We start from the raw sequence: 288,358 nt of genomic DNA on the forward strand, positions 1-288,358 counted from the left end.
AAACTAGAAACTGAGTCTCTGTCTTGGGACTCTCTGCTCAGTGTCTGCTCCATAGCAAAATTCATGTTATCTCCTGCGGTGCTATCCCCAAACAGGAACCTGAGCTCATTTTTCACCCCCATGCCCTGAGGTCTGTGGTTTTCATGCCTGTCCTGATCTCTGCAGGAGTGCAACAACTTGCTGGGTTTAGAATTAAAAAGTTCATTCACAGCTGGTCACCCGCGGGAGGCAAAGAAGAACCAGCCCCATAGGATCAGGTAAGAAACACAGTTGTGCTCTTGTTTTCATTTGCTGAAGTTGGATTTTATTATCAGTCTGCTTGGCTGAAAAATTCGGTTTCCACATTATAAATAGAAAACTAGAAAAAAAAGAAAATCAAACAAAACTCCACAGCCAATTAAAAAAAAAAAACAACAAACCAAAAACCAAACTACCAACACAAAAAAAAAGCCCACAAACAAAACCCAACAAAAAGCCATTGCAGATGTGCAGATCAGACAAATGCTACTGCAGTTAATTAATTGCTGCATCTTGCTTAATTCATATTCCCTTTCTGGAGCCCACTGAGCACATTTCTCACATTTCTCGTCATAGCTGTTGTCTGAGTGCCTTTTTCAAGTAAGTTTGACATTAAAATAATACTATATTTAACCTGTCTCCATGCATTTTAATGGTTTTGTACATTGATGGGTTTTTACCTGTGTGTTTATGGAGTAGTCGGTGTGTTCATGAGTGTGTATGTGTAAATATATATATATATTTACAGAACTGTGTGTGTATGTGTATACATCTGACAGAGATTTAGGGTCAGAGTGCTGTTTTGCATCACGTGACATTTTGCCCCATAAGCACTGCACATGGTAGTGGTGCTCAGCACTGGGTTCTATATACACCCTATATATATATACACCACTCCTTGAGCGAGTGAAAATGCCAAAGCACTCCTAACCATATCAGAAAAATGCTACTGCCTCTGATCACAGAATCACACAAGGTTGGAAAAGACCTTTAAAGATCAAGTCCAACCAATCCCACCCTATGCTAATCCATATCCCTAAGTACTTCATCTACCCGTCTTTTAAACACATCCAGGGATGGTGACTCAACCCCCTCCCTGGGCAGCCTGTTCCAGGCCCTGAAAACTCTTTCAGTATTTTTTTTTCTAATATCTAATCTGACCCTGCCCTGGCACAGCTTCATGCCATTTCCCCTTATCCTATCACCTGTCACCTGGCTGAAGAGACCATCGCCCACCTCTCTACAACCTCCCTTAAGGTAGTTGTAGGTGGTGATAAGATCTCCCCTCAGCCTCTTTTTCTCCAGACTAAACACCCCCAGCTCCCTCAGCTGCTCCTCACAGGATTTGCCCTCCAGCCCCTTCACCAGCCTGGTTGCCCTTCTCTGCACTCGCTCCAGGACCTCAATGTCCTTCTTATGGTGAGGAGCCCAGAACTGGACACAGGACTCCAGGTGCAGCCTCACCAATGCCAAGTACAGGGGCACAATCCCCTCCCCAGACCTACTAGCCACACTATTTTTGATACAAGCCAGGATGCCATTGTTACAAGCCAGGATGCTTGTTACTTGCTTTCCTTTTGAAATCTGGATTAATTAACTAACTGAAGCAATACTTTAGTGATGCCTTGTTTTCTGTGTGATGCTCTAAGCCTTTAAATTGTAACCTCCTTTAATGAACAAGTGTTTAACACTTGCCCAGCTGCTGCTGCTAACAGAGCTGCAGGGACTTACACAGCAGAAAATTTAATTGTACTGACTTATTTGGCCTTTTACCTGCAGGACTTAAAAGACAATGGGAAGTGGTGGTAGTGAGGACACAGTCCTGGTATGTCTCTGTAGATGTGCAGTCATCTAACAGAAGCCTGGGTGCAGCACACTTGCTCTTGGTTGTTTCTTAAATAAAATCTGGAAGGGGGAAAAAGGAAACAAACTTCACACCAGTTCCCTCCTTGAAGACTGAGAGTCCTATTTGTCCTCTGTTTCCCCCCAAAATACATCTGTCCCTTCTTTTCTGATTTAAAAGTTAAAAGTACTCTTGCAAACTCCACAGGAGCCAGGAGATGTTGCTTTTCAAAGACGCAAACAGCTGTGAAACAGCTGGCAAGTAGGAACCTGATCCAGGGCTATGATCCTGGGACTTCCTTTCTCTAGATGCCATAACACTTCTGGCTGTCATAGTGGCTGCACGTTCTCTCCAAAAGCCAAGTTTCTCTTTCCTATGATACCAAAGCCACAGGGGCTCCGTGACACTGAGCAGATGAGCAAGGCCCACCTCCATGTGGTGGGGCTCCACAGAGAGTTGTTAGGGGGAAGGAAGGCAGTTCAGGTTGCATGGTTGACTTCTTTTGAGATGAACTGAAGACTGAAGAGTGACTGAAACCTGACTACCTCATTGACCTGGGCCTCTTTTTTGGCATTATTGTCATAGCAGCGACTCAACTTGCTAACGAGCCAATGTAATGAGTGTTGTTCATTACTCAAACATAATACTCATACAATCAGCAGTGAGTTTCTCTATTGGTGTTATTCAATATCATGTCCTGAAAAACGTTTCTTAGACTTTTAAGACCAGGAAGGAATGATTTTGCCCATTGAACATAAAGTTCTGCATGGCCAAAGCTTAGGAGTTGTGCTTGTCTTCCATGCTGTCGTCTCTAAGGCTTAGTATGAAATTGGCTTATCCCAAGGTGCTCACCAACATAAGGCAGCTTTCAGACTCAGCATCATAAAAGCTTTTTGCAAAATCGTGAATGAAAATAGGTTTGAGCAATCAACACTCGGAGAGGTCCTTCACGTGGATCCCCAGAGGAGTCCTTACTCAGAAGCCTGTTGAAAACTACTTTGAAGGTGTTTTCTAGTTGCTTGAAAGCTTCAAGGCAGACACGTCCCTGGGGAGGCACTGACCTCTTCCTGGGAGGAGAGGGTTGGGGAGAATAAGAGAAAATAAACACAAAACAAGTCGTCTTCTTTCTTTTCTTCTTTGTTTAGAGCTTGTCACAACTGGAGCTCAGGAACAGATATTGAGCTCAGGACCAGAACTATCCTACCTCATCCTGAACTACCTCACATAGTAGTGCAGTGAACCCAAGTACTCCATTCAGCCACAAAATAGACAGACTGCAGAGAGAAACTTCCTGCCCATGTCCCAGATCTTCCAGGGATGGTGTCTTGATCCACATGGCCCTTTTCCTATATGCTCAGCCCAGGGAAGATGCTTTGTATTTTCAGTTTTCAGATTCTTCTCAATGTTCCAGTAAAAACATCTTTTCCCAGTATAGCAACCAGTGTGATTTCTCACATGTGCAATGTGTTAATTTACCCACTGCTGCAGCATGGTTGTGCTTCCTCCTTGTGAGACCATGGTGTAGGTGTAGGTATAGGTGTTCTGTCTTTGCCCCATGGTTATACCTTATGTGGGCTGGAACAGAGGATCGTGGAGTCATAGCACAGTTCAGGGGAACCTTAGGAAGCCTTTTCCATGCTGAACTATCCTGGGACCCTCCCTTGAAGCCACACTACCTTATAACCACAATGCAAAACAAAAGCACCTCTACATACACCGACCTCCTTCATCTACCACCTCTGACAGAGCAGTCATTTGCAGTCCCATGAAGACAGCAGGGATAAGTGCTCCCTCCTTCAAACTCCCTTTGATGAGAAGCAGCAGGATATTTTGACCCATATCTAGGGCTGTGAACCAAGGTTTGGGCTCTCCTGCTTTCCTAGCCCATGTCATCATGAGGAGCATGCTGGCTACTATTTCTCTTCTGTCTGCTAATGCTATAGAATCATAGTATAGGAGATGTAGGGTGAGATACACCCCTGTAGGAAGGATGGAGAAGCCCTGGGACTCACCATCAGGAGCTGCTGATTGAAGAATGGTGGGACTATGGTTCAGACATGGGCACACTGGACTAAGAGCCTCCAGGAAGCTCCAAACCTGCAATATTTTCAGATGTCTCAGTATGTCCAATACATTTCAACCGGGCCAAAAGAAGTCATTACATCTGGGAATCTACTGGACCATAAGGACCAAGGCTCTGAAGAGCTGCAGCCTTGCATCCTATTTGCTAGACCCCCAAGCCTCCTGCAGTCCTGCCTATAAACCCCAAAACTGTCAATCAGGTGATGGAGCAGAGTCAAGGAGATAAGGACATATTTTCTTGCTGGAGGATTTCAGCCATTCAAGGGTAAGCACCAAGGAAGCGAATCATCCCTAGCTCAACTCATTTCTTGTAATCTTTCATGAGTGATATCCTTAAACCCCTTGTGCACTGAGCTGTGCTTGTGCTTGCAGCCTGCCTGGTAATGCAGGAGGTGGCAGAGAAGTCCAGGTGAGGTTGACATTGGCTTTGGAGACATGTAGGCAGGGTAGCATCAGCAACACCCTGGTCCCATTGGAAACGGTATCTCAGCAGTGGTCCCTTCTACCAGTAATGTTGCTCAATCCATGTTAAACATTGTCCCCCTCATGTCATCTCCTGGGATGGGAGGTATTAAGGCTTGGATTAGAGATACCTGCAGAAAATGAGGCTAGGCTGCACAGAAAAGGGAATTCCTCATGCCCTGGAAAAGTGCATCATAAGGGGGAGGGTATTTCTGGGGGCATCAAGGAACTACAAAACTAAAAGCAAAAGGTGCACTCATGGGGCAAGTTGAACCCCACACTGTGGCTCTTCCAGCGTAGAGAGCCAAGGTGGCAGCTTGTGGATCCAGGAGAGGTGTTTTCCCAGCACCCAGGAGCGATGCAAACCCCATGTGGGGGATAGGGGCTGGCAGGGGCACTTTTAAAAAGCAGACATGGCTAGAGTTTACACCTCTTTTATTAGAAAGAAGACACATTCATTTTTGTGCTCTGAAAACTGTACAGAGAGGAAAAAAAAAGAAACCAAAACCCACCCCTTGAGGAACACGGAGAGGAAGGAGGGGAAGGTATGGCATGGGGCAGGGCAGGGTGTGGGAAAACAGAATTAACCCGGAGGAGCTGAGCAGAGAAAGTCGAATATCAACAGTTATTAAACAAACATTTATCTCTGTAATTACATAACACCGTTCATGTCTTGCAAGTCAGCTGGAGTGAATGGGTGAGTGGGGAAGGTTAGAGAGAAGAGGGCAGGCTCGTTTGGGCAGGGGAAGGGCAGGGGGGGGAGGAGAAAAAAAAAAGAGATAAAAGAATTAAAACACAGTAGAAAGATATCTGTATGCTAAAATTCATCATGTGTAATTATAATAATTACAATATCATACAACCCGGCATCTGAGGGAGGCCTTTGTGCTTTCCTGTTTCATAGAATAACCTAAAATGGAACAATAAGATCACAGTTTTTATAAGTAATCAGTTTCCCTATATTTTTTTTCAGCTATTTGAGATTTCTTTTGAAGTTTTGCTTTCCAACCCTTTATATTATACAGTTAATGGCAAGGTAAATGCCATTGTCCTTAAAAATCGGATACCCAGGCAGCCGAAAAGGAAAGATGAAGGGGGGGATGTTGGCACATCAACCAACATCTCTCAGTAGGGGGGGACAGCACAACTGGAGTCAATGATTGTTCTGCATCATGTAGCCATTGCTAGATTTGGCCTAAAAAAATGTCTGGTTTGGTTTTGGCTTTTTATTTCTTTCAAGTGACCCAAACACATGGTAACAACACACACCCTGATCAAGCTTTAATGCTGGTCCACTCACAACCAGAGGTTTGTCACCACACATCTCCAAAGCTGGGAAAGTTGTTTCAGGCATTAGACAGACAGTGCTGGGATTAAAAAAAAAGGAAAGATGTTTGGTTATAATGTCAGTGGTGTATTTTTTTGATAAAAATATTGCACAAGATTTTTTTGGGGGTGAAATGTAGATATTTTTTTTTTTTTTTAAATAGCATTAAGAAATGTTTAATGATAAAAAAAATTAAAACCAGGATTATTTCTTTCATGGTGAACCAAAAAGATAATATTTTATGATGAGGAGTGTTCTGCTCTCCTGATCAGCTCCACCTCCTGCCTTCTTGTAGGACCACAAACCTGCTTGCTGGCTCTGGGCAGTGGGGAGGGAGGAGAAGAGCCAGCAAGGGGGGAAATAACCAAAGCCCAAACTTAATTAAACAAGCCAAAATATTGCAAGCCAGCAGCGGAGGGGCCACGTGTTCCCACCATCCCCAACTTTCCACGGAGCAACTTGCCTTCCACCTTCAGCAGGTGGCATCCTCACCCCATGCCTGCACAGTCCTACAGCACAGAAAGGCATTTGAAATGACAAGAGCCAAAGAAAAGAAAGGTCTCGGGTTTCAAGTTCTCTTTTTATTGAAGAAAAGAAAAGAAGAAGGAAAAAAATAGATTATTTTGTTTGTTTGTTTGTTTGTTTGTTTCCAAGTGGATGTTATTCATGTTGTCAGTTTGTCTCAATGTCCTAAGGCAACATCTCTGTATACCAAATATCTCCAGGTACATTGGTGCATCTGTCTTTCCCTCTTTCTCTCTCTGCCTTCCAGGGAGGGGCATCTTGGAATAAATCTGAGTCCATAAGCAAGGAAAAATAACAGGAAAAAAAAAATAACAAACGATGAGGCCAAGAGGACCTTTGCAAGGCCCGTGCTTAGTTTATCTATTTAACAGTCCATGAAACGACCTACATTCTTCTTATTGGTCTGTTTTTCTAACACCTTCGACCCTCTCCCTGGAGACGGGGGCGAGCAGGTTTTGGAGGTGGTCCTTTCCTCCCACGCCCGTCCCACTCCTCAGGGCGTGCAGATGCTCTGCTGTGGAGGGATAAGAGAATGAAGCCCCACTTTACCTCTCCACCTAAGCCATGTGTGGGGCCACCACTTTACCCTTCCAGGGGACCCGCTGTTGGGATGCCACCATACCCCAGGTCATGGTGTGGCACATAGGAGTGGGAATGTCTTCTTGGCCACCGCTTGGTGTATCCCGTCTCCTTCCTTCTTGGATGAGCTGGTGAGAAAGAGGTGGGAGGCAAGGATCAGCGAGGGATGCCACAGACCCTCAAGGCTGGGTATTCCCCAGGGATCGACAGCCAGACCGCATCCCAGCGAGGCTCCTGCAGGCATCCCTTCTTGCGGTCCGCAAACAACCCTGATCTTCTTGGCCCTTTGCAGTGCCTGCTGGGCATCCTTCCACACCTTCTCATGGTGCAGCAGGACGGCTCTTGGAGTGCAGCCGCAGCCTGAAAGCATCTCAGCAGGGTTCACCCCCCTGCAGCCCCTCCCCACCCTCTGCCTCCTCCTCCTCCTCACTCTCTTCCAGGTCCACTTCTTCTCCAGTCCTACCTGGGAAAGCTCGTGTTGTCCCTGAACCTACAGCTACTATACTCTATAAAGTAATATTCCCCCCTCTCTGCTGAGAACAATACAAAAGTTACTCCACCTTACCAAAGGTTTCAAAAGAAACCAAACACTCCTCTCGCTCGGTTCCGATTTAATTTAATCATTTCTTTAAAATGTACTTTTTTGTTGTTGTGTTTTGTTTTGTTTGTTGTTGTTTTTCCAGGAAAAAAAAAAAGTCCCTTTTTCCCTTTCCGCTCAGACCTCTGTCTGAAGGTCAATAATGTCTTGTCCCACCAAGGGAATGGTGGCCCCTGTTTTCTCCCACTCTACAGTTTTTAGTTCTAAGGGAGACTGTGCCACGGGTTCGATGTCCTTTTTAACCCATGATGGTGGGGACTGGACTTTCCTGATTCCTTCCCAGGGTCTCTTGTTTGGTGTCTGCTGTTTTTCTTGCTGCAAGAGGATGAAAGTGTGAGAAAGGAGAGAGAGAGAAAGAGAGAGAGGTTAGTACACATGCAAGAAAGAACATTTTTTCACCTCCTCCTCTCATATCAAAGGCAATTCTTTCTGTGAAACTCCTGATCAAAAATAAAGTGGGGTTTCAATGAAAACTCCACTTGTGGGTAAAAGATTTTCAGAAAGAAAATATAAACTCTTTTTTTGAATTTATATTTTTTTCTGGGGTATCTCTGTTGCCTAATGCCTAGATACTTCAGCTTTCAGCTGAGGTTTTTGCCACTTCTGTTTCCACTGAAAAGCTCAACATGGTTTTGAGAATTTAAGATCTTTTTCTACTTTTACAGAAAATCCCCACCTAGAAATCCAGATTACAATGAGGAGGGTTTTTTTTCTGAACATACATTGACTGCATTTTATATAGATGTGAATACATTCCTTACGTAGCACAGCTATTTATAGGGCATTTAATTGCAGCAAAACATCCTAACTATTTTGCCAGTGAACCCATGCTGTTTGATGGGCTGGATCATCAGCTCTGAAACTGAATGCATTTCCATCAACTCCACACCAAGCCTCCAAGGCTTTATCGACCACCATTAGTCCAGTCCCCTGCCAACATCCCACCATGGATATCAATCCAGAGAATATCATTCAATGTTTCTGCCTATATGCACCAAGATAAGACTGTGGGGACAGTTGAGACTCTGTAAAATGGGTGTATTCTTCAGTGCCTATATGAAGGGGAGTCCATGCAAAGATTTTAAATTAGTTGTTCCACTAAGCCTCTCCCCTCCCCTACCAAGGGTGATGCTTTTCACAGTTAATTATTCCCACAAAACACTCTAGCACTGTGTGAGAAAAGGCTTCCCTGCCTGTGACAGGAGCACAGAGCCCTTTTGAGCCACTTGCCAAAGGGAACGCGGCAGCTAGCGGAAAGGCTGGGAGAAAAAGGCAGCTGTGTGGAGGATGACAACAAGGAGAGAAGTCTGTGGAGAAGAAGGTGAGGTGACAGACATGCAGGTGACATGCAGCACGGGATCATAGAATCATAGAATGGTCTGGGTTGGAAGGGACCCCAAGGATCATAGAGTTCCAACCCCCCTGCCACAGGCAGGGACACCAACCTCCAGGCCTGGAGCTACACAAGGTTGCCCAGGGCCCCATCCAACCTGGCCTTGAACACCTCCAGGGATGGGGCATCCACTACTTCTCTGGGCAGCCTGTTCCAGCCCCTCACCACTCTTTCTGTAAAAAACTTCCCCCTAATATCTAATCTAAACCTTCCCTCCTTTAGCTTTAGTCCATTCCCCCTTCTCCTGCCATTATCTGCTCTTTTAAAAAGTCGAATCCCCTCCTGCCTATAAGCTCCCTTCAGGTACTGGAAGGCTGCAATGAGGTCCCCCCGCAGCCTTCTCTTCTCCAGGCTGACCCAGCCCAGCTCCCTCAGCCTCTCTTTGTAGGGCAGGTGCTCCAGCCCTCTAATCATCCTTGTGGCCCTCCTCTGAACCCTCTCCAACAGTTCCACATCCTTCTTGTATTGGGGCCCCAGATCTGGACACAGGACTCCAGATGGGGCCTCCTGAGGTCAGAGTAGAGAGGGACAATCCCCTTCCTGTCCCTGCTGGCCACTCTTCTCCTGATGGAGCCCAGGGATGAGTCGCAGCTCCACGCTGTCACCACAACAGACTGGTTGAGGGGAGAGGGAGCTACGTGTACGCTGCGGTGTCATGATTGTACTCAGTGATGCTGCAGAGATTGCTGGAGCCCCATAGGAAACCTCAGTGCCCATCCTTTACATGCTAATGCACCTGCCTTAGCTTCTGATTTTGTCCTTTCCTAAGAGACTTTTTAGAGTCTGTGGTTTATCCCACCTCCATACTGCAACACCAATAGGACAGGCACTGTAGCATTATCCCTACAGGGACTGCTTCCCTCATATCACCCAAGCCATGAATTTTTGCTTTCCCAAACTTTCATATACAAAAATGAGGCATGGTTGAAATTGCTACTGCATCCCTGCAAGCTGCTCACAGGGAAAAAGCTCTGGGTTAAGTCAGTTGGTAGCTGCAGCGTGGCAAATGTACTAACCAGGTAAACCTGCTCTTCTCAACACGAAGTGAAAACATCCTGAAATTCTCTTCATTATTTTAATTCAAATGGAGAAAAAGAACTTTTTAAAAGTCCTTTGAAATAGGGGGATTTTTTTCTTGTTTTGTTTTGATTTTGGGGTTTTCTTTAATCAAGTTATGGAAAAACACTGTTCAGGAGAAAGCAAAACACTTCAGTTCTTGAAATCTGAAGGTTTTTCACTGAACTGCATGACACAGAGCTTTTCTTATGCTTTTGGTGTTATTCTTACCTTATTCCATCATGTAAAAAAAGTGGTTATTAATACTAATATGACAGAAAAGGTGATATTTTTTTTTTTACTAACTCCACTACCTATTTTGGAACTTCTCTAAGAACCACTGCAACTAAACCCAGAAACCTTTTTATCTCTGTGTGTCTTAATGAGACAAGCTTGAGACTTCCTGAAGTGAAACTTCTACCTGCAGTGTTTCTGCAGGCCATTAGTCTGCCACAAAAAAAAAGATGCAGCAAGTAGGTACACATAAAGACAAAAGCACATATAGAGCAAGAAATGGAATGAAACAAAGGGTGGGGTTTTTTTTTCCCAAAAGGTGAAGAAAAATGGTTGGTCAGAACAGCTTTTTTTTCAATGAAAAATGTTTTGTTGTCTCTCACAATTGCTGTAATGCCACAAGTTTTCAAAGTTACCAGTGTCCACAGCTGGGTTATTTAACAGAGGACATCACAGATGATCATATGCATGAAGTTCATAAATAATTCCATCTTTTCCCTCAAATGAAAGCCCTTCTTTGAGGGCATTATTTACAGCCACCTTCAGCATCAGATTTTTCTATTCCCAGCCAATGTCTGTTTTAATCATCCCTCTGCCTGCCACACTCCTGACCTTCAGCCTCCCCTTCATGCTGGGAGGATGCACCCAGATCTGATCACATAGACTGATCGTGCTCAGCAAACCTCAAAGCCATTCCTGTTATGGGTTGCTTTTTGAGCTGCTGAGCAAGAGCAGCTGCAAATCCATGTAGGGAACAGAAATTGGGGAGAAAAAAAAGCCACAAAACAACAAACAATTATGAGCTCACATCTATGGCAACGGCCTCTGAGCAGACCTTGTACTAGGGAACAAGATCTAAGGGTTACAATAGTTATATAATGGGGATAAAAACCAGTTGTGAATTATTATGAATGTGTAAATTAAGAAAGTAAGAGAGAATGAAACAGAAAGCATCACTATACCAGTGTATAATTCTAGTCTGCACCTGCACCTTGAATGTTATGTGCACTCCATGAGCTTCCTGATAGAAGGGTATATGGTAAGAGGTAAAGGTGGCCAGTATACAGCCATGAACAGTCATGGGACATGTTCTGTAGGAGGAAAAATTACACTGACTATGACTTTTCAGCCTTGAAAGGAGATTGTGGATGGATGTGAAAGAAGTCTATGAAACTCTTCTGACTTGTTGATGGTAGGAACAGCCTACTGATGTGAAGGTTCACGTCTTCCAGAACTACAGAGCATGATGAGACACCAAGCAGTGCCTAGCCCAGAGTGAACCCCAGGAGCTGGTCCTGCACACAGTGCCCATCTGAACTGCAGACTACCTTTCTGCAGCTCTCTGTTGATGCTCAAAACTTCCAGTTATAAAAACAACGTGGAAGTATTCACAAAAATAACATCCACCTGAATGCACTGATACTATAAAGTGACACTATTCTGTGCCAGGGGGTCTCTGAGCACAAACTACTGGAGTCTTGGAGATCTTTTTGAAGATGTACTACCACATGCTTTATTTTTCCAAGCCACTTTTTACTTTGCCATGAAGATGAGGCAGGGCTTGGGTCTGATCCCATATAGTTATTTCTATCTAGCTTATCAGGTGAGTTATCTAGCTATGACTATGGTGGGCTTAGTGATTCCAAAGATGTCTATTTAGAGGAAGAAGATTAAAAGGAGCCTCAAGAGATCAGCAGATGGAAAGGAGAGGCTTGGTCTTAGCATCCCACTTCTCAGATAAGAATTAGACTTCTCTAGTGATGCTGTGAGTGGAGGTGCTATCTCAGGGGTGGGATGCACTGTCCGTGCACAATGGTGCACCAGCAGCTCATAGAGCTGTGGGCACAGACATGGCCTGAGCATGAGTGCAGAAGGACTCAGTGCCTGGACAGATTTCAGAGCAGGTTAAATGCAATCAGCAGGACTGAGCTCTGGCAAGGATGCTGGGAGACAAAGGAAAGATTTCCCATCTTGGCAGGAGACACCCTGGGAATTGGTAGCAGGCTCCTGGGAACAACCCCCTTTTCCTTTCCCTTGATATGGAAAAGGTTTTTATTGGGTCTTGACTACCAGAGCAGCATATACAAACAGGCACTGGGCTCATGCTTTAACTGGCATTTTTCCTCCAGCCCCACTGTGGGATCTTAGCAATCTTTGCCAGCCAGGAGGCAAACCCTAACTATGCACAGAAATGAAAAAAAAACCTGGAAAGAGGGTTGTGTAATGAGGCTGTAAAAGGCGCCAGTGCTGGCCCAGGGCCTGGCACCTCGGAGGCAGCCTGGAGTGGCCCAAGACAGGAGTTGAAAGTGGAGCCTGCTGGCTGCTCTGCCAGTAACTCACAGAGACAGAGACATTACTCTGGCTGGACACAGCCCTGTTGGGGAGGGGGAAGTGTGTATCAGTTCCTGCCTGGTGCCAGAGTGCTCTGTGAGAGGGGAGGGGAGGAGGGAAGGAAAGAAGGGAAGGAAAGAAGGGAAAGAAAGGAAGAAACAAAGGGAGGAAGGGAAGGGAAGGGAAGGGAAGGGAAGGGAAGGGAAGGGAAGGGAAGGGAAGGGAAGGGAAGGGAAGGGAAGGGAAGGGAAGGGAAGGGAAGGGAAGGGAAGGGAAGGGAAGGGAAGGGAAGGGAAGGGAAGGGAAGGGAAGGGAAGGGAAGGGAAGGGAAGGGAAGGGAAGGGAAGGGAAGGGAAGGGAAGGGAAGGGAAGGGAAGGGAAGGGAAGGGAAGGGAAGGGAAGGGAAGGGAAGGGAAGGGAAGGGAAGGGAAGGGAAGGGAAGGGAAGGGAAGGGAAGGGAAGGGAAGGGAAGGGAAGGGAAGGGAAGGGAAGGGAAGGGAAGGGAAGGGAAGGGAAGGGAAGGGAAGGGAAGGGAAGGGAAGGGAAGGGAAGGGAAGGGAAGGGAAGGGAAGGGAAGGGAAGGGAAGGGAAGGGAAGGGAAGGGAAGGGAAGGGAAGGGAAGGGAAGGGAAGGGAAGGGAAGGGAAGGGAAGGGAAGGGAAGGGAAGGGAAGGGAAGGGAAGGGAAGGGAAGGGAAGGGAAGGGAAGGGAAGGGAAGGGAAGGGAAGGGAAGGGAAGGGAAGGGAAGGGAAGGGAAGGGAAGGGAAGGGAAGGGAAGGGAAGGGAAGGGAAGGGAAGGGAAGGGAAGGGAAGGGAAGGGAAGGGAAGGGAAGGGAAGGGAAGGGAAGGGAAGGGAAGGGAAGGGAAGGGAAGGGAAGGGAAGGGAAGGGAAGGGAAGGGAAGGGAAGGGAAGGGAAGGGAAGGGAAGGGAAGGGAAGGGAAGGGAAGGGAAGGGAAGGGAAGGGAAGGGAAGGGAAGGGAAGGGAAGGGAAGGGAAGGGAAGGGAAGGGAAGGGAAGGGAAGGGAAGGGAAGGGAAGGGAAGGGAAGGGAAGGGAAGGGAAGGGAAGGGAAGGGAAGGGAAGGGAAGGGAAGGGAAGGGAAGGGAAGGGAAGGGAAGGGAAGGGAAGGGAAGGGAAGGGAAGGGAAGGGAAGGGAAGGGAAGGGAAGGGAAGGGAAGGGAAGGGAAGGGAAGGGAAGGGAAGGGAAGGGAAGGGAAGGAAGGAGGGAGGAAGGCAAGAAGGCAGGAAGGCAGGAAGGGAGGGAGGAAGGCAGGAAGGAAGGGGAGGGAGGAAGGCAGGAAGGAAGGGGAGGGAGGAAGGAAAGGGAGGGAGGGCCCAGACCCAAGGCTGAGGTAAAGGCTGCTGTTGTGCAGGGAAAACTGGAAGTGCTTCCTCACTCTGGTGCCATTCAGAATCTCCTTTATTCAGCCTTCATTTTGGCAGCACACCTTTAAGGCAGAGAGAAAGGATTTGGGACAAGAGGCATTTAAGATGCAGTGCCAAGCAACCCCTCCAGATCCCTAACAGTACAGAGGCAAAGTGCATTGAGATAAACCACACAAGCCTTTCCTCCAAAGCTAGTCCTGGCAGACTGCACTGAGTCATAGAATCATAGAATGGTCTGGGTTGGAAGGGACCCCAAGGATCACAGAGCTCCAACCCCCCTGCCACAGGCAGGGACACCAACCTCCAGGCCTGGATCTACACAAGGCCGCCCAGGACCCCATCCAACCTGGCCTTGAGTCAGCTCATGGTGGCCATGGAAAGGTGAGCTACTTTGCATGGTGGCTCTGTGCTGCCTTCAAAGGTCTGGGCTGGCTCCATTCCAAGTGCAACTCTTTTGCTTAGGAGTGGGAGCAGTGTATTGCTTAAATACAACATAAATACTGGCTGCTCTAAGATACAGCTGTCATTTCACCCTTCAGTCAAAAATGATGAAATGTGTAAGATGTGAAGCTGCATCTCCTTATATTTGTTTTGTTTTCCTTTTTTTTGTTATTGTTGGTTGGTTGATTTTGGTGTGTTTTTTGTTTTCTTTTTAATACCCAGTTTTTATAGTTACCCTGAATAACCTGAAGAGGAATTCAGTGCTTTCTACAGGGTGCTCTGGGGTTACTCCCCTAGAATCAACTACTCCCATGCTGTTTTCATTGCCTCTAGTGTCAACTTGAAGGATATCTCATGACCCAAATGGTCTCTCCCCACGACACTGATGACTCTAGGACCAGAATGAAGTTATTCAGAGCATATAGCAGGGAATTTGAAAGATAAATGTGGCTCATGCTGTCTAATCTATCTTCAGATCAATGTCGATGAAAAGTGATTAGAAAATGGGAAAGCTGTCTTGGTTTTTTTACAGAGTGATAAATTTTCCTTTCTGTGTTGGAAACAAGTAGCTTCAGGTCCTTCATTTTATGCTACAACAATAATACTTTTTACTTTTTTTTTTTTCATTTAGGATTAAAACAAAATAAAAGGAAGTGGCTGTGTTCAGAATTTCATTAAAAAAAAAAAAACAAACTAAAAACTCTGTGGGTTTAACTTCCAGTCATGGAAATCAGTTAGGAAACTTCAGATAGCCAGCATATGCAGGGTTATAAAAATGTCTTCTGCTTCTATATTCTCTTAAGTTCAGATGGTCTAACATGTAGGGGTTCCTGTCAGCCAGATTTGTGAGGCTATGCACAGCTGAAGGTGACCAGGAAACAAATGAAGGAGCTCTTTGATAGATCCTATGATGCTCTTTCAATAGACTTGTGAACCATCCTTTTGCAGAGAAAGCCTGTGGTCCCATCAGCATGGGGAACAGGCTATTGTCCAGGCTATTCTTGACATATCCAGCTGGTTAACTTACCATCTTTGTTTGGCTAATTCCTATAGTCTACTGAGAAGCCCACTCAGTTTGGTGGACATGGAGAAATCCTGAAATCATTCAAGGCTTCCCTGTGCCTCATGAAGACACCTAGGGACTTCAGGAGGAGACCAAGAGCACCCAAAGCACAATTCTTTATAGGATCTTTTGGGTAACCAGTCCAAACAATTAGGAGCTGAAATCTGCTGGTGGAAACAGCAGGGTTTTGGAGCAGCTGATGGCTGGCTAGCATCAAAAGGCACAGCAGGGACTGGTAACACAGAGGATACGTGGAATAAGAAGCATCTTTGAGGAATTCAGAGGAACTGATGCCTGATATTTGGGACACGAGCTATCAGATGATCTACAGGAGGAGCTGAAGTGCTGATTGATGATATATTTGGACATCCGGTGGCTGACAGATGGTTTGTGGCTGAGCGAATTAAGACTTTGACGTCATTTTCATAACAGAATTTATTGTAGCAATTATTACACTTTATGTAACATTCCTCCCTGTAAAAGTTACCCTAATTGGTCTTCTAAAATCTGGCAGTTACCAAAGCCTTTAAGAAATGCAGAGAAGTGGCACAGAGAAGACCCCCTATTTGTAAGTGGAGCTTCCCTTGCAGAGGGATGCACAATGGGAGGAACACAGCCTCCCAAGTTTCTAATTCCTCAGTAAGAAGTGAGCCTGTGTTTAGAGGTTCCCATGGGCAGGAGACAAGTTTTTCCACCTGGAAGCAGGGCTGCTGGCTACCAGCTGGCCAAGTAGTCAGCAAGCATGGGACTTAATTCAGTCATGCATCAGAGCATGTCAGGGGGACATACACACCTTAGTAGGAACGACCTGCACATACAGACTTGGAAATCAGGAAGAGATTTCCCATGCTGAGAGGGATTTGAGGTTCTTGGTCAACAGCAAATTAAACATGAGTCAGCAGTGTGCTCAGGCAGCCAGGAGGGCCAACCATATCCTGGGGTGCATCAAGCATGGCATGGCCAACCAGTCCAGGGAGGGGTATGTCCTGCTCTACACTATGCTGGTGAAGCCTCCCCTCCAGTACTGTGTGTAGTTTTGGGCACCAAAGTACAAGAGAGACACAGAAATACTGGAGAGTGTCCAGAGGAGGGCAACAAGGATGGGGAAGGGTCTGGAGGGGAAGTCTTAGGAGGAGAGACTGAAGTGCCTGGGTTTGTTCAACTTGGAGAAAAGGAGGCTGAGGGGAGACCTCATGGCAGTCTGCAGCTACCTGACAAGGGGGAGCAAAGGGGCAGGTACTGATCTCCTTATTTTGGGGACCAGGGATAGAATCCAAAGGAATGACATGAAGCTGAGACGGGGGAGGTTTAGGATGGATATCAGGAAGAGGTTATTTACTGAGAGGGTGGTCAGGCACTGGCACAGGCTCCCCAGGGAAGTGGTCGCAGCACTGAGCTTGACTGAGTTCAAGAAGCATCTGGATGATGCACTCAGTGCCCTGCTCTGACTTGGCTGTCCCTGTGTGGAGCCAGGAGTTGGACTCAATAATCCCTATGGGTCCCTTTCAACTCTTATATTCTTTGATTCTATTGATTAATATTCCTTTTTTTCTCACTACTCTGCAGCCAAAGCAAGTGCTGGTTGAACAGGCATACCTTCCAGGTGTTTGAAGAGGAAAGCTGAGAAAAATCTTGACCTGAGAAGAGAAAGTGAGCAATCAGGCCAGGACACAATCATAGAATGGTAGAAAAGCCTTTGTATCTTTGTATCTTTTTCTACTGGGTCTTCAACAAGTGCTGGTCCAAGCCTCACAGAAAGATAGGCCTGGATTTGAGAGCTAGATACTGTGTCCAGTTCCCATATATGAATGCTACAAAAAATCTATCCAAAGCAAAACCCATTTGAGCTGCAGAGAGCTAAACGAAGCAAGTGGCTAATAAGCAAGAAGGAGCAAATCAGAGAGATTTGCAGAGCTCTGTTCAGCACAGCTCTCACTGACCTCTGCACAAGAGCTGCTGTTTAAAATGAATGCAAAGCCAGACGATGGCAAGGAGAAAGGAATATGTATGTGATTCAAACTTCTCTAATGGAGCTGGATCAAAGGACTCCCACCGAGGGGGAAGGCAGGAGTGTCACTTCCATTGCTTTCAAAGCTGGTGCTAAAGGGTAGAAGAAACAAAGCTCTTGCTTTCTTTAAAGGTTGCAAAGCCTCCACTTTCGTACCATGCTGTTGCAGAGCATGTGAACCCCTCCTGATGTCCAACCCAAGCACTGGAATTTCTTTAGCAATTAACTCACAGGGAGGAGCAGCATTGGAGATGCTTTACCTTGACAATAGAGATCTGGAAGCAAACCATTTCCCCTGTAGCACAAAGTAGTTTGAAAATAGCCACTGCCTGGCTTTAATGTGGATAGCTCCCAGCTGCTGGAATTTAGACTTTGGGAAGCATGTGTATTTAGAGGGAAACAGAGGGGAAAAGATTGCATGTTGGAGCTTACTCACTCCCAGCCAAGTGAGAAAAAACTTCTAAATGGAGAAACAAGCTTTAAAAGAAATTTCCAGTGATGGGTTTTTGATTCATAGCGATGGGGTAGCTGAAGAACAACTCAGAGTGATGGGAGTGAGTAGGAAGGAAGGACTCTGCTGTCTTAGTCAGTACCAACCTCATATTTGAATATGCCTCTGGGCAGTAAAATGTGCCTTAAAGCTGCTATGAGGAGACAATTACAATCTGTGTGAAGCCACTCACTACTTACTGTAACTTTAAAACATGGCTTGGTGGATCCCAGACACCAAGAGTGTTTAATTTTAATCACCTAGGATACATAATGTGAATGGATGCTTTTTCATTGCAAATCCTGCTGTGGTTGTCTCCAAACTTTTTGTTCCTTTCATGTTTCCTGGCTGCAAATAAGCTATCTAGGGGATAAATATTCAACAAGCACAGCTTGCTCAGGGTCTACACCAGCTTCCAGTCTGGCCTGGGATAAAATGGAAGGGCAACAGTGTGCAAATTCTACAGATAGGCTGACTGCAAGGAATCTGGGAGGAGGGTGAGCAAAGTAAACCTAGATGTTCTTAAGATACTCTTTTTGGATTCAAAGTCCCTTCAGGTAGAAAGTGATAATGTGTCCCAAATTCCAGCATAACAGGAGTAAAGGAGTCTTGCCTACAACTCTATAATCTCCTTTTGAGTAAGAGCTAATTTTTCAAAAATCACAGAGACACAGAATCGTAAGGGTTGGAAGAGACCTCCAGAGATCATCAGGTCCAACTCCCCTGCCAAAGCAGGTTCCCTAGCTCATATTACACAGATAGGTGTCCAGATGGGTCTTGAATATCTGCAGAGAAGGAGACTGCACAACCCCACCTGGGCAGCCTGTCCCAGGGCTCTGTCACCCTCACTGTGAAAAAGTTCTTCCACATATTGGTACAGAACGTCCTGTGCTCCAACATGAAGCCTTGTCCTATCCCCACAGGCCATAGAAAAGAGGCTGGCTGTTTCCCCAGGTGTCCCACACTTGAGATATTTATAAACATTAATAAGATCCCCTCTTAGCCTTCTTTTCTCCAGGCTGAACAGCCCCATCATCTCCATCCTCCTTGGTTCACCTGAACTTGAAGACTGCAAGGGACAAATTTACCATAGCCCATGATAAGGCCATAAAGACATCTGTTACTTCATTAAAAAATTGACTTTTCAACTTGCAGTTATCAGATTATGCTGTATGTATGTCAGTGTGCTACCATCTTAACTCACTGAAAAGTTAGCTTTGGATAATAGTGCCAACATCCATGATTATTAGTTCATAAATCCATGACTGAGTGAGACCCCTCTCCTATGCTGCAGTGAAGAGGCCTGGGCTTGAGTGGAGTTGGATATGTGATGTTGTATGATTTGAACATGAATCTGCTGGACAACATGATTTAAGTTAGGAGTAACTGAGCATGATTCCAACGTGGGCATTTTTATAGTGGAGGTACATGTGTAAGAAATGAAAAATCCAAGTTTGTTGCCCAAGGAAGGCCAATTCTGCATCGTTGTACTCTGAGACTTGAGGTACTTTAGCATCAGCAGTGTGCTTTGGTTTGTAGCAAAATAATTGCAGCAAACACTGCTGGAAGAGTGGTTCCTGGAAATGCATTAAATCTGGTCAAGTGATTGTTCCAGAATACTTCTTGCCTACCTCTGACATACCACCCTGGCAAAAATTGCTCATTAGTCAACTGATGACAGGTCAAGGAATGACAGCAGTGGAGGTGCACTGATCTGAACAGAACTTGGATTCGTCTCCAGATCCTGGCTGTAGCACTTCTGACTTGAACAGTGATGTGTGATGTCTACCTGCAGTGTTGCACAGGGCTTTGCATCACATGGATGCTTCCACCCTGTGTCCTCCAGTGCAAGGGAGAAGAAAGGTCCCTTGGAAGGACTCCTTGACCTCTGGGTGAAGGGAAAACAGTATTTGTCCCCAAATCCATCCTCATGCTCTTAGGATGAGACACAAGCCCAGAGGCATTTGTCAAGACTGCCTTTGACAGGGGTTGCATCATTCTCACACCAGTAATGCCTTTCAGAAAAGGACCTTGTAAAGGAGGAAAACTGAACAGCTCAAACATGCAGGTGTCCCTGACTGTTTCCAGCTCTGTCATTAACTGCTTCAGGACAGTGGATAAAGGACAGTCTTCTTTACCTTTCAAGTGTAGGCTTACCCAAAGTTTAAATGTATCAGGATACTTAGGAGGAATATATGTGCTGGTACAAACCTTCAGGTCTTTGCAGAAGACCCCTTAAAATCATGTTCTATGACTGAAGCTGGAGAAATTCTCAACAGTAAACACATGTGGTGGTTGAATTTTCAACCCCTCTTCCTGAAGAGGCAGAACAATGGTTTCTTCCATTTTCTGTTTGGGCTTCCTTCAAATTTGACAATGTAGTATCACATCTGAGAGGAACTAAGTATATGGTGTGATAGGGAAATCAGTTCTGGCCAGTGCACTGAAGTACGGGCAAGATTAGCATTTACATAGAATCAGGGTCCTAGAATGGTTTGAGTTGGAAAGGACCTCAAAGACCATCTAGTTCCAACCCCCCTGACATGGGCAGGAACACCCTCCACTAGCCCAGGTTGCCCAAAACCTCATCCAACTTGACATCAAAAGAAAACCCAAACCAATCCCTAAAAAGAGCCAGCACCATTCCTAGGAATTTAAAAGGAGGACAGTCCTATGTAGACATCTAGTTTCAGCAGCACCTTCCTGACCTTGGAGTTGAAGGAAGAGAGACAAAAGTGTGAAGATTAGAAAAAGTGGCATATCTTGGAAAGGACTAAGAACAACAGAACATGCTGCCAGGAGAGGCTGGGAAACTGCCAGGGCTGCAGAGAGAATTGGTAGCTTGCTTTTGTGGTTGCTTATTTAAAAGGGAAATCAAAGAGACAGCCATGCAGGCAGATGGACTAGACCCAGTTAACCACCCCTTCTGCTCACGCTGCTAGGTTGTGAAAGGGTTCAAGGGTATTCCAGGATGCTTATGACCTTGTTCATGCCAACAAGGCGAGGAGCTTCCTACAGGGGAAGAAATGTATCTGGATTCATGCATCATGGAAGGGTTTGGAACAGGTCTATGATGCTCTTCAATGTAGAACGAAAGCCAGACTTACGCTAACGTTAGTTTTATCACTCCCACCAGAAGAAACACTCCATCGTTTTATAACCTAAACATACATGAAAGAGAAAGTTTTCTTTTGTAGTTACTTTAATCCCTGGTATCTGCAATTTGCCTTCTCAGGGCAAGCTGAAGATGGGGCATGATTTCCAGTGGTGTCCCCAGCAGCAAATGGTAGAAAAAGGGGTGAAGAAAGCTATTTATTTTTCTTTGTACTGCTTTGGATGTTTTTAAACCAATACCCACTACTGACTTGCCAATAGTGATCTTTGCAAGCTCAACCTCCCAGGTTACATCCAAATAAAAATCACAACTTGAAAAAGATTGAGTCAATATGCAAAGGCCACCTTCACAGCTTCTCTCCAGCAGTTCAAAGCTCTTTGATGCTGACACTGGCAACTTTAATTCTAGGTAGATGCATCTCTGAAATGCTCAAAACATCTCAATCTATAAAAACCTCCTGCAATCATATCACAGATTAACTTTTACATGGCATTTAGGCATTTCTGATTTTACAGCAGTCTCATACCTAAATAATGGGGGGGGGGGGGGGAAAACAGCAGAGAGATGAAATTCAATAAATGCATTGGGATTCTGAGCCAACACAGCCTCCTTTGATCTGAACATGTCTGCTGGATTCACTATCCCTCTCATTCTGTAACACCGGAGAGCCCATAATGACACCTTGTCACACACAATCAAAAGTAGGATTTGCTGGGACCACATCTCCAGAGCGCAGCACAGCAGTGCTCTGAGATCTGAGAGCAGACCAAAGGCTCTGCAGTGCTCTGCTTCCACCAAGAACCAAACCAAACATCTTGTTCAATCACCTTCTCAGGTCTGGTCTTGCCTCTAAGGAACTCCTATCAAAATAAGCCTTGCTAGTGCCTTCTCAGCCACACTGCAGGTGAGTGTGCATCCTAGATCTGACTTTGCTTACAAATGATCAAGAATATTATAAATAACCACTCTTCTGAGTGCAGGCACAATGCAAATTTAATTTCCTACTGCCAGTCTGACCTTGCTGCTTGTTTTTCCTTTCTGCTGGAGTAGATACACTTCCTTGCAACCTTTTGGCTCTTGCTCAGAAGGCTCATTAACGGGCTGAGACATGGGGGATGTGCTATCAGCCTCCCTTACTTGCATTATCTACATCACTTACTACACAGGCTCCTGATATCTCTTTCTAGTACCATATCGCTGCCCCAGTGAAAGGCTGCAAGGTCTCTCCTTCAGCCTGCCTCCCTCAAAGTCTCTTCTTGCCCTGGAATTTTGCTCTTGCCAAGGAAAGCCATGTCTGTGGCAATCAGCTGCTAGAAATACCCTCATGCTACATTTAGTCACCATACAATCTCTAAGAAAGTGCTGCCACCATCACAGCTTAAATCTCATTGCTGTGGCTTTCCTAAATAACCATGTCCAATGCTGCTGCCTTGGCTTCCACCTCAGCCCCAGCCAGTGGGACAGAAGATTCCTTTTGTCCCCACCTTCTGCTTTCTCCTCTTTCCAACTGGATTTTCTCAAGACTGTTCTGGTTTCCAGTTCCTAGCTATGAGTGGATGTATGGGGCACTTGGAGATGATCTGAACAGGGATGCAAAGAACAGACACGGACACAGGGAACAGAGACAAGCCAGAAAACACAGACTCCATTCACCATGAACAGACATGAGGACAAACATTCTCCTTCTGGGCTGCGAAGCAGCACTGGTAACTTCTGTGACTCTGTGTCCTTTTTGGATGTAATTGGGCTTGTTGCAACATGTATAGACAGAAAATAAAGGTAAGGCATTCAGTGAGGGCTCCTAAACCTTCTTGCTCCTTCCCAAACTCCTGCTGGTAGCTAGGGAGCTCTAGGAGGTGATGGTTCTGCAAGTGTCTGACTAACCTTGCTGTCCGTTGTCGGAGACTCCTTCTCCTTCTCTGCGTGCTGGAGTTTTCTGTTCAGGTCTTGGAACATGTCTTGGTGACGTTTTCTTGTGTGCATGATTTTCTGAAGCAAACACAAGGGCCAAAGGTCAGCAAATCCTATTCAGCTGTACAGAAAAAAAACATGTTTTCCCCCCCCAAAATGACATACAATATCAAAACCTGCCTGTGTCCCTGCAGGTGCAATTTGGTGTGCCTGAACTACCTTCCAAGTTCACTGAGGACCCACTGGCTTTATATTCAGGATTAGACAGTGGGAGAAGTGGGCAAGACTCATTTTTGACCTTATGGTTAACCTAAACCTGCAACTTAACAATTGTTTATGCTGCAGAATTTGTGCTGACTGGCAATGTTCTACCAGCTTGATCTAGGAAGCTTTCTTTACCTTTTTAACTGATACCTGACCCCCCTGTCTGTTCTCAGTGTGCCTCCTTTGCAAATGCATTCAGAGTTTGCCCAAACAAGTACAATTTGGCTAGAAGAATTTCAATCAGAAACTATTCCCCAATTTCCTTTTCTTGGTGTTTCAGCCCTTCTGCATTTCATTTCTACCTTCTACTGCCCAGAAGGAGCAACAAGGAGCCCAGAAGGAGTCCAACAAGGACTTCCCTTTACATGTAAAAACATGGTGAATTGTCTTTCTTGTGCTCTGCCAAGGTGCTATATAATCAGAGAAGGTGGTTCAAATAGTTTGGGATCAACTTGAAGTATCAGTTTAGATGTACCCATGGAGACTCAATTTCAGACCAAGCTTACAATGTGGGGCTCTGAAGTGATTTTAGTGTTAAGACAACTCCTCATGGGACCTTAACATAAGTCTTTTGTGGACTAAGCTAGCAGCTTTGGAGGGAAAGGACAGCTCTGCCAGGAAGGATACCATGGTTACACTTGGGATAGCTGCACTACCTCACAGTAGCTTCATGGTCTCTCTGTGAACAACTGTTTTTTTCAAAGCTTACCATTCTGTGGGATAAGGACAGACAATTCTGCACATGCAGTATAAACCTCTACTCAGGCTGATTCTTTGAGGTTCATTAATAGCTGGGAAAGACAAGGGCTAATGATGGAGTTGTGACAGTGGGTGTGTATTAGCTTTCCTTTCTGTTAAGGATCAGATGTTGTGCACAAAAGGTCAGGCATTTTAGGCCACCAACCAAATGTACATGTGCTTTCCAAACAGCAATGTGGAGTGGTCACCTACTACTCCATCAGGTCTCCGTAAGCATTTGGCTAACAAAGGAGACAGTACAGGCCTTGGGCAAGCTGGTGTGGAATCCTGCTTTACAAATGTTTACACAGAAGCTACTGCTTCATAAATTAAACATGTACCAATATAAATCACCCATTTGTTTAGATGCATGGGGTGAGCCTTACTAGGCATGCAACACAACTCTTTCAACCCACTGTTTTTAAACCCTCCAAGAAGCTCTTTGTGGCAAAAGCAGCACTCACACAAAGGGGCCAGGAAGAAAAGAAAGCAGTGTTTATTTCTCTTATCTTATCCCTAGAAAAGTACATTCAGAGAGGGATGGACTCACCTCAAAATCTAGTTCTGCATACCGGGATTTCCGCCTCTGCATATTCAAGAGAAAAAAGAGAGATGGGTGAAGGTTAGCAAAGGTTGATGCTGCTGTGTGGGCACAAACTCAACCACACAGTAGATAAATCAGGGAGTGTTCTTCTCTTTTTATCTTATTCCTACACCTTTAACCTGTTTCTCTGGCTCTCCATGAAGAGAAGTGCCAGAGGGATCGCTACCAAACACACTGACCCTTGAGGAGGGTTGAGCATGGGAGTTTGGCCAATTTAAGACTCTGTCCTAGTTATGAGCTTGCAGGTGGTTCACAGAATGGATAGCAGAGAGGCTCAGCCAACTCATCTATTGCAGCTTTTCTCTATCAGTCATCCAAGACTGAAGTTTGGACAGCCATGGCTGAGACCTGGTCTCTGACAATAGGCATGAAAAGGGCCAGATGCCAAGAAGTGATAGGACAGTGGGTAATGGTCTTAAGCTGAAGGAGGGTAAGTTTAGATTAGATATTAGGAGGAAATTATTAACTGTGAGGGTAGTGAGGTACTGGAACAAGATGTCCAGAGAAGCTGTGGATGCCCCCTCCCTGGAAGTGTTTTAAGGCCAGGGCTTTGGGCATCCTCATCTAGTGAAGGATGTCCCTGCCCCTAGCAGGGGAGTTGGAACCATAGGGGGCATGAGGTCACTTTCAACCCAAAGCATTCTATGATTCTATAAAATATAAGTGCAAAAACCAAGCCAAACATCAGTCTAAGATCAATGATCTAGGGACAACTGTTAATATATGCAGTGAGTTATCATAGGTCAGGAGAAGGCTGCACTTATGCAAAACCTCAGACATCCCACTGATGCTAAGATCACTGTAGGCCAAGCCTTAGGGACATTTTACACCTGTGATCACTAACATTTTCTCATCTGTATTATGACTGAAGTCATCAAAAAGAAAGAAAGAGGCAGAGAATTGAAAAAGGTAATGCAAGCCATGTGCCTTGCATTAAAATGATCAGTCTTTGACAAACTAACATTTTTACTGGACTTTGCACTGCTTGTAGGGCTAAAGACAGTCCACCCAGCAATGGAACACGTCTGTGTAAACTGTGAGGGATTTTAAACATTAGATTATAAAATGGTACCCCATGTCAATGATCCTTTATGATAATATAACACAATAATGGCACTGCATGGTGGGCTGCATTTGGCCTACGGTGCTTCTCTTGAAACACCTGGTGTGGCAAACACTGGGGGCAGGACATCATTCTGGTCTGAGACCGAGACTGTAATTCATGCACTCACCTCCAAGGAGCTCATGGAGAGGGTGGAGACAGTCTCACTCTTGGACACCACACCTGAATTCCCTGAGTCACCTGTGTCACACAGGCTGTTGGGAATCTGTGACTCATTGGAGATATTTTGTGGAGCCAGCTGCTGCTGCTGTTGTATCATGGGGGAACCTTGTACCTCACTGCAAGTCATGGTTACAGGCTCCCGTGGAGGACTCTTAACAACAAAGCCTGGGTCAGTAGCCATACTGAGGTGAATGAGCCGTGTCTGGGGCATCTGGTCAATATTGATGCTGTATTTGCTCTCATCTTTGGGTGGTTTGGCCCGTAAGGTAGATGTGTTGGTAGGCAGAATGACGTAGCTTGTGTCCAGCGTTTGCTCTTGCGCCCGGGAAAGTTCTGAGTCCAACTTCTTGAAGATGTCCCCATCACAGATGTAGATGGACTTAGGTGGCTGGTTCTTGTCCTTCTTCAGAGTGAGAGTGTGATTGCTGAACTCATTCAGGTTGATGGCCCCCAGGTAGTGTGGTGAGCCCTGAAGATGCATCTTGGAGACGTTGGCTGGAAGACTGTTGAAGTTTGATGACCCCTTCTGGTGGTTGAGTTTCAATTTCTCTTCATCTGGCAGTGATGGGCGCTTCAGTGTTCCTGTGATGGTTGAGGTCCTGCAGGTGGTGATGTCTTTATTCAGCACTAGGGAGACAGATAACAATCCTTAGAACCTCACCTAGCTTTTTATTAATACATCAATATGTCTACCACAGTCACACCATGCTAGAATGTTCCAGTGGACCTCTCAGGAAGAGGCTATGGTGGCAAAACAGAGTCTTATATTGGTTTGGTTTGGTTTTTAAATCCAGGATGCTGAAGAAAACTAAAGCTAGGGAGGAAAAAAAAAGCTTTCTCATTTTGAGACAGTTCTCCATGATGCAAATTTTCCAACAACATCATGGCCAAAACTGTCAACTAGACCTACATGTGTTGTCATATATTCAAGACAATTTATTAAAATGCAAACACATGTATCTATATTTAGTACATGTAGTATATGTATATATATATACACACATAATATACATGTATCCCAGGCCATGGAGTAGAATTCTTTAAAATAAAAGGTTGTTTTCATGTCAAAATTATTTTTATTCACAAAATAGCTGAAGTGCAGCATTATTGGTGATTTTAATTATTTTGGTTGGTTGGGTTTTTGTTTTAAAGTTGCTGAACTGCTCCAGGTATCTTTTCCCAGGAACAGTGTCAATAATTTGGCATTGTAAAACACAGCACATCTTGTTACAAATGTCTAACTGCTCTCCAAAAAGCTTGCATTCTAGTAATTATGCCAAGCCTTTGTGAGAGCTAATTATTTAGCGTTTCTCAATTTCCCTTGAGGACACAAAGGAGTGCCATGAATATTCCTTAATAGGAGAGGAAAACCTGAGGAAATAGCAGAGGAAAACTGAGGATGAGGTGAACATGCCAATTAGAAGGTATATATAGGACACACATACACTCATTCCCGCACAACACTGCCCACAACAAGACATCTGCTCCTTTTTTAAGCATAGGAACCTATTCCTTGGTTGAGTTCAGGCTGCAACAAAGACCTTAGGATGATAACGATGTCAGTCGTGATGTCTCCAGGGTATGGAAATCACAAGGGCAAAGCGGTGAGGGACTGAAGGCTACTTACCCAGTATTTCAGCACAGGAGAGGAGAAATAAATGCATGTTCCCCTTTTACCCATCTCAGAAAAACAACAACAACAACAACAAAAGGTCTTCTTACTTATTTTTTTTCCCAAATGAACTAGAGGCAAGGAGTTTTAGGGGAACCTGATACTACTCAGCAGTTTCATCTGGGATAGAGGCAGAACATGACATCGTCATCCCAGGCCTGGAGGTTGGTGTCCCTGCCTGTGGCAGGGGGGTTGGAGCTCTGTGATCCTTGGGGTCCCTTCCAACCCAGACCATTCTATGATTCTATGATTCTATGATCCCATGGGACTGAGGACACATAAATTTTTCTACTAACTCATACTGGGATCCATGGGCGCTGGAAAAACAAAGCTTCCCTCAAAGACTGCTAAAGCAAGAAAGGCTGGAGGACAATGAGACCAAGTAGAATAAAAGAACTTTTAAAAAGCTTTGAAAGAGAAAGACACTGGGTATAACTGTGGCAGCCATGCTCATCTTGACACTGGCAGAGAAATCCTTTGAGGGCATTCATTGGGAATACTATGGGAAAATGTTACTGAAGTCAAACCCTTTGCTTGGGAATGTCAGTAAGGTTTATTGATTCAGGTTCTTCTCTATGCTCATGTCAGCTGCAGAAAGTAGGTTTGAGCTTAGCAGTCTCCAATCATGGAGTGAGCTTTCAACACTGAGCCATGGACCCATTTCTACCCGTGAATCTAAGTGAGGAGGTTATGAGAAGTATCAGGCATGTTTGCAATCCATCATAACACAAGAGCTGGTGCCTTTGGGTGAAAAGATGGCCAGCAACCAACCAACAGATTTCTATTTTTTCTTATTGAATAAGTGGAATGCACAGGATGATGCACCACATAGAAAGGTCTCTAAAACAGGGACTATCTTTAACTATTCAGCTTGGCACAGAGTAACACTCTATCAGAGGAGGAATATCTCTTCAGGCAGACATCAACAAACTAATTGTACAGCTGTATGCTGGTAAAAGAAGAGAAGCCTAGCTTGTTAGAAAGCTGATGATCCAGGGTCTTCTGCCCTGAAGTCATGTGAAAACAACCAGCTCCTTCTTTTCCTTGATCTGGGAGCAAGACAGTTGTGAGCAGATTCAGAAGAGCTCCTTTACTGCAGGAGTTCAGGATCTGCCTTGGTTTCCTGCAGAAGGTGGGCTGCTGTTGTGTTTGGCAAGACCCAGCCTGGATGAGCATGTGTTCAAGACAGACCTGGTCTCACACACATGTTTTTTTGCACGTGATCTGTTTGGAACTGAGGTCTTCAGTGTCAAAAAGGAAGATAGGAGACAAATGAGAAGAGGGAGTCAGAAATTAGATTAGAGAGTGTGAGACATAGAAACAGGAAGAACAAAATGGACAGACCCTGAAAAGAGATAAATGGTCAGAAAGAGACCATGAAATAAGATATCACAGGGATAAGTGAGATAAATATACTGTGACTGTGGTAAGCATAGGGAGAGGGACTGAGGCAGAGAGAAGGACAGGAAAAGATAAATAAGATATAGATAGATATTAGATAGATAAATGATACTGACAATGACAGACAATACACAGAAACACAGTGACAGAGATAAATGTTGACAGACACAGAAATACATAAATAACAGGTACACCAAGATGGACAACTGAGGACAGAGATAAATAAGTGATTGCAAGATAGAGAGAAAGAGATGAATTATAGATAAATACATTAGAAGCAGATGAATAAATGATAGATTAGATAAAGGAAAAGATAAATGAAAGGGACAGGTAGATGTGCATAGAAAGAGACAGAGGAAAAGAGGAAAGATAGGGAAAGGGAAAGGGAAAGGGAAAGGGAAAGGGAAAGGGAAAGGGAAAGGGAAAGGGAAAGGGGAAAAGGGAAGGAAGGAAGGAAGGAAGGGAGGAAGGAAAATTGACAGAGAGACAGAGACAAAAGCTTTCCCATGATGGGAACAGCACACAGTATGTACTGTCCTTGGCTAGAGGAGATCCTGGTTTGGATGATATGAATCATCTTCAGGTGCCAAGCAAGCTGCTATTTCTCTTGCTTGGGAGAGCAGAGAAGTCTGGGAGGGTAAATAATAGCCTAAATATCTACAAAGGGTAAGAAAAAAAAATCCAGCCAAATGGTCAGGCATGCCAGGACCAGGAGAGCATGAAACCTGCAGAGACAATCAGGTAGCAAAGGAGAATCCAGACAGCGAAGATACCTCCAGAGGAGTAAGAGATAAGGGAGTTACTGGGGAAAGGGACTGTCAACTCATGCAGATCTTTAGGGTCATAGTGAATGTGTGTGGTTGAACACACAGATGAAAGGTGCAGGCAAAGGAGAAGAGACCTGACCCACCTCCATACAGACAGGCAGCTTACAACTGCACTAGAAGTATGCATGGAGACAGATGGAGTGGTGGGAAGGCTCTCCAGATTCCAGACCTTCTCAAAGACACCTCTCCAGGGTACAGAGCTGTCTGAGGTTGGTGTGAACCCCTTGGGCAGAGGTTGCTAAAGCAAAGAAGGATCACAGTAAGAAGAGATGAACCTGATCTCTTCTTCCTTGATTCTCTTTTCTGCCACTGTGTTACATGGGCCATAGGTAAGCAATAATACCTTGGAGGCAAGGCTTAATCATAGTTAAAAACAAGAGAGCTACAGGGATATAGGATAAGCAAAGCACAGGGGAGAAGTAGGGGTGCTACTTTCTTTTGATCAAGGTTGAGAGTAAGGGCAGCCCATACAAGTACATGCAAGACACTAAGACACACACAAATAAAACAGAAAGGAAAAAAAATGGCCTAGTTCAATCCCCAAACCAGGTCACTTGCTGATTCTCACCTGTGATGTGCTCACCTGATCTACAAGCCATATCCACGTCCTTCTCAAAATCGGTCTGAAAGACAGAGAACACAGAGGATGTGGTCAAAAGGAGGTGAAGGGGAAGGAAAGCCATTTGGAAAATGCAAAACCCCCACTTTAACTAGTGAGGCAGACACAGCCATTGCCAGAAAAGTGGAGGAGAGATATTTTACCTGGGCTTTGTAGCACAGCAACAAACCCACATTTTTTCACCTTTGGCTTTTGAGCCTCAGGCAGTTGTAAACAGTAACATTGCTTTTCAGCTGGATTTATCTGGTCATCCATACACTAATTCCTGGGCTGCCAGATTAAAATACCTCCCTGGAACAGATTTATGCACGTTCCTAAAAAAACAAAGGGCAGGTTCCTGACCTGACCTGCCTTGGATATATCACCCCAAGCTTAGTCTAAGTGTGCTCTCTTCCACTCATTAAAAAAGATCTGGGGATGCCACTGAGAACACTTTACACATGCTGGGCTTTCTTGTGATCTATCACCAAGTCACATGAAGTGGAAACAAGTTTCTGCTTCCAAAACTCTTAGCATATAAAATCGATGGTCCCTGCAGGCACAAAGGCTGAATAACTTTTTCAAGCCGTCTGTAAAGCCAAATGAAACTCCTTTCTTCTTGCAGTATGAGTTAATCCTTTTCCTAAAGCTGTTAGCAGATAACATTTCAAAGAACTAGATACACTGAGTCACCGTGGGCCATGAGTTTTCATGGAGTAATAGAAAGGCCATAGACTAGCAGAAGACAGAAGAGTTCACTGATTATTTCTAGTATCATTTCAGAAAGAAGGTACTTAATATAATTGTATTAATGTGATTAAATTTATTCCAGTTCAATACTAAGAAGAGTGTGTTTATTCCCTTGGGATAAACACTTTAATATTATCAGGTTCAGATCCAAGAATTTTTTGAAAGCTGGTTGAGGAATTATCTCAACCTAATTGATCTTAATTTCTTAGTAAATTATTTGGGATATCAAGTAAATCTGAGAAGAATCTAAGAGAAATAAGACTGAACTAATGTTTAAATGGGCAAGTGGGATGGCACAGAAATACATAATCTCATTTTCGTGATAGGAGTTCCAGAAAAATGTAACTGAACAGCCTGTACTGGTTCTCCTGATAAATAAATAAAAGATAGATTTATATTTAATACCAGTCAGCAAGACTGTGTGGCAAACAGTTCTACTCAGCTAAGCTTCTTTTCACTTGTTGGGCAGATTTGGAGATTACTGGAAAAGGTAACAGCAAAAATTGCATCCTGCAAAGCTTTTTATTTCTTTGGTTATTTACAGCTCAGTCACTATAAAATAACATTGTGCCCCTCTAAAAATATCAGTGAGGTCTCATCATTCACATCTAGATTCCAGAGCATTTTGAGCCTGCATGTGAAGAAAAAAAAATGATTGTAAACTCTCCACTTCTCAACACATCCATCAACAGTGAAGTAAATGTTATCTCACTGCTAAAAAACTCGTGGCTGACAGAGAATTTTGCAAGGTGGTTGATAATGGATGAAAACAAAAAGTTATATGGAAAGACAAAAGTCTGAAACTTCAGAATGTAGCACCTGGGATGGTGACAATAGCATCACATAGCATCCAGATTTTTAAAGGATGGTGAGGGTCTGAAGGGCATGTGGAAAAGGTTATATCATAGAATCTTCCACCTGCCATGGGGAAGGACAGCTTCCTCTAGCCCAGGTTGCCCAAAGCCTAATCCAACCTGGCCTTGAACACTGCTAGCAATGGGGCATCTAAAACCTCTCTGGGCTAGATAAATAATTTGAAGGGAAACATCTTATACAGTGAGAATAAAAAGCTTCCTTACTGAAAGAAAGATTAAGACTGGATAGGATTACAAAGTCTTGTGCATCAAAAGGAGCGTGGCCAGCAGGTCAAAGGAGGTGATCCTCCCCCTCTACTCTGCCCTGGTCAGGCCCCACATGGAGTATTGTGTCCAGTTCTGGGCTCCCTGGGATAAAAGGTACAGGGATCTCCTGGAGACAGTCCAGAGGAGGCTATGAAGATGATTAAAGGCCTGGAGCATCTCCCCTATGAGGGAAAGGCTGAAAGAACTCGGGCTGTTCAGCCTTGAGAAAAGAAGACTGAGAGGAGATCTTATAAATGTTTATAAATATCTCAATTGTGGGACACAGGGGGAAATGGCCAGTCTCTTCTCAGTGGTCTGTGGGGACAGGAAAAGGGGCAATGGCTTCACGTTAGAGCATAGGAAGTTCTGCAACAATATGTGGAAGAACTTTTTCACAGTGTGGGTGACAGAGCCCTGGGACAGGCTGCCCAGGGGGGTGTGGAGTCTCTTTCTCTGGAGATATTCAAGACCCATATGGACACCAACCTGTGCAACCTGTCCTAGGGAACCTGCTTTGGCAGGGGGGTTGGACCTGATGGGCTCTAGAGGTCCCTTCCAACCCCTATGATTCTGTGATTCTATTACTGAAGGAGCAGAAGTACCAGGTACACAAAGGGCTTTCTAATTACACCTTGTCTGAAAATGAGAAGACCACACATTTAAATTAGAAATGAGGCACCTGATTTTAACACCTATGAGGTGTGGTAGAATTGTATATCCCTCATGCCTTGATTTAAAGATTGTGTTTTTGAGTTGAGGTCTTGTACCCAAGCACAAGCTACTTAGCTTAGCACAGGAATGACTGGGAAAAAACCCACACTGGAATGTGATATAGGTCTAATATTAACTAAACACATTTGGAACTTGTCCAAATCTTGTGATTGTCCTGATGTCCTTACTCCAACTTCAGCAATAAATGCTTCTTATATCATCTACATCATAACACTCAAGGAGATGCATGAGGATTCCCCATAGCTTATTCTTCTGCATTCTTATCTAGGCTGTTTGTAAACGACTTATACAACAGGACCAAGGTTTTCAGTGCTTAAACTACATTCCCAAAGAAGAAATGCAAACAAGTGTGTTTCTGAGATAGCATCTTTATAATAGGGACCCAACAGACTGTGATTAAAACGCTATTAAAACCCTGACTCGTAGATTCAGCTAGGACAAGGCAGTGTGATGATTTGGGATGAAAAAGTCTGGAAAACCTGGGAGTTTTTTGTTTTCTGTTTTTTCTGGGAAGGAAAGGATCTTGCCAAGATGTCTGCAAAAAAGTGGTGTATAAGTTTGAGCCCCTTGATATTAGAATGAAAAGAAATTGGATTAGTGGGAAAGAGCCTGAACTAAGCGCTACATCTGTTCAGGTTTAAAGGGAAAAGAATGAAGATTGCAAAATCTATGATGGACAGAGCCTGTTGTTTATCAGTTATAAGTGAAAAATGCCCATAGCTCCTTTAATGATAGACTAGGTGGTAGTTTTCCCTACCATTAGCTGAGCGTGTCCGTTCTGAAATGACCCCCCTGAGTCTCCGTTGCCCTCTTCTTGACGATCTACTACTCGGCACTTCACAGCGTCCTGGACCTGCAGGAACAGACAGATTTGGAACAGTCAGAACAAAACACCAAACCCTATTAAATCCTGCTGAAGAGAAAACAAACAAACAAACAAAAAAACCTTGGTAGATCAAAAGAACGTAGATCCTACTTTAGTAGCATCCAGGTACTAATTTCAAATGGTTTATATGTTACATATCTCACCTACCAACAGATCAACTCAAAGGTTTTACAGGTATCCTGGGTCACTGTGTTGGTCACTTCTAGTTGCTTGTTGTATATAGCCAAGAATAAAAATGTTTTCTATTTTACACCTTGCAATAAATTTACAATGGACTTTACTGCATAAATCATTACATTGGGGTCCTACATCAGCTGTAATATATATCTGATACAAAACTCACTGAAATCAATGGAAAAAAAAAATGCCAGTGACTGCAATGGGAGTTAAATGCAGGCCCATATTCATAATGAATTAGTTGAAGGAGTCTCAGCCAAGTCAGTGGTGTAATTCCATTGATTTCATTGGCCTGGCATAAGAAATTAATCTGTTTTACTTAATTTAAAGGAGCTGTAAGAAGATAAAATGAATAATGAAAAAAAAACCCCTTCCTGTCTCTGTTATTAATAGTCTATCCACTCAGTAGGATGAAAAGAATAAAAGAAACATAAAAGATTCGTCCTTTTCTTTCCTGATGTAATTTATTATTTTAAATCTCCACAGGGAAGCCAGAGAGAATTTACTCAATTTCTTTGCTTGATTATTGCTAGCTTTACTCACTGCCTCAAATATCTAGGCACTAATGCCAACATACAATTATTCTGTAAACCTGGGTGACAAGTGCCCCTCTTAATATCAAACAGACAAATTGTTTTTCTTAATATTCTGTCTTCAAAGTGGGGTGTAAGCATTCTGGAAATATTAATTTGGGTGTTAAATAAGCAAAGCCTGACATGTTAGTTCATCTAAGACTGCTCCCCTAAATTTCACTCTGCAGCACGCTCAGCATGACAACCATTGATTCATCCCTCCTTCCCTCTGACCGATAGTGTCATGGTCATTTTTGTAATCACTCTCTACACAGAGGCAAAAGTTTGTAGGGTTAAAGAAGTTACCAGTCTGACTGGGCATTTTTCAGGTGTTTTCTGTGGGAATTATTTTGGTTATATAAAAGAGAAGAGACTCATTCATCTCACCTCCCGCCTTAGGATGCAATGGACCATAACGATGACAAAGCCCTCCAATGAGTCAAAGACAGCAAAAAGGATCTGGAAGAGTGCTGACCGCCGATCAGTGATTGCCAGGACTGCAGACATCCAGGTGAGAGCCAGGAGAGGTAGGACCACACAGGAGCTCCAAAGGGATGCCCTGTCAAGGGAGAGGAGAAGAGAATTGAGCTCCACTTCAGCCTCCTCAGCTTCCACGTGGGATGCTAATTCAGCCTCCTGATCCCATGGGGCTTCAGAAGACTTCTTCAGCAAATGGATACTTGTGCTAGATGTCTTCTGAGCCCCTGTCATGGGGATGCAGGAAGATGCTTTGCACACTCACGCTACCAAAACAGGTGACACACATTTCTACGGGAGGGACTACTTTCCAATGGTGCAGTCATGCATAAAACTTGAGGTGGGGAGGAAGGATGCAGATACCTCACTCCCCCTTTCATGCCCTTCCCACTCTATGTCACCAGTCCACAACAATGGCTTTTCCCAAGGAGGGGAGACAAAATACAATCACTGTAGGTTGCCAAAGGGAATGGGGAACAGTTGCAGCAGAGACTGGTTTATCATGATGGCTGTCGGCACTTGGGTTACAGACACTTGGACTTCCACAGCACATGGAAGACACCAACACTGGGGACATGTGCCACTGTTTCAAGTGACTACAAAGGACAATTATAGAGCTGATGTGGAGACTGATATTTTGCTGTTGTTCCCTTACTCTAGAGATGATGATCCCTACAATGCTACATCAATGAACATCAGAACTGATGCCTGACTCACTTTTCCTTTGAGCAGAAAATGTTCTACTTTCATGTGTGATCTCCCCAGCTGAATGTTTTGGGAAAAAATACAGGTTTTTCTATATTTATCAATTATTCTAAATAAGTTCACTCTTAGGTGGACATTCTGGGTTAAAATAACTTAAGATTCAAGCCACTTCTTAATTCACAAAACAGAAAACTGGACATAACTGTTTTCTGTAATGCAAGTACTGCCCCATGGACCTCCACGTTATCTACCAATGATGGCTCTAGAAAGGGGAAAACAGCTCTATTCCCATGGACTATTTAGATATTCAGCTCTCTGACCAAAAAGGGTCCCAAGCAATTTTAACAGCTTGCTAGGGAGATTTTAAACTGTCAGTCATCCTATATATTTGGCAGCACTGGTGCACCAAGAGTACCAGGAGAATTTCTTCCTGGGCTTTTATCTAACTAATAAGAGTAGTCCTATACACAGGCTGAATAACAAGTTGATCTTCAAGATTTTTCTGCATAGAAAACCTCAATCTAGAAACTAACAAACAAATACAGGCAACACAATAAATTACAGGACAGATATCATGACACACATTTTGCAGTACTTACATGGGACTTGCTTACCATTTTCTGATATATGAACAAGTTTTTAATAATGTTTACTTGCTGGTTATCCAGGTACTGCCCTCACAAACCTCAGTGAGAGTTTTACCTGAACAAAGCTGGAGCTTGGATACAGGTATGGACATCAGGATGTAACGCCCTGGCTTCAGTTAAGAGTTTCCCAAGGATTGTTACATCAGTTCTGCTGTAATGACCACATACTGAAGTGACAGGTTATTTTTATAGTCGTAATGATATTCTGATTGCAAATATTTCTAGAACCTGTCCAGACTCGGGTGTGTTCCTTAGTGGTGTTATTAAGCAATATAATTTACATAAGGGAGCTTTTTTTTTTTCAATTAAAAAAAAGCATTATGAGACTTCCATGTAAGGTAAGGGCCATGACATAATCTGATACCTTGTAATTTTTATACAGGATCACAAACTGAATGTTCTTTAATGTTCAATATGAAATATAAATTCAAAGTATTATTGGAAAAAAAAAAAAGAAAGCAGCAGCCAGACAGCCCTCAACCAAACAACTCCTAAAGCATTTCTCCCTCAGCCCTCTGAAATCTGCCTCATTATACTGAAATCTCTCTTTGCTATCATCTAAAGCAAACTGGCTAAGCAATAAGTGCAGGAAAAAAACCAATAAAAAATCAGAGAGGCGGAAAAGGCAAATGGAATGATAAGGCTTGTTCCATGACATGCCACTCTAGATGTGTCTTCCATGCAAGTATCAGCAAATACAACGTGCCTGATGTATGGCTTGATAGATGAAGTCATTCCACTAGCAACTTGTGACTGCTGGAAAAGGTCTGTACCAGAAAACTCTGCTTCCTGGTATCCCAGCAAACTCTTTATATCACATATGTGTACCTTACTACCACCAATAAGCAAACAAGAAACCTGGCAACCACATCTGAGATTGGATCTGACCTGTAAGTCCAGGTCTGAGCCAGCCATCTAAATTTGGGTGAGTTTTCCATTCTTGAAAGAACTGCAACATCAGATTGACAATGTTTTGGAACTAGATCCAAGATCTAGATGTGGATGTGGTAAGGGATGCTGCTGAGGAGGTAAGTGATGTTTCTCTTTAGCAAATGATTAGATTTCAATCTACTATGTTCAAAACTTGCTTAAGAAAATATGCAGGCACCCTGCTTTAAGAAGGTACCACTTGAGTTTATTGTCTGTCCAGAGCACAGATGTAATGATCCATAACTAGAGTGGGCTCCTTTCTGAGCTCCTGCTGGCTTCACGCTGGACTCAGTGGGTCCTTCCCAGCCCCTTGCTCTGTATGTCTCCATATGGACAAACTATTCTGAGTTGAAACATCCTGATGGACTTCGCTGCTTCTCCCAACATGAGCAACATTAAATCACCACTTAAATCTCTGCCCTTCCAACCAGATTATGAAAAAAGTCTTACACCAACTTACTCAGCTGGAGTAAATCAGGATTCTCCCATCTGAGTTGTGCTGATGGTCTTTCTGCTCTCCTTGTGATTCACCTTGCAGATACCTTCTCAGCAATATTCATCCCTTACAAATGTTATGGAAATGTTGCTTGACACTTAATGCATAATCTTTATTCTCAGGCAGCAGACAGCAACAGGTCATAGGAACATAACTTATTCTGATTTCACTTTCAGAGCTCTGCTTAGCTTTTGAAATATTAAAATAAAATAAAAAAAGTTCAATTTAAAAATATATATATATATATCTCAAGACTAAAAATTCAGAAGAAAACTCAAGGGAAGATAACTGGCTTTCCTGTGACATTGCCCTTAATTCTACTTGCTGTGAGCTGAATTCATAGCAGACCTCATACTTCTGCCACCTTTTCTGGAAGGTACTGTGCATCCTTAAAAGATTTCAGAGTAACTTAACCGACCTAAGAAACTTCATGTTAAGTTGCCACATCTTGTTCAAGGAAATTATGATTTGTTATGTAATGACATTGTGGTCACCTAATGACTCTTCATTATGGATTATCTATGATCAATGAATCTGGGATTTTTATTCCTTGAGACAAAGGAATTTACTGTCAGATCCTCTTATTTGTCCCATATGTGACAGCACTCATGATGAGTGACAGCAATATCAAGGGAAGATGATTACACTGCACTCTGGAAGCATGATGCTGGTTTATTGTCTGATGGCCATGACATGACAATGTCACTCAGCAGTACAGTTGTAGTGTCACATTGTTCCTCCCCACTGCCACACGCTACTGCTGCATTGCAGAAGAAAGGCATTACTTTGGGATATGGAAATGTCATAGCACAGCACAACTGAATATAATCACCAGGTGTGACAACAATGCCACACAGTCCTTGTCCACAACTTAGCAAAGACTTAGCCTTATGAAAGCACATAGCAGAATCAGCTCTGGCAACAAGCAGTTGGTGGCCTTTGGTTGGAATGGCCAAAGCTAGCTGTGGTTCTGTCCTTTAGCTAGCTGGCAGCCTTGAGAGTCTTCAACTTTGCAAAAGAAGCAGGATAAACTCGTGGCACTTAGAGGATAGCAATGGAAAGAGGGAAAAAATGGGTTTGGAAACAAAGTTCTATGTGAAGCAAGATTAAGTGGTCTGTACCCTGACAAAAGGCAAGTGCAGGGGGACACACAGTACATGCCAACAAAGATGGAAAAGGCCATTATAAAAAGATAAGTGATCAATTCTTCTCATTACTCAACACCAACAGGGCAGCCAGTGCCATAAGCTAAAGAAGCTCCAGAAGGAAAAAAATAGCTTTGTGATTCAGAAAACAGCTCCTGGAGATGAGCTCTGGAGAGGGAGATGGTAGGTGGACTCAACACATCAGGCGAAGGATGGCTCCTTACATGCTGTACAGAGTGGCATGTGCTGCTCCACTATTCTGATGAGAGTCCTATTCCCACATCACAGCAGCTCTGCTACAGGAAAACCACAGCACAAGGATTAACTAATTCATTCTCTCGTGCTTTATCCCTCCTCTAACTTGTTTTCCTTCTCATAGCAAGAGTGTTGCCCCAGCTTTATGGACAGTTTTGGAAAAAAATCCCTTTAACTCAATGCCCATATAACCAAGATAGGAAAACTGTGACCAGAAAAGAGGGGGCACTGTGCATCCTCTTCTCATGCACAGGCAGAAAAGACGCAAGATATTGTTTCTATTTTCTCCCAAAGATGATTCTTCTCTCTGTTGCTAAAATCTGAACCATACAAGTAGAGGAACAGGAAATCAAATGCATCTAAATGAGACAGGCAGGTAATAATGCATCTATTGGCACACTGCTAGACCCTTAATATGGGAAATTGGTCTTTGGCAGTCCAAGCAAGGACCTGCAGGGATCAAGTATTATCCCCAGGTAAGGATGCAATTTTAAATTCCTTGAACTATGAGAACACCACTCTCCTGAGGAACAGTCTCCTGCCTAAAACCAGCCATGCATGGAAATACCGATTCACATTAGTGCTGGAACTGCAAGAGAGGCAGAAAATTTGACATCTAGGACAACCTGGAATGACTTTGGGTCAAGAAAAAGAGCAAAATCCCTTAGATGGGAGATGTGACACATGAGGTTCTGATGGTATAAGAGGGATGATGCATGAGAAGGATCATAAGGACTCCCAGATATTGAATCTTGGATGAGTTGCCTGCAAAAAGTACACATGGTGCTGGGGACCTTAGTCTTGGGCCAGATTCTTCCTTATGGTCAGAAGTTCAGATTTCCATATTTGCAATGCACTGCATGGGATGACAGGAATTCCTTCCTTCTTTTTCCTTCCTTTTCCTTCCTTCCTTCCTTCCTTCCTTCCTTCCTTCCTTCCTTCCTTCCTTCCTTCCTTCCTTCCTTCCTTCCTTCCTTCCTTCCTTCCTTCCTTCCTTCCTTCCTTCCTTCCTTCCTTCCTTCCTTCCTTCCTTCCTTCCTTCCTTCCTTCCTTCCTTCCTTCCTTCCTTCCTTCCTTCCTTCCTTCCTTCCTTCCTTCCTTCCTTCCTTCCTTCCTTCCTTCCTCCCTTCCTCCCTCCCTTCCTCCCTCCCTTCCTCCCTTCCTTCCTCCCTTCCTTCCTCCCTTCCTTCCTCCCTTCTTTCCTCAGCAGTCCCTGGTATCTGCAGTGGATGTCCTCATTCACAGCAAGTACAAAGCAAAGGCATGCCCCTGAGATATTTGTTCCCTGTGTCAAATAAAAAACCCCACACAGGTAGCAAAGACAAACGAATTATGAGGCAGTATTTCACAGGCTGAGGCTAGCCTACAGGCAGAAATAAAAGGAAGCAAATGTGGGAACAGAGGTCTTGCAATGGCAAAGTACACCCAGCATCTTCTCCAGAACAACCTAAAGGGAAGGCTTTTTTTAACCTGCACCTGTCAAGTCCAGCTAACCCTTAACACATCATAGACTTTTAAAAGTTTCCATTTTATCACTTCCAAAGTCATGAAACTGCAAAATTTCCAGTGCATATTTTTTCACTTCTGTCATGATTACTACCTGCTCTCTCATCAGTGGTTTACCATGTTTTCTCTCAGTTACACATCCCCTTCTCTAATCCTTTCTCTCCTAGACACAGATATTACTAAAAAGAGTTGCTAAAAACTTCTATTATTATCAAAAGCCAAGAAAAAAAGGCCAAAAGTATCTATCCTTTCATGCCATGCTACCCCAGAAATGAGCCTCTGAAACCTATGGAAGGTCAGCTGGAGAGGGCATGAGGAACCCCAGCAGGAACAAGGGCAGGAATGTCCTTGATCTGTTCTCTACCAAACAGCTATAGCTAATTTCAGGTCAGAGAGGAGCCAGAAAACTTCATGGCATCTGATTTACATTATAAGACTTCAAACTCAATGGCAAAGCTGGTCCAAGGTCTGGGATGAAGGCCAGCAGAATGGTGGCTTTGGCGTGAAGCATAATTAGGGCTTTGCCTTATTGACAACCTCATTTAACAATAGATTTAGAGGAAGAAAACCAGAAAAGAGTTCAGCTGCAGAATGAAGTGGATGACAAGGGTAGATGAGGGCTGAGTGAACTGCTGTGTGTATTACTCAGTTGTCCCTTTGCAAGGACAAGAGTATAGGACACTTCAGGCCAAGCAGCAAAACCAGTACTGGAATTAACTATCTAAGGTATTCAACAAGAGACATATCCTCTTACAAGAGCCCTCCAATTTCTATCAAACTATTTGAATAAGAAAAGAGGGATAAGTAGGAGATCTGGATTTCATATCCTTTATTTTCCTGATTTGAAGATGAATCAGAATATGTGATTTATGATAGACCAATGTCAGATCATTTAAGAGAAGGATTTGAGATTGTTTTGCTTTTAAAATGAATTTACTATGACCTGAATTCTTCTTCTTTTTGGCAGACTAATTTATTAATAGTAAAGCTTCTGCTGGTTTAGCATTCCTCTGCAGTCACAGGAAAGCGAAATGCAGTGACCTGCTAATTCCAGACTTGTGGTACACATGTCTGGACCAGTGCCATCTCCCCATCTCAGCACTGGATGCACTGTTGCAAAAGGTATGTAAATGGCTTCAGCAGTGAAAAATAAGTGAGATTTTGTTTAGGTTTTATATCTCCTAGAAACTTCTAGCTCTTAATAGAGGTAATTGCACATTCTCTTTTTCTAGTGACAATTGGTTGTTTTTTCAGAAATGTACCTTTTTCCTTATGTCTTTAGGATTTTATATAAACAGCTCAGTTTGCAGAAAAAGAATATTTCTATATTTTATACATATTATATTTCTACATTTTATATATATATTTCTGCATTTTGAGATTTGGGACTTAGCTGCCTTTTTTTGTTTGTTTGTTTTTATATATAGAAATTAAAGGTAGGAGTTTTTAAATAGCAAATACCTAGTTCTGAGCCTGTTTCTTTCATACATTTTACATGTGCTACTTTAGACATCAAAACCAAAAGATAGCATCACTTGGAAATGATGTAGATGATAATAAAATCTCAAGAAGGGAAGGAAGAAAGAAAGACAAACCTTCCCTCATCTGTCTCCTCCCTACCTTAACCTTTTGGAAAAAAGCCAACTTTATAAATAGGAACAATTTCTCCCACAGAACAAAGCCCTGGCATTTTCATAGAGGGTGTTTTGTGTTTTTTTTTTTCTTTTTTAAACTAACTCCAGAAGCATGTCAGAGATTAAACAGCATTTGACTTTTGTAACTCAAAGCTACAAAGCACTTTAAGATTGTGAGAACTAATTCCAAGTACTTTTAGGGGTCCAAAAGAGGCAGTCAGCACTTATCAAATCAGAACTGCAACCCTATGAGGTATTAAATTTAATTCTAGCCCTTTATAAGAGAAAAAAACCCCACTTAGATGTGATCACCAGCTCACTTAAATCACACTCAATGCTCTGCAGCCTCTGGAGTAAAAAACTCAAGCACATGCTTAAGTGTTTGGTCACCATCTAACTTCATAATTAATGAGAACTACATATTTAACTCCAAGGACTAAATTAAATAGGGTTATTATAACATATCCAGATTCACACAAATGAAGAGTCCCTTTGTCTTCCATGGGCTGCTCACATGCTTAAATGTAGGCATGTCATAAAGTGCTTTTCAGGATCCAGCCCATCAACTTTTGCTCCAGGGATGTTGCAGGAGCCCTACACTACTCATGGCCCACAGAATGAGATCAGGGAGAGTTGGGGATGTAGGGAGGTGGGCAGGGACATGGGTTTAGAAAACAAACAAGGGCTGGTGAGTGCAGGGAAATGAAAGAGGGAAAATAAAGTAAATTATAAAAATAAAGGAAAAAAAAAGAAAAAGAAAGTGGAAAGAAAGAAAAGAAGTTGAAATTAGAGGAACTAACATGGCGTTACTGGTGGCTGTGGCCGAAACTTCAGCAGAAGAAACTACTCCACACTTGGAACATTTGAGCGTCATGCCGTAAAGGGGCACTGCCATCTGACTGCAATTAAAACCAAAAGACTGAAACAAAACAAAACACTTTGCTTATGAACACAAACGTAGAAAGGAAAGGGAAAGAGAAGCCAAAAGAAAGAAAGAACGAAAGAAAGGAAGGGAGGAAGAAGAAAGGGAACCAACCAACCATACCCAGTTTGAAAAGAGAAATGGAAGACAGGCAGGAATAAAACTCTCTCATCTGTACCACTCCAGATGCAGGAATTGGGGGGAAAATGTGCAATTCAGAGACGTGTTGGTGCCGCTGGAGAGGGTGGAACTGTGTTGGTGAATGTTTTTCCAGATTCAGGGTGTCTCTCTCTAGCACCCATGGAAGAGAAACCAGTACTGCTCTCCCAGTCTCCACCTCTTTCTTTTGGGTTTTTTTTTGAGGAATTTCTCTTTTCCCTCCTGGCCTTTTTGCTCCAAAATAAAAAAGGTGGCAGGGTTGTACAGTAGAAGGCAAGAAGTAGGGCTGTGGGGACTGTGTCTGCTTATCTTCTTTTCTAAAGCAATGTAAAGGTTACATCATAGATTTTCTCCACTGGCCCCTGTGTGCTAATCCTCTCCTTGGTGGAGATACCCACATGGCAGCTGACAAAACCAGGAGATAGGCCACTCTTTGGTTGCTTAATCTGTGATGGAGGACATGCAAATGGGACTGTTTATGTCCTGGAAATTAAGCATGAGCTTGGGTGTTTTGTAAAACCATCAACCTAGACTGGCTGACCACTTTTGAGACCTCTCTCAGATCTTGTTTTGGAGCTGAAAACATCTTTGAGATGAATCCTGAGACTTATATTCATCAGTTGATCCCACTATTTCTGGATGGGATCAACCACAAAACCAGGCCATTGTGGGCTGGTGATATAAGGGGCTGCAGGCATCTACTAAAGGGCATGTCCTCATGGGGTTTTTTTGAAGCTGATGCATGTTAACCTGCCTAGCTGATCAGCCAGCCTTTATTCAGGAGCACAGAAGCCACATTAGCTTGGCATTGGCCCTGTTTCTTCCAAGAATATACTACTTTGTGTGCACCCTCTGATGTGCACAGATAGACATCCACATCAGATCTGTCTCAGAAAATGGGTAGAAGTCTGCAAAAACATCCTATAGACCTACATGTGGTGCCTGATATCAGAGAAGGTGTGAATGTCACTGTCAAAGTGAGGTCAGTCGATCTTGGGCGATGGCAGTGGAGCTGGTAAGGGGTGATGTTTACAGGTACCAAATGTATTTTACAGCCCCACCTTGCCTGGGAGAGAGACTAGGAAACTCAACAGATCGTTTCATAACTTGTACAGCTTTGTGTTCAGTCTCACTGCAAAAAGGACATCCCCAGGAACACCAACACAGTGTTATCAGTGGTCCTAGTGGCCCACTTTCAAGTGGCTATTGATTGGTCTTTTAATTAGTGATATTAGTGACATAAGCCATTACACCCTTCCAGAAAAATGGCTAAAGTATCCCACAGAAACTTTCAGCCTTCAGACACAGAGAAAATTAGCTGCTGTGTCAATAGATACATATCTTCCAGGAAGGATAGTGTAAATCCAGTTGAGGACAATGGCTGAACCAAAGATAAAGTGGGTCTTGAGAGGCATTAAGTGCAGGACCCTTAAAAAAGACAGCTTATCCCCAGATCTATAAGCCACAAAGAACAGATAAGCAGAGACAGAGAGAGGCAGAGATAGGCAGCAAAAAGAAAGTAGATTGATTTGAGGAATTTGATGGAAAACTGTACCAGAAAAAACATGAATGACACTGAATCACAAAGAACTGGCCAAAAGACCACTATAACACACAACTGTAACTGCTGTTGGGTGTATTTATGCAGAAAGTTGTAAGCTGTAGGCACAAAATGTGGGTACATTTATATTCTAATTGGTTCTGGTTGGGGCATGAGTTTGCTAATATATTGAATTTCCGTAGCAGGTTTATATCGGTGCCTGTATGTATGAAAGGGTAGCTAATGAAATAATCACAGTGAATAATGCCTTCATTTAATTTAGCTTTATTCTGCTACCTAAATATCCACAAACAGCCCACGGACTCATCTGGTGTGTTCAGTGGAGCCTGGACTTTGCTACCTGTTATTGAACGGTGCTTTACACCACACACGGACAAAGGAGCAGGAGCACTGCTTCTGCCATGAAACATTCCCAGACGAAGGGCAATCCAAATCTGTTCCTATTTTAATGTAGTTATTATCTTTCCAATTACTTCCTTCCCTGTGCAGTGATAATCCAGCTCTGTTACACCCCCATCAGGACAGTCGCACAAAGACTATTTCACTCAAGGTACTGGGGCAAACTTTCTTGAGTTCTTTCTATAATCAACAGAGAGATAAAAGAAGTAAAGGTCCTTTGAAGGGGGCAGGTTGGAACAACTAAACAAGGCTCCTGTCTCTCTCCAGTAGTTACAGAGGAAGCCTAGGGAGATTAAACTCAGCAGGCTAAAATTAGCCTTTGTGAATACACCCTATAGTCTCATTCTTCTTCCCTGGCTGCGTGAGCACACAAACGCTTCTGGAATAAACACTGGCTGAATAAATTTACAATTCATTTTAAAGGCTTCTGTGTCTGACATTAAGACATTGGGTTTTAGGAGCTCTCCTGTCAATAGAGCTCAAACACTGTTGGTGCAGCTGACCACGAACGGAGACCGTTCTGCTGGGAGACACTTGCACGGTTTCCTCCTGTGCCCAGACAGAAGTTTGAGTAGTTTTGTGTATTACTCCAGCTCTACAGGCAATCACATCCAACTCTACAGCCTGTTTTTGTGCTAGATCTATGAAATTGTTGCCATTAGAAAACCAGTGTTTTCTGACAGACATGACAACAGGAATCACAGCAATTTCCTTTGCTAAGTATAGGGTAAAACCTATTGTGTCTCGGGCATTAGTTCATGGGAACTGCTAGCACTGATTTGTTTGAGCCAACTGATCTGCAGTATGTGTGCTGGGCTTCTCTTCGTGTTCAACAGGTCTTTTTTTCCCCCCTATTTTTGTTTTCCCTTCTATTTTTTGTTTGTTTGTTTGCTTTTGTAACACCGAACCATACTTCTTGCCTCTGCTAAAGGAAACACAAGGTTTCTTTATACCATCTCCTCAGATCCAAACATCTCCAAGGACGTTAACTCATTCTGAATTATCTCCAGATCTACCTTCCAACACGGTTCCCAAGCCCAGGCCAGAAGCGGCTAGCTAAAGGGGAAGGGGCACCAGAGCTCTCCAAAGTGCTTCCACGCTCTTCAGCGGGTGCACTTCCAAAGGAGAACAAAACCATCGAGCACAGAGGAGGCTGAAAAAAGTGCTGCACACACACACACGGACACGAAAGAGGGGGGAAAAAAGAGAAAAAGAAAGAAAAAACCAAAGAACATCAGAAAAAATGACGACTTTTTTTCGCTTTGTAGGTTTTGTTTTCAAAGTACAGCCACCCATGTGATCAATAACCAGCTGCTAGGTATTAAATAAGGTCATTTTGCATGCAGTTTAGATTAGAGAGGGAGAGACTGATAGACAGTAACTTGCTGCTCTGCTAATCCAATAAACCACTTATTTCAGTGATGACTTTCAAGTGCAATTATCTTGCTGCAGACTTTGCCTGCAGTTTGGGTGTTTGCTTGAGTTCTCTCTTTGTAAAGAAGGCATCATCCAGAGGAAAGCACTTGCTCTTTGGCAGGTGATTTAAGCAAGGCACCAAGGTCACTCTTTCACATACCTTTTCAACCCAGCAGCAAGGGATACCTCTGGTCATCCAAACGAGCTTCCCTTATTATCATGACCATGGCATGGCTCAGGCATCAAGATTCCCTCCCCTCTTTGCACCATGCTGCTTAGGCATGTCAACACACTGATAAAACAGGAGGCTTCACAGGTTTCTGTTTCTCCCCTGGCTGGGTAAGAGCTTATTTCTGCCCTCAGTTTTGTTGCCATCACTCAATGAAAAATCAGGTCCACCTGAACAATGATGCAGTGACAGAACTATCGCACCTCATCTGTACTTTCTGACTCTGCCCTCTGAGCCTTTTGCAACACTGAAGTGGATAAAGCATCTTATCATCTCTGGGAAGCCTGGGAGTGCAGCAAACACAATGGCAGCTACCCATGCTCCCTCTGCTTTCATAGATAGGGTATATCCTGTGTCTTCTACTCCTAAGGTTTTAGGTTCTACCTGTAGCCATGGTGCAAAAGCATCAGGACATCTCTTGCTCTCCTTGTCTCTTCATAAACAACTTCTTCCTCAAGGTACACGATCTTTATCCTCAGTGATAAATCAAATGCTGTCAATGGACATGTGAGAGCACACAACCCTGACTTTCCTAGCAGCAGGTAAGGAGACTGTCCAATTGTGACAGCAAGCCAAGTAAGCCAATGGAAAATAACAGCAGCAGCAGCCAGGCTCACCTGTGCATTTTATTTCAGAGTGTCATGCCATTTTTGTCCTTTGCTTGGAGCATGGCATAGCTCAGAGACAATGTCTGAGTGGTCTACAGACTTGTTGCTAGAAATGAAGATGAAGGGGGATCTCATCCTGCTGGAGCCAATGAAAAAAACAGCTGCTGCCAGCAGAATTTGGAAGTAACCCAAGAGACAGTCCTGCACAGTAGTTGCTGCCCTGGCCAACCCCTAGTGAGAGCAGGGTGATAAGAACTGTGGAGTCAGCTCTTCAATTTACACTACAAAGAAAACCAGGCAGCACAAGCCCCAAGCTTTAGGGATGCCTGTAGAGAAGATAAAGAACCTCAGGTAGCATCAAAAATAGCCCTTGCACAAGAGGTATCTTTACTTACCAGTCCTCCTCTTTTACACATCCATCCATCTAATAATCTGTTCACTCTGAGACTTCCAAAAACCCTCTCCCTAAAAGTATCACATACCTTTGCTGTCCTTCAGCCACCTGCCAGCCATTAGACAAAACTTCTCTGTTACACAGCCCACACCATGTGCAATGATGAATCTCTGATCCAGGTGCTGTCTTTAGGAGTTAGTGAGAAGAAACCCTTTCATCTCCTTAATCTTTGGGAGGATATATCACCCTGGGCTGAAGCCATTTTAACAAAGAGATGAACTTCTAACCTTCCTCTGTAGCAACACCATGCTACTTCTTGGCTCTTTTGTCTCTGCTGCAGCTGAATGACAAGGCAGAGAGATTAAAATCAACTTTTTTTTTTTCCCTTTTCTCTTTTATTTTGTTTGAATCTGCTTTTGCTTCCTTTTTTTTTTTTTTGGTGTGTGTGTCTCCAATCTCTCTTTGCATTCCTTGCCTGGTTATTGATCACAACCTTGAGTGGTTATTTTTGGTTTTGTTTTTCTTTTTTCATTCTTTACTTAGATGTATTGATAAGGCATACCCTGCCCGTTCCTTCAGTTTCTTATCTGTTATTCCATCTTTGGATACAAGTTTGTTAAAAACCAGAATGCCAATAACCATGTTCACCTGTCAAAAGAGAAACAACACACAATTTTTGTTCTCAGGTGGTTCAGGTCAAACTTAGTAGCACAGAAGGAAAAAAAAAACACCCCACCCCAACATTTGGTGAATTAAGTCCTTCCTGTTTCTCCTGAAGCATGGTCACACTTCTGCAGGCCACAACCCATTCTGTCCCTTCCCAACCCTCTCCCACCTTCCCTGGCCATGCATCAGTGAGTTCAGGAGAGCAGAATGCAGCTGGCAGCAGGTCGGAGAGGTCTCCGTGAACCAGGGCAAATGTTCAGACCGATGAGGAGCTGTTTGAAGCCCTGTGCATGCTTGAGGTCCAGCAAGGTAAACTCCAGGCAAGAGAACAAATTTTTCAGGGCAATGCAAATAGAAAGTGGCTGGTACAGGAAAGAGCAGTGGGTTGACATTGGCTACTTTCAAAAATGCCTTCTGGAGTCATAGAATCATAGAATCACAGACTGGTCTGGGTTGGAAGAGACCCCCAAGGATCACACAGTTCCAACCCCCCCTGCCACAGGCAGGGACACCAATCTCCAGGCCTGGAGCTACAGAAGGTTTCCCTAGCCCCATCCAACCTGGCCTTGAACACCTCCAGGGATGGGGCATCCACCACCTCTGTGCTACCAAAACAGCAACATTAAGGGGATGATGTGGTGTGGCACAAAGAGCTTGTCATAGTTCTTGCTCAGTGAACCCCCACCACTGCTTTCAAAGTAAGAGTTGGAGGGGGAGTAGAGCAAGTAGAAACATCAGCTACTGTGGTGGGGTGTTTTGAGAGATGCTGCAGGTGGCACAGCACATGGATTAGCCATCTAGTCATTTCCAAAAAAACAATAATCAGTGGGCAGGAAAGCTGCCTGCAGTCCTTCAGTCTGCTTTGTTAGGGTGGGAACATGGATGTCTGTATCAATCAGGTGTAAATACTCACAGGCTACACAGAGTTGAGGTCTCCCAAAGTGATCCTAAACTCCACACGGTGCCTTTCTCACTGCATTCACTGCTGCCAGCTACATCTGTTTTACCAGCCTCACCCAAACCTCAGCAGCCTCTCAGTGTGAACACACTGGTGACACACGAGCACCACCCTCTCCACGGAGGCACAACTCTGATGGTGGAAAATAGTGACACTCTCCTGGTTTTGCTGACAGTGAAGCATCTGATGCCAGCAGAACTATATGCTACATGTTCTTCAGCATGTGGGGCTTGCAAGGAAACATTTAAGGTGAAATTCAGAGATGTGCAACATCCCATGTTAGCTGAGAGCACTGGTGAGCTTAGTAGATCCTTGAGAGATGCTCCCTAGAGATACCTAGTACAGCACATACCCTGAAGTTGTCTGCTCACATCAAGCCTCTGTCTAATTACCTAAATCATTCTCAGGGATGAGCAGTCTTTGTGAGTCTGGATTGCCAGTTTCAGCAGGACACGACCCAGCTCACTGATGCAGAATCCACAGCTGGGAATGAATGGAAGTTCTCACAAATAGCAGTTATTTCTTTTTGCATCAGCTGCTGGGTCAGTGGACTACTTTCCACAGCTGTGAGTCCATTTCTAGATCACACCATGGTATTGTTTTAGAGAAACAACACTGGCAAGTCAGACACAGTAACTCAGCCAAGGATCAGCAGGAAATCAAACCCTAGTTATGTGCTTGGAAAGAGAGAGCACTCTCAGTTCACTGATCCTTCTTCACCGTGCTGGAGGCTGGTGAGTGTAAAAGATACTTTTTCTTTAAGATGCAGCCAGGCAGTTGGAAAAATGGGGTTGAAGTGTGGCAGGCTGGATTGCTCCAAGAGCTGGGCACAACACAGCATGTCCCCTCCTTGGTATCTAGCAGAGAAGATGACAAAGAGCAGCTCTGCAATTGCATCTCTGCAATTGTTTTAATAAATAAAAGCTATTTTATGCAAGACATCGATCATCATGATCAACATCCTAACTCTGATCCTAACTCTATTCCTTTACAAAGTCATGGGTATAACGTAGGGTGTGCTTCTGAAGGCAGCAGCTCTTAATAACATACACTGTAGCTTTACATCCTTATCTCTGGGATGCTATCCAGAAGTGAAGACACAAGTCTGAGATTCAGCCCTTGAGATAACCAGTACCTGATGACTGATTGACCCTCTGCCCTGGCTTTACCATACCCCAGTGAAACTCGTTGCCTTCAACCTGCACACAAGTATCACCAGGCTGCTTCACTGGACTTAGCCAGGCAAAACAGCTTGAAACAGTTCTGCATTTCAGGTTGCCAGGTTTTTTAAGGGTTAAGGTCAAATCTTTGCAGTCATTCAGTGTTAGCAGACCAACTGCAAGTTGCAGATATTGCTGAAGGTGCAGGCCAAACATCATAAGAATATTATTGAGGATAGATATTCTCCAAGACAAAGGCCTTTTTCCAATGTGGAGAATAATAAGAGAGATTGTGGGGGGAAAAAGGTTACTACAGGCAATAGAAAAATCAAGTGGATAGGAAAACTGCACTAGAGAGACAACTGAATGCCTTGGGAGAAGCAAGCACCAGTCTAGCCTGGTGAGGGCTAGGGCAGAAGTAACCCAGCTGGAGCCAAGTCATCTGCGTTGTAGTTATTTGGGTGTCTATATATCACCCTAATCAGAGTTTTGGGTCAGAAAGAGCTTCTTAGCTCAGACACAGAGCCCACTCCTACCCTGATCTGCACACCCCTGCACAACAGCAGCTCTACTGTCTATGGAGCAAGCCTGTCCTGAGAACAGCACAGCTGTATATTCCAATGTGCAGCCCTGCAAGAGCCTTAACTGTCCTCCCTTTGAGCCAGGTGAACTGTCCTTCCATCCCTGGCAGACTCAACCTGAAATCAGCATGAAGCATGCAGAGAGCAGACAGCTGTCCAGCCTTGAGACAGTCCATGTTTGAGAGCTCTGAGTTCAACTTCTTGCTCTGCTACCAAGTCCCCTTTGGGCAACTTATTGAAATTATCTATTCCCATTTATCAAAAGGCTTGAAAAGCTGCTGCTGCTTCTTCTTCCCTGAGCTCCTCCATATATATATGTACATATATATGGAATTGGTATATATATATACACCAACTCACACAGAATTCACTTCTCACTTTAGCCAGCAATGAGTCAGGTAGTCTAAACTAGGTGTGTAGGCTCCACCTCCAGGTACTGAATAGAGACAGGCACCCCCAGAGGTGATTTCACCACTTCCTAAAATAAGCTGTTGACCTCTCTGTAAGGACATCTCCATTTCCAGCTTTGAGGATGAGGGAGAACTGAGATGCCAAATGAAAGCAGGGCCATGTTTCTCTCACACTTTAAAAATGCTAGGGAAAGCCAAAGGATTACTTTCCTTGTTGGTACAACAAGATGGCTTGAGGATACAGGTTGATTCCCCCTTTTCCAGATGCTATTACAGCTCCCTTCTTCCTAATCATTGCTGTCTATTGAGCATTTAAACAGCTGAGCCAGATGTATTAGCTGCTATGGTTTTGGAGCAAAGTGATAGTTTATCTGAAAGTACTAAGCCACTTTATGCCCCTGTCAATTATCCTGGCTATAAAGAAGACCCTGACCCCCCATCAGGTAACATTATTGAGGGAAATGCAACTATCATACATCTACAGAGATCTAATGACTGGCTAGCATGAACATCTGCTCATCCCCACTCTTTGCTGGCTGTTATCTGAACACTCAACTATGTGTCACAGCTCTACACTGAATAAAGATCCTGAGTGATACAAGTTTTGCACCATTACAGGGGAGGGGACACGGCTGGCTTGTCTTTTGTGATGAAACGATGGCACCAAGGTGGTTTGATGTCCAATGACAGCAGTGAGAATACAGGCAGCAAGAGGTTCTGTATAGTTATTCCCCTGTAAGCCTGCTCCTGCTTCGGGGCAGTTAACCCCCCAAGCACTGCATGAAACAAAAGCCTGATCCAAAAAAGAAATTGGAGGTGTCAACAACTCCTTTCCTGTGGGACCCTCCAGGGCACTTGAACTTTAGAGGACATACAGCTCCTCTACTGGATAAAACACAGGTTTGGAGAGAAACTCTAGACTGTCACTGACAGGAGAGAGGGCTCAAATGTGGCTTTAAGCCCATCTGAAATTGCTGCTGGAGGGATTTCCTAGAGGACCAGCAGTTCTCAAATTCTTTCAACCCTAGCAGGCAAGATTTCTCATGGCCAGTGAGGTTGCAACAGCAGAGAAGCTTGATAAATCATGGAATCATGATTTGGGCTGGAAGGAATCTCAGAGATCATCTAGTTTCAACCCCCATAGGCAGGGACAACCTCCATTAGACCAGGTTGCCCAAAGCTCCATCCAGTCTGACCTTGAACACTGCCAGGGATCCAGGGGCAGCCACAGCTTCTCTGGGAAGCCTGTGCCAATGCCTCACCATCTTCACAGGGAAGAATTTCTTCCCAATATCTAATCTCAGTCTACCCCCTTTTAGTTTAAACTCCTTACCCCTTGTCGTATCACTACACTCCCTGATAAAGTCTCTCTCCAGCTTTCCTATAGAGCCCTTTAGGCACTGGAAGGCTGCAATTAGGTTTTCCTAGAGCCTTCTCCAGGCTGAAAAAGTCCCACCTCTCCCAGCCTGTCTTCATAGGAGAGGTGCTCCAGCCCTTTCATCATCTTCATGCCTCTCTTCTGGACTTTATCCAGGAGCTCAATATCTTTCTTCTAGTGGGGACCCCAGAGCTGGATGCAGTACTCCAGGTGGGATCTCACCAGATCAGAGAGAAGGGCGGAATCACCTCCCTTGGGCTGCTGCTCAGACTTTTTTCATGCTACCCAGGACACAGTTGGCTTTCTGGGCTGCAAATGCACATTGCTGGCTCATGTTGAGTTTACATTAATCAACACTCCCAAGTCCTACTTCTCAGGGCTGCTCTCAGTCCATTCTCCACCCAGCCTGTAGGTGTGTTTGGGATTGCACTGACCCATGTGCAGGACCTTGCACTTGGCTGGTTTTGAACTTCCTGTGGTTTGCATGGGCCCAGCTCTTAAGCCTGTCAAGGTCCCAGAGATATGTCATAAATTGAGTGACACCTTCAACTGAGTAAGAGCTGGCCAAGACTGGCTTTGGTGCTGTGTTGGAGCCAAGAATGAGGGGACAGATTCCCACCATGCATCAGCTGGTGGGACAGAATTTTGGCATGTTCACTTTAACCATGTCATCTCTTTGTATTGGAAGAAAACATGACATTTTTAGGGTGACAAAGGACCTCCTCAGGACTGATTTGAAGACCTCCATTTCATCTGCAAACAAGAAAGATGCTCACATACACTGGCCAGTTGGGACAGACCAGGAATAAATACTGGCTGTGGAGGCACAGACTGGTCCAAAAGCAACCAGTAACAGCAGTTAAGGAGTTAATGTCAGAGTTTTCCACCATCATCCTGCACTTCCATCCAGTTAGGGTAAAACCAAGGTAAAATCATTAATCAGATGTTTAGGGGACTCCAGAGATCACAGAGGTGGAAGGATGAGAGCTGAGGCATATCACATTTCAGACTCAACCCCATCCCAGATTGCTGGCTTCTAATACTTCACTCTTTATTCCTGAGGGAGAAAGTTATTCAAAACGTGAGTGGAAATAAAGAGGGGCATTCTTGGGTTGAAAGAACAAGGGAAATGTTATAAGATAAAGAAAAAAAAAAACAAAATAGAAAGCTTTCAGCCAAGCTTAAATACCAAAACAACAGCAGCTGCTGGTCCCACGAAGGCATAGAGAAGACCTCCTTCTAATGACAGCCAGCAGCTGGAAAATGAAGAGAGAAAAGAATGTTACACAGTGGCTAGCATCACTGACAAGCACAGGTTTGCTGTTTCTCCTTGACTGCAGAGTTCAATCTGGGAAGTGATACCCCATGGCAAAAAACCCCCCAAATCTCAGATTTCACACCAAGCAAGTTCTTCCTGTATCTCCTGAACTTGAACAAAGGCTTATTTGCCTCAGGGTCTACATCCAGAAGGACATTTGATTGTCAATAGAGAAACAGAAGCAAAATTCATGATAGTGCTCTGTTTTAGACCAGGTCCTGCAAACTGTTAGATCAGTTTGATGGCAAGATGATGTTCTTGTCCTACACAGTCGAAAAGGTAGAAACAATGTAAATTGTCCCTCCCTCATTTGCTAACTAATGTGCTTGTTGGGGGCTTAGGTCCAATAGTGCAGCACATTTCTTCTCCTGGATCCACCCTTTGAGTTTGCTGCCATGGAGAAATTTTACAACCCAGCAGTGAGGTGGGAATTCACAGTGCTCCTTAGGTGGATGGTCTTAGGGAACAAGCTGAAAGTGAGGTGTGTGGTGTCTCTTCTGGAAACCAGCTTGTTACTTCTCCTTCACAGAATCACAGAATCACGGGGGTTGGAAGGGATTCCAAGAGATCATCAAGTCTAAACCACCTGCCAAAGCAGGGTCCCTAGGACAGGTTGCACAGGTCGGTGTCCAGATGGGTCTGGAATATCTCCAGAGAAGGAGACTCCACACCCTCCTGGGCAGCCTGTCCCAGGGCTCTGTCACCCTCACTGGGAAAAAGTTCTTCCCCATATTGGTGCAGAACTTCCTATGCTCCAACTTGAGACCATCACCCCTTGTCGTGTCCCCACAGACACTGAGAAGAGGTTGGCCATTTCCTCTGTGTCCCACACTTGAGATATTTATGAACATTGATAAGATCCCCTCTCAGTCTTCACCTTCTTTCCCCATGAACCATGTGTAACGTAGGCTGCTAAACTGCTTGGTACCTCCACAAACTGATGGGGTTGTGGATGTGTTTAACAGACAGGTAGATGAGGTACTTGGGGATATGGTTTAGCTTAGGATGGGAATGGTTGGACTTGATGATCTTAAAGGTCTTTTCCAGCCTTGTGATTCTGTGATTCTGTGGTTCTTCTGAGTGAGTGCTGATGTCTGCCCTATTGATGCCTGCCACAGAGCCAGTCATTCTTGGCATTTCTAATCAGCAGAGATCCAACCAAAGGGCTATAGACTGAGCAGCAGGGCTGTGGAGTCTCCAGCCTTGGAGACATTCAAAATTTGGACATGGTACTGGGCAACAAACTCTAGATGACCCTGATTGATCAAGGTGATTCAACCAGATGGCCTTCAGAGGTCTCTTCCCATCTTAAACAGCCTGTGAATCCGTGACAGTCATGACCAGCAGCGCTGGAGCTGAAATTTCCATTTTTGTGGGGAATCCAGCAATTCAGAGCACGGACACAGAAACTAGGTACTTCAGGGCAAAGAGAGGATGCAAATTTACAGTGTCAGCAACCCCATGGAAAGTTTGCACGCTTTGACATCCCAGTGCCCTGGAGAAAACGGGCGATGAAAAGTAATCCTGTTTCAGCAGTAAACTACCGTGCATTTACCACAGGAGAAGAGCAGGCAACCACAATGGAGGGGGGGACTTTCTCAAAGCTCTTAACCCAGCTAACCCTGCAGTAATTCAGTTACATGCCCGTCCTCTCTGCAATATGGTTTCATTCTGTATCAGGAGCAAACTGATGCTGCTGTTCAGAGTCTCCCAGGAAACACAGACTTTCTGGAAACATTTCAGTTTTGCTGATCAGCTTCATATGTTTTTGTATCAATTCTGACTTGGGAAGAAATGTTATTTTTTTGCCCCAAAACATGTAGGAAAAGAAAACGAAATAAAAAGTGTTTGAAGTTGAAAGTCAAAAGCAGGACATTCTGGTTTTCTCTGAGGCCCACATCTTGTTTATTTCTAAATTAAGCCTGTAACATGTTAATTTAATCAATTCTGATTTCTTCTGGATCGTAGAATCATAGAATGGCATGGGTTGGAAGGGACCCCAAGGATCACAAAGTTCCAACTCCCCTGCCACAGGCAAGGACACCAACCTCCAGGCCTGGAGCTACACAAGGTTGCCTAGGGACCCCATCCAACCTGGCCTTGAACAATTCCAGGGATGGAGCATCCACCATCTCTCTGGGCAGCCTGTTCCAGCACCTCACCACTTTCTCTGTAGAAAACTTCCCCCTAATATCTACTCCAAACCTTCCCTCCTTTAGCTTCAATCCATCCTCCCTTGTCCTGCCATTATCTACCCTTTTAAAAACCTCCCCTCCTGTGTCTCTGCTCCCTTCAGGGACTGGAAGGCTGCAATGAGGTCCCCCCACAGCCTTCTCTTCTCCAGGCTGAACAAGCCCAGCTCCCTCAGCCTCTCTTCATAGGGGAGTTGCTCCAGCCCTCTAACCATCTTCATGGCCTCCTCTGAACCCTCTCCAACAGTTCCACATCTTTCTTGTATTGGGGGCCCCAGATCTGAACACTGATAGCCAGTTGCTCTGTCACAAGCTGTCTGAGCAGCTGTAATAATAAAACAAATAATCAGCTAGAGAGGTAGAGAATAAGAATGAAACTCCAGAAGGCTGCAATAAATTGAGGTCTCCCTAAATGCAAGGAGGGGGCAGGGAAACCAGGATGAGTCCCACATCCCAGTCCTTTTTTCCCAATGCTCATCTTAATTTCAAGACTGTTTTTCCCAGGGTCTCTTCCAACAGACAGCTCAGCTGAAAGAAAGGAGATGACAGTCCTACACTCCAATTAACGATGAGGACTCGGTACTACGAGGGCTCTCGTTCATGTCAGGTCCCTTGGCAGCCCCTCTTCCCCTCTGAGCATCAAGCTTTCTGAAGGCAAGTTCACACATCACCAAGCACTGGTCCTTATCCCTTCTGACTGCTCGACCTCCCTGCCACAATGTTTAATTGAAGCATTTCCAAGGCTGTCAGAGGTGGTGGCTGACAGCAAGGGAAGGGAAGGGGTGAAGTGATACCCAAGAAGGGAAACCGACAGCAAACTCCAGCGATACATTAGTCTAGTGGAGATGCTTTCAGCCTCGTGCCTACAAGGCAGAGAAATATTTGCATTTCACAAAGAGGTTCCCCAGCACTTGCCAAGGGATCTCTTAAATAATTTTACCACTGGAAGGGAGTAAGTGAATGGTTGAACAATGCTCAGCAGCTCCAGACTACTATTTCCAAGCAGTGCTTCCCTGATTGACAGCAGCTCTTGTGTTCAACGCCAAAGACCTCATTGCAAAACATCTGATCCTTTTGTGACTCTGCCACAGCAAACATGTGAGATGGATGGCTTTTGTCTCGGTCCTCTGAGGAGCTGACTTCCACTGAGACCTTCTAGACTACATCATACAGGTCTGTAGGCAACAGGTCTCACCTTGGCCATGTGTAAAATTAAGCAGCCTCGGTGCAATCGGCAACATATTTGTATAATGAAAACTACAGCTCAGAATTGGGGCTGTCCCACCAGTGTAAATTTAGAGGTTAATATTGAAGCTGCTGAGATACCTGTGAGTGAAGGGCTGATACAATGACTTGCAAGGACCCCTGGAAATTTGCTGTGCCCTAGCATTACTCAGAAAACTTTTGGTGGGCTCTCTGGTGGGGAAGGATATATAAGTTCCCAGCTACAAGTAGCACAACCTCAATTACTCAGTTCAAGCTTTAGGAGGCAGTTTGTCAAGATTTAGAGGCCCAGAGTCAGTCCTTGGAGTACTAGCTAAAAGGGGAGTAGTTATTCCAGCATTCAGCCTAATACAAGAAGATAGGAAGTGGCAGGTCCTCTAGACTTCCATTATCTCTAAGACTTTCTTTGAGACTGGAAGTATAGCCTGTACCCTACCCAAGCATCTCTCCAAACAACTGCAAAACCTCCTTTCAAATGGTATTCAGGTAAAGAAAAGGCAAAATCCCTTTGTGTCCTCCGCACCTTGTTCAGGATGGAGAGTTCACACCACTCCAGAAGAAGTGTCCTGAGTGAATGAATGGGTGCTGGGAAATCACCACTCAGAAAACAACAGAGACACAGTCCAAACGCTGCAGTACGTATTCAGTTTTAATTTAAATATCTCCCTCCCTTCTCATTTTATCAATCAGTGGCCCAGTCTGGTCAGCTAGAGGGTAAATACTAAATATTATCTCTAATGTTGTCCTTGATCTCTGCATTACAGCTTGGAGACATGTCCAATTCTTTGCTAAGTCTTGTTCAGCCTCCATACTGCTTCTCAGTTGTGTTTTAGATCATTACAGAATAGCTTTGTCCTGTGTAGAAAATAAAGAGGACAAAAATGGGCAAAAGTTTGCTTAGGGCCCAGGCAGACCACTCTTGTTGGAGGTCCTTCCCTTAACTTCCTCTACTACAGTTGGCCACCTTGTCTTGTTCATCCCTGCAGATGAACATCTTCAGTCAGTGTGACACAGAGGCACACACTGTCCTTTGCACCAGCCTTGTTCTGAGAGTCTGTAACACCAAGATTAATGCTGCAACACCTTCAACAGCTGCAGCTGTCCTCAAAATGCTCTCATGACCGTGTCCCATTGATAATGTTGGGGTTTCTTTTACCTTTGTGAGTGGGATGAGAAAAAAAACCCTGATGTTGAGTGCCAAATCCTGTGCTCCAGCTAAACTCCAGCGCCCTGCTTTGTCTTAACACCCATCTCCACAAGAAAACCAATGGGTGCTAATGCACTACTCTTAGGATTAAGAAATTGCAGGGTTGGAAGAAGCTTTGAAAGAGGCTGCAAAGTCCCTTGTGGTTTATCATGCCAGCTCTTGTCCTTTGCTTCACAGGGAGGGATGTGTTGTAGCTAATGTCCTTCCTTTCATCTCCAAGCTGGAAACTACATGCCTTGAGAGTCTGCCACTGCCTGTTTGCAATGCCCTGTGCCCTGCACTCACTACAGCCAAACCTAAAATAGCCACTGAGCTTTAGCTCCAGGCTTTGCAACTACCTCACACACTCCTGAAATGGTCAGAAATCAACAAACACCTTGGGACAAGCTTCAATCCAAGCCTGTTTACTCTGTTTATATGCCTTTAGCATCAGGCAGTGTTAAATCTAGCTCTGAACAACCTCAAGTTTTGGAGTTCAGCTCTGAAATGCATACTGACTTTGCTCTAGAGGAGAGGTAAAACCAAGGGTCTCTCCACACATACATGTAAAACAGTTTCTATGCCTTTTAGGCAGGAAAAAAGGGGTAAGTGCCCAGCACAGCAGTCTGCTGGGGGCACACAGCCTAGCTTGGTCCACACAATTACTGCTTCACTTTATAAAATGCAGCAACATGCAAATGTAACTCTCTTTACAGTGATGCTCAGCACCATTTTGCATTCAGCATCATGGCTCATGAACCCATTTGCTGCTTGTTGTGTGAAGGAAGGAGAGGGACATCAAGAGAAGTGTGGCCAGCAGGTCAAAGGAGGTGATCCTCCCCCTCTACTCTGCCCTGGTCAGGCCCCATCTGGAGTGTTGTGTCCAGTTCTGGGCTCCCTGGGATAGAAAAGACAGGCATGTCCTGGAGAGAGTCCAGAGGAGGGACATGGAGATGATTCAAGGCCTGGAGCATTTCCCCTGTGAGGAAAGGCTGAGTGAGCTGGGGCTGTTCAGCCTGGAGAAGACTAAGGGGGGACCTTATTAATGTTTATAAATATCTTCAGTATGGGATGCAGGGGGAAATAGCCAGCCCTTTTTCAGGACAAGGGGCAATGGCTTCAAGTTGGAGCACAGGAAGTTTCGCACCAACATGTGGAAGAACTTTTACACAGTGAGGGTGAGGGAGCCCTGGGACAGGCTGCCCAGGGGGGTTGTGGAGTCTCCTTCTCTGGAGATATTCAAGACCCATCTGGACACCTATCTGTGCAATATGAGCTAGGGAGCTGCTTTGGCAGGGGGGTTGGAGCCAATGATCTCTCAAGGTCCCTTCCAAGCCCTATGATTCTGTGATTCTGTGACTCCTTAAGCAGCACCCACAGGGACATCCACACTGCTTGGTGCAGAGTTGAGCAGACACTCTAGCTTGAGTGTGTGACTTCAAGGTAGCTCTGATTAGCCCCAGCTCTCAGTAAAGCCAACCAGCAGGAATTACAAGACGATGGCAGGGTTACATATGTCTGATGGGTCCTCTGTACTTGAGAGGACTCACCAGCTTTACCACCTACTGTGCTGCAGTACTGTGGGAGGGGGTGAAAGAAGGACCAAATGGGACTTGCTGGAGTGTGGAGGTCCCCTGTTATTTTGGTGACAAGCACCCTGACAGGAGAGAAAGGAAACGCTGTCATTTAGACTACAGGTCCTGCTGGGAGCACAGGATCCCCTGCCATCCCCCAGGCAACCAGCCAGCCTGCTGGGCTGCAAGACAGGCAGCATCCAGCCCTTGAATGCAAGAAGTAACAGAGTCTTTAGGGCTGAAAGGAGTCAGAAGACTAGCAGTAAAAGGAGAAGAGTGATGGGAACCAAGGAAAGTCAACACAGCCTGTTGGCCACCTTGATGGTGTGCCAATCTGAAAGCAAAGCAGGAGTCCAGCAGGTTTTGTCATGCTTTGACACCCTTTTGGCTGCAGTCTGGGAGGGTTTAGCTCTGGGGAGGGGTAATGTTGGCACACAGTGGTCCAGGGCAGTGAAATAGGGTGTGCTCTCCTGCACGTTCCTCCTTCCTCCCACCCAGGCTCTTTTGTGTGGTCAATGTTGACCACAAAACTCTGTGGTGGCCCATAACCATTAACAGAGAAGGGGCTACTAAGCTTTTGCACCAATTCCCACCAGTCTAGAAACAGGAAAGGATGCAGAAATATTTAGGACCTCCCTCCTATTCCCCTGATGCTTATTCATTATGAATTGTTCTCATGGATTTGCATGGAGTAAAGGGCCAGAAGCAGCAGAGCCACAAGAAAGCTAAAGGGCATTTGGGATCTCAGACATGCTTCTGAAAGCCAGGCTGTGTGGTGTCCTGTTCTGAGTCATACAACAAGCATTGGAGTCCTCTCCACCAGGACACACTGAAGCCATGTCAGCTGAGGTGGGGTAGGCAAGGCAGGAGAGGTAGAGTGGATGCATCCTGATGCCAGCACAGGCTTCAGGAATTTTATCTACAGTTTTGCATTTGACAAACCCACCTTACAGTAAATTAGACTGCAAAGCAAATGGGGAATCCTGCTATCAAAATGTAAACCCTGGACAGTTTAGTCATGGGTGTGCAGGATATGGTGGGAACTGAGAAAGAACAGAGATTCCACATGACATTTCCTCCGTGGACCTACCAAACTGTCATCTGTTGCTGGCCACATCTCCAGCTTTAGTCTTCAACATCATTCATGTGGGATGCAAACCACTGGCCAGGGAGCCTCTGGGTAATGATTGGTTGCAGTAGGGAAGGGCCTGATTTATTGCTACATAGAATATTATCCTTTGGCTGCCACTATGCATAAAAATGATAAACTTTTTCACAATGCAGTAAAAAAAAAGTAACACTTTCTCTATTTTTTAAAAGTTGTAATAATGCTCAGCTCTGAGTGATTCCAGCCTTGCCCTAATATGTTTTTCACCTCTGCAGAGTCTTTTTCTGTTATTTCCTTTCCTTTCCTTTCCTTTCCTTTCCTTTCCTTTCCTTTCCTTTCCTTTCCTTTCCTTTCCTTTCCTTTCCTTTCCTTTCCTTTCCTTTCCTTTCCTTTCCTTTCCTTTCCTTTCCTTTCCTTTCCTTTCCTTTCCTTTCCTTTCCTTTCCTTTCCTTTCCTTTCCTTTCCCCTTTCCTTTCCTTTTTCCTTTCCCCTTTCCTTTCCTTTTTCCTTTCCTTTCCTTTCCTTTCCTTTCCTTTCCTTTCCTTTCCTTTCCTTTCCTTTCCTTTCCTTTCCTTTCCTTTCCTTTCCTTTCCTTTCCTTTCCTTTCCTTTCCTTTCCTTTCCTTTCCTTTTCCATTTCCTTCCTGATGGAAAATCCTGTGGAATTCAGAAAACAGGCAAATTCAGATTGCTTTCAAATCTTTGGCTTGAAAAACTCATGCTCATTCTGGTGCCTAAGACTGAGCTGATCTATTCTGAAAACCTGGGACCAATCAAGGAAACTGCTAAACAGATAAACACAAATGCTAGTTTTAATTTTTAAACATCCTAAATGTTAAATATTCCGCATTTTCCCCTAAAATATAAATCTAAACACATCTAAAAAATAGGAGGCACTTAGATCAAAGTGATGTCATAGATGGAACAGTTAAATCTAACTAGTCCCTGTGAACTTGTTTTCAAAGGAATACACAATCTGCCTCAGCCAGCTGATGGTTTGAGGAGGCAGGGAGGGAGGATGGCTCCTTCTTCTCCCATCATCCTTGCTTTCCTCTGCCACGGCAGCATATGAGACTTTAGCTCCTACCCTGTGTCCTGCGAGTCAGCAACTGGATTTTGACAAGGATGGAGGATGAGACAAGAAGGAAAAAGGAAAAAGAGATCTTTTTACTCACTAGTTCACGGTGCCGTATCCCTTGGCTTTAGTAAATCCCACAGAGATGGCAACCACCAAGGCAGGGAGCCCTACAGAAATGAAAGAAGAGAAAATTGGTCATTTCAGCACATATGTGGCTCTTCTTGCATTCAACCCCTTCTTTCAGTGTTTCTCTAGCAGCATCTGTCCCAGCCTTGGTCTTTAGCTGACTGAATTCAGGACCTTCAAAACCAAAAGCGTGAACCCTTGTTACCTCTGCTAATGAAGTAAATGCCATCAACTGTAATCAGCTCATATCCTGCTGTGGTCTCAGCAGTTGTGAGGGCACTGACTGTACATGCAGATGCATAAAATTTATTTATTTCAGTCTTAGGTACACAGTCTGGCCAGGAATATTTAAGTTTATCTCCTGAAGATGGAATATTTAGCCACAACCCCAGTGAAAGAAGCTAGCAAGGAGGAGATTAAGGGCTATGTTTGCTCTTAACAAGGTATGATGAACAATCAGGGTTCAAATCTCATTTCAAATGAGACAGAAAAGGAAATAGAAACTGAGTTCCCCCATCCCAAACAGATTCCCTAAGTGCTGGGCCGTGATTTATAATAGAGCAGGTCCCTCTGAACAACAGAGGAAAAGAGCATCAGAATATCATGTCTTTCTGCAAACAAGGATACTTCTTTTGCCAGAGACTTGCTCCCTTTTTGTTTCCAAGAGGGGAATAAGCCAAGAGAAACGAACTGCCCTTGAAAAGACACACTTCATTACAAGTACATCAGAAGATGAGCAAGTTAGTCTGTGGCCACAATATTCAAAGTACAATTTACCTTCAGAGCACCATCATCTAACAGTACCACCAAGAGATGTCATTTTAGGTGTGTAAGGGAGTAAAACTATGGCCTTGATCTTACAGCCAGAAGTTCCCATAAAATTACAGTGAGGAGTATAAAGAAAACATGCTGGTTATCGTGCAACCTGCTGGTTATTAGCCTAAAACTCATTAAAAAGTTCTGAAATTGTTGGGTCCTTGAATGCCTAGGCACAGTCAGAACTAGCACAAGACAATACATCTTGCTAATAGTCTTCTGATCCTTCTTATGCCTGCTCAAGGATAAACTGCTCAAGGATCTGTGGAGGAGATTGGGTACTTTTCTGGTTCAGTAGCTCCAGCTCAGCTCTCCCCCTTTCCATAAAGGAATGCCTGGATATCAGCTAGTAATATTCTTGTTCTTCAGCTATGGAGGCCTCCATGTGGCTTTTTATAGCCCTCCTTCTTGTGACATGATGAATTAAGCTGTCTCCATGCTAAAGATGGGCAAATCCCATTAAGAATTAGCAGGATCAGTAGCCAGCTAGGATTAGTGCTTCTTGACAAGACCTTAATTCATGTGCTATAGAGGTCATGGCAGGTTGCTCTGCAGAAGATGCTGTAGATCGAAAGGATGTGCAGACACAGCATCCAAACAATAACCCTGCTGGCAAGGTGGTCATTCAGCAACACAAATCATTGCAAGATTGATTAATAGTGAGGGTCTGCAGCCAACTGGGAGCTAAGGCCAAGTTGGCTGGAATATATAGCATTTCAGAATTATCATAAAGGTGACTGTTTCTCTCTTCTCATATGAGATTTCCAAATACAGCTCATGTTTGATCAGTTAAAAAACAACAAGCAGTGGGTTTAAAGGATGTCCTTTCCTCTCCTCTCCTCTCCTCTCCTCTCCTCTCCTCTCCTCTCCTCTCCTCTCCTCTCCTCTCCTCTCCTCTCCTCTCCTCTCCTCTCCTCTCCTCTCCTCTCCTCTCCTCTCCTCTCCTCTCCTCTCCTCTCCTCTCCTCTCCTCTCCTCTCCTCTCCTCTCCTTCTCTTCCCCTTCCCCTTCCCCTTCCCCTTCCCCTTCCCCTTCCCCTTCCCCTTCCCCTTCCCCTTCCCCTTCCCCTTCCCCTTCCCCTTCCCCTTCCCCTTCCCCTTCCCCTTCCCCTTCCCCTTCCCTTTCTTTCCCCTTTTTTCCCCCTTTGTTCCCTCTTTCCTTCTTTCCCTCTCCTTTCTACTCCTCTCCTTTTCTTCTTCTCTGAGTATTCTCCTCTTACTGAGCCTCTTTCGCACCTCATCTGGATATAACCTGAATGCCATATTCACTATGATGACATCAATATGTCATCCCATGGCAAGCACACCAAGAAAACCTATGTGATAGGGGTTTTTTTCAGGAGTATAGCTTGATGCACAAGGCCCTGTGGAAGAGGAAAGTTGGCTAAGGCTCCACCAAAAATAGCAAGTTGTTCTTCTCAAAGTGCTTCTCTGAGACGTGATAATTATGCAGAAATACAGACTCAGGCTGTGAACTCATCAGATTACAGGGACTGACTTGTACTGAGCCCCAGCTTGTGCTAAAAATTAATCTCTGCAAGCAGTATTTATTGAGGGTGGTAGCTATGCCATGGTAACTAAGCCAGAGAGCATCATCACGCTGCACTTCTCTACCTTGGAAAAGCTGTTAATGGTCTATTCACAGTTAAATGTGATTAGACAGGGGGGGGGGAAATCAAAACTCAATTTATTTTTTGATTATTTGAAAGTTACTCATAACTGGTCTGTCCTATATAGTCCGTGTAGCTCATATCAGCCTTTTAGGCAGTCTCTCACACTATGTAATCACTGGCAAGGTTTTTGGGACCTTCCTGCAGAAAGTGAATTTTGCATTCACAATTGGAAATAAATGTGTTAGAAATGTGTTTCCATGAGTTTTGTACTGCCAGGTCTGAGGAGGATCGGGTCCTGTCTTCATCCCGTCCCTCTAGGAAAGGGTTTTTGCTAATAACTACCAAGAGCCATAACTGTTATGGACATCTGAAGACCCACACAGAGCTATGGCAGCATTAAAAATCCAGTTGTAGAAACTATGACATGGTTGTAAAAGGCTGAAAAAAATTATTCCTTCTTTACTAGAGCTAAATATAATGACTGGACTATTTCTAGGGAATGGTTTGTCTGTCTGTTCTAAATAATAATGATAAAGAAAATCTAACTGCTAAAAACTCCTTTTTTTTTGGAAAGGCAAAGTTGGATACTCAAGAATAGGACAGAAAAACTGGGAATAAACTTCACTGCTGATGAAAACCACTATAGCTTCAATGAGCTTCAGTTGACAGCAACTGAGAACTTGGCAAAGATGTCTAGAACAAGGGCTTAGAGAAATGTTAATATGCAAAGGGGGAAAAGGGGGAGAATAAGCCCATGACAAAATGAATTGTGCTAATTATTTCAGATTATGCTCTTTAAAACATATTTTCAGCCTCTTTCCTCTTGGAAGTGTCATTAATCCCAGCTCTAGAGCTGAAGTCTAGCTGGATGCTAAATATTGGAAATTCCCTTGCTGCCTTAATAGGCAAGAATGTTCTTCACTTCTTGTCGTAACCTATTCCAAATGGTTATTATGCATCATTTATCAGCCAGTGCATCCTAGCTCAGTGATGATGATGTTTTACCAGCAGTGCAAACTATGCTTCTACACATGTAGGGTGGTTGTTTTTTTTAATCTGTACCGACTACAAATGTGAATGTCACTCATCTAAAATTCCCTTGGCTAACACACCCATCTGGTCCCAGCTTTTACAAATCAGAAAAATCCCTTTTTATTACCTGGAAAAGCTATTAGTCTGTTGCATTCGATATCTCTGATGCTCCTTGGCTCACAGATTGTGGATAACCATATGCATGAACACACACAGGCGCATTGCTTTGCACGTACGTGGCTATGCCCCTCCTACACACCAACACTATATTTTAATAACACAATTTATTTTCTATTGTGAGCAGAATCCAGGAGTGAGAACTTAAAGGGATGCAGGTGCTGGAATGAGGACGGCTCTTGATGTGCCAGAATAAATCACATCAGGGCGCTTCATAAGCATCAGAAATATCTTGCCTGGGGTGAAATGCTAGACTTCAGTAGTAAAACCAGACACTAATACAACTCAGGAGTGCAACGCTTTCTCTTTCCTCTTCTCTTCTTTGCCAACTTGCTTTTGAGCAACTTTTTGTTCAGTTGCTCCTTTCAAACACTCGCTTGTTATTGCTTTGAAAGCCCAGGTTATGGGTTTGTGTTTGTTTTCTACTACAGAATGCATCATTTAAGGCTAATAAATTAAACATAGGGAAGAGGCAGAGGGAGAAAAATTAGTTACAAGCGTCTGCACCAGTCTCGTAGTTTATTTGTCTACAAAAGGCCCTGCTGCCATGGAGACGAGATTTCAGAGCTTGCTTCACTCTGGGTTGCACACAGGAGGAGACAGGGGAGAAAGAATAGGAGAAAGCAAGAAAGAAACCCAAACCCAGGAGAAACCACCCCCCAGCACACCCTTTGAAAACTCAATCCCTCCCGGCTCGTCTATGTTGCACAACCCTTGGGTATGCTGGGCAGTAGGCAGGACTTAGGGCTTTTGCCTGTGCTATTTTTAACCATCTCAATCCCTTTCTGACACCCCCAAAATGCTTGCAAGCACCCTCTGCCAAACATTCTGCAGAGCATCAGTCCCTCTTGTCGCCTGAACCCTTTCTGCTCGGCATCTATGGATGGGGATAGGACTTTCCCCCCTGTCCTGTGGCAGCTGCTCCGCAGACCCAGGATCCTCACCCCATCCGAGACACAAGAAGCGCTTGCGGATGATGCGGTTCCGTAACCGGCCCGTCACGGCCATGTAGGACTGCCAAGCCTCGGTCAGCACCCAGCAGAAAGAGGAGAGGAAGAAGAAGTGCAAGAAAGCCGCCACCAGTGTGCATATCACCTAGAGAGAGGAGGAAAGGAGGACAAGTGAGAAGAGCAGCAGGTGGAGAGAGCAGAAGGTACAGAGAGATGCTTCCAAACCAGGCTCTGGAAGGCAAAGTCATGGAGATAAGGACATGAAAAGACAAGTCTCCCCCACAAGCATTGACCTAGCAAAGGACCCAAACTTAAGTGCTGCATGGAAATCATCTGCTTTTAAGCATGAGCTCTATGATAAGCCCATGGCTAACACCTTTGCTGAGTCCATGTCCCATCCTGGTTCTTTCTTGGCTTCAGTAAAACATATTTATTTTCCAAAGGATCAAAACCATTGCCACGATCCTTTCAGGGAGGACAGAGCAGTTAGGAAGCCGTGCACTAATCTCAGCTCAAAAGGTTTTGCAAAGCACCATGTCGTTGGCAGCCCAGCCATAGAAATGAAATCAGAGGAAGGCAATTTAGACAGTGTCCCTTGCCAGGGAAGTATCACTGAGTGAAGGAGTTAAGCCGTGAGAGCCGGGTGAAACCACGGCTGCCAAGGGCTTGTAAGGACTGCAAACATGAGTGGTGCAGAGTTGTACAAGAGCATATAACTACTAGCAGAGAGGGGAAAAAAAGAAAGAAAGGGAAAAAAAAAAACAAAACTACCTACATTAAAAGGAATTTCATACTGGTGAGCTCTACTACTTGGTGGGGAAATCTCTCAAGGGAAAGGCAGGGAGCTTAAGCCATTTAAAATTAAACTGGGGAAAGTACTAGCAAATGCATTATGAAGAACAATCCTGTAAGTGCCAGAGAGATGGACTGGAAAGCTGACAAGCTCGTCTTTGTTTTTAACTCAGCAAGGCCAGATCTTTCACCGGTGCAAATTGGTGCCGCTCTGTTTAACTCTGCCAGAGCTGTGCTTAATTTCCACCATCTGTGAGTTGGAAATGGGGAATCAATGTACTCAAGAAGAAAACGATGGAAAGAAACTCCAGTGGCTCCCAAGGAGAAAGGAGAGCAAATAGACTTTAAAAGTGACTCTGGATTTAAAAATAAATAAATAAATAAAAGGCTTCGGGCATGTTGAGGGGGAGGGGGAGGTTTATAACGAAGAATTTCTCTGCTTTGAGTTATATTAGGAAACAGACTTTGAGTTTACGGTCAATGAACCTTCCCCCCTTTTTTTTTTTCATCCACCAGCATCTTTCAACACAGAGCTCTCATGCAGGGAGTGTCTTTTATCCTGATTTTATCTCGATTCACAGACTGGCACAAACTGACGTTATCAGAGGTTGTGAATAAAAGTAAGACTCTGTGTGCTTTGAGACAGGGACTGTCTTTTTTTTGTTGTTCCATATTTGTATGTGACACCAAACCCCTTGGTATTCTGCCTATAAATGGATTTTGGATGACAGCTCAGTACAAATAACACAGCTCGATACGATAATTTCAAGTAATTTTCACGTTTTAAAAGTACCCTAAAAAGGTGGTTGCTATTCATCAGTTTACAGACCTACATAAACCAGTTAAAAACACAGGATGCTTTCTGGAATGTATTTTGAGGGACTTTTATTCTAGAACTCTTTATTTATTTTTTTTCATAGACTTCTCACTTCACCATTTTGATTTTGTTCCACACCAATATGGTTCTGCCCAGTTTGCCACTGGTTTGTAACAAGGATGGAAATAATTTGCTTTCCAATTTTATACCAGAGTGTTACATTTTCCAGGGGTTTTTTTCTTCCCTCAGTAACAGAGTTTTGATAGAAAGGGAAGGACAAGAGGGGAACACAATAAAAATATGCAGATCTCAGCTGGGCCAGTATAAACTCATTGTCTCAATGAAACCAGGCTGTGAATTTAGCCAGCTGATGGGCAGACACATATTTGCTTCTGCTACCACTGCTGCAGGTTTTTCCTTCCTTGTAATAAGCAAAAACCAAAATATAAATATCCAAGAGGGCCTAAGCACAGGGATATGATGTCCCAACTTGCTGCAGAAAGATCTAGCTGAGCTTGTCAGTCTGTCAAAGCCATTAGTCCTTGCTTTCCACCAAGAGGAGAAATCTGTTTCCTTGCAGCACGTAGCCATGCCTTTGAGATAGGGCCAGTTCATGCAGCATTCACTTCTTCTGTATCATGTTATTGCTGACTGTAATTTTTTAGCCTTTTCCAAGGCCTTTCATCTTCAAAAAGCTTAGCAAATCCAGGCGTGGGGCCTCGTCTTAGAGGTTACCCAGATGAAAATCAAGGGAGAATTTGGCATTTCTAGGGAAACTAATACTGTAGAAATTCTCCCAGAGTAACTGCAATTATAAACCAATCACCAACATTTTAAGACACTCCATTATCAATAATTGAATGTGAATAAAATCCTAATTTACACTCCTTCGTCTCTTTGTTGTATAGTTTCCTTTCTCTGTTCCCTGCCAAAGACTGTTTACTAGATGGCTGAGCGGAAACCCAAGAATAATCTTTCTATTTATGGGATTTCATGCATATGTATGTGCAAAGAGCTAATCTGCCTCATGCAATCGCAGCCGGGAGCTTTGAATCCCACCTAACAGCACTGCCAGTGAACACCCAATATGATGTGAGAAAAAAAAAGCATGAGGGAAAACCTGAGCTCACAACTGTGCTCTGAAGGGAGTGGGAGAAGGTGAAGACATCCACCTCCTGTCCTGGAGTGAAGAAGAGTAACTACAGAGGAGGTCCAGCCATGGTATGTCATGATGAGCATCCATCTCTTTCTATGGAAAGAAGCTCCTAGTAAACACCTGGGGTTGCAGTAAATGTACCCAGGGAAAGTGAGAGTTTAGCTCATCCTTTCTTCAAAAAACACGTTGTCCTTGGAAGAATTCTTTATTATGAGGGTGGTGAGGCAGTGGAATAGGTTGCCCAGAGAGGCTGTGGAAGCTCCATCCCTGGAAGCGTTTAAGGCCAGGTTGGATGGTGCTTTGGGCAACCTGGTCTGGAGGCTGCTCATGGCAGGGGGTTTGGAACTAGATGATTTTGAGGTCCCTTCCAACCCAAAGCATTCTATGATTCTATGAAAATTTGGCTTTGCTTAGTTATATTCTGAAGGACAATTGTTTAATAGGAGCAGAGCTGGCTGACTGCAGCTCTCCACACCTCTCTGCACACACATGACTCCAGAAGCTGTAAAGCTTTCCCTAAAATATAACGTAACCCTAACCCAAAGGGCTCTCCATATGAATGAGTCTCTGTGATTCATTAAACCCTGGGGCTTCTCTGCAGAAATTATTCCAAAAGTGACAATATGCTCTGGCTACAAAAGTAGATGTTTAAAAAAAAAACAGCTTGTCACTGGTTGCTGTTAATTAAAGACTAGATTTTGAGTTCTGATTGCAACTTTGGCAGCAAGAGCAGTGGAGGACACTTCTTGCCTCTCTTTTCTGCTCAGTGGAATTTGGATGGTTGGAGCAACATGAAAACACAAATAATGAGCAGTGATTTAAAGACAGCATATGAAGATAGGCTGAGAGAGTTGGGGTGATTCAGCTTGGAGAAGAGAAGGCTCAGGGGAGATCTTATAGAAGCCTTCCAGTCCCTGAAAGGTGCCTATAAGAAAGCTGGGGAAGAACTGATCTGGAGAGCATGTAGCAATAGGGTGAAGGGGCAATGGTGTGACACTAGAAAAGGGGAGATTTAGATTGGATATCCGGAAAAAAGTCTTCAATATGAGTGGTGGATCACTGGAACAGGTTGCCCAGAGAGGTAGTGGAGCCCCCATCCCTGGAGATATTCAAGGTCAGGCTTGATGGGGCTCTGAGAAACCTGATCTAGTGAAGAGGTTGGACTAGAGGACCTTTAAAGGTCCCTACCAATATGATGCATTCTAGTGTAGTCAGAAGGACCAGGGACGTGATCATCTGGTGACTCGACACCTCAAGTGCTGTGTTCAGTTTTTGGGTCTCTCACTACAAGAAAGGCACCAAGGCCCTGGAGCATGTCCAGAGAAAGGCAATAAAGCTGGTGAACGGGATGGAACACAAGTCTGATGAGGAGAAGCTGAGGGACTGAGGGGTGTTTAGTCTGGAGGAGTTTCAGGGGAGACCTTCTTGCTCTCTACAACCACCTGAAAGGAGGTTGTGGTGAGCTGGGGGTCAGCCTCTTCTTACAGATAACAAGTAATAAGACGAGAGGGAATGTCTGCAAGTTGCATCAGCAGAGGTTCAGGTTAGAAATGAGGAGAAATTTCCTCTCAGAAAGAGTGACTGTGCAATGGAACAGGTTGCCCAGGAAGGTGGTGGAGTCACTGTCCCTCAGGGTGTTTAGGGAAAGGTTGGATGAGGACATGGTTTAGTAAGTAATGTAGGTGGTAGGGGGATGGTTGGACTAGATGATCTTGGAGGTCTTTTCCAACCTTAACAATTCCATGATTCTATGATTTGTTCTGCCAGACACCAACAGGGAAATGGAAAGTACTTTAAATGGAGAAAAGTCACACAGGCAACACGATGCTCTCCAGATGGGTGTCTGACATAGCAAGTCATCTACGTGCAACCAGTGCATGTAGCTTGAAAATCCACGTTACAGCTCACCTTTACTGCTTGAGACACTGTGAGTCCCTCAAGGCTCTGCAGCATGCACAGCGTGTCTGGCAACACTTCCTACTCCAAAAAAAGGTGGTTTTTGTGGCTGTTTGTTAAACATCTGCCAAGTGCTTTAAGCTCAGAGTATAAAAGTTGGAGAAATAAATGTAAAGCCGAGTTTTTGGTGTGTTTTCTTTTTTTTAAAGCCTTTTCTCAATCCGTCTGTCTTTGTAATTTTGGGAAAATAAAATGGTTAAAAGCCTTGCAAATAGCCATGCTTCTTCACTGTGCCATGTGCCAACTACTCTAGGCAGATATTAAAAAAATATCACAATGGTTTTAATCAAAGCCCTGAGGATGCTGACAAATTATCAAAGGGAGAGAAAGAGAAAATTGAAATCTGCCAGTTAGTCGTTGTCTTCGACATGTGGAGAATTAACAGATGGAGGAAAAGTGAGGAAGCACACTGCCTGAATGGATCATTTCAGTGCTAAAATCAGAGGAAAAACAAACAAACCCACAAAACCCAACTGATCTCCTACCTTATTCCGGGTCTGGGTCTGTCCAATCAGGATGAGAGCGTTGGAGGAGATGATGGATAGGCAGAAGTTGATAAGAATGACAGAGCGCTCTGAGCGAATATACCTGCAGCAAGACAAGAGGGGGAAGGAGATCCACCCTGTTATAACTTCATTAAGTTACCTCTGAAAAGCATCAACCAGGTGCAGGTTGCACTGGGCCAGGGAGATTGCCCATTTCCTGCAGATCTTATATGTTAAACAGACAAGAACAAAGAGAAAAGGAAGGGGGAGAGCTTGGGTGCTCAGCCCACAGATCTCTCCATCCTCCCCCCTCAATCAATGCTGGAGTTAAGAGCATGAGTCAACAAACTAGGGGCCAGCCTGGTCCCTAGTCTGAGCTGCTCCTAAAACAGGAGGGTGCTGCAAGTCTTCTTCAGCTCTGCTTACTTGAAAGGGGATTTGAAAAGGAGCTTAAAAGAAAACATACAGCCAACACATGGAAAAAAAATCCCAAATAAGAAGAGCCACAGGCATGCTGGCAATGAAAGCAGATTACAAATGCATGCACCTTCACAACAAAGTGTTTGTGATTCAGCATTCCCCTTTGTTTTACCTGACAACCCCTTCTAAGGTGAGAAGACTTCTCAAATAGGTAACTGCAGTTGTTGTTCTAGGACATTAGGGATCCAAGTTAGGAAGCTGTTGCCTTCAGCACCTTGCAGGAGCAGGCTATTTGTCATTTCTGACTTTCAATGGGCAGCACAGCATCAACTTGCTACTGAGGTATCTGCACAACGATTAATCCAAACCACTGGCTATGGAGGAAAATTTCTTTGAAGGCAGTTTTATGTACCTAATAAAATTCAAAGGGAATTGCAAAAGTGCAAGTCCTCAAGGATTGACTCAGGACCTGACCACACCACCACTCACACACATGAATAATCTCAGTGATTCGGCAAGGACCCTGCCTGAATACCAGATGAGTGAAGAGTAGACGCTGATGCTTATAGAAATTAGAAACAGATCTATTAATCAACCAGCTCACCCCTGGAGGCTAATGCAGGATTATTTCCTATATTCCAGCACATCAACTATTTATATTGGTAATTTAATTTCATTAACTAATTTTAGCAAGAGTGAGTTGGTCGTGCTTTGGCTGCAGAGTTTTGAGTTTCTAACTAGGTAGGCAGGACAAGTTTAGTGTGTGTTTAGACCTACTGATTTTCAATTTTAACTTTTGATTTTAACTTCTCTCTGAGTTTTACCTTTGGATAAATATGAGCCTTGAGGATATGCTACCCTGGATACAAAAAAAGTCACTGCTGCAAAGTTGCCTGAACTTTGGAAATCTGATTTATAGGTAGTTCTCTGGGAAACTCATCCAACCCCAGAACAGACTACAAAACTCAGGCTTCCAGCTCAGCTAGGAACTAGGTTGACTGCCTGCAAAATGAACCTCTTGTTCCTTTCACAGCCAATTTGATCCCAAATTTCCTCATTTCATTGGTCTCAATACATTGCTGTGCATCACCTGGATCCTGTTCCATTTGCGGCTGGAGGGTACTGAACCATCAATCTATCTGTCTCTATTTAGCAGCTTCTAGGGGATAGAAAGGGAGATTTGGACTCTGTCCTGGTGGGAATAAGATGTAATAAACCTTCATAACAACATTATGATCCAACTGGCATTAGCATGCACTTCAGAAGTTTCCTCTGGTCAAAAAAGGTAAAAGGTTGATCTTAAGTGTAGTCTCTATGTGAACGTAAGGGAAAATAATCCAGCTGTTTTCAGCCTTCTTTCCTTCCTTAAACAAGCCTCTCCTTTCTCCATGCTTCCCTTCATCCACTGAGAGTCTATCTTGTTCCCCAGGTACCTGAATCTCCAAGGAACGAGATGTGGGTTGGCAATGTGTAGGATGACAGAATCAGACTAATTTAAGTTGGGGCCCTCGAGTTCCCAGTCCAATCCTTTGCCCACCCCAAAAAGGCTAATTTCAAAGTCAGATTGAGTTTCTCAGGGTCTTGTTCAATAGATCTTTGAAAATCACCATGAATTGATATCACCTCACTCAGATGACTAGTTTCGGTGCTTAACTGCTCTCATGGTGAAAGATCATTTTTCCTTATATCCAGCTGGAATTTCTCCTGCTGCAACTGGTGCCTCTTGACCTTTCCCTGTATACCTGTGCAAGTTGTTGGACTTCTCCATGACTCCCTTTTTAATAGCTTCCTCTTCTCCAAGCTAACCAAGTCTTGTTGTCTCTGCCTCTCCTTGTACATCATGTTCTCCAGCTCCCTGAGCACCTGCTGGACTTGTCCCAGTGTCCTGACACCTCTCTTGTACTGGGGGAGTCTAATATTGGGCAAACTTTTCCAGATGAGGGAAGGTATCTCAACAGTGTCAAGCAGAGAGGACTAAACAATTCCCTACACCAGTTGATTATATTCTGGCCTATAATGTTAGCCTTCACTGTTGCAAGGGTGCACTACTGATTAATTTTCAAATCATTCCTCACTAGGACCTGCAGAAGTTCCCTTGTGGAGGCGTTACCAAGCCAGTCAGTCCCCAGCCCACCTTGGTCCACATGGTTATTCTGTTCCAAGGGCAGGGCTGTGCATTTGTCTTTGTTGTACCATGTCTCTGTTGCACCATTTCTCCAGCCCTAACTCCAGTCTGCTGAGCTCCTTTTGAATAGTAGAACTACTCTCCAGCATATGGGTCCCTCCTCCCAATTTGGCATCATCAACAAACCTGCTGAAGGCACATTTTGCCCCATCATCCAGGTTTTTAAAAAAGATATTAAACAATCCTGGCCATACTATCAACCCCTGTTAGATGCAACTAGTAACCAGCTCCTGATAAAAGCTTCAAACCTTTGATCATTTAAGCCTGCATGAATTTCATCCAGCTATTAAGTCACCTTAGAAGCAACCAATCTAGTGCATAGTTCCCTGGTCTAGACAGAAAGATGCTATGGGAGACTCTGTTAAAGGCCTTCATAATGTCAAAATATACACCACCTATGTCTCTCCACTGTCCAGGCAACCAGCCATCCCATCACAAAAGGGAATCATGTCAGTAAGGCACAATCTGCCATCAATGACTGTGCCATCTATTCCCAATTGCTTTATTATCCATCATTTTGCCCAAAATAATCTTTATAACTACTTGATCCTTAATGTTCCAAGTAGCTGTGGCAGGCTGATCAGAAGGTTTTTCTCTGGATCCTCCTTGTTGCCCTTTTTAAAGATAGGTGTAACATTTGCTGCCTTCTGGCCATCCAAAATTTCCCAATATGATAGAGAATGGCTCTACAGGAACACCAGCCAGCTCCCTCAACACCCTTGATGTATCCCATTCAGTTCCATTGCCTTGTAATTGCCCAGACTACTTAAATTATCTTGCCACCAGTGTACCCAAGCAGCCAAGAGGGTCAACCATATCCTGGGGTGCATCAAGCATGGCATTGCCAGCCAGTCCAGGGACAGGCTGCACTGCTCTACACTGCACTGGTGCAGCTTTACCTTGAATACTGTGTGCAGTTTTGGGCACCACAGTACAAGAAGGACATAAAAATACTGGAGAGTGTCCAGAGGATGGCAATGAGGATAGTGAAGGGTCTGCAGGGGAAGTCTTACCAGGAGAGGCTGAAGTTGCTTGGTTTGTTCAGAAGGGAGAAGAGGAGGCTGAGGGGGACCTCATGAGAGAGACCTCGTGGGGGTCTCTGGCTTCCTGACGATGGGGAGCCAGAAGGCAGTTTGACAATCTGTCTTTGGGGACCAGAGATAGAACCCAGGGGAATGGCATGAAGCTGCAGTGGGGAGGTTTAGGTTGGATATTAGGAAGAGATTTTTTACTGAGAGGGTGGTCAGGCACTGGAACAGGTTCCCCAGGGAAGTAGTCACACCACTGAGCTTGGCTGAGTTCAAGAAGTGTCTGGACGATGCCCTCAGCCACATGTTTTGACCTGGCTGGTCCTGTGTGGAGCTAGGAGTTGCAGTCAATGATCCTTATGGGTCCCTTCCATCCCAGGAGATTCTGATTCCTTGGCAGTGGGGCGTATTTTCTTTCCTAGATTCTGCCAATTGGTACAGGACCTTGGTGTCTGTGAACAAACCTTGACAGTAGAACAAGGTGATGAAGGCACTTGAGTACCTTCACTTTTTCTACTTCCTTCTCCATTAGGCTACTTTCCCCATTCAACACATGACAAACAATTTCCTTGATGCTTTTCACATCCCTTACTAGTTTCAAATGCAACTGAAGCCTGACCTTCCTAATTCAATTCTATGTTCCTGGACAATTCTTTCATATCCCTCCTTGGTTGGTAGCCTGGCTACCAAACATTTCCTTGTTATGTTTCAGATCAATCAGAAGTTCCCTGTTATGCTAATAGGGCCATGCTTGCTTTTTTTTCCCCTTATATTGCCTCTTTCCCAGCACAGGATGCTCCACAGAAAGAAACTACTATACTATCCAGACCCTCTGGTCAAAGAAGCCAGGAAGTTACATCAAAGAAGGAAAAACCACAAACTTGTGTTTTGCCAGAGGAAAGATCTCCATTAAAGGTAGAGGGACCCCAGGGTGCTGTCTCACTACCCCTTGGACAACACATGGAATCTGACTGCTCATCAAAATATGGTGTACTCAGACACCAAAGCAGAGAAAAGCTAAATGCCTATTTAAGGAACTTCTGCTGTGGTCTAGGTCCTGCAGGATGTGGGGAAGCCCTGTGCAAACAAACCAAGACAGATGGAGAAGGTGGGAAAACCCAGCAGGCTGGCTCTCTGTCCCCATTACACTCCCTTCCTCTCTGCAAACACTGAGTCACTCTTGCTTTCTCACTATGCGCAAGCACATCCTTCTCTGCACAGGCACTTACTCATTTGTGCTTCCTCCCATCAGGGCCAACAAGTGCCTTGGCATCTCCAGTGAAGGCAGAGTCTCTGGGTTTAAAGCAAGTGTTAAAAGCCCCTAGAGAACTCATTGACAGCCACTAAATCAATCCTGGCCTTTGATGGGCAGGGAGTGAGAAAAGCTTGTGCTGATATCTTTCAGCCATACAGCATTTACCCAGCTGCAGCCAGTGAGAAAGGTCTGTCGTGCCCCACATACTGATGGGCTGGTGGAAGAGCTATTCGATAGCAAGCATTGATCTCCATGCTATGGAAAGGTCACTGACTCCAGAGGCTGTTGAACTGCAGAGAGTTCAGGGATGGAAAACACAATGGGGGCACTCCTGAAACACCACCACGTCTAGGAGCTGCTTGAAAGGAGTGTTACAGACCAACGCTGAGAGAAATACAGTACTAAGTCCCTTCACCTGTTCTGACCCCTGAGTAGTTCCTTTCCTCCCCAGTTTTTATTTTTCGTTTCAGTTTTCAAGAGGGAAGATGTTTTACTTTTGATTCTCCCTCTTTTGCCACATGGGTGGTGGAGCACGTGGCCCACACACAGATCGTGTCTCCAGCTGTGACCCATGACAGCCACTGCCGAGATATAACAAGGTCACTCCACTTCTACAGCCCACTGTGTCACTGACCTCTCTGTCAAGACTGCTAATAAGGCCAGAGATGCACCATCTGCAGCAGAGTTTTTGCAGCCATCTGTCTACTGGGAACTGGAGTGAGTCCACCAACAGGCCACCAACAGCCGTCAAACAGCAACAACGTCCAGTTTGCAAGGAGCCTGTGCCAAGTTGGCTGTGTCTGAAGTGATTGCTTGCATCAAAAAGCTCATGCCGATGGCTGAGTAGGTGACACTAAGAACCAGCCACTATTTAGGGGGTTTTGAATGGGAAGTGGAGGGTAAATTCATTCCCTCTCTGATACGCAGCCCAAAGCTCTGATCACCTCTCTTTTTACTCTGCTCCCTTTTCCCTTACTGTGTTCCTTTCCTTCTTTCTCTCCTGCTCTTTCTTGCTGCTTCCCATGGATAAACAAACCCTAGCTAGGCAAAATTCTGGGAAAGTTTCCAGATTGTCAGCCTCAGTGAGCCTATTCATCAGAAGTGGTTCATACTCAAGCTGAGCCTATGTATGCGTGCTCCAGATGCCTTTGTCCAGAGGTCTGAATGGGAAATTTTCCGGCCAAAGCTCCCTGAAACAGCTGAGCTCTGGTGAGTGCTCTCCACAGAAGACCAGGCAGCTAAGGCATGAGGATTTTCTCCTCTACATGGTGAGAAAGGACCACTTTGGTAAGACTTCTATATTTTAGCAACAACAGCTGGAATAATGCTGCTGATCCCACTTCCAAGCTTTCCTCCAGCTGCTGTCTATCAGACTATATAACATCTAGGGCAAAATGAAATGGGAGCCAGGAGATAATGTTGACTTGAATATGATGTTCCTGAGACCATTAATAGGACAGCACATTCATGTCCAGCAGCTATGCCTAAAATAAAAAGGACACACAGAGCGCTCAGGGCTCAGCCATGGGAATGCTGTGAAGTTTAGAGAACATGGAAACATGATCTACAGAGAAGAAATGAAACAAACTCAGCGCACCAAAGAGAAATTCTAGAGATCACTTGATCATGCTTTACAAATATTTACACAAAGAGACTTAGGATAGAGAGCCCTTTAACCAAGATATAGCTGGTCTCAGGATCACTTGGAAATGCACGTCCATCCTTGGCTAGCTCAGAAATGCCCATTCAAGCCTCCCATAAACATGTCCCCCCATTCATGTTGATCATTTTGGGCATAGGCTTATAATGCAAAGGGTGAAATGAGAAATTAAAAACCACGTATTTTAAACAGGGCAGGAAATTGACTTTACTGTCCTCAATAACAGTAAATATTGAGGGGAACACTCCTGGAAGAAAATACATCATGTTATTCCAAATGACTCTGGCATGCTCCAAACTGATTCAACCTCATGTCTAAACTTGGTTTTCAGATCCTGAACTTGTTTCTGATTGGAAAGAGAGGGTGAGGCTCGAACACTTGCTCTTTATCCTCTATCCTAATTTTCCACTTGATCCTGACACCAGTGACACCAGTAAGTCACCTACCAGCGCTGCCCAGTGCTGCCCAGCCTGAGGAAAAGCAGGAGAGGACAAGGACTTGAGCAGATCCAATGATACCCCAGGCACGGAAAAACCTGAGTTCTAGATAAACGTTATTATGATCAGTCTTCAGCTCAGAGCACTTGCCATAATTAAGTAGCCACTATGCACTGTCATAGTATCAACAAAAAAAAAAAAAGATGCATTTTTGCTCATTTTTTACTCTCTTGTCTCTTTCTTCTATCAAAGGATAGAAAAAGTTATCTCAGTTCACAACTCTCAACTGAACTTACCCTTTCCTCCCTACTAAGAAGAATCACTTGGCAAAATAAGAGCCTCAGACTGATCCCTTCTCCCAGAAGGGTCACCAATCATTTCCAAACAGTGTATTCTCTGTGGCCACTCCATTTCAAGTTGTCAGTTATTCACCTGGTTCTGATTTTCTTTCTTTTGTTTAGCTTAGAGTCATGAAGCTCCCAGCATGTTTGCCATGGGTTTAGGAAAGGCATGGGTCTTCACAGTGTGAACTCAGACCTTGTACAGTACAGTGCAGGGGGGGAAATCCCACGCACACCTCAGGGTGTTCAGCTTGTACAGTCCACCAAAACTCATCTAACAGGGGCATAGGCTAACGTGAGCCTTTGTTCAGCAAAGCTTTGCTACAAAAGCACTTCAGCTTCTATAGATGATCAAATTTAAGGTTGCACCTGACTGGCTTATAGGTGTACAGGAGCTCTCTGCGATGAGGAATCCCATATGTATCTGAAGTTAGAGCCAAAACACAGCTAAGAGGTTGGAGACTTATTTAGACAATGCAGTTTAACATCCTTAAGCTCCTGGAAAGTGCTGTCTGTTCTTCAGGGTATGTTTTCAAAACGGATTGTGGATGTTTTGATGTTATCAAAGACCCAGCTGGGAATACCTTGAAGCATCCTGCCTGCCAGGAGGCAGTGCACATCCACATCTCCACAAACAAGGTTTCCTGGGGTATACGAAGGCATCCAAAACCAGAACGTGGCTTTTGAAAATGGAACAATGCAACTACATGGGGTCATGGCACTAATTTCACTGTACTAATTTCTCTGGCACTGAAAGGAAAGAATAATGCCAACTAAGCCACCATGATGACTTTTTGCAGGACCCACTCATTACAAAACTGTTCTTCCTCAGGCACCAGGCACCCAAAACAGGAGAGCATAACCTCCAGGATCCATGCAGGTCAAAAGACAGTTACTTTCCCCAACAAGAAGAGAAGAGAATGAAAGCCATACCTCCAAACAGAGACATAAATGATAATCAACAGCAAAAGTGTCAGCGAAGATACTCCACAGCCTACAATTAACGTGACAGAAGGGACCAGCACCTTTTCCATGTTCTGAAAGAGAGAAAGTAAGACATTAAAAAAAAAAAAGAAAAGAAAAGAAGAAACACTACTAGCTGAATTTCATAGCAAGAACTTTCCTCCTAATTGTCTGTGTTCCAACTCACCTGACCTTTACATCACACTGCACATACAAATAGAGAGGAAAGAAGACCAGTATCTATTTCTAGTTGACCCAGCAATTTTTTTCTGGATCTGATTCTACTCCCACACCCACCAGTGTTAAATCTGGGTAACACCTCTGATATCCACAGTGAGGCAGGTGTAGGTTTGCAAGAGAAGGATCAGGCCCTTCATATCCAGTGTGAAACCTGGACCTGTGCGATATGTCCTAGGGAACCTGCTTTGGCAGAAGGGTTGGACACGATGATCCCTCGAGGTCTCTTCCAACCCCTATGATTCTGTGATTCTGTGGTTCTTTTCCTGCCTGAGCACAGAAGATCTGATGATCATCAGCTCTTGCAATGTCAAGTCCAAACACACATGCTATAACCTCTCCTAACATAGTTCTCTGCATCGCTGGGACTGTGTAACTAGCCAACATCTGCCAGACTAATATCACTAGACTCCCCCTGTTCTCAGCTTAGAACAAGGATCTGGATCCCACTTGATTTTCTCTGCTGCAGGCCTTTTTGCCAGCATGTTTCTCATTTCCACATCAGTGATCTCTGCCGCCACGAAGGCAGAGAAGCAGAGACCGACTGTGTGGCAGACCCATGAGAACCCTCTATTTAGAGTGATTAGGCAGTATGCAGAGGTGTGGGAGCACAGTCAAAGTTGTCATTAGATTGGCGCTCTACCAACACCCATCGCTACAGCCATGGAGATGAGATGGTTTCTGACACAGGGCTTAGCATAGGAGGAAAATAAAATGCTATTATACATGAATTTGGGAATGGAATCCTCTAAGGACTTGTCTACACTGTCTTGTTGGCAGGCATGAGGCTGCTCAACTGGAACTTCCAATCAGCAGGACACCACAAAGTTAGGGCTACTGCAGCTCTGTTCCAGGCTACTGAGCCTGCTGCAAAGCAAAACATATTAGGCAAGGCTCACTGTTATGCTTATATGGAGTCTGGCCAGCTCAACACATGGGCAAAGCCAGCATATGTCCATTCACCCAAGGCCCATGGTCAACACAGGCTTAGTCCACGGAGCCCACAACAAAGGAGAGACAAACAATGCTGTATATTGGGACCTGAGCTGAATTTTCCCTGTAATCCAAAGGGCTTGGGAAGAACCTCCTTTACTTGCATATTTTGACAGAAGGCACTGCTCACAAGCTGGGGAAGGACTGCTTGGTAAGAGCATGTAGTGATAGGACAAGAGGCATTGGTTTTAAACTAGAAAAGAGGAGGCTTAGCTTAGACATTAGAAAGAAGTTCTTCACTCTAAGGGTGGTGAGACACTGGAACAAGGTTGCCCAGAGTGGTGGTGGAAGCCCCATCCCTGGACACATTCAAGATCAGGGTTGACAAAGCTCTGAGTGACCTCACGTAGCTAAAGGTGCCCCTGCTTACTGCAGAGGGGTTGGACTAGATGTCCTTTAAAGGTCGCTTCCAACCTAATGCATTCTATGATTCTATGAATCTATGATTCATTGGGAGGAATTAATGAGGAAAACATTACAAAGGGTTTGGATGTTGAGCCTAATTCAACTTGTTGAAATTACAGAACTGCATTTCTGGCAATGTCTTAGTCCTTTCAACTAACAGCAATTGTTCAAGAGATACAAGAATAACACAGTTCTGAGCTTTGCCAACCCATCCAGCATGGTCCTGCATCCCAAAAGGCTAATGGAAAATGTTTCAGGTCACGTGTGGTTTCTTCCTCTAAATGTGTCTGGAGATTTGCAACGCTGTGATTTTCAACATCAAATCATGTCACTGTATTCCACCCTGAAAATTTACTCCTGCCAAATATTTGTGGAAGATTTGAAGCAGTTTTTGGGAACTAGGTAAACAGAAAGGCATCTCAATTAAAATATCAACATTTTGATTCACCTTCTATCAAACAAAATTGAAATTGGACATTCTCCAGGCGCCATGAGTGTTGAAACATTGCATCCTGCTCTTTATAAAGTGAAATGTGGAAGGTGCTTTCTTCTGGGAACAGAAATCCCTGATTTAGTTAGGTGCTGGGGTAGTGTATGGGAGAAAGAGAGATTTGAAATCTCCAGTTTGAAGCCAAAGATTCTCCCTCTGTCACATTTGTTTCCCCCCCCCTTACAGAACCCAGGTGGGCAACAGCCCTGTCCCACCCCAGAGATGCATGGTCATGATGTGAAGCACAAGCTACACAGACACAGATTGCTCTTTGCTCACTTGCTCCAAGCTCACTCCTAACCCTTTCCCTCTCCCTCTTTCCCCCTTACGGCAATATGAGCTCACATCGCACAAATGGTGGCCTGGGATGAGCATCGATTGTGACATTTGATTTAAGTAGGTCTCATTTCACTGACTTTTCATGGGTAACTGGATAAAAGTGGGGGAGGAGCTCCATTAAACTAAAAAAAGCCCAAAATATAACTCACTTCTAAGCTATCTGAGAGCAACTGAAGAAAGGGAGTTCGGATTTTAAGAGATATGCAGACTGCATTCCTGTGTCTCCAACTCAATAATCATAGAATCATAGAATCATAGAGTGGTCTGGGTTGGAAGGGACCCCAAGGATCATAGAGCTCCAACCCCCCTGCCACAGGCAGAGCCACCAACCTCCAGGCCTGGAGCTACACAAGGCTGCCCAGGGCCACATCCAACATGGCCTTGAACACCCCCAGGGACAGAGGTGTTCCTAACTCCCCTCTTTCGTATTCCCTCTTACATCCCTCCACCCTCAACAGCCTCAGGTTCTTTCAACCCCTTTGTTAATTCCTAATAACACCCAAAACCTCTTGAGATCCTCCATCAGCTAAGTAGGAAGTTGTATTGCATGCACTGGACCATACCTAGGTCAGATGTTCACACACTGGCAAAGCATTACAGAAATGCCAACTGGCAAAGTGGAAGCCAAAGCAGTGGGTAATAACTGGTGTCTATCTGCAGGCTTTCCCCAAAAAAAACCCAAAAAACCCCATCCTTATTTGGACCTCCTTTATACTTCAGCCAAACTTTCACAGAACCCATGCTCAACAGAAGGACTCTTCCTGTGGAGACGCTGTGAAGCTCATACTTTGCCCCCACAGGGAAGGGATGATTAGTTCAGCCCTGATAGGGTTTCTGTTGGTATCACAAGGGTGAATATAAAAACCACTGTCTTGCAGTAAGAGCAGGAGGTTGCTCCTTTGGCAACAGTAAATCCTACAGGCTTTGCCTGTGAAGCTTAGGATTCTGCTTGCTTTCTTCACTATTAAGATTTTCTGCCCTCCCCATTATCCTTTCCCCCTCCCTCACTCCTTCCCTTTGGCAAATAAAGCATCGTTTGTTTTATTTCTTCTGACTAATTAAAGCCCCTGACAGAAGGTGGTTGGATATTGTAGGATCTGAGCCTTGCGAGGGAAATTTCCTTGGAGAAGAACAAGGGGCAAACCCAAGGTTGGTTTGAAAGGAAAGAGTGATACCAAGAGAAAAAAAACCCAAGGCATTCTCAAGGTAAGAGAGAAAGCATTTTTATGGGAGTTTTCCAGCACCACACCAAGGAGCAAGCTGGTTATTTGCAAAAGACAGGCTAGGAATGGGGGTTTTCTATCCTAAGGAACATGCTTCTGTCATAAGGAACCTGCTCTGTCCTGAGGAACCTGTTTCTGTCCTAAGGAACCTGCTTTGGCAGGGGGGTTGGACTCGATGATCTCTGGAGGTCCCTTCCAACCCCTATGATTCTACGATCCTGGGACCTGCTTAGACTGGAGATGGTCCCAGATGGCCTGTGCCTAACCCCCTCGCCATGTGTGCTGATGGGTTCCATCCAGAAGCACCCTGAAACACAGATGTGTGATTGGAGCTGGAAAGAAAACCTTGGCCTGGGCCAAGAAGGGATAGAACAGGTCGTTAAGAATCACAAGTCCTGCAATTCTGTCACCAAACATGACAAGGGAGGAGAGAAGCAATCAATGACATCAGCTGGGATGGAAATAACGAGCCCTACTGCCTGGGGCTGCTTGCTGTCCTACCACCTCATCACTCTGCCTACCAGGGCAGAAGGACACTCCTCCTTCTCTTTACAATTTCACTCTGCTTCCTTCTTCTTCTTCTCTTCTGTTTCCTTCTTTTCCTTTCTCCCTCATTTTTTTTTCCTCTCCTTTGTCTTCTTTCCTCCCTTCCTTTGGCCATTTTCCATGACATATTCTGCCTTTTCTTCTTGCTCTTAATGCATCTCTCTGACTCTCCCCCCTTTTACATTCTCTCTTTCCTTCCCTTACTTTTTTTGCACAATACTGTAAAAAGCCATTTCATTCAAGTCGTGCTTGTTCCATTACCCTGCTCTGGCTCCAGGGTCAAACGAGCTCCAATTAGAACAAAGTCAAAAATGGTATTTCTTAATGCCATGCAGTTTTCCAGAGACCTTACAAGCAAGCTGTTCTTTCTGCTTTTTTCCATGCTTGACACTGAGAAAGGCTGGACAAAGTCTTTATAGGTGCAACATCATACAAATAAAGTCAATGAAAAAAAAAAATAAACCATTTATTTTGCTCATATGAGTTTGGGATTTGGGGTGTAGGATTTCTTTTTGGTTTTAGAAATGTGTTTGCTATGCAGAATGCTTGCCTGGAGCTTGATTTTACTGCCTGTTTGAAATTACTCATTAAGGCACAAAATTTCGTTAAGTCCTGGTTGCAAAGGGCAGCTAAAGCTTTCTAATCCAACTTACTCTAGAAGCATGGCTACCACTAATATAAGGAGAGACTGGCCATGGTTGTGTCTGGATGAGCCTTGGAAATTCTCAAAGATGGAGTTACCAGCCCTCTGGTGACCATTCCAGGACCACACCACTATCCTGGTGATAGGAACCTTCTAAGCTATACTTTGTTGCTTTTCTCCTGATCATAGAATCACAGAATGGTTTCAGTTAGAAGGGACCCCAAGGATCACAGAGTTCCAACTCTCCTGCCACAGGCAGGGACACCAACCTCCAGACCTGGAGCTACACAAGCTTGCCCAGGGCAAGGTTTCTTGAACACATCCAGGGATTGGGCATCCACCACCTCTCTGGGCAGCCTGTTCCAGCACCTCACCACTCTCTCTGTAAAGAACTTCCCCCTAATATCTAATCTAAACCTTCCCTCCTTCAGCTTCACTCCATCCCCCTTGTCCTGCCATTATCTACCCTTTTAAAAAGTTGATTCCCCTCCTGTTTCTTCAGGGACTGGAAGGCTGCAATGAGGTCCCCCCACAGCCTTCTCTTCTTATCATCAGGCACAAGCAAGAGTAGTTTGGTTTTATATTTTTTGTAATTTTCCCTCTGATACCTGTAGGTTGTGATTAGATTTCCCCTCCCATTCATCTTCCTAAGACCAAGCAAGTCCAGCTCCCTCTACACCTCCTCCCAGGTTATGAGCTCAAAGCAATGAGACTCACTCCATTCTTCTGACAAAGACCTGGAGGAGGGTGTGATTTACTACTGGAATCACCCAGGAACCATTTTACTGTGTCACTGGTCTAAAGGCTTTTCACAGTTCTTGAGAAGTTTTTTAAGCCACGTTGTATTGATTTTGATGATGGTTGGACAAGTTTTTTTTCTCAAAGCAGAGAGCTGGTTGTTAAAATTGCTGGAAAATAATGCTTTTAACAGTACTCACCAAAGCCAACAGCTTTCTAAGCAAAGGGGTGTATTGTCAGTGCTGTAAAATAAAAACTGAACAACTGTGCTCTTGTCATCTGCCAAAAAAAATCCTGGGTTTTTTTCATTTTTTACAAAATCACAGAATCACAGAATCACAGGGGTTGGAAGGGACCTCCAGAGATCATCGGGTCCAACCCCCCTGCCAAAGCAGCTCCCTAGGACAGGTCACACAGATAGGCGTCCAGATGGGTCTTGAATATCTCCAGAGAAGGAGACTCCACACCCCCCTGGGCAGCCTGTCCCAGGGCTCCCTCACCCTCACTGGGAAAAAGTTCTTCCGCATGTTGGTGCGGAACTCCCTGTGCTCCAACTTGCAGCCATTGCCCCTTGTCCTATCCCCACAGACCACTGAAAAGGGGCTGGCTGATTCCCCCTGCATCCCCTGCTTCAGATAATTATAGACTTTAATTAGGTCCCCCCTTAGTCTTCTCTTCTCCAGGCTGAACAGTCCCAACTTACTCAGCCTTTCCTCGTAGGGGAAATGCTCCAGGCCCTTAACCATCTTTGTAGCACTTCTTTGGACTCTCTCCAGGAGATCCCTGTCCTTTTTATACCAAGGAGCCCAGAACTGGACACAATACTCCAGGTGGGGCCTGACCAGGGCAGAGTAGAGGGGGAGGATCACCTCCTTTGACCTGCTGGCTACACTCCTCCTGATGCCCCCCAGGATCCCATTGGCTCTCTCAGCCACCAGGGCACACTGCTGGCTCATGGCCACCCTGTCACCCACCAGGACCCCCAGGTCCTTCTCCACTGAGCTCTTCTCCAGCAGGTCATCCCCCAGCCTCTACTGACCATCGGGTCCAACCCCCCTGCCAAAGCAGCTCCCTAGGACAGGTCACAGAAGTCGGCATCCAGACAGGTCTTGAATATCTCCAGAGAAGGAGACTCCACAGCCCCCGTGGGCAGCCTGTCCCAGGGCTCTGTCACCCTCACTGTGAAAAAGTTCAATATGCACATATATACTGCAGTGGGATGGTAAAGTACCAGCTGCATGCTGTACTCCAGTACAACCCCTGGACAAAAAGGAAAGCAGTCAAACCAAAGGTCAGCAGTCTGCAGCAGTAAACAGTATCTTTGGTAATAAGTGATGCTTGATACCTTCACCTGGGTAAGAACCAGGCTCTCCACACAACTCAGCTGACAATGCTGCCACTGATGTGTGTGTTCACCTCTGGGGACTCTGCAGAGCCAAGAAGAGTGATGGCTTTCAACTAGAGTAGGGTAGGTTTAGATTCCACATTAGGAAGAAGTTCTTAACTGAGGGTGGTGAGACACTGGAACAGGTTGCTCAAAGAGGTGATGGAGGCCTTGTTTCTGGAGGCATTCAAGGTCAGGCTTGATGAAGCTCTGGGCAACTTGATCTAGTTAGAGGTGTCCCTGCTCACTGCAGGGGGGGTTGGACTAGATGGCCTTTAAAGATCCCTTCCAACCCAATGCAGTCTGTTATTCTGTAACCCTGCCTGCAGAACGAGCACAAAGAAGGACCAGACCCACTCATTAAGCAGGTACAGTGTTTGTACCCCACTACTCTCTTGACCATCATGGAGTCTCAGTGAAAGCAGCACTATAGGGCATGCCAGTTGCTGAAACCCATGGTAAAACTATAGATGCAGATGGAGTTGTTCAAGTGAAGGCTATTTTCACCTCCCAGAAAACATATTCCTTACACTTATTGCAAGACAGGGAGAGAGGAAGAGGAGGACACACACTCTTTTTGGTGGTCCCCAAAGTGTGGGCAGCAGCAGGGATTTAGTGAGGGCAGGGTTAGGCAACAGCCTGAGGGAGCTTGGTGGGTCAGCATTATCAGAGGGACTACAGGGTTCACTCAACTCAAAGCAGAGAGCAGTGAGGAGGCACCAAGACCCTTTTTCACAGAATCACAGAATGGTTTGGTTTGGAAGGGTCTTTAAAGATCATTTATTTCCAACTCCCCTGCCATGGGCAGGGACATCTATATTTGATCAGGTTGCTCAAAGGCCCATTCAACCTGATCTTGAACACTTCTAATGCTGGGACAACCCCTAGTTCCCTGTACAACCTGGGCCAGTGTTTCATCACCCTAACTGTAAAAAAGAGTCTTCCTTACAACTAATTAAATCTACCCTCTTTCAGTTTAAAATTATTGCCCCTTGTTCTGTCATCACAGGCCCTGGTGTTGTGGACCAGACTGTGGCCAGTAGCAAGAGAACCACACAGCTTCTCACTCACTCCCCACACAAAAGGATGGATGGGGAGAATCAGAAGGGTAAAAGTGCAAGAGTTTTTACATTGAGGTAAAGATAGTTTAATAATAATAATAAAAGAGGGGGAAAAAAGGTGTGTGGGGGGTGTAGTTCCAAAAAAGACAAGTGATGCAAAACAAAACAATTGCTTACCATCAACCAACCAATGCCCAGCTAGTCCCTGAGCAATGACAGCTCCCACCAACCTCTAGCTCCCCCACCCAGATTTACATGCTGAGCATGACACGATATCTTATGGAAAATCCCTTTGGTCATTGGGGTCAGCTGTCATGGCTGTGTTTCCTCCCAACTCCTTGTGCACCTCCAGCCTACTCAGTGGTGGGGTGGGGTGAGAAGCAGAAGAGGCCTTGGCTCTGGAGTAGCAGGAACTACAATATCCCTGTGTTATCAACACTGTTTCCAGCAGAAATCCAAAGCATAGCACCATATCAGCTACTTATTGAGAAATTTAACTCTATCCTGAAAACAACCTGGTAAAAAGCTTTTTCTCCATCTTTCTTATTATAGAATCATAGAATAGCATGGGCTGGAAGGGATCCCAAGGATCAGACAGTTCCAACCCCCCTGACACAGGCAGGGCCACCAACCTCCAGGCCTGGAGCTACACAAGGTTGCCCAGGGCCCCATCCAACCTGGCCTTGAACACCTCCAGGGATGGGGCATCCACCACCTCTCTGGGCAGCCTGTTCCAGCCCCTCACCACTCTCTCTGTAAAAAACTTCCCCCTAATATCTACTCTAAACCTTCCTTCCTTTAGCTTTAATCAAACCCCCTTGTCCTGCCATTGTCTACCCTTTGAAAAAGGTGATTCCCCTCCTGTTTCTCTGCTCCCTTCAGGGACTGGAAGGCTGCAATGAGGTCCCCCTGAAGCCTTCTCTTCTCCAGGCTGAACAAGCCCAGCTCCCCCAGCCTCTCTTCGTAGGGAGGAAAAGCTTATAAAGCTTTATATATTGACAGCCCACAATAAGGTGTCCCCAGAGCCTTCTCTTCACATTCTCACCTCTGAGGAAGGGCTTTGAGATCCCTGCATGAAGAACACTTAATGTCATCAGTAATAAATCATGTCTTCACAACTTCTTTCTCGAACAACCTGATATCTCCCCCCCAGCTCAGCTCATGTCATTGCAAGACAGGTCCAGAGGATTACTACCTTGTTTTGCTTCCTTCCTATCATAACTACAGGCTTCTCTTGTCAAAGCTAATAGTCACCCATTATTGGGAATGTATTTGTGGAGCTGAGGGCTCCTTTTATGTAATTTGGCCAGTCGAACAGGCAATTCCATGTAATTGCTGTACACAAAAAAAAAAATCACCCAGAGAGACATCTTAACATGGTACTATTTATTAACAATTGCTAACTCTTCACTCTGTATTGAGTCTGCTCTCAAGACACAACGTGGCAATCTGCGTTTAGTAAACAGCTTTGATGAAGCTCTAGGGGCAGAGGAGTGGTCAGGCAGCCGCTTGTTAATATGAACTGTCAGGATAATTTCCTTCAGGCTGGCAGGGAATTACAGGAGTTAACAGTATGCATTATCTACCTGCCAGTCATCAGTGCCATGGTCAGATTGCTGTCACTCTTTGAACTACAAGACTACACTCTCGGTGCCTCCATCTCCAACCCTGATATCAAGGAAGGATGGATCAGGCTCATACTAACTCACTCCACTCGCCCAGCCAGCTGTCCCCAGACATTTTCACTATCATTATTTAAAATACACAACTTTTATTCCCTCCTCACCTTTCCCACACACAGAATCACAAGGTTGGAAAAGACCTTTGAAGATCATCAAGTCCAACCATTCCCATCCTAAGCTAAACCATCTCCCTGAGCACCTCATCTACCCTTTTTTTGAACACATCCAGGGATGGTGACTCACCCACTTCCCTGGGCAGCCTGTTCCAGGCCCTGACAACTCTTTCAGTATTTTTTTTTTCTAATATCTAATCTAAACCTGCCCTGGCACAGCTTCATGCCATTTCCCCTTGTCCTATATCCTGTCACCTGGCTAAAGAGACCATCACCCACCTCTCTACAACCTCTGTTCAGGTAGTTGTAGGTGGTGAGAAGGTCTCCCCTCAGCCTCCTCTTCTCCAGGCTGAACATCCCCAGCTCGCTCAGCCATTCTTCATATGATTTGCCCTCCAGCCCCTTCCCCAGCCTGGTTGCCCTTCTCTGGACTTGCTCAAGGGCCTCAATATCCTTCCTATGTTGAGGAGCCCAGAACTGGACCCAGCACTCCAGCTGCAGCCTCACCAGTGCCCAGTCCAGGGGCACAGTCACTTTCCTAGACCTACTTCCCATTGCACTTTGCTTGGCCAGACTACTAAAATCACAGTTTAACAGGGATTTCATGAGTATCCCTGAGCTGCTTTGCATCACTCTGTGAGCTGCAGTTTAGCAACCAGCATGCTCAACAAGGCGACTGCAAGTGAGGAGGTGGGGGTCTATTCCCAGCTTGCCCATGGGTCAACTGTGTACACATGGCTCCATCATTTAAGCCAATCTTTTCAAAGTCCTCTCAGCTGATCTGCTTTAGATTGCAAACACTGGCCTTAACTTCTCAGGGGCCTATTTTGACCCCCTGGAAATGTAAGAGAATAATAACTGCTCTCCATCTCTCTTCCAAAGCTTAATTCAGCTTAGATTTCTGATATGTGTAAATGCCTTAGGGGTTTCCTAAGGCTACGTCAGGACAATCAAGCGCCAGCATCTCATTCTCTGCTGTGCAGTATTAACATGGGAATGTATGGAGGAGAAAGCTTTTGGCTTAACTGTTTGTGAGCTGGCCAGAGAGAGTGGCTGGTTTTTAAAATCTCTGCTTTTCATGCACACGGGTAAGACTTGCTCTGTTCAAGCCTTTCCCTTTAAAGTGTGTTGAAAAGAAGATAAAACAAACCTCTTTTCCACAATAAAGCTGGTAATAATCAAAGTGGCCTATTTCTCTACGGGTACATGCTCTTTTCTTCCAAAACAACAGAAGCAGAAGTGAACTTTAATCAGATTGTGAAGTACCACTGTCACAGGCGCTGCAGTAAGTGGCAAACCTCTATCTCGCTGTATCAGCCCTAGAAAATAAAACAGGCCAGGACCCCCTCCATTGCACTGAGATGAAGTGATACAATAAAAAATCCATGCAAAGTCACTGTTCAAAAGAGAGGGGTCTTGTCCATACTGATCATTCATGGGCCATGCCCTTCCCTGGGACTGCAGCTGAGCATCGCTGGCTGGCATAAGCCAAAACACATGACCATTATAACAATTAAACACAATTACAGGACAGTTTAGAGCCTTTGCTATGGAATTAATTATTAATAATATTACTATTACTAGCATTATTTTACAGTTTGGACAGATGCTCTAATTGCTTTAAAAATGAGCTTTCTTTACTGGTCCTTTCTGCTTGGGATTGTCCCTTCCCTGTGCTACACAAAGGATAATCAGTTTGAAGTCCATAACTGCTTTCCAAGCTGGTCCTTGCATTACCTATCTTGCCTTAGTTTCACAAGTGTGCCCTCATCCTTAGTAACTTCACAGCAGCAGTGCTGAGCCCCTTGCAGGGAAGTGTGGTGAGATTTACACACTGTTAAAATAAAACAGCTCCATGGCAGCCTGGGAATGGAAAACCAGGGTGGAATCCAGACTGTGTTTATCCTGATTTAAGCAGTGTTTTGGTTTCATGCCAGGCGACAGCATTTCACCAAATTATTCCAAAACAGCCCGCTGTTTGTTTTACTTTATCAATGTCATGCTGATAAGTGATGCCAGACCAGCAGCTCAAAGGTGTAGGCAACGCTTGCATTCCTAGTATCCATACATCCAGCCCTTGGGAGACACCTGACTGAGTCCATGGTGTCTGGAGGAAGATTTCTGCCATGGATGCTCATATCACCCTACCAGCATGGAGAACAAATGCCTCTCTCTTCCCTTTGCCCTTCTAACATCCTTGTCCACTGAAGACCTGTCCTTAGGAAAAAGCTTCATCCAAAGCACAAGCCATGAACACTTGTGCAAAAACTGCTCAAGGCATCCATAAAACACCTCTTAACACTGCCTTCACTCAGTCTCTTTGGAGATGTCATTCCTCTCCTGTAGGACCTGGGCACAGCTTCCCATCTCTCAAAGTTCAGCCACTTAAGATCCCTGCCCTGGCAATGACTCTTGACCCAAACTAGGGTTGAACCAACAACCCAGAAGTAAGAGATGTCTCTGGTTCATTATCAGTCCTCAGAGACTTTCAGGAGCTCCCTGGCTAGAGCTCACATGTGAAAAAGAGCCAAAGTGATTTAGCAGATGATCTGTACACTCTTATAACAGCAGCTTTATTCCCATTGGAATCTGAAGAGTCCATGCAATCCAGCATGTTTCCACCCATCCCATGCAACACACAGCTGGTTACTGGGGAGTTACTGGTGCTAATTCCCTCTACATGCAACTGTGATCTGAAAACAACACTCAAGGAATCAGCTTCTGGCCCCGACGCTCATCTCATTCAGAGCTGAGTGATTGGGAAGTAAAATTATAACAGCCCCTGGATTTACAACTGTACTGAGCTGATATAAACAAGCTCAAAACTGGCCCCAGTAGTAGAATATTCCCCATCTGGGGAATGTCTGACATGATTGCCATATTTAAAAGAGCGAAAAAGAACAATTTGTCATGAAAAATGAAAGCGGCTGTCTTGCTTGTGGGAAAAAAGAACAGAGTCATTTTGCTTTCACAGATTTATTGAATATATCCTTTTGGTTAGTAGGGCATGTAGCTAGTGAGCACTCAAGCCACAAACTTAGTTTTGACTGACCGTTATCATGCACAGCATCTTCCCTGATTCCTGACTAGACAGTCCTAACATTTGGAGGGAATTTTCAAGCTCAATTATTAATAATCACAAGCCTGATATTTGTTTTCCATGCATATTGCCCAAATTTGCATAAAGGTTGCCATTATAGCCAAAACCTTATCAGTAAGTTTCTCTGCTCAGCTATTCATAGATAGGAAAAGGATGAAGGGCACAAGTCTTTCGAAAACTGTTTCAATTTTGGTTCAAATGAGTAGACATTTGTTGTAAAAAAAAAATGACTTAATTTCCATGTCTCACTGCATGGCAATTCAAGAGCAACCTTAGCCTTTAGGCAGGGCACAACAGAGCTCAGTGGTCAAGCAGCTTGCCAAAGTTACCTAAAAAAGAGAGTTTTCCATGCCAAAGTACTATGGAGATGTGTGCAGAATGATATAAGAAAGACAAGAAACGCTCAACAGTTCAACTGACTCTTTAAACACAACGTGCTTACTCCTCAAAGTGCTTTGAAACAGAAGATAATCTCATTTAGCATTAATGTGCTGCCTCCCACCCCTGATGAGCCCATGAAACCCAGCCTCCATCACCCACTTGTTACCATTTTCAAACAAGCACCTTTGTGATGTCTCCCACGCCGTTCTCTGCCTTGGGAGAAGCTCCCCAAAAGAAACCCCCACCTAGAAAGCTATCCAGATCTAAACCTCTGCTGTAAAACCCTGCTTTGCTGCAATGCCTACAAAACAACCCTGACAACAGCAGATGTGCCACGACTTACTACAGATCGCGATGACTAACGCCCTTGCGCTGCTTATGTGTGCTCCCCCCCACCCGCCTGGATCCAACCATCCTTGTATTTCAGCTGGGAATTTCACCCTTATTTCACCAATTTTTTGCCTGGTGCATACAAGAGGGTAGGAAGAGACCTGACAAACTCGGCTCCCCCACTCACCCACCTCAAAGTCATCTAAACCATCCCCAGCCTGTCCAAGAACATCTCTGCTAGGCTTCTGATGCTTGTCTACTCTTGCAGCTGGAAGGTTTTCCATTTTGCCTAAATTAAATGTCTCACACTGCAATTTGAGCCCAATCCCCAGCAGACACAAAAAGCAGATTACTCCTTTTCCACAGCTACCTGTTATCTTCATCCCCCTCTGCCTTTTCTCCTTGAGAAAATAAAGAGTCAAACCATCTCACAGAGTTCACCTCCGCTCACCGTCAGCGTGGAGATACCATGCCAAACATCTCTGACACATCATCCTCTCCCACACATGTACTCCCACTCTCAGACACTCACGTATCGTACCGGTCGTCCTGTTTGAACAGAGCAGAGCATCCCAGAGAGGTACCACTCACGCCCTTCGCTCACATTTCTGGCCCTCACTAGTCTCAAATCTGCACGCTCTGAGTCTTGAGAGCTGCTTTCGGAGCTCTTAGGAAAGGAGAAAGTGGCAACTGGGAAGACCCTGGTGTCCTGGCTTAAATCCACACCTCCTTTAACAGAGCAGTAAGCTGTGGCTGGTTAATAGGGCAGCTGTCACACTTGCTAAGCTGCCTTCATGGCAACAAGCCATTAAGCACTGCAGCTCAAAATAAGCACCAAACCCCTCAGGAACGCCTGGACACACAGTACCCCAGACGTGCATGGGGAGACTTTAATTTCAGCTGAAGACAAGGGACTAACCTCAGCCCTGGTCTGCTCCGGGGGGGTCACTTGGTTAATGCCAGTGCTGCTCTTGCCTTTACACTGAAGGGTGAATTTGGCTCCGTATTACTCACGCTGAAGCAGTGAATCCCACAACGGCTTTAAGCTCCCAGCCACTTGATCATGTTCCTCTCCCACGTCCCCTTCAGATGAAGAGATACAGGGTGATGCAGCATTTGCCTGCAGAAGAGTCACTGCCAGGGCTGTGCGGAGCTTTGCTGGCTCCGGCTCACGGGGGAAGAGCTGCAGACCCACGCTGCTGCAATCCCACCGCCTGGAGTTTTGTCATGAGTTAAAAAGACCTGAGCAAACCTACAAGCACAGAGCAGAAACTCAGCAGAGGAAAGCTGTCGGCTGCGAATATCTCCAGCAAACTACCCTCTGGATCGACAGACAGCTGAATCCACAGACAGCCGTGAAGGAGGTGGGATGCTGGCTGACTGCTTATTATGCTGAGCCAAATCCTTCTATTATTACCCTGTGTGCTACCTGTCTTCTTTTAATGCATTCAAGTGTTGTCTCTCCTAGAAGCACAGAACTCAGAGGGATTTCCTATCGCCCTCATCTCTTGATTCCTTACCTACACGTGTTCAAGCATCGATCACTCGTTGGGATCCCTTCTTAAACACCCGTGCACTGGTGATCTCCACTCACACGTCCCACCAAAACAACAAACCCAGGGATCTTCTGCTCCCTGACACCTGAAGTGCAGCACAAGTTCTATCAGCAAACTCCTCCCTCTAAAAAACCCCAACATAAATCATCCATACGTTGACTCCAGGTCCTCTCCGAACTCAGATGAGATTTAGCCCAAATTCATACTTGACAGACTTCTAGTGGGTGATGACAAAGCAAACCTTTAAAAGCAGGTGAATTCCATCAAAAACAACGGTGAAATATCACCATTCAGCCCCCTCTGCTAAGAGGCAACATTCGTAAAACAACACAGACCTTCTTAAGAGGGAGCTGGACCGGTCCTTTTGCCAATCTAAGGGCACCACACGTCCTCTCTACTTCCTAATTGTATTATGAGAGAGAGTGGGAGGGGAAAACTGTCTGCCCAGCTGGTTTGTACTCGATCTTCTCCGTGCTATCATCGCCTGCTGAAACTCAGGGGGACTATAAAGGGTTTAGTGAAAAGAGCATCCCTAATGAGTAAAGGGAAGACCAGCTTGTGATTTGCAGAATCGCAGCCTGCTCCTGCGGGTTGCCACAGACCTCAAGGAAAGGCACCCCTGAGAAAACACATCAGCTGCTCCTGCTGTGGAGCAGGAGTTGGGTAAACCGAGCAGCATTTATGCCATAACCTTCCCCGATCTCAAGCATAAAGCTCTCCTGAGATGGGCAGGAGTCCAGCTGGACTGTCCATTCATCACTCCCACTTTGGTCCCTCCGTATCCGGAGAGAACCCAGTGACAACAGCACAAACCCCCAGGAAATTTTAGGAAATGCTTCCCATTCAAAGGCTCCACAGCACGAGGCACAATCAGCTCCCCAGAGACACTCTACACACAGCAGCATCCCACAGAGGGCAGGGTGATTGCAGAAAGAGGTGCCAACAACACAAGTACGGGAGGCTTGCAGAGGATTTGGACCTCAAAAGCCCAAATGTTTGCAGCTCAGCAATGTTCAGCCTGGCACAGGTCTTGCTAATCCAGCAAACGGAGGCTCCTAATGCTCTGTCAGGGAAATGACAGCACTTGGTGCTTTCTCTAGCACCCTTCAGGCTTGGGGCACTGTGCAAATAGGGATGCACGCAGCCTGGGATGTCACCTGCAAGGGTGCTGCAGCTGGGGATAAAGGAAGCAGAAAACAATGAAGCGATTAGCCCAAGGTCACAATTCCTCTGACAGTCACAGAAGCAGCGCTGGCTGTAGTCTAACCAATACACCAAGACACACCAGTGTAATAAACTCTTCCCTAGACCACCCTGTACAAACCTGGGTATAGTTTCATGCCTTAAGTCTTGGAGCTTGGGCAAAACTGAGAACTTCCCTTCAGTCACAAAGGGCCACGAAGATGATCAGGGGGCTGGAGCAACTCCCCTATGAAGAGAGGCTGAGGGAGCTGGGCTTGTTCAGCCTGGAGAAGAGAAGGCTGTGGAGGGACCTCATTGCAGCCTTCCAGTCCCTGAAGGGAGCAGAGGAACAGGAGGGGAATCAGCTTTCTAAAAGGGTAGACAATGGCAGGACAAGGAGGATGGATTAATGCTAAAGGAGGTAAGGTTTAGATTAGATATTAGAGGGAAGTTGTTTACAGAGAGAGTGGTGAGGGGCTGGAACAGGCTGCCCAGAGAGGTGGTGGATGCCCCATCCCTGGAGGTGTTCAGGGCCAGGCTGGATGGGGCCCTGGGCAACCTTGTGTAGCTCCAGGCCTGGAGGTTGGTGTCCTTGCCTGTGTCAGGGGGATTGGAACTCTCTGATCCTTGGGGTCCCTTCCAACCCAGACCAGTCTATGAATCAATGATTCTATGATTAGGAAAGTGTAACTTTTGAATCAGAGGGTTAACATTGCAGGAGAAGCAGCTTCATTATTAACAAAACCTGAGGAAAACTTGTAAACGTGAGAACTGGCTGTTCTCAAGGTATGCAAAAGGCTTTGTTCTTATCCAGACTCTGAATCTCACGTGATAAACGATGGCAGAATATAAATGTTAAAATGTTCATCTCCAAACAAAGTGCCTCAGTCTTATCTAAGTGAAATGCTGCCATAATTTTCCGTCAAAATGTTGTCAGAACTGCTACACCCTTACAAAATATTTTAATTCATGAACATCAACACTTTTCACAGGGGAAAAGATGGATCTACTCCCTGTGAGAGTGAGTTGTGGGACTTCAAAAATAACCCACCTTGTGCCCGCACTCCCTCCCTGAAGTACACTGACCTCCCATAGCACAGGGCAATCTTTTCAGAGAGAAAATCTTCAAGATACAGCAAGATCACACCAGACCTGCATGTTGATTCCCTTCCCACAGCCTGCTGAGCTGAGATACACGCTGCAAGTCTACTCTCTGTGCTTCCTTATTTCCCCAGGGTAAACAGGATTTCTTTTCCTCTGCTGCACACACAACTTGCAGGATGCTTTCAGGGGGAAAAAAAAAACCCACCCCAAAAATAAAGTGAATGTTGTGAGTTAAGGGAGGATCTCAGAAGCTGCTGTCCCTTTAGGTTGGAAACACATGGTGAAAGGTACCTTGCATTCAAGAAAACTGGAGGTAACAATGAACAAATCCTCTTGCAATGTTCTGGGACATCACAGAACCAGGGCTGCCCACTATGTACACTCACCTGCCTTGCCAGCACGCTTCTAACTCAGCTCCCTAGTTTGGTCTGCTACAATACACTCCACAAAAACATACAAGTGATGGAAAACCCTTCCAGTTAATCATCTGCCTGTCAGTAAACCTGCCATGGAGGTGAGATCTTCCAAAAATTCAGCATGAATGTAACAAACTCAGCATCCATAAAAGTTCTCAGCATCAGCACATTTCAACCTTCACTAAAGCTAGGAATGAGAGCAGAGCTCAGGTGCCCAAGTGATCAACTTCATCTCTACAAACGAGTCTGGTTAAGAAAGGGATGAGAGGGATGAAAGTCCATATTTGTATCATCTTACTACAGTCCTGAATGCTGCAAGAACCAAGTTGTAAAGCTTGATTGACTTTATAAAAGCCAACCCTGAGCTGGTAGGCAGACAAGACGACATGAGCCAAACTCAAACGAGACAAAGAAAAGAGGGAAAGGCACTCCTGAACATCCTCAGGCTCCCATACTTCCCTTCCAATCTCCAACAAATCACCAAGACTGCCAAAAAAATAGTGAAAAAACCCTACTACCACAAGATTCTTAATCAGTCTGACCACAGTTTGCAAAGGTATAGATCAAACACTCAGTTCTGTAATTTCTTTTTGCCCTTATTCTCTATTAGCACTGGTATTACGTACGTGCAGCATCAGTTGATGTCAATGCCATTGCCCTACTAAACCAGACAGTATACAATCAAAACAAAAAGGCAGCTCCAAAAAACTTGCCTACATCCCTCAATTTAAGGAGTTTTAATCTTTTGTGATGGTCAAATAGCAAGAGGCTCCCTCTGTCTAGTCAAAATAGCAGGGACCAAGTGAAATTGGACCCAAAGTAAGACTTAAATTTGAACCACAGCTTTGGATCTGGATCTGAGCCATGGTTTAAGGCTGTCTGTCTCCAAAACTGATTCAAAACTGCAACACTTAAGACCCTTAGCTTTATTGAAATCAAGAAAAGCTGCTTCCTTTCCCCAGACTCAGCCCAGGAAAACTCTGTCCTTGGCAAGTCTGAATCAGCTGCCTGGGTAGCAACAGTCATCACCCACAAGCCTTCCCTGGCCCTTCTTTTCACTGCAAAGAAGCTGTGGCCACACCAGGGTTACAAATATTTCAAACTGCCAGGGCCAAAGGAGATTTATAGCAATAAATAATATTAATGACACAGGAGGACGGAGCTTCTTGTCCTGAGAGCTCCAAAAGCACATGAAAAACTGCACTATAAATGTCACCACCGCAGATACCAACGATGACGAGATGCCACCTCTGGGGAAGGGAGACAGCGTGGGCTTGCTCAGAATGACACTTTGGTCAGGAAACTGAGGGTGATAGCATGAGGACCAGGATGAACCACACTCCAGTAGCATCCCCACACCCTGGGCTTTACTTAAGGCGGGGGTGACTCAGGAGGTAGCGAGGCCCCAGCTTTCCTCCCAGCGTGGGACTCATCCTGATGCTCATGAGTTGACTCCAGGCTGGGGCGAAAAATGAGCTGTGAAAATGTAACCCAACCAGCAGCCAGAGGAGTTGGAAAGAGGGCGAAGGAAGCAATTTTAGGCCTAAACCCCAAAGGACCGGCTGAGAGGTTAGTTGCAGATATAATAAAGCATGCCTGGGGGAAGGAAGCTGCATCCTGCTGCAGCCAAGCCCACTCTCCGATACGAAAATACTTGCACGGATGATAAAGAGCTTACACCAACCCTGTGCTATGCAGATAGCACTCCAAACACCTGAAGCCAGGAGAGTTGAAGGATCTGGCCACACTGAATTAACCATTTTTTGTCCTGGCTGCTTAGTTAAGAAATGCCAAGCACCATGTGAGCATAAAGTCTCAGCCATCCGTCACAGAAACTTCTGCTTTAGCCAAGTCCAAGGAAGCTTTTCTCACTTCTTCCCACACTGCCTGGTCCCCTACCCACTTCCAGAAGAAGGCTCACCAGAGGACCTTCACCAGCAGTTTAGCTGCACACCTATGCTAGCTTCACCTCAGGCTTTGTCTTAGAAGTGTTTCTGCAGCAAAAAAAAATCACAACTGATTTTTCTCTGATCACGCAGCCTCCTTAAACTTCATCAGGACTGGGATGCTTATAACAACAGTACAGAGTCCTTCCCATGCAGGATAAGACTCACCAATCAATCAACTAGGTGGTCATCATGACCTCTGGAGCCAGACATTTAAGCTGCTGTAGCCTGGACTAAAGGGTGAAGCCTTGGTCCTGGCAGGATGCAGCCCTACAGACTAGCAGGGCAGGCACGGAGCTGCAGGGGATGGGTCCTGGCTGGCTCACCTAAGCTCAGCCTGACCCACTGGAGAAGGCTGGCTACCACTCCTGGAGAACACTAGCCCAGCAGCCTACCTCCCTGCCTGCTTAGTTTCAGACAGATCCCAGTCTGCCTGGTGGGAGGACAAGGAAAAAACGACTCACAGAAAAAGATGGATACAAGGACACCAGCATCAATGCAACCACCTCCTTCCAGGCCTCTCCCAAGTGGGAACCCAGTCCTGGTCCCACCTCTGAGCATCCTTCAAAGACAGCATCTCCTGCTGAGACTAAAAGCTCGGTTGCCTCTCTCAAGAGGACCTTGAAAGCGGCTCTACCAGACACCCCAGAGCCCATTTCTCAACGCCGTAGTGGCTGGGCCTGCATGGGTCCCGGGCAAACACAACCAATGCTGTGTCTTTAAAACCACTTCAGTGCAGATGTTGTTTCCATGGTAACTAGTGGACCAAATACATTAGTGTTTCTAATAATAAACCAAACCTTCATCTTGGAAAATGTGATTCCCCCCCCCCTCCCCTTAACACCATCACCCTTCCTTTCTTCCTTTCCCCTCCCCTTTCACTGAATTAAACCAGCATTTAACAAGCAAGGCATAATTAGTAAATAATTGCAAGGCCCCAGTAACTCCCAGTGCTTAGGCAGATGGAGAAGCGCTAAGTTGGTGGCAGGGAAGGGAGGGGGGAGCTTTGCTCTATGAACCTGAGAACTATCCAAAAAGGGATGAACAACTTAAAAAAAAGAAGAGGAAAAAAGAAAGCAAAAAGAAAAAGCTAAAGAAATAGGTGGAAGAGCCTGTGAAGCCCTTTGCGACCACCCTGGTGTCGCCGTTGGTGCCCCAGCTCTCTGCCTCAGGGTGCAGCCGCCCAGAGATAATTTCTAGGAATCTCGCACTTTTCTTTTTCCTTTTTTTTTTTTTTTCCCTCTCTCTCTCTGGTTTGGGTTTTTTTTTTTTCCTTCCTCTCTCCCGGAGGCTCCGTCCGAGCCGCGGCACCGCTTTGGTGTCACCTCCAGCAGCCAAAACTTCCCAACTCTTCCCCTCCACGGTCCCCTATTGCAGAGTGGGGACCACTTACCCCTCTCTCTCCCCCCCAAAAAAAACCCCATAAAACTTGGGGTAGCATCCCCAAAATAACCATAAAACGTGGGGTAGCACCCCCCAAAAAAAAACCCCAACCCATAAAGCGTGGGGGTAGCAAGGACCCCGAGGCAAGGAGAGGGACATGAAGGAGTTGCGGAGCCGCGGAGGGGAGGGAGGAGAAGGGGGGAAGGCGCAGGACGATTCCCCCCCCCCTCCCAAACCACCCCCCTCCCTCCCCAGCCCAAAATGAGACACGTGCGAAGATTTCGTGCGTGGGGAACCCAGGGGAGTGAACAAGCCCGGCGGGGGGTTGGTCACCCCCCCCACACACACACACAGACGTTTAGCGGTATTCATATTCAAACGAGCAGAGTAGGGATGGAGGGATGGGAGGAAGCAGTGCAGCGGCAGCCCAAATATGTCTGTGGCGTGTGTGTGTGTGTGTGTTCCACACCCCCACACCCAATACACTCACACACACCCCCCAAAGCTGCGGTCAGGGTCGGGAGGAAGGGGAGAGGAAGGGCGGCGGTGAAGGGGGAGGGGGTGATGTAAAACCTCACGGTGTGTCGCCACGGTCCCGGGGACACCGGACTGCAGCAGGGCTCGGGGTCTCTCCCCGGAGCCCCTTCCCCCGCAGGTACGCGGGTACCCAAAAAGCCGCACGCCGAGGATGCTCCGCTCCATCCCGCTCGCGTCCCTTTTCCCTCCCTCTTTATTTTCCCTTGTCGTCGTCGTGTCCCCCCACCCCAAACCCGTTTTGTGTCTCTCTGTCGTGTGTGTCGTCCCCCCCCACCCCCCCCCACCCCCCTTTCCCCTCTGCTCCTCCCTCCGCGGCGCCGCCGGCGGGACTCACCATGTCGGGGCTGAGCTGGGCTAAGATGGCGAAGGCGGAGAGCCGGTCACACAGGCACTTGGTCCGGGAGGCGTCGAGCGGGACCGTTCGGCAGCCGCGCCAGGACCAGGCGCCGGGCGGGGAGGCGGAGGCGGAGGCTCTGCTGGAGGGAGGGAGGGAGGGGACGGGGCGGCGGAGCGGGGAGACAGGGAGAGCGACCGTCAGGGCGGGCGGGGAGCGGGCACCGCGCCCCCCCCTTCCCTCCCCCCCCCCCCCCCGCAGCCTCCCCCCGCCCCGCTGTCCTCCCCCCCACACACTCCCATCCCATCACCGCCCTCAGAGCTGGATCTCCTAGTCCTGCTCCTGGTCTGCTGCAGGGTCTCCAGCCCTGCTCTGAGCCCTCCATGGCGCCCCCCACCCCATGTAAACGTCCCCTTGGACTGCCCTGCTTCACTCTACAACCTCCCTAACCCCAGAGCCCACATATCCCATATATGTACGTATAATTGTACAGCCTTGTCCCATGCACTCACTATAATGCATAACCCTATAGCCCTTTGACATACACCCCATATAAGGATGCATGATCCTATAGCCCTGTCCCACATGTCCTACATATTGGTGCATAACCTTATAGCCCTATCCCACATATCCCATATACACCTCCCTGACCCTGTAGCCCTTTCTTATGTATTGTATATATAGGTACATATCCTCATAACCTTGTCCCATGCACACACCTCATAGCCCTATAGCCCTGGGTCATGCACCCCATACAAGGATGCATAATCCTGTAGCTCTGCCCCATGTATCCCATATATAGATTCATAACCCTATAGACCTTTCCCACAGATCTAGTGTACACCTTGCTCCCCCCAGAGCCCTGTCCATCACCCTATATCCCCCTCCAGCACCCCTGCCCTACACCCCATATAGATGTATCCCCCCATCTCCTATCTCCATATCCACCAGCCACATATCCCACATAGAGAAGAGCACCCCTCCTATCCTAATTACCTCAATGTGTAACTCCACACCTTCCCCATACCTTCCCCATGCCCACCCCCATTACTCCAAAGATGCCAGCCCTTCCCCCTCCCTACCCCCCAGCTGTATATCCCCCTTCCCCTTCTTCCCTCCCCTCGAGCTCTTTGAGGACAGAGTCTCCATAGGCCATGACAGGACCTCCTTATGACATCCCCTGCCCTCCCAGAACTCCAGGAAGGAATGGTTCTGCCTCGTGGCCAGAGGACCTCAAGAGATCAAAGGGATAGAGTCCCTGCTTTCTCATGGCATCCTATCAAGCTGGGGAAGAGCAACAGAGTAGAGAAAGGGTCATAGCTGGGAAAGACACCGTGTGAAGTTGGCCTTCATCCTGCAGGTGGGATGGTTTCATCAGGAAAAGTTATTGCAGCCCCACCTTCATGTAAGGACCAAGGGCTAAGCCAGGGAAAAGGGGAATCTCACTCTCTGCCTCACATCGAGGTACAGGCACACCCATAAAGGACAGTCATTTTCCACCCACTGGTTCCTTGTCTAGTCCAGACCCCTCTCCTGAAACATGGTCATGTAAATGTGGAGAGTAAGTCCAGAAATGAACTATGTGTGTGTGTGTGTGGGGGGGGGGGGGAGTGAGGATCCATGTGGAAAACCTGGGCTCCACTGAAACCTGTGAGAGGATGCAGAGAAAAAGGGCCATATGCTTTCACTGGAGGAACATGGTGTAAGATATCCTCTTGCCACATCTGACCATTCTCAGAGGAGGGTACCTTGGCAAGAATGCCAGCAGCAAGCTCAAGGCAGCTCCAGATGGAGCCAAGCTGCTCAGCAGCCTTAGGTGTATCACAGATGGCCTGGACTTCTCCGTACTGCTGACTCCAGCAGACCTGTCTTGAGTTGCAGAGGAGTGTTCTGCAGGTCTTGACTCCATGCACACGCTGACCCATTCCTCACACAGTGACACAGACCCTCCCTCCACCTCAGGAAACCACTCCACAAGAAAGCAGAGAGAACTGAGAGGGTAACAGAGCATCAGCACCAACACATGTTGCTGATTCTGCTCTGATTATCTTCTCAGATTCAATTTAACTAACCCCTGACACTGGACCTTCTTGAGTTACCTCCCTAAAGCACTTCTCATAGTTTAAAACAAACAAACAAAAAGCACCAAACTACTAATGTCACTGTGGAAATTCTCAGCAATGCACAGTCCTGAAGAAGTATTTTTGGCACCCAGCCAGGTCTCTCTAAATATCTGGACCCTACTCCAGGTCCACCCAGCTGATGGGACATAAATTCATCCTCCCTGGATAGTCAGCTCCCCTCATGTTCCCCACAGAACTAATTCCCATCATCTCTTGGACCAGGCATCGTTCTTTGACCTTCTGCAATTCACCAACACCCTTCTTGGAAAGGACTGAGCCATCCAGTCTCAGAGGGAACACAAATTCTGCATTATCCCCTATATGTCCTGCCTATATTTCCAAGAACTGCATTAGCCAGTCGTTTATTCACTGTCTCCAAGACAAATGCCTTATTTACAATGTGTACAAATAATGACAAATGCTCAGACTCTACCAACCAGCTTATGCATTCTCCTAGAAAGTATTAATTTAGCTCGACAAGATCTCTTTTCCATAAGTTGATTGCTATTAATTTCTCTGTTTTAATGAGCATGCCATTATTCAATTATAATCATAATATTACCCACAATCCCCCAATTTTTTTGGATCCCATATCAGATGGTGGGTTATTGTGCCTAAGACAGATGTGAGGCGGACAGCTCTGTAAGTGAGGATGTTGTGCTTGCAGATCCACACTCCTCTCCAGATTTTGAGAACTCTGCCACACTTCCTTAACTAAAAAGCAATGATTCCCAATTAGCCTTCGCCTGCTCTTTTAAAACTCTTGCATGCAAAATTAGTCTGCCCTGTTTCTTTTAAAAAACATCTTACTTTATTAGATGATGTATAGCATGTTTTCTAGCTGCTGGTGTAATGAAAAGTATTTCATTAGCCTGGGATGTGGATTAAGTAACCAGGCTCTTTTCCAATTACAGAATCCAGGCGTTCATTGAAATTTCTGCATTATTATAAATAAATCTGTCATTTCCAGCTAGTAACAAACCAATACCATTAGGATTGATTTGGGTTTTAGTGTACTCTAAATTGTCCTTTTTATTCACTTTAACAATCCCAAACCACAACATTCTGACATCTTTTTGCTCTTATCTGTTTCGAGCTTTTAATTCGTAATGCTGGCTATCAATTTTTTCCTTTGTCTGTATCTCTACAACAGCTTTTACTTTCCTCCTCAAATAGGCTGTTGTTGGGATTTGTAGATATTGGTTTATTTGTCTTTGCTTGGGTTGGTTTGTGGATTTTTTGCTTGTTTCTTTAGTTGGGGTTTTATTGGTTTGGGGTTTTTGGTTTGGTTTGGGTTTTTTTTTAGTGCTGTGATTATCTTTTTCATTTGTGGGTTTGTGGATATCTAGAAAAGTGCTCTTAAAAGGGCTCCTAATTATCCTTAACTTATCCTTAACTTTTTTGTCTGTTTAAGCAGCCGTTCACAACAGGTGGTCACATCCCAAGTTGTCCTTCTTGAAGTAAGGTATCAAATATGTGTACACTGATACACACTTACAACCCCTGCCCCCAAGTAGTTTGAACTCTGCTGAAATGTGCAGACACATCGCTTTTATTCCCAAAATCCAGCTTTACTCATTGATCAGCTTTCAGAGTAGACTGGGACAAATCTGGGCTGTGCATCAATAGAAGTAGCCCTGTCCAAAAGAAAAAAAGAAAAAGGGAAAGGCAAAGGGAAAGAGAAAGAGGAAAAGAGAAAGAGACAGGAAAAAGGAGAAGAAAAAGAAAGAGAAAAAGAAAAAGGAAAATAAAAAGAGAAGGAAAAAGGGGAAAGGAAAAGGAAGAAAAGGAAAAGAAAAAGGAAAAGAAGAAGGAAAAGAAAAAAGGAAAAGGAAAAGAGAAAGGGAAAGAAAAAGAAAGAAGAGAAAAAAGAAAAAGAAAAAAGAGAAAGAAAAAGAAAAAGAAAGAAAGAAGGAAGAGAAAGAAAGAAAGAAAAAGAGAAAGAAAAAGAAGAGAAAAAGAAAAAGAAAAAGAAAAAGAAAAAGAAAAAGAAAAAGAAAAAGGAAAAGGAAAAGGAAAAGGAAAAGGAAAAGGAAAAGGAAAAGGAAAAGGAAAAGAAAAAGAAAAAGAAAAAGAAAAAGAGAAAAAGAAAAAATAAAAGAAAAAAGAGAAAGATAAAAAAAGAAAAAGAAAAAAGAAATCAAAAAGTCTACTAAAACTGACACTCTGGGGAAAGTATCAGAGAAGAAATAACACTCCCTAGATGCTGAGCCTGGTCTGACACTCTCCCAGCAGAACGCCTGACAGAACAGCAGTGAATGCAATATCAGAATCAAGTCTATCCAGGGCCAAAGCCACACTTGGCATGGGCTGATGTACATTTCTAGAGGCACGAACAAGAGAAAGCACATAGCAATATCTAGGCAAAAACAGAGAAAAAATAAAGTGTTAGAGACACCCTTTGTTCTTATAAGACTGGGTCTGATGCCTGCTTATTTATCCCGTTGGATTCAAAGAAATCAGTTGGATCAAAGCCATCCAGTTTTTGCTTTAAAAGCTTCCATAAATCACACAAAGAATGGGTGCTGTGGGATGTGCTGAGTCAGAAGCTTGGTGTAAATCACCTAAGAATAAATCCAACTATGCCACTTCATGGAAAATGATAACCTGTCCCTTGTTACTACTGGTGATTATTAATTGATTATTACCAGTTATTAAACTACTTAGAATATTGAAATGCTGGGTGGTTCCAAAGAGCATGCCCATTGCTCTGGTTTTAAGCTCCTCAGTAGAATAACTACTCTTCTCCCATCCTTCCCTTCTGCTTTACAAATCTGCTTTAATTACCTATTCTTTTCTTTTTTTTTGCCCTGCATTCCTTTTGATATGAACACATCCAGACCTCTTTGGGAGGTAGCTTGGAGGTGGGTTGAGGGGTAGGAGGACAAGCCAGGAGCTTGCTTCACTGGGATCTGTTCAAATCACCAAAGGGGATATTGAAAAAAAAAAAGGGATATTGCATATTTTTATGCAAAAATAGGACATCAGCCTATTTCACCATCCATGTGCTAACACATGGCAAGAGGCAGGCTAAGTTCAGCCTTCAGAGACCTGAGCAAAAGGTTTCTTGGGCATTGCAGCATCACACAGCCTGACTGATACATCATCCAAAGGTTTGCTCATCACTTCGCTCAGGGCAGCCAGGTGAGATGCCACCACTGCCTTATTCCCCAGCATGGACGTGATATATCATATAGTCCTAATTTCTTGCTTCAGCCTATGTTTATTGATTTAAAAATTAATTTCTAGTTCATGTGGCTTCTGAGAAACTCCTAAAAAACTCATGATTCAGCTCAGACTGGAAGGGTTCAAAATCCCAGCTGTATTGATACAAAATCATGTGAATAATGCCAGTTTTGTGATTTTGGTTGCTGATGAATGTTTGAGGTGGTCCATTTTCTGCAGATGACATATTTGGTACCACCAAGATAGGTCCAGTGACATCTCTCTATGGTCCAAGGAATCACATCTGAGGGAGTGTTGGTCTTGTTGGATGCAGACAGTGTTCTGCCCAGATTAAGGTTTAGCCAGAAAGCACTATTAAAAGTCTTATAGTTCAGGGAAGATTTCAAATCCTAACTAATTTGATCACTGAATTTTGTAATATAAAGATTGTTTCACTGGGATCTGTTCAAATCACCAAAAAAAAAGGGATATTGCATATTTTTATACAAAAATACTTTTATCATGGACCTGGCTAAAAGCTGTAGATAAAAATGGGATATTGATGAATAGGTCTGTAAGGAGAGGTAGATGTGTGGGGTTTTGTGCATGCAGGTTTCATCTGTAGATGGGCACTGAGCCTTTATCTTCTCAGCAAAACCTGGGAATCTGCAGAAAAGTACACCAGGTTCGTAATGGAAAACCCATGTTCACAGCTCAGTGGCAAAGAAAAGGAGCAGAAGTTGAGTTATTCACAAATATTGAATCCAGGTACACTAATAAGGAAGCAGAATTATTTCCAGGCGGTCTCAAGAGGGGAGGGAAGAAAGAGGAACTGTACTAAAGGGAAAACGTGGGCAGAATGTGAGAGAACAGTGTAGTCAGACTGATTACAAGCCAGTCAAAGAGGAATTGTAGAAATCCCCAAACCAGACTGGCGTAAAAAAACATTGTACTGGAAGGGGTTAGCAGAAAACCTGACAAGTCGGTTCTGTCTCTAATGTCTATGGCCAGATTTATCTCCAGTGTAATGCCAATGATGTTCCACAAGAAAATGTTTCACCATATGTTACAACATGGCTATGAACATGATTTGAGCACTTGATGGGAAAAAGCAATTAAGCACTGTCTTGTAGATTTAAATGGGAGCTAAGCACGCGCTGAAGGACTTTCTGACAGAGTGATGCTATCAGAGGATGTTCAGAGGAGGGGCCAAGAAGATGATTAGAGGGCTGGAGCAACTCCCCTATGAAGAGAGGCTGAAGTAACTGGGCTTGTTCAGCCTGGAGAAGAGAAGGCTGCTGGGGGGACCTCACTGCAGCCTTCCAGTCCCTGAAGGGAGCAGAGAAACAGGAGGGGAATCAGCTTTCTAAAAGGGTAGATAATGGCAGGACAAAGAGGATGGATTAAAGCTAAAGGAGGGAAGGGTTAGACGAGATACCAGTGGGAAGTTCTTTACAGAGAGAGTGGTGAGGGACTGGAACAGGCTGCCCAGAGAGGTGGTGGATGCCCCATCCGTGGAGGTGTTCAAGGCCAGATTGGATGGGGCCCTGGGCAATCTTGTGTAGCTCCAGGCCTGGAGGTTGGTGTCCCTGCCTGTGGCAGGGGGATTGGAACTTTATGATCCTTGGGGTCCCTTCCAACCCAGACCATTCTATGATTCTATGCTGTTCTGAATAGGAATTTGCACAAAGGGAAAGCCTTTGTTGTGGGAAGAAGCATGGATCACAAAGGAATTTTTTTAAGTGGGGTGTATATTTGAGACTTAAATAATGTAAACAATCTCCAGAGGTTTCTTCCAACCTCAAGGATTCTCAGGTTCTCTGATGCTTCTTGCTTCACATGGGCCATTCTCCCTTGCTAACCAGGCAGGTCATGTAAGAGCTTGGCATGGATCCAGCTGGCAGATTGATTATTAATTTGGAGAAAGAACCAGAGATGAAGTCAAAGTTAATCCTTTTTGTGGGATTCCCAAAAGCAATTTTCATTTCCAGCCAAAGGCTGCCCCAGAGTGCCTTTCAAACACTTTGGCTCTGCACAATAGCTCAAGACAAAAAAAACCCCAACAAGTACAATAATTTTGCTGCAGCAAGTGTATCAGAGTCACTGTTTCTGCAGGACCTCAGGGTTGGATTAAAAAGTGGATGATGGTTCCCAGGAAAAAGGGACATGAAAAAATCTGCACCTCTTGAAAAAAAAAATTATAAAAGGCTGATTAAAAAGAAATTATAATCTTTGAGTGTTTGCTAAAACATTCACAAAGGATCTCATGCCAGATAGGTAAAACACTGAAATGAATTAAACACTGAGCTACATGTGGGCTAAAATAATTCTTTAACACTCTAAGTGCTTGGGGAACTTTGGATGGTGTCAGTGCCAAAGCAGTGATCATGCTTTGGTTAGGTTAAACCTTCCTAAGAACTGAGTAAAAGTTACAAAACTGTATCCTAAATGTCATCCAATTTTCCAGGACATAATTTTGCCTTTCTGTGATTAACCCACTGATTGAAAGCCAGGCTGAGCTCTCAATTATAGTACTGGAAATCCTGTGAAATGTTTTACACATCCAGCAAATCAACCTAGGCTTACTGGAGCAAAACCTACCCTCCTAGAAAAATGCATTTCTGCATCCCTGAATTTGAAGTGCAGCTCCAGTTTGATGACATCCACACAACCCAAGCTGAAAACTAAAGCTCCAATGCAATAACTGATTGTCCAGCACTTTTCCTGCACTCCTTTCAAATAAATCAAGTCGCATCAACCTCATCCAGCATGAAGCCCAGAAAGCCAACCATGTCCTGGATTGCATCAAAAGCAATGTGACAAGCAGGTCAGGGGAAGTGATTCTGCCCCTCTACTCTGCTCTCATGAGACCCCACCTGCAGTACTGCACCTAGCTCTGAGATACCCTGTACAAGAAAGACATGGAGATGTTGGAGCAAGTCCAGAGGAGGCCATGAAGATGATCAAGGGGCTAGAGCACCTCTCCTGTGAAGACAGGCTGAGAGATTTGGGTTTGTTAAGCCTGGAGAAGAGAAGGCTCAGGGGAGACCTATTTATAGCCTTTCAATACTTAAACTGTAGTCCTAAGAGACATGTGGATAGACATTGTAGAAGGGCCTGTAGCAATAGGACAAGGGGTAATGGTTTTAGACTAAAAGAGGATAGATTTAGATTATATATTAGAAAGAAATTCTTCCCCAGGAGGGTGGTGAGGCACTGGAACATCATGCTCAGGGAAGTTGTGTATAGCCCCTCCCTGGAAGTGTTCAAAGCCAGGTTGGATGGGGCTTTGGGCAACCTGGTCTACTGCAGGATGTCCCTGCCCATGGCAGGGGGTTGGATTAGGCTATCTTTGAGGTACCTTCCAACCCAACCCATGTAGCTGAAGGAGCTACAGTCATGTGAGAAGGCATTAATAGAGTCTGGTTTCAGGAGTATGCATTCACTCCTGAAACCACTGATCAACATTGCCTTCCAGTCAATGAATGCATCCATACATCCTTTGCCTGGGTTCCCTGGTTTCTTCACAGAAAATAACCACGAAAAACCAAACCAAACACATCTCTGGAGATACCCTAAAACTTTGTGCTGAACTGCTGAGATCGCTCTGTCTCCTTGGGAGTTTTGTTTGGCACTGATGCCCTTTTTCTCACCTCTACCCTGACAGCAGAGACCTGGCACTGAACAAACCAATTTTCTGCTGGTAGGAAAGAATCAATAATCAGATTAGCAACTGTTATTAAATTAGCTCTTTAGAAAAAAACAATGAAAATAGAGAAAGAGAGAAAAAAAAAAAAAGCCCATTATTGATCCAGTTGCTTGGTGCAAGGAAAATGAAATCAGAGGTGTGGGTTTTTTTTTCCAAGACCCCTAATTCCAGGTGTCTTCAGTTGATTTATTTCAGAAGTGACATGAGCAAAATTAAGACAATTTAAGATGCATGACCCATGGGAAATGAGGCACACTTTTCTTCAGGCCCTGTTTTTTGTTTGTTTGTTTTGAAGGGAGAGAGAGGAAAAGGAAGTTATAAGGAAGTTACAAGCAAGGCCTTTTCCCAGCTGCGTATTCATAATCATGGCTAACTGAATTGGAGCATTTTACAAGGAACAAGTTTACTTTCTGTCTGCAAATTATCCCCAGAAATGAAAAAAAAAATCCAACAGCCCATATGCAGCATCCAGTCTGAAGCCTTAATTAACATAAACAATGTTAAAAGGCAAAAAGAAATACATATTACAATTGAAACAAAGCATATGGCCAGCTAAATATCCCTAAGATTATCTGGAGATAATCTTTTCAGACACCATAAATACAGCTGATGCTGAACTGTAATGACTCTCATCAGAGGGCTGTGCCATCCCACTGGAGAGGAAGCTCAGCACTTCCCAACATCATCAGCCTCCTGGGCTTTGCTCTGCTGTTTAAAATCCAGAGCACGTGGTTGATAATTAAGAAGTGCTCTCCTACTTTACAGCCCTGCTCCACAGCTCCAGAAGAAGGCCTGAAAGACACGAATCATTACTTGCAGGTGAAGTTTGCATGATGCCTTGGTCTTTGAAGACCTAACTGGGGTGCACAAGGGAAGGTGAGATTGGGGAGGAGAACTTGCCCGCTGGGTTTGCACACTGAAATTGCATTTTTCTTGCACTTTCTGGCCAAACTTCCTTTCCAAAGGCAGCTGTAGGACTGTTGTTTCACTGGGATGGACCTCCAGAAGGATCCCTCTGCCTCATGTGTCATACCCAAGAAGCCACTGAACAACCCTCAACACGCACCATGATTTCAAAGCTTTGATACAAAAGACTTGATGCCATGGACTATATAGAGAAGAAATGGAGAAACCAAAGATGCTGTCAGTGTGTTTGGCCTTCAAAAGAGAAACAAATGTGAAAAGCCCCATGAGGTGTCGTAACATTAATGTAGCAAGAACAGTTCAACTGTTGAACATGGGGAAACATTCCTTCCTTACCCTACTTCTAGTGGCTGTTTAGTAAATAACAGATCCAACCTCTTCCACAGCATCACAGCTGAACTCACATACAACACTAGGAATGTGGCTTGCAGTATCATGAGGGTTTCTTTTTTTGTCTAGTATATTTGAAATCTCTTTGTCTTGTGGATTTTCTCCTGTAAAGGGATGACATTTTCAAGCTCCTCTACAGAACCCTGTGAAATAGAAAGAGAAAAGCCTACAGCTCCCTATAATCCCATGACTTCATGGCTTTAAGAAAAAAGAAAACTCATTCTCAGGTTTAGCTGTGCTGCAAGCACTGGTATCACCAGGTCAGCTCACCTGCCAGTGACTGAAGAAGATGACCTTGGACTACGTTCTACAATAGACCAATGTTATATGTCTCAAAGACAGGCTCTGCTCTTAAAGCCATTATTGATATCCAGAGCTAAAACCATCATTAGAGCATTTCTGGAATGAGTCTGATGCAAGAAGACCAGACCATACTTCCTGATCTTATTTTTGGGCAAAGTCAACCCATTGGAGCTTTCCTGCTACACTGGAATGTCAGAGGAATAAACAGTTCATTAGATATCAGGGTCATCTTGGGAGAAAGGTGAAAAGAGAAGCTATTCTGGAAGTAAACAGTTTGGGACTTTCTAAAGTTGACTTTCCAGAGTGGAGGGAAGTGTACCACTGGGACAAGAGAAGAACAGAAAGATGAGCAGTAAGATGATTGGTCTCATTATCAAATAGGGCTCCTTTCCAAGAAAGGACAAGGTGAAATCAGTGCATGATATATCTGTCTCCCTGCCACCCCTACATGACATTCACAGCTGCTTATCCATGCTTTGCAGGACTTTTTCTCTCCAGGGGCAGTTCCTTGGATGCCCTTGACTAGACAGCTTGCATGGAAAAGCTTTGGCAGGTCTTGCAAAGCAAGAAGGGGAGCCAGGACTGGGCTCAACGGGTGGTCACCCACTTGTCACCTGCACAACCCTCCTTCAACAGCCTGCTTTAGCAAACATGTAGAAAGAAGGGGGCCTGTGCAAACCTCATGAAGTTCAATAAGGAAAAGTGCAAAGTCCTACAGTTGGATAGGGACAATCCTCATTATAAATACAGGCTGGGGGATGATGTGATAGAGATCATTCCTATCAAAAAGGACTTGGGTGTACTGATGGACGAAAAGCTGGACATGAGCCAACAATGGGCACTTGAAACCCTGAAGGCCAATTGCATCCTGGGTTGCATCAAAAGAAATGTGGCCAGCAGATCAAAAGAAGTGATCCTCCCCCTCTGCTCTGGTGAGACCCCACCTGGAGAACTGCATCCAAATCCAGAGCCCTCAACAGAAGAAAAACATGGACCTCTTGAAGCAGGTCCAAAGGAAGGCCATGAGGATGATCAGAGGACTGGAGCACCTACCCTACAAAGACAGGCTGAGAGTTGGACTTGTTCAGCCTGGAGAAAAGAAGGCTTACAGGAGAACTTAGAGCCCCTTCCAGTACCTGGACAGGACCTACAGAAAAGCTGGGGAGGAGCTATTTGTAAGGACATGTAGCGATAGGACAAGGGGCAGGTTTAGATTAGACATTAGAAAGAAGTTCTTCATTATGAGGGTGGTGAAACACTGGCATAGGTTGTCCAGAGAGGTGGTGGAGGCCCTATCTCTGGACACATTCAAGGTCATGCCCAATGAAGTTCTGAGCAGCCTGATCCAGTTAAAGGTGTCCCTGCTTACTTTAGGGGAGGGGGTAGACTAAATGACCTGTAAAAGGTCCCTTCTGACCTAATGCATCCTATGATTCTCTGAAAGAGTATATGTGTATTTCAGAGAGTGTATTACTCTATGAAAAAGAAATATGCTCATCTCTCATATTATCTTTCCAGCTGTAATTCTCAGTTACCATGAGATGTTAAAGACTTGTGGGTGATCATGCAGCCAGTTGTTCTCATGCTAGGCAGACTCAAAACTGGATCATGATCTGAAAGATGAGTACTCTGCTTTTCCCTTCAGAAAATGATGTGGCTCCATGCCAGGCATTAACCCATAGGTGGTCCAGGCAATCCTCCCTCCCTGCTTTGTACAACAGCCAGCCATCCTACAGTCACTTCAAAGAAACTGAGGAAGTTTCCTGCTTACACAGAACACGATAGCACACCGAAGTGATAAGCAGAAGCCTTGTCATATGTACTGAAATCATTTCACAGAAAATCCTCAGAGGAATTGAGAGCATTAGCAGAGAACACTGTTTTCTATTCCTGGACACCATAGTCCCATGCTTAAGGCTCATGGGAAAGGAGGCTTGGGAAGAATGGGGAAACAAGGTAGCAAATGCTTTTGCTGAGCATAGCAGATGCCAAAATAAATGTAAGACATTGAAGCCAGCAGTTAACAAGCTGGAAGTGCTCCCTTTGGCTAGTCAAGGATATACACATGCATGCTGTTTAAAGGCAGGGAGAGCAACACAAACACCTGGTAAAAGATATCTCACATCCTCTTCATGGTATGGGCAGGCTGACTCAGACATGGCAGCATCTATGTCCTGTTCACTGTTCAGTACTTCCACCTTCTTAGATGACCTCATTGGAGCCTATAAGGACTTAGAGCTCCCACCAAGCCCTCAGCCAGAGTTCATGGGAGCAGAAGGATGGTTAGTTGGCATGGAGAAATGGCCATAATCATCATCCTGTGGCTGGTCACACCAAACCCTGGCAATGTCAGGACAGCAGGCTTGCCTCTGCCTGTGGACCTGGGGATTTTGACCATCAACTTGATATTTGTGACTGAAAGCAAAAAGAAAGGTGAATGTGTGTCATTAGCTCTGAAAAAAAGACCCTGCAAATCCCAGATCCCATCCAGAAGCCCTGTCACTTGTGCACTTGTTTTCTTCAGCTTCCCTCTCTCTGATACGTCCTGAGCAATCCTGATGGTCTTCCCAACTTCTCATGGCAAAGTCAGGGACAGAGGCACAGATTACCTCTTGTCTACCTACAGCAACACTTCACAAAACAGCAAACACACACACTGCTGCTGATGTGTCAGCCCTATCTCATAAAGTACAAGAGGCCCCAGGGCCAGGTTGAGAAGAAGGATGGCTCTCTCACCACCAAAACACTAGCTCCAGGTTATGCCACTTCTCAGAAACCTAAATCAGAACATTTTAATGGCTGAATGCAAGGCTAGCAGATAAAGAGACAAAGAAAAATAAATCAGGCAGATGACAGAGGGGCTGGGAATAGGAGGAGGTAGCAGACGGTAAAAGAAATTAAATCAAGAAGCCAAATTAAGGTGCTGCAGGCAAAGATGAAGATGCTGGATTAAAGATTAACCGTAACCAAGAGGGAGATGCAGTCCTTTAAAGGTACAAATTACTTCAAAGCACTTAGCAAAACCCCCACAAATCTCCTAAGAATAAAGTCCTGTACCACAGTAACAGATATATCTGTACCTAGGAACTCTGGATAGCTTCATGCTCCAGTGTTTCCAGCTGAGAAAGGTATTAAAAGCAAAGCAAAGGCAATCACCCTAAAAAATAGCTGTGTGTTGGCTGAGGAAAAGGAGAGGGGGTGCAAGAAATCCTCCAAGAAGGGCTTGACACTGTACAAACAAATTCTGGGGGTATTTTGAAATTGTTCTGAATCCAAGGGGAGCTGCAGACCCCTTTAGGGGTGTTCACTTAGCATTTCCTCATCTATCCCTTGCCAAATAACTCCAAAGGAGTGGTGAGGTGAGCTCGAGGTGGAAACACACCTTTCACACCTGCTTCTTTGCAGCCAAAAGGATGAGACCTCAGCAAACATCCCCATCAAACTCTAAGCAGGTAAAGCAAGTTGCCCTCTGGCTCAGCCACTGGGTACAGAAGATACTTGTCCCATCATGGCACATTAGGTGTTTGCACCATTACACATCACTGCTCTGGGATTGCCTGGAGAAAGGTCACTTGGGCTTTGCCACCTCCTTTTAGCACAAGCAGCTCACATTTTGCAGTGGACCATCTAAGATCCAGTTTCTGTAGGAGTAAGGAGGGGGTGGAGGAACGAGGGGGCTGTGGGATTCACGTTTCTAAAACCTTGTTTTTATCATGTCTTCCTAACATACTAACAAGGTTCTTCCAGGTAGAGCAGACTTGTTAATGAGTGTACAGACCACAGGAACAGCAGGCTGCATTAGCCTGCCTGTTCTGGTCCAACCTTGCTCCTCAGACAGAGTTTTGAGCTTTGCTGTTACTGGTACAATTGCCCCAAGATCAGAACCTCAAGGAAATAACCAAAATACAAAATCAAGACCCACTTCAAGGCTACAGCTGGACATCAGTGAGTTCTGAATCCATCCCAAGGAGTGATCAGGAGTTCAGAGAACCAGGTGATAGTAGCAAGAGGCAGGCATACACCATACACACACACACACACGTACACAGGGATGCTGCCCTGTAGATGGGAAGGTTTAGTCAGTGTGAGTTCAGCTGGCTGCACTTTCCTCTCTGCCAGCACTTTCCTTTGCTCATTCCTTTCTCTTTGCCCTCCTTTTTCCTCTGCACTCCACAAAATGAACATTTCCTGGAAGTGAAGCAGTCAAGAGAAGCCAAGATGACAGACCTTTGAATGAGTGGAATGCCTCCCTTTTTTTTCCCAGTTCAAATTTTTGGAAAGCAGCATCTGCCCATTTCTGAAGGTCATTTGGATCCTGGTTCAGGGATGCTGCATCGCTGCTCACCGCCTCCTCATCGTTATTCTGCACCTATAGCCACTATAGATGTCCTTTCACGTTATATGCTAGTTTGTTGCAGGTTTGGGGAGGGAGCGGGTGAATAAAATGTAAAGCAAATCACAAAAGCCCACCCTGGTTTGACCAGGGTGATTTCTGATTCATGTGGGTGTATAAAAAAATCTACCAGAGGGTTTGTTTTGGATTTACATTAGCAGCAGAGGAGGAAACCTCTGGGAAATAAAGATGATGCTAATGTGGTGAGGGGGCTGGTGCACTAGTGGCTAAATAAATGCTAATAAATAAATGCTGATGTTTAAGATCCTGCTGCCCCCTCTCCTTGAACAACCTGTTCCCAGCCCTCCTGGGTGCTGATCAGATAGTTTCTCACCCCGGGGTCGATGTAAACAGCTCCCTGGTGGGCAGGACCCAGATCAATGGGAGGGAGAGGGTGAGATCCCATAGAGGGGCTGTGCTGCTCAGCTGGGAACAGAGCAGCAAGTAGAGAGGCGGCTGGCTCCATCGATCTCTTTCAGCCCCGAGCCACGCTGCTGGGAATGGTACCTTGTCACCATCTGACATGCATCACAGTAGCAAGGATGCAGGGATGCAGAAAGGCACTGGCAGCGAAGCTCAGGACTGTAGCAAAGCTAGAGAGCAGTGGAGCAAACTTCCCTTCTGCAGCTTGCTAAAAGCTTGGCTGGCCTGGCAGGAGGTTGAAACACAAATCAAGCTCCAGACCTGCAAAGCTGGCAGAGGTGGTTTTATTTTTTTCCCTGCTGGAAGATTTCCTCACCGTGCAAGCCCAAAGGTTTTATGTGGGCAGCGTGACTGTTGTCGGGTCTGCTCTAATTCCTGCTTTCCCCTGCTGATGGAGCTGGCTGGGAGAAAAGACACGCCTGACCTGAAGGCACAGCATCCAAGCATTTTGCAAAGAGCAGGAGTAAGGTGCAGGTGCTAAGCGGAGCGACACAGATCTGCTTGTGCTTTTCTCAGGAAAGCAGGTCATGGGGTAGGGTGGAGGGAGGAAGGGGGGAGTCAGTTCCCAGCTGAAAATGTCTTTAACCAAAGCTATGCTGGTAACCAAACACTCTGCAAGCCCCTGGAACTGGTGTGAAGAGGGATTGCTAGCAAAACCTTCTTAAACCCACATTCTGCTAATGAAAACAGCTTTCAGAAATACAGGCTGGTGGAAACTTCTCTCAGCAACACTTCTCCGTTAAGCTTTCTCCTCCTTCTCCCCATCCTGCCTTCCCTCTGTACATCTGAAAATATGAAGGACAGAGCTCTCTCCAAGAAACCCAGACAGCAGCAGACTTCATCTCACACCTCCAGCAACACCCCTACCCTTGGCCAGACAACTTGTCCAAGTCGGACAGATGTTGCAGCATCTGTGCAACTTGCACTCAACTGCCTGCTGTATTTTATGTGCTGAAGTTCAGCTGAGTTGCAGTGACAGGGCTTTGGAAGGACTCAAAGAGTATTCACCCAACAGGGAGTTTCTGACTTCCCACTTAGTAGGAAGACGCGGAAATACTACTCAGCTAATTAAATACCTGCCAATTATAAGGCAGCACAAAGGATGACTGTGCTGGCTAAAGCAATTTAGACTGAAAAATGTCTGTGCTGTCCTGTCTGTGGTTTGCAGCACTGGGACTGGCCTTTATTATCAGAATTGCTGATCACACAGCAGAAGGTGCAGTGCTGGGGTTGAAGTGTCCTTTTTTCCTGTCCATCCATCCACCTCAATCTACCCAACAATAAAACCCACACACACTGATGTGCAACACATCTATCACTGCCTTCTCCCTCAGCAAACTGATCGCTAAAGCCCTGCTCCTGCACCTCCTGCAGACCTGTGCAGATTCCTTGGGTTCTGTATCCCTCCTGCAGCATCCTTGCAGAGTGCAAACCAGGTTCTGCTAGTCAGAGGTACCAACTCGTGAAACAGACTTCCACAGAGCCTGGAGGGAGCAGGATTGGGGCTGTAGCTCCCAAGCTGGGGAACTCAGAAGTCCCACTAAGACAAATGTCACATATTAAGCCAATAGCAACAAAATGATCTCAACCCCCCAGGTACATTTTTCCTAAGGCCCAGGGGAGAAAAGAAACACAGAAATAAGCCAGCTGGTATTACCAACACAGAAGAAATGCAGACTCACAGCAGGAAGCTTTTATTCCTGGAAGAAGGAAGCTTTTATTCCTGCAAGCAGGAAGCTTTTATTCCTGCAAGCAGGAAGCTTTTAACTTGGGCTTGTGGAGGGTGTCCCTGCCTATGGTAGGGGTTTGGAAGTAGATGATCTTTGAGGTCCTGTCCAACCCAACCCATTTTATGATTCTATCTTCTGGATCATCAGAGCTGTGTGTTGCCAGGATGTTGTTTCCAAAAGCTGAACTGGCACCTGGGACCAGGAGTCTCAGCAGCAAGAGGTCAGAGGGTGAATAAGGGGGATTCCTGCTGCTGCAGCTCTCTCCACCCCATCTGGGAAGTTGAGGAGAGGGGAATGTCCAGAAGAGATAAGCAAATGAGCATTGGCATCAGCAATAGGAGCTGTTCAGCTTTACTTTAAGGAATGAACAGCAGAGATTCTGCAGAGAAGGAAGTTTCTGGAGCCATCAGATAAAGAGAAACAGCTGGGGAGAGAGGGTCTAGAGATCTAAGGGTGTTCAAGTGTGTGCATGTGTATGCAGAGGGGGTGAAGTTATTAGGATATTTGGGGGTGCTGAAGGAAAAAAAAGGGATTGGAAACCAGAGCACTAAAGTGTGTGCTGGGACAGGCTGGCAGCATTCTCCCCAGCCCAACCAAATGGCCCTGCCAACATTGCTGGCTTGTAAATCATGGTCTTCCCCACACACTCAACAACAAGTAGACAGGCAGGTTAAGACAAAAGTGATGAAGCTGCTGGTCTCAGCATTCACCTGCCCAAAGGTAACAAAAATGAGCAGGAAACATACAGTGGATGTGACAGCTCCCACTCCATCCTCCTGTTTTATCTTTCTTTCTTTCTTTCCAGAGATGACAAACCATGTCAGAGTGAAGGAGTACTGCTCTCAAGCTGGGGGGCTTCCTGGCTACCTCTTCTGATAGCTTTCCTGGGAGGGAGGCCAGGAGAGCAAAGTGCTCCTTGAAAGCTCTGTGTTCGGGGGACCTGAGAGCAGGTCCCCAAGTGGCTCCATCTTCAGAGCAGCAGAAATGACCTGAGAGTTACTGTCAGTTTTGCTGTGTTTTGAAGCCATCTTAACCATGAAAGCCTCAAAAGCAAAGTGACGCTCATCATTTGACTGACAGTGCTTCCTCCTGCCCTTTTCCTTCACCAAAACTCTCCTAAAACATTAATCGGGGTAAAGGCAAAAGTTAAAGTCACTTCAGAACTGTAAGTGACCTAGAAAAGGAGGTTTTTGTTCAGCTCTAGTTGCAGTAGCAACACATTGAAGGCTGTGAAATACTCAGGCACAGCGGTAATAGGAGTCAAGCAAGTCCTGTTTCACAGACTGCAGCAACAGCTCTTTACTGCTGCTGAAGATGTAACAGGCAGGACAATCTCAGCTGCTTTCCAGATCCCAGGAGGAACCAGTAGAGCTGGCAATTAGCAAAAGCATCTTTTGCACTTGTAAACTGAATGAATTGGCTGGAAATGAACTGGGAAGCAGGGAAATGCCCAACACCATGAAGCCATTTCTAACAATACTTCTGAGACGCTGATGCCTAAGTGGAGAGAAACGCAGCAGCTTCAGAGAAGGAGGGGTAGAGGGAGAGAAGGGTTTCTTTTTATATCTACATGAAAAAAAAATCAAAGAAGCTGTTGTCCCACAAACACAATACTCCTGAGGACACTGTGAGGGGACAAAATGCTTTCCACACTGTTCCTCACGTGGGCACGGGGCTCTCCTGTGTGTCTGCTCCATTGTGCTGAGCCAATGCCAGTTCTGAGCTGCAGGTTGCTTCCCCCATTACAGGAGCCTCAGACAAAACATCTTCAATCTTCCCCCATCACCCTAAATTGTTTCTTTTAGGGGTGGCCAGCAGATTCTCTGCTGGGTCTAATGAGTGGAACTTTAATGGCTGCAAAGATGCTAAGGCTGCAATACATCTGCAGCCACGTGTGTGCTACATCGCTGCACTCACGCTGGCTCCCCATGTGCCTGCATGTGTAAATTACACCTTAGGCATCAAAAACCCCTTCCCTCCAGGTAATTTTGCAGCTGAAGGATGATTTTCCCAGTCAGAACCTGGATCCTGCAGTAATATTAGACACAGGGGCTCTCCTTGCATTGCCACGTTGTGCAGCAGCTCTGGAGACACTTTCTCTTGAAGCTTCCTGGATTTTAGGTATTTGCACTGCAGTGCTCTGCCTTGCTCATCTCTACCAGTAACTCAACAGGCTCTTAATGTCAGCAAACTCCCTAGCACAGTTTTGACTGATGCACAGGAAACACAGACTGCAAAGGGTCCATGTACACAATAAACTTCCACAACAGCATTGACACATCAACACACTTCTTTTAAGGCCACACAGAAGATAAAAGACAAAGGTACCCCAGCTGGCAGCCAGAGGACCTGCAAACAGCCCTTTGCAGCATTTCTGCCCCAGCCTCTGATAAAAGATGAAACCAGGAGAAAACTCACATGCATATTGACAAACCCTGGGCCAAACCCTATGGAGTGCCCTTGAAGCTGTCAGGAGCCTTGCCAAGGTTTGAAGGATGCTCAGCATTCCTTAAGGTTTAACATATGAGTTAAACCCACTATTAAAGAAGTAATATCCACAGCTAATAAAGAATTAAAAAGCAGCATTCTCTTGGATCCTGGACTCCTCCAAACTCCTGTTCTCCCAATACAGGGCATAGCTAAATTTTACTCAGAGTGACCAGACCAGCTGTAAGAAAAGACAGGAGATCTGAGTTGTGTCTCAGCTCTGTTCCTCCTTGGTGCCAGTGGATAAATAACTGCCTTGGTTTCTCCTTCCCCACCTGCAAATGACATCAGTTAGGTTTTTTGAGGACAGCCCATAACTCATCAATGCAATTATGACCCTTTCCATTTTTGTCCCTTTGTCTATCTGGTGGGAGATTGAATATATCACCAAAAGCTATGGGGAACTGATGTACTTCCACCCACTTTGCTACCTGCACTTCCATCCACAACAGAAAGACTGTCCTCAAAAAAGGCAGAATTCACTCCAGGAAGATCTATGATCTTGCAGAGGGTGAATTTGCTCCCAGGCCACCCATAAAAGACAGGTAGAAACCCCCCCTGCCTGACTTACCATCCCATCACCATTGCACATGTACATTAAGCCACCTTGAGAGGCAGCTCTGGCCTGAAGCAGAGGAGGTTAATACATAACTTCCAGAGGGTCATTATTGTAATTGAATCAAAGTATTTGCAAAGCCCTGGAAAGGGCCTTGACAAGTCTGAAAATCATTATGTGCCATGTAATGGGGCTCTCTGACCTGGTTATTTTTCTTCCTGCAGCTCCTCACTGAGGACTAAAGTGCATCCCAATAAATCCCATAGTCAGGGCAAAGAAGATCTGTCATAGAATCATAGAATGGTCTGGGTTGGAAGGGATCATAGAGTTCCAACTCCCCTGCCACAGGCAGGGACACCAACCTCCAGGCCTGGAGCTACACGGGGTTGCCCAGGGCCCCATCCAACCTGGCCTTGAACACCTCCAGGGATGGAGCATCCACCACCTCTCTGGGCAGCCTGTTCCAGCCCCTCACCACTCTCTCTGTAAAAAACTTCCCCCTAATATCTAATCTAAGCCTTCCTTCCTTTAGCTTTAATCCATTCCTCTCTGGGAGGAAAGTTTTGCCCATCATCTTCCAGGAGGGCTGAGTGCTGCCTGCCCCACGGGTCTGCCTGCCCCTGCTCTTCCCATTTGGGCAGCAGGTCATCCACAAAGATTTAGGTTCTCCCTGAAGTGGGAGAAGATGCTGTGCCCTGCACTGAGCAGGCTGTCAGAGTGGAGTGGATGTTGCACACGTTGGCTCATTTGCTTTGCCATGTGGCTGCGAGGCCACCGTTAGCTCAGGAAGCCGGTGGGATGCACAGGCTGGTGTCTTGTGCTCGGTCTTGCAGCAATTGCCCTGAGCCTCCTTGGTCCCATTCCGCTTCATGAAGGCTAAAATCCCCGTTACAGTACTCACTGGTGCTCACAGGGCTGAGGCATGATGGGCAAAGCTGACATGATGTGAGCTCATCTTACATGGATGACCAGTTTGATCATAAAACTCACGTTTAGATAACCAGTTCTCAGGAATAAATAATAATAATACCTATTTTTGCTATTTACTATCACCTAATGGAGCTCCTTACTCCTAGATTTCATGCCATTTAGAAGAGCTGTCTGATTTTATTAGCACAATAGACTCAGGGAAAACTGAGGCACAAAGCTTACACTGATTTGCCCAGACACACAGAAAGTTCATCACTAGATGAAGGCTGTATCCCAGGCACTGTGTCCTCTTTTAGCTGCTGTGTCTTAGCAGAACATTTCATCTCCTAGCACGGTGCACAAGCAGTCAGGTGAAAATGAAAACAAATCCTTTTGTCCTCTTTAGAAACAGGGGCAAACTTTCCTCACCCTTATTCATAGCACGTCAGTTCTCAGCCCTTTTCCCCCACATCCATCAGCCTTACCCAACCTTGAGCAGTGACATCAACTCATAAACCTGCCCCTGCACCCTATTTGCCATGGGATCCCCCCCATCATGAAAGTGAGAGCTCTGAAAGGTAGCTGGGGCTTGAAGGGGCAGTATTAGCCCAGCTCTCCCCAGTTAGGATCCCCACTGTGGGGAATTCTATTTCCTGGACTATGGAAAATGGCTTTTTTTTGACTAATTCACAAAACAGACAAGACACCCACTAAGAATACTAACTCAAGGCAAAGAGTTTCCTTTAGTCCAGTCAATAAAGATAAAGAACAAACTTTTACATCGTTGTCAAGCGATTTTAAGACAAACTCAGCCCCCAAATTTCAGTAGTCTGAAGTTATTGTGATTATGATGGGTACTTTTGTGTTTGTGGCTTGCATACTGGTGCAATTTATGGATGAGGTGTTTTAAGAAGTTCATCCAAACTTCCCTCAGTCTTGCAAGGGACAAGCAAAGAGCCCTAATGGGAAAGCTTGTTCTTTGTGTTCTTAGCAGAGACAGAGAGGACACAACCTGCTCAAACATCTATTCAGTGCTGATGGTCTGTGTTTTGGACAACCCTGGTCCTGAGATAACTTGTGGTCGTCACACAGCTTCCTCACATCCTTCACAGGCTGCTCTGCAGTCTTCAGTTTCCACCAAAGTCAAATAATGCTCCAGAGGATACAGACCTGTTATCCTCAGGATGGTGTTAGATCTGCAGGTGTAGAGAGGCCTGTTTGGGATGTCCTGCTCTGGATCCAGACAGATTTTGTTGCATCCATAAGGGGAGAATAAAACCAGTCTAGCAAAGGGGTACATGGAGATACAGAGACTCTACTCTGAATTTGTCTCTCCTCCATGCAGTTGAGCCTGCCTCGAGGTTGCTTCAGAGCTTTACCCTGTAGACTGTTGAGTCACTGGAGTTTGAGCACAGCAAGGACGGGCTCCAGGTCTCCCCACACTTAAAGGTCTGGAGCTGTCAGTCAGAGTTCTGCACAGATGCCTGGACTGTGTTACTATATTCTCAGAACATACGAAGTACCACACAGACAAGCACCAAGTGAAAGGCAGCAGAAATGGGCCAGGTAGTGGGCCTGGAGTCCCTTCATGCAACTGGAGAAGGCAAGTTAATCTTCCACTCCATGCCACTGAAAGCACTCAGCAGCCTGGCACTTTCATGGGAGATGCCTGCCAAACTTACCCCCCCCATCCACAAAGGGAATGTGAGTAAAGGGCATTGTGGTTTCAGAGCAAACAGCTGTAAATAAAGAGAGCAGGCAGTGATGCAAGGGAAAGGCACATTCACCCTTCTACATCCTTGCACCAGTGCCTTTATAGGAACACATAGCTCACACACATGTGGATGTATAAGCCATCCTGAGCCCCACGGTGCTCTGGCTCACAGCTCACACTCAGCACTGAGTTGTGAGATTGGGAATCACACCCCCACCGAACCCAAAGCTCCTTCCCTGGGAGCATCCTCCAGTCCTCACTGTGTGGCTTCTGCTAGTCCTGTAAAAAGAATTCATTTATTCCACCCATATTCTTGACCCCCTTCACTAGGGAAGCAAGGGAAAAGCTGGAGCATTTGATTCAGAGCTTCTGAATCCTCTCTCCTCTCCCCCTTCCCCTTCTGTCGAAAGCCATTAAACCATGCTCTGTTGGCAGGCAGCAGAAGCACTGTATCATGCTGCTCAGCTTATCCTGCATCCTGTGCTGTGAAAGGCAGTGGAGAATAAGCCAGCTCCTGCTTTGCCAGTCCTACAGACAATGCTGGCTGCTGGGCAGCAGCTCAGAAAAGGGCAAAGTAGTGTGACTTCTCTCCTGAATGCGGTCTGCTGGTACCTTGTGCCAGCTTCTTTGGACTAACAGGGAACTGGACCACCTCTTTCCTACAACATTTAGATGTCCAGGTGACAACATGTTTCCAGGAAAAGGTGGCCTGGGGATTAGGCAGATGCCTGGGAAAATAGTCCCCTGGAAGAAGTTCTGCTTGGTGCTTCCTGCAGCCCCAGAGCCCAGGTTAAGTAGTAAAGCTAAATCCTCACGCTCTAGAGGTGTGACTGGGTTTCACTGCATTAGCCCTGGTTTGTCTACTCTCATCCAGGGCTAAAATGGGGCTCCTGGGGCTATAATTCAATCTGCTTGGTTGCACATTGCAAGTGCAGTCAGACAGGCTGAATTAAGGGGTACTTTTAACTGGGTTTAACACAGGGGAACTAATGGGAATATTCAGATTAACCTCCCTGCCTGCCCCTGTGAAGGCAGCCTTTGCAAGCACAGCTCTGCCTTTTATTTTTTTTTCGCTGACATCCCCTCAATATCTCTGCAGGAACACTTGGAAAATGCAGCATTTGCAGCTGGAGCTCAAACTGCTGTTAGGTAAGGGCAATAAAGCTGGAACAAGGGTACTTGCAAACCCCAGCACAGACACCCTGCATCAGGATCACATGAAGGGCACATCACTGGCAATTTTGTTCCTCTGCAGCTGGCTGGAGTAGAAAATACAGAATATATAATGTGTCATGCATAGGGCCAAGAATGAAGAGAATTGCACTGATTTCTCAGAGGGCATTGGGGCTGTAACAGATTTCCCTCCCTATCTGTTTCTGGGGGTGGCCATCCATCTCTGTCAGCGCAGGCAAGCTGTGTTACTGCTCGATCCATGACATTACTGCACTAGGTGTATTTAGGGTGTATTAGAAAAGGGATGCTGTTTCCTGACTTTGGGAAGTTTTCTTCAACAGACAGGCACTGATGTGATGAGCAAAATGTATCTATGAGATGCTACAGATACGGCCCCTTCTCTGTGCCACTTTTCTGGTAGTGAGTTCCAGAAGAAACAGACCTATTGTACCTGCCCTCTAAAGGAAATCAGGGAGCAGCTATCAAGACTGAAATCACATTAAAGTCCCAGAAGGCACAGAAAACTTCCTGCCTTTCTCTTTATCCAGTGCATGAGAGGCTTTCAAAAAGTAGGCTGAAGCCCACAAAGCCTGCAGTGTCCTGCTCCTCATGCTGCCTTGAACTGTGCATCACTTCAGGCTAGAGAAGGCTGTGGGGGGACCTCATTGCAGCCTTCCAGTACCTGAAGGGAGCAGAGAAACAGGAGGGGAATCAGCTTTCTAAAAGGGTAGACAGTGGCAGGACAAGGGGGAATGGATTGAAGCTGAAAGAAGGAAGGTTTAATTTAGAGGGAAAGTTTAAATTAGATATTGGGGGAAGTTCTTTACAGAGAGAGTGGTGAGGGGCTGGAACAGGCTGCCCAGAAAGGTGGTGGATGCCCCATCCCTGGGAGTGTTCAAGGTATGGTTGGATGGGGCCCTGAGCAACCTTGTGTAGCTCCAGGCCTGGAGGTTGGTGTCCCTGCCTGTGGCAGGGTGGTTGGAACGCTCTGATCCTTGGAGTCCCTTCCAATCCAGACCATTCTATGATTCTATGATCAGCGTGCTACTTTTCTGTAATCATGTAGGACATGCAGTCAGGAATTCAGACAGTTTGGAACTCCACAGATTAGACACATTCTGCCCTGAAAGCAGGAATTTCAGGTAAAGCAGCTGTACTGCAAGACTCATGGGACGACTGGACTGTGAAAACCTGAAGAGCTCAACTACCCTATGATAAAATTATGGTGCTTGACAGACAATACCTTATTCCAAGATGCTTTGGGGGCTCCTCTGAGCTATTCCATAGGAAAAAAAAAACAAAAACAAAACAACAAAATAACAAAAAAACCCACCCCAATACAGCCCTACAATCTTACCATGACACTGCAGACCTTTTCCTGTGGATTGCAATACTGCATGGTCACCCTCAGTTCTGCCAGCTCCTGGTCCACACAGCTCTATCATCCCTTGAAGGACCAATATACACATTACACCTCGAGTGGTTCTTGTCTGAAAAGAGCCCACGAGCAGGACTGTCCTCAGCATCTGTGAGTTATATATTAGGATCCTCTAAGTTTCCAAAGGGGGACAGATTGATAGTCCACTTTGTTTGGCAGCATCATAAAACATTGCTCTGTGCAGCTACGAACCCTCAAGGGAGATTTCTTCCTGACCTCTCTTGGGCATCAGATCCAGCCCAAAGCCAGGAGGATGTGATTTAGCCTTGCCCCCCCCACCACTAGCTGCTGCACTGCTCATCCTCTCTGTGCCTAACCTTGCTGCACAGGGGGCACCTTCCTAAACAGTGAGGTCTGCGTTTCCTGAGTTAGATAGGTTAAAGGCTTTAATTATTGACACAGATCGTTTTTTCCCAAGGGAAGGTAAGTGTGTCCTTGAATAAAAAGCCACAGGCTCCTGAGGCACTTTCTCTTCCAAGAGCAAAAAGCTTTTATGCAAATATTTGTGAAAGTTTGGAAGGCCTCTGAAGATCAGTTATTATAATGCCTGGCAATTATTATGCTCCTCCTAGAGATGGAGAAGCAGAGAATAGTTGGTTGGCCAGGAAGAACCTCAAAGAGCAAGTGTTCCCTGTGGGATAAGTGGTCCCCTGGTAATCCCCCCTACCTTCTGTGTGTACAGGGCTGAATTCCACATGTGGAAGGCACAGTGCTCTCTCATGATGAAATACCACACACAGCTGGCTGGCTTGGTCCCTGCTGTCATCAAAACAGGGTATGCTGGGTGAGAGAACTATCATTCACCTGTAGTGGTAGGTCAATCTAAGGCAGAGGACAGTAAGACTAATCTCATGGTATCTCTCCAGACACTTGCTGGCTTGTGACTGCTCCTTTTCATCTCAAGACAGTCCTCATCATCTGACCTGATCCCATGCTCAAAGAATGCCAACACTCAAGCTGGGAGGTGTGAGTCCACAGACTTTTCAGCCCTGTGGGGTAGGGAAGCTGCTCTGTAAGACTAACTAGCCCCACATCTGCTGCTGCTGCTATGAAACAATGCTACCCCCACTAGCAAAAAATTTTGGCAACTATGTCCCCATTCCCTCTGCCATGTGGCATCCTGTTTGTGCACCAGAGTGGTGAATCACAGAATGACAGAATCACAGGGGTTGGAAGGGACCTCCAGAGATCATCAGGTCCAACCCCCCCTGCCAAAGCAGGGTCCCTAGGACATATGGCACAGGGAAGCATCCAGATGGATCTTGAATATCTCCAGAGATGGAGACTCCACACTCCCCTGGGCAGCCTGTCCCAGGGCTCTGTCACCCTCACTGGGAAAAAGTTCTTCCCCATATTGGTGTGAAGCTTCCTGTGCTCCAACTTGCAGCCATTGCCCTTTGTCCTGTCTCCACAGACCACTGAGAAGAGGCTGCCCATGTCCCCCTGTGTCCCACCCTTCAGATATTGATAACCATTGATCAGATCCCCTCTCAGTCTTCTTTTCCCAAGGCTGAGCAGCCCCAGTTCATTCAGTCTTTCCTCATAGGGGAGATGCTCCAGGTCTTTAATCATCTTCATATCCCTTCACTGGACTCTCTCCAGGAGATCCCTGTCTTTTCTATACCAGGGAGCCCAGAACTGGACACAATTCTCCAGGTGGGGCCTGATCAGGGCAGAGTAGAGGGGGAGGATCACCTCCTTTGACCTGCTGGCCACGTTCCTTTTAATGCACCCCAGGATCCCATTGACCTTCTTGGCCACCAGGACACAATGCAAATCTGATGATGCATAGGAACATGAAAGCAAACAAGATGACTGCATCCATCCACTCCTTCTGTCCTGTCCCAGCAGTGGAAAGAGGGAGTATAAGACCAGACCCTGCCTGGGTTTCAACTTCAGCATGGCTAAGCAGCTAATAATTACTCCAGAAGAACACCCTTGGAGGAGAGCCAGAGAATCCCAAATCATTCTCAGATTTCAACTTTCAATTTACCCAGCTAGTGCTAAGCTCATTAATCATACTTGCAGCACCCAACACAACAGAAATTAGTCCCTGATCTTTTCCCCTCTTATTTCATGACACGAGGAGTTGGGGGCAAGAGGAAGAGAAAAGAGATGGAGAGGTGCCACCCACGAATCTAACAGTCACTCAAAGGGGCTGGGATTAATAAATCAAAAATCCATTATTAATATTACAAGCTTAAATATCTATCTAAATGCAAATGAATGAACACTTGGGGGTTCTTCCTCTTCTTTTTTTTTCTCCTAAGCACTCTGTTCAACAACTGTCTTGGAGGAAGCACATGGCCACATGACAATTGTCTGTTCTAATTGCAATTTTACAGTTCAACCCTTCATGGCTCATGGATTTTAAGTGGCCTTTAAAGGACTGTGCCATGTTTTGGATGGGATTGAAATCTCAGGTGGCCTCAGTAACAGGCAGAAGCTCTCATGTGAGGATTGTTTCCAGTTCTCTGCCCCTGTACCTGTTGAGTCATGTCAACTGCAAGGGGTTAAATCCAGAGGCTGGTTCACTGCAATCAGGTGGAGTTTAGATCACTAAGATCCAAAGACTCACATGGATGACTGTGAACATAAAGAAGGTCCCCCTGGCCAGCTGACCTTGGAACAAGCTTGAGACAGCAGTGTGAGCTGAGCAAGCAACACCACGGCGGTCTAGCTCAGGCTGCACAGGAATGGGGCAGGGTGAATAAGAGGCAAGGAAATGAGGCTGTAAAGCCATTAAATCGATCAGATCTGGGAAATGGGCTTTCCTGAGATTCACTCACTTGCACTGCTGTCTTATGAGACTGATCAGTAGGAAAATTTCCAGTTTCAAGAATGGGAGGGGAGGAAGAAGATGGGAACAAAGAGGGAAACCCATATAAGTGATGCTGAACCTCAGGGATTCCTGGCTCAGAATCACCAGTACCAGATGTGTACCATGTACCAGGCAACAAAGAGGTCCAGGGTGTAACTTAATAATCCTCACTTCAAACAGGAAGCAATTACCCAAAACTGTGGTGTAAAAACTGCTGAGGAACTCCAGAGTGCCATTCAAGCTTGTGGTGAGCAGTCAGGCCTGGAGAAGAGGGTTTGCATATTTTGCCTTTCATTAGACTTTCCCAGGAGGCAGCAGTGGTAGCAATTCAGCTTTAAAATGTTGGGCAGACAGCTTGGCAGCTCCCATTGCCAGAGCTCACCGAATCGGATCTAGCTTTGGAACAGCCCCTGGAGAAGAAATCTGCTGACATCAGCATTTAGGCTTTTTCAACCGCTTGAGACTGAAAATGTTGGTTGGAAACACTTAGAGACGTGCACAGATACACACCCCCAAACACACAGAGAAAGCAGAGTCCTAGCTACAACATGTGCACAACCAATCTGCTGGGATTTTGGAAAGCATCCTTGGAACCACAGTGGAGGTGCCAAGATATTGCCTGCTCAACTCCCTGCTACAATCCCATCCTTTGATGCCATGAAGATGCAAGGATTAAAGGCTGAAAGTGTTCCTAACACCCTGTGCTCCCAGAGAGACCACAGCCAGGTGGACAGGATGCCAAGCTTTAGGAGCATGTATAAGGAAGAGACAGACCTCCCAGGAGAAGGCAGAGGTGACGATGCTGAATTAGGCACTGTTTTGTCTCCAGGTCATCAATGGCATTCAAGCCCCTCAAGACACATTCAGCCCCAGGCAAACCTTCATCTTTCTTATACCAGCACCTTTCAGTGCTAGTGCTGACAAATATGTACCCAACCTGAATGCCATCACTCTCCATAAGATCCAATCATGTACAGACTGGATTCTGCTCTTTTCTCACTCAGACTGCAGTTAATTAAATCCAGCTCTGAGCATGGCAAAAGAGGTGCTCTCCATCCTTCTGGAGGAACCTAGGAAGACAAGAACAGCTAGAATGTGTGCAGACCAGAAGGGGCATTGGTTCCAACTTCTGCCTTTACTTGCCAAAAAATGGATTTGTATACAAGTGCTTCAATCCCATTCCATCATGGAAAAGCACCAGATTTAGCAAAGCAGGCCAGTTCTTATCCAAGCCTCCTCCTGCATCTGCCCATCTACAGACAGCCCTCTACTTTGGGCTGACTACAGACTCAGTAGTAAAATAAAATACCATTATAGCAATTTCATGAAGGTTCACCCACACCCTGACATGTGAGCTCAGCACAGCACACAATGCACAAACCTTTCTCCTGCATCCCAACCATCTTCTAATGCTGCAACAATTTTCCCTACAACCCAGAAGGACCAGTTCTGCCCTGGGCTACAACACTGGTGTGATTTCACAAGCAGAGCGTCCCTCCAGGTTCTTCTGCTTTGCTTTGGATCCACTCATACATCCCAAATTAATCACAAGACCAACAAATGTGGTAATCTGGCTGCAAATATGTTGCCCGCCTATGTGTGTATATGCTGCTTAATGGAGCATAAAAGGAGAAGAATAGAATAATTTTTCATGTGCTGCAGGTAATGATAATAAATAATAATAATAAATGCAGAGGTATGTGCCAACTGCACAAGATCTCAAGGAGAGAAACTGACTGTAGAGCAGAAAAGAAGTCAGGCTGGTCCTCAAACTGAGATACAAAAGTCAATGAAGTAAAAACACCATTAAATCAAACACTTTGTATCCTTGTCAAGCTCACTCAGGATTTAAGACTGCACTTTTTCAGAGTGTTTTGGTTTGGGTTTTTTTTTAAGATACACACTCTGACAACTACTTTCCATATGGGATTTATGGTCCCGACTTGGGATTTCTTTTTTCCCTGCTGACCACAATCACATCACTCAAGACATCCTGAAAAGCACCACTGAATCCTTGCAGAAATCGATTTACACAGCACACCAGCACACCACCTTCTTCACTACTGCAGCCTGTAGTTGCAACAGTGGGCTCTGATTTTTCATTACTCTTCTTATGGTGCCAGATTCGGGGTGAGCATCAAAGAGAGCAACACTGCTGAGTCAAGCTCAATTTAAGCCAATCCATGACTGACTCCACAGTCCTGGGTTCATGTATTCTTCGTGAGGGAAAATCCAAAATTTGAAGAAACAAAATTAGAGGCCACTTTTGCAAGAAGTTAGCCAGAGTCCAAAATGAGAAAAGAAAATGAAAACACCCCTCCTTGTCAACAGAAGACCTGAACATCCCTGCTTGGAAACTGGGAGATGTTTCCCTGGTACATGATGCTACCAGAACACCAGGCTCTTCACAGGCTGTACTGACCATGTCTAATTACAAATCTCTAAATACAAGACCCAGTTTAACTGGCACTAAAAGACAACCCAGTAAGAAGGGATGCGTCTGTGTGAAGGAAGTACCACTCCCCATCAGGGTTAAGGCCTTTGCCAGACATGAAGACAGATGCAAGAAAAACCTGAGTAGAAAGCGTAAGCAACCACAACAGTCTGACACATCACTGCTAAAATTGTGATGATTTAATCCAAAAACCTAATGAGCCCATGAGAGTAAAGAGAAACCCGCAGGACTCACCCATCCGTTTCATCCCACAGGATGCAGGTCTGGTTGGTGGTTCCCTGCCAGGAGAGAAGAAAGGGAAAAATTAAGCAAATCAATGCTGTGCTGATTTTTGATGGGTGGAAAAAATTATCTGCAAGGTCCCTCCCAACCAAGACAATTATATGATCCTATAGTGGAGTCGCCATCCCTGGAGGTATTTAAAAGATGGATAGATGCAGTGCTTAGGGACAATAATTGTTCTGAGCAACCTGACCTAGCAAAGATGTCCCTGCTTACTGCAGGGGGTTGGACTAGATGACCTTTAAAGGTCCCTTTCAACCTAACACATTTTATGATTCTATGATGTAGTGGTGGTTTTGGCATGTTAGGTTGATGGTTCAACTTGATCTGAAAGGTCTTTTCCAACTGAGAAAATTCCATGATTCTATGTTGGTGGGGTATTTGGAGCAACTACAATGAAATATGCAGGTTGTGTAGAACAGCTTCCACTAAGCATGACAAGACTGTGATACTCAAGAAGGGTAGTTGCAAATCTGAGTCTCTTAAATGGCTTCTTTCACCCTTGGTTTGAAAAGCAAGAATAATATGGGCCTCAGTATGTTCTGCACCACTGTAGAAAGATTTGACTCTGCATCTTTCCTCACTCAACATACTGATATTCTTCCTTTTCCCATCTCTCATGCACAATCATTTTGCTGCTCCTTTCTGGCAAGTAATCAAATACAGTGTGTGCTTCTATGGTACACCACAGTACTCAAAAGAGCCACAGCTCTGGAAGGGGTGCATTTAAAGCCCTTCCAGGAAACTCCAAAGCAAAGACATGACAGATCTAATATTCATGTTGCAGAGCCTCAGGAGGACATGTGGAACCAATAACAAGAACAGGCATTGGGATATGTCAATGTCCATCACATATATCTGTTTTGGGATGAGCAGGGGAACCTGGAGGGCATCGATGTGTTTTAAAGCACTGATCACAAAAACAATATTCATGTCTCCAGTTGAATCTAAGGACTGCAAAGAACATTGCAAGTAATAATGGGAACAACTCTTTGTCTCCTCAAGGAAGATTATTATAGATAATTTTTAAATGAGTTTACAGTTCTTCTCCCATGATCATGCCCACAATGAAACAGTGTGAATTTGAGATGAGCATGCCCTTGTTCCCTGTGGAAGCAGTGCTGTCACTCTCCTCCTGCATTGGCAATGCTTGAGCAAGGAGCACAGAGCAGGCAAAGTTCTGCAACCGCAAAGAGGCCTCAGGAGCCCAGCAAAGCTTCCTATTTCCTTGCATCGATACCTTGTGATGCAAAAGCAAACACAGCTGTGGGATGGTTCAGGTTCCCAGGAAAGACTTACATTGTACAGATGGGAGAATTCAATTTCCAAGGGGGTGAGGAGAGACCGGGGAAATGGCTTCACAGTCACAGAGATGACTTTGGAGTTCAGAACCGTGCTGTTCCTGGAAAAAAAAAGAGGGGGAAAAGATGCTTTATAGGGGACTGAGGAAGTTTTGCAGAGTGGTGAATCACATTGTGTTCATCAGCGGTGGGACAAGGTTTAGTGTACACAGTGCAGAAGGAGTTGGCCCCATTACTTTAAAATGCTATCAGAGACACTTGTTGTTGATGAATCCCATCCTCTGCCCTTAAATCTCCCCTCACAGCCACTCTACACTTATTCCTTCAGGAATTACACCATTTTATGTACCACACAGGCCCCTAAAGCAATTTAACTTAGAGGCTGCATTTATCCCAGTAAGAAAATGGCCCTGGACCTGTTTTATGAGGAGACAAAGTTCATGTCCTTTTATAAAAAAAAACAAAAAAAACAAAAAAACAACCAAAACTGATTTTTTTTCCCTCTCAAAGGCTGACTTAATCCGAGCTGCAGTAAATTTTGGGCAGGGGCATGGTAGCCTTTGACAACATATCCGTGGGGCAGCCTGTCTAGTTCAATCCTAGAGGCACTGCTGTGTGTCTCCATCCTCTGATGATACAAAAACAAATTGAATGAGGCCAAACCTTTCCTGTGATGTCTAAATATCTGTCCCCAGACAAATACTCTAATAAAGCTGGCAGCCCTAGGAGATTTGACTGTCAGGAGAAGCAATAAGGGAGGAGATCTCCTCCACAACTCTGGTCCTGCTCCCTGGAAATCCACAAACTTTGTAGGCTCTTCTCTGAGCACTGGACATCTAAATACATTGGGGTTCCTGGTGTTTAAATGAGAAAAAGTTGTTGAAATAAACAAAAGTTTCAACCAGCAGTTGAAAAAGATGCACCTCAATGTTTACCATGAAGGAACTAGTAGTAGAGTAGTAGCCCGGCATCAGGATGCTTCCAGCCCTTCCTGCACCCATGAGCAAGGGAGATCTTTCCTTATCAAAATCTCCACCAAATCTACAGGCACTGGCAAAATCTGTCTTTCTGGAACTTATATTTCTTTTCCAAAAAATTTACAAGGAAAATATTTGCACTTGAAAAGGAAAACACAACCCAAAACAAACAAACAAAAAATCTCAGAATCAACCACAGCTGTCTAAGTTGATGATCTAAAAGACCAGTACCAGAGGGAACAAAAACATTGCTTTAGCAGGTAAAGATGAAACACATTTTGCTTAAAAAAAAAGAAGAAAAAGAAAAAAAGGGGAAAAAAGACCATAAACCACAAATATCAGCCAACAAAGGAAGTGTAACTGAGAGGGAAGTCAATGGGAGTAAATATCAGCCTTAAGCTTTCAAATGTAGACAGCTGAAGAGAAGTGAAAATCAGGAGCTGCTGAAAGGTAAATACTATAGTGCATGTCTTCATTACTAGCTGGGTCTGTAAGGGTCAATCCTTGCTTCAGTGCTGTTGAATATCTGCGTGAGCAGAGTAGATGACACGGAAACTTCCTTTTGAAGGCTGCAGAGCACATGAGGTTTGATGCAGAATGGAAAGGACAGAGAAGAATTTCAGGGAAGATATTTGTATGCAGACTGTGAAGGCTGCTTAGTGGCCAGGTAGTCACAGCCCAACCAGAAGTTATCGTGGTGCATCCGAGAGTTGGGAAAGGCATCTAGGCTTGGAGAACACAAGGTCTGCGTGCAGAGCTACAGTCCCTGCTCCACGGAGCTGTGACCTAAAATATACCTGAGGAGATTGACTTCAGTGCAAAGAGCTGTGACAGAAAGGACAGAAGTGATCCTGAGCAGGAGCAAGGAGATGAAGCAGTCATTTTCACTCTGCGCCCCTCCTTGTCTGGATGCCGCTGTACCGTTGGGTTCAATTGCTCTTCAAGATGAGGAAACAGTGGAGAGAATTCAAAGGAAAGACACAGAATTGATCTGGGTGCTAGAAAACCAGACAAAAAAGATTTTCTGTTGAAAGGCATGTCTGACAGTTTGTTGCATGTGGGGGATTTTTCAGTCGCCCACCCAGAGGCCTCGTGCCTGGAAGTGAAAGTCAGACAAATTCAGCCTCAAAATAAGAGAGAGTCTCTTAGCAGAGAAGGTGATTAAACATCTGAGCAGCTTGCTGGGGGGGGGAGGTGAGGGACTCAGCATCACAGGGAATCTTTCAGGATGAAGATGGGTCGCCTTTCATCAAAGCATGTCGCAACCCAGCTTCTGGGTAAAAAAACAAACCACGTCAAGATTTGGCTTGGATGGGAGGTCAGATGAGCTCAAAGGGCTCCTGTGTGGCTGTAAAGAGTGTGCAAACAGCTGTAAGCATGCTGTTTGGTACACAGGGCTGTCAGGTGCCCGGGTTGTTGTCTCTTCAACTGTTGCATGCGTTCTCTGTAGCAGTGCTCAGCTGGGACCAAGCTCTGCTCACCTCCCTGGCTTGAAAAAACAGGCGTCATGTGTATCCCATCTCAATTGTCACAGCTGCCAAGAACCACAGGGCTCCCTGGATCCGAGGGGACAGAGCAATGTGTGGCTCAGATAAGGAATTACTGCTTGGGGGAGGTAAATTGGGACAATTAGGAGCAGCTCAGCTGGTGCTGCTTGCTGAGTTAAATCTACATTTTTTATTTTCTTTTATTTTATTATTTGTAAAAATCACTCTGCTTTGAATCATTGTGGTCAAACCCAGGATCTGGGTCCTCCTTGTCTGTGTGTACCCAGGAATAGCTGCTCTCCTTTGTGGTCAGAAATATTTTTACCCCATAGGCAGATGCTATACAGCTACTGCTTATTTCAAGACATTCCTCTTTTTTTTTCTCACTGTGTTCATTTGCACAGTTCGGGGTGAAATAAGGAGTAATCTCTCTCCTTTTTATCTCCACAGGTGACTCAGGACCAGATTTTATTATATTTTTTTTTTTAAAGAGGGACTGTCCCTTAATTAAGGAACATCTTAAATCAGATCTCCTGCAGGAAATCTGTTCAGAGGCTGCGGCTGCTGCAGCTGCTGGTTATCAGAGCTCATTCACTGCTTGGCCAGAGAAAGCTGAAATACCACTGGATCATTTGAGCCAATGATGTTTATTGCCCTTCTGATCTAATTCCCAGTGCTGTAATGGAAGATATTACAGAATACAGTTGACTGGCTTGCTAATTCCTCTCTGCACTCACTCAGAGCTCTTTTGCCATTGCCAGTGCTAAATCTGTAGGTATTTAAATGATTATCTGTGAGGAGAGATGCCCTGGTGTTTATGGTAAATGGGCTCACGCTAATCAGTGCAGAACAGATTTAGAAGGTGCCTTAGGATGCTTAATTTACTGCCTCAGTACCAGCCTCAGAAAAAAAAAGAGTGAGATAGCAAGAAAGGGAGAGGAGAGAAGAAAAGGAAAGGCAGTGGTGAACACAAAAGCTTTGGTGCCCGAGGCGGTTTGCAGCGGCTGGGAACATGGTAGACATGTGCAGGCAGGCGTGCTGCTCCGCTCCTCTCCTCTCTCCGTGCCTGTCTTCTGCTGTGATGCTCTCAGAGGGCTGGGTGTTTCTGGCAGCTCCCTCAAAGCTTGGGAAGATCACAACAGCTGAGCTTCTCCCCATCTGTCAAGCCCCCCAAAATCCCTTGTGATGAGGAGGGCAGTGTGATAATCCGTTCCTGGAGGGCAAAGGGTGGCAGGCAAGCTGGCAGGCAGGGATGTTGCAGCGGTGACAGCACTGTGCCTTGTAGCTGGGTTGCACAGTGCTGCATGTGGATGCAGAAAAACCCCTTCCTGTCTTCTCCAGCAAGCAATGTCTGTCATGCACGAGCTGGGTCCCACCTGAACATCAGTCAATGAGGGTGAAAACTTTTGTTTTGCCAAGTCAAAACCTGTCTTGTTGCACTCAGTGACCACTGGAACACCAGGGCTCTGCAGGCAAAGGTTTCAGCAGGAAAGCCTGGTAGTTTCCCAGCTGCTCACCCTCCCTAGGCAGCCCCTCTTACCTCTGGAGGGAGAGGATGTTGCCCACGTTGCGGTACAGCACGGTCCCCACCACAAAGACTGAAGAGTCGTCTGTCTCTGCAGGACACCAAAGGAAAGGGAAGAAGACAACAACACTGAGACAATCGATAAGTCAGCTGTCCCCTTGGGACACCCAGTGAGGGATTAGACCTAGCACAGAGGGGTCTCTGTTGGGACATGGCCAATGCCAGCATCACTAAGGTGGGATGCAGTTCTTGCTTTCACTATGATGGGACTCTTATCAGTCCCAAGGAAGGACTCGGTGCCTTTGGAGTGCCCCTGTTGAACTTACAATGCAAGGCTCATTGATCCTGAATGACTGGCCTGGTGCTCCCCCATTCAGAAGTCTTGTTAATCCCTCTGACAGCACCACAGTGGGCAAATCTGCAGGGTGGAAAGGTCTCTTGCAGCCACCCAGAGGCATTTAGACCCGTCCGTTGCTATTGAGCCGTCAGAGAGAAGAGCTGCGCTCATGCCGACGGGCAGCCAAGAAGGGGACATGTCCCAGTGTGCCCGGTCTGACCCCACAACACGTGCACTGCCTCAGGAGCCCACGGGGGCCATGGTCCCAGATGAGTCTCTGAATCATCCATGTGACCTCTGGGCACGTCACTTGACCTCCTCCTGCATCTCCTCGCAGTGCCCAGCTGCGAAGAGCAAGATCTTCCCCAGGAAAAAAAAAGCAAGTGACTGGGTGAAAAGCAGAGATAAGGAAGCCTGGGGAGGTTTTTCTGACTGAGGTGGGGTTTCTCTGATGTCTCGTGCTGAGGTTGAACTTACAATGCACCCACTCCACCAGCATGGGGCCGACACTACTCTGCATGTGTGTCTTCCTCTCTGTCAAATTGGGCTCGAGTGAGATAGCTAGTGAAAACATAACTAGGAGAGACTGACAGGCAGCCTTGCAGAGCAATTGCATAAGCCTTGCTTCTTCAGGAAAGCCAGCACAGTATTTTGGCCTTTCCCACAAATCCCTATGCAAACAAGGATCCTGCTGCATCCAAAGAGAGTTTTCCCTCTTCGTGCTCAGAGGATGCAATAGGGCATTTACAGAAGCAATACATGTTCCTGTGAGACTGTGAGAAAGCAAAACCCTGAGGCCCACAGGCTGAGTTCTCACAGTACCCTCCCAGGAATGCAAAAAGTCCTGCTTGTAATAGAGGTGGAAGCTTGTCTCATTAGTTCTGGGACAGATCTTTAATAATGCAGGTTTCCATCAACCCTGGTGTACTTAAAAAAAGCCCTCTGACATGCTACCCAATGGAAACAGCATTGCATTTTGGTCATGTAACATCTCCCCAGCGATGTTCTCTCACCAGCATTATTTGCACAGCCTGCAGCCCAAGAGACACATCACCCAACTACATTAATTAGCACTGACCCACTGAAATCAACTGTGAAAGTCAGCTCCCAGCAAGGAGGGGGTCTGGGTTCAGTCTGACTGAGCTGCTTGTCTCCATCCCTTTGCTCAGGGGAGCTGCCCCTATTCTGTGGGGCTAAGGGAAGGTGAGGATCAAAACTGATAGAGGTTCAACTTTGCTCTAAATCACTGAGTAAACCCTCAAAAAGAGAGCACCAGACAATGCAGAGGCAGTTCCTGGGTGGAACAGGACACCATGGAGAGGACTGATGGGAAATTGATTCTTTGAGGTACACATCACCATGGTGACTACTGCTTGAGGGTCTTAGGCAGCTCTGTGTGAGGATATTTGTAACAGACACCTGGAGAAGAGCACCAGGAGTAAGTGGGTGAGGCCTCAGCCCCAGAGCAGGATCAGATCTGCCTATGTCTGCTGCCAGCAGTCTGTCCAACAAGTGATTAAAGGTTTCCAAAGGTGAAGGCTTCACAATCTCCTCAAACAAGCTGTAATAACCCTCCCAACATGTTCTAACATCTCCGAGGAATACAATGCTGTCTTCAAGGACAAGGAGTGCTGGCTGTAATCCTTGGTCTGCCAGTGACTCACTGTTTACCCTTGGGGGTGCCACTTAACTGTTCTTGGCCTTAGATTCCCCAAGTAGAAATGATGGCTGAGTTGTTTCCATCCCCAGTAGGGAAACCCATGACAGGTGGTCCTGGTATGACAAGAAGAGGCCAAAGGTCTTCTGACAGCAACAACTCACTATCTCCTGCCTCAGCAAAGGACAACACAGACTGAGGCAGCAGCCAGCAGCCTGTGTCTCCAAGCCACTAGTCCCACACACAACACTAGGACATCCACAAGGAAAAGCCATCATCCCAGCAACAGGCTCAGCTTAAGGTCCTGCTTTTGAAAAGCCATTTCATTTCTGAGGGAAGGGATGAACTACAGAACTACAATCTAGCAAAGCTTGTCCATCCAGCAGACCCAGATCCATCATTTGCTCATCCTGATGTACTGACTCTGAGCTGTTCCCCATTAGGTGGTCCTGTCAAGTCTGGATTCAGTACTGGAAGGCATCTACAGGATTGTTTGCCTACATAGCCATGGAGATACGTGGCAGAACCATGTTCCTACCACACCTGCCTTTCTTGTGCTTGTTAGCTACTTTTATAGGGTACTCACAGAGACATCTACTTCTCATTACTCCTAATGACAACCCAGAGTATTCAGGGAGGCATGGGAGACTCATTTCAGCATCCAACATGGCCTGCAGAGGACTGCAGACTCAACTCAGCACCCCACATGCATCAAAACCAGAGTGACCAGCAGACACAGGAAACTTTTCACTTTTTCCCAGGTTCAGAAGCCTTGGAAGAAGGAATCTTCACGTAGCATTGCCCCGAGTTTTTGTGCTGATTCCTGCTCTTTTTTAAATGCACTGCTAATTTAGGAGAAGACATACATCCACATCCAGACACTAAGCCTTCCCCTCAACCTTTTGCAAGGAGCTTAGATCTGACTCTTGGTTAGGATATATCTGAAAACCTTATTTGCACTCAGCAATGCTTTTGGTGACAAAGGTTTTGTGAGCAAACCCACCTCAGCTGGAAGGACAATTTGAAGATCAGTCAAATGGAAGAAATCTCTCTTAGAAACTGAAGAAGAGATTTTCCTCTGGAGTTTTCTGGCTGTGCTGCCTACCTGTCAGCCCCGAAGACAGGATGCTCTTGGAGACAGTGACCTTGTCCTCTGAGTTCTTGGCCCAGTCCACCATGCCCCTCCAGCCTTTCATAGGGAAGGTGATGTCCGTTGCTGCGTTAGCAGGCAGTTTGTGAATGCCAAGGACTAGAGGGAAGCAAGAAATGAAACCAGTAAACAACCCCAATAAATTCACAGATGATGAAAAACCCATTGGAAACAACAGTGACAAATCAGACAGCAGAACAAATGAGGCTGGGTCTTGAGAGCTATAGGAGTATATATGACTGTCTTCTGGTAATGCAACGTATGAGGGAAGATGGCACTGGTTGCTAGGTCTTGTGCTTCTGTTGATTGAAAGGGTTCTGCTTGCATTGAACCTGGCAGAAGAGAGGTCAGTCTGCCCCAGCATCCTGTCTCCAGGAGTGGCCAGTAGCAGCTGCTTAGATGAGAAGTGAGAGAAAGAACAGAGCAACACTTCTCTCAGTCTGTCTTCCCACCTTCCAGCAGTCAGCAGGACTTCCTCAGCTAGTGCCTGTATCCAGACCATCAACTTTAACCACCACCAATGGACCTCTCCTAAGCGCATTTTCCTAATCCCATCATGAACCCATCTGTACTTTTTGGCTTCTGCAACATCCTCTGGCAACAAGTTCCACGCTGTGATTGTGCATACAGCATAAATCAAATAGTGCCTGCTGTTTGCTTGCTGCCTGATCACTTCATTGGCTGCTGTGCAGCTCTTGTGTTAAAAAAAAATAAAAGGAAACAACTCATGCTGCCCAGTTTGTCATCTGTTCTCCATTCATGGTTCTGTAGATACCTCTCAAATCTCTCTGTGGACATCTCTTCTTCACACTGAAGTCCTAACTTGTTTGGAGAGAAGCCACCCCATATTTACAATCATCCATGTCTTTCCCCAGACCTTATACTGTTCCCCCACCTGCTGCCATCCCTCCTTCCCTCCCCGCAGCCCAAGTTACACACATCACCCTGTAATTACAGCTTCCTGGGGTCTCTACCCAACATGGGGAGTGGAAATCAGCGCTCACCCAGATTGTCCGTCACTTGGTAGGAATCCCGGAAATCTTTCATGCGAAAGCCAATGACATCAATGAAATCCTCCACAAGCCTGAACAGCTCCTTGGCGTTTGGCCCTATCTGCAGAGAGAGGGAGAATACTTAGTAGCACAGAGAGTGAAGAGCACAGCATGAGTTTGTCCAAGGGCAAAGGTTTCTGGCCTCAGACGTATATTTGGAAGCATACACTGGATGTAATAGAATATTATGGAGCTGTGAAGAATGAGGACTGAGACATCCTGAAAGGAATCCTATAAAAATAGAAATAAAGGGGTAAAAATCTATTGCTTTGTGGAGGGCAGTATCTCAAAGCAAAGGGAAATATCTGGGACTCTCTAGAGCAGAAGATAATGTACTCATCTCCTTTCCTTCTTTAGGGTTACCTCTACTACCAACAGCTCTATCAGGAGCAGAGAAGATAATGCTGATGTTCATTGTGGTCCTGTTTCCACAGTTAATGCAAGAAGAGAAACACTTCAGCAAAGATTCATAGCAGCTGTGATTTTATGTAGCTCCACTTTCCTTCCAAGTCCATTGGCTGGAGTATCTGGCCCAGCCAGAGACATTTGCAACTGTACATCCAGAGACATCATGACAGAGAGTGAAGATGTTTCCATGTTGACATGATGACGTTTTGCTCTTTGTCATATTCTGAGAACCTTTCTGAATCTTTAGACTTCCATCATACTCAAGTACTGTGATACTTGGCCTGAGAAACATATTTGGGTTACTTCTGATGGTGTATGTATGTTGCCCACTGCAAGAGGTTCCACAAAACATTACTGCAGCAGGAGAGTCAATCTTGCTATCACTCCATTGAAGCAGCCACACCAAAGGATCACTGTGGTCTAATGTTGAATTCCAGGTACCAGCTCACACAATCCCATCCAGAAAAGCATCATAATCTGTTTTCATGCTTTCCCATTTTGTTGGCAGGATCTCACTCTCCAAATAACCAAGGTGCTTCTTCTTGGGCTTGGGCTTTCTTGGATCTTGTTTCTTTTATTTTCTTTCCTGGTGTTACACCAGTGATAAAGACACTGGCAAAAATTCTGCTTCACCTGTGTTTTGCCAGGCTACCACAAGGCTGTTTAACAATAACTAGTTTCCCAGTGACAGATTTCATAAAATATAATCCATCTGAAATGAGCTGTGCTGACTACCTGTCTTCTCCTCAAAGTGAATTTGCCTATGGGATCTCTGCAAATACCATGAGAGGCTGAAGAAAAGCCATTCAATTCCTGACCACATCTTCTCTTCCTTTTCCAGCACTTTCACAGCATTTTTGGTTCCTCACCATAATCCAGACCTCCTCAGGTGGCTGAGCAGATCCAAAGGGGCAGCTGGGGACAGGTAACATGCCAGCAGAATGGGATGAAGGCAGAATGAAGGTTGAGCCTCAGGAGCACAGGGGTGGCCATGCGTGTCTGTATCTCTGTCTATCCAGAGAAAGCTTGGTAAGACTAAAATCATATCAAGATCAGATCAAAAAATTCTGCCAGTACAGCAGGTGTACACAGAAGGAGAAGTGAGGCAGCTATTTTTAACAATATACTTTTATATTCTATTGCAGATGGGAATCACAAGGTTAAACTAACTCTAGGCTATGTTGGCCATTGTCTTTCAGAGTTTTATCATAAAATGGCCAACACAGTCTCCTCAAAAAACATGGTAGCTCTTCTTTGAATAGTTTTCTGGGTTGTTTTTTTAAATTATTATTTTTTATTTTCCTTGAACAATATCTCTGCCTAGGGCGTCACAGGGCACTAGGATGTTCAGGGGCAGGGAGGTGATTGTCCCTCTCTACTCTGCCCTTGTGAGCCCCCATCTGGAGTACTATGTCCAGATCTGGGGCCCCCAATACAAGAAGGATGTGGAACTGTTGGAGAGAGTTCAGAGGAGGGCCACAAGGATGATTAGAGGGCTGGAGCACCTGCCCTACAAAGAGAGGCTGAGGGAACTGGGCTTGTTCAGCCTGGAGAAGAGAAGGCTGCGGGGGGACCTCATTGCAGCCTTCCAGTCCCTGAAGGGAGCAGAGAAACAGGAGGGGAATCAACTTTTTAAAAGAGCAGATAATGGCAGGACAAGGGGGAATGGACTAAAGCTAAAGGAGGGAAGGTTTAAATTAGATATTAAGGGGAAGTTTTTTACAGAAAGAGTGGTGAGGTGCTGGAACAGGCTGCCCAGAGAGGTGGTGGATGCCCCATCCCTGGGGGTGTTCAAGGCCAGGTTGGATGGGGCCCTGGGCAGCCTTGTGTAGCTCCAGGCCTGGAGGTTGGTGGCCCTGCCTGTGGCAGGGGATTGGATCTCTATGATCCTTGTGGTCCCTTCCAACCCAGATCATTCTATGATTCTATGATTCTATGATTCTATGATGTGAGACTGAAATGGAGTTGCCTTTTAATGAACAAATTGTGAGACAAAGACCTTGTTTTTAAAGAACTGGTTAATCTTGTGAAACATGGGATATGAGTTTGGTCTAGCAGCTTTGGGGAAGAATGACAAAGACTGCTGAAAACTCCCTTGTCATGCAGTTCATGAAGATTTCTGAGTATTAAAGTCATGTTATTGGGCTGTCATCTCAGTTCCCACTAAAATATACATCAGGCAAGCGTTCCCCCCATGGTGGTGCAACCCATGGAGGTTATGGTTGTGCAGGCTGCAATCTGGGCTGTATCTGTCTATAGGTGTGAAGAGCAGATAGTACAGGAAAAGCCAGTGGGATCAAATTGCCACAGAGAGTAAGCTGCAGCTGTTTTTAAGGGGATCAACAGGATTTCCCTGTTGTCATGACAACTTGACAGTCTCTGCTCTGCTCTGAATTATGTACATGAGCCTGTCAGCTTGAAAATGAGTATTTGGACACAGACTGATAGAATGGTTGAGTTTGGATGGGACCTCAGGGGTCATCTGGTCCAACCTGCCTGCTCAAGCAAGGTGTCACCTAGAGCCAGTTGCCCAAAACTGTGATCACATGGTCCTCTACCCTGCCTGGAGATAGACCATGCCATCCTCTCATGGGAAAACATCAGGTCTCTGGGAGAAAACAGGAAAAGAACAGATTCTCAAGACTTCCCAGCTCTTGGTGGAGTTCTTGTTGCATGAAGGAAATGTATTCAGGTCCCTGTCTCATGTCCTGCATGACAGGAACTCAAACCCATGTAATCCCACTTCTTTATCCTGGCAAAATAAAAGGGTGGAATTATAGCAAGCCAGCAGGGTTATCAGCTCCAAAACAAGCCTGATCTCTGTGAGCCATCCAAATTTTGGTATTCACCACCAGACTTCCAGTGTTCTTCATGCAGAGGCACTGGCTTGTTGCTGAGATCCTGTGGCTCACTAAGTTACTCCACAAATGCTACTCAGCCTGGCACTAAGCTCACCCACAAGACCAGTGGCATGAATCAGCTGACGGGCAGTCAACTCTGAAGCTGACCACATCTCACTGTGCCTGAGTTGTCTGTCCTCTTTCATTATAAGGATTTATCCAAGAACAACATTGGTGGAGGGAGATGTTTTGTGCTCTGTGGCTGAAACAGATACACGTTGCACACATCATGGGCAAGAAGAGCTAGGAGGTCATGTAGGCACTTGTCAAGGCTTAAGCTTATGCTGAAAGCCTGTTTTGCTTCACAGAAGGTGCTGTAGGTTCATACCAGCTGAGCTTCCTCCCATTTGTCCCGGTTTTCTTCTGACAAAAGGTTGCTGATGATCTGGACAAAGTTCTGGAGAAAGGAGACAGAAAAGAAAAAAACCCAAGGTGATTATTTAGAAGTAACACAGTTTAGGAAGGACACAGCGGTACATGAGGGGCATGTGGGAATCAGCCATGCTCCAAGAGGGTTCTCATGGTTCCATTCCCAAAAGGTCCCCCAGCATTTCACAGCCCTCTGCCCCCAAGGATGTTAATGGCAAAGCAGGTTGTAGTAAGGCCTTTTCTCAAAGGCTTTCACTTTGAATAGTTGGACTGGGAATACAAATCTTGCCTTGTGTAAATCCCTTTCTCTCTTATATTCTACTATTTCTGTTATTTCCAGCATAGGGAAACCTTATGATCCTCTTTAGTCTGTGACCAGGCAAGAGAAACATTGATTGATCAAGTAGGTGCTACGCATGGTAGTGTCTTTGTAGCCCATTGCACAAAGCAAGGAGATATTTCAAGAGCATTGATTTTTTTTCCTCTAGTTTTACCACCCATTACAGATCCTGTAGGATCAGTTTAATGTTCCAAGCCATAGGGTCCTGTCCCAAGGGTGTATCTTATATCCTCTGCATGCAGTTGCTAAAAGTAAAAAAACCTGAGATGAGAAGCCATCAAGACATTCTCTTGCATCAACATCAAGATACCCAATACCACAGGATCATCTTACCTCCAGTCATTAGACTGAAATCCCTTCCAAATAATGTTCTCACATCAATTAGACTCCACAGTAAAGTGCTTTCAGGTTGAAATAGTTCACAGTGACTTTGGTTTTCAAGTTCTTTATAAGTCTGGGAGAACCACCTCAAAAGCAGTTTGTTGACACACAAAGACATTTTACTTGGGGAGAAAATACTCTGGCTTTTCATAAATATCATGTCAGCTACAAAGGAGATCATCAAACCTTGAACCCTGTGCATAAACACACACACCTGTAACTAGCTTTTGTCCCCAGGATATACATCTCAGCTCACCTGCACGTCCCCAGAGGTTGGGCTGTGATAAGCCCTGCGGAAGATCTCTGTCATGTTCCTGAGTACGTCGATGGTGGACAGCAAGTCCCCACTGTAGCTGGTCCCATCCTGGGAGATTTCCACAAGGTTGTGGAGTACGTCTGACAGCCCATCTCCCATCAACCCACGCTGAGCTTTGGAAAGATGTTCCCTGGTCTGAGAAACAGAAAGAGACATGACAAACACTTTAGGGACAGTCAAAGTCAAGTTAATGAGCTCAGTGAAGGAATTGCTGGGGGAAGGTTTCTGACCTTCCTTGTAATTCAGAGTGCAGATTAGATGAATCTGACAATCTTCGCTGGCCTGAGAGCTTGTGATATTTTTAAAATGGTAGGAGAGCAGAAATGAAATGTTCTGTATGCCCACAAAGGAAAAGTTGTGAGCAGGTTCAGAACAGATTATTTTACTATACAGATGCTATACTGCCTGTAACCCAAGGCCAGCTAAAGGAAAACCTTTTTCCCCAAAACCTTGTTTTATTGTAGCCAGTTTGGAACTGTTTGAGGAAAGACTCTAGCTTATACTGAACAGAAGAGGGTGACTGCCACAAAGGAAATGCCATTTTAAGGCAAGTCACAAGAGATCAGCAGAAATTCATTGCAACGATGCTTTCAAGACTAACAAAAAATAAGTGGCTTATTTAAAAGCAGTACAATCCCTGAGATTCCTACTGAGAATGTGATCAGAAAAACTGGTAAGACCTCGATTCTGCCAAGCTAGATGTTAAAATACCCAGAGAGGAACCACACTTTTCCCATGGAGTGCCCAAGTATCAAAATTTAAGCAGACAAAAAGACTAAGAAAAAAGTAGGGCAGAGCTGGCATCTCCCTTTCCCATGGAGATGCTGCTTCCATTCTTTTTTGTTTAGTAACCACAACAGAATAACAAACATTTGGGAGGATCCCAGACCTGTTGATCTGAGAAGTCAGTCTGCCTTACCATCATCTGTATGTTCCTGTAATCTATAGAAACACACTTGATGTACGTTGGAGGCTCCCAATAAGCTATCCCTTCTTCATCTAAAATGCATCTTCGAAGGATCAGCCCTGGAAGGGGAAAGAAACAATTATGGGAGTGAGGACAGCAGAATGGAAAGACATTCATGGAGATCACCCAGAACTGGTCAATGCATCCACATAGGCATAGCTAAATGTAGGCACAAAGGGCAGCAGGGGCATCTGCAGATGCCTGAACAACACAAGTGAGCGTGTGGAAGAGATTATTTTTATTTCCTTCTGCATTTTCTTATTGAGGGATTAGGACAGCAAAAAGAAATAGCAACAAATCCAAAACCTAACATATTGGACATGGCTAGTCAAGATGAAAGAAGGTTTCTCCTCTCCTTGAGGGCATCTTTATTCCTGGCCCAGCAAGTCCCACGAGCCTCCCCAGGTGGCATGGTATGGTACTTGCAACTGAACCAGCCACAGCGGCTTGTGCTGCCTACACAGTCTTGAGGAGGAATACATATCCAACAACACCGTCTTTCAATCAGCTGAAAAACTCTGAAAGCTGCTTGCAGTCCACCCCCAGACCTTTCCATAGCTTCAAGTCTACAGTGAGTCTTGCAGTGGTAATCACATGCCTTTGCGATGCAGAGGAGCAGACATACCAGCGAGAAGGAAGAGGAGAGGGGTCACTGTTCCTAAGCAATTATGCTGCCATTTAGAGAGTCTGTGAGGAGCAGGCTATCATAGAATCAGTTTGGTTGGAATAGATCTTTATGATCATCAAGTCCAACCGTGGCTTTGCTAAGTCCAGAGTCCCTGTTGATAAATGATTCAGTGACCGTGCTATGGATACATCCCTTCTAGGATGTATTTAGGATGTGTCATTTAGGATGACACTGACTGTTCCAGGGTTTGTCTGGACACTACAACCTCACTCAAACAAAATAAAACCTTTATGTTCATTACTGATGCTGCTGCCCCCGTTTCTGTCCTTCCTGAGAGTGAGGAACATCCAGTTAAGGACATGTTCCACCACCATCATGCCTCCTGTAGCCTTCTTCTCTACATCGTTTTCCATTCCTTGGGGAACATGTGACCATGGTCACAACAGGTAACACATGGGTGCCCGGATCCTGTCATTTCACACCACCATGGTCAGATGGTCAACTTGAGAACCTGAAGATACATTTAAAGAACTGCTATAGTTTCTAAGGAGAGGAAAGGACCTAAGTGTGAGTGGACAATGCCATTCAGACTTCTTGCTTTCAGGTGCTAGCTTATTTCATGAGCAGTGGAGAGAAATAGGGTGCCCAACTCTAGAGGACTCTAATAAAACCTTACCTGCTTCTGCAGAGCTATTTGTAGATAATGAGGAAAACATACAACAGTGACCAATAATTGAAAAGCCATCTCAGGACTAAGCAGTAGGTGGAATTGAGACCACCTCAGGTTCCCCAGGATGATCTTTGGGGTTGTTGCTAACCAATGTAGAACCACAGAAACCCACACTTCATTTAGCTCTGAGTGAAGGGTGGGAAGTTCATTTGCTTGTTCTGTCCTACCACGACCAGATGGTCTGAGAGGCAAAGAATGAAAGATACTATGGGAGTGGGCCAAGTCCCTGGCTGAGGCATGCAATCATCCTTACCAGTGGCATTACGAGGACACCGGACAGCTGCAGCATCCCCGGCGGGTGTCTCTTTCCAAACCACAGAGGCAAGACTTTCCTCATCACAGATTTCATGGGGCTCTGCAAGCAAGGAAAAAACAACTCCATTGGTAAATCCTCAGGAGGGACATAGACAAGGGGATGGGAAGAGGAAACAAGGGAGTATGGTCTGGAGGGAGCAGCAGTGTAGTGTCAGCCAGGAGACCTGGAGGCGAACTCCCAGCTCTGTAGCTGTTTTGGCACATGGCCCCTGACAAAGCCCCTTAACCTCTCCAGAATTTGCTCTGCCTGTCTGAAAACTGGGAGTCCATCCATCCCGAGGATTAGCTTGCAAATATGCATGTAACAAGCTGGGCAAGTCCACTAACATGCTTGCCTTGCCTTCTGGCAGCTCTTTGCAAGAAAGCTGCTGGTGCTACACCCTACCAAAGAGATTTCTTTTCTTGTTTAATGGTCAGATGTCCACATTTTGTGTGTGAACTCCATGGCTACTGACTCTACTTGTTCCATCATTCATGGTCACCACCTTCAGAGTTGGATGTGTCCGAAATGAAGCTCATCATGAGCCTGAGTTGGATTAAGAATTAAAGAATGATCAAGTAGATGAAAAAAACAAGTTTGATATATCTGTCCCTTGGCTGGGCTTCATTCACTCCCTCTACTGCCATTTTATGCAAGGACACAGGGAGAAGATCTGAACACCAACAGGCTGGATTTGCATCAGTAGCTCATTTCCAATCACTGCTGCAGAGTCCAGGAGACTGCAGAAATGTGTTTTGAGACATGACAGAAAAAGGTCTTTGAAAGGAGGCTTTTGGATGCTTCTGCCTGTGGGTGGAGCTGAGTTGGCCCCAGAATCAGTGGGACCTGGGAAGAAACATTCACCACAGGAGAGCTTTATACTGAGAAACTCATTACTTGCAGCATGTTATACGGAGGGAGCCATGAGGATGGTGCTAGAGCTATTTATCACTACTGAGGGTGGGGAGGGGAAAAAAAATTATATTTAATGGCTTTCAATTACAGCTTTTTATTTATTGTTAATGTAAGACTAGGAATACAAAGGAAGCTGAGTGCCTGCCAGCAACTGGTCAGGAAAGGCAGCCATAAAGCCAAAGCCAACCAGCCATAGAACCTGGCAGCTGCCTGCTGAGCTTCCTTCTCATGCAGGAAAGTGCTGTCCATGCCAGAGTCCAGTGGTGCCAGTAGACACATGCCAAGGTTGTAGGGAAAATATGCATCTGCCATAAAAAACAGAGAGAAGCATTGAGTTTTCATGTGGCTCCCCAGGGAGCTGCGGGGCAGTGATGACCCTAAGGGCATCCTTCTACAAGGGACTGTGAAATGGATGTGCTTACATAGACCTTTCTGGGACCTGCATCACAGCACAAATAATTCATAGAGTCATAGAACCACAGACTAGTTTGGGTTGGAAGGAACCTCAAAGATCACCTAGTTTCAACCCTTCTGTCATAGACAGGGATACCCTCCACTAGCTCAAGTTGCCCAAATCCCCATCCAACCTGGGTTTGAACACTTCCAGGGAAGGGACATCTGCAGCTTCTCTGGGCAATCTGTGGCAGAGCCTCACCACCCTCACAGTGAAAAATTTCTTCCTTCTATCTAGTATAAATCTACCCTCTTCCAGTTTATAGCTGTTACCTCTCATCCTTTTATTACATGCCCTTGCCTGTCCCAAGCTTTCCTATAGGCTTCCTTCAGGTACTGAAATTGGCAATGGACATACCACACTTATGCTTTGGAACTACCCAGAGCACCAACCTGGCTGTGGGGACTGCCCAGATCTAAGAATATGGGCATGACATGTCCTGCTCCTTTGAAGGGCTCATACAGGTCCCAAGAAGCTGCCTATACATCACTGCTCCTGGAGTCAAGCTCCAAGACTGTGCAGCTCTAGCCCCACATGCAGTTCAAAGACAGATTCCTCCCCAGTAGACGCTGATAATGAACAAGCTATGCTCTCTGCTTGGAAACAGATGCTCCTTTCCTTGTTTTAAAATTCCCTTGTGAGTAATTGTTATTGTAATGAAGTCCTGGAGGGCACACAGGGCCCCTGCTGTGCTCTGCACATATGCAGAAATAGTCCCCATGCCAACCACTCATGATGACTGTAGATAAGGCAGAACATGGGTGGAAAAGTGGCAGGTTTACTTCCAACCTGTTGACACAGAGTGGTAGGACAGAGTGTGGTCACATGGAGAGCCTGGGACGGAGTGGGGAGATGAATGCAAACATCCTGCCTCCTGGACATGCTTTGGGCATGGTCACAGATTCTCCACATCGACCTGGGATTCAAAGGAGGGTTTGGGACACGGGGTGGGAAAATGCAAACACCCTGGGCTACAAAACAACAGAGCACATCAAAAAGCTGAGAGAGTGTGCTCACATCTGACCTCCCCTTTCTCCTCCCCTGAGCTGTCAAACTTTAGTGGTTTCCTCACCCCTGCAGTCTCCCTGGGGACCGCTGAGGGATGCTGTGGATCAGAGATGCTCTTTAGAAATACACTGGTTGTCTGGCGTTGTCTGGCCAGTGAGTGCAAAAGCAATTCCCAGGCCAGGAGAGAATCATTTCATCCTCTTTTTTTTTTTACTTTTTTTCTTTTTCTTTTTGATGCTGCTTCATAACAAAATCCTTTCTACCAGAGTAACCTATTTGCACTGAGAGATTTTAATAACTAACCCAATTAATCTCAATTCTTCTGTTCAAATCAAATCATGCAGGCATTTGATACATTCTTGAGAACAAATTGAGCAGGTTTATTTTTAGCTTCTGATGACACCCCACCTTCTCCTTCCCTTGCAAATTAACAACTCCAACGAGACCCTTCTGGTTTTGAACCCTAGCAGAGCTCAGTCCCTGAGACATGCCTTTTCCTTTTGAGCACTTGTGCAGGCATTAGCCCCTGCAGAAAGAGAAGAAAAGATCAGGCTTGTTCTGCCAGGGCCCCAGCTGGCACACACTGAAGCTGAACTAAATCTGCATCGCTCTGTAGACACCACCAGACAACCTGGTGCTAAGATTTTCTATGGTGAGGGAGAGCTTTGTGGCTGAGTTAGAAGAGACTCTCCTACGCCACTGCTAATTGAGAGGCACAGCTTGTAAGGAGAGGTGATGTCTTTTATTAGAGCGTAACTGGAAAGAGTGAATATGCTGTCTGAGGCACACAGCCTCTTTATCTGTTATCTTCAAACTAAACAGGGTGAAACTTCCATGCTGATGTGCTTTGGGTTTTATCTTTGTCTTCAGCAGTTTGCAAGTGAGCCTGAGGGTCAGTTGTCCTCAACATGGGCAGATCCACTTCCAGGAACATCTGCACCAAAACAATTCCCTCTGTATCAAGCTCCAGCTTCTCCTCTAGGGAGACACCCCTTTTCACTAGGACAGCCAGGAGAGTGCCAAAAGAATCTCTCCCATCTCTAACTGAGATGCTCTGACAATTAATTACCCTTGTGGTCCAAAATCAGGGCCTGTTACGATCGATTCAATCTGACCGCCAACATCACATATGCCATTGATTCCCCACCAGCAATTTCACTAGGTGCTTCAACTGAGACTGAGGGGGGAAAAAAATGATAAAAAGTGGTGCAAAAGCCTTTTTTCTGGCCTCTTTATACTGTGTGAGACCCAGACTGAAACATTCCCACTTGCAAATATTTGATCCTGTTTAGTTTTCACATTAAACCCCGTGTTTTCTCCTCTCCTACAGTCACATTAAGGCTTTTGAACCCTTTTTCTCAAAAAAAAAACCCACTCAAAAAAACCCAAAGAAAGAAAAAATTATTCTGCTTTGTCTGTAACTGCAGGAAAGTGAGATTGGGTAAGGATCTGACAGATGTAGACATAACTGTCTTCTTTTCTTTTAAATTAAGTGGTGTGTAAGTCTCCCAGAGGCTCAGAAATGGGTGAGAAACCACTGCATCATCCTCAGTACTCAACTACTTTCACCACTCGGGACTCTGATAAGAGTTTTTGTTATGAAACAAAAGTCTCTTCCTCTTACGACTCTATAGCAATGAAAAGATGGAAAGCACTAAAGTTAGACTGGTGGGATTTACTAAATATTCAGTCAAATCAGCACGTTTACACTGGTTTGGGAAAGAAGTAAATCAAGCACTTGATGTATCTTCTGGCTGGGTTATTGGCAGGATCCTATTAGATAGAATCATAGAATCATAGAATCACAGAATGGTCTGGGTTGGAAGGGACCCCAAGGATCACAGAGCTCCAACCCCCCTGCCACAGGCAGGGACACCAACCTCCAGGCCTGGAGCTACACAAGGCTGCCCAGGGCACCATCCAACCTGGCCTTGAACACCTCCAGGGAGACGGGGCATCCACTACCTCTCTGGGCAGCCTGTTCCAGCCCTTCACCACTCTTTCTGTAAAAAACTTCCCCCTAATATCTAATCTAAACCTTCCCTCCTTTAGCTTTAGTCCATTCCCCCTTGTCCTGCCATTATCTACTCTTTTAAAAAGTCAAATCCCCTCCTGCCTGTAAGCTCCCTTCAGGGACTGGAAGGCTGCAATGAGGTCCCCCCGCAGCCTTCTCTTCTCCAGGCTGAACAAGCCCAGTTCCCTCAGCCTCTCTTTGTAGGGCAGGTGCTCCAGCCCTCTAATCATCCTTGTGGCCCTCCTCTGAACCCTCTCCAACAGTTCCACATCCTTCTTGTATTGGGGGCCCCAGATCTGGACACAGGACTCCAGATGGGGCCTCACGAGGGCAGAGTAGAGAGGGACAATCACCTCCCTGTCCCTGCTGGCCACTCCTCTCCTGATGGAGCCCAGGATACCATTGGCCCTACGAGCTGCAAGAGCACACTGCTGGCTCATGTCAAGCTTCTCATCCACCACAATCCCCAAGTCCTTCTCAGCAGGGCTACTATCAGTAAGCTCTTCTCCCAGTCTGTATCTGTGTCTGGGATTCTTCCCATCACCTTGTTGCATTCAGCTCTCTGACACAGGACACTCTTTCCAAAATCCCTGCCCCCCACCTTCCCCCCATGCAATGGAAATCAGGAGGGGTTTGGAGTACATACCAGGACACTTTCTGTCGTTGCATTGTTTATACTCTTCCTTGGGACCTTGGCAAGTTTCTCCACCGAAGAAGGGACCGTAGCACACACGGTCACGTCTCTGCGTTCCACCTCCACACGTAGCAGTGCAGCTCCCCCACACTCCCCAGGCCTGCCACTTCCCATCCACTGGAGACAAATCAGAGGAGAGAGGTAGTCTGTCACATCCCAAACATAATCTGCAACAGAAGGTTTATCTCCCAAGGTGAGCACTGGAACACAGAGTGAGTAGAGCGTGGCTCAGTGGGAAGCAAGGTCTCCAGTCTTGTGTCTTTGATCCTCAACAGACATGAAATCAGTCTGCACTCCTTCTCTTGGCAGCAGCCTTTAGTAACTGAAGGGTATTCTTACATTTCTCCTCAGTGTCTTCATCCTCTGCAAAACCAGCCCTATCTCTTCCCTTGGGCTCGGATTTGGAGCTGTGCTCATGAACACTTTTCAGGTGAGGAAGGATTTGACCTGCCTGGTGGCCACATCTGCCAGCCAAAGTCCTTAACTTGACTTTAGTTGGGATGTACAATCTATGTGTGAAAATAGACTTTCCCAAAGAAGGTCTGTCTCAGGAATTTAGAGAGACCAGCAGAACCCTTGGGTGAGAAACCATGAAGAAGGGTCACATAAACCTCCCTGCAGCCATTTCTATTGCACTGCTGTTTCATGTGCCTTGGAAAGAGATTTGGGGCATTGTCTCATTCCATCTTCTCCCAGCATCTTTACAGATTCAATGGAAATGCTACTTCTTTTACGTTAACAATGGCATTTATCAAAATGCTACTTCTCTTACATTAACAATGGCATTTATCAAAGCACTATAAAAATGTTAATTAGCCCTCACAACAAGCCTGCAAGGTAGAGAAACATTCTCCTCTGCTGCATCACAGATGAGAAACAACAGCTCAGTGACAGAACTAGAGCAAGGACTTAAGTCTGCTGATTGCTATTTGGGTTTTAATTAGGAGTTAAGACATCATCTTGGGTCAAATAATTCTTTTTAGGAGGGTGAGGGATTTCTCTCTTCTTCTCCAAGAAGTAGAAGAAAATTATCAAATATAAAGGACAGAATGAAACTCTGGTGGCTTCTTTGGTAACAGTGTATGCACTGGAATAGATGACCAACATTGCTTTGGTAGCTGACTCTGAACTCAGTGGGGCAAGGTTGTCTAAAAAACAGTGAGGACCTTTTATGTCTTTGGAGAGCTCCATAAGTTGTAAAGAAGTGAGATACCTAAACAACAAAACCTACTAGAGACCATGAAGGAAAGTCTGTTAAATACTGCTTATGCTTTGCTGCAGATGGTGATGCTACCAGAGAGGACAGTGATTCCCAAGGAAACTGGTAAACCAGGTTGAAGAGCTACTGGCTTCTATGGTTGTGGACAGGAGAGAACAGTATTTGCTCACCTGAGCAAAGTATGAGAAGTGCCTCAAAGAGGTGAGCTGTTTTGGCTGTGTCTGTTCTCTTGGAAAGGGAAGAAAGACCCTTTCCATCTCAGGGGTCCACTCCTCAGTCCTATGGTCTAACAGGGGTGAAGCACTTAGTGAGAGTCAGGGAATAGGCCAGGAGAAGCTTGACCAGAAAAATTTGTCACTGAGCAGTCTTGAAGGCTTCTAGATGTTCAAGTTTTGCTCTGCAGGTCAGAACATTTTTCACACCAGCTCACCCAGTTAGTCCCTTTGCAATGGCTTCCCCCAAGACTTCTCCACAGAGAAATGCAGACTTCTGGTGTTAGGTTATGCTCTGGTATCTGCTTTAATTTTCTTTACTTCTCCTGCATGAAATGGCTCTCCTGGAGCCCATGGTCCATGGTATAAAGACAAGGTGGATATTCTGAAGGTAATGCACTGGCTACAACAGCTGGGGCAGCAGGAATAATTACTATTATTATTGTTGCTGTTATTATTATTATTATTTTAAGACACGATATGATGAGTAAAGTATGTGACAAGACTTAAATAGTCATGAATCAAGGTTCATCGTGCCAGACCTTGTCAGAGGTAAGGTTCAAAGCTGTGATGCAAGTAGTGGTTGCTTCTCGGTTTCCTTCAACTATAACAAGGAATGGTGAATTAGTAGGAGAAAAGGAACAAAAAAAAACCCCAAAACAACACAAAAAGGGAGAAAGTGAAGGCATTGTGGAGGCTTAGAAAGATTTTAATGAGTATTTTGTTGTTTGGGGGTTTTGTTTAAACTAATGCTGTAAACTGGTATCTAATATTAGAAAGATGGGTTCCCTGTGGGTAATCACTCACCTCTCTGGGGTCTCCTGGAGCATTTGTTAGCTATGGATTTTGACTTGAATGCTCCATTTGGTATGAAACAGAACCTCCTTATCACTGCATCACTGCTGAAAATCATACAGTTCTTCCCAAGAGAAAATAGGAGGGGATTTGACAAAGGCCTGAAGAGATGGATGACCCAGGAGAAAAAGGAAAAATAAAAAAGAAAGAAAAAAAGAGTATTTTCTCACTAACCTGGACATTGGCGTAGGAAGCAGTCCCTGGTCTCCACCCAGTGTCCCTGGCATTCGGCTCCCCCATAGGAGGGTCCATTGCACTCCCTTGTCCGCTGCTGGGTACCGTTGGAGCAGGAGGCTGAGCAGGAGCTCCAGCTCGACCACTCATTCCAGTTGCCGTCCACTGAGTGGCCCAAAGAGAGATAACAAAACTGAATGTGAAAATCGCTCCCACTGGAAGGAGACATGTGCAAGAGTCCCTGTGTCTACAAGGGATTGAGGCAGGGGATGACAACCTGGAGTTGTGGAACATGAGAGAGAGAAAGGGCCACCAAGAAAAAGTTCAGGCAACTCTTGGCAATGGCCATTAGTTGACCCCTTAGACAATGTCTGACTGGTATGGTATGGTTTCAGGATGCAACTGCCACGATGTTTCAATTTTTATGTCCATAATCTACATTATACCATAGAAGTTGACATTGTTGATAATACATAATCCAGCATAAAAGTCAAAACTAATAATGTTGCCGATTACAACATCAAAACAGAGAGCATGGACCATGTTTTCACTGAGAATCTTCAAGGAATCAATATCATACCACAACATGTCCCACTTTGGGCAATCAGTACTTTTTGAGGGAACCTATTTTTCACCAAAGCAACGCACATGTGTTCAGGAAAGGAACTTTCTCAAGCACTCAAATGTTCTGATTTTCATTAAAGCACAGGAAGAAACTTGAATCACAGCATAATTCACAGGAATTCATGCTGCTTAGCTGGGAAATGCTGGGAGCGAAGGTGTACTCCAAACCACGAGCAGAGCGCGCGTGTGTGGTCAATGTACTTCTCTCACAGCTGAATTAACGCTGACAGGCTTGAGATGTCTCTACACAGCAGTGTCTTTGATAATTAAATAGAGGAGGGAGGGACAAGAGACGTTATGATAGGGATGGGGTTGGAGAGAAACATGAATACATCTTATTAGCGTGGTACAGTGTGAGGCATTCCCAAGCGTGGCAGTTACACCCTAATTGGTCCCTGATCAACAGATCCATCACCCAGCCTGCTATTCCTGGAGCACTTTCTTCTCATTAGCAGTGGTCATCATGCTCTGTTTAGCTCTCCCTAGCTGCTAGCTCTCACTCAGGAAAACAACCTGAATCCCTGAAAAGTCTGAATTCGGGCTGAAATCACATTGCTGTAGATTGCAGCTCATTTTCTTTGGCTTTGTTAGTCAGACCAAGAAAAATATATGCAATTGTGTCCCCTGTGTACTCTGCAAAGACATGAACAGCCCTGAATAATCCCCATTGCCATTGAGGAGCTTTTTGTTTGCAAGCATGTAAAAAAAAAAAAGTCAAAAATATACAAATGAGCAACTCAGAGGGGGTCATGTGAGCTCAGAAGGTGTAAAAAAATCAGACAGGCATAAAGATACTTCCACAAAGTGCTTGTTTTTAGCAATCCAAGTTTGATGTTTTCATCGTGCATAGATTTAAGAACCATGTCAGTGCCTATCAATCCCAAGGAAGGGAAAAGCAAGAAATGATGACTGACAGGTAATTCCTCTCTGGAAATGATCCAAAACCTCACAATTTAGATCCTACCAGGTATAAATTAGCATGGCTTTTCTGACTGAAGGCAGTGCTGCTAGCTTCCATGAACTGACAGTGTTTGACCTTCATTTGCATTCCTCTGTGTTGCAAAAGTGAGGCTGCATTTACCAAAGTAAATGTTGCATTTACCAGAAAAGCTGGTTTTAACAGAAAAGTTGAATCTACCAAAGCCCTTCCTGCTGCTGTGACAGTGGTGATTGGAAGCTCACCACAAGTGTGAGCATTTTGAGATGGGAAAGTGAAAGAGCACCACATCCACAAATTTCTCATTCAGAGTGGGATAGGGAACGGGTAATTTTGAGAGTTTATTTATTCATGGACTGTAATTTCAAATGTGTTTGAAACACAGAGAAACAGAGAGAGGGACACGTTGCACCTCCAGCCACGTGTGCTGACATCATAATGTCTCTTGGGCAAGATTCTGAGGGTTTTCCATCACAGCCCAGCAAAGAGCACTGAGTGCCATTGTCACACTGCAGTGTGAGTCTATCAAAAACATTCATTGGAATCTGGCTTGTGTATTCTACACAGAGACTGGCATTGTCTTCCTCTTTGTCTTTCCCTGAAGGACTTGGGGCACAGCCTGTGATATCTACTGCTCCAGAGGAACAAGAGCTCTGTTGTCCCTGCAGCAGATCATTTTTTCTCAGTTGTGGTAATAAATCCTCAGAGCGGGGTGGCAATAAGCAGTATGACTGTCTGGTGTGTCAAGCGTTGAGCAGCACCCATTGTTGTGCTTCAATGAGTCCCTCAACACTGCACTCATTTGGCACTGCAAAACCGCTGATTTCCTTTGTGGCATTAATTAGAGATGAAGTCTTGCAGTTGGGCTGCTTGTCTTTTCCACTGCTGTTTCGTTTGCTGCAGTGTATCCACATATTTATTTGTATTTAAATTAATTATGGATCAATGTTAACTCAGGGTATGCTTTATTGCCCAAGCAGTGCCGGGTCTGACTTCTTCAATTTGTCTTTCTATGACAGAGTCAATTTGGTGGCTGGGATATTCTTATTCAGAATAGAGTCTTCTGGATGGTGGCCAAAAATACAAGGATAGTTACTTGGGGTGAAAACTGGGTGGGAAATGCCAGAAGGCTTCTCATAAATGTTTTCACAGAGTTCTCGACATTCCCACAACTGCTCTCCTCCTCTGGGGACATAATAATGTCTCATAATGATTATCATTAAACTGGAAAAATGTCAGTTGACATTACCCTGTGAGAAAGGGGAATGTTGGGGAGCTCTTTCACATTCAGATCGTGTTCACCAGGACACCCTGAGTTAAATTAATGGGGAATCTGTAGTAAACCCAGGGCCTGTCTGGTTCAGGGGAAGGAAGCCATCCACAGGAGTGCAGGATTGCCAGTAAGTAAAAAACATTTAAACTTGAGATGTCTTTCTGGCGTTTCAAAGCAAAATTCGAGGAGAGACATTTGGGAGAGAAATCCATGGGTAGAGAACAGGTGTTTATAAGTATTAAAATATGGCATGGAAGGGTCTCAGGAGTCCCTTAGTCCATCTCACCTCCCAAACCAGGATCAAGTACAGAGAAAAAAGTGCATTAATGCTCTGCCAGCAAGTAAAATTATTAATTCCAGTGCAAAAACAAGCCCATTAGGGCGAAATGACTTAAAATATATCACTGCAGGTAACAGGTGAGATGTTTAAGGTGGTCTTGGAAATAGTAGCTGAGCCAGTCCAGATCCAGCCCATATAATGTGTCCTCAGTAAATTATTATACAGGGCAAATCTGAATGTAAGACAATGTTGATCTGAATAACCCCAGAAAGCACCTCTAGGTTGCTTCTTCAATGTGTCCTTTCCTTCCAGAAGACCATCACCAGGACAGTGGAGACTCTGTGATCATTCAGCTGATTCAGCTACAGACCCACTGGATGACTCATGCGTGGGGGTCTTCAGATAGGGGGAGACCTGCTGGAGGGAAGGCTTTGAATCTGTAACTGCATTACCTGGACAAAGTGCAATGTTGCAGAACTTGGTTTGCTTCTCTGGGCCCTCGCAGGGGTTCCCACCGAATTGCGGGGGCTTGCATGTGCGGGTCCGATCCCTGTACCCTCTCCCACATGTGGAAGAGCACAAGCTCCATGGAGACCACTCATCCCAGGTACCATGCACTGCAATCAAAGCAGAAGTAAGTTAGTTTCCTTCCCAGTGGAGGTCTAAAGAATGAGCAGCATGTGAGAAGTAAGTGTGAGGAGACCAAGAGCAAGCCAACCCAAAATGTACAAGGGGAACATTGGTATGTGGCATTGACACCAAATGTCTGTTACTTTCCAGTCTATTTGAAATAAACAACAATGCTCTCCTAATTGACCCTCATTTTTATATTTTTGAGCCAAAGAAAAGGGCATTTTTTGAGCAAAGGATGCAATTAACCAGAAAGGAACAAAAACCCCACCACCCTTCAGGAAGCAGCATCGCAACTATTTTGTCACTTCACTTATTTCCCTCCCTCAACATGTTTTTTTTTCTCTCATTGAATCCTCAAAGGCAACAGCATTTTCAAGCTCTCAAAAAAACTGTAGTCTGGATACTAATTATTATCACACATCAGTGACACCACAGGGGCAAAACTAGGGAAACTTGGAACAACAAAATGGGGTGGACAACATGCTCTAATGGTGCTCTAGCCATCACTGGTAACACTTAGATGTCTAAAGCCTTCTAATTGACATTAATCTAATCTTCTCCAATCTAATCTAATCTAATCTGGCCAGTTTTTTTTATGGAACATTAGTCACTGTGATCTCTAGAGGCCAAATGCAGCAAGGATGTACTGATCTCTCTTAAGGGACTTCATCCCTTCCAGTTTTACTGGAAAAGCTAACACAAAATCAATAATGCTTCAGAAAAGAAATTAAATACAGGTACTTTTCCAGTTTTTCATAGGTTTCTAACAGTGACTGATCCATCAGCATCAGGAAAGGCTGCTCAAACCTAATATTTTGCAATTGTCAGCAGGATTCTTGCATGTGGAGGATGAATTGTAGGAAAGAACACAGGGAAACAGCTTGGTGGCTTCACTGCTGTAAGGATGTTTCTGAACAATGATGTTGCTGGTCATAAATTGGGAATAACACACCAAGTTAAATAACATAATTATTCAAAATAATGTCCAGGCTCCACAGACTGTACTTTTTCATCAAAATTGTGGAAAAAGGAGTATAAAATCAGAGACAGTGGCTGGCTCAACTCATAAATATATGAGCAGCCTGAGTTTTTCATGCTGATTTTGCAATGGCATTTGGCATCTGAGCAACTGAAAGTGTCATCTGCTGCTTCTTTTTCCCAGTGGGACCCATGCTTGGAAACATCCCAAAGGGCACAGGCCATTGAGATGTACTGTGTACATTGCCTTTAGATAGCATGGAATTGTCCATACCACACAAAACAAGTGCCCATCTAATTGTGTTTTGTCTGGCAAAAGTCTGTGTGAGGCTTTAGGGTAAAAAGAGATGGAAAAGGAAACAAAAACATATATCTCCCTCAACATAAATATCACAGTTTCCTCCTGAAAGGTGCATCTCCCTTCCCCTCCTGCCCATGCATACCTGGAGCACTCAGCCCACCTGGACACACGGCAGAGTTGTTGCACTGTCTCTGCTCCCGGAGGGGACCGCTGCACTGAGTGCTGTAGGAAGACGACACACAGAACCTTGTCCTGGTCTGCCAGCCTTCCCCACAGGTGGTTGAACACACGCTCCATGGGGACCACTCTTCCGCTGCAGGGTCACCTGTTGAAGTTGGAGGAGAAAGTGAGGACATGGAACCGTTGGTCCCTGGATCTCTGTGGCAGTACTTTCCAAGCTGAACTTCACAAGTTGACAGTGGTCTGTGAAGTTCTGCAATGTGTCCCACTTATGGTGTGACAGAAAGGATGCCAGGGCAATAGTGAGAAAATGTGAGGGGTGAGAATGGGCTAAACTGGTTTTTTGGGGGGTACTGTGTAGAGATGTAACTCACACAGGCAGCAAAAGGGAAGGACACTGTGGAAGCATCAGGGTGCTGGATGAGGAGGCTCCACCACTGATGATGAGGTAGTGTGGCCATTGAAGAACCATGTGAGCTGGGATACATATCTACTCAGAGATAGTACTAACAGTGGTTAGACAGATACAGTAAATGTGTCCATAAACCAAGCCATCATAAGGATTCAATGCCTTTCCCTGCCCTCTCACAGCCCCCTACCAGTGCAGATTGGCCATGGAGGAGCAGACAAAATACAAGATGACAGTGTCTCAAAAGAACATTGACTGAAGAAATCCTACAGAGTTTTCTTTTGCCATCTTCTTCACCTGTGTAGAAAACTTGTTTTGATCAAGTGACATGGAACACGTCTGTTCCCAGGCATCGTACAGTCCTTATTGACTGCTTACCTGACTGGAAAGGCAAGTAAAAGCCTCCCATTGAACAAGAGATGAGAATGGAAAGCAATGAGACAGGTTCCTTTTGTAACTAATGACCCTGCATACAGATGGTCATGCCAGTGGTGCTTCAGCCAGGCCACAGCATCCAGGTAAGTCATCAGAAGTGTGACACGGGCAGGGAAAGGACAGTTTTCCATTAGTTTCATAGGCATTAGTCTATCCTTGAGAAAATGCCCTTCTCCTCCAGATGAAAACAAAAGCTTACTCTGTTAAATTTCATTAAGCTGTGCATTGTTTGGCTTTTTAGGTTTTTAATGGATCACTAATAATCACATGTGTTAAACCTAGAATGTAACATTTGGTATGTATGCTACACAGGCATATGGCACAAATAAACACCAACACATTTCTGAGGCTATATAATAGAGGAGCATACCCTTCTAGTAACAAGTTCTTCAGAGCATGAGTACACCATGCTGCATCATAGCCAGGTGCATCTGGAAGACTATGAATTATATAAGAAGGATTATGGCATCGGGTGCAGCAGGTAATTGACTTCAGGAGTCAGCATGGCACAGTCTGAGCTTCACCTAGCTGGTGATGTGTTTTCCTGCATTACCACCCAATTCCCAAAGAAAAGTAGACAGTAGATGATGTATTGGATTGACTGGTTTCAACATGGAGCAGGAAAGAGACTTTAGCAGTGGCTGCTACAGCTTGAGATCTCAGCCTGCTTGTGGGTTAGAAACACAGCCAGCTGTGTGAAAGTCAGTGTAAGCACAGAAACTGTGATGGGGACTGGTGATGGGGACTGTAAGGATTGGAGACCACCAGAAAAACCCAACACTACCTCAGCTGACCTAAAGCTGTGCGTGCCTGACTTCTTCATTAAGTTGGTATATTTATTTATTAGCATCTTAAGGGGAATTATCTGTGTGCAATGAAATTTTATGCGAGGCTTCAAGTGTTTATGGGTCTCATCAATCTGCTCATTGGAATTTTTGGAAGCTATCTGTGCTATTTGTTATGTGTCATGCTTGTCAGCACATCTATTTTGAATGTCTCCACTCATTCAGGCAGTTGGTAGTTAACAATATGCCCACTAACTGAAGGCTGGTGAATCAATACATGCAGGCCTCCTCCAGGGAAAAAGTGTAGAGGAAGACCTGTCCTTAATGCAAAGTGGACAGGCTTTAATTCCTTCATTTACTGGCTGGAGTCAGAAAGAGGTGGAGGGAAAGGTGATTTTTTCCCACCTCATCTATGCCATTGCAATGATTGCCATGAGACACAACTAGGTTTGTTCATTAAGCCAAAATTGCTCAATACTGTTTCCCTTTGCTTTTGTGTTTTGTTTGATTAATCTACCCAGATGGTTCCAGTTGGATAAACTTCACAGACCGTTGGTCTTTCTCTGGGTTGTGAAGGTGATGGTGGGTGTTTTGAGGCCTTGGGCCTTCAAGAAAACATCACTCCCATTTCCTGCTTCTCAAGTATTAGATCTGCTGAGATAGAGAGATTTGCATTTCCATGTTACCTTTTTGGTACTGTGATTTCAGCATTTGTCATACAGAGTGGCCCAGATTTCACAAGATGCCTTCAAATCCCAAACATTCTTGCTACCTAGCCTGCTTGGATGCTGCACTGACAGGCAATGCCTTTGCATTTCTCAAAGAACACCCCATCCATGAACCTCCCTACTGCTGCACCCAGCAGCTCATCCTTCAATGGCAATGAGCTGACATTTTTTTGGTAGTCAAACACTGCCAGCTTGTTCCCAAAAGACTTTCTGAGAGGCCAGAGGTGGGACAGGGGAAGTCTGCAGAGGCACAGTGGCCTCCTTCATCAGCAACTCATGGCTTGGACATCCTGAAAAGTTGCTGATGAGTTGCTGCCATCCAATCACCTTCCCACTTAGACCTGACTGGTTTTACAATCTGCATATTGAGACAAGAGTTACCATGACACAAGATGAATGAAAGACATCCTTAAACCAAATTGAATGTTTTCTGCCTCTTTCCCTTTTGTTATTTATTTCATGGTAGAAAGATCTATGATTAGAGGTAAATCTCCTCAATTATCATCCCTCACATTGTGCAATCCCTGTTTTTTAAATTCATAATGTAGTTTATTTTCCAAGTGCTGTTTATGCCTTTGAGTTTGAACTAAGTTATTTATCTCAGCCTAGTGGGGCACTATGTCCAGTCAAGTCTCAACCCTTGCAGAAGTTCAACTTATTTTCAAACCATGCCAGACCCAGTTCTAAAACACTATCAGGCATCAGGATAAGCTCTTTCATTCTCCACCCAAGAGAAACAGAATATTGTCCATCACCAAAACTATGATGAGTAGAATTTCTGCATGCCTGTGAGCTGGACTGCAGCATACAGAAATGTCTTCCAATTATTTATCCCAGAAATGCATCTCTGCTTTTTGATATAAGAGCGACTCTGCCACTCTCATTGGGTTTGAAAGCCCCTAGTACAGCTTAGTACTGTCATACAATTAGGCCTGTCAGAGATGCATTCTGTCAAATTAGTCTTCATTCCCCAAAAGATAAGGAACCATGCACTGCCCTCCACCATGACTAGTGCCTCTGGACAGACATCTTTGTAGCATTGACCTTTGATTAGTCCTATGATGAGCTAGTTTGAGGATTAACAGGAATGTCTCAAAGGACTTAACAGGGGTGAGGACCCACTTCAAGTCGGAAGGTGGCCCTGTTTTAGGGCTTGCTGTTCCCACAGAGTCAGCTGCAGCACCTCTCCTGCAGATTGAGAGGTCTCAGCAGGTGCTGAAGAAGGAGACACGCTGGGCATCACTCAACGGGAATGTATCACTGCAATCCAAGATCCTTTCTAGTGCCTGGCCAGCCCTGAGCTGGCCTTACAGAGAGCTCAGCTGTCTGTGGGTTCCCTGTCAGTGCTGCCTGCAGCTTCTCTGCAGCTTCTCTGTGGCACATCACTGTCATCCCTTTGCCAGGACCCCTTTTATTTATAGTGTCACCCACCAATCTGACACCTCGTCATGTGCAGCCACTTCTTTGCTCACATCCTGATGCTGGCAAAGACCTCCTGGAAGCAGTCTGTGGGCTGATCAAGGAGGGCCCATGCCAGAGACCTGCTGGGCTGGATCTTACTCTCCTGTTATTGCTGGGAGGGACACACGGGCAGCCAGTGGTACCACAGATGAGAGCACAACTGTGCCAGAGCCTATGGGCCAACAGGACCTGGAGACTGGGGCTGTGAGGACTGGTGGGAGAAAGTACTAGTCTTAAGTGAACAGGTCCATCACCTCATCTCTAATCCTTATGGCTGGCATCAGTCATTTCTTGCATTTCATCTCTTTCCAGGTCTTGAGTGACTGTGGATTGGCTTATCCCCTACAAGCTGTTTTAATTGCCAGGGACAATGTGGGCTTTGCTTTGGCATCCCCAGCTGAAGCCCTTCATTGGCTGTACCCTCTGCCTGGTCTTTACATCTCCTCCAACCTGATCTGTTTGAACAGCTTGGCTGCAGTTGCTTCTCCTGGGACAGTGGCAGAAAAGCTTGCAGCAGGACAATGCACATCTCCCAGCCCATGCTGCAGTCAGGAATACCACAGCCCAAGTCAGCCATGCTACAGCAGTGGCTCTGATGGTAAGGAGTTAATAGGGATATCACTGAGCACAGATGCAGTATCCAGCTGCATAGCAGGAAGAAATGCCAAGCTATAAACCTGGTGTCTGAACAACAGGCTGGAACAAAGCACCAGGGAAGCACCTGGGACCAGGCAGAGCAGGAACAACAGGGGACATCACAGGACCTGCCTTGGAGAGGCATCTCTTTCCCCCCACACCCCCCATTTGGACACATGTGACTGAAAGATTTGGCTCAGCTTCACCGAGTTGCAGTATGAAAAATGTCCTCCTTCTCCTGCAGCCTTTTGCCAGCTACAAGTGATCCTTCAGGCAGTGGAGATGCTCCCACCAAAGGGACCAGATTCAGTACAGGCTGGCAAGGAAATTCAGACCTTGCACTGAAAGTCACAACCCCAGCCATTGTGTGATCACCTCCATACCACAGTGCTGCTTCCTGGTGCTATTCACTGCTGCACACTTGCAAAGTCCTCCTGCGTTGGATGAAGCACAGCTAATTTACACCAGAATATCTCCCTCCTTCCCTTAAAATCCCCCTGGCTTTTGAATCACTTGTCTGAAGCATTTCTAGACCACAAAACATTTGCAAGGCCACTGGGTAACAATTTTAACCCATAGCCAAGGTCAACACACTTTGATTTACCCAAGACCCATGATGTGTTGAGCTGCTGCCATGAAAGGCATATGTGAAGGGAGACCACAAAACCTCTCCAGATTAGACCTGCCATATATTTAGGTGAAATTCATTCCCACCTTCCCAGATCACACTCTCTAATATCACTACATATTATTCCCCTTCTATTGCAGAAGGGTGGAAGGTTTTGTTGTAGAACCTACCAGTTACAAGTCCTTGCACAGCAAGAAAGACCCAGTGACAGAAGAAAGCAGTCCTGCTCTCTCCTCATCACGCTCTGCATACCTCCTTCTACAGTCAGTGAGAAGGCATGACACGGACATCAGCAAAGAGGCTGTATCACAGTAAGGTCAGCTTTGGCTTAATGAACCATGGCTGTTCAGATAATTCAGACAAAGCAGTGACTTAGAAGTAGGCAGTGTGATGAGCAGCGGTCTGTGAGAAGCACAGTCTGGTTAGGGCTTTGCATCTAACACTTTTAGCCTTCTCTGGCTAATGGCAACAACACAAAACCTCATATGGCAGTGGGATGAGAACAAACAGAGAGATGACTGTTGGCTTGGTGTGTGACTGGTTGGATAAACCCATGCTAACCTGGGAGGAAAAGAGTTGGTTAGCTGGGTCATTGAAACAGCAAAGCGAGTCAATGCAGTCAGCCCAGCCAGGAAGTGCAGTGACCAGGCAGTGTGTCAGCTCCAGATGCTGTTGTGGTAGGTCAGAGCTTACCTATTTGAGGTGCAGGGTACCCGTAGTGCTGCAGTTCATCAGTGTCCTCTCGCTTTCTGTTATCTGTGGACCTCAGCGATTGGCTTCTGGAATTATAGCGTCCATTGGCTATGGCAAGGTAATGGGTCATGTAAATACACCTTGGTTCACTCTGCAAGATCTTTCACTACAAAGGTTACATGTATAAACAACAGCGACCTGCAACGTTTGGTTGACACGACCACCTGCTTTTCCAACCCCAGCAACCCTGGTCACCAGCAATCCCCGAGGCTTTCTCACCAAGCCAGCCTGCAAGACTGGGACAGGCTGGAAGCTCAACCCTTTGTTTCTCAGTGAGAATTGGGACCGTGCAGAATATGATCCCTTGTGCCTGGTCTATTTATTAATAGCAATGATTTTCTAGGGTGTCTATACTCTTAGCTGCACTTGTGGAGGATTTAGCCTTTTCAGATGCTCTGACAATGAATCCCACCATCCCTAAGAGTGTTTTGAGATCTAGGGTAATGACTGGGAGTATTTTTTTGGTGGAAAATTCTGCCTTGCAACCAACATCTACTTATCAATGCTTTGTAGAGTAACCAGAAAATGCTGAGTGGAGCAGGCAGGTGAGGACAGATGAAAAGGAAAGGGGTAGTTGAAAAGGATGTCTCCTTCATAGACTCTACCCTACTACTCTCAGTAAGGAATTCTAGTAGGTCAGGTGTCAACAAAGAGACTTATGTACAAACAGAGCTACAGCTGGGCACCTTTCCAGTCCAGGTGAAAGAGTAAAGCTGCTCATCCTGGTGTTCAAACTGAAAATCTCCCACTGAAGACCAAAGCATTGAGATCAGAAGGTAAATAATGCACCCACTGTAAATTAACAACATTTAACTCCTGACTGACAGCTAGCTCTCCTGTTGCTTCCAAACCCACATTTCTGCCAGGTTTTCATTTGCATACCATGTGGATCTTCCCTGAATTTGCTACAGGTGAAACAAAAATTGTCATTCTCCCTGGTGTTGGGCATGTTGCAACCCTGACACGTGCCCTCCCTAGAAAACAGAGAAACAACCAGGCAATAGCAACCAAATCCCACCCACCATTACTGCCTGCTGTAAATCAGGAGAGCTCAGCTGACTCCACTGGAGTCATGCAGAATAGCAGAGAGAAGAGATGAACCCAAGTAATCTGTGATCTGGCAACCAATTTGTTTCCAAACAGCAAGTGCCAGGCAGAGGATCTTTTCCCCCAAGGAGGTAAAACAGTCAGACATCTTTTCAAGAAGTACAAACTGCCAAGAGATGATGGTGACAAATTTGATCCTGGAACCCTGAGAAAATTAATAAAGGTTAATGAAGCTTCAGTGTGATGGCAAGAGTCTTTATTGATATCCAAAAAGGGAAAGCAGAGGAGGGAGAGGAATGATTCAGAGTCCCTGCCAGGAGCCAGACTTTATATTCAGCAGCTTGGTTCGTGGAAGAGGCCCATCTAGTTTGTGAATTATATTATTCCCAATTACTGATGCACAAAAGCAGGACTTAACGAATGTAGGAACTGATCACACTGACTCCTCCAGTGTTCCCAGCACCGACTGGTCCCTGACTGCTGGATGGAGGGGATGGGATAGAGCAGTCACTCTTCTGTCATCATCAAGGGAAAAGCACCCATAGCCAGACATCAGGATTACAAACTACCTGATATTGGGATACACCTTGGTTTTGTCTGGTTCTTTACTGGAATAGAAAGTGCCCAAATCCTATGGGTTTTGTAGCTACAAAGTCCTGGGGCTTCCCTGAGTGAGATGCAATTAAAAACTATAAACATGTCAACCTCTAATGAGCTTCACATTATCCAGTATCTTGAGTTTTCTTAGGGGACAGTTTAATTAGTCCCATATTTGGGACACATGACAAACACTTCTCCATTCCCACCACCTATTGCTGGTTATACCCACACACTTTCATCTGCTTTGATTTAGGCCAAAACCACACAAAACCTCCATCTGTTGTAAATCCCAAAGGCTTCTCAGAGATTTTCTTTTTAGGCTGGGAGGAGAAACAGAGGCTGGGCAACAAGGAGTAGATGTAGAGCTTGGGCAGCTTTGTCAGCTGCCCAGAGCAAGGAAGACAACAAGGGGATATCCCAGAAACATCCAGTGAGCATGGAGGGATGGAGAGGAAGCAGGAAAGAAGGAAGGAAAAATAAGAGCAAAATAAGAGTTTTAAATGCAACTTTGGCATCCTGGACCTCCTCTCACCAGTTATTCGGACCCAACATTATTGGTATCTACTAACAACTCATCCTGTTCTCAAAGGAGCTGCACAATTTCCTTTGCTCCCTGATGAATATGACAACCCTGTACTGTTATTGCTCGCTCTAATTAAAGGCAGTCAGGTCTAGTGGATGAAAATGTGACCCTTCCAGCTTGCCCAGTGTCTCCCCCAGCAAAGACTGCCTCCAGTCCTATGTTGGGATTGCTTTGTTGCAGCAGCAGGCTGCCTCCCTTATGGAAAAGGTGTTGCAGGGAAGCTGGTCTGCTGCCATTTAACATGGTGTATGTTCTAGATTGAACTTGGACAGTTGCCTTGAATATATGCAATAATTACATTGTGATTCTGAACAAAGCAGAGAGAAGCCAGGTTCTATATGCACAAAGTTCATGCAAGTGATGCGCTGCTGTGGGTTTTTTGCCCCTGAAACCCTCCTGGGGTGGAGGCCACAGAATAAAGGCAGTGGGAAACCGGTTGGATTTCCACAACCTGCTTCCCACAACGGTGTCAGTGGAGAGGAGCAATGCCAGGATCAAAGGAAGACCTAGACTTAGTTTACATCCCAGCTATATAAATGCCATGAGGATAGCACAACATTGAAACAGCCAGCACCTTGGAGCACCTAGCATGAGGGCTAGAGAAATAACACCTTCAGAGGGGACACAGAGACATTTGAAGTGCAAGAGAAAGTAAGCACATGAGATTTGGGAAGAACATATCTGAAATGTGAATAGAGAGGATGATATTGAAATGCTGGCAGTGGTGGGAAGAGGAAGCAGGTGACCAACACTTCTAATGAGAACATGTAATGTGTCAGACAGAACCCTGCAACACAACCAAGGGAAAAAAACACCCTAATGCAGAGTCTTTGCACTGTTGTGGGCCAAGGTTTTAACATCCAAGTGTATCTCACCACAGCTACAGGCTTTTCACTCTATAGTCACCCCTCAAACAGGAGAGGCAAAGAAAATAGAAGGACCATGCAAATTGTTCAAGCAAGCTGGGGTGCTGAGAATGAAAGGATAGATGAGAGCAAAAAGTGGAAAGGGATGATTAAAGACCCTTGTTGAAGCAGGATAAATGTCTCTCAGTACAGTAAAACTGGAGGACAAGGTGTTGGCTACGGAGTTTCTAGGACACCTAGCAGCTGCTAAAGGAGTAAAACTGAGAGGGGTTGAACTACCCCCAAACCCCAAGATCTTGGAGGATGTAGAAGAGGGTCATTTTGGAGGCCACTGGGTACATGGCAATTGCACCACCTAAAGAAATGGTGTAAAGCATTTTGGTTTGGCCATCTGAAACTTGCCATTGGCAGAGATGCATGACTCCCAGATACAAAATACCTGATCCACCATTAAAAGTAGGACTGGATGAAGTCCCTGTAAGCAGCAGGAGGTACATGTATAGGACAAGACATTCTTCCAGCTTGCAAGGAGTTCTAGCCTGGCCTGTGGGCAGTCAGGATGCTCTCACACATGCACAGGATATTTCAGCTTGGTGGTTGCAGCAAAAAAGGCTATTTTTAATGAAAAACAGGGGCGGCAGAGAATGAAACTGAGGCTCAGTCTTTTGAATGTCACGTGGAACGTGGATTTCTTCACGCCACTAACAGCTACAGCTGAAGGGCCGGATCCTGAACCTGCTTGACGCTGGGAATCCAGCATGGATTGACAGGACTGCACTGGCGTCACACTTCTGCACCGGAGGGCAGGATGTGACCACCCTTTTCCCAGCCTAGGGGAGATGTATCTGCCCGATCTGCATATTCATAAATGTCAGAGATGGTTTTGTGTTGCCTCTGCCAGATGGGATGGCAGGATTTCAGCTGGCTCCTCCGCTGACTTTCATTCCCCAGGAATAAATGCAGGCTGCCTACATCTCTGATTTGTTCTTGCATTTCTCCAGCACTGCTGAATTCCAGCGCCAGGGTCAGACCCCGTGACACCCCTCCTCTGGTTTGGATGTTGTCCTGCCACATTGCAGGTCCAGCCTCCCTTGCGAGGACCCTCTGTGTGCCAGGTTGTGAGCATCCACAGCTTTTAGGACTGTGCATCCAAAAGGGGCTACAGAAGCACAGCGGGTGTTCCCTTCCATTCAAAGGGGGTGGACCTGGAGAGATTCTCTGGAAGCGCTTGCCACCACACTCGGGTTGGCATTTTTTTTCCCTCCCTTTCTAAAACAGCAGCTCCTGGCCAAATCCAACAGATGGAGGAAATCTCCCCTGTCTGTGCAGGAGAGGAGGATACCACTGGGCCCTTTGCCTCTAGCAAGGAAAAATCAGAGTTACAATAAACACTGAGTGTTGTCCTTCAGATTATGTCTCTTGAGCTGAACAGCTGCCATGAAAAAAATCTCTGCCTAAGCCAAGCTGCTGCTACCAAAGATCCCTTTCCTGTTTGGGATGAGCCTTCATGACAGATTTTCTTCAGTGTTTTACTGTTTTGGGGTTTTGCCCATGGAGATTAACTTACCTGGCTTACTTGCTGTTGGACTTGAGTATGTATCCCTGGGGAAAATTAAGCCAGATGAAGATCATCAAGCAAGAGAATCCATTACATGAAATGGCAGAGATGGTGGCCCAAGCAAGTGGAAAAACATAAAGCCCATGTACAAGCGGCACCTGTGGAGTCATTTGGCTATTCCTGTGCAGTGATTTCAAACAGCACTATGGCCTCCAGACAACATGTTCAAACTCAGGTCTGGGAATCACATGGCTTTACCTATATTTTGGTGACCAAGCTGTCAGAAGTCGTGTCTCTTGGAAAGGCTGAGAAAAAAAAACATTCTCACTGCTGCACACTGAGACCTGCTGAAGGTCCAGCTGGGGCAGCTCTGGATGAGGAAAGATGGCAGGACCTGGAGAAGGTCCAGCTGGGGGAGGAGCTGCATGGCAAGGAAGGTTAGATCCCTCTAGCTCATTTACCATGACCAGGCAAAATAAAACAACCAATAGAACCCTCACAGATCTCTTCAAATGTTCATCTCAGTAGCTCCCACTGATCACCTGTTCCAACTGTGGTATCAGATTAAGACCTTTCCCTGCTGTTGGAGATCCAAATAAACATCTAAAACACTCTTGCTAATCACCCATTAACTTACGAGCTGCCTTGGCAGAAGAAAGGAAGGAAAAGCTAAAGGAAAAGATGGATTTATCCTTATAGATGGTGGTATTATTCTGACATAACTTGCATGGCCAGCAACTGGTAATACTTTTCAGTGGTGACATTATTTTTCTTGGACAAAATTCAATTTATCCCCACAGCAAAGAGGAAAATATCAGAGTACTCATCCCTGTTTGGTTTTGCAGTTTTATCAGGATTATAGAGGGCCTTTTTGTCAAGGAAAAGAATGTTTTTTTCCTGTTTGTTTTACACTACAAAATTAAGGTATCAGCCACTCCACAATAATACTCTCAACACTTGAGAACTAGTTGAGCATTATTACAAGTTACTGAAATGTTGCACAATTTAGGATAAAGATGTTGTTTTTCTGTTCAGTTCTTCTTCCAGTCTTTTTTTTCCCTCACAAACTAAAAAAAAAAAAAAAATCTATTTAACTGCAACATATAAAGAACACTTAGGAAAATAAGGGTGCAAGTGGAAGAATGAATACCCTACTCATCACTAACAAATCTATCAGTAAAAGGCAGTATGACACATTTAAAACAGAGGATTTCTATTCTACCTTTTTATCTTCTCTGGTTTTGGTACAGATCACAGCAAAGAAAAGGAAAGGATATGTGCAAAACAGAAGTCCTTCCTGGGTCAAAAGAGCCCATCTCTTGGGCATGACTGCAAAGGCAACAAGGTACAGATTCACTGAGGAGCAAGTTCAGAGCCAAATGCAGAGTTTGGGTAGATATGAAAGAGACACTGATTTATTTTGAGATAGGACACAGACCTCAAGGTGTTCATGGGCAAGTCTTGAAAGAGTAATTAATTAACTCATATTGTCCCTCAAACACTTTCCAGCTTGACAACATGAAGTCCTCACAAAGGGGCTCAGCAGTTTGTCTGCAAAGAGGCCCTTGGGAAAATTAATCATAATTAACTTATGTATTTCAAAGAGAGAAATCAATTTGTGCTGTCCCACTCTGTGGGCATACTCTTTTTCCAAACTAGGGCCTTCCACTTAGCTCAAGATCCTTTCTTCCCTAATAAGCTCATCTAAGCTAGCTGTACTGCAGTTTGGAGCAGGAGTTGACTTGGTAAGGGAAGGAGGACAGGAAGGCAAGTGAAATCATTTACTGAATCATAGCCACTTCCCCCAGTCACAGTCAGGCACTTAGGATCAGAGTTGCTGAATGCTGTGTTCTGGAAAAGATGAGTAAATATTCACTAGATTATCCTTTACTGTTGTGCTCTGTGCAATGTGTGGAGCTGGAAACCCAACCCAGGCTTACAAGCTCCATGGTTGCCCAACATTCCATTCCATCCATCCTTGCTACAGACATCTCAGGAGATCTAGCATGAAGAAGAGTAAAGTTTTGCCCCTGGGGCAGATCAAGGGAAGAGACTATGTTCCTTGCTCAGTGATGGTGAGGTTAGACCTGGAAAACCGTGTTCAGACTGAGGACTTCCAGTTCAAAATGGGCGTGAAGGAATCATACAGGTCCCATGGAGGGCTTGGAGTATGGTTAAGGATGGAGAAGGATGTCCTGCAATGAGAATGTGGGGGCTTGGTTGATCCCCTCACTTGTCCTGCACAGGAGTAGCACTGTAAGGAGGGCTTTTGCTTGTTGCCCCATGTGCCCCCATGTTCAAAGAATCAGTGCACACACAGAGCACCTTCCACCCATCCACAATGCCATCTCCACTTTCTTCTCCTTCACAGCTTTGTCCACCAAGACCAACGTGGCCCTTCTTCCAGCTCCATTAAGTCACACTCAAGTTCACCCTTTCAAATCCAGCTTCCAGGTCCCTGCCCACAGATGGATGCACTCTGACCCTCACTGCCCCAAGCCACAGCTGCATTATAACTCCAAAGTCACTAATAAGCATGAGAGACATAGATTAGATTTCCCTAGTGTGGGCGAACCTCAGGGAGAAATTATCAGCTGTGAGTCAAGGAGATGAAATTCAATATATTAGAAAGTTTCATTAAAAAAAAAAAGGAAAAAAGCGGGGGAAAACATCTAATTGCAACATGATTTAAATTTATAGAAGTGGTAAAAAATGCATGAAATCATTTTAGCCCTTATTAGAGGAATATATTTATGTCCCTCTATTCGAACTTCCCCTTTATCAGGAGATGCTTCCTTGCCTTTGAAGACAGCTGAACTTTCCCTAGTTATTTTGCTAGTTGGATGAGTTATTTAAACATTCTCTACTATGAATTTGAAATAAGAAGGGGAGAATAATTAAAATCAGCCATTCACTTGCGTTTTCTGGGCTGAGCCTCTTATGTTGTTGTTTTTTTCCTCTTCAACCTCCTCTCCACTCAGCTAATGCAAAATAAGCACTGGGGATAAAAGCGTTGCAGGTCACCAGCTCCACCCATTGATATCTCCCTGATGACAATTTGTCCCCTGCCCTCTGGAGAAGAGTACCTGGAGAGAACCTGCATTACAGGAGGAGAGGACTGCGTCTGCCAAAGACTTTGCCTTGTGCAAGTCCCGTGTTTTGTCTGTCTAACTGCCAGATCTTTTCCTATATCATAGAATTCATAGAATTGTAGGGGTTGGAAGGGACCTCCAGAGATCATCAGGTCCAACCCCCCTGCCAAAGCAGGGTCCCTAGGACATATCACTCAGATAGGCGTCCAGACGAGTCTTGAATATCTCCAGAGAAGGAGACTCCACCACCTTCCTGGGCAGCCTGTCCTAGGGCTCTGTCACCCTCACTGTGAGAAAGTTTTTCTGCATGTTGGTGCAGAACTTCCTGTGCTCCAACTTGCAGCCATTGCCCCTTGTCCTGTCTCCACAGACCACTGAAAAGGGGCTGGCTGATTCCCCCTGCATCCTCTGCTTAAGATAATTATAGACCTTAATTAGGTCCCCCCCTTAGTCTTCTCTTCTCAAGACTGAAGAGTCCCAACTTACTCAGCCACTATAGGCTTCGTTTTTTAAAACAAAGGGACAACAACACTACTCTTGACTGAGAAGGTGAACTAAGACCCAAGATTAGCATCTCTCTTAGCTCCATGCTTTATTTATTCAGGAGAGAGGCTGCAGCTATCAAAGAGATCCCTTTACAAGTTATATTTTGCCATCGGTGGCAGATTTACCCCCAATGCCTACTTATATATCCCTATAGGTTAACCCTTACTTGTTTGGGTAAAGGTTGGGTCTGCAGGTGTTGGCGTGTGTCAGCACGTGTGCGTGTGCATGCGTGACCGCGAAACAGGCAGGGAAGGGAAGGGCAGGGCCATGCACAGCTGAAATCACATGCTTTCTTGGGCTTGACGTTCTGCCACCACCCTTCAGGAGTTCCCCCGTGCCTCTAGAGCATCCTCCCTTATTTCCGATGACCAGGCCGGGCTCCACGTGAGAAGGGCGACACAGTGGCGCGCGCGTGCAAGGGAACATGCCTCCACTTACTATTGCACGCCTTCCTATTGCACAGCCGTCCTTCCTCCAGGACTCCCTCGCAGACGAGACCTTCGTTGGGAAGGGGCTTGCAGGTTCGCATGCGGGTCTGTAGGCCTCCCCCGCAGTCCTTGGTGCAGTCACCCCAAGCCGACCACGGGTTCCAACCACCTGGGCAAAAGCCAGAAAAGCCCCCGTCAGCTTCAGTGAGAGCCCAGCAGCCCAAGAAGTCAAGGCCATGCTAAGCTGGCAGGCCCTACAATGTACCCACTGAAACTGGGCTGTCTTTGAATGTGATAGGGCTAGACAATACAGAAGAGCCCAGTAAGTCAAGAGATAAGAGTGAAAGTGAGAAGCGTTGCCTTTTCTTTGACTTCTCTTCAACTGTTCCCTATCTATAATCAGGGACTTTGCCTCCTGGGAAATCCTGCCCCATTTCTAACTAGTCCAGCTCTTCCTGTGCTTGTTGCAGCAAAGATGTTCCCTCCTCTGAGAAGACCCTCTTCCCACTTTGTGGCATGTTGACTCCTAAACCTAGAAGGCACTTGCAAGATACAAATTCAGCATTGGTGAAGTTGTCTCTCCTCCCTCTTTCCCTACACAAAAACATAGAATCATAGAATCATAAAATCATAGAATTGTAGGGGTTGGAAGGGACCTCAAGAGATCATCGGGTCCAACCCCCCTGCTAAAGCAGGCTCCCTAGGACATATCACTCAGATAGGCGTCCAGATGGGTCTTGGATATGTCCAGAGATGGAGACTCCACCACCTCCCTGAGCAGCCTGTCCCAGGGCTCTGTCACCCTCACTGGGAAAAAGTTCTTCAGCATGTTGGTGTGGAACTTCCTGTGCTCCAACTTGTAGCCATTGCCCCTTGTCCTGTCCCCACAGACACTGAAAAGGGGCTGGCTGATTCCCCCTGCATCCCCTGCTTAAGATAATTATAAACTTTAATTAGGTCCCCCCTTAGTCTTCTCTTCTCAAGGCTCAAGAGTCCCAACTTACTCAGCCTATCCTCACAGGGGAGATGTTCCAGGCCCCTAATCATCTTCGTGGCCCTTCTTTGGACTCTGTCCAGGAGATCCCTGTCCTTTTTAAACGAAGGAGCCCAGAACTGGACACAGTAACATGTGCCTATGTGTAGACAGCACCCACTTCCCCCCAAAAAGACACTCCTTTTCCTTATACTGCAGATACCACCAGCAGCAGAGAAGCCCTGCTCTCAAGGACAGCTTCGGTGAGGGCATATTTCTTTCCAGCACCCTTGCAGCACCCATGGGGAGAAATGTGGGAGCACCACAAAGTAAAGGTGCTTTCTTTGGTTTCCCTTTCCAGTCATACTCAGCTGCTGGTGTAAAAAACATGCAACTTTCCCCCTTGTACCACCAGCTGCAGACCTGCAAAATGATGGAACCAGCAAACTTCTTGCTATAGGGATGGTCTTGCCACTTGCAGAAGGGGAATGCTGAGCCTCTGCAGTCTTCTCCATCCTAAGGCTTTACAGCTTGTTGCCAAGAACAACTGGCTCTTGTGGGATGTCCATAAACTTTGGTGACAAGGTGGACCTTTAAGACCATCTCTATCTAGCTTGCCTCACACTGGTCAAAGCCTTGAAGCAAGGCACCTGCAAGACACCCCAAAAAGGCTGGGACTGGTGCTGTCAAAAGACAGCAGGGGATGTAGATGATCTTTAAGGTCCATTCCAACCCAAACCACTCCATGATTCAATGATTCTGTAATCATCCAGTCTCTGGATAAGCTGTCACATCTCTTGATGTGGCCAGTTCACTCCTCATCAGCTGTACACAGCAAGCTAAAATCTACTCTGTGACAGGCCTCTGCTTTTAAGAGCTGGTGACTGCTTCTGCTCCATCATTTGCTCACCTCATGGAGAGGATGAGAAGTGGTCCTTACCCCAGAGACTGCTTGCTCTCAGATGGCTGTTTTTCCTGCTGTGTATTCTTACCCAAAGCTGTCCTTGGAGATGCTTCAGATCCAAGAAATTCAGCCATGTGCCATACTCAGATAAAGATAATGAGCTAAACTAATGAGGAAACACTGGGAGAAAGGTAAATGCTGCTTTGTAAAAAAAAAAAAAAAAACCATTTTCACTTTCTTCCCAAGAGTCAGAGAGTTTAGAGATGCAAATGATCCATTTCAGCTGACTCAGCATCCCTGTACTGCTATTTATGAGGTGATGGAGACCACAGCTGTCCTCTGGGCTATGGGCTCCACTGCTCCCTGTACATCTTAGGCAGGACACCAGCCCTGTTCAGAAAAAACAAGTCCTCAACAGCCCTACTAGGTGCCAGCTCAGAATATAGGGATATTATCAGCACCCCCTTGCACAGGGATGGGCAGATAATTATTCACCTCCATCACATAAAGCTGTGGAATTCTATTTCTCCTCCCAAAACAGGGATGCTCTACTACTACCAAATTAGAAGGGCTCTTGCTTTTACTCTCAAGAAAGAGTGAGATTAAGCACATGTTCATCACCATTCACGCTGCTAAATCCAGTGGAATCTGCTTAGATACTTAATAATGAGAACAACATGGGAAAGTAGAGCAGGATGAAAATGCAAGCTAGTGAACCTGCCAGCAAGGTGCTCAGAGATGCTGGCAACAGTGTGGAGGATGGAGTTGTTACTGGCAGGCAATAAATGTCTGACCTTGAAGAAGATTGTCTTTCCCTTGAAAGTCACTTTCTCTGCTGGTTCGTTTTCTGAACAGCACAGGGAAAGAGGTTTGCATCTCCCATTTCCTGATGGTAGACAGATTGTGTTTCAGTTGCAAGAGAGGCCATTGGCATAATGGCAGGTATCCTGATGCCTTCCTTGAGCTGATCAATAGGATATCTGTAACCAGACATATTCTGGAACTAATCAACTCCCTCTTTGCCCTTTTAATGATGTATTTCTTTATTCCCATTCCCTTCCAAATCAGTAGTGGGGCTGGGAAAGGGAGAAAGCATGTCCCACAAACCTTGGTTAGGTTTGGCTTGTGGTTTATTTACTTGGGATGCTTTCTGAGTTAAAATGCATAATTACTGCTGTGTCTTAAAAGGTTATTTTATGTTGTGCTTGTAAGCAGCGTGCAGAGTGGTTACTCAAACCGATTGCCTGTCATGGTGTACCCAGTTTGATGATGGGTTACTCAAACACGTCTGCATTTCAGGATGTAACCTATTATAATGACATTAAAACCCTAAAAATATAAAGTAACAGATGCTGTCCAGGCTCACTACAGGAAAGAGTGGGGGGTAGTGTAGGTTTCAGTTTTTTTACTTCTCTCTCTGCTTAGCAGCAGCAATGGAAGAACCAGTCCAAGTAACGTAAAAGCCACCCTAATCTCAAACCCTTAACTGGAATGGGATCACATTAGGAGGTTGAGCACAGATAGCTGTCTTCCTCTCCTTATTCCTCAGTTTCCATCCCATTTGTGAGTACTAAAGAGAAGTTAGAGTATAAGTACCAGAACACTTATTAAATCAACATAGACATTTATATCCAAGACAAAGGTATTTCCCAGTTTATGGAGTAGTCCTTTTTTATCATCAGGTTGTCCCATGGTCCTGACAAATGAAATACTGCATGTTATTTATCCTGTTTATTGGCTGTCAGATAAACCTTTTGAAATCTCCCTTCTTTTCCTGGGTCTAGTCATTCTCTGTTTCAAGTGATTTGTCTTTTTTAGTGGTGCTGTAAACAAGCGGTTAAGGGCCTATTATATAAAGTTATACCCATCCCTTCTTTGAAGGGGGGGAAGTGCTGTGCCACAAGTTAAACACTTGGCTCTTCTGCCCACTACCTGAGTTGCATCAAAAGTCCTGGGTTGCATCAAAAGAAGAATGGACAGCAGATGAAGAGAGGTGATTCTGTCCCTTTCCTCTGGTGAGACCCCACCTGCAGTACTGTGTCCAGCACTGGAGCCTTCAGCACAACATGGATATGGACCTCTTAGAATGGGTCCAGAGGACATCCATGAGGATGATCAGAGGACTGGAGCACCTCTCCTACAAAGACACACTGGGAGAGTTAGTCTTGTTCAGCCTGGAGGCCTTCCAGTACCTGAAGGGGACCTACAGGAAAGCTGGGGAGGAACTGTTTATAAAGGCATGTAGTGACAGGACAGGGGACAATTGTTTTAAACTAGAGCAGGATAGGTTTAGATTAGACATTAGGAAAGAATTTTTCACTCTGAGGGTGGTGAGACACTGGCACAGGTTGCTCAGAGAGGTAGTGGTGGCCCCATTTCATTCATGATCAGCTTGAAGAAACTCTGAGAAACCTCATGTAAAGGTGGACCTGCTTACTGCAGGGGGTAGGACTAGATGACCTTTAAAGGTCCATTCAAACCTAACACATTCTATGATTCTATGAAAGCATCAGACTGATGGAAAGGAGTAGATGACAAGGGAATGAACTACCATAGCTGTGGAACAGCTGAACTATGACAACATACAGATGCTTTTAGCCAAGTGCAGGAGCTGCAGGAGAGGCACAAATGGGATTTTGTCACTGCACTGGCTGTGCACATGCCCCATCATTCAGTCCACTGGGAGTGACTTGTTGAGCTGCAACCAGGGGGACAGTTTCTCATGGACACCCATCTCCAGAAAACCTTTGTACCCACCCCCACCTGTCTGTTGCACAGTTCCCTCCTTTGTCCCTTCCTATATTTCAAGCATGGGGTTGGGGACCTTGCTGATGATGAGCAGCGAGTAGCCCATGCAGAATACAACACAGCACTCCTCTGACATTAATGAGACAGTCCCTTTTGCCCCTGGAGTCCCATTTCATCAGCTCTCAACAAACTGCTGCACCCTGCTGATGGACGTAGTTTGAGTTGCCATCTGTCCTTAATCCAGAAATAATGAGTCTGCTGCAATTGCTTTGTAAAGGATCTTTTGCTTTTCAAAGGCACTTACTCCTTTGAAGGTCACATACCCAACCCGTTCCCACTTAGAAAAGTTCTGTTCAGCTACAGCCTTGGAGAACTGCATCTCTTCCTCACTTTGCTCTTTATTCCCTTTCACTGGAGTAGCTGTGGTTCATGCCTCCAGCTCCAGAGGTTTCCAGCACGACTAGTAGCCATCACCTCAATCACATAGCAAGGTTTGGCTTGGAGATTTTATTTTTTGAGAATGCTCCTAGCCCCTAGCACGGTTTTTGCAAAGGTGGCTGTTGGGTATGTGTCCAGTTCTGGGCTCCTTGGTTTAAAAAGGACAGGGATCTCCTGGACAGAGTCCAAAGAAGGGCCACGAAGATGATTAGGGGCCTGGAGCATCTCCCCTATGAGGAAAGGCTGAGTAAGTTGGGACTGTTCAGCCTTGAGAAGAGAAGACTAAGGGGGGACCTAATTAAAGTTTATAATTATCTGAAGCAGGGGATGCAGGGGGAATCAACCAGCCCCTTTTCAGTGGTCTGTGGGGATAGGGCAAGGGGCAATGGCTGCAAGTTGGAGCACAGGAAGTTCCACACCAACATGCAGAAGAACTTTTTCCCAGTGAGGGTGACAGAGCCCTGGGACAGGCTGCCCAGGGAGGTGGTGGAGTCTCCTTCTCTGGAGATATTCAAGACCCATCTGCACGCCTATCTGAGTGATATGTCCTAGGGACCCTGCTTTGGCAGGGGGGTTGGACCCGATGATCTCTTGAGGTCCCTTCCAACACCTACGATTCTATGATTCTATATGAGGCTGCTGCTCATGGGACTATGAGTGCCATGGAGACTGTCATTCAAGGAGACCTTTAATCCAGTTTCTAAAGGGCTTTTTGATCCTCCCCAGTTGGTTCTTATCATGATCACATACTAAAACAAATTACTTTTCATGGTAGACTGACCCAGTGAATTCCAGTTCTCCACAGTGAAAGGGAAAAAAAAATTCAAGATGGCCAGAATCCACTGGCAAGTTCATATTTGCCTTTTCTTGTTCTGAATCTTAAGCAGACATGCCAAAAGAACAGGTCTTTCCTACTACAAATTCACTGGGCCACTTAGACTCCTCATCCAAACACTCTTGATCTTTGGGAAGATTTGCATCCCGATCCAGAGTTTATCTTCGCAGCTGACAGCTGTGATGTGTCTCAGCTGCCAGTCAATCATGCCTTTTAATTTAACAGCAATGCCTTAAATTAGATGTCAGTAACAGCAAAAAAAACCTAAGGAATCAACACAAAACAATCAATAGATCACGGGAAAAGGGTCTTTGCTGACACACTACATCCATCTCCGATTTTGTTTTTTTGGATTTAGCCTTCCACTGACCCCAGCTGCAGACACTTCTTGTTGGCAGCTCTCTCAAACTCATCAGGCCAGGACATCTTGTCTCTGAAATACATGCCGAGACTGCATAAAGCCACCACAGTTCTGTGTTTTTTACCACTGGAAATTTTTGCACTGGACCTTATATCACGGTATCTTGAGGCCCTGAAAAATCATCAGCAGTTCACAAATGAGTGAAAAATAAAAGTGACCTTTCATGCAAATAGGGAGAAGGATGCTGAAAGGAGAGCGAGATTGTTTTATACCATCTGAAAGGTAAATTTGTTGTACAATGGGAAAAGCAAGAAAGCGGCTCCACAGGGTTTTATCACTTTCCTTTCTTACTATGCTGGGAAAAAAAGGAGGTCCAGAAGGGAATATTTTGAAGACAGCCTTCTATTACACAAAACAGTGATCTTTCCCTGGAGAGCCATGCATTCAGTTTGCTACTTCTGTGGAAGAAAGGGGGGGGAAAAAAATCAGGAAGATGTCCCCTCCTCACGTCCCATGTGATGAAAGCCTTTGGCAGCACAAGTGAGTTGCTCCAGTGGTTCATTCTCTGCTATTTGAACAATAAATCATGTGTTTTGGGAACTTTGCTGGTTTGCTTATTGTGCACACTAATATCAAAACCAATCCCCTCCCCCAAGTTCCCTGAAACCCACAACCTTCCTGCTTCAAACAGCCATATTATTGATCTAGAGAGGCAAAATGAAAATGTGCAAGAACCTTCTTATGCCCAACGTCCATACTGGGTGCCATGACCTCTGGTAGGTTATCTGACTAATTACACATGGAATTAAACACAAAGACTCAGAGGTGATTGAAGAAATACGCTAGGCAGGGGCACCCTGGTAACCTCATGAGTGAATATGGACTGTGATGAATGGACCATACATAAGGTGCAGCCTCCAAGGAGAAGAGTCTGAAACCTGGTGTGAAGGTGAGTCATCATGAAAGAAATGCTTGGGAGTACCATGCAAACCAAGGATCTTCATTGTGTAAAGGGCTACAGGACATACTGTCCAGTAGAGAAAGGAAAATTTAGGGTTGAGAGTCTGGGGATTGCACACAACTTCTTTGGGGGATAATCAGGAGTGAGGTGGGGAAGATATTATGTATTAATCACTAGCAAACTTGAAGCTAAATGAGCCAGTGAGTCAGGTAGGGGAGATCCAAAACAGGAGGTTGATCTGTACAACCAGGTTCATCTTTTCTGTTCTGTATGTGTTTACTTCTAATAAACTCTATATTAATTTCAGCCATAATCATACACCAGGACTCTCCTCCATGGAAAGAGAGATGGTTGGGCTTGGGAAAATGTTGAAGGTGCATTAAAAGTTCACGAGTGACCAGGACAAGGTAACCAGTGAATGGGTGTTCATTGTCTTTTCTAAAATTAGAATTGAGGGGTGTCAAATGAAACTAGCAGGAGGCAGGTGCAAAATCAATGAAGGACATAATTCACAGACACAGCACTGTCAAGCTGTGCAATGCTTGTCACAGCATGCAAAAGGCACCAGAATTTCTGTGAGTACAAAAAGTAGCAAGAGAAACACGTGAAGGAGAAACCCACCAAAGACAGCATACAAAGACAGCAGCTCCTGCTCAAAAGGTCTCCAGGCTACAAGTTGTTGAAGGCTGGAAGTGGTGGTCTTGTTCTACTATTTTTCCTTGGTAGCCACAACTAAAGAGAGAACAGTGTGCTGAAAGACCCCTGATCTGGCCAACAAGATGGTTTCTGGGGCTTTCCCAGTTGCTTGGCCTCTTCCTTCCTTAACTTTATTATTATGTCTCTCTTTTATGGAGATGTGCTCAGAGCACAGATGGCTCAAGGTCGGGCCAGTATTCCCCACCACCCTTCAAAAAGGCTCCTCAGATCACTCAGTTCTGTGTACCCAAATAAGTGATGTGATTTTTCCAAAGCTGCTGAGTGGCTGAAGCTGTCACTGATTTCCATAACATTCACAAGTGCAAATGAAGGTGACTGAGGACTCATTTGAACAAACATTTAGGACCAGCTTCAATCTTGCCTTGATCTGCAAATCATCGAAGGAGGATGGAAATAAGGCCACAGTGCTCAGCTTTCAAGGAAACCCAGCATAAATCTGTGCTTATTACATGAATCCCTGCAAATGAAACACCAGGGATAAAGGGGGATTATTTATGAGGAAATAGTGGGGGAGGTGGGCAGGGAAATGAGAAAGAAAATGTTTAGTCTGGAACAGGAGATCACATAAGACTGTGGAAAAGTCTTCCCCTCAGAAAGCCGCAGAGGCTTAATCATTTAACTTATTTCAAAGCAGAAGAGGAAAAATATCAGAGAACAGACTTGTGAAGGAAAAAAAAATCCAGCGTGCACCACTGGGGAGGAATGAAATGCTTTCCCGCCCCGAACCTCTCTGATACTGTATAAATCACATCACAGCCGAGTTCACACACTATTTGCTTCTTCAAGTTATTGCAGACCTCGGTGCAAAGCACAGGGGGGATGTATTAGCATAGACACATGCGAGCTTCTGTGCGGCGATAAACACACGGACGTATTAAAAGCTAACTCTGTATAGCTCAAGTTGATTGAAGCCTTTCCTGATAGGAGTGTTGATATCTGTTTTCATAAAAAGCCTGCTCAGAAAGGAAATAAAAGAAGACCCTTTGTGAAATATTACAGAATCATAGAATTGTAGGGGTTGGAAGGGACCTCGAGAGATCATCGGGTCCAACCCCCCTGCCAAAGCAGCTCCCTAGGACATATCACTCAGATAGGCGTCCAGCTGGGTCTTGAATATCTCCAGTGAAGGAGACTCCACCACCCCCCTGGGCAGCCTGTCCCAGGGCTCTGTCACCCTCACTGGGAAAAAGTTCTTCAGCATGTTGGTGCGGAACTTCCTGTGCTCCAACTTGCAGCCATTGCCCCTTGTCCTGTCTCCACAGACCACTGAAAAGGGGCTGGCTGATTCCCCCTGCATCCTCTGCTTCAGATAATTACAGACTTTAATTAGGTCCCCCCCTTAGTCTTCTCTTCTCAAGGCTGAACAGTCCCAACTTACTCAGCCTTTCCTCGTAGGGGAGATGCTCCAGGCCCTTCATCATCTTCGTAGCCTCCTCTGGACTCTCTCCAGGAGATCCCTGTCCTTTTTATACCAGGGAGCCCAGAACTGGACACAATACTCCAGGTGGGGCCTGACCAGGGCAGAGTAGAGGGGGAGGATCACCTCCTTTGACCTGCTGGCTACACTCCTCCGGATGCACCCCAGGATCCCATTGGCTCTCTTAGCCACCAAGGCACACTGCTGGCTCATGGCCAACCTGTCATCAACGAATATCCTTTCATGTTCTGTCTGCCCTGGCTTGAAGTGCCTCAGTTTCCCCCAAATAATTTTCTCCCTTCTATATAAAGCACATGTGGGGACGCGGCACAAACCCATAAAGGCGTTGACATGTTGTAACACCCAGAGCTTTGCGAGCCTCATGCAATTTCCACCGGTTTCCTGAACAGTATTTCCAGCTGAAGGATTTCTATGGTCCCCAAGACTGCAGTTTCTCAATCCTCCACGAGCTACGACATATTTCTCTTTGCAAGAGCCCTGCAAGGCTGGGCTGTGCTATTATTGACTCTGCGGGATGAACCAGGGAGGGGCTGGAAAGATGAAAGGCTCTCCTGCAGTATCACAGGGCACCTGCTGTACGGCACAAAGAGAAGTTAAATTTTCGTTAAGGTAAGCATCTTACAGGAGGACATAGAGTAAATCACCCACGAGGATAAGCCAGGAGTCAGATGTCCCTCCCTCCCTTCCTCAGAGCGGTTTTGCCAAGGAGATACCCCTCTGCAGACACTATTTGTGGCTCACAGCACTCCTGACTCCACTAACTGCTCCCAAGACAGAGCCAGAAACATGAACTCTGGCGCAATGCTGAAGCAGCTGCCTTGGCAGTTATTAAACCAAATATTTAATGACGTTTTGATACGCACAGCCAAACCCTCTTCACACAGAGATGTCAGTAATAAGGATTTTGCCTGGAAGGGGAACGGAGGCGGTTGAAAACCACATGAAAGCACTCGGTGTGTGTGCACCTCTGAGGAAGGCTGGCGAACAAGCAAGTTGTCAGCAGGCATTTCTCCCTTCGGTGTCCTCTCCTTCACAGAGCTGTCGGTTACACTCATCCTGCAGTGGGAAGATGCTAATCCTGGCTGCCTTGCTGGGCATAGACTGCCTTTACCAGCTCATCCTCTGACACATCGTTAGTGTTTCTTTCACTGCAGAAGAGAGCAGGCTCTGGGCTTGTCTCTGTGTGTCGTTTCCGCCTGTGTCTCTTATTGAGTCCCTTCATTAGGTGGGGGGACAGTCAGAATGGTTGGGTCACTTGAGGAAGGTGAGTGAAAAAACCTGGGAGAGTTAAATACTAATGTGTGTAAGAGTAAGGATGTAGAGCAGAGAGATTATCTGCAAGCCAAAGCTGGTGGCTGATAAGGACTGCATGCCCAGCCACCCCAACTTTGCTGAGAAAACATACTCAACATTGTCCAACGACAGTTAAAACAGACCTTGGGAGAGCTGCTGTCTGAACTGGATTGCTTGAGACCAAAACTTGCATTGTGTAGTTAAGCATCTGAGATCCTTTACTAGGTTGACCATTCCCGCTGGGATCAGGAATGGCATTAGGGATTAATGCCTGGGACCAGCCTGAGCGTGGTAGGATCCAGCTCCCATCTTGACAAGGATGTGAGGAAATAACATGGAGCTATGTCTGCACTTGAGATGTCCAGAGATGGGGTTACTGCACCAGGACAGGTCATAAAGATGTGGAATGAATGTGTCTACTTTTTACCCTACTCTGCCAGATCAGTTCCAATGAGAGCAAAATAAAATAGCATGTGAGATGCAGCATATTCCTCTTTGTCAGAGATATAGGGCCTTTGACTGGACCATGGTGGGAAGGGGAGAATCTTTCCACTCCAAACCCCACTACGTTGGGAAGGGATTTCCTTCCTGGATGTGCTGCTCACAAAGGTGTTAAAAAAAAATATCTTTAAAAATCATTCATTACCTGTAGGATGGAAAAGGTCAGATTAAGTTGAATCCCTTAAATTTTTACTGGATGCTGCCTTGTCCTGGGCAGAGTTTGCCCTGAGTTTGCAGGTGGTTGGTAAATAATAGCAGTAATAAAGGTTGTACACACAATTTAGAGGCAATGTGTAGCATACAGTGCCAAATCTTTCCCTGTATGTGATGGTGAACTGCAGAAAAATCTAAGGTATCATGTCCACACAGGTCTCTGAAGGATGTCTGAAATACCTCCTATCCCATTGCTTGCACCTTCACCACAAAACCTATCTCTCTGTTCTCTGGGACAATTGCAGTGGGCCCATCTGGAAGGAGATCAGGTCCTTGGCACCACAGATCTTGAAGTTAGCCATGAAGTCTTTCATTCATTGCCCTTTGCATGATCTCTTTGATTTATTCAGTGCTGAACAGTCAGCATTACATTTTGCTTGCTTGCAGCCAGTGCTCTTCTGACAATTAATTGAGCACTATCAGTTGCTCTAATTAATTAGAACATTTTAAAAATGGAGACACTTTTTTAATCTGCCAGTGTTTAAGGTAGGAAACAGATATCTGAGATATGAGCAGATCCGGCTTGGGAATCCTGTCTGCAGATGTGTGAAGGGGATTATTATATAGCAAACATCTGCATGTGTCCCATGGGCAACTGGGACTACCATGTACAGTCCAAGCAGAAGGCAGAGCTACATTCACACCTTTGGAGGCACCCAAATGAAGAGCTACCACTAGGTAGCTCTAAAGAGCCAGCACCAGTCATTCTGCGTCTGGAATAATCACCATGTGGTATCCAGCATGCCTTAGCATCAAGGGCAAGAAATCAATATCATCAATCTGGATCAACATTATAATTAAGAGGTTGATATTGATCTTTTGACATTGATGCTAAGGTGTGGTGGATATGTGAGCTATTAGCATCGTTGATGGAAATTTGAAGTTGGGGCACTATAAAACAAGCTGTGGGCATTGCAGTACACCCACAGATCCTTTGGAGACACTGGATTCTGAGGATTAAAGCGGTTCTCTGACTGTTTCATAAACAGCTGTTCCCAAAGTCATCATCTTTGCTATCAATGGTGAAATGGGATTACTCACACATGGTTGTTATGTCCCTCCAAAGTCCTGGGATGACACAGGGAAATGCAACTCCACCTAGTCCTGCAGGCAGCAGACCTGTGGTCTCATACTCTGTTTTTATCCTGAAATAGGAGTTCAGGTCTCGTTCTTCATAATGGCTTGATGCAGAATAGCTTGTGTGGCCACATTACCTTGCTGCAGATGAGGTGACCCTCTGATTTGTCCTGTTAAGACTGCTGAAAGAAAGTCTTTTTCCCTAACAAATATCTGAAACACCTTCATGACTATTTTCTAACCCTGCTGAGACAGACTCTAATGTCCTTAAATCTCCATCCAACAGGGATCAAAATCTGTCCTGCTTTAAACCATTCTTTCCTACAAACAAATGTAATGAAATTCCCTTGGCCTGAGGTCCTGCTTAAGAAAGACATAGTACTGAGACACTCTATCAGCTCAGATGATGATGAGATGCCACGAAGGCTCAGCATTTACCCAGGCTTCAGCAAATGATTTTTTTCCCCTGTTATTCATATTTGTCATTTATATTCCAGCAGTGTTAAGAGGCCTTGACTAAGATGAGAGCCGTCCTGGGATTGGCACTCTACAGGCAAAACAGTCACAGACAGTCCTTGATCCTAAGAGCTTGCATTAGGTAGTGCCTAAATACTGCTGTGATTGGTACTACAGAGCGAGAGAGGTGAGTGTGCATGGAGAGTAAAGAGGAGAAAAGTGGATATATTAACAGATATACAGAGATTCAGGCTACTTTACAAATTATTGACCGTACTTAAATGTTAATCATTGTGCACATTAGCTACTTTTGCTGTGAGAAAACGCAGACAAACATCCCTGAGCTATAAGACTGTCTGCACAAATGGGTAGATTCTGAGCAGACCAAGGATGTTATTTTCCTCCCAGCACATTCCCTGAAATTGAGTGGAAATTAATCTATACACAAAAAAATAGAGGATGGAGACTGATGGAGGAAGATTTCTCTGCATCTTTTTTTTCCCTTTTGTCACCATCAGTGCACAGAGGAGTCAGGGTGGTTGGGGTGGTCATTGATTGCTAGCACTATTCAGGATGGAGGGCAAATACACTAGGTGATTAATTGCTCTCTTAGACTCCATGAAACCAAAATTATGGCTAAATCCCATCTGGATAACCACATGAACGCAACCCAGGAGTGATGTTCGGCCCTGATCTCCACAACTTTTATATAAAGTCCTCATAAACCTGTTCCCCATGGCACAAAAGAAGTGTGGTGGCCAACTCCAAGTGTTATCTGCAACCCCTGCAGCTCCCAGACCAATACTTGTTTGATTCCAGTGTCTCTCAACAAGTTTTAGTCCCTCCATTTCCTCTCTCTGCATCTCTCCACATCACCTTTCTGATAAGTACAATCCAACACCTCACCTAGAAAAGGTGGCTGTTCTTTCAGCAATTCTCACTTAGCACAGAGCACACCACAGCTAATAATTATTATCTATTAATTACAAGTAACCACTACCTGAGGAGTTGTGTTGCATTTTATTTTTCTCTGTGGTCATCTGGGATGGTCCATGATAGCCAAAAGCAGAATGCTGGGTGAAGGACAGATCTGCACTGCATTGCTTCAGGGGGGTTACCAGATGTCTCAGGTTGGATACATCTTTTTTGAGCACATCAGTATGAGCCAAGAGCAACACCTACTGGCCGAGCTCATGTAGATCTGGAACAATCCATGGACTTTACAGACCACAAGACATCTGTGAGGTATTTTTTGTTAGTACTTAAATACAAGGGTTAGCACCAGCATTTCCCAGCTGTGGAAGCTGTCACCCAAATATCTTAGCCCTCTGCACCTAGACATAGGTTTTATCCATGTATAATCTGAAATTTGCTGTTGAAACCCACTGTGTCCTGGGTAGCTCATCTCAGAAGACATTAAGTACTTGTTTACCTCCACCTCTTCACAAGATAGTTCTTCCTGCACATCCCATAAAGTGTTCCTGGGCTGAAGCAGATTGAAGATGACTAGAAGTTGGTATGTTGCCACTGAAGCTGGGAGAAAATTACAGTGTGTGTGTGGGATATTCAAGTGGTCTAACTTTAGACATCAAAAATAAAGGTACAAATTTGGAAACTAGATGTGTTGGTGAGTCTTCTGGTGTGGGGGTTAAGAGCAACAGCACACATGTGTGTATTTCAAGGGGTGGGCTCAGCGTAACAATTGCTGCTGGTAAATCTGGATTGTGGGGAAAGATGGGAGGTAAGGACTTTACCATCCCAAAAGAGGCTGTCCTGGTGTGTGTTAAATTCAGCATGGTTATCAGCCTTTGTTCTGCCTCACCCTCAGCCTCTCCCGTTATGATCATTCTCCAAAAGAGAGTGTGGGAATGTGTGGAAATAAGAGAGAAATCAGTGATGCCTCACATGAGAAATGCAAGTGAAAGAGACTGTGAGTTCATCTTATTAGGAAGACTGAATCTAAAATTCATTAATAATAAGCATAACTCATGCCTCCATTTCTGCTGCCTGGCAGACAGGGCCATTTGGCCATTGATGGGTGGACAGAGCTCTAAAGAACTCCAAATTAATTACACGTAAAATATGATTTTCTGCCCTCAGGAGAGCAACTTCTCCCTGCAGAGCAAGATGTAAAGGGAAGAGTGAAGCCACTTGGTCCATATTCTGAGCTGACTGCAAGATCACATACAGTCCTTCAAAACATTGCCAGGATGGGCAACATCTCAGCTAATTGTAGATGTCTATGGTACAGGTGGGTCTACCTGAGCACTTCATAATTCAAGGAAGAAAATAAGATCTTTTATAGAAGGTAGGCTATCTGTTTTCCCATTTTGCTTTAAGGTGAAATTCCCATTTCTCTCTGTTGACTCTAGAGGGAGACCAGATGATCTCCCCTTAGATATCAAAGATGTCATTTGGTCAGAGGAATCCTTCTCTCATTGCATGGGGGACTGAGAGATGGTAGAGAGACATAAGTGGTTAAAATGAGCAGGAACCACAAACCAAAACTCTATAAAATGAGAAGGAACAAACCCACCTGCTGCAGGCAGGTGGTGAACTTGCTCCATATAGGCATTTTGCCTGCTGACTCACAGCCACATCCAACTGTCCATTTGGCAATGTCCTTTTACTATATGATGTCCAGGTGTTCCTTGAAGACAAGGTTGAAACCAGGACATCTTAGGTCTGCAGGGAGCTGTGCCCTTTGGATGGGTAGGGACCAGCAGTATCACAGGACTCAGGACTTCTGGTCAGGCTTGCTAGAAGTCTGGTGCATGATCTCAGAAGAGTTATCTTTCTTCTGTCTCCCTTTTTTAAGCTAGGTAAGGTGCCTGATTATGATGGGAAAAATTATGGCATAGGAAGGTACTGAAACTGTGAGAAGAAAGACGAATTTCACTCTTTTTAACTGAGATCTATAGACACAGATCCCAGCTGGAAAGAGTCCTGTGCATATTTTACTAATCTTAGTGCAACCCAAACCCAAACAGTACCAAGCTTCATCCAGAAAAGGACCATAACCAAACTCAGCTCTTTGGAAAGGTATGGTACCTGTCAGCATAAGCAGGTAAAACAAGGTAAGGCAGATAAGGTGGATTTATCTTCTTCTTGATTCTGGTCCATAGGTGATTGCACAGCTGGGGCCATGTTGGACCCTTATATGATCCCAGCACCTCATTGGGAGGAGAGTCATATTCTTACAGTGAAATGGTTCACTCAGCTTCTTCTAACTCCCTCCAGGACCAGCACAGGGAAATGGTGGTTGAGGCCAATGGCATTTCAACAGGACAAGGAAAAACAGACTACTCATTAAGGCTCATTTTGTGTCTTTCTTCCTGCCCTTATCTGATGCTTTGTGGGAGCTACCATGACTTGTACCTGGTTTCATACACAGGGAAAGGCCACCCACAGTCTGAGTCTCCCTTCACTCTCTGCCAGACTGTAATCTTCCTAGTTATTTCAAGTGGCACATGGAAGGTTTTAACAGCAAGTGTCTGAAGAAGGTACATGCAAAGGAGTCCTCTTACATCTGACAAAAAAATGATAACTCTGTGCTTCAGGAGCGTGGGGCCCTGGTTTCAGCCCTATGCCTCCCAGCTGGCCACTATTTCCTGATAATAGGTTGAATCAAAATTCTGCTTCCAAGCAGATGGGATGGTTGAGGTTTTCTGCTCCCTGGCTGAGCAGGCACATGAGGATGCACGCAGGTAAGACGTGAGCGGAGGCCAAATAAAGAACAGAACATAAACCCAAGACAGGAGGGGCACTAACCTAAAGGGAAAGGTTGAGCTCTTGTGTCTCCTTGAATAATGCAAGGAGCAAAATATTCTGTTACCAGCCTAGGGAGCAGACAATTAAAACACTACTTGAAGCAAATGTCTCCTGACTCTAGCTCAGAATTTCAATTAGTCTGGAAAGTCTTATTGCACTTAAGTGCAGGTTAGTGACATTTCAGGAAGGAGAGATTGATTGGGAGCTGGGTTACAGCTCAGCCAGTGGGGATCATGTCTAGGGGCCTGTCCTTAAAAACAACGTGTGATCTCTGCATGGCATTTTCCTTGTTTAGCTCTTTTATGTTTCCTATGAGAATGAATAATCCCAGTAGCCCGAGCTGTGTCCCCTCATTTCAAACACTGCCTTATTTTCTTTCTCATTTTCCTCTAATCTTTTCTTCCTATTGCTTTTTTTTTTTTTTTCAATGTTCTTTAAACATCCTCAGGCATCCAAACACTATTTCCTGTGGCTCTTCTCTTCCTCCTAAAGTTGTTAACCTTTTCTTCTCTCAAGAACTAGGCTCTGACTTCCTAGAAACTGTTTTCACACTAGTTTACCATCTTCTAAAAGACAGAGAAATCAGGAGAGTGTCTGATACTCTTTGTCCCTGATGTGCTGTGAATTCTGGATTGCTGAATTTGGCAAAGCTGGCGAAGAAGAGGAGGGACATATTGCAGCAGCACTGCAGCATTACCTGACAAATTACACCTGCAGGTACAAACTACCTCTCTCCATCTATATTGGCTGTAAAGCAAAGTGGGGAAAATACCCTCAAGCAGCTAAATAAAAATAATAAAATAAGTAAAGTAAAATAGAATAAATACTGGAAAACAGCAAGTGTGCACCAGTGTGCATCAGTGAAATCCCAGTAGCTGGTAAGCCCAGGCAGGACTAGCCACCAGCTCCTTTCATACAGAAGTTCCCTGCTGTGGTTAAAGCTAAGATAACCACGCTTTTGGACAGACATGCATGAGATAGGAGCCAAACAGAACAATGGTTACCAAGCACACAGATACAATAGATTTCCCTGCCATAAATAAGTCAGTGTGGGAGACAGGGTGGTTGTTGTTTCTTTTACAGAATCACAGAATTGTAGGGGTTGGAAGGGACCTCGAGAGATCATCGGGTCCAACACCCCTGCCAAAGCAGGGTCCCTAGGACAGGTCGCACAGGTCGGCATCCAGATGGGACTTGAATATCTCCAGAGAAGGAGACTCCACACCTCCCTGGGCAGCCTGTCCCAGGGCTCTGTCACCCTCACTGGGAAAAAGTTCTTCCACATATTGATGCAGAACTTCCTATGCTCTGACTTGAAGCCATTGCCCCTTGTCCTGTCTCCACAGACCATTGCAAAGAGGCTGACCATTTCCCCTTGTGTCCCACACTTCAGGTATTTATAAACATTAATTAGATCCCCTTTTAGTCTTCTTTACTCAAGGCTGAACAGCTCCATTCCTTTCAGCCTTTTTCCATAAAGCATCCTAAAATTAATCTCTGTGCCCCAACCATGCCTTTTTTGTCACCATTTCTCATGCATCTATACCTACCTGCATGTACTATTAGAAAAAATCACCCAAAAATGAAACTCTTCCAGAACAAAACACTGATACAGCACTTAAAGTCCAGTATAAGCAAAAAACTGTATCAGGGACACACACTGGAAGAGATGAAAACCAATAGAAATAATCAGGTAGGATTAAATTTCCTGCCACAAAAAGCTGTAGGTAAATAAGCTTCATTTGGACCCATGATGAGCACATTGATGAACAAGATGAATGTGGGCTGTCCCATTACCTGAGATCTTCTGCTCAGAGGTGGTGACTTTATTTTTGAATTGCCACAGAATCACAGAATCAAAGAATGTGTTGGGTTGGAAGGGACCTTTAAAGGGCATCTAGTCCAACCCCACTGCAGAAAAGAGGGACATCTTCATTAGGTCAGCTTGATCAGAGCCCTATCAAGCCTGACCTTGAATATGTCCAGGGATGGGGCCTCCACTACTTCTCTGGGCAACCTATTCTAGTGTCTCACCACTCTTAGTGAAGAACTTCTTCCTAATATCTGATCTAAACCTACTCTGCTCTAGTTTAAAACCATTGCCCTTCGTCTTGTTGCTACATAGCCTTACAAATGGTCCTTCCTCAGCTTTCTTGTAGGTCTCCTTCAGGTTCTGTAAGGCCACTGTAAGGTCTCCCCTGAGCCTTCTCATAAATGGATTCTTTTTTTCTTCCATGAATCTGCTGAATTGTTTTCTCTACTTATGGACTCTTCAGTGCTAGAAGTGTCCTGCAGCAAGTAGTTCCATGGATGAACTTGCCTTGGCATGCTGGGCTCACCTTCCAGCCAAAAAGCTCTGCTCAAAAGCAGGATGTTTTAGCTTGGTAGGACACTAAGCCATGTCTATAGATTCTGGCTGGCCTGAAGACAGATTGCAAAGACAAAGCTTTTACAAAAAGGGTTTTGAATGCATCCCTTCTTTCAGCCACCATGGAGACTGCACCAGCATGGGCTGGATCTGCTAGGGCAGAAAGGCTGCAGCTCCAGAGGCAATCCAAGGACTGCACACCCAGAGACTGTTCACTGTCTGTTGACATGGCCTACAAGAAAGAGGAATGTGCAGGATCAGTACTAATTCTTTTACCTTCCTATGACTTTAAATAAATCTCTACAGCATCTAAAGATGCTTTTGCACATAAATATCTCTGTACAGGCATGTATGTGTCAGGAAAATGCAACCAACTGTGAAGGCACTTCTTCTTCACTTTCTTCCTCCTACGTGACCAAACTCTCCCAGATAAAACTATCTTAGTCTCAGTATGGTCATATGGGGGGTTGGAGTAGATGATCTTTACAGGTCACTTTCAACCCCTAACATTCTGTGATTCTGGGATCTTTCACAAATGGACTTGCATAGCATTAGACAGCTACTTTCCTCTTCAGAAGCAAACTGGCTGCAGCAAGGCCAGCTCTCATCCTCTTTTCCTTTATGGTCCCAAACACTGCTTATATGAGGTTTGGAGGTCCTTCCCACCCCTTAGCCATACAGGAGGGAGCCAAACAAGTACTTCTAAGACACAGCCAGCCTGTACCAAGCAAAAACCTTTTCCAAAAGTCAGCTTGTGCCTTTGGGAATAGCCTTGATTATGCTGAAAGGCAAATATTTGCCAAAGAAGGTCTTGCTGGGTCCTTTGAGGATCTCTGCCCATGCAGGTTAAATTATTGGTGCACTCTGCTTGGGAGGCCCAGAACAAAACTGTGATTTTTTTTTTAACACTAAATGGTGTTTTCCTTTCCCTTGGTCAGCAATGAGAAAGGTTTCACTGTGAGAGGAAACTCCATTTTGTGTCATCACTCACCCTTTCCCACAGAGCCATTCCCGGTCCACATGAACCACAGCCGCTCAGAAACCATCCCAAACCCTTGAGAGCATCATGGAGGTTTTCAAACACCCCTTCAACAGATTGTTCTTCTTCGCATCTGCAGAGTAAGATGGATCGATGGGGGACCCAGGAGGGCTATTTTGCCCATGAATTATTTACACCCACTGGGTAATATTTCATTTTAGACTGGCCTTGTTTTACGCTTGTAAGTTTTAATTCTTCTAATTCTACCTCCAGCAAGCAGAGGCTCCTGAGAGCATTAGATTATTTCTCAGTGGGCACACTCTCAAATGCATAAATAACCTCCCCTCTGCTTACAGCACATGGAAGATGGGCTGGGCTTTCAATGAGGTTAGGGTTTTTTCCCCCCTCTCTTAGCTCTCTTAAAGGAATCTTTATCTCTGTGCAGCTATTCTGTAGCATGCCTCTGTTTGGTAGCAAAAGCACTATTTAAATGCAAATGTTGACTTTTTGCCAGAGACTGGAGGGAAAATACTTGTCTTATGATGTCCTTCCAAAAGTACAACTGGTGCTGTTTTTAAAGGAACTGCATCAGAAGGACTTAGGACTTTAGTTCCTTGCTCTCCTAACTGCCTCTGCCAATGCTGTATTCTACACCTCAAACTCATACCTGTCTTTGCAACTATAAAAACACACATGCACATAGATATATACAGGATAAACTAAAAGCAAAGGACTCATTTGATCTGATTCTCCCCCTTTCTCTGCCCAGCCTGGCCAAAGATGAAGGAGATGGGGTCATTGAATGCCCAGTCCAGTTCAAAATGCTTGGTTTTATTTTATCCTCTATCTTGGGACAGAAGTTCCAGATGTTAAAAGTCTGGGTGATGGGGATAGTAAGGTGACTTTTGGGCTGGGGCCCACTAGGAAAGGAAAGGAGTTGGCTGGCAGGAGGGCGAATGGAGAGAGGAGATTCATACTCAGGAGGTGGGTGAGAAGGAAAGGAGATGTGGGGTGAGATGAAAGGAGATGTGGGGTGAGAGAAAAGGGAAGGGAAGGGAAGGGAAGGGAAGGGAAGGGAAGGGAAGGGAAGGGAAGGGAAGGGAAGGGAAGGGAAGGGAAGGGAAGGGAAGGGAAGGGAAGGGAAGGGAAGGGAAGGGAAGGGAAGGGAAGGGAAGGGAAGGGAAGGGAAGGGAAGGGAAGGGAAGGGAAGGGAAGGGAAGGGAAGGGAAGGGAAGGGAAGGGAAGGGAAGGGAAGGGAAGGGAAGGGAAGGGAAGGGAAGGGAAAAGAAGCATTGATCAGGGTGATTAATTTTGTCTGGGAAACACACTGTTTATTGTTTTGTACCATATTTTCTGATTAAATACTGATACTTCTTTAAAGCCAAAATTAGACACACCTTCCAGACATGCTTACAAAGGTAAATTATCCCAGTGATGCTGAAAGAAGACCAAAGTTAGGCCAAACGGGGGGAGAGGGGGGAACCCAAATACCCTTTCATTATCCCCTCAGAAGTGCCTTTACCCACAGTCACAGAGCTAGCAAACACATTCACTGGGTTTAACTTTGAGCCACATCCACTGCTCCCTATAATAGTTTTGTGTAGGAGCAGGAAGGGCTCAAAGCAATTGGAGACAAGGCTTGTCCACTCCCCAGATGTGTGGGCTTTGTCAGGAATAAACAGGGCATAGAAGGTGCAGGGGGACACCACAGTTTTCCTCAAACTGTGCTGTAGGACCAGGCATAAATGGGAGCTGTAGCACAAGCTGGAAGCTGGGACAGAAGATATGGCAATGGAGGAAGTAGGTGTGCCTGCATGATGCACCTCACCAGCCAGACCAAGGCTTTCCACATCCTTCTCCCTCCTTCCCATCATATTGCTTGGGCTCTGCAGGCTGATGGGTTTCAGTCTGTTTTTATCTGATGTGGTTCAGTTACCAAGGAAACAATGATCTGCAAGGGGGAACCTTCGTGGCATCCAAGGAAGGCAACTGATGCAGATCAGTCAGTGGTTGAGGATGGCCCCAGCCCCAGAGTTCAGGAGCAGCAAAGCATTTACCCTGGCCTTTGTGAGATGTCCCAAGCAGGCTGCAGTCTAGAGGGACAGTACCCTAGTCTGAACCCAAAGCACCATTTCAGATTAAATCATTCTCTCTGTGAGATAAGGAAGAGTCAGTCTGTCTTTAGCACTAGCTGGATATACACATCCTCTGGGAAATATAACTTAAGTTAGAAACCCTTTGTTTACCTGCTCCATGGCAGGTGGAGGTCAGGTCCAATAGTCCAAGCAAAGCAGGTGGCAGTCTGGAATAACAGACCCATTGCTGTGGCAGAACAATGATGGCACCAGGTCTCATGTGGCCTCTGCTGTTCATCTGCTGCCTGCCCCATCCCTTTTCCCTCAGCAACTTCAGCTCAATTCCATTTAGACCATCCACTGTAGATGAGACACTGGAGATGAAAACTGGTTGCCTCATCTAACATCAACCTGTGGCCCAATGAACCTATTGGCCTGCACCCTCAGTAAAGCTCCTCCAGTTGAGAAAGGCTAGACAATCAAGGATTCAAGGTCATAATTCTCCTTAAATCAGAGTTAATGTTTTTAGAGTGGGGTAGAAACCTTTGACAACCTACTACCAATGTCATGGCCTTCCCTTTCCCTTACCCTCCAAGTAGTCCAAGTGGCTATCACCCTGCCCAGACATTTGCCCAAATTCAAAGGGTTGAGAGATGCAGCAGGAAGGGGAAGCTGTGTGGCTTTGGAAGTCAGGTGAAACATGGAATGATAGAATCATAGAATGGTCTGGGTTGGAAGGGACCCCAAGGATCACAGAGCTCCAACCCCCCTGCCACAGGCAGGGACACCAACCTCCAGGCCTGGATCTACACAAGGTTACCCAGGACCCCATCCAACCTGGCCTTGAAAATATATCCCCAGACACATGGCTTGTGAAAGATAAACCCCACTGGTTGGAGCACTTCAGCTCTTGCTATTCCTGATTTGTCTTAGGAATCACTTGCTGCATAGCAAGCACAATCCCTCTCCCTCCTTTGCTGATGTAACTCTAAGACTCAGAAAGACTCCTTCCAACAGGCAGAGTTGCCAGCAGACAGGGTATTTCTTCCCAATCCCCACCTGATGATCAAATCATGACTCTGAAAGATGAGTGCCAAGGGACCTTGCTAACTAGCAAGAGAGATTGTTTAGCAAATGTCTACAGAAGTGGGCTAAAAACCCCAGTAACTCAGGGGAAGGTCCTTCCTTCAGCAGCTGGGGAAGAGGGAAAACATATTTCAGTTCTGTATATTCTCCTCGCCTGGGGAAGGCTCTGTAGCTGAGATGTCAGGTTTAATCTCTTCCCAACATGTATTTTGCAAATAACTCCTTTGTTCCTTTTTAAATTCGTCAACTAATACTCTGGAGCAGTGACAGTCTCCAGCAATGATTTAATGGAAGAGAAGGGAGGCTCCTCCTGTGCCACCTTTCAGCACAAAGGAAGCTGTGAAAAAAGATGCACTCCAGATGTGGTGACCCCACAGTGGACACCCAGGGTTGCCCAAGCCATGGGTCTTCTCACTTCAGGCCCCTTTAATGACAGATGCAAGCAGAAAACAGGGCAGGGATGAGGCTCTTGTGGGAGCTCACTAATAGCACTGAACTATTAACTAGCTAGAAGAAAACAACATCTCTTTAAATCTGAGTCCTTGTTTTTAACCAATTTCAAAGGGAGCAGTGAGCTGATAGTATAGGACTGAGCCAGCACAGTGACACTTGTTAGGGGTGTGGATTTTGTACCCTTTTTTAATAAACCCAAACACCCACAAGACATAGAAATAAATCTTCCAGAAAGGATCCCTCACTGATTTTGAAAACCAGAGTTTTAGGCATGGACTGGGTATGGATTATGGATGTAGCTCTTTCCCTAGGGATGGACTAGCCAGTCCCAAGGTGGCTCTGATTCTTGAATTTTGATATATAAAATAAAAAAGTCTAGTCCCAGTGTTACAGAAAATTTCAGGTTTGTCTTGATATAGACTTGGTTAGACAGACTTTTGTATCCCCACTCTGTCTGGGGGACCACTGGAGCTGATTTTGGAGAGGGAAGAGAGAACATGGAAATCAGATGCACAATTGTTATGACAGCAGTTTGTAGCAATGGTGCATATTTTCAGTAGTTATCAATGCTATTTCCATGTTCATTAGTTTACAGGAACATCACACAGCTTGGGGACAAGTGGGAAGAATAAGTCATTCTCTGTCTAGCAAGCCTTCCAACTCACACAGCCTGAAACACCCACAGCCCCTATCCAGGGTACCCCAGGCCCTATCTGGATTGTGCTTTTCAGGTAGAAGCTGTAAACAACTTCCCAAATCCCCCAGGACAGCCTGTTCCAGCTCCTCACCACTCTCTCTGTAAGGAATTTCCCCTAATATCTAATCTAAACCTTCCTTCATTTAGCTTTAACCCATTCCCCCTTCTCCTGCCATTGTCTGCCCTTTTAAAACGTTGAATCCCCTCCAGTTTCTCTGCTCCCTTCTGGAAGGCTGCAATGAGGTCCCCCTGCAGCCTTCTCTTCTCCAGGATGAACAAGCTCAGCTCCCTCAGCCTCTTTTCATTTTCAGGGGGAGCAGGAAGACAAGAACTGGAAGTGTGTTGCTGCTCAGGGAGTTAGGAGGACATTTTTTAATGGATCTAGAAAAATAAAAAGGCAGGGAATTTTAGGTAAAACGTTTCAAGTGCCTGAAAAATATCTCCCCATGTCTTATTAGGGACAGGTGGAAGGTTGAAAAGGGGATGAATAATCCCTGTGTGAACCATCTGAGACTCTGGAAAGACAAGAATCAGAGAATCAGAGAATCTTTAAGGTTGGAAAAGACCACTGAGATCATCAAGTCCAGCTGTCTGTCCAACTTGTCAACTAAAACATGTCCTGCAGTGCCACATCTACATGTTTCACCCTTGCACTTGGATTCCTGGTGCCCTGGGAATGACTCAGTAAGAAGCACATCTCATGGCACCCCCTGAAGCAGTGGGGCAAAAGACCTGTTCTCCAGTCATCTTGACCTCTGCAGCTTCAGAGGACCTTTCCACTTGCCCTAGATGGGAGTAGGCAGGGCTGGATAGAAAGGAATTGCAAGGGAAAAACCAAAACCAAAACCAAAAAAGGGAGGAAAGTGAAAACGTCAAGAAAGAGAAAGAAAACTATTGCTGTTTTTCCTACTAACCTCTATCTGAAAGTCTTAAGGATGTTGAAATCCATTATTAAATGGGGAAACTGAGGCATGGAGAGGTTGTATTTCTCACCCAAAGAGACCTAGGGCTTCCACGAGCACAGATTTGAAGCAACTTTCTCCTGTTGTGATCACAGTGGGGTCAGGGAGAGACAAGACACTTCAGGGGACGAAATCCAGGCAGTCCTCTGCAAGGATATGGATGCCAGATCCTGTCAGTGGTGGCCTTGGAGCAGCTGTATTTGCAGAGCCCTGGTTTGAGAGCTCAGCTCCTGGTTGCTGTGTCTCCCAGAGCGAGAGCAGCATCTGCTTGGAGGAGCACGGCACAGCCAAGCAGAAAAAAAGGTCAACTGCTTCCCCCCCTGTTACCCTCCAGGTTGGAAGAGGGGAGAGCTCTCCCTGGCACTGTGCAGCACCGCAGATCTTCCCTGGGCTCATCATCCCCCCTGTTAATTATTCCACCAGGCCACACGAGGACACAAAGGCAAAGATTCCTTCAGGCCAGCATGTAGCAGAAGAAAGCAAAGGGGAGGACAAGCCACACGCTCCCATTCACCCTGTCTCCTGGAGAAAAAGAAATCCAACCAGCCAGTCCCTTCCCCATGACCTGAGCTCACCCTTCAGTCCAGGAAAACTTATGGGCTGTGACACAGGACCTGGCTTTCAGAAAGTGGGTTGTGGTTTCTCAGGATGCTGAGAGCAGAAGAGGACACTGCATAGGTTCAATGTCATCTCAAGGGTCTGGGGGATTTTTCCTTGCTGTGTTGATTTAATGTGACAAACATGCTCCTTTTGCAATGCAGTTGCATTTAACCAAATGGCAACCTCTGTCCTCAGCTGAGATGTGGCATTTGGGAGGCCAGAGCTGTTTATCTCAGTGAGAGCCCCAAACCATATTGGCCTGAGCTGGTCATTATAGACTTTTGGTCCCTTCCTGCTGTTCCCAAGCTTTATGGGGTGTCCCCGAAGATGAATTCACAGCCTCAGACTTGGCTTTCACCCACTGGCCCAGCACTCCAGCCCCTTTTTATCTCCCTGGATCCATACCCCCACTGCAAACCACCCTGCTCACCGAACATGGGCTGTCTATTCAGCATTGTCATATGCATCATCTGTGTCTCCATGCTTTGGGGAGATGCACTCATTCTCTGGAGCCCTTGAAATGATTGAAAGAGAGGAATCCACCCCTAAATAGGCTCCAAATCCTACCTACTCCCTGGTCACCAGGAGGTCCAGACCTTCCAGCTGCTCACAGACCGAGTGGCCAGATGCCAAGTTCATCTCCTTGAAATCCAAGCAGGTTTGGGACCAGGTCACTCAGGCTCATGCAGAATATCTTCTGAGCCCCAGAAAAGCATCCCAAACAACTCCCCCATGCCATACTCTCCCCTGCATCCCTTGCTTCACAGCACCGATCAGCGCACAGGAGCAAAACCTCTCCTTTAATGTCCTAAGGTGGCCAAGAGCAGCACACCATGGGCAGATTTGGGCCCTGCAGGGAAAAAAACACATCACTTTACACCCTGAGTGAAGGGAGAGCTTTGCTTTCAGCAGAGCATATGCCATCTGTTCCTGTCGCCCACAGATCCAGCCACGCTGTGCGGCCACGTCACCGCACCGCTAAGCACAAAGCATTAACTGACAGGCTTCAGCAAGCCAATCCTTTACACACCCACCCTTCTCCCTCCACCCCCTGCCCCCCCATCCTGAATAGGATGGTGCTGTGAGAACAAAACCAGGCAGCGGGGGCACCCTGGAGACCATCAGTCCTGATGTGATGTAACGCAGGGCTGGCAGCTCCAAGAAGGCACCCAAGGAAGTTGTTTGCAAACTCCCTGGGGATTTTGCATCCAAGCAGGGCAATCTGCAAGATTCCAGCAGAAGAACTAGGGCAAGCAGAAGCTTGCAAAGCAAAAGGGAAGGCAGCCAGGTTTGGCTCACTGTTTCTGGCCTTGGCCCATCCCATTGCCACCAGGAATTCCCTTGCACACCCACAGGAGGAGAGCTCCAGCAGCAAAAGAGCAATCAATGCTTTGGGATTGAAACTACCTCTAGGAGAGAGAGGAGGGAGACCTGGAGTAAAAGGGCAGAGGAAAACCTGTTTCCTGTGCTTCCTCCTCCAGCTGAAACCTGCTTTGTTCAAAGAGGGCTCCTGTATCCCTGTTTAATCCACTCTTCATTTACATTTAATTAGAGGAATGAAAGAGCCAATTAACAAGATCTACACTAAATGCAAACAAAAGGGATTGCTGGTGATTCAGATGCAGGGGTAGAGCCAAGAGGTGTGGCTTTGCAGGCAGCTTAACCAGACCTTAAGACAGGCTATGGCCAGAAGGCACCTCACCATGTGTCCCTTGTTTTGCAAGTTCAGTGGTTGTACCATGACTCAGGCCTCCTCACAGATCCAGCTTAAAACTCATCCCTCATTTTCTTTCCTGGAGCTGGCTTTCAGCTGGACATTGCTACCCACTGCAAAGTCACTGATGATGATGATGGGGTGAGAAGGAGATCATGCTCAGGGGGAGGAGGAGGAGGACAAAGCATCTCTCTCAGGGCCAGTCCAGGATGATTTTGGGTCACTAGGATCAAAGTGTATAGCTCCACATGCACAAATGTTGCAAGGGCTTTAACTTACACCCCTGGCCATCCATCCCACATCATGCCATCACCCCTCCTGTGACAGTTCAGTTGCCTACAGGTCAATGCAGTGAATCAGCCTGAGTGATTAAAAACACTCATTTTTTATTTTCTGTTAAAGCTGAACTAAGTCTCCATCCAATTTTGCAGGTGGTTGCACATGCAGCTGTGGCTGTGCTGCTGAGGAAGGCAGGAGAGGTTTGAGCACAGCAGGACAGGGCTCAAAAAGCCAAGCAGCAGCAGGAGACATCACCTACGAGGCTCAGGCTATCACCAAGCCACCTTCAGCCTTGATCTCAGGGCTGTCTCTCTGCAAAGGGTGTAGGCCATATGGTATTAGAACCACATGCCCAAACCATGTCCAGCTCCAGGATCCTGCAGAACACAAGCACTGTAGTCTTATGTCCACTCATTGCAGTGCAAAGTGGATGAAGACCATGATACCTCATGGTCCAGACTTCCCACCTGCATGATTGGATGAGAGAGGAGGGTTCACAATATGGGCTGGTGGACTGAGCTGTGTAAACTGGTACCAGCCATTCCTGCAGGGTGCAAATCATGTGCCGTGAGGCTGAATGGGCTTCCAGTGCTGGTCCAAACCAAGTGTGAACAGACCTGAGTGTGTCAGAATAAGCATCACCCTTCTCTTGGGGTATGATCTCATTAACCCCAGAAGAAGACACATCTCATCTGTTCTTCTGTGAGACAGAGCTCACCATCAAACACAGCTTCAAATTGCAAATCATGTGCCGTGAGGCTGAATGGGCTTCCAGTGCTGGTCCAAACCAAGTGTGAACAGACCTGAGTGTGTCAGAATAAGCATCACCCTTCTCTTGGGGTATGATCTCATTAACCCCAGAAGAAGACACATCTCATCTGTTCTTCTGTGAGACAGAGCTCACCATCAAACACAGCTTCAAATTAAGATAGGTGTATGAGGGTGTGCTCAAGGACTGCTTCTCCTGGCATCCTTTTATTAAGGGGTTCTGCTGGAGAGGAAGGAAGGAATCAGAGGTTAGAGAAGACAACCTCTGGGCAGGGACTAGGGATGATTAGGAAGTTGGGGAAGGCAGAAGGATAATCTGAAGGCTTGCTGAAGATGATGAAACAGCAGATCTCAGCAACTGTGAAATGGGAAACCTCCCAAAGCTTTAGATTTACTGAGAGCCTCTTTTAATTTTAGTTCCTATGAGTAGTTTCTTTGTTTCTTTTAATGCTGGGGAAAGAGGCAGCTTCAGCAGGAAGAATACTCTGGGACACACAGGCATTAATAACTTCCTCCCTACAATGCCCTTCTGCTCCAGCCCTTACAGACAGATCTTGCAGAAAAAACCTCTCCTGGAAAGGGGGGAGAGGAGCCAGTAAGGCCAGGTGGCTTTTACTAGGGATGGGCTCATATCAGGGCTAACCTTGGTACTCCATTTCAACCCAATCACCTCAGTTACAGCCTGTAGCAAGGCTGCACTTGAGCTGAGATACCACCCATACCCATTACTTGTTCTCCATATCAACTATCTGTTTCCCTTGCTAAGGATGCTAGTTGCTTTCTCTCTGATGTCTATCTTGGGAAAGGATGACGCCTGCCCTCGTACCCACCACCCACCTCGAGCAGCTCTTTGTTGACTAAGAAGGGAGCTCAGGGTAACTTGCTGAGATTTGAATGTCTCTACTGGGTACAGCTGGAGTTAGTCACTACAGCACACGGGAGACCAGGAGATGAGATCCTCTGCTGCTTACAGTCAGACAACTTGAAACAGTACTGAGAGCCAGGGCTCATGGTTTAAAGAGATCAGCAAACCATTTACTGAAGTGCTTGTCCTAGATATAATAATGGGGGTGTCATCAAACTGAGCCTGGAGATCTGTGATGCAATGGCACATTCTAAGATACATGTGCTGGTAAATGGATTCCTGTCATCAGGTGATCTACCCAAACCTTGGCTTTCCTTCCTCTCATAATTCCCTCAGTACAGCTTTGCATGTATTCAGCAAGAACTTTCACTTTGGACTCACTCCTCTTACTGGGCTGCTTGGTTGACTTTAGACTTTGTTAAACAATCTCCAGCTCTGTGTAGATCCATATTCAAATATCAACCTTGACTTGCATAGCTGTGGTTCACACCAAGAGAAGCAACAAGTGCCTCAGACATCACCAGGCAACCTACAAGTGAAAACAGTCCAGCATTTTCACCTCCACAAATGGAGCACAAAAGGTGACAGCACCTCCAGAAGATAAAACAGAGACTTCTCATCAGATAATCTATTATTAAGAACGGCCTACCAGTGTGCTGTTGAATCCAGAGTCCTTCAACCCAGCTCAGGAGAGTGACCCCATCCTTGCACCTTGGCATCTGATGCTGAACTCTAGCCCCTTCTTGATTTAGGATGAAAAGAAGAATCACTACTGGGCAGATAGAAAATTGAGTAATCTGTGAGAGAGAGACCCTCATGGCACAAAATAGTTTGTCACTGAAGCACTGAAAACCTACATTGGGTGGTTAAATATATTTTCTCTGTACCACTCACTAGCCTTCTTTAATGTTGGACAATCCCTCTCTCTCCATCTGCCCTGCAGCCTTGATACAAGGGTAACACCCTCTTGAAAGATGACCCTTTTCAAAAAGAGAAGTCACTTCATAACACAACTTTAAGCACAGAAACCAGTGGAGTGATTCTTAACTATAGTCATAGAATCACAGGATAGCTTGGTTTGGAAGGGACCTCAAAGATCATCTGCTTCCAACCTCCCTGCCATGGGCAGGGACACTTTCCTTAGGCCAGGCTGCCCAAAGCCCCATCCTGCCTGGCCTTGAACACTTCCAGGGAGGGGGCATCCACAGCTTCTTTGGGCAACCTGTTCCTTTGTCTCACCACACTCACAGGGAAGAGTTTATTCTTTATATCTAAACCTAGCCTCCTTCAACTAAAGGCCATTACCACTTGCCCTATCACTATTTGTCCTTGTAAACAGTCCCTCTACAGCTTTCCTATAGGCCCCTTCAAGTACTGGAAGGCTGCTATAAGGTCTTTCTGGAGCCTTCTCTTCTCCTGGCTTAACAAGCCAAATTCTCTCAGCCTGTCTTCAAAGGAGAGGTGCTCCAGCCCTCTCATCATCTTGGTGGCCTCCTCTGGACCTGCTCCCTATGGAGTCTTACTGTGATCTATCCCCACAGCTCAGGGAGTGCTGGAGCTGGGCAATGTACATCTGTTTTCCAAGGAAATACAAATTACTCTCAAGATGGGAAGGGAAGGGAAGGGAAGGGAAGGGAAGGGAAGGGAAGGGAAGGGAAGGGAAGGGAAGGGAAGGGAAGGGAAGGGAAGGGAAGGGAAGGGAAGGGAAGGGAAGGGAAGGGAAGGGAAGGGAAGGGAAGGGAAGGGAAGGGAAGGGAAGGGAAGGGAAGGGAAGGGAAGGGAAGGGAAGGGAAGGGAAGGGAAGGGAAGGGAAGGGAAGGGAAGGAAAGGAAAGGAAAGGAAAGGAAAGGAAAGGAAAGGAAAGGAAAGGAAAGGAAAGGAAAGGAAAGGAAAGGAAAGGATAAAACTTAGATTAAGTGCACCATGAACACAAATGCTACTTCTTCAAGGTCATGTGCAGAGCACATGAGGCCTTCCTGTGGGGCTCTGTTCCAGGATGCTTGGGACCACCCCCATCACAAGGCCACAGCTAAGCTGGGTGCAGAGTCCTATGTCACGCAGCACAGATGATACACTCAGAATATAAAATTAATTTCAGCATGCTGCACCATAAGAAAACACCCACATAGAATGAAGTTTCATCTAACATTATTTTTCTTCTTTTTTGGCAAAAATACCTAACTGGCAATACCAGATGTTTCACAAATTCATGCATGATATCAAGTTGTTTGTCTTAAATAAAAGCAAAATCCATTGCAGAAATATACAGTCAATATTTGAGGTTTTCAACACAGAAATATTAGGGAAGGAGACTGGTCCAAACTTCCATCTATTTTATTTTGTCAAAAAAACCCATCACTCAGACTAAAAACAACACATTTCGTTTCCAGGTTCAGCAAAAGATTGCATTCAGCACCAAACACAGCCCCAATGTGTCCTTGAATACAGAATCACAGAACCATCATCAGGGTTGGAAGGGATTTCTAGAGATCATCTTGTCCAACCCCTCCTGCCAAACAAGTTCACCTAGGGCATGTCACACAGGAATACATCCAGGCAGGTTTTGAAAGTCTACAGAGAGGGAAACTCCACAACCTTTCTAGGCAGCTGGTTCCAGTGCTCCATCACCCCCAGAGTGAAGAGTTTTTTCCTCATGTTGAGGTGGAACATCCTATGTTCCAGTTTGTGCCCATTGCCCCTCGTCCTATCACTCGGCACCAGTGAAAAAGAGACTGGTCCCATCTTCTTGACACCCACCCTTCAGGTATTTATACACATTGATCAGATGTCCTCTCAGCCTTTTCTTCTCCAGACTGAACAGACCCAGATCCCTCAGCCTTTCCTCATAAGAGAGATGCTCCATTCCCTTAATCATGCTCACAGCCCTTCATTTTACTCTCTCCAGTATTTCCTTGTATCTCTTGAATTGGGGGTCCCAGAACTGGACACAATAGTTCAGATAAGGCCTCACCAGGGTGGAATAGAGGGGCAGGAGAACCTCCCTTGACCTGCTGGTCACACTCTTAATGCACCCCAGGGTACCACTGGCCTTCTTGGCCACAAAGGCACATCGTTCCCTCATGGTCAACTTATTGTCCACCAGGACTCCAAGGTCCTTCTCCATGGAGCTGCCTTCTAACAGATCAAACCCCAACAATAACAACCCTCTGAATAATAATGGAGTTATTCCTGCCCTGGTGAAGGACTCTACACTTCTCCTTGCTGAGTTTCATTAGGTTCCTCACCACCCAGCTTTCTAGTCTGTCCAGGTCTCACTGAAAAATCACTGCAGTTCTGCTTCTAGCTCTACCTGTGCATCCTCTGGATGCAAACCACTGTCCCCCTATGCCCATTGCAGAGCCTGGTGCTTGTTCAAAGGAACCAGACCCCTGCAAAAGGCCCATGGATTTACACTGTGCTCCACACTTACAGAGGCACATTGCAAAGAGATGCTCAGGAGCACGTGGGTTATGGAAACCCCACTGGGTAAATGACCCATGGCTGTCATTTCTGTGTACCTTTCAAATGTTTGCTGAGGGAACATATTAGGTTTTCTACCTCTTAGCCCCCTTTCAAGAACAAACAAAAAAATGTGTTGTGCCTCAGGCAGTCTTTTTATTATCTTACACAGAGTTCATGCAATAAAGTCCGTTAATTAAAACATGAATATTTAAAATGGCTTTCAAGAATGGCAGCCTTATCTCACCAGAGGGATGAAGAAAAAAGAGGGGAAAAGAAGGGGGGCAAAAAAGTGGTAAAGCACAAGAAGGCAGGAGATCTTTCATTTTGCCAGAGGAGCATTCAATTATTTAATTGCTGAATGAATGCATTTTCCCCAGCTGCCATTAGATGTTCATTTGCTGCAAGAGAGTCAGGGTGGAGGAATATGTGAAGGGAAGGAGTGAGGGCAAAGGCAAATAGGTAGAGTTTTAATTAAAATGTGAGGTAGGCAAAGCTGTCAATTTTTGGTCAGTGTTGCCTTTTGAAGTGGGGACTTCCTCAATTCAGTGGTCCTGCCAAAGCAGAACATGCAGTTGTTTGCTGCACTGAGACTGCTCTGACACTGCTAAAAGATCAGACAGATAAAGCTTGGCATCCTAACACCTGCCTTAGAGTAACTTTTCTCCTGGAAAGCATATCAAAGTGTCTTGGTGTAATGAGAAACAGCCCCCAAAGATGGAAAGACAGAGAAGATAATGAGGTATAAGGGAGTCAAAGGTACTTGTCTGCATGTAGGAACCAGCACACAACCAGACTCTTGTGTATAGATGCCCAAACCCAGGCTGGGTTGTGGGGGAGGCAGGAGCAGAGATGCTGAGGAGCATCCAGCAGCCTCTAAAGCCACCAACCCTCCAGTGAAGTCCCCCCAAAAGCCAGAGCACATGCTGCAGGGATAGACGGTGCAAGCTTTCCTGTTCATAAGGCACATATCAGGCAGTAGAGAAAGAGCTTTAAGGAAGAGCTGGTGGTCCCTAGGAGTTCCCTGGTTGGACCCACTACTCCAGCACATGCTGTACATTAAGCAGGTAGTAGCCTTTAACAGAGCATGAGAGGACTTCCACGGCTTCTGCCAAGGCAGGAGGAAACATATCCCACCTGCAGTGGGCTTGAGGACAGCTTTGGATGATTGAAGTCTCAAAGCAAATCCTTGTTTTGTCCCCTCTGAGTGCCAAGCCATGCAGGTTGCCCTTTCCACCAAGCTATCAAGCCATGCTGGAGAATCCATCAGCCTGTTTTGGCTGTTGGGGGTTTAACAGAAGTTGTACTTTTCATGGGAAGGAACCCACAAGTATAAACAAACCCAGCTTCTTCCAAAATACACCACAAGGCACTCAATTTCCTGATAGGCCTCATGGTGTGTCTTGAAAGAAACATGGAAAGGATGAAGCATGAGTCAGCCTTGTGTTGCTGCTGTGAATTTACACACTGGGGGCTCTCAATGGACGTGCAGCTTCTCTACAGCAGGAAGAAGCATGCCCTGTGTCTCTGGGTGTCTGGTTGTGAGGGTCCCCATGGGGGTCTCGGGTCTTGGATATGTTCAGAGGTGTGGACTTGCACTCACATGGCTCGGGAGGGGGTGTGCAGACATGTGCAGATGTTTGCAGACTCACTCACATGAGTGTGTATCCACCTCAAAGCAGGTACATCTGTCTGCTCAGCTCTATGCCTGCGCACCTGTTTACTGCCAGGTTTGCATATGCATTTGGGTAAATCATGCTCCTTTGTGTATCTGCCTGCCCTCTGTGTTTTTACATCTAAAGGTGTCCATATGTATGCTGGCATCCACGTATATACACTCATGAAGTGACAGTTCCATCATACTCAGCGCTGGTGAGGTTGCATCTTGAATACTGGGCTCAGTTTTGGGCCCCTGGCTACAGGAAGGATGTTGAGATGGTGGAGTGCATCCAAAGGAAGGCAACAAAGGCTCTGGAGCACAAGTCCTGTGAGCAACAGCTGAGGGAGCTGGGGCTTTTTAGTCTTGAGAAAAGGAGGCTGAGGGGAAACCTTATTGCCCTCTACAACTACCTGCAAGGAGTCTGCAGAGATGTTGGGGCTGGTCTCTTCTCTCAGGTGACAGCAATACGACAAGAGGGAATGGTTTCAAATTGCACCAGGGGAGATTTAGGTTAGACATCAAGCATAATTTCTATACTGAAAGTGTTGTCAAACATTGGAACAGGCTGCCCAGGGAGGTGGTGGAGTCACCATCCCTGGAGGTATTTATAAGGCATGTAGATGAAGTGCTTAAGGACTTCTGGAGTTGGACTAGTCAGGGTTAGTTTATGGTTGGACTCGATGATCTAAAGGGTCTCTTCCAACCCTGGTGATTCTGTGAGCCCTTTCCTGTGTCTATATCTCTGTGTGAGTACATCCATGTACCAAGTCAAGCCTGTGTATCCATGGATCTGACTCTGGACACAGACAAACACAAATGTATGCCAATGCAACTCTGTGCCTATCTGAGCACCTCTGGACAGGACCTGCCTGTGCATGGACAGATGTGTGTGTTCAGCTTGCTGAGGGACAGGGTAGGGAAGAAGCTGGGGGGAGTTTTTGCATTTCTGATGACAAGAGCATGGCTGCATCTCTTGGACCAGGTCAGGGGGACACAGTCAGGTGATAACATGGACAGACTGTCAGGTCTGGGCATGCTGTAGGCTCATGGTTGCACCTTTGAAAGTCTAAAGGCTGCTGCCTCCTTCACTCCCTCTGCTCCCCATGTTGATGCATGTTCTCAGTCAAGCAAGGGAAACCCAGCTGCACTGTTCATGTTTTATAGATGCTGCTCCTGGCTCTCCCTCACCACCTCTTAATTATTTTTTTCCCCTAATGAAATATTAAAAAAACATTTCTTTGAGTTCACAGTGCCTGCCCTTCCCCAGCCATTGCTGACTTGAGAGGAGCTCTCTTCTGAACCAGAGAGAAAAGGTGCAAGACAAATAACTCCTCCACAAACCTTTGAAGCCTCCAGTGCTATGGATGGCATTTCTCCCAAGGCCTCCTGCTCTCTACACAGCCCCACTCCAGAGAGCAAGACCCACTCCTGTTTTGTGATCCAGATGTTTCCCCAGAGTTGTGACCTACACACCAGCTTCTTCTGGCGTTGCATAGTGAGGAAGATGCTACAGACCAACCCTGCTGTAATAAGCAAGGTTAGTGTGTGGTAGGCTTGTACTTAGAGATGCTCCCCTTCCACAGCCATGCATCATCAAGTGTTCCATCCCTTCATACTACCTGACACAAGGGACCTGCCTCAGGAGGAAAAGCAGCTGGAGAACCTGGACAAGAGGTTGTTGCCTTTTTTCTACCTGTCCCAGTTTAGAGTTGGACATTTAGCTGGAAGTCAGAACTGAATGAAACAGAAGTTCAATTGTCCTGGAGCAGGAAAGGGGGTGATTTCTGGAGACAGAAGTGAATAGACTTTTTACATATTCACCCATCTCTGCAACATGCAGAGTGTGGGGCTACTTGCTCTCCTAAAAAGTACATTGGGGCACTGATGTGTGTCACTTAAGAACCCACTGGTGGTCTCTGGAGACACTCAAGCCCCATGGATCAGGGTTGTTTTGGTTACCTCAACACATGTTGCAAACTCTGCTTCTCCCTCTGCTCTTGAGATAGTGCTTTCTTGTCATATATCCCTTTGCCTCCAGCACCCAGAGCAGGAGCATCATCAACCCCAGGAGAGAAAGTGCAACTATTATTCACAAAGCATTCTTTTCAGAGTAGAAGGGCCAGCGTGCCACCTTGCCCTTCCTGCTGGCAAGTGTGGGGGCAATATATCAGGCTCTGGAGTGCAAAAGGAGGGTGGTTGTGTTTAAAGACTTGGAAAAGCTCTTAACTGCTCTCTTCCTCTGCCTTACAGCAAGTAGAAGGCACCAAATCATGCCAAGGCAAAACTCCCACCAAACTTGTCACTATCTCCAACGACAACAGGCTCAAAACATGGCACTGTTGAGCTGCCCATGGGGCAGGCACACCAGGGCTGGTGGGAGGGAAGGAACTGTGCAGAGGGGCATGTTGCATGCAAGAGCTGCTGAGCGAGAAAAGCCACCCCCAGCCTGACAGCTGGTGGGATCCATCATGGCTCTCCCCCAAGGTCTGTTGTTCTCCTTGATGGTTCCTCAGCTGTGGTGGGTCCACAGGGGGCAGGTGGCTGAACTCCCTGAAGGGGCCTCCTGAGCTCCTCCATGGCTCAAAAGCACAGAAGCATGAAAAGCAATCTCATTAAATACCTCTCTATAGTTACCTGGGGACTTTCCTGGTCCCTGCATTTTTTCTTCTTCAGCAAGTATCCCCCTGGCAAGCCAGTTGTCTTTGTGAGCAGCCCCTCTGCTGTTTACTGTCTGCCTTCATGTTATAATTGTTACTGATCTCAAGTCACATCACTCCTTGCTGAGCTTGGCTTACCCCAATGCATGGTGGCTAGCTAAATTTCAGGTCATTTAAAGAAGGCACCCCCAAAATTTGAAATCTAAACATAGGAGAGGAGAGTGTGGGAAGGTTAACAAGGATGAGCACTTAATTTCTGTGAGGAAGGTGGTCAGTCAAGTTAGGTGCTACATTGGTGGGTCATGATGAAAACATCACAAACAATTCCAGGCTGATTCACCCCAGCAGGATCATGCTGGTGCTGGACCTGAGTCTACAGACTGAGTACGTGGCAACCCATCAAGCACAGCTCCTTCAACACAAAGATACCCAAACCCCTGTCCCCAAAACTAACAAGCAGGGAAGGATTAACTTCCATTCAGACAAAAAACAAACCCAAACATCCAGACTGGCAGAGACCAGAGCATCCCCCTCTTCATTTAGGCAAGGTGACAGGGACCTGCACCAGTAATTTTGTTGTCTTACAACACTTACAGGAACCAACCCCAACTTCCTCTGTGCCTGTTTCCCATTGCTGTGGGTGTTCATGTGGTCCAAAGCCCATGTATTGCTGGGAGAACACAGCTCAAACTGCCCCAGAAGCAATGGGACAAAGCATCTTCCCTACCAAGGCATCCCAGTTTCTTCAGGAGCCTGGAACTGCAGCTTTCACCCCTCCAGGTCCCTTCCTCTTCCTTGCTGCTTCTAGGCACTGGGAACATCCCAAGCCAATAGCTGTTTGTTTAATGGTATAGACCACTCAAGACCTATTGAGAGCATTCAGCTTAATGAGGTGTGTGGCAATTATTGCTCTATCAAAGCTGGAGCCAGGGAACAAAAAGAAACATATTTAAACTCAACAGATCTGCAGTTCTGCTGATGTGATAAAGGATGTCCTTTCCCAGCCTGGTTGTCTCACTCTTCTCAAAGGCTGAAATGTAGAATATCAGTATCAGATTGTCATCTGCAGCAAATGCCAGAAGTGAGTGTACTACATGGAGAGTCAACAACTGGAGGTGACATTGGCAGATCCACCCCAGGGACACACAGTTGCTGAATCCTTCCCCGTTTAAAGTGTTACAGAGCCACACTAAATGAGACCTGATGAGAATCCAAACCCCAGTTTTCTAACCTATGGAGCCCAAGTTTGCTTCAGTACTGTCTTGGGGGGGGGGGGTGATGGGATAACAGGAGACAGAATCAGCAACCACAGATGTCACAAAATTTTACAGATCATCAGAATGAGAAAAGGAAAATGTGGGAGAAGGGATGAGTTGCAGAGGTGACACTGATGGACTGGAAGAGAATGAAACCTACTGCTCTGCCTAGCATGGAAAGAGACAGCTGTGGCTTAGAGCACCCAAGTCCATGCTATGAGTGCTCATCATTAAGCCTCTGTTTCAAGCCTGTTAGGCAAAGATGAGAGCCTTTTTCACCTCCTGGATCACTTTACTATTACTTCAAGGCAGCTGCCCTATGCCCCATCTCAGCTAAGTCCTGACTTCATCCTAAGTCTATGGAAGCTGTGTCTGGATAGAGGAAACCAGCCCTGAAAAAGGGGAAAAAAACACTTTCAAAGAAACCTGTGAGAAACACCAGAGCTATATCCACCATAAGAAACAGGATCCACCAGGTCAGAGAGCTCAACACCAGGAAACCCCTGGAGGTCAGGAACCTCAAAGAGGCATCAGACACCTGAAAAGCTCCATGGATCCAGTTTTTCTTGGAAAACCAATGGAGTTTTTTCAGCCTGTTTCTATCACCTAAATACATCATATCTTCAGGATGGGTGGTGAAAAGGGTCAGGAGTGTCCCTTCTGAGATGCTAGCATCCTCATTCTCATATTCAGGCAGTTACAGTTACATCTACACTGCAGATGTGATGATTTTGAATCGAGTGTCTGTGTTTCCCTGCATCTAAATTTCATCCTGTATTCCCATACAAAACATTCGGGGGCAGCTGCTATGGGTCCTGAATACAAGAGGATGTTAAACAATGGCAAATTTGAGAAAAAAAAAAAACAATAAAAAAGAAAGCTTAACTGAAAAGCTGAGCCTTTCACCAGGCTGCCACTCATTAAATTACCCGTAAAAGTCCCCTCATAGCAATAATGGGAGTAGTTGCCTGTGAAACTCCCTCAGCAACTGGATGTAAATTCCACCTTTAGTCTCCCTGCTACAACAATAGTGCATTCAGACAGTAATTGCTGATGTTTCTGCATTGTGATCATGTCCACAAGCTGTTGGGTTCACAATGGAACTGATGGCTTTATTTTTCTCATTTTTCTCTCCCCCCCTTCCCCTCCAATCTCCCAAATAGGACATCTCCATACAGACACATGCACGAGTCAACTCAGTGCTGAAATAGGCAGGGACACAGGAAAACTCTGCTCAGCCACACTGACTCTCATTCCTAATTCTCCCTGCTATCCAGGGACAGGATGCATGGGAATGGTTCAAAGCAGAACCAGGGGAGGTTCAGACAGGATCTTAGGAAGCATTTATTTACCATGACCTTGACAGGCTGGAGAGCTGGACAGTAAGAAACCAAATGAGATTCAACAAAAGCAAGTGGAGAGTCTGGCACCTGGGAAGGAATAACCACTTGTATCAGTACAGGCTGGGGGTGACCTGCTAGAGAGAAGCTCTGAGGAGAAGGACCTGGAGGTCCTGGTGGGTGACAGGTTGGCCATGAGCCAGCAGTGTGCCCTGGGGGCTGAGAGAGACAATGGGATCCTGGGGTGCATCAAGAGGAGTGTGGGCAGCAGGTCACAGGAGGGGATCCTCCCCCTCTATTCTGCCCTGGTCAGGCCCCACCTGGAGTGTTGTGTCCAGTTCTGGGCTCCCTGGTATATAAAAGACAGGGATCTCCTGGAGAGAGTCCAGAGGAGGCTACGGAGATGATTAGGGGCCTGGAGCTAGTGATCTCTCACAGCATCCTAGCTCTGCTCTCATGGATGTACAGACTAGACAGCAGGGGCAAACAGATGGAGAAGTGAGGAGCTGGAAAGCTGCACACCTTCTCCAAGCACCCAGCAAGTCCATGCCAAGAAGAAGGAGAGGAAATGAGAACGCACCCCTCCAACTTTCTTTGCCATTTGGTTGGCAAATCCAAATCCAAACCCAAAGCCAAACCCAAAGCCAAAACCAATCACCTTTTTTTTCCCTTTCTTTTCTCTTCAAGGTCAGCTTTGTTTGTGCCTGGAGAACCGTCACTGGTGGAATAGACTGTATCAAAAGAAGGAGCTGAAGAGGTCAGGGAGAAGTTTGAGACCTTGTCACTGGTCAGTCTCTCACAGTTCTTTCTTTATCAGCCTCTGAGCTTTCACAGTCACTAAAAATCACCACAAACTTATTACATCTACCCTGAGGGAGGTCCAAGGGGAAGAGTGCTACAGAGCAACAGCTGCATCAGGTAGGATGGTAGTTGATGCATTTGTCTCTATGCCTCTGTCCACACCAGGGATCCCCTTCAGCAGTCACTCAGCCACTACTCCAGACAGAAACTCAGCTTTATTGAGAAGATATCACCTTTTGGCCAGCAGAACTGGCCAAGCATGAAGCAAAGCTTCCCAACAGCCACTGAGGTTTGGAGGATGTGTTCTACAGTGAGAGATTTATGGAGTTCAGCCTACTTAATGTAACAGAGGTTAAGAAGAAACGTGTTCATGGGTCTGCAAATGTCTCTCCAAGCAGCAGAGAATGGACACAAGATGACTTTTTAATCAAGCAGAAAAACATCTAATGGCTGGAAGGTGAAACACAAGCACAGAAGTGATAAGCATGTGTGAGGAAGGAGGATTTGCATTTATTCAGAGCAATGGGGACAACAAAACAATGGAAAACTATTCAGGAAAGGTAGGAAAACCCACAGAACTTCAGAGTAGAAATATCTTGGCTCAGGGTTTTTTGAGAACTAAGGAGCTTCATTTAAATATCATATTCAAGTTCTTTGCTAAAATGAATGTGTGAAATTCTCTGGTTAGGACATGAAACCAATCAGATTCATTCATTGTAATAATCTTCCCTGCCCTGGGGCTATCTACCTTACCAAGGAGCAAATAATGTATTTCAGGGGCACACATTTAAAACCTATTTGCATTCAGCATCTTGGATTCCTCCAAGATGGTGATATGAAGAGCAGAAGAATCAGACCATGATGGTTATCTCTGTGGGCCCCCAAAATGTGACAGCACTGCAATGGCCTTCCAGGAACAGAGGAGACAAGACTAATTAGACAATCATTAAGTGCCTAACTCAGCACAGCACTTAAGCACACATTTAACCTTCTCCCATTACAGTGTCACATCAACGTCCCTTTTAAAGCTCCAGCTCTGATTACAGTGAAGTCAGCTCAGGTTTGGGAGGGTCACCAGGATTTTCAGACCACACAGCCATGTGTTTCAGGAAGCTTTCTCATCTTCAGCTCCTCAGTCTCCTACCCCAAACCAGTGTGGGAGGTTATTCCAGGAATGCCAAATTGCATTCCCAAAAGAGACTTTGTCTAAACATCCAGACCTACAAAAGGATTCTGTCTTCTTCCCATGTTGCCTGAGCCAGACAAGGGAAATCTGATGCTGGCCAAAAGTATTTCCCTTGTTGAATTGTCTTATCCAAGAAAGCAATCAATCAAACAAACAAAAAAAACCCCTTGTTCAAGACTTCCCAGAGTAGCAACTTGAGGCAGCTGCAGCAGGGAGGGAAGATGTTGGGGGGTAGGCTGCTGCTGCCAATACATTTCCAAGTGTTCCTTGCTGATCACTAGGACAAGCTCCATGTGCAGCAAGACACCAAAATATCTCCTGCCACTTCTGCACCCTGACAGATTCTTCCCGCCCCCACCACTGCCCAATGTAACCCCTGCAATGTCTGCCCAGGACAGGTGTCTCATTCAACCCAGGAAGGAAATTTGAAGTGGTCCCTCCTGCATCCAGCCATTGAAGAACAGATGCTGCAGACACGTTAGGGTCTATTAGGTAGAGTTAATTTGTGAGGTCACTCATAAATGACCACAAATATCTCAGTGTACCCAAAACAAGTGTAAACTCACTGGCCACGAGTGAAATCAGGCTGTCCATTGTTTTTTTGGAGTGTCCCAGTAGCTCTGCAGCAACAGGGCCAGTAAGTCCACTTCTCCACCATGCCCAGGAGATCTATAGCCTGGGTTTGCAGCAGAAGTTTATCTCCCAGATCTGCTCTTTGGCCATGAAAGCCAACATCCAGCCCAGCAGATGTATTCTTGACCTGCTCTCAAGTGACTTCAGAGAGCAGGGAGAAAACACCATCTAATCCAGCACACAGATGCACATATGCATTCTCCATCCTTTGGTATACTGGTGCCCAGGGATGGGGTATGGACCTTTTCAAAAGGTTCTCAACCCACAATCTGTGTGATTCAAAGCACCACAGCTTCCATCTGCAGCATCTGTATGTTTGCACCCACCCATTTGCTTTAGAAATATATCAGGTATGGAATCATAGAATGGTCTGGGTTGGAAGGGACCCCAAGGATCATGGAGCTCCAATTCCCCTGCCACAGGCAGGGCCACCAACCTCCAGGCCTGGAAGAGGCACATCAGGAAAAGTCAGGGTCCACATTTTGGGGTGGTATCTGGGTGTCTGGCAATTCCTTAGTACAGCACACAAATGCACTGTTGCTTAAAGATTAAAGTGTCAAAACAGGCCCAGCAACAACAAATGACTCAGGAAACAACAAGGGGAAAAGCTCGTAAGGAAAAAAAAATGCTACAAATACAGTCAGGACAACAGTGACAGGAATAATCAGCATCAGCTCTTGGAAATTGGGAGCCCTATCAAAATATTCCACCCACAAAATGCTGTTAAGGGATCGCTGGTTCCCTGTCCAAATTGGATCTCGCCTCCATCTTCCTGATTCAAACCTTTGCAAAAATCAAAACAGACACAGTGACAGACAGAGCAGCACATGGAGGTGCTGGGTGCCCTGCAAGCATCATTTCTACGTAGATGGCATCCCACCAGTGAAAAAAAGATACTTCTGTGTCTTCAATATGGAGCAGATGTGAGCATCCAGAAAAAAAAAAAAAAATCTATGCTCTCTACAAATATTTGACACCCAAAAAGGATTTTGATTCAGCCACCCTTGAGCCTCTTTCATATTTATTTTCTGGGAACATTCAAGCACTCAAGCTGGACTAGGAGAGATCTTTACAAAAAAGCCAATCTTAAGCTTGAATGCTTCAGGATTTGCTGGAAATCTTCTTTCAAACTTCACCTTTGGTTGCAATGAAAAAAAAAAAAAAAGGTCAGGCTTCTTGAGTGGAATGCATAAATCATCCAATCAGCACATGCAAGGAGTGACACGGGACTTGAACGAAGCTCACATCGCTGCGAGGAGGCAGCCAAGGCGGTTCTCCTCCCAAGCTGTTCACGCAGGAGAAAAAGGGCATTGCAAAGAAATCTGAAATCTGGGGAGTGAATATTGCTCTGCTCTCATAGCCAGGGAGGGAGGGAGGCACGGCTGAAGAACTAATTTGCAGGATTTATGGCTCGGCTGTGTGCCTTCCACGTATTGATTCACAGATCAGTGAGAAACGAAATCTCCCCCAAAATACACTGACGAAAGCACTAATACCTGATCATATCCTAATCTCTCAGCTCACGCCAGACTGCGGTCTGCAAGAAAATCATGCTGCACAGCTTGGACTTGTGCCTGGTAACCTCCTTCCTACTGCAAGAAAATTTAGCATCCTCCTCACCACCTTGGAGAAATTCGCCCCTGATTTGGGGGTGGCTGCAAAAGCCAGGCAGGAACCCCAAAGCCCAGGCCCAGATGGGTGCCAGCTTTCTCCCAGGGGGCATTTCAGTTCAGGACCTGAAGAAGACCCTGTGATGGGGATCTGAACGTCACCAGATTGGAGGCTCCCCTCCTCACTGCCCAGATTCCTATTTAGCATCACACCTCCGCTTTACATAACCTGTGTGCTGGCAGGTGGGACAGGAGACTAGAATAAACATATCAGAGCGGATCTGACACAGGCACTGAAATAGAGGATTCACTTTTGGACCCCACGATTCCTTTCTGCTCTGCATGGTCCTGTAGCAGGTATGGAGACCACATCAAATCTCTGAAAGAAGCATTTCCCTCCGCAGACCAGACTTTAGGAGCTTCTCACCCTTATTCATAGCCCTTTTTGTAATGCCTCATCTACCTCCCTAGTCCCTTTCAAACCCATATCATAGTGAAGATCATCATCAAAACACTGATGAAGTATCTAGGAAAGAGCCCCAGCAAAGGCACCAACTAATTCCACAGAAGCAGCACAGTGAGTTTTCTTTCTGAAAGCCTCCAGAAGGAAAACCAGGCTGAGAACAAAATGAACATGCCTTCTGTTGCCATTCCCTTGAACCAGACCTGAGAATTCAGGTTTTTTCCCATGAATTAAAATGGTTGATGGAGCTGCAGCCCGCCTCGGGAGGTAGTTTGGATCCTGCCTTTTCTAGGACATCTGTAATTACATTGGAAAACTGCTTGCCCTCAGGTAAGATTCTCCCCTCAGCAGTTCTGAGGCTGCAGAAGTAAAACAAGCAAAGCACAAGCCCCGGGAATGGATGAAACTATTTAGGGTATATTAAGGGGAAGATGCTTTTCAATTCCAGTCATAGGCTCATAAAGAGCCACTGAGGATTATCAGACCTGCCTATGAATTAGGGAATAAGGTTTTCATACCAGGCATCCACAGAGTCAGACACAGAGGTGATGTGGACATTGTGAGACCGGGGAGAGAAGATCCCAACAAGCCCTCCCTCCCGAACGCCCCCAAGCCGCCTTCCACTCACCCAGGAACTCCACTCCGCTGCTGTCCTTGGGGCTGCTCATGCAGTTCTCCAAGTAAATTCCATCCTTATAACAATCTTCCTTCTTCCTGGTGATCCCCAGGATCTCGCTGGCCTGATCTAGGACCTCCCCTCCTGAGCAAGAGCACGGGGTCTGCATAATGCCGCACGGGTGGGAGCTGCTGCTGATGGCCAAGCAGGCGTCCAGCCACTTGCAGAGCATCTGGCAAGCAGCTTTGCTAGGGTTCCTGTTGCCCACCACAAGGTACTCCACCGAGAAGTCCCTCTCCTGAGCCTTTGTGGGTTTCCACCTTACGGGCCAGTTCTCCACGCCCGGTGGCGCGGTCTGCTTCATCTGAAGGAACTGCTTGTTGGACTGGAGGAAGGCGTAGCGGGTGGACCCGTCGCAGAGCTTCAACACATCATCAAAACTCTCCATGCCCAGGTAGGTTCGGGTGGACTCCAGGAAGGAGTCGAACTGGTAGGTGCGGATGTGCTGGTGGTCACATACGCCGGTAGGTTTTAGGATCTTCATGTACAAAGTGTACCTCCGAGGGTCAGGGTTCTGGATAATCCAAGAGCAGAGAGAGGAGTTCAACGGGAAGACAGCAAAGGAGGAGAAATACCCAAAGAATTTCCCCTGGACCAAAGTGGTGCAGGGAGTTTGTCCCAGGTCCAGAGCGACCACGGTCCACACAAAGTAGAGTGGCGATACCAAAAGCAGGTTCAGGGCAGATCCAATGCTCCTCATCCTAGGTCTCTGGTCCTCTGGAACTCAAAGTAAATGTCAAGCAGGCGCCAGATCCTGGACATAACAGGGACCAGCTTAGAGGAAAAGTGAGAGTTTAAGAGGCTCTGGATCCGAAATCAAGCCGATCCTCCCATGTCTGGATTTGAGCTCCCTCCTGTGGCCATAAACAACACCTGGAAAAAAAGGGAAGGGAGGGAGGAGGGGAGAGAGAGAGAAGAGATTCGGGATTTGTGTTTGTTGGTGTTTTGTTCTTTTCTTTTTCTTTTTTTTTTTTTCTTCTTTTATTAACCTTTTGCAAGGCTCTGAATCCACACAGCATCCCCGATCACAGCACATCTTATTCAGGGAAGGTGCAGTCCCACATTCTCATCCCCATGCTAGGGTTAGGGGTATCACCATCCCTATCCTAACCACCCAGAAGGGGCTCAGATGTGACTCACAGTGGGGCCAGCACAGCTGTGACCCCACTTTCTCAGTGCTCTCTGCCCATACAGTGCCCCTCTGCAGAGCTTAGCAGAGCCTTTGCAGTGATTTCCAATCGTCTCCCCAAAGCAAACATCACTGATCTCTATTTTAGGGGGTTCCACCCCTCTCCATCACAATGCAGCCAGGGTGCTGGTTCAACACAGACTTCAGGCTGCATCTGAGGAGGGTGGGCTGGGGGTTAGTGTGGGTAGCTGTGGGTAGCTCCCTTCCTCCTACCAGCCCTTTTTATGGGGGCTTCTTTCTGTCTCTTTTTCTCTCTCTTCCACCAAACAGGTGCAGAGGAAGTGAGCTGCTGTTCAGTACCCCAACCCTGGTCTAACCCTGAGCCGAGACAGGAGGTCAGAGCTGGTAGAAGCTGTGTAGCATGTACAGGAGAAAAAAAAAAAACAAAGCATGGTAGAAACAGATTTTGTCTCCCCACATCATTCAGCCACCCTGCCTTGCACCCCTGTGTGCAGGACACCCCAAAGACAGCAGCACGGCAGCTAGGCACAGGGTATCTTCAGAGACTGAAAGTCCTCCTTGCCACCCCCAGAACCTCTTTCAGCCCCCAAAGCACCATCAGCAAAAGCAATATACTAATTACATTCCCATATATCACCTATTCCCTGAAACAATTTGTAGCCCAGATGCCCTATCCAGCACAACTGCCCCTGTGCCCCACTCCATGCTAAAGAGACTCCCACACCCTCTGCACTCTTTTAAGTCTCCCTCTTTCTTACACCATCAAGAAAAGCCCAGTGTGCTCCCTTCCCCCCATCTCCCCTTTTCCAGGGGAGGAGAAAGAGCAGGAAGCCCCATTAGAATCAGGGCTCTCCACTTTGTACCCGCTCTTACTGCACTGTGCACCCCCTATGTTTGGGGAGAGGACCTATTAACAAGTGCAGGGGTTGACAGGCAGGAGGGTCAGACCCTGACTGTGGGGCACAGCTTCTTCCACTGCTGGGTGTACAGTCACAGCTCAATTCCTTCTCCCTTTTCCAGACATTTCCTTTCCTGCCCTCTTGACTCACTCCAGGTAGAGAAAAATCAGGATTTTCCCCTTGGAAGTGCAGTACTTGCTATCTCCAAAACTGGGTAGTTTCCCAATTTTAACAGGACAAATCAGCCCCCTGGGAGGGGAGTTCAGACTACTGCTTTGATTTCAGGAGCTTCCATGGTCCAGGTTAGTGAGGAGCAAGTGCTTAGAGCCTCTGCATTGAAGTATGAGGGCAAGCAGCCCAGCTCCTGCAATGCTAATATTGTCCTGGGCTGCAGCCCCAAAATAATTCAGATAATTTCAAATATGCTTCTCCATGATCAGGGATTGGCACCTGGACTTTCACCAGGGTGAAAATCCATGGAGAGGATCACATGCTGTTAAGGAGGAGGAAAAACATGTCTTGTCCACTGCAGGCATTGACCTTCCTCACAGCCCCATGGTGCCCACACCTCTCACCCCTAGTGCTGACATCTCTCTCACTGCCTTTGCAGACTGCAAGCAGAAGAAACTTCCACAGCAGCCAAACACATTCCCAGTAAATCTACAATTCAGGCAGCTAAACCCAGTCCCAGGAGAGACTGAAAATTAAGAGATGAAGCCCATAGACCAACCTGTGCATCTGTGAGGAAAGAAGCAGCCAATCATCTCAACATTCACCCCTTGGTTTCTCTTTCTGTATCAAAGTTTTGTCTCTGCATTGCCCCTTTTTCTTCAAAAGCCTTTTTTTCCCCTCATTTTTTTCTGGGGAGGAAAGTGTTAGGCAGCTCAAAAGTCAGATCTGCTATTTGCAAACTGTGTTTCATCCAAGCTTCAAACTGCTTCAGCCTCTGCCAGCGGATTCCTGAGTGTCTTTTAGACCTGACACTAATCAGCATGAAGTCCAAATGCATTTTCACTTAAATTTTTCAGAAGTCAGGTCCCCACTCTTGACAGTGGTTTGCAGCCTGCAAAGCTCTGCAGTGCAAATCACACTGTGCCAGGCTCCTGCCTGCCTCCAGGGCTGGATTTCAGGAACTCAGCCTGCTTAGAGGATGCAAAGCAGCTCTCCCTTGCAATGAAAACCACAGGCATCAACCAAGCATCCTCTAAATTTCCAGAGAGTTCCTTCTGATTAGCAGGAGGGGTTGCCTGCAAATGACTGCCAATGCCTTAAATATCAGCTTTGGTAAGGAAATGGTGCTTGCTGAGTTAAGACTTGAAAAAGGGACCTCTGGTTTGCTTCTCCCTTGCTGCAGGGCAGTGCCTGAGCAGCTTGTGCTGCTTGCAAGCAGGCGCAGTCTTTGCATAGCCAAAGTCTATCCGACCTTCACACCGATGAGCCAGCTAGGGATCATCTTAACCCCTGGTCTGAACAGTGAAGAAATTTGCCTCTCCAGATTGGAAGCAGGAGCCAGCAGTGCCTCCATAGCAACAAGATGATTAGGAGACAGGGCCTGTACTAAGATCTGGTCCCTAACGGTGACTTCAACGTGTGGGATTCAGCCCAAGCCTCCTGCCCTCCACAAACCCAATTTTCCTCCTTCTGGCCACAACCCCAGCTCCTGAATAATGATGGTGCAGCGAGCACAAAATACATCCCCCCTCACCACCCCTCTCTCTGGGAAAAGCACCGTAAAAGCCAACAAACTTTAACTAAACAGACCCGCTAATGGGACGCTGTGTTACGGTTGTTAGGTCTCAGAATTGATTTCCCCTGAATGCAGTCCCATCTGGAAGGTTTCACCATAAGGAACATAAACATATTTTTTTTTTTTCCTCCTTCAACTAAGCTTTGCTGAAGTGGGAATCTTTACTCAGAGCAGAAGTGGTGAATAGACTGGGTCTTGGCTCAACAGGAGTTGGACCTGGCAGGGAGGGAAGATGCAATAGGGCATTGACTGGTTGCTGCATTTCAGCAGAGATTTTCATCATCTACACTTTAATCTAGAAAAATCCCAAGGGAGACATATGCCAGAGTTTTAAATGTGTGAAACAGCAAATTGTTCCAGTGTTGAAGACCACGTTCCTATGGCAAACAGGTTAATTTTCCTATTTTCCCATGGTAGTTGCCACAGTTACCATCTAGGAAGCCTGTCTCTCTCTGTTACATTCCATGCTGGGAGATATCCATGCCTAGCCTTCATCCCTTGGCTCCAACTTGGAGAACACTCCACCCTCCTGTCCCTTTCCCTCTACTGTGCCTGGGAGTTGGGTCTAGCAGAGAAGCCTTTGCTGCAGTAAAGCTTAGGAACAGCAAGTGACAGGTACCTCAGGCGGCCCCTTGACTGCATTTCTCAAGGACACACCAAAGGACAATAATACTGCTTTCATTGTGTGTGTTCCCAGCAGAAGGAAGGTGTTTGTCCCAAGTAACCCACAGAAAGAGGATGACAAATTTAGTTCAAAAGGCCCTTGGTTTCCTTGTGGGTATGTTAGACATCATGAAGCAGGCAATTACCAAGAGATGTTAATCACTGTCACAGCCCCTGCATCCTCTTCACCACTGCCCAGAACCCTGGTAAATTTTGCTACTTCCTTGCTGAGTATTTGCCATCCCACCCTAGAGCTCACTGTGTGGGTTCAGAAACACAGCCTGAGACAGACCTCTACAGCCTAAACAAACCCAAGCAGGGACTGGGTCACAAGTTACACCTGGAACCTTGGCTGCCCAAGGGGTTTAGGTACCCATTTTGCCCTGGTCCCAGTGAATTTTGGAGCCTGAAAAGCCATGGTAACCTGTTTGGTGGTGCATCCTATCCTCTTGCTGTAAATCAAGATGATCCCAGTCTGAGGCTCAGCTTTCTACACCCTTCATGTACTTGCTTGCTTTCTGTTCATGTCCATGTGCCCCAAGCACACCTTACAGCATCCTGGGCATACCAACTGCATTCCCTGCTGCAGGCAGCATGGGATGTGTGTGAGCAGGAAGGGATCAGGGCTCCCTCTGACTCTGCTACAACAGCCTTCATTCTCTGCCTGAATAGCTCCAAATGATAATTGACCCTGCCCACCAAGACCTTCCATCCAGATGGACATCTCCACAACTGCTGTGCTCGACTCTGTGTCAGTGACCTAGAATAGGGATTTCAACTCTGCAGGAGCCCATGAAGTGCAGGCAGCGCTGCAGTGTGCCTTGCTTTGCAGGGTCTGTGCACTTCACAGAGTCCTCCCACGTGAGAAGGGCAACCTCCTTGTTTATGCATCCACCACCTTCCTCCACTGTGCTGGTGACACAGGACTCTTGGTGCAGCAGGCTGGATCTGGCCAATGGAGGGCACTCTTAGACATACACACACACACACACACACACACACACATACATGCCTTCCACGGAAAAAAAGGGGGAAAAATTTCCAAAAGACTGCAGAAAGAGCATCCTTCCCCACTGCTGCCTGCAGGACCTCTCTGAACACTCTCAACCCTGATCTGCCCCCACTAGCTCAGCCATTCCCCAGCTTCCCTCTCTCTGCCCACCGGCTCAGATGCGCTATCATCCACGATTTATCTCCCTCTGCCTTTCTTTCTCCTGACCTTGCTGCATGGTTGACATGCCAGCAGGGTGAAAACCACTGTCATCACGTTAATCCTCCTTTCCTGGGGCTTCCCATTTTCCTTGTAAGAACTCCCCAGATACCAAGCAAAATATCCATTCTGCCAGAGGCAGAAAACCACCTGTCCCCAAAACGCTCAGTCCCTTGTCACTCTGAGAAAACAAGGGAAATGAGTATCCTCTGTCCTTATTTACAAGGATCTCCTAACAGAGAGAAAAAGAAGCTGCAACTGCTGGGATATTTTCTTTTTGCTACTGAGAGGAGTGAGCAAAGCACAGTGGAAATGCCTGGGGGAAACGTGGTGGCATCTGTCACCCAACAGCACACAGAGGAGTCAAGAAGGGCTCAGCCCTGGCTGTGGTTTGGCTGCAGTGGCTCTGCTGGGATGGCAAGGAGAGGAGTTACCTCCAGACAGCACCTAGAGAGGGATGGAGCTTGGGCAGGCCCTGGTGCAGCACCTCTTCTGTAACATCAGTACTCAAAATTAGGGTATTGATTTTAATACTGTTCAGTATTGTTTTTAATGATTCATCTTTCTTCTCCTCTGTTTTCTGTGAGCATTTATGTGACTCTTGGCCCTTCCCAGCAACAGATTATCCATAGAGATTCATGTGTATTTTCTGGCACAGCAGAATCTACTGAAAAGGCAGCAAAAGGATGGCTTGGTGGGTATTGCAGGACTGGGGAATCCTTTAGGTCTCACCCTGACTTTTGTGCACACACACTCTCTGAAGAAGCGTTTCAGATCTGGACCACATCCTGGAAAGGCTGCTAAACCAGCTCCAAGCTGGAGCTTCCTGAGTCAGGATCTGGCATGGCCAGATCTACCTTTGGACCAAATGCTGAGAGATGAACTCAGACAAAGTCCCTTTGGGAAACAAAGGAAAGCAGACAAGGGTCAGTTAGACAAGAGTCCAGCCCTGCTCCCCCTCCTGCTGTTTCACTTGCCAAAAATACATCTCCACATGGACTCCTTGTGACCCAGCACACTTGTTCCACTGCTGCAGAGTCTGATGTACTGCCCACTGCCTCTATCCATCTCAGTCTCCTGAGTGCAGAGAAACCCTGAATCTCACCAGCCTGCTGTGTTAATAAATTATATTTATACACACTAACATCCTTCATCCCAAATTTCTTTCAGGTCCAACCTAAAAAGGCACCTGCTTTGGGGATGAACTCCAGCAGATGTGTAACAGCCTGCAGGAGAAGCATGAATAGGATTGAAAATATTTGATCAGATAATGGGGATTTGCTTGTGAGGACAGAATCCCAGCTCTGTTTCGACTTTAAATGACAGGAAGAGATAATGTGGGGAAAGAGGGGGCTGAGAGGGAATATGTAGAAATGGATAAAACCAGGAAGCTCCAGGAGGCTTTCAAGCACCTTGAGGAAACTCCTGAGAGCCTGAGCCTCAGTTGAACCATCTGATCCCCTTCACCTTTGGCTAGATGTGAAGACACTACTGGGCAGAGCCAGAGGCCAGGTTTTAATCCTGGCTCCAGGATTAATGCATGCTCCCAATTAAGTTATCTCTGCCAACTTCTGCCTCCATTTTCCCAGCTGAAAAGATGGATGTAAGAAGATCCTCTGGTTTTCTCTAGTACCCTGTGATCTAAAAAGCTCTAGAAAAGTGCTCAGGATCATGACTAATTTCCAACATACCAGGATTTAATCTCAAAATGAGATACAGCCTGGAGAAAAGGAGGCTGAGGGGAGACCTCATCACAGTCTATGACTTCCTGACAAGGGGAGTGAAGGGGCAGGCGTCAATCTCCTGTCTTTGGGGACCAGGGATAGAGGGAATGGTATAAAGTTGCAACAGGGGAGGATTAGGTTGGATATTAGGAAGAGGTTCTTTACTGAGAGGGTGGTTGGGAACTGGAACAGGCTTCCCAGGGAGGTCAGAGCAGCAAGCTTGACTGAGTTCAAGAAGCACCTGGACAAGGCACTCAGGCACCTGGCTGGTCCAGTCTGGAGCCAGGAGTTGGACTCAATGATCCTTATGGGTCCCTTCCAACTCAGGATGTTCTATTATTCTATGATTCCCTGATTCACAACATTACAGACTAAGGTCTCCACTCCAGATCACATTGATTGAGGCTGGGCCTATAGCTAAAACTCTCAGGCTTGTCAGGCTCAGTTCCTGGCTCTGCACAATTTTTTTCAGTGCTTGGGATCAGGAAACAGCTGAACAAAAAGACTGGACCCTAAAATCTAGGACCCAGTAAAATTTCTCTAGAGAAAAGCCTGGCAGACAAGGAGGGCCAGATGTGCTCCATCTGGTCCTAGATGTGTCTGCCAGAGGCAAGTGGGCCTGGGGCTCTGCAGCACCTTCTGTTGGGTCCAATGTAGCCTCAGGGAAATGCTGTGTATGAACTTGGTGTCTTTTAAACGACAGCTCAGCCTGGGCTACAGCTGTGTTTGTCCTTAACGTTCCTCTACAGGAATCAAATGTTATTGGTATGGTGGCCTACCACCAGGACTGGGAGACTTCTCAAGGACTGGATGACATAAGGATGGGTTGGATCCCATTGCATAGGAAAGTCAAGAAGACTACAGGATTCCTGGCAGAAGACAGGTGACAGAGGTTGTCATAGGTTGTCATCTTTCCCTGCCTCAGTTTCCCATTAGCAAAACAGGCTTAAACCCCAGTTAGCAGTTTAGTTGGCCATGGCTTCACAGCCTTTCCAGATATTTCCTCACCCCCAGGGGAATACACAACTCTCCTGATGCTGGTGAGACCAACCTTGGTGCCAGGTTGACCTATATCCTCTGCCCTAGCTCCCATCAATCCCCATCAATGGTACCACCCGAGGAGCAATGTGGATTGCTAGAAGCACCCTGGATTCTGCACCAGCAAATCCTAGGAGTATCCCACCTCCCCTGTTACCTTATTTCTGTCTGTTAGTTTACCACAACCAACCCTTTATATCCTTTTTCCCTACACTCCCACCCTACTCCCAAGTTACACAAGAGGGCCTCTGAGGGCAAGGTCATCCTCATGAGTGGCAGAAAGCAAGCGGGGGCCTGACTGCTTCCATTGCTGCTCATTCATACTGGGAACTGCAATGAGATTGATTGGAAACTCAGCTGGAGGTTAAAAGCACTGGTGTTAGCTGGGAAGCTAAGTGGGAGCCCCCGGGGACAGGGTATATTTAGGGTGGGGGGGTCTGGGTATGCATGCTGAAGCTCACACATACATTGGGGGTGGGGGGGAGCAGAGCAATGGCTGTCAAACCCAAAGCTGGGCTTTGAAATTCCTTGGGTTGCACATGCACAAGCCATAGCTCATAAATGTCTCCTGACGCTGCTCACTTATGCATCCCGCATAAATCATATGCACCAGGGCTCATTTTCTGCTCCCTGAGGCCAAGAGCCTTGACAGAGCTCATGTCCGTGTGGCTAAACTGCCAATCCTCCAAAGCAGAACAGCATTGCCACAGTGTCTAATGCCCTTTCCTTAGCTGGAGATGGTTTGGGAGTGGGGCTTGTTAGCTGAAGCCAAAACCCTGCCAGGAAGCGTCCTGAGATGTGTAGGCTGTGCTGGGACAGTGTTTCAGTCAATATCCAGGACCTCTGAAGTTACTGGTGCAGAGATGGATGGTGAGGATAAAGGGAAAACTGGTGTCTTTTAGGGATCTGTTCCTGCCTGGTCAGTCTAGATGCCCTGGGACTGAATACCAACTGGATTTGACCCTTTTCCTGCCCCATGGCAGCCTGGAGTTGGGCTGGCCAAGCAAAGGAGGGAAAGGGGATGAACACCCAAGCAGCTGTTTTTGCAAACAGCTCCAGACTAGGATCTGCACTAGCTAAAGTCCTAGTGCTTCTCTCAGCACCAGGAAAGCAGATTTCTACTTCGCTGTCCTCTAGCTCTTTACATGGCTGAGTATGATCAGCAACAGGGGATGACCACAACCAGAAACCTTTGGCAAGCCCTGGATGAATGGAAGTTTTAATTTGTGCCCTTTTTCTGACCCCTTCCATGGCTTCGTGCTCTGGCTCAATGACCGTGCCTCAGTTTCCCCATCTGAAAAAAATAAGATTGACACTAGGATAGATTTCCTAAGGCAGCAGCTGGGAAAAGAAGGAAAGACTATCTCAGGGTCCAAATTTACATCAACCCTGAAAGTGCACTGCGCTCAGTTTTTGAATGCTGCAATCTCAGCACAGTTAAAACTGGGTTGGGAATGTTTCCTCTTCTGACACCAGGAATATAGCTCATAATTTTAGGCATTCAGTTTCCAATGCCCAGTGATGATATCTTGAAATTGCACACAGAAAATAAACCAGCATAGGAGGGTATTGCTCAGATTTGCAATTTTCCTGTATCTCTCAGCAGGAAGAAGACAGATTCGGGCTGTGGCTACAAGAGACACCTGAAATACAGGTCTTTTTAGTAAAACCAGAACTGTGACCATCTCTTGCCTTACTCTCACTCTCCACAGAGAAGCAGGAGAGTACTCGAAGTACAGGACTGCACTATGTATTGGGAGTGTTTCCAGAGGCTTCTACACAGTTTGAAGCAAAGGGCTTTGAAGCTGCCTGATACCACACTAACATGGGCCAACAGGAATTTCCCAGTGGCATGGAGAGGGTAGAAATAGCTGAGCTTGAGCAAAGCATGGGACCTTTCTACCAAGCTGAGCACAGACCCTCCACAGAATGTGGGGAGAATCAGAAATTTGCCCAATCCCCTTTTAAAGCTTCAAGTTTGAGTGGGTTTTGGATCCTCCCATGACCTTGAAAACACAAGCCTGCAACCTGAACTTACCAAATAAAAGAACAATAAATATGTGCGTTTCTAGAGCACCTTCTCCTCAAGGTCCTCAAGGGACATGGGGAGCAGCAATGAATTAAGTCTCATGACGCAGAAAGCCATCATTACTGACCCCAAAGGCTGAATGCAAACAAAAGGAAGTACTTTTTCACACAGCTCGTAATTCAATCGGGGACCTCATTGCCACAGGATGCTGTGGAGGCTAAAGGTATAAAAGAGTGCCAAAATGGATTAGAGAATTTTTGGAGGACAAGTCCATCAGTTGCTGTTAAACGGATGACTCTCTGGATGCAACTGCCAGTCTAAGAAGTGTCTACTCTTCTTTGTAGGAGATGTACAGCCTTTTCTTCAGTCTTTCATTCTGTATCTGGATGGACTTGGATGGACCTGGGTTAGGGTGATCCCTAATATCAATACAGACTGGGGATGATGGATTAAAAGCAGCCCTGCAGGGATACTGATGGATAAAAATTGGACGTGGGACAGCAATGTGTGCTTGCAGCCCAGAAAGCTAATTGTCTCCTGGGCTGCATCCAAAGCAGCATGGCCAGCAGATTGAGGGGAATTCTCCCCCTTCAATGTATTCTGGTGAGACCCCACCTGCAGCACTGGGTCCAGCTCTGAGGTCCCCAGTACAAGAGAGACATGGAGCTGTTGTAGCAACTCCAGAGGAGGCCACAAAGATGGTCAGAGGGCTGAAGCATGACTCCTGTGAGGACAGGCTGAGAGAGTTGGGGTTGTTCAGCCTGGAGAAGATGAGTTCCCATGGATATATTGGTGTCTTTCGATATATAGATGGGTCTTCTAAGAAAGATGGGGACAGAATTTTTTATCAAAGTCTGTAGTGACAAGACAAAGGGTAAGAGTTTTAAACTGAAAGAGGGAATATTTAGACTGGATATGAGGAAGATTTTTTTTATGATAAGGGTGATATCCCAGAGAAGCTGTGGATGCCCCATCCCTGAAGATGTTCAAGTCCAGGTTGGACGGGGCTTTGTGCAATCTGATCTAATGAAAGATGTTGCTGATCATGGTGCAGGGGGGTGGGGTGGAACAGATGTTCTTTAAAGCTCCCATCCAAACTAAACCACCTTATCAGTCTATGATACCATGACCTTTGTTCCTTCCCTAAATCACCATTCTTGTTTTTATTATAGAGAGGTGCAAGGACAGAGGTACAGGTGCACAGTCATCCCCTAAGCCTCATGACATACGTCTGTACTGCTAAACAAACCATGGCCAAAACCTAAAATACAAATTACATCCATGTTGCTAAGCTCTCCTACCAAAATGGGTTGGCCTGATCAGTCTTCTTGTCCTCTTGTTCAGTCTGCTACATCCTTCATGGTGCCACTGCTCCTCTTGGAAGAGTGGTCTTTGGGATGATTGTTTGCCCCAGCCTAAATCTTTTTGCAATCTCAGTTCCATGCCTGAGCTAACCACTCTGGACAGCAAAGCATGTCTGCCTGCTCTGCTCCCTGTAGACACCCCCTTTCCCCTGCAAATTCCTCAGGACTGAGACAAACTTCTAGGCTCTCCTATAACAAATCCTAAAATGCTCAAATGTAGACAGGCTGGCAAAGGGATACAATCATAGCACAGGCACTAATGAGCTGGATTATTCCTTGCATCTCATCTATCAACCTCATGACAAGCAGTTCAGGATTTGTGTAAATGAGACAGATGTATGCTTTTCCCCTTTCTCCAGGAACCCCTGAGCAAAGTAACATGGGAGGGAAGATGGCTTGCTGGTTAGGGGCAAGCATGGGGGGTATTGGGAAGCAAAGGACTCCTATCTTCTCACTTTCTTGGGCTTTGTTTAATCACAGGAAATGATGGAGGACCTTATGGAGTGATTTGCAGCATTAAGAATTTGCTGGTTTGGAGTTGGGGTTAGTTAGCTGTCTGTGTGTAGCCTTGATGAAGATGAAAGATTAAAGAAGGATGGTTTATATTTATTCTCAGAAGAGCTCAGGTAATGCTTCATCACCAGGATGACAGCAGAGCCTGTGATTTTCACATGTTCCTTTATTTGTATGGGTTTTCCGTTCTGCCTTGGACAGCAGGCAGACAGGACTGGAGTGAGAAGCTGGAGGGGACCTGGAGATCTGCTGACAATGGGCAGGGATTAGATTAAAGTTTCTACACAAGATACAAGACATAGGAAGAGATGTCAGATCCTTCAGATCAGCAGCAACTCTACTGCTTCCCATTTCCTCCAGAGAAAGATTCTGAGACTGTTCCTCCTGCTTCCAGCACAGCACTGTTTAGAGAAACCTTGCCATGAGATAGCAACACGCACAGACCTAAGTGTTCCAGATCAGTCCTGCAATGACAAACCCATGGGTGCAGTCCAGGAATCCGCCTCAGTTGGCCAGGAAATGGAGGAGAGATGAGCAGTCCTTCTAGGAAGGTGCCAGGAGATGAGGATCACTGCATTTTTGCCCCAAGAGTAGGCTGACCCAACGCAGTGGGGCACAGTGGCTGTCCTCAGGTCATTACCTGGATGGCCTGCCACATCTCCACGTTTGGTGGTGGGCTGAAATCCAGTGCACACGTTGGTTGTGAAAGCAAGCCCCCACCTCGTGCGAGACACAATGAGCAGATGGCCCTCCTTTTGTTCCTAAAGAACAGAAATTCACATGCCAACTAAATGCTAATTTGCCCTTTTGCTGTCTGTCTCCACAGGCTATGTCTATACTACTGAAGGAAACAGAGCAGGGGCTGTTTTTTTGGCTCTGGGGCTAAGCATGGCACAGCTTGTGGCCACACACCTCAGATCTCCTCCCCTGTGAAATGGGCTGGCCTCAGCCCACAGACCTGCAGGAGAGAGTCCCTTGGCTCAGCTATCTACCAGACTGTGTCCTGGCAAAGTCTTGGGCCAACACTGCACCAGGGAGCATGCAAGTAATTAAACAGTCTGGATGATCAGGGACCACACTCGCGCCTGCATTTAATCCCTCACTTGTTTATGATGATAGGTATAGCCTTAGAGGGAGCAAATGGACATGAATAGCAAAGGGTATGTCCTAAGGAACCTGCTTTGGCAGGGGGGTTGGACCTGATGATCTCTTGAGGTCCCTTCCAACCACTATGATTCTGTGATTCTGTCTTGGGTTTCACAGGAAGAACTGAGGGTGGTAGAGATCTCCCTCTAGGAAGAGAAGCCAGGTACCATCTTTGTCATTTCAGGTGGACCTTTGTGTTGGAGCCATTTCAAGGAGGGAACCTGTGTCTTAGCCAGCTCTGCAAAGAAAATGGCAACTTTGGCCTTGAGAGAAGACTGTGAACCCCACTAGCTCCACCAGGGCTAATCAGAGAACATCAGATGAGGCAAAGTATCAGTTCAGCTCCTATATGTCAAGGCTGCCTATTGGCACCTCACAAAGGGCTGGTAAACACGGATAGGATGGGTCGATCCTGGTAGGGCAAAGAGATGCATAATGTTTGTTCCTGACGTTTTTCATGAGAACTGGATTGCTGCTTTTTTCTCTCTCTCCCTCCTTCCCTTCTTCTCCTTTGCTTTTGCAAAGTGCGACAGCGTGGGGATGAATCGCCTGATTGTGTGCTCCTTTTTCCCCCACCACGCCGCACCAACAGCAGGGTTGGGGGATGGAAAAGGAGCCCAGCTGCTTCTTGTGGGCTGTTCTCTCTCCACCCACCAGGCACATTAAATCAGACACAAATTAACACCAACTCCTGGCATCCTTTATTAATCGGATTGGCTCAGTGTTAGCTTGCTTTACTTTTATCTTCTATTCTAATATTGTTATTTTTTTCCCCCCAAAGCCCACCTTCCTGAAGAGCACACCTAACAATAACAACAATGATGAAGAGAGCAGGGATGGCCCTTGAGCTGTGACAGATAGTGATCTCCTCTGCTTTTTTGAGCTTTAAAACATGCCCCACGTCCCAGTAGAGGACAGCAGTCCCTCAAATGTCTCATATTTCAGCAGTCTTGTCCATCCATACTACTCTCTAAGCATCATTCAAGGAGAAACCCCATGCACACAGTCACAAGCATGATAAAATGCAGCCACCTTTAGGGTACTGTGCATCTGTCATTTATGATCTGATAAGAATGTTATGTAAGATCTCCTCTCTAGCATGGGAATTTGGAGTAGTTAAATTTTGACTGTTTCATATGGGACATAGCAGAGATAACCTGATTCCTGTGTAGCCACAGATGACCAGTGTCTCCAGAGGCTCCACAGTGACGTAAACAAAGGGAGGTGCTCCCACACCTTGGGGAAGTTGGACCAACAGCATCACTGACTCACATCATGATGGGGTACAATCACCAGAGTCTAAAGAACAGCCATCACTGATGGAAGCCCACACAGAGCTTCATGACTTGCCCTTGGAGATCCAAGAAACAAAGTAAAAGGCTTCTACGAGGAGAAAAATTGTAAGCATTCACTAACCTGCTTTGCTGCTCCCAGCTTTGAGAAATGGCAACAATGGCACTTCAAAGCCTGACCTCCACTAAGCTGCCCCCCAGCTTTGCAAATCCTCTGATCCTTACGTGCCCTACCCTTCTTAAACCCCTGGCTTGTCAGTCCCCATCAGCGAAATGCATGACAGGTGAGATGCAAAGACCATTTGATGGGTATCCCGCTGCAAGGACCATGATTAGCTAGGAATCAGCTGGGTCCCCTCTGGTATGGCCGTGTTTGCTAACCCACTCCATCCAGCATGCACCGTTTGGCAACAGTCAAACCTTTTGTGGATTTCCGTCTCTGCAATATTGGTTTCTTAGCAACTCTGTTTGCTTTTAGCAAAAACAAAATGTCTCTGCCTGTGGCAAGCTATTTTGAGCAGAAACGGTGCTGTTTCAGGTCCACGCTAGTCAGAGGGACCCTGGTGAAAATGGTCCTGTCCTCCCACTCACTTCTAGCAGCACTGGGTGAAATTCTGATTTGTTTCCTTGCTGTTTCACCTGCCGCAGGGAAAGCACAGCAATCCTGGATGGGGATGGTGGCAAACAGCTAATACTGCTTCATCTTTCTTCCCCAATCCTTGCCATTCTGGGGATCTTGAAGCATATTGTATAACTCAGGTAATAAAGGTACAAGTCAGCAGCAAATTTTACAGCTGAATAAAGTTTCAGCAAGGAAATAGAGTTATGTGAACCCTGTGTACTTTATTGGAAATGTCTCTGGTCTTGCAAAGTTTGATTGAATCCAGCTCTACACAATGCTTTCCCAGCACATCCAGCTTAAGAGATAGACAACTGAACTTGGAGGGCCAACCTTAGACCCTGGTAACCTTGTAAAAAAACCCAACTCAGCAACAGCAATTTCTACCACTGACAAAAAAAAAGAGTGGCAGGAACGTGAGGGTCATTGTGTCATTGCAGGATCCATATTTTTCTGTTTCTTTTCTTGCTTTTCTTTCTCAGTGATAGCAGGATTGGTTTTGCTCCCATCAAAATGATACAAAGCTGGTCACTGTCCAGTGGATACTGGAATGACTGGTCAGGTCTACTCACAACCCCTCTGTAAGGTAAATCTTATCCTCCTTCTTGAGTTACCAGTATGGATAAAGAGACATAAACTCATGTTAAATGGTATCTGTATCTCTTGAGATTATAGTTTAGGAGTTCTGATTGGAAATTAATGCCAATTAAAAATCAACCAGGCAGAAGTGCTGCCTCATTTTACAGGCTCATGAAGGAGCAGACAGACAGCAATCCAGAAAAACAAATAGAAAAAGTGCTTCATCCCTCTGGCTAAAGGCATGTAGCATCATGGTAGGGAAGACGGACGAAGGGAAAGTGAGAGCAGTTTCAACTCTCCTACCCATCACAGAAAACTCATTTCTCTATGTTGTATCCACAGTTTGTGTTTAGCTACGGACATCACCCTGACTGTACACTGCACCTCTGATCTGCTCAGAATATTTAGGACAGAATAGAGAGTTCACTAACTCCCTCTAGCCCTGGCAGAAGGCTATTTTTTACTTAGCCATCTCTCCATGCCCATGCGAACAGCTGATTCCCTGCAATATCCACTTTGCAAGTGACTCAAACAATGCTGATTTTCTGTATGAATCAAAATATCTGAAAAAGCTGGTTAAAAACCAGGGCAGATAAAGAAAAAAAAATTAAAAATTATACTTTTAAAGATCTATAGCTGACAAACTGTAGAGGCAGGATGCAAAAATAAGATGCTCAGCCACTCCAGAGTTAATATCTTCAGGCCATCATGTCTTAGGAGGCCCCTGGCAATCAGTGGAGTTAGAGATTGAATTTAAGCAGAGTGGGAATCTACTTGTATAGTTTGTAGCCATTTTCTTAGGAAGTAAGTACCATCCATCTTTGATTATAGATCCAAAGTTATTCATTGAATCCAAGAAGCCTCACTGACGTCAGTTGGGCCAGGAATCCATCTCTTTCTTCCTGACTTCAATGCCTACATATTGTTTTCATGCAGCTGTAAAGACCTCTTTTATGCATCTTCTTGATTTTTCTCTCGCTCATTCATCCTGATTCATCCTCCTCTGCTTGGAGCTCCTTGAATATCCTGTAAGAAGCCCACACACTCAGACACATTCTTGCCCAAGCCTACATCGCAGTATATTTGTCCAACTAATTTTCACTGAAATAAAGTTCCTGCTTTGCAAAATTGCCAAGAGCAATTGTTTTGGTGAATCATAAATACTGCAGAAAGTAAATGTTGGTTCAGGTTGTTTGTTTCTGCCTTTGGCAGATCAAGCTTTAAGAATACATGTATTTCTCAAGAAATGGAGATTTAATTCGGTAAACAAACTGTAATGGCTATGGCTATTCATTAGGAGATCCTCATATTTTTGGCCCAAGAAAAGCCCAAACACCTGCAAACCTGTCTGCTAATGTTGGTTGATAAGAAGGTCAACATAAGCTGGCAAAGTGCACTTGAAATCCAGAAAGCCAACCGTGTCCTGGAGGGTATCAAAAGATCTTCTCCCTCTACTCTGCTCTCATGAGACTCCACCTGGAGTACTGATTCCACCTCTGGACTTTAGCATAAGAAGGACATGGAGCTGTTTGAGTGAGTCAAGAGAAGGCCACCAAGAGGATCAGAGAGCTGGAGCACTTCTCCTTTGGAGACAGGCTGAGAGAGTTGAGTTTGTTCTGCTTGGAGAAGAGAAAGCTTCAGGGAAAACTTATAGAAGCCTTCCAGTACCTAAATGGGCTTAAAAGAACTCTGGAGAGGGACTCTTTATAAATGAGTGTAGTGACAGGACAAGAGGTATTTGGTTTAAACTAAAAGAGGGGAGATTTAGATGATACATCATTTCAAAAATCCTTTATTGTGAAGGTGGTGAGGCACTGGCACAGGATGCTCAGAGAAATTGTGGATTCCCCCTCTCTGAAAGTTTTCAAAGCCAGGTTAAATGGGGCTTTGGGTAACCTGGCCTAATGCAGGGTGTCCCTGCCCATGGCAGGGGGTGGGAACTCAATGATCTTTAAGGTCCTTTCCAACCCAAACCATTCCATGATTCTGTGAGGAAAAACATTTTCAATCTCAGCCTCTTTGGCACTGGTTTGATGAGGCAGCTTAAGAGTTGCATACATCACAGACAAGGACCAGAGCTGACTAGATCTTGGAGAACAAGCCTTGATTGGGAAAGCAGGATCTCCAGCTCATCCTCCCCTGTGTGAGACAAAGGTCTAAAAAGACTTCATCTTTTAAAAGGTAAAGTGCTTTGGCATGCACTCTGGGAGATGAACCTGCAGCACTTCATAACCCTGCTCCCACCAGATATCTGTGGCATTGGTGGTGGACTAAATATGTGCTCTCATCCCTATGTGTCTGCTCAGTGCCCTCACCTCACTTGCAAACTAGTGTCTCCGTGCTGATGAATGACCCAGATGAAGATGTAGGAAGATCTCAGAGCCAGGAGGAGAAGATAAAGTAGATTGTGCCACTATAACTTGAACCAGAATGTAAAAAGATAGTGTGTTTTTCATCTGAAACCTTCTTAAAGAAAAATGTAGAAGTTGCCCCAAGACTTGAGAAAATGAGGACTTGCAATCTGCCTGAAAAGTGATGCAATGCTCTTACCACTAGGTTTTGATGTTTAGGATGTATGCAGGAAGACACTCAGAAAAGGTCACCTTGACCTATCCTTAGATGACTAAATGACAGGTATAATTCTGAGCTAGCGACTCAAGGCTCTTTGAACTGTACATGGGAGGAAATAGGCATCTGTAGAAGGGTTGCATTTTGGTCAAGCCACTGTGATCCAAAGATCCCAGAATCACAGAATCACAGAGTCATAGGGGTTGGAAGGGACCTCCAGAGATCATGGGGTCCAACCCCACTGCCAGAGCAGGCTCCCTAGCTCATATTGCACAGGGAGGCATCCAGACAGGTCTTGAATATCTCCAGAGAAGGAGACTCCACACCCCCCTGGGCAGCCTGTCCCAGGGCTCTGTCACCCTCACTGTGTAAAAGTTCTTCCACATGTTGGTGTGGAACCTCCTATGCTCCAACTTGCAGCCATTGCCCCTTGTCCTGTCTCCACAGACCACTGAAAAGTGCTCTAACTTGCAGCTTCTCAATTAGTCCTGCACCAGCAGACAGGCTTTTGTGGATGCATCTGGGAAACACTACTGTCCTCATGCCTTTGGGAAGAGGCATACGTTTCCATGGATAAAATCATCATCAGTGCTGCTCAGTGAGGACAATTCATGGGAAGACAGAGGATGGATACCAAAATAGAGATCCAGACCTCATGCCAGGACCGCATGCCAAAAATCTTGTTATTGAGCCTGAGTCCTTTACTAGAACTAGGTCTGTTTCCAAGTACAGGTGGAAGATTACTATCTTCTTAGGCAGATACCAATTAAAAGGCCCTCTGAGCTGTACTTTAATATAAATAATGTAAAAAGCTACCATTGTCATGTTTCATAATATGGTGACTGTAATTCCACTCCTGTTAAAGAGCAATTGCAGTGTAATTATGATAAGTATGTTCTCTGACACACTTTAATGCCACAAATACAAATGTAAAATAATTATACTCCATTACAACATATATTAGTATTGCAATATAATTCCACGATAATGGAATAATAACATTTGTAATTATAAATTGCATTACATGTATTAGGAATTTACATATGCACACGCACACATGCACTCACCCCTTCATGTCTTGCAAAATACATGACCAAATGGTTGATGGTGTGGCTCAGAGTAAATACTGTAAGCATCAATGCAATGGTCTATATTCTGTTCAGGTAGCATAGGGACACCAGAGAGCTAATACAAACCATTCACTCGTGCAGTTCATGTTCTTATTATATCAACAGAAATAATTATTGATTGAGGAAAAAAACCCACAGTGTAATTACATTTTAATTGCAATATAATTCTACTGTAATTACAGTTTTTTCAATTATTTGGCTCGGCCAATAACAATCAGATTAGTGAAACATTGTTCTCATAATTTTAAAATATTGTATTATTGTGTAATATTGCACGGTCTCCCAAGAGAAGAGGATTCATCACTGATCAATTATATCAACCTAGACCTGGATTAGTTTTGGAAAATTAACTACCAAGAGCAACACCACCGTGTAGCCTTCCTGAATTCTTCATATCTCTGGTATTTCCAAATCATCAGTACCCAAAAATCTGGAAAAAAATACTGAATGGAAAGGTCTGATGCTAGAAGATGGTTTGTTACCCCCAATATAGCATCTTCTGACAGATTTTAAGGAGGCCTCTTTCCTCTCTATTTGAAAATGCTGTAGGGTTTATAGTGGAAGAGGAATATTATTCTATCTATGTAGTTCTATTCTATTCTATTCTATTCTATTCTATTCTATTCTATTCTATTCTATTCTATTCTATTCTTATTATAATATTATTCTATTCTATGTAGTTCTGCTTTTTCTGCCCAAAATCCTGCTTGATTCAGGACAGCTGCCCACACAGAGAGCGTGAGAAAGAAGGTTATTCATGCTGATCCCACCTGACTCAAGATACAATGCTATGAGCACCCTTGGTTCCCTCTGAAGTTGGTGATGATGGAAAATGTTGTGCCATAGTTGTTGTGAAGAAAGTTATGTTATTTATCTTGAAACAAGAAAGGGTTGGGAGACCTCACAGTTGACAACACATAATTATCCCATCAACAGCCTCAAAGCACCTTTGTGTTTAAAGCTTTGGGATGAACAATTAGTATCCTTACTTCCTCCATTTCCCCTCTTATTTCCTATTAATTAAAAAAAATAATAAAACTCAGTGAAAAGTTGGAAAAGGAATGAAATCCTGCATGCCTCCCAGATACTCTGGATGATACAGTAGCCATGGCAACAAGCAGTTCAACAGAACTCATTTACCTTTGTTTTTTCCATTTTTGTCTTAACGTTTACATCACATAATGGAATTCTTGTTCCCAGTTCATCTCCTGTATAGGCCAGTGATTACTGGTCAAAATAGTTTATACAGTTTCTCAAGAACTGTTCTCCCTCTTATTCATAACTTGCATGAGGGCACAACCAAGCCCCAGCTGAAATCAGGTTGACCATGAAGTTTTTATGGACTTTTATTAAAACCCTACAAAAAAAACGAATGGAGGAGGAGGTTGGAAGATGGATTGGAGACACATCCTGAACTGACCAAGCAGGACATATTGCCATGACATGCCTTAGATGCCAAATGTTCTGGTGGGCTTCGGGAGGGATTAAATATTCACAAAGGCATAATCCATCTGTGGTTATAGAACATGTTTGTTCAGACAGTTTCCAGCTCAGGAAGAAATAATCCTTAATTCAATGACTGATGGAAGTAAGAAGTGTGCATCAAAGATGGAACTAGTTTTTGCTTACTCCTTTTTGCTTTGTTCTTCTCATAGGTATCTTCTATTGGCACTAGCTCCACAGGCTTTGTCTCACCAAGCATGGGTGTTTAGGAGGTTTCCCTCTCAAAGTCACACCCAGCCTTCAAACTGCCCATCTGTACTGGCAAAGAGTGGTGTTGCAAGGTGAAGGGTGGTACCAAGAGAGGAGCTGAGCTGGGGAGCCTGGATCAGAATTTGGCAAAGAGTCCAGACTCATCCCCAAATTCAGAAAAGAGCTTCAGTGAGATAAATCAGCTTGGAGAAGAGGAGGTTCTGTGGGGACCTTAGACCAGCCTTCCAATACTTGAAAGGTGCCTATAAGAAAGCTGGGGAAGAATTGTTCATGAAAGCATGTAGCAATAGAACAAGAGATAATGTTTTTAAACTAGAAAAGGGGGATTTAGGTTGGGTATTAGGAAAAAAACTTTATTATAAGGGTGGTAGATCACTGGAACTACCCAGTTGCCCTACTGGGAACTACTAAAATTGCCCAGAGATGTAGTGAAGGCCCCATTCCTGGTGATATTCAAGGTCAGCGTTCATCGGTCTCTGAGCAACCTGATCTAGTGAAGATGTCCCTGCTTACTGCAGAGCAGTGGGGCTAAATGACCTTTAAAGGTCCCTTCCAACCTAACACATTCTATGATTCTAAAAAATGTGGGTAGGCTCTGGTCAAAGTTTGTATTAAACCATAAAAACCATAAACTGTGCAGATCATGGACCTCTTGTGGCAGTCTCAGTCCAGAGCCACTGAGTAGTGCCTCCAGACCTGGGAATGGTCTGTGAATTTTCATAACATTCCAGGGAAACCTGAAGCAAGCAAGTGGCATAACCGATGAGCTCAGAGTTGTGGCCCGGTGCCTACCACTGCAGAGCTATTCAAGCCTAGTGTATTTGCTTGGATTCCTTCCTGAAAAACTTCAGCTAATTTCAGGCCAAGACTCAAAGTTCAGGGTGATGAGACCCATAGGAAGCAGATTCACACAGATCCTCCAGGAAAATGGGGTTCCACTACAAAGACTATATCTAGCAAAAGAATTGGAAGTTTTGGCTTTTTGTTTGTTCATTTGTTCCTTTCCCTCCCTCAAAAAACCCAGAGAAGACTCTGACAGGGAGCCTGCCTTATGCTTATTTGATTCTTCTCTTTCTCACCTTGCCCAGCAGAAGTACCATGGACATGTGAAGTAAAAGAGCCCTTAACCTGCCTTGCAGCTCTGCCTTCTCTCCTGGAGCATGCAGGCAGACTGCAGCAGCTACAAGAGAAGGGCCAAGTGTTTTTCATGCTTCTCCCCAGAGCCAGGAAACTGTGGCAGAGTCAGACTCTGTGCTAGGGCTTGGGCTTGCAACCAACGCTGTCACTGCATTGCAGCACCAGGGAAAGTGGGGAGGGAAGGGAAGGAAAGGAAACGTGCACCCTGCGGGGAAAAGAGCAGAGGCAGCATCCTCCTGCCCATCTCTGATGGGAAACCTTGTCAAAAAGGTATATAGGCCTTTAGCACCTCATCACAATAAGGCACAGAGAAAAGCCTTGTGCTGGCATGAACAAAAACCCCAAAACCCTAACAAAACAGCAAAAAACCCTCCCCAAAACTCCCAGATGCATAAAGCATCAGCCTAGCTGAGCTGGCAATTCTGTTTCCTTCCACAGTCACTGTGCTGCCAGTCGAACTCATTACTTTATTGAGTGCTCTGGGATACTCAGAGTGTGAGACTGTGCTCTTGGAAAATACGCTGCTGTCCTGCAGTCAATTCCATTCTTGTTCAATAGAAAGCAGACCAAGCTATTACAAAAGAAAACCCTGCCAGAACCAATAACTGTACAAGGCATGGCGTTATGCTAAGATGCTGCTTCAATAAATTATCAGCTAAGAAGAGCCTGGATCCTTTAATACTCCAGGGATTCGTGGCTGTGCAAACCTATGTGTGTATACAGAGGAATGCAGTTAAACAGATATACAGCATGCTACTGTCAGATGATTCTCTGAGTAACAAGCAATGTCACTTTTAAAAACACTCAGTTAAAACTGGTACTGACTGACCCCTCTCCAGAGATGAAAACTGCCACATCTTATAGACATGGTAGCTAAAGAAGGGGGAATCCTCCATGTCAACACCCCTAATATATGTTTATGTAAAGGAAGATCTGTGAAGGATAAACTGCTGTGGATCCTTGGGATGCATTTGTGCTGTCAGGACACGGCCTTGTGCTGAAAGCCACCTTCAGTAGATGAAATCAAACACTGGCAGGTGGGAGGAAGAAAACCCACCTCAGGAGGCAACTTTTACCTCTGGAAGGTAAAAGTCGTTTGATTGAATCCACATGAAGAAGGACTGGAAGAATGGATGGCAAATAGGTCCACTAAGATGTATCAGTGGGACTTTTCTTCCCTCAGCACATGGTTAATGCTAAGGCCTCAATGCTATGAGCCTTCCTGAAGGCTGTGAGGAGTCCTTTCTACAGGGAGTGAGTTCTCTTCAAGAGTGTGGATAGTCCCTTTGATGCGATGAAATCACAGCAGGGCTGATTCCCAAAGAAGAAACCTCAGATCTTCCCAGTGGTCAGACCCTCCTGAATGTCCTGGGTTAGGCCATCTGGTGAGCTGAACCTCCTGTTACTGAGACATTTCTGAATCACTGGTGACCTTAAAACCAGTCCAGTGGGGATCTGTGAGATAAGCTCCCCCGTACTTAAAGGTTCCAACTTTAACTCAGAACAGGGGCAAGAAATGAGTTAAAAATTCGGCCTTTTGAAATGTCCAGCATATGTCTACTGAACCAAGCTGTCAGGAGCATCCATTTTACTGTAGCATCTACCCAGGTGGCCAAGAAGACAAATAGCATCCTGGCTTGCATCAGGAATAGCATAGTCAGCAGGACCAAGGAGGTGATCCTTCCCCTGTACTCAGCTCTGGTGAGGCCACACCCTGAGTATTGTGTTCAGTTTTGGTCCACTCACTACAAGAAAGATGTTGAGGCCCTGGAGCATGTCCAGAGAAGGGCAATGAAGCTGATGAAGGGTCTGGAACACAAGCCTAATAAGGAATGGCTGCGGGACCAGGGGGTGTTCACTCTGTAAAAGAGGAGGCTCAGAGGAGACCCTCTTGCCCTCTACAGTCACCTGAAAGGAAGTTGTGATGAGCTGGGGGTCAGTCTCTTGCAGATAACGAATGATAAGATGAGAGGGAATGGCTTCAAGTTGCACCAGGGGAGGTTCAGGTTCAAAATTAGGAGAAATTTCTTCTCTGAAACAGTGGTTGGGCATTGAAACGGGTTGCCCAGGGAGGTGGTGGAGTCACTGTCCCTTGGGGAGTTTAAGGAAAGGTTGGATGAGGTATGTAGAGACATGGTTTAGTGACTAATATAGGTGGTAGGGGGACAGCTGGACTAGATGATCTTGGAGGTGTTTTCCAACCTTAAAGATTCTATGATTCAAAATATTGAGCTGAGGAAAAAGAATGTCACCTACCCAAACACCAGCCCCACTTTTCTTCCTTCTTCTCAGTGGTCTCCCAGCTGAACTACCGATCAGCCTCGACTCATTGCCTAGTTGATGAACTCTGAAAGATTACAGCCCCAAGCAGTTATCTTCCAGGGAGTTTCCTTGCATTTCTCTGCACAGCCTATAATCAGATAGGAAGCTTTTTTTTGGGGATGCACTAGCACAAATGGCGCTCTGCAGAAAGGAGTAGTGTCTCAGCATCTGCTGCATGCAGACACAAGTCCTCCCTCCCTTTCTAGTTGTTGTTACTATTAATATTACAGATTTCATAAAAAACATGACTTGGAGGGTCACAATTTGTCTGGGAGACACAAACTGTAAAAATGATGTATTCTTCCTTTCCATGTCTCCCTTGCCAGCAGTAGCATGTTGACATGATTGAATTTCTGTGGAGGAAAGAAGGGGGTGGGGATGGAAGTGGGAAGCAGGGGGGCAGGCAGTGGGTCCAGAATTGAATTCCCAGATCTTGAGCTGGAAAAGAATTTGCCATCAACAGTGTTTGTAAAAAGCAGCAGTGCTGAAACACTGCTGCAGCAGTATGTGTTTAGCACTGGAGCTTGCATGAAAGTCTGTTTATTCCTGCTTGTTGGCTAGCTTCTTCCTGAGAACCCAGCTTTACCAAAAATGAAGGGAGCTGCTTTTGCAGTGCTGGAAAGATGCAGGTTTTTCTTATGGGAGAACCTATTTACAGCAGGATCTGCTTTCCCAGGAAAGCTGAGATAGAACAGCTCAACTTCTCTGTGTCCTGGACAAATGCCATGCTGGGAAGTTGGCTCAGGGGAACTTGGAATGAAAAATGGGGAGTTTCATTTCTAGAGGACTGGCTTGATTCCTGTTTTGACCAATGAAGAATAATAAAAAAAGGAAGTTTCTGTTTGGATCAATCATAGGAAAAAAAGAAATTCTCCTTTCCATGGTTCCCTGATGGACTTTGTGGTAGTTCCTCAATTTCTGACCAAGTTGGTGCTTGCACCTCAAAAACTCCAAGGCAAACAAATACTAACAACACTATTGATAATATGTTTTTCAGTCAAACTGAGAGACTTCTCTGCCATGTGAGGTATGGTCTGAGAGACACTACTGAGGAAGGATGGATGGAGTCCAGCTTCTTTTTGCTTGTACTGTGTATTTTAATCTCCACAGCTTTCAGTCCCACACCTTTTGCAGACATGTAAATAAGCTTCCAGCAAAGATCTTATGCTGATATAAACCAGAAAATCTCTATCACATCAACCAAGCTATGTCATTTCAAACTAACTCATTATTTTTTTACAAGGGACTAGAGAAAACAATTCCTTTCTTGCAATAAGACAATACCCCTCTCCAGCAATTGAAGGGAGGAAAAAAATCCCATGTCCCAGCATCCTAGATAGTTCTTGATCCCTGAAAAAGAAACAACCGGGCTTGATGCTCCTACAATGCCAATGATCCAAACAAACAGTGCTCTGGAGAGTCCTGCCTCACACCCCCTGGGATTTAACAGCAGTGCAATAATCCTAAAAAAGAGCTGGTCATTTTCCAACAGCTAATGACAAGTTTGTTAGTTAATGGCCCAGATCAAAGCCAAGGGCGATTAATGATCTAACAAACTGGTCTATAAACTGGTGATAAAGACCAATTATAATCCGTATGAACAGCCCCCAGCAAAGAATCACTTTTATTAGTCTTTTCTTCCCTCGTAAGGTCCAGGACAAGCAAAGGGCTATTTCAGGGAATTGTTTGCTCCCTGTAAATCAATAAATAATCAACACCTGGAGTTCATTCTGAAAAAAAAATAAATAATGCATATGCCAGAAAACAAACCCTCTAAGAAACATATTACCTAGAAAATAAATGAACCCAAAATGTTATGTGGTTTCCCTTAGACTCAGCTTTTCAACAGCTCTTTCAATGTCACTCTTCTGTTTCTTTGTTTAAAACTCTTTATCTTTGTTAAAAACTCTTGCCAAAAACAAAAAAAAAGTGCAATGCTGGAGGAAAGCACATATAAATTGAAACCCATTTCCAAGGTGTGACACTGACTGAATGACTGAAGTGATTTCTTTTGCTGTGACAGCAAAAAGGCTTGTCCAGAAGAAACATGTAGAATGTCCTTTTAGGAACTAGAGTTCACAGAAAACGTTGCAGGTCTTTAAACAACCCAAGGTTGGAAGAAGAAAGTTGAATCACAGACAACATGTCCAACCTCCAGGAGTGTTTCACACTGCAGAAAGCATCCCTGAAGAATGACCTTCCAATCTGCTTTTAGAAGCCTCCCAACCCTAACAGCCCATCTCTCTAAGAAAGCTCCACTATGTCTAATTTAGACATCTCACAATCTAAGTAAATGACTTTTTGCCCTGTAGATTCAGAGGCCTGCCTTATTTCCTTTGTTTACAACAATCCCTTCTGCACCCTCACCAGTCAAATTAGCTCAATATCTTCCTTTGTTGTACTTTTCTGAAGACTGAAAAGAATCCGTCCTATCCATCCATCCATCCATCCATCCATCCATCCATCCATCCATCCTTCAAATTTATTAGTTACCTGATCCAAACTTTCAGCTCACCAGTTCATAAGAGACCTCATAAGAAATATGCCCCAGCAGAAAAGCCTAAAATTCTGTTTCCAGCTGTGCCAATAGGAAAGACTCTTCAGGGATAGCACATACTCTTAGCCCACCTCTCTATTCAGAATCTAGAACTGCTGATTCATAGATATTAGAAGAGACTTTGCCAGGTATCCCTTTCAGTATCTACTCAGTTTCATCAGCTTCTTCAGAAGACACCAGTGGACATGATACTGCTACAGTCTGCACTGATGGACTCAGCTCCAAATATAACTTGGGAGCTTCTAGAACTGTTGGAGCCAAGGCACAGAGCTTCTCTATCCCCTTTACCTATTCAGCCAGTCAGATATCACTTATTGAATGTACACTTTTCCTATTGCTCTTTCCTTCCAGAAATAAATACTACAATGGATACTAACACCCTCCCAGTATGGAAAAAAATAGAGATGGGAATGCAGACAAAGGGAACTGAGTTGGAGAAAGAGATGGCATGAGCAGGTGATAGTTTTGAGGTCAATAGGCAGAGTTAAAAAACTGCTAAAGTGTGTGTGTGTGCAGTAGGAGTGGGGCAAATTAGACTCTTCTTCTGTAGGAAAACAATAGTATCTGATATCCTCTTGTCCTGGGATGAGACACCTGCATTCTGCTACGGCTTATACATGAGCCCCCTGCTTAAAGTATGAAGGGCTTTAACTCCAACAGTCAGCACATACACAAGATTTACTGTTGGGTTTAATAGCAACTGTACTGGAGGCACAGAGATGGGAAGAGTCATACAAAAAAGTAAGCCTTCAAGCAGCCAAAAGAGAATGATAGCAACCTCCTATCAGTGATTTAGTTCACCAAAGAGCTGCATCACCTTGGTTTTATAAGCAGGTAATGATGATGGTTTCAAGGTCTAGTTTTGATTTCATGCCTAGATCTGCCACCAGCTTCCATCTCTAGGGGCAGCAGTGGATACAGTGCATTGGTGCAGTCTGCATTGATGGCATCAGCCCAACCTAGCTCTGACTGCTTGAACTGCACTGGTGTAAATCATCTCTCATCCCCCTACGACAATGTGAGTCACTGATCCTGGCACTTGGCTGTCTTGGCAGGTCTCCCAGAATTTGTTGCATGGCTCTCAGCAGTCAGGGGATGCTTTCAATGGGATTTGTGGGTAGAGGTATATTGACTTCTCTATGCCTTGGTTTCCTCATCAGTGGAACAAAGCTAATAACCCTTACCCACTCTTTAAAATAAGAAAAGAAAACCTTCATCAAAAAACTTAGCCAACTGTGGTTTATGTAAGGCTTTGTGATCCTGTGGTGGAGAGGACTCTAGGAGAGAAAAGTCAAGTTATTATGAATAGTCTGAAAAGTCTCTCCTCCACATACTGTCGATTGGTTCATGCTGACTTAATCTCTCAACTCAGCTGAGCATCTGCTTGCCCAGAATTAGCCCTGGGGATGGGAAGCCCAATTCACATTCTGCTTGCAACCTGCAAGGTGAGGCAGTGATCTTATTCACCAGCTGGAGCTGGTTAGAGGGTATTGTCTTGTTTCCTTTTTTAAACACTGAGCTGTCCTGCTAAGATTGTCCCTACTTGTCTTACTGCTTTGTTCCCTGGTGATCACTTTAACTTCATTTCCTCTTCTTCCTCCACTGATTTACAAACCTTTATAATACAGAAGCTACTACTGCTGCCAAACTTTTTTTAATGTCAAGTTCCCCTCCTCACCACTCCATCTAATCTTTATTAATTAACTAGTTAATAGCCTCCAATTATTCTGTAAATAAAAGAATGGCTGAGCTGCCTCTGTATAGTGTTTTCCTCCTGCCAAGCAGCACGGTAACAAATTAACTGATTCACAGTCTTTGCAACAGATATTTTGACAAAACAAAATTTGTACCCTAGGATGAACATATTGCCCGAGACTAGCCCATTTTGAATGCTTTGTATGGGGATTGACATTACTCTTCTGAGCTCCAAGAGGTTAAAGAAACCACCACAGAGCTCCCAACTTCCACACAGAGGTACCTTTCCACCACCACAGAGTTTTGAGAAGGTGATGTGATCCCTGCTGTCCCACCAGATTTGAGATGGGTGGCCATCAGCTTTTCTGGTTTGGGCCAAAGTCTAGTCTCATCTCTACCAGCAGAAACAGGGTGACCAAAGAAATATGTTCAGGGTGGTTATTTCTCTTCAAAACAAGTTAATGGATTGGAAACTGTGTTGAAAGGCAGAAGATCAGAACCCATTCTTGATTCCCAGGTGTGTGGTTTCCTGGATGCTCTCAGGTAAGCCACTTAGTTCTGCAACTTGGCTGCTCTATTGAAAACCCACTGTAGGGTCCAAATCTTCCTTTGAGTGTCTCAAACAATGCTTTAAAGTCTCACATGAAAAGCTCTGCAGGAGGGAGCAGTTGTTACTAGCAGAACTATCCAGCTTCATGTGGATGGGAGTGCTGAGTGGGTCTGCAAAGTCCAAACTTTCTCTGTTACCTGCCCTCCTGCTCTGTCACGTAAGTCACCTGTGCCAGAAAGACCCCAGTGTTAACAGGATCAGACTCCTGGCTCAACACAGGTAGGGAGCACTGCGACTTTACAGGTGTGAGCATGGATACAGAGAAGAGTTAAGGTGGGTACATTGTTGACACAGGCTCCAATTGATCCAACGTTTGATCCTTTTCACTGAGACATGGGTTATCCTCTTGCACATAAGGCTGAGGCTCTAATTATTCTGCAGAGATGGGAGATACTCTCCAGTCTCCTTTTGGATACTGTTCCCTCTGACTCACCAGCAAATTGACTACTGCTTTTAGTGACAGAAGATCAGTCCAGTTCTGTCCAGGGTTCAGTCCTCCCCCAACAGACCCCTGAAATTAATAGCAAAATTCTCACTGATTTTAGGAAAGAACACATCAGGGCATTAATTTCTTGCTCTCCCTCTCCAGAAGGAACCATTTTCTCCTCTTTCTCAGGAATTTTTCACCACTGTACTGATGGAAGAAATGACTCCGCTTAATAGAAGGAGATGGAAAAAATATGAGGTCATTTGGTCACAAATGAAAAACTTGCCTACTCTAGTAGTTTAATGCCGAGTTTGCCTGGCCCCCTCTATGATTAGATTATTACTTATTCACTTATTCATCTATTTAATCATATCAAGGGAGGATGCCCTACATGACCCTTCTGGGTACTTGCTGATTCTTTTGTTCTTTTATTCCGCTTTTAATGGAGATTATTTCCATACAGGTTCCTTTCATAATGAGCCTTGAATTATTTTACTTTATCATCCATAAGGTGTTCTATGATTTGATGGTGTGTCCCTATCTGAGCTATTCCTGCAGGACACATTACTCTTAAGTGACTCTCAAGAATCAGCCGTTCAGAGAGTCCTAGATTTTTAAGAGTAGCTGGACCCTTCTCTTTCTTACCTCCTAAATGTTGCTGGTTTTAGATATGACACTGTTCTTGAACTTTTGGCTGTTATAGTGTGTCTTTTAGAACTAATACAATTTACATCAAAAGGTGCAAATCTTCTTAGGGCAGTAAGCCCCAGGGCATCTTGGTTTTCCCTATAGCTCTGACAGGTTTTTGCACAGAGTTAAATTTCAATTTTTTATCATTTTTTTTAACCTTTAACTCAATTTCCTTTCCCATAAGTAGGGGGTTTCTCTGTTGAAGTGGGTTTTTTTTTTTTTGTTGTCTAAAGATGAAACTGGTCATGTAAGAGAGAAGTATCATGGCTGTATGAAAGTCTGCATAAGACACCCTGTTCATTGCTTTCCTGTGAAGTTTTGCCTGTGAACAGCTATTATTTGTTCAAAAACTTGCACCACATCTCCTGATTGCATCTACCTAGTTTAACTGACAGTCATTAGTTAACTCTTGAGGCTTCTTCCACCACTTAGTTAGCTAAGTTAGGAGCAGAGGTAGAAGGAAAATCATGGGGCCCTGATGACAAGTTCTATTACTGAATCATTAGACCATGTCACATCCCCCAAATCCATGTGTTATGGTTTATTTGTATTGCTGATTAGATTTCCTTAGTGATGGGACCAGATTGGACAACTTCTTAGGTTCTTTCCTAGCCTCACATCCCATTTATCAAGATGGACACTTAACTATGTTATATAATCAGAGGATCATTTCAAACAGCAAATGCTAGAGATGAATATTAAATCTGCAATAGCACCACTGCATCTCTTCCTACTAAAAGAAGCAGCAACCAAATCTTGATCTTGACTTCACCTAGCTAAGACACACGTGTTTTAGCAGCTTTTAACTCTGCCTGTTGACCTCAAAACTACCACCTGCTCATACCACCTCTTTCTCCAACTCAGTTCCCTTTGTCTGCATTCCCATCTCCATTTTTTTTTCCATACTGGGAAGGTGTTAGTATCCATTGTAGTATTTATTTCTGGAAAGAAAGAGCAATTGGAAAAATGTACTTTGAATAAGTGATATCTGACTGGCTGAATAGGTAAAGGGGATAGAGCAGCTCTGTGCCTTGGCTCCAACAGTTCACAAAGCTCCCACGTGTTCTGTGCTTCTGTGAACCATTCATAGTTGCAGTTTAATCCAAGCACAACCACAGACAAAGCTCAGAAAGGTGACTCACATCCTGAGTAGATGAAAATATAAAAAGTTGCAGGTTTAGCTTTGGTCCACAACACAGACTTTTGGACCGTCAATCTTTTACATGAATGGCAGCTGAAAGCTGTGCCCTGAGAGGAGAGCACGGGAAGAAAACATGCTCAAAGAAATTCCAGGAAAGCAATGAGGCACTTGAAATGTGGTTATCCTGCCTCATCTCACAGAGCAAAGGTTACTACCATGAAGATTTCACCCAACACAGAAGCTGTGATCTGCAATAATGTGCATGGATTTGGAAGGGAGAATCCTGGCTGTAGGAGGAAAGAGTTGGAAAATGTGCCAGGCATTTAACTGGCATTCATGGCACTAAACTGCAGCAGGGCTGGCCTTGGGAAAAGTTGATTAATAGGTGCTAGAGTGTTTTCTCATAAATCTCTTGCTTTTATAGTATTGCACGAGCCATGCAAGTCCCAAAACCCTGAAACGTTATGATGTAAGAACACCAGAGGCACGTAGTAGTGTTAAGATCCTATGCTGACACAAGGTGAATCAGCACATTAAGTGTGCAAGTAGCCAAGTTTTCAGTTTCTCCATCCACAGTGATCCCATCAACCTACTCTTGAGAAGATTCCTGAGCCCAGTCTCCAGACCTACTTGGAAGAGAAGTTTCAGGCCTTCTTGGTTGTCTAGGTACATTGAACCATGATGGAGCAAGTTTTACCAGCTGAGTATGGTGTACTCAGAATACTTAGAAGCACACCTTCTAAGTATGGTGTACATGCTAAAACTTTGACTAAAGTTTGCCTAACAGACAGAAAGCTTTTCTCTGCTCTTCATGTTACAGCCACTGAGACTACACAAATCTTGCTGATTTAAAATCTGATTCTATAAAAAGCTGGCCATCTATGAGAGCTATAGAGTTTTCTCAGGTCTTATTTCCCAAGATCAGAGTCTGAAACTGATATACATAGTCAGTAGGCACCCTACTTCCTAATTTTACCTGTTTTCAAGGTAGGTACCTCCATAAAAGCAAGTCTGTAGACCCCATATAGTCAGTAGTAATCTAGAAAACAGAGTCAATGAAGAGTCATACATGATAAACCTCATAGCAGCCTATGGCTTCCTGATGAGGGGGAGTAAAGGGGCAGATGCTGATCAAAGACATCACCTCTCTTTGGTGACCAGTGATAGAACCTGAGAGAATGGGATGAAGCTGTGACAGGAGGTTTAGGTTGGATATTAGGAAGAGATTCTTTACTGAGAGGGTGGCCAGGCACTGGAACAGGTTCCCCAGGGAAGTGGCCACGGCACCGAGATTGACTGAAGCCAAGAAGTGTCTGGACGATTCCTTCAGTAACATACTCTGATTTGGGTGGTCCTGTGTGGAACCAGGAGTTGGACTTGCTATTCTTATGGGTCCCTTCCAACTCAGTATATTCTATGATTCTATGATACATCAGATGAAAGGTAGCTACCTCTCTATTGACTCTCCAGAGCAATGGCTGCTGTGGTAAACTGTGATTTCTGAACATTTGAGTTGTACAAGAACACGGGAAAGAAATAATATTGCAATGAACACCAGAAAAATAATATTGCAATTTCAACTGGGATTTTACTGGAAAACAATCAATTTATACTCACTGGGTATTTGACCAATACAGAAGGTGACTCTCCAGCATGTTAGAGACACCTCTTTGTAAGAGATGTAATGACCAAAAATTCACAGGATCAAACTAGCAAGGAGGTGGAGAAGCAGACTCAGAAAAATTACAGAGATGGTCTTCAAATACAGCCAAAAGTAGAAGGACCATCCACTCACGAATAGGTGCCTGGAAGGTGGAAGTTGTCCCTAAGACTGACATCCTTCACAGCAGTTAGATCTACTACTTTATGGGGCAGACCTGCAGTGTGCTGGGAGATGTGACCATGAGCAGTGTTTCTCCAGAGCAATCGCAATTTTTACTCCTTCAACAGGATGAGGAATGAACATGCTTCTCTGCATTGTGCTCATTCACAACACAGGATCAGAAGCACTCTTAGAAATAATGTTCACATCATGCTATGTTGTTATTAAAGCAAGTGGGCTTCAGATGTACTGGGAGCTGAGCAGTAGAGAGACAAAAGCTGATCAGAAGTCTGAGCAGCGTTGAAAGAGCAAGTTTATAAAAGAAATTGGCAAATGATGAAAGGAAATTGTCAGGTGATGCAGTCACGAATGGCAAACAAATAAAAACAAATTCAGGGAACAGCAATTTCTCTCTGAAGGCAGAAGAATTAACATGTCTAAAAGGAAAGTGAGGGGAGTGTAGAGATGAAGGAGAGGAGACAGGACTGTGTAATTCCATTCTGAGGAGAGAAAAACAAGTTCCAGACTAGACAGTCCAATGAGATACTTTATTACTTCAGCTTTCTGGCAATTTATTGCTGTCTATTTTTCTTATTATTTTACAAAAGTACTGAATCCATCTCCTGTGTAAATTGTCCATTGTATAGAGTCAAAAATAACTTTCCAAGCCCACTATGGTCTGGATTGCAGCAGGAGCAATGAGTCAAGCAGGGAAATATTTCTCATCTGCTTCTGCTGTTTCCAAAAAAAAAAAAAAAACCAAACCAATCATGTGAAAGTGGATTTAATAAAATTAAAGCATATAATGGTTGAGATTCTAGAAGAAAATGGGGTCAAAACCCCAACCTTTCCAAAGATGGAAGCCTAATATTATGCCTTCTACCAAGATGGGTGGAGGCATTATGTTATTTAGGTCTACTCTTAGATGTGGAAGTGGGAACAGCTTTCTGATATTACCCTTAAACACTGATGTCATCCCAGCTCCCCTATTCAGCCTCTTTGCTTTATCTTCAAACACAGGAGACATCACATACCCAAAGGGGTTTAAATCTCATCATTGGGAGATACGCCAAACATCTCATCTCAGGTTTCTCTTTATAGAAAGTAGGAGGTGCAAGAAATCCCCCAATATACAGGGATATATCAATGACATATCTTAGAAAATGATGGAAAATTTCTTGGAGGAGAATTAGGTATTATTTTGCCACTTCTGGCTGCAGTCACACTAATCTGGTCTAATCTCCACTGCACTGGATTATTCTCATAACAGGAGATGGAATCAAGATGATCAAGCAGGACCTGCCTGTCTCTGGTCTAAAAGATTCATTGGATGCTGATCCTCAGGTTATGAGTAAATATGTCTCATGTGTCAATCTCAGCCTTGAATGAGCTTTTGCAAGTCAAAGACAAGTGCTCACCACCTCTCCATGAATGAAGGCAGAGTTATTTTTGCCATGTTCCAGATTGGGGCTTCAGGCACAGAGAGCTGGTAAAAGTTTCTCAGTGTCATATAGGGATCCTGAAGGTGAGTTGCACTTTCCTGCTGTATAAGCCAATCATTTTCCAAGGATACCCCCTCCAAACCCTCTCTGGAGAATGTAAATGACATCCTGGTCTGCATCAGGAACAGTGTGGCCAGCAGGAGTAGGGAAGTGATTCTTCCCCTGTACTCAGCACTGGTGAGTCCACACCCTGAGTACTGTGTTCAGTTTTGGGCTCCTCAATACAAGAAGGACAACAAGGATGCTTGAGCATATCCAGCAAAGGGCTACAAAGCTTGTGAAGGGTCTGGAACATGTGTCTTATGAGCAGTGAATGAGGGATTGTTTAGGATGGAGAAAAGGAGACTGAAGGGAGACCTCATCAATCTCTACAACTACATAAAAAGTGGTTGTAGTGAAGTGGGGGTTGGTCTCTTCTCCCTGTATAGCTAGTGACAGGATGAGGGGAAATGGCCTGAAGTTGCATCAGGAGTAGTTTAGGTTGAATATGAGGAAAGATTTCTTTGCTGGAAGGGTTGTGAGATATCGGAACAGGCTGCCCAGGGTGGTTGTTGAGTCACCATCCCTGGAGGTGTTTAAAAGAAGAGTAGATGTTGTGCTTGGTGACAAGGTCTAGTGTTGGACCTAGTAGGGCTGGATAGATAGTTGGACTCGATGATCTTGAAGGTCTTTTCCAATGAAAACCATTCTATGATTCTATGACCTCCCAAAGCAGGCTCAAAGTTTATATGGAAATGGCTGGGTACACTGGCACAGAACTCCTGGCTCTTTTTGCACTGAAAATACTCAATTGTCTGTTGTCTGTGGATACCTAACCAGGTACTGCAACAACCACAGAAATGAAACACATTACCTTGGATTAAGAAAAAAGTATTTTAAAAAGCCAACACCTGCTGCTTAAAGAGGGAAAAAGAATAGTTCTGGAAGACATTTCTTAGATACTTGTAAGGCCTTCTTTTACAGCATAAAAAAGAGATTTTTCCTGCCCTGGGTAGAAGGGTGTATCAGCACTCCAGCTTCACTGTTACATCATTCACTGTCTATTGCCTGGATTAATAGTCATCTCAGTCGAAAATACTTTTTGGAGCAGAACTTGGCTTCAGCTGCTTTCCTTTCTGGGGATCCCCTATGGTGCTCTATAAAGCAGCAGATTAAATACTGATGGAGCAGTGCTGGAAAAATAGCAATTGCAGACGTGGTGATTGTTCACACTTATGCCTGGGCTTTAGATCTTGGCATCTGAGTAAGTGAATATTAGTTGAGGTGCTGGGGTCATGCTTTGGTATATCAGGACTCATATTTAGAAGGTACATATACAGCAGCAAACATCTTCACAGAGCTAAAGGTACATTAGTTATACTTTCTGTGGCAGACTACAGCCTTAGTGGAGATATATAGACTTGTGATACATCCTAGCCTTGAAAATCCAGGTGTTCATTTGATTTATTAATGGCAGAATGGTTTCTCTTTAAACATAACCATTTTAGGAGGGTCAATATAAAATAAAAGCCTTGTATCACCACCATTTTTCCAGGTTTTCCTGGAGATACCTAGTCAACTCTTATTTGTTTGTAGAGACAGTCCTGGTTGAGCAAGGTATGCCCAGGTTTATTCTGCCAGCTGGGTCTGGAGATCAAATTGAGCAGACTTCTATGCTCTCCTCTGCTGCACCTAGCCTTGTCCAGGTATGTTGTGTTCTTCACTTACTGCCTGCAATGTGCCTGGTACCTGGCTATTAACTGTCACCACTGCCAGCCTGAAGTAGCACAAGGTAGTCTTGCTGGACAACACAGTGGATTAACAGCAGGTTCCAGCCATACTCACATCCCTGGTCTACCAAGTCCTTCCTACTATGTGCAATCAGAGACCAGAATACCTCTACAAAGGACACTCCAGTAAAGATACTTAGAAACCTGACACAGGTCACCCCTATTTTCTTGCAACTAGCATCAGAGAGTGTCACTTAGAACATTGCAGTATCCCAGGGTCAGACAGTAAACTTAACCTCACTGGGAAATGAAATGTACTAAAAAAGACACAGCCCCATGTGTTTTCCCTCAAGCTGAGAGGGGACAGAAGATGCTCTCTGTCTCTTCCAAACCACCATCACCTCTTGTATGGGAAGGCTGCCAATCCCCACCTGCTTCCATCCCAGAAATAAGCAATTTGAGATCCAGTGTCTGTTGAGGAGAGGAAAGGGGTAGCTTATATGAATCTCAGAGCATATCTGATGCTAAACCCAGGTTTGCTGATACCTTATAAACATCAGGCTTGTCTGCTTTCAAGTAGGTAGGGGAAAGAGAGAAAAGACTACTTGCACTTTGTGTTACTTCAATCTGTCTAACACTTCCAGAGCCAGGTCTGGTAGACTGATGAAGAAAATGTAACTCAGCAGGTCTCTGACATCTGGAGGAACCTGGGATCTGGGGTCCATAGGGATGATGTGAAATGGCAGCTCCAGCATCCCAGAGGGATGTGAAGCCAGAGGCTTTTCAGTGAAAGAAGCAGAGAAAAGTTGTGATCCTGGGTGTAAACATAATTCTCAAGGGTGTAGCAAGCTTGACTAAACAGCTTTTCACCCTGGCTGTTCACTCAGCTGGCACCATCCCCTACCCCCCCAAAAAACAACCAAGAACTCCTGGTCATCCAGCTTGAGTAGTGCCAGTCTGCTCCTCCCCAGCAGAAGATGTCATATTTTAAAGTGCATCCTCAGGATAATAGCAAGATTGCTGTTTTACTTCTGAATTATGTATCACCCCCCCAGCTCATACTCCCCCCAGGTGTCACTCTTGGAGCTGTACAAAGGCTCTGCCAGCTCCACACTGCCACACTCTTAACCTGGAGGAGTTTAAGAGATGGTCCCATCTCTCTTGGTGCTTCCAGTCATTTTAAAAATGGAGTCAACTTTGGTCAGCAAATTGAGAGCCATCATTCTGATGGTTTTCAGGCTAAAGAGAAGCAGGGACCAGGGCTGGTAACCCCTCAGGTGAGATGAGGTGCCCTCAAGATGACATGGATGTGAGAGAATCAGCAGGGTGGGGAGGGAATTTTTTTTTAAATGCTCAGAACAATCTTGCCATTGTACCTCAAGCCATGTCCATCTGGATTTTGTTCAAAAAAGGGTTTCTATGTGCACAAATATCTTTCCCGAGTCTCTGCTGGGTTGTGGTCTGTGTCTGCCAGGATTAGATTGGCTTTTCTGCAGTACAATCAATACAATTCTTTCCAGTTTAGTTTCTAGTTTTTAGTCAGGTGAGAAAGTGAAGAGGTCCAGAAAGAAGCTGAGCGGTGAAGTAAGGGAGTCACACTGATTTTATGCAGGCTCACTGATGTCCATTTTTCATGGGGATTATGACCCATGGTCCCTTTGCACAGCAAGACTGAGCTGATTCAAAGCCTGGCGTGACTTACCATGTGCCTCACTAGAAAAAAGGTCTTCCCTTCTTGTGCTGGTATGAACCCCAGAAGTGGTATAGACAGTGGTGAAGCTGAACTTATCTCCAGGGAGGGATGCAGAACTGGAGAAGGGAATTTAGTGAAGTTCCTTTAATGTGCATGATGAATGCCTGACCTGAGGGGACAGACTGTAGCAAATGACCTTTCCGACATCAGACCTTCTTCACCACAGCTTGAATTATCCTGTGATCCTTGAAGAAAGGACCCTGGGATCTGTCATTATGGATTCAAAATGGCTATTAAATCCATCTGCCCCAGGCCTGACCTGGTTTGCTTTCTGATGCCAAATAGGTATCATGATCATTTCTGGAAGATGGGGAGCACTGTCCTTACACACATAAAACCTCTTCCCAAGCATCTAACCCACATTCATTTTCTACTTGGACTCTCCTTTGAGGTGATCTTTCCAAAACACTGACCCAGTGACCCCATTCCCTCCTCCACCCCCCCCCCGGCCCTGCCCCCAGTAGGCCTCCAATTAAATCCAAAATTGCCTCTGTACAAAAGCAGCTCTGTCAGCTCCATTCAGAGAGGAACAAGTGGCCTGAATAGCTTCGGGTGCATTGGAAACCGAGAAACAGTGTGGTCTTGTGTTGAAGTTGAATGGTGGCGAGGGGGGCGGTTGGAGGTTGAGGGGGAGCGTTGAATCAGTTAAAGTAATTATTGAGTCATTCAGGAGGCTGGGGAGGGAGGAGGATTCTTCCTAAACAAAGCCCTGCAAGAGACACATAAGACATTTCACCCCTTAAGGAGGTCTTGGGCAGAAAAGGAAAGTATCAGGTATAAAGCAGCAATTTGTAGAAGTCAGAGCTATTGTGATGCTCTGGCCTCTTGTTCCTCTTTTGAGATGGTTGATCTCAGACCTAGAGCTTCTTCAATACCTTATTCAGTTCAGAGACTCCAAAGGTCTAATGCACTTCTGCAAGGGAGGGTAGAGCTGAGTGTATTTACATATATCACGTAGACAAGGGATTTGATTGGTTTGTATGTCCTGGAGTCATCTAGATGGTAAACTCAAAGAAATGCTGTCAGGATCGTTACAGAAAGACCTCTATCATTTGTCTGACAGCTAATACTAATCTGACAGCCTCCTAAATAAAGTACTTTGGGTGTAACTCAAGCCCTAAAAACTGTCACCCGTCAACTCAGCAAGAAGACCACATCCATGTACGTGTCAGTGCTATCCATCAGAAACTATCCCATAGTGAGAGGAGCAGAGAAGACAACAATTTAAAAGGCCAGGAGAGAAACTCTCCAGCAGGGAGATGAGGCAGCAGTCCAAAACCAACAGCAGCTTTCTACAGAGATTCCTCTGCTGCTGCAGGGGAAATGATCGCTCCTAGAGCAAGCTGCAACTCATGGTTGGGAAAATAGTCTCTGTTACTCTGCCACAAAGAGTGGTATCCTGGTAGCATTACATCCACTCCAGCATGCTTCCCTCTCCTATCAGGAAGAAGATCTCTAGATATTTTTTTGACAAACTTCTAGTGAAGAGTCTTCTGTTGATGCTCTACATATAATACCAAGGCATACATATAAAGCAGAGGAGATGAAGAGGACAAGCTTTGTAGTAACAGGTTATTTCCTTTACTCATTCCAGGAGAGACTGCCCAAATGTTCATTTCCCAGTGTTTTGCCTGTCCATACTAAAATGTGAGTCCCAAGGTAGAAGTTAGTGGGTAGTCAACTTCAGGTAATGATCCGATACAATTTGTATTTTTCCCTACTGAGAGATCACAATTTCAGCCCATTTATTAGTTATTTTCACTTATTCAATTATTTGTTCCTTGGTGAATGTAATTTGTGTTTTCAGTGCCATGTGCATTACAAATCGGAAGAGCTATTTGGGATACCGTGTGACACCAGTCAGAGCAGTCACAGATTGATGCTTCTGCTTGTTGTTGGGCAGTGTACAACAGTCCTGATGTCAGAAACACTCCTTTGTGAGTGTGAAAACTAGTACATGCTAATTCCCTTCCTTTCCAGAATCTGTCCTTCCTGCCAAAGATATATTCCCAGTGTTTATTAGTATTTATTTGTACTGCATTAGTTTCCTGAAGTCTGGGTCACTCAACAGAATCTGTGAAACTCCCATGCACTGTGCATGTCTAGCACGATAATCAGATATCTGCTTGGTTTATTTATTTATTTTTTAAAATATATGATTAAATATTTATACAAGGCATGAGATTTTTAGGGCTTTGAGAAGATTACTTCTTCTCTTATAGGGTACAAAGTCACAGCCTTGCAGATCTTTTCACTAGAAAATATGCTACACATGACACATAATTTCCCCCTTAATTACCAAAGTTAATAATAACCCCATTAAATTTCAGTGGAAGGTACACTGAACACGTTCATGCACAAAGCACGTAGCAGGTAACTGGCTAAGCCCAGAAATAGTTTAGTCTTATAGTCAGTCTATATTCCTTTGGGTAAGTCATGCTAACATGTCCAAGGTGTTCTCAAAGTGATCTGTAAAGGACTTAATGGGGTAGCCTTATGACTCTGTGCTGTGCCAATGCAGAAACACTCTTGGGTTCTTCTGAAATTGAGAGGTTTAAATCCCTCTTGCTCCTCAGTGCAACCTTCTCCTATGCGACCTTTTCTTCCTCGTATGGCATTTACTCTGCTCCTCAGACTCATCTATACAGCTCAGGGTTGATGCCTCCCCTCTCACAACAACAAAACATGTTACTACAACCTGCTGAGTCACGGTTTGGCGCAGCTGAAGACAATGTCATCTCCTAGCAACGGTGAGATGATGCTAATGGGATTCTTGCACGTGCAGAGATGTAAATTCAAGCATGTGCAAAGGTTGTTGGGGCAGATTTCACTTCTAGATCCCATGCTGTACCTTGCTTACCAGAGGCAGAGGTCACAGTGATGAGGTTTTTAAGCTGAGTCCATCCTGTGACCAGAAGGGCCATGAATGACAACACCAAGACAGCAAAAAAGGATCCTGGCTAAACACACCACCATGAGAAAACAGCAACAGGGCTCAAAACTGAGCTCCTCCTCAAAGGGAAGTTGCTTTATGCCTGTCTTACAACAGGCAATTAGTCATAGACTGTTAATGACTTGGCTGGCCTTTGTGGGAACTACTCCCAGGTGGAATCAGAATCACTGGAGCCTGACTCATAGATGCTGTCCTGACAGAATTATTTTGTATCTCAAGGCCTGAAAAGGCCCATTACCTTGAAGCTGAGTTTGCATTCAAGCAGCTTTTGAAGCACATGCTTACTGCTATAGTGGGATCTTGCAGGTGCTTAAGTAGCTGTGGAAGAAGTCTTGCCTCCTGGTTAAGCTACAAAGCCAGAATGAGAAAGCTCTGAGCATTTTCTGCCCTACAGAAACGGTTGTTATACTATTCATTCCTTGTCTTTGGCTAAGCAGAAGCAAAATAGGGCTCATCATGTCTCATTAGATTTCAGGGAGAGCTTTGTGCTCTAAATAAGTCATGGAGATTGCCCTGTGTATTTGGAAAGTACCCGATGAAATGGTGTACAATTTTAGACACAGATTTTAAGCCCTTCCATGATACTTTTTAAAGTCCTTCCATTTACAACCTTTTCCTCCACCCTCTGTAAAGAGCAGGAGGGCAGGTTTACAGCAGACATTGCAGTTAACAAAGGAGTAGGTACTTCCAACAACACAAGGGCTGATTCTGGAATGAAGTTTTTCAGAGGAACATTCAAGTCAAGTCATAACCAAAGACACAAGTCACCCTTTTCAAACCCATCCTGAAGCTGTGACTTTAACATTTTCTCAGCTTTACATCTATTCCTGCTTGGCTCCACCTCCATTTCCCTGGAGGCTGCTCCTCCCCTCCCATGAGCTTCATGTTTGTTTCCAGTCCCATGTTCAGGATTTAGAGAATGGTAAAGAATGGCTTCAATCTAACAAGATGGAAAATATTTTAAAATGCTTTTCCCTCCCCCTTTTTTCTCCAACTCTCACTTTATTTTATGGTTCTCCTAAAGTCATATATGAGGTACAGAGGAAGTATGCAAAGTGTGCAGGCTTTGTCAAGATAAATAAAACACATTGTGCCTCTACAAGGTACCAGCTGACTGTATCGTTATCAGCAATTGCAATAAAAAATGCAGCTCTCTCACCTTAAGGGGATTTGAGTCACTGACATTTTAATTAACAAGGTTTCCTATCTCCCAGCATCAAGTCTGCATTCTGCACAAACTTCCCCTTGCTGTAATGGATGGGGATGAGATGTAGATCAGATCATATGGAGACTGTCCTCAAAGTGAAATGAGCAGGAGGAGGCTCACCTAGATGATAGTCTTTCTTAGAACAAACCTTAGAAGAAGTAGTTGGCAGAAAGTGGGCTGCTGGCAGCCAGTCCACACCAGTCACAAAGAATGGTCACAAAAAACCTTGAGAATTTTAATAAAATATACAAATCAAGAAATGAGTGGACAGGATGTGTTAGAGATGGAAAATGGGGGGCAGAGCCTTGCACAAAGGTCTGGTAAAAAGATAACCTAAAGCATTGAAACTACTCAGGGAATGTAGATGACTATGGAATACATCCTGAAAGTTATCTGAAGTCTTTTCTTCACAGCCTCACAGTCCATGAGGCAGACTGACGAATGTATATGTCCTGGTTATCACACAGGTGAGGCAGATGGCACCTCTCTTTTTTTGTCCCCTGACATTAATTTTTTGAGGTAAAAAATGGCACTAAAAATGAATGAAACTCACTTTTTTGCTGCCCAAGACAAGGAATAGTGGATCAATGGTGCAAGGAGGAACTGGAGATGGCTTGAAGGAGCCCAAGGAGAGAAGGGGTGAATGTGGCTTTGCCTCTAATAGAAAATGCCTATAGACAAAGAAAAGAGAAAACATAGGTGTTTGCAGCATCCCTGCAGGTAGAGCAGAAAGGTATATGTGGGATTTGTCCAGATGATACATGAAACCATCCAACCTTGATACTAATCTGGCTGGCACAACATCTACCAGCTAAGATCTTCACCTACCCCTTCCATCAGTGCTACGTGGATACAACCTGTCATTAGTTCATGATATGGAGCACAAATAAAAATTCAGAAAGGCAAATTCAGTGTCTTTGTGAGTATGTGCATCTTCTAAACTGTGGCAACTAATCACAGAACAGGCATCAGCTTCTCTGTCGCTGGGAAATATCAAACTGCTCAGCCTGAGTTAGGTGGCTGTTTCAAAAACTGCTGAGTGAAGCTCTCTGGTCTGCTCCAGACAGATGGCAGGCCATCATGTTCCCTCCTGGCTTTAAAATGGGTTTGTGTAGTGAAGCCAAGGGGGCAGAGGGTCTATTCTCTGCCCAGCAGCAAGGATCTCCCTTCACTTAGATGTGTTTGGGAAATCAACCAGTGCATGAAAGGGAGAGATATGATTTCAGTCTTTCAAAACACAGGGATTAGAGGCACAAAAAAGTAACTATCTCCCATTCAGGTGTATGAGGGGCACCTGAACACTCAGATCCATGTATAGATCTGGCAGCACACAACTTAAAAAGAGAGTTGGTTGGTTTTTAAATAAGGCATATATTTTGTTGTTGGAAGTCCTAGGAGAGGACAACAGAGCACAAAACAACTTTAAAACACTTTTATTTGGTGTATGTTAGGAAGTGTCTTCACCCAAGTTACCCCAGTCTAAAACTAGCCCAAATGCTTGAATGCTAAGCACCCCCAAGGTTTGCCCAACCACAATGGAAATAAGGACATGAGAGTCCATCCTCCAAGGTCCTTTATTTCTGAAAGTTAGTTCATGTAGCCACAACACAGGTGACTTCTGCAAACTCCAACTAAGTGTGTTGGCGAGATCTGAGATTGCCCTTAGTCTGCCTCCTGACAGTCACAAAGCCCTTTTGTGACTTTAATATAAACCTATACAGCTCTTTCCTAACAGCACATTTGCCTCTGGGTATTACCTTGTCTCGACACAATCCATTTTTAAACACCAAAGCTGCCAGTTAGTGCAGTGTTGAATTGTGTGTCTGGAAACCAAATGGTTCTTCAAAAATAGAGAAAATTGTATTTACAGTAGCAGTTACTGTATCATCACTATCAAATGAATTTTTCAGATGTGATTTTTTTTGATGAAATGTTTTTCTTTCCCCACCTTCTGGCACAAAGGTCACCTCTCAACTCTGTTTCATCATAGCTCATGTTATAATTCCCTTTAAAATAGTAGTAAGAAGAACCTGGTTGTTGTTTATACAAGGTATTCTTTCCTCTCCTAAAACTTAACTTCATCCATCACATTAGAAGACAATAACCCCCAGTTTGTCATTTGAATGCTGCTCTTGAGTACAGCGTTTTGCAGGAGCAACTTGACTTTGCAAATTTGACATAAGCAACAAACCATGTTTGTTCTTTGAAGACAATTTTGGGTGTTTTAGGGGAAAATAAGGTATCTTTTTTGCTTTTGGGGCACAAGAAGGCAATCTAATCTCTTTAATAGAGATGAGAATTTTATGTGAGGATCTTCTTTGGCAACCTCTTGTGTATGCAATTGATGCAGCAAATGTGACCTAGGGAACCAAGACGCTCTTGTCAAAGGGTCAGTTGCTTTTCTCTACATGAATAGTATGGCTAGACATGACCAAAGCACCTAGCCATGTTCAGGCACAGTTGAAGAATGCCAAATACTCTTCCCAAATCTAGATCTAACCCACTGGCCACTAAGTGACAACCCCAAGTTAGAAGTCTCTCTAAAATCCCAAGCAGATAGGATTTTGACTGTGTCCTTTCCAATTTCCTAAACATGTGAAGGAAGATGCAGCCAAGTAGAGATCAGAGAGAAATGGGAGAGCCTTGTTTCCTAAAACACTCTTTTATGTGGTGCCTGGTGCTTATGTATAACTAGAAAAGAGATTTGTTCACTGCTGCCATAGTGGGATGTAGAATAAAGTTAATACAGTGATAAAATACTTTGACAGGTACTTCAGATACTCAGGCTCTTCTTGTATTTCTTGACCATGCTAGAGAATGAGGTCACTTGGCTTGTCTTTGTTTGAGAAAGAACTTTTTCAACATAGAGTCCCTCCGAAACCAGAGGTACAAGAGTGAAAGCTATCTGTTATCTAAAGAAGTGACAGAAGTGATGGCATAGTGGCTCCCAGAATATCCATTATGTCCCCAAACATTATGACAGTACTTAAAAGCTGGAGTCACAAGGTGAATGGGAACATGAAGAAACAAGAGTCATGCACTGAGGAGAGGACCTGGTGAATATGTCACTAATAGAAAATATCTACTGGGGCATTCCCTCCTTCCCTGATAAAAACATTCAGAGATGGGGTTACATTTGGAACTCCACAGGATCATCATATGTATTGCCTGCATCACCCAGTGATTTCTGCATTGAACCAAATAAATTGTAGTTAAGTTGCAGCCTGCCTTTCAAAAAGACAGGCAGCTTTGACTTACAGATTTCAAGCAATGGAAATTCTATCACTTCCCTTGGGAAGCTGCCGTAGCAGTTAATTAATTTTGCTGTTAAAAATTGTTTGCCATAGCTCCAGTTTGAATTTGTCTACGTTGCTCGAAGGAAGGATCTTCGTCAAGACTGTTAGCAATTTCTGGTACTTACACTCTACCTTCATAAGATCTTCTTCAAACACTTGATAAATGTTAGAGAAACCTCACAACATCCCTGTGAGACATAAAAATGTAATTATCTTAGCACGTTACATGGATGAGAACAAAGGGAGAGAGGAATTAAAATTCTACTCAGGCAGAGCTAAGAAGTGAATCAAGTGGGATTCCCGGGAAGAAAACCTGGCACCTTGATTCCCTGCTCCATAATAATGTCTCCTGCTTCCATGCTTCAGAAATAGTCAAGGTTATGTGTTCTTCACAGCTCAGAGAGAACCCCAGAAGGGATGAAGGCCACAGTGCTAGGCTTCCTCATATCCAGGAAGAAATGAGGCCACCAAGAGTCAGCAGGATCAGTCCTACCTTGCTCTGGACCTAGGAGCTTTCACTGATCCATGCAGGAACACATTTTCCCCCATGTTGTCATGTTTGATAACACAAGATGCTTAGTGAAGGGTCAAACCTCTCCTCCCCAAACACAGCAAGGAATGCAGAAGTTACTCCAGAAATACCAGAAATTTCCAAGACATCTGTTAGGTAGGTGATTTCCTCAAGTCCCTTAACAAAACCTTCACCACTACTTTCCGTTAACAGCTCTGTCAGGGACTGGTACTTTATGTCTCCACAACCATTTTCTCCACTGCTTAGCCTCCAATGTCACCAGCTCTTCTCAAATGGGATTATATGACATGGTTGGCTTGACGACCTAGAAGGTCCCTTCCAGCCTTATGTTGTAGTAGAATATTAATGACTCTGCTAATTCAGCGCTGTCTGACCTCCACTCTGTACAGCCACAAGCAAGATGATCTCTCTCTCATTATAGCTGTCGTGTTCTCAAATAACCTCTTCATGTAAAATGCATGCAGAGTTTTCTTTTTCTCCTTGCAATACAGTGATTTCTCTCTACCCAAGAAAGCCAGTCACTATTCAGATTGTATTCTCTGTAACTGTCTGGAAAACACTGGGGAGGTTATTTCTTTTTTATCCCCAGCAAGCAAACTAGGTATATATCTGTGAAAAGGAGTTCATAGTCTGAAATGATTTGACTTCAAATCTGGAAGGAATCTAATGTGCTGTACTTATCTCATGTATCTCCCCATTCTAATTAACACAGTAAAAGCTTCATGGGTCAAGGCAGGGAAGGCAAGGAGTCCATTTATCTTTCTCAAATAAGGATGGCTCTTACTTTTCCTCAGGGTTACACTTACCTACCTGCCATCTCAGAGGCTTAGCCAAATATACTTCTGGGTAATCCCCCACACCTTCATGACAACATGCAGCAGAAACATCAGCAAATAATAGAATCATAGAGTCATAGAAACATAGAAAGGTTGGGGTTGGAAAGGAACTTTAAGCTCATCTAGTTCCAACCCCCTGCCATGGACGGGGACACCTTCCACTTGACCAGGTTGTGGATATCCAGGGGCATTTGCAACTTGTGTGGGAAAACTGTTCCAGTAAATTACTACCTTCATAGTAAAAAAAAAAAAATATTGTTTACATCTAATCTAAATTTTCCCTCTTTTATTTTAAGACCACTCCCCCTTGTCCTATCACTCCATGCCCTTATAAACAGCCCCTCTCCAGATTTTCTGTAGCCACCTTAGGTACTGGAAGGCTGCAATAAGGTCTCTTCTCCATGTTGAATAATCCCAACTCAGCCTTTCTACATAGGAAAGGTGATCCAGGCTCCTTATCATCTTACTGCTACCCCTCAACTGGGAAAGTCCTGGAAGGGTGTGAGATGTGGGGCATACCATATCAGTGCTGGTCCAGGGCCACCCTTTCAGAGCAATGCAGAGAAGCCACAACTTTTTCATCCATTTAGAGGAGTTTGAAGCAGGCCCACAAACTCTGCTTCTTAGATCTTTTAGAGTTATCTAAGATTCTCAGTAATAAAGCAAGCCCATATAATGTAAAACATCTTCACTTCATCCAAAGATCTTATAGGAAATGCATACACAGAATGATGTTATATGGGAGGTAATAATGGTAATAGTAACAATTATATATATGTATATATTTTATTTCTCAGAAGATTTTAGGAATATAATTTTTATGTCTTATAGATTCAGGCCTTTAGCCAAAGTTTGGCTAAAAAGAGATGTCAGGGGAAAAGGAATCAAAGACATGAGTGTAGAAGGTAAAAAACTATCGCCTCTACCACACAGCAATATCAGATTGATTCATATTTCAAAATAGGCTGAAAGTTAAATTTAGCCTGACCAAGGACAACAACTATTTGCAATGATACAACATACTGTAAATCTCATGTCAGAGACTGGACAATAGGCGATTTCTTCCCTGGAGCAGTGTTTTGCTGGAGCTGGGCTAATGTTCATGCTGAGGTTCCCACTTGCAGGTAAAATAACACCCTGGCTTCCTTGCAACTTAATATCTGAAGCTGGGGAAAGATTTAGCCCTACCAGGCTCACCATCTGTTAGCCTTCCTCAGCCTCTTCAAACTTCTAAAGATATCAGTAATTTTCCTCCCTGTCTGTCAATTTTATAGAAATAATACTGTCTATGCATTTCTCTCATGAAATATTTCTATTACATCATTTTACTTTCTTTGCTGCATTTCATGATTAATATTCCCATTAAAACCTCTTTTACAGGCAGTTCTTTGGCATATTCTGATTTTCTGGAGCTCCCTCCTTAAATGACTACAGTTCCAAGCTCATGTCTAGTCAACATCTGCCGCTTGCCAATAGTCTACGACTTACAAAGTCTTATACACACACAGCAATCTTGCAGCACGTAGGGAAATCTGAAAGGAAACCCAACAGGGAAGACACATGTCCTGATAGATAGTATTCTACAATGTGTATAAATCCTCATTCCATCCCAGGGTGCAAGTCTTTTCTACAGAGGAGATAGAGACATTTTTTAAAAAATACAATTTAAAAAAAAAATCCAATCAAAAGACCCCCCAGAACAATAAAAAATAAAAGGGGAAAAAATCTTAGAAGTATATTCTATATTTTCCTGGAACAATGGAAACCTGATCCCTTTCTATGCCAAGACACTTAGACCAAGGTTGGACAGGGGAGAATAGTCTTCAGGGACCAATTGAAGTAATAGAGATGAATGAATCGGTTAAGTGAAAGGTCTTTTCCATTTCTTACCAACCATGATCTAAGGAACAAAACCCACTGAAGAACAGGGATCTCTCTTAGAGAAATACCTGTTTAGCATCAGGGAAGTATAGAGCACAATTTTTTTTTTGTTTTAGTAAAATATTTGGCATGTCCTGCAGCGATCAATGCCAGAGCTTTGGAGAGAATGATAGCAATAGGCTATAATTAGCTGTGATAACTCCTTTCAATAACGAGTATATTCTGGTTTGAATTATTCATTAACTACTGTTATTTATGGCAATCCCAGCCTTTCTTTTCCTCTGGTAATGTGGGGTGTTTAGGTTTGGGGTATTTCTTACTTTATTTGGTCAGACACAATGTTTTAATTACTAGGCACAGGAATAAATAAATGAATAAGCTCCAGGAAAGGGGGGGTGGTTAGTTTTCAGCAAGAATCAAGTTTTCCCTCACAGTGGGGGATGGGGTGGGAGAAACAGGATGTGAATTCCTATGTTCTCCATCAATTACATGTCTTACTGACAATGCAGTATATGGACCGCCTAATTGGATGCAAGAAGGGACTGCTTCTTTGGAAAGGACCAGGGTCCTCAGCTTTCTGAGCACGATTCCTCATTAAACAGATGGAGGGTTTCAGCTTTCTCCCAAGGTTCCCCAAATGAAGCATCTGAGGAAGCGCTTGGCCAATGTTCTGCATCTGACTGATGTCTCTGCTCCCAGCAAATTGACCCAACGGCTGGGATTTTCGCCTGTTTATCTCAAGAGATGCATTGTTTAGTTAAGTTACAGCCAGCAAAAGTGATGGGGAAGGTATTATGCATTAAAAATTAATATACATTGGCAGCCTCATATAATGAAATCCTCTGTTCTCAGAACAAGTACAGCCTGGCACTTCTGTACAGGGCTGCTGCTTCAGTTTACTGTTGCTCCACCTTCCATCCTTGCCTTTAGGACACTCTTTACCAGGAGAAGATGTGGTCTCTGCCTTACTGCAAGGAGTGCTGCTTGCCTTTTTCCTATAAAAGTGTCAGTCCTCTGGTAGCAAAGGCTCTGATGTAACAAATCAGAAAGATAACTGCACTCAAAATCAGTGAGTTATAGGCAAATCAAAGCAGCTTGATCACCTGATCCAAAGCAAATTGATGTTCATAACAAAACCTCCTTCCTCCTATCTAATGACCACCATTATTTTGACCAAGGATCACCCAAATTTATTTTTCCAAATAGCTCTCTAGCAATAAAACCCCTTCCTATTAACAAAAGGTCAGTTCCATGCAAGATCTTGAACCTCTGTTTCAAAGGTTTTCTGTACCCAGGTTTTAAAACCCCCAGTAGCTTCCACACAGAGCTGTGCTAAACTGAAATGCTTGCTTTCCTGGAGGTGAAGCAATCCCCACTTCACATATTTAGTTAGAAATATTAATTCTCACCCTATCTTTCCTAAAGGAAGATGTCTCCCAAAATGAGATGAAAGTAATCTAACTTTCATATGCTGTATTAATAGGTATGTTGTTAAGAGACAGCTGAAGTGTCTGATACTTCAGCTACTGACACATGGCATAAAACTGTATATGTTGTACAAAAGGAACACACACACACATATATACATGCACACACACACACTCTATGCCTTGTCATTTACCCAGAAACAGGGAAAGGTGGTGATGCTGAGACTGATACCCCAAGAGCTCTACTGGGTATTGGGTTTCTGGACACTTAAGTCAAGTGACATCAAAAGACACTTTGTACCAAAAGAAGTTTTGCAAACTTGGCTGTGAGGTCTGCCAACTTCAAAGGTGATCTCTGCATGCCCTAGAGACTAGGAGAGGATGGACGTCATGTTCTACTAACAAAAACTGTACCTTGGTTTTAAGATTCATTCAAAACCCAGCTTTCTGGATGCATAATATTGTCCTGAGACTTGCCCCCTTTGGTGCGAAAAAAAATATCCCTCAGGTGACCCTCCTTTCAGGTTTTCCTGATGTTTAAGAGCAGCTGCTTGACTCCTAAAATGAGACAGAAAGGTGAAATTCTGGGGGAGCGAGAGGAGGAGCAAATCACAAGACCATGTATTTTGGAGAGATCCCTGTTCTCACCCATGCAGAGGACGTGTGAATCACTGCTGAACGGTCTGCTGAGCTGACTGTGCATCTTTCACCCCAGCTGCTGCATTTCTCCATCAGCAGCAACTGGGGCAGAGGACACATTCAATAGCTACTGAATATAATTAAGTCTAATTGCAAAGTTAATTGTTGAGGAGTTGGGGGGGGGGAGAGAAAAACAAACAGCGTGAAACTAAGTGAGGATATCAGAGCTCAGCAATCTGACATCCTCAAGATAAAGCTGAAATTCAGCTTCCCTGCCCCGTGTTAACTGCATTCCCCTGTGTGTGTGTGTCACCCCTTACTTCTCTGACTGTACCCTAATGACTGCAAAGCCCCTCTCTCCCAAGTAAAAACTTAGCCTTTTAGCAGCTAAAGCAGGAGATTGAAAATGTCTCAGCAGCCTTTAGCTGAAAACTTATTCAGGCTGGGACCCAAGGAGAATGAGGGCATCTTGGTACTAGGAGGAGGAAATGATTTGACTGCAGGACAAGTCTGACTGTTTGTGGTTTATATTCCCCTGATGTTCATTGCTGTAGGTTCATTGACTAGGACAGAGCTATTCTGCTGCTACAGCTGCTAAGATATCTCTCAGATGCTGCTTCATTCAGAAATCAAGGTTGAAGATGTCCAAAACCTAACCTACTATGACATTTCAAGGCCTCCAGGCTGAGGAAAAGTCCCTGGGGATATATGTCAAAAGTACTATGGAGAAGACATATGAAGGAATCGAAAAATTCAAGTTTACTATCACTTCTGATAGGCACAGGGAACAGATATCCATCCTTGTGCTGCAGTGTTGAAGTCTAGCATAAGAGTTTTGAAAATTTGGATGGAATCTGTTGTCTCCTATCTATCTGTCTGTGAAAAGTCACTGGTAGAGGTGACCTATCTGTCTGTCTGTCTGTGAAAGGTCGCCTGGACCTTCTCAGAGACCCAGCCTAGGTGCACACAGCTTGGTATCTTTGGTAGCAAACAGACCCCAAGATCACTGCACAATACTGATTTGTTCCAGTCAGGAGTTACTGGGAATAAAGGGGTCTATGATATGGCAGCATAGATTGAAACACTGAACTGAACAAACATCCCCTGATAGTCATTCTTCTCTCATACAGCATTAAATATCAATTTGCAGTTGGAGTGAATTTTATGTTTATTCATGGGAATTCCTTCTCCACTCAACTTTCCATACAATTTTGAGGTTTCCCAATGCAAACAGCCACCAGGAGATTTAAAGAGGGACAGAGAAAAAACCCATCTAAAACATAGCAAGTCAGGAGAGATGAAGGGGCAGACCTCACGCACACCACTCAGATTCTTCCTGTGTTTGAAGCATAGTCAGCAAACATCTCACCTTTGTTGCCTGATGCTAAGTAGTCATCCCATGTAGGATGCTAATACCTCATTTAATGACCTTGTTACAAAGAGCTGGACTTGCCTACATCCTCTGGGTTGTCATAGGAGCAGGAGCACCCCTGGGACCTCTCCTGTAGACATCTCTATACACACAGATCCCCCCAAAACCCAGATCTTCCTTAGTGCCCCACTTTGCATGAAACAACTGCAACAGGCCCTCAAAAGGCATAGACATCTCCAAATACATTCTTTGACCCCAGTTCTGTCACTCAGCTCAAAGATCAGAAAAAAATAAGTCCAGAGCATGGTCTTCCCCACCAAGAGGTAGCAAACCAACTCTTTTTTTTTTTTGGCTTACCATGTACAAGCAACAATCACATAGTTGTACCAAAACCAGGGATGGAAGGGATTTGCATCAGGAATCAGTGCAAAGCCAGGTGATTTTGTTGGAGAAAAGGTTTCTTTGGTTCCTTCCCTAGCTGTTATTTTTTTCTGTCATTTTAGTATAATCTCCAGGGAAGTGAGGGGTAGGGGGGAAATGAAGAAAATCCAGCTGTTGCCATGGCAGCCTCTAGCTGGCCATCTACCGCATCACTCGAGTTGCACAGTGCTGTTTCCCTCCAGTGCCTGCTCCTGGTTTCAAAGCAGTTTTCCTACTGGGAATGGAAGGGAGGGAGTCTGTATATGCAAAGCAGTGAAGAGGAGGGACTAGCAGTCAGTTTAGGATGGGAAGAATGGATTGTAGGAAAGGGGATGAGGGCAGAGCATCAGGATTAAAGGTGAAAGCAGTGATGGATGGAAAGCAAACATTTAAAGGCAGGAACAGAATTATCTTGTTGGAGACCCCAGGCAGAAATAGAGGTGTGCTCATCACCTAGGAAGTAGTCTAATTTGTGCTGACACTTGCCCAAACCTGGTGGAGTTTTCCTCGACACAAGAAACCCTTAAAAAGTACACCACTACTTTCTCCCTAAACCTATCTCTGGCTTCTGCCACAAATAGCAGCACCATGCTCTGAGTTCAAGCTCTAAGTTTAGTCTCCATCACTTTTAGATCTTAATGCAGCCCAGACTTTAAAAATTTATTTTCTGGCAGTTCCCATTTTCACAAGGGCCTGTTCGAACTAATGACGTTGCCTCAGCGAGCACTTCATAAGTTAATCATATGCTATCGCTTCTCACTTCCCTGAAGATGGAAGCAGAGAAGTCTTGCTCACAAAGTTTCAGCATTCGTGGCTCTCCTTGAAGACAATCTTCTGTACCTCTGCAAGATTTAACCAGCTACTTGCTGAACTCTTCGGGCAGTAAATGTGAGGAGCTCATAGCAATGTTCCTGGGGACCAAGTAAGAAAGGTTGGAAAGGAAGCTCCCTACTGTCCTTAATAGTAAAAGGAAAAACACACTCAAAGGATGGAAGGTTAAAATTCATGGCCTCCCCTAGAGCTGGCATTATGTATCCATGGAGGGTCCACTAAGAATTTGCTCTACGCACCACAGGAAACCCTCAGGTTATCTCTGAAGAAACCCCCTATGAGCTACAAAATTACAACACTCCACATTAAGAGAGCATGAAGAATGATGAGATGTTTAAAGTATCTTAGGGCTGGCCTACAGCAATGAAGGTTTTAGATGAAGATCACAGAATCGTAGGGGTTGGAAAGGGCCTCCAGAGATCATCGGGTCCAACCCCCCTGCCAAAGCAGGGTCCCTAGGACAGGTCACACAGGTTGGCATCTAGATTGGTCTTTAATATCTCCAGAGAAGGAGACTCCACAGACCCCTGGACAGCCTGTCCCAGGGCTCTGTCACCCTCACCATGAAGAAGCTCTTTTGCATATAGGTGTGGAACTTCCTGTGCTCCAACTTGAAGCCATTGCCCCTTGTCCTGTCTCCACAGCCGTAGTAAAGAGGTTGGCCATTTCCCCTTGTATTCCACATGTCTTCATGGCCCTAAATGGACCTTTAAGGAAAACCTGACCTGATGCATGGTGTTCATCTATACAAGGGCAAGACTGACCAAGCACACACCTATGAAAGCTTCTGATATCACTTCAAGAGTTAGCAGTGTAGCATATAACCAATCTCCAGTTCATTTATTTTAACAACAGTGGGGGCTTTTGAACATTGTGATGGAGGCAGTCACTTAGAGATTGAGTGGATGCAAACCCAGTGGAAAGAGAGGAAATCAGTGGAGTTTCCGTTAGTGCAGGGTCATCATTGCATGTAACAAGAAGGGAAAGCATTAGCTCAAGAGTCAGAAACACTGGAGTGGGAAAGGACTTGCAGGTCCCATGTAATATACTTCCAGTCCTAGGGAAAGATTTGTTTTATCCTGACTAAACAGTTGAGGGCCATCTTTAAAAAGCCCATTGCAACCTCCCTTGTCTTTCACTGTCAGCAACTTAACTCCTTTGACCTCATAACGAAATTTACAGATCCGTCCTGTCCTTGAACATTAGTAACCCTTTCCCTCAACTATTTCATCCTTACTCTTGCTTCCCAGTTCCATCATGTTTTCTATTAACAGTCCCAGCTTTCTTCAAACTTTGATGTCTGGTGATCCCAGTACATAGCTGGGCAGGTACTTGTCTATCTTCTTCTCAGGCTGTGACTGAGATGAAGGTGCACATGGGATATCAGACAGTCTAAGCAGGTTACACAGAATTTCCTCACAGACAGGAAAGGGTTATTTATGTTTCCCCAGGTATCAAGAAAATGCAGTGATACCTCCTCCTTCCCTCCCCAATTCAAGTTCCATCAAAGCCTTCAGTCCCTCACTCCTCTCTCCCACCCTGGGTTGCCACTTTCCACTCAACTTTATAGATGGTATTTTGGTTTTCACCTAATACCAGATCTACAGGTCTTGCTGCACTTGTCCAACTCCTGCATCTTTTTACTTCTGAGCATCATCCAGCCACCTCTCCCTACTTTTTTTTCTAAAAGGCATCTCTCTCTGCAGAGAGTTGCATTGTGCAGTATCTTTACTCAGCTAGAAGACTCCAGCTCAGGAAATTAGCACCACCAATTATTTTAATACCCCTAAGCTCTTCTAATCCCACTGATGCTCTGTTTCAGCCTCCTCAAGCTGAAGGCAATCCACTGATTGTTTCTTCAGCTCAGCAATGAGCATGGGGCTTAGGAGGAATAGAGCAGCTTGCTTCTGTCTTCCTGGGCTTGTTGTCACATATCTTTTGTCTTTGCAGTCACAAAAGGCCACTGATGAGAGTAATCATAGGAAAAAGCCCAGATCAGAGAAAAGTTCACAGTCAGAGTGTGAAGGAGTAGGTTGAGGGTCATTTAAATCAATGGCCACATACAGAAATTGCATAAATCTAAAACTATACCCACATGGGGATATGTGGTGTGGTTTTAGAGGCAAAAATAAGCATTATCAGTGATGAAAGTGGATCGAGATGCTATGCAATGAGAGGCATTTCTGAATGGCTGTTCAGGAAGGAGACACTCTACTAGATGTGGTAAGGAAGTCTTTTCAAACACCAGTTTTGTAAAGCACTGGAACAGCCCTACCACCTGCACTGGGACAGGAAAGACAGTTAGTTTTGATCTTCTATTTCTCTGAGCATGAAATAGAGCCAGGTTGAACATCCAAGTCATTCTAAAGCAACTGTGGAAGATTGAAACATAAATAAACCAAAGATGAAGAGTAATACCATGCACGTGTTGGGCAGGAAGGTCTACAATGGACAATCATCACAAAAGGGGATTTATATCCAAAGGGACAAACTCTTCAGATTTCAGTGCAGAACATCCCAGTGACCCCCTAGGTGAGGACAACGGGACACTGTCTGGCCTGGCAGCATTTGGAATTCCACCCCTCTGTGACGTTTGTCCTCTCCTTGCCCTTTGGAGGCAGGTGCAGTCACATCTCTCCTCCCCTGGGATTGTTACGTGCTGGTACGTCCTCTGCTCTGCCAGAGGAGGTCAAGATCTGTAATTTTCCATTACTGCTGCTTATCAAATGTCAGCATTCTGGCAACCTTCAAGAGCGTCTGTTCCTCTTGTCACAACTGGGACCTAAAAAAGCTCTCTTTCTCCTTCCCTGTTCAGTATTTACATGAGGGACTCAAACCTTGAGAGACTTGTAGGTGAAAAGGGAAGTATTGAATTTCTTGTCTGTGTCACCTCTTGTTCTCCATCCAGTCTGGCAGCTTTTCCTATTCTTCATCCAGGACACCTATTTCTTGGAAGTGGTCAATACTGAAGAAATTGCTTTTAAGGTTTTGAGGGATCCTCAGCATCCTTGGAGGCCTTAAAGCATGAAAATTACTGTGGCAGCAGACACAAGGCTTTTGGAGCTGCTTTCAGAAGTCAAGGCATGTATCATCTTAAAGGGGATTCCCTCTCTGCAGAGAGAATCAGAAGACCTGATACATCCTAAAGAAAAGAGTTGGCCCTATTAGTAGCAAACTCAGTGACACAACCTTGGCTTTTTCTACACTGGAGAAGTTTTGGTATTTAGGCTGCAGGGTTTCCAAGGCGTCCATGTGTTTATGGGACTTTTGGAGATGAAAAAATCTAATATCATCAATATTAACAGCATTTAAAGGGTATTGGAGCTCTAGCTGTGGCTTTTAGCTCATTTCGACCACCTGTAGGGAAATGATTAGGTGACAGCAAAAGTGTAGAGAGGTGAACGGATGAACTATAAGTCAGTCTATATTCCCAAATCACCTCTTTTCATCAGGCTTTCAGCCAGAGGTCACAGTGTTCATAGAGACAAACAGATAAAATTAGAGTTAGCCAGTGGAAACCTTGAGTTATCCTTCCAGACATCTTGGCTTGGAAAGAGTTTACTGATCAAAACTTGGTTCTTAAATTCCCTGGCTCAGCTCTGATGCTAGCTACAAAACACCTTTCACAAGTGTGGGAGTTGAAAGCCTTGGAGCAAGAACACATTATCATCTGATGAAAGATGAGGTAACTAATCTCCATTTGGATATTCTTTTTCTTGACCACAGATGCTTTAAGTGGAACTTTTTAGCCTTTGCTTGTGTGGGGTGTGGAAACCTCTATTTAGGTGAGCAGAAAGGAGATCCTGTTTTATCAACCAAGTGAACAAGATCAAAATCTAACAAGATTTTGTATGTTTTTCTGGTTTGCCTAACCCAGCAGACAAATGCTAAGTATCACAGATACACACCTAGAAAAAAGGGAACACGCAGAACATCAACCTCTCTGGCTGGAAATCAGAGGGGTACTTATTTAAGATGGTTAGAAGGAAAATCCTTCATAAGAATAAGAAGCCAGAAGGACTCACTAGTACTGGTCCTGGGAGGAAAAGATACAGAGTCATTAGTAATTAGTGATGTAAGTAACTTTTAAGCAGTGGTTTTAATCTTTATAAAACTCAGCTTTTGCAGTAAGGATATTTGGGATAGCAATAAGGCTATTTAGGATAAAAGCAACCAGTTTTGAATCTTTGAGCTGTAAGTAATGGAAAAATCTCTGCAGTGAAAGCGAGGTACAGGACAAATCAAAGTGCAGTGATTTGCATGGCAAATGCTGTTTCAAATTCCAGCAGTTCTGCAGCTTGTGCCTTGCTACAGCTTTATTGTTTTTTTTTTAAATTTTAATTTTTATTTTGTTATGTTATATTATGTTTGTTATGTTATGTATGTTATATTATGTTATCTTATTTAAATTTTAAAAAAAACAAATCATATCCTATATTCAGAAATTGAATGCAACCTTCAGCATGTTCTGTAAACATTCCAAATTCCTTATTGTCCCAGGCATTCACCTCTGACCACAATCTGATATTTTTTCTTACCAATCTCTTTCTACAGGTGGAGAATATCCAGATTTCATAAATCTGGTAAACCTGGGCTGGGGTGAGGACAAGAAGCAAGCAACATGTATTCAGCTGTAAGAGTAATATATGGCCTCTTGTTTTCTTTCTTTGCTGCTGGCAGCTTATATTGTTGATTAATACTTTGATGATTAATGAAACATTTGGGGAAATGTTCACTGTTGAAAGAGCTGTAGGTCAACTATCTCATTTGACAAGATGCTCGTTTGCCTCCCTCTGGTAACAAGGACTTGGACAGACACTGAAGGATCTCAACTTCTCAGCAGCTGAGGAGGTCATGATGGAGGAGCAGGAACCTCAAAGACAGCAGTTAAAGATTTGGTTCTCCATAGAGTCCTGCTTCAGGACCGCTGGGTCTGGGACATTGTGACAAAATACCTTATTTGTTATCGACTCCTCAGCACTTGTCAGCTTTCTGTATTAATCATAAAAGGAACAGAATTAAATTAATATGTATGTGTACAGCACATAGATAGAATATCAACATTTTAAAAGGATAGATAATGGCAGAATAAGGGGGAATGGATTGAAGCTAAAGGAGGGAAGCTTTACATTAGATATTAGGGGAACTTCTTTACAGAGAGAGTGGTGAGAGGCTGGAACAGGCTGCCCAGAGAGGTAGTGAATGCCCCATCCCTGGGGATGTTCAAAGCCAGGTTGGATGGGGCCCTGGGCAACCTTGTGTAGCTCCAGGGCCTGGAGGTTGGTGGCCCTTCCTGTGGCAGGGGGGTTGGAACTCTCTGATCCTTGGGGTCCCTTCCAACCCAGACCATTCTATGATTCTATGATTCTATGACACACACATGCATTGAAGACGTAATAAGACTTCACAAATCCCAGTATTTCTACCTGGAAGTGTCAGTATATAAGAAGCTTATCTCACTTAAAGAGAAAAAAAAAGTGTTGGAAAACTGCCTGTTCATGTTATATATGGATTCACTTAATCCCCTCCATGAGTGAAATCACCATGAGTCATGATCTATATTTTATCAAATACAATTTAATATAAAATTCAACTGAGGAGATCATGAATATATAGCAGTGAAGAGGGTCTGGCAAAAAAAATCACTGACTAGAAATCGGTCTGAGATGAGCTGTTATAAATGAACAATTTTTTTCACAGAAATTAAAAATTTTTTCCAATGGACTTGGGAGAAAGAAAGAGAAAAAGAGGAGAGAACAAGAGAGAGAGAGGGAAAGAAAGAAGGGAATGAAAGAAAGGAAGGAAAGGAAGGGAAGGGAAGGGAAGGGAAGGGAAGGGAAGGGAAGGGAAGGGAAGGGAAGGGAAGGGAAGGGAAGGGAAGGGAAGGGAAGGGAAGGGAAGGGAAGGGAAGGGAAGGGAAGGGAAGGGAAGGGAAGGGAAGGGAAGGGAAGGGAAGGGAAGGGAAGGGAAGGGAAGGGAAGGGAAGGGAAGGGAAGGGAAGGGAAGGGAAGGGAAGGGAAGGGAAGGGAAGGGAAGGGAAGGGAAGGGAAGGGAAGGGAAGGGAAGGGAAGGGAAGAAGGAAAAAATATTATTATTTAATTTTGACTACCTTTATCTCTTATTTTTCCCTAATCAGTTTAGAGAATTTCCAAATTGAAAAGATTTGAACTTTGTCTTTGGAACAAGTGAGATTTGCCTTCATTTCAAAATGCTTCTTGTTTCCCAGTTTCAGGAGAAGAGCTCAGGGGTTAAGAGATCTGTCATAGACTGAGTAACAATTTGCAGCCTTGGATTTGAAGTGGTTGCCTAGCAGTAAAAGACTCCTTCTACACCACTCCCAGTTGGAGTTGTTCCCTATTTCATATATATAGTTAGCTATAAAGATCATATGTGGGAATATATAAGAAGATATATTAATAGGAGCTGGCTTTCAAAATCAGAGTATTGAGTATAACTGGAAAAAGCCAAACCCTTTCAAAAGCAGTGGAGCAGCACACAGAGCACCAGCTCAGCCCAGAAAATCGGTGCTGGCTACATAGCAACAGATGCAAAAATCAACTTGTACAAAGCACCATTCTCAAGGACTATTTTTTTTCCCCTCCAGGATGAGGGATGGTACTGTCTAGGTCATTCTTCATAAAATGAATTTGCATTTTGGGTTTTGGGTTTTTTTTTAATCTATTTACATGTCTATAACTACACATACATATATATAATGCCAGAAGAAACATTTTTGTTCATGTAGTTTGTCCTCAGGGCATTGAATCTCTCCCAAAGATTCCCATGCTTAGCCAGAAACCTGGGTGTAGCACAAACCCCACAGTTATACCTTACTTATGTATATTCAGCCAGCCTCATGAGCTGTTCAGCAGTGGTGACTGGCAAGCAACAATACCTTGGATGCTATTTTTCCCATAAAAAAACAGTATTGATGAGCCTTGCAGAAGGAAAACCCATTTTTATCCACAAGACAGTCAGCTTCCTTTCTCCTGACCCATCCCATGAGTTTGCAAAGGCGCTGGGCTGTCACTTAACTTCTTCCACATAGATGATCTACAGCTATTAATTATTTTCTGGTCAATAGATCACAGGCAGAAGCTGGCTGGCTTTTACTCAGACCAGTGGAACAGGCTTCCTATAAACTTGGGGTCTCTTTTGCCCTATTTAGGTCAGGAGTTAATATCCCTTATCACAAGCAAGGGGTCGTGTCCTGCCGTTCAAAGCCAGCGCACGCCAAGCGGGCTGCCAGGATGAGCTGTCCCTCTCATCCAGGGAAATCTGGGCTGAATTGAGACCTGTGCCTGAGCACAGCAGAGTGAACAACACTGCAATATGCTGCCAAATACTCACAGTGCATCTTGAGTGAGTTGTGCACAGAGGCCTTTTCTGGTCTAAGACACAAGATAAAGAAATGGTGCTAAATCCTTTTTTTTCTTCCCCCCCCCCCCCTTTTTTCCCTTTATTTTTTCCCTTTTTTTTTTCTTTTTTGTTTCCCCCTTTTTATTTTTCTTTTCAGAAAACAGGCTGCATCATCCCAGTCTATAAGCCTTGTCTTACTGAAAAGTAACAGGTCATAAGGAGCTGCCCCAGTGTGCAATAGCTTTGACCCCCACCATGATGTCTGGTGATACCCTTCTCCCTGCAGGTTGGGAGGGAGTTGAGCTCCTCCTGAACTCCCAGGAGGAGTTCAGCTCTCAAGGCCACTAAAAACCTTCTGCTCAGATCACATGAACTCATCTTCTCTCCATGACTTTTAGACCGTTTCTGAGAGCAACAATACAGAGGTGATCAGAGGATCTGGGTGTTGTCCTTCTCACCTCACCTGTCCTCCCTAGTCCACCATGCACATTGGTGCCAGGAGAACAGCATCTGCCCGAGATGTCTCAGGGTGAGCTCCCTAGCCAAACTGCATCTCCCAGCTAGGTTTGTCCTACTGATCCCTTTCATCATTACCTGCATTTAGGACGAAAACTGATCCTGTTGCACTGATGGCTGCACTGCAGCCAGGACACCCAAGACAGCTAGTGAATCTCCCTAGGATGCAAGGAAGCCACCATCCCTAGGAATTGGATAGTACCTTCTCTTCTCCCTCCATTCCAAAGACAGCATTTTCTTGTTGCCCTCTACAAGGAGGAGATGAGACACAACCAGCCTGAGGGAGGCAGGGGACAAGGACAGGCATTAGCAGTCACTTTTCTGAAGATACCAACCTTCATCTTGCTGCTGACCGAAAAGCCTGCCAAGGGAGGATTACACCCTCCTCCCCTTTCCTCTAGCTTTGCCCCAGCAAAGCATGAACAAGGCAAAGGGCTTTGTTGTTTCAGACCCCTGAGGGGAAAGAAGAAGGAAAAAGCAGCCCATCCTCCCCGCCTTGCATGTGACGGACCACAGAAGAGCAGCAGTGCTGCCAAGCCTGGTGACTAAGGCCAAAGAGAGAGGAGATAGAGGAACACAAGGGCCTACTTGTTTGGGTTTTGTTTGGGGAGTTATTTGAAATTCAGCAGCGACTGGCGTTGGAGAACAGAGTCCACTCAGAGCTTCTCTCTTCCCATTCATCCCCAGCCTGGCAAAGAAGGGAGGGGGGGAAGGAGGCTGAGGAGCAGGAAAAACAACCAGTCTACTTATAATAATGCCTGCCTGGTAGAGGCAGCCTCTGCCCACAGGGAGGCATTTGAACCTAGACTTCATCAGCATCGGAGGGTAGTCACGGCAGGACAAAGCCTTGATGCCCACAGCAGCCTGGCATTGAAGGGGCCTCTCTCCTTAGCAGTGTTTTTGGCAAGGCTTGCAACCTCCTTTGTGAAGGCCAGATAATTTTTTTTGACCCTGCCTCAGTTTCCTCAGGTGTAACTTAAGAGTAATACTGTCACATTTAAGCTAAAACCTGTAAGAGTGAAGTGACTCCTACAGAGCAGGAAAAAAAGAAGATGAAGATCCAGGTTGTGTACAAATAACACAGCTGGGGGAAAAAAGCAACATAATCCAGATTTCCAAACATGAGGAGGACACTGTCTATGGCAATATCTAAAATATTGTATTCATTTTTTGCACTCAGTTTCAAGAAAGATGAATTCACAGTGAGACAGGGTTGCAGAGAAAGATCACTAAAATGCCCAGGAGAATATAAGACTTACTAGAAGATACTAGCATATTTGGCCTTGTAAAATGAAGGTGAACAGAAGACTTAAATACTGTACTTACATGCTGAGAAAGAAACACCAGGGAAAAAAGACTCTAAACTAAGGGGAAGTGATACCATGAGAATGAACAGCCTTGGTGTGGCAAAAAACCCCACACCCCAGCTGATGTTTTCAGCCACCAGAAAACTTATTGACCTGTATAGTCAATCATGTATGATTGACAAGGCAATCTCCTTGCTGTAGTTGAGCTGAAGCTCACTAGGGAGGCAGCTGTCTTTGAGAAGTGGCCTTCTCATTCTGCCCTCTTACATTTAATGCAGAGAGATGGAAACATCTTCACAACCCTGTAGCTTCTATCTATAGTGCTCGGCACAAAAGGGGTCCTTTGCATCAATTTGGTTTTGTAACCCATGAGATGCACCCTTGTTGTTTTCTCTCAGAAGTTTGGTGAGTCACCAGCAACAAGGATGCAGATATTTTTAGGGTCCAGGGCATATTCCAGAGAACAATCTCATCTTGGTAAGATATAGTATGGTGTTAACAAGCCAGGTGATGTTCAAACCAGTGGATCTAAGCCCAGCAGCCCTACACTATCCTTCCTAAGCTATCTTCAGATCCCTGCTAGACCTCTGGAGGTTGTTGACCATCATGGTACTGGGGGCATAAACCTCTTCTTCATGCACTTACTTCCACCCTGTCTCTTGATGCCAAGGTAAAAGTAGCCATGAGAGATGACAGAAGCTTGCTGAGCCATCTCCTGTCCCTTTTTAATGTAGCAGGAATCTCTGCACATGGGCAAAAATAATCCTGAGGAACAGCCACTCTGAATACAGTGAGCCTTACTCTTCTCCCATCTTTATTACCTCATAATGCCTCTTCTCCTCAACCACACCTTCACATGACCCCTGCAGTCATTATCCTCTCCAGCATGAGTACCACATGCATATTTGCAGCAGGGGGAGTAAGCTTATTTGTTCATGTAGGTGTGACTTGCAGCCTCTCTCCATGCTTAAATCTCACCTTCAAGTCCAAAGTTCCTCCTGGCGCATTTCAGTTGTCTAATTTTAGGCAAATTTAAGTTTAGGCTTCTAAAAATAAGATTCTTGATCTCCACATGCACAATGAACCGAAAGGACATGTCCTTTCCAGCCACGGTGCTGATAAATGTGGCTACAGTGCCAGAGAGACCTTCATTCCCCGTGAACTGCTCCTTTCAGTTTCTAAGATGCTGCTGTTAGAGAGACAGAGCTCCTTGGAGACCGAAAGAAAAGATGCAAAGGCAAATACTTCACTCCCCATGGAGACTGTATTCTGTCCTTATTACTGTTTGGTAATCTCCTTGTCCTTTTGGACATACCTCTGTCTTCATATTCTGATACTTTCGTGGCAGGTCTCTTAATACCAGATATTCTTCTCTGAAATCAGAATTCCTTGAGTTATGTAATTATAAAAGACAGATAACATTAAAGATAACATAACAGAAAACAACAAAACAACAACTGTTCCTCTCTCTTACCTCCTTTGGACTTTATTTCTCTTGCCTGAAAT

At 45.1% G+C, this 288,358-nt stretch overlaps 1 protein-coding gene across 1 annotated transcript; it reads right to left on the reverse strand.

Moving 5' to 3' along the window:
• Positions 1-7,551: 7,551 nt before the first annotated feature.
• Positions 7,552-224,227, reverse strand: ADGRB1 (adhesion G protein-coupled receptor B1; the record flags this gene model as incomplete). The annotated part of the gene is made up of 32 exons (XM_084279731.1): positions 7,552-7,749; positions 20,943-20,996; positions 22,835-22,939; positions 24,414-24,449; positions 25,700-26,379; positions 30,221-30,275; positions 33,611-33,706; positions 34,876-35,047; positions 43,084-43,182; positions 48,534-48,619; positions 54,314-54,380; positions 62,901-62,970; positions 67,510-67,660; positions 72,722-72,824; positions 80,981-81,084; positions 103,134-103,275; positions 134,081-134,124; positions 135,428-135,530; positions 139,434-139,509; positions 142,518-142,661; positions 143,567-143,675; positions 147,251-147,319; positions 148,269-148,463; positions 149,248-149,354; positions 150,907-151,008; positions 155,986-156,150; positions 158,494-158,658; positions 162,060-162,224; positions 163,680-163,844; positions 169,475-169,582; positions 178,265-178,423; positions 223,480-224,227. The coding sequence occupies 32 exons, from the start codon at positions 224,225-224,227 to the stop codon at positions 7,552-7,554; spliced, it is 4,842 nt and encodes a 1,613-aa protein (XP_084135857.1).
• Positions 224,228-288,358: the final 64,131 nt, after the last annotated feature.

The sequence above is a fragment of the Gallinula chloropus genome, assembly GCF_964237585.1.
Source record: "Gallinula chloropus genome assembly, chromosome: 2".
NCBI lineage: Eukaryota > Metazoa > Chordata > Aves > Gruiformes > Rallidae > Gallinula > Gallinula chloropus.